This window comes from Xenopus laevis, chromosome 7S (genome assembly GCF_017654675.1).
Source record: "Xenopus laevis strain J_2021 chromosome 7S, Xenopus_laevis_v10.1, whole genome shotgun sequence".
NCBI lineage: Eukaryota > Metazoa > Chordata > Amphibia > Anura > Pipidae > Xenopus > Xenopus laevis.
Window position 1 is genome coordinate 20,196,352 of NC_054384.1, and position 288,358 is coordinate 20,484,709.

At 38.7% G+C, this 288,358-nt stretch overlaps 1 protein-coding gene, 1 long non-coding RNA gene and 1 pseudogene across 2 annotated transcripts; 1 reads left to right on the forward strand and 2 right to left on the reverse strand.

The window, feature by feature from the left end:
- Positions 1–40,851: 40,851 nt before the first annotated feature.
- On the reverse strand, positions 40,852–55,556 carry LOC108697429. The gene is made up of 3 exons (XR_001932427.2): positions 55,254–55,556; positions 48,251–48,365; positions 40,852–41,660 (listed from the first exon to the last, which is right to left on the reverse strand). It is a non-coding gene; the product is annotated as an uncharacterized LOC108697429 (long non-coding RNA).
- Positions 55,557–59,136: 3,580 nt separating this feature from the next.
- Positions 59,137–75,826, forward strand: dpcd.S (deleted in a mouse model of primary ciliary dyskinesia S homeolog). Its single transcript, NM_001098695.1, has 6 exons — positions 59,137–59,353; positions 68,121–68,201; positions 68,298–68,422; positions 69,397–69,530; positions 73,678–73,780; positions 75,652–75,826. Exons 1-6 carry the CDS (start codon positions 59,290–59,292, stop codon positions 75,754–75,756), a joined length of 612 nt encoding a protein of 203 aa, NP_001092165.1. The 5' UTR covers positions 59,137–59,289; the 3' UTR covers positions 75,757–75,826.
- A 6,522-nt stretch (positions 75,827–82,348) lies between these two features.
- On the reverse strand, positions 82,349–189,617 carry LOC108697188 (annotated as a pseudogene).
- Between the last annotated feature and the right edge of the window lie 98,741 nt (positions 189,618–288,358).

Sequence of the window (288,358 nt, forward strand, 5' to 3'; positions counted from 1 at the left end):
AGAAATAGGGCCTTTGTATTTTTGATGAGCTCTAATTTTAGCAAGGTAACATGCCCAAACGTGGATTATCAAAATGCTGCGAGCTTATATTACCATATTATTTAGTAATAGTAATAGAGTTATGCTACTGTTTTTCAGTGGGAGAAAGTTCTGCTGGATTTTCTGATGTTTGTCTTTTAGCCGATGGTAAATGGACACTTTGGTTATTTATAAATAAAATACCTCATCTGCAGTAAAATGCCAATTACAATCAACAATTACACCAGAAACATCAATTAAAGGAAAAGTAAAGCATTAATCACGGTAGGGTGTCCCCTTCTTGTTGATTATAATCTCTAACCTCGCTCCGAGGTACTCAGGCCTGGATCTGTGGAAAGGCCACCAAGGCCCGGGCCTAAAGCAGCAGGATTTTAGGGTGTGACAGAAACACTGGGGATGCTCTGGAGATACCATAATTTTTTTAATTTCCCGTTTGCCAATCCCCATTGCTCTGGTCCCAATGATGAAATTTTGCACGAACAAAGGGGAGGGGAAAGGGGTGACGTACAGCAGTGGGCCTAGGGGTGCTCGCTATGTAAATCCTTCTAACCAGTTTAGTTGCACTTAATCTCTGCACTCTCTCCAGTTCATTTATATCCCTCTTAAGGACTGGAGTCCAAAACTGCACTGCATACTCCAGATGAGGCCTCACCAGGGACCTATAAAGAGGCAAAATTATGTTTTCAACCCTTGAGTTTATGCCATTTTTTAAGCAAGACAGAACTTTATTTGCTTTAGTAGCCACAGAATGACACTGCCCAGAATTAGACAACTTGTTATCAACAAAAACCCCTAGATCCTTCTCATTTAAAGAAACTCCCAACACATTGCCATTTAGTGTATAACTTGCATTTATATTATTTTTGCCAAAGTGCATAACCTGCATTTATCAACATTGAACCTCATTTTCCAGTTTGCTGCCCAGTTTTCCAATTTAGACAAATCACTTTGGAAAGTGGCAGCATCCTGCATGGAACCTATAGTTCTGCACAATTTAGTATCATCTACAAAAATAGAAACAGTACTTTCAATGCCCACCACCAGGTCATTAATAAACAAGTTGAAAAGCAAGGGACCTAGTACAGAGCCCTGCGGTACTCCACTAACAACACTTGTCCAATTAGAAAATGTTCCATTTACCACCACTCTTTGTAGTCTATCTTTTAGCCAGTTCTCTATCCAGGTACAAATATTATGTTCCAGGCCAACATTCCTTAATTTAACCAGTAACCATTTGTGTGGCACTGTATCAAATGCTTAAGCAAAGTCTAAAGGTGGGCAATATCGGGCTGATCCGATCGTGGGCCCTAGGGCCCAACGATCGGATCTTTCACGTTCGCAAACGGGCGGTCGGATCGCGGGACCGCATCAACGAACAGATGCGGCCGCGATCCGACGGGATTTTTAACCCCATCCGATCGAGATCTGGCCGACTTTCGGCCAGATCTCGATCGGGGAAGCCCGTCGGGGGCCCCCATACACGGGCCAATAAGCTGCCGACTCGGTCTGTCGGCAGCTTTTATCGGCCCGTGTATGGCCACCTTACGTAAATCACATCCACTGCCATCCCAGAATCAAGGTCCCTGCTCACCTTCTCATAAAAAGAAATTAAGTTAGTCTGGCAAGATCTATTACGCATAAAACCATGCTGGCACAGACTCATAGTATTATGATTTGCTATGAAGTCCAGTATCTTATCCTTTATTAACCCTTCTAAAAGCTTTCCTGCCACAGACGTCAGACTAACTGGCCTATAGTTTTGAGGCTGAGAATGAGAATTGGTTGCTAATAACTTGTGCAAAAGCAGAGAACAAAACCTTCTATGGTGTTTTTTGTAGTATTTTCTCAGCAGTGTCACCATCATAGCACCATTAAGGCCTTATCCTATCACCTACACTCTCCTGGTATGGGTTTCTATACATCTATCATGGCTTTCCTAGAGATTACAACAGCAGGTAAGGGCTTGAATGCAGGGCTTAGGTTTGCAATGCATTTTGGGCAGGGTGGTTCAAGACCAAAATTGACAGTTTTATCTGGCATGGCAAACAGGCTGCTACTTGTAAGCCACCATCCTATTACAAGAAGCCTTTGGGATCAGTGGAGGGACCAGAAGTAGAAGTGGCAGGTTAAAAAGCTTTACTAGTCATCCATTAAAACTGCATTGAAAAAGCTTGATCTTTCATTATTATAAAAAATAAATGTTTTAGTTTGTGTATGAAATGGACATAATTCAGTATTCCTCCCTAGCAGAGAAAAATAATGTCATTGGCACAGAAGTACAGAGTGCATTGGCTCATGCATCAGTTGTGTTAAAGAATAGATTGCAGCTCTCCATCCCGCACAGGTCAGTATGTATTGCTGACACACACACAAGGGAGGAAATCTATAGCTATTACATTGTGGATGAAGCACTTTAATTTAAGATGTGAATTGTTCAAATCAGAGGGCAAACCGATCCATTTCTCCATGGGAAATTATTAATGTGAAGCTCCTTTATCTGAAATCATTTAACAAGCCCGGTGCCAGTATTTCTGAGGGACATTTGAGATGCCTTTTGACTCTTATGGACACAAATAATGTTTAACAACTATTGACATTACCACAGTCCATTCTCACCTTTCAGATAATCATGTAAACATTGCATTTCAATCAAGCCAGATGATCCGTGCTCTCTGCTATATAAAAACAATAATGTCTATATTTTCATCTGTTGGATCATCAATTCATTGTGTAGGTTAACTGAATTCTGATGAAGCTTTGTGTGTGGAAGAGAAATTATACTGTTGAGTGAGATAGGACAGATGTGAGTTGTTTTTAATCTTTATAACGCATCAGTAATATTTAGCTTATAAGGTGGCAACACTAACCCCAGAATCTGTGCCTTAAACTTGCCACCAGACACATCTCCTAGTCAGCGGATGAGCAACCTCATTGGCACAGGGGAAGGACAATAGCTAGGAGGATGCTGGGAGGCCACAAGGGACATTTGGGAGTGAATGCCCCCACTGCAAAGGCTACTTCTAGCCAGACAGACTGTCAGGAAAGCAGGGAGGCTGATGCGTCTGCTGAGCTTTGCCAGGAAGACAGGCCTGGAGCTCCAACACTAGACAAAGAGACCAACCATTAGCCTTCCAAGTGAGCGACACTGCTGTAGAAAATGTCAGCATTATAAATATGCCTGCCTTGCCCCTTTTGTGCCAGCCCTATGAGTATATCTATGAGCAGACCGCCAATGCAAGTTACATGTCTGTGGCCCCCGTGTGAGGTCTTGTCTGTTGGTCTACTGCACCAGTGCAGCTGCCTTTTTGCATAACAACTGTTTGGAGAAGATGGCACTATCTGAAGGATGCTTCAGTAAACAGTTAAAGCAGATGCCATCCATGTTCTGATGGTTCAAATACCCTAAAAATGGTTCTTCTGTCTATTAAGAATAATGATTAAAGCTATTTTAATGTCTCCACATTCTATTTATTTTCCTCTGCCATTCAGGTTCAAAAAACACAGGTCAGCTAACCCTACTGGAGATGTTTCCAAACTGTGGGGCTGACCCCCTGGGTTTGTACAGCTCTGTCATGAAAAACTATTATAGTAAGATTGTAGGATCATTTCTATTTGCTGTTCTAGATAACCCTGAAAGCACAGCAGTATATCAGTTAGGTTGAGGTTTGTGCTGGAAACTTATTTGCAGCCCTAGTTATCCTTGGGGCTATGGTTAAATGGTCGGTATATCAATGAATCTCTATATGTATCTTTATTATGTCCTAAGTGGGCCCTAAACAAAATCTGGTCCCTGAGCCAAAGTCAACCATGTTCCTAGGGGCACCTGTAGCAAGTGTGGTGGGGCCTAGCCTGAAGGACAGATTAGGTTTTGAGATTTGTGCTTTCTTCCTATTTTCTGCTTCTATTTCTATGAGGAATGTAGATAATTTTCAATAGGAAACCACAATGGGTCTTAGAGTCTATAGTCAATTGACTCCATATTTTTAAATGAGAAACTATCGACTTCAGAAGTAATTATTAAAAAGAGGCTGTAGCCTGCGCGTGAAGGGCGAGTAATGCTTTATAAGTTACTCTTTAAAAATGAAAAACTATACAGTGGCCCTTCCATCTCAGACAGAGATCATATTCTTCACAAATTCTTTGTCAAGTTTCCCTAGAAGGACAAGCTTTTCATAGTTCTTCTGCAACCTGAGCTAATTGCATTTATACAAATAGGAAGTCATCATACAAACAAATAATTGAATTTGTAATATAGCAGTTCTAGAAAACCTGTGCTCAGTTGCTTGGAAGTTGTTCCACAAATTTAGATGACTATTGTTAAAAAAATGACTTGATATAATTCACAATTCAAAGGTCCATTATTCTTTTGTTGTTTGATGCCAGGATAGAATGTACAAACCAGTAGATAAATTCTGCTGGAAGGTATCACTTGACATGTACCAATTATCTAGTGTCACATCTTAAAGGAGAAGGAAATCTTTTTTGCACTTGGGGGTATTATGCCCCTCCAAATGATAGTATTTACTTACCGGTGCTCCTATCAACAGAAAACTGCACCAGCCCGGGGTTATACCAGTGAGCACCACGGAGTAATCCTCTTCTGTCTTCTACTTTCTTCAAATTTCCCGGGGCAGACGCATGCGCAGTGGAATGAAATTGGTTTTACAATCTACTGCACATGCGCAAAGAAAGAGGAAGATGGAATAGGATCGATCCGTGGGGCTCGCTGGAAGAACCCTGGGCCGGTGCTGTTTTCTGCTGATAGGAGCACCAACCAAGGGTTTCAGGTAAATCAATGCAATCACTTGGGGGTGCCTAGCAGTTGGCATCCCCAAGTGCAAGAACACTTTCCTTCTCCTTTAAGTAAAATAGTTGGCACTGTTCTATGCGGTATTTCATAAACATATATAGGGTTAACATTTTAGCTGAAACAGAAAACTGGGATACTGTTATGGGAAAACATGTTTTTTTCAAAACACATCAGTTAATAGTGCTACTCCAGCAGAATTCTGCACTGAAATCCATTTCTCAAAAGAGCAAACAGATTTTTTTATATTCAATTTTGAAATCTGATATGGGGCTAGACATATTGTCAATTTCCCAGCTGCCCCTGGTCATGTGACTTGTGCCTGCACTTTAGGAGAGAAATGCTTTCTGGCAGGCTGCTGTTTTTCTTTCTCAATGTAACTAAATGTGTCTCAGTGAGACATGGGTTTTTTTTTTACCATGACAGTATCCCTTTAAGCATCTGGCTCATGTAATGATTTAATGCCTTTTGCCCATGGCATTAAAATGTCAAAAATGTCTTGATATTTTCCCTATTGGTGGAAAATGGAACTATAGGAAATGTCAGTATGGATGATTTTATTGCACCTTTCATTAAAATGCAAATGGAATGGTATTTTTAGATGACTATTTTGGGCATTCTGTGCAGATAGAATTTTCCCAATATCCCAAAAATATCCCATTGGCCTAATAACATGCTTTTCCTTTAAATCGGCCCAATAAATCAGTCCGATTTATTTAACTATAAAAGCTGATACATTATTCTTCGCTGGCAGTAATTAAATGACGTACTGTTTACATGTTCAGTGTTAGAACCTTATTCGCTTTGTGGCTCCCAGTTAAGTGTGAGAACAGTTGTTACATGTTGTACATTATGACTGCAACCATAAAACTAGCTTGATGGCCTTTGGAAAAGCAGTTATTAAATTGCTTCTCTATTATTCCTTGCTAAGCATTCCTTGGCGCTTCAGCCTAAACGGTAACAATGAAGGCAGTTTTAATTCTGTATTTTCTCCATGTCCTTCATCCGGCAAACCCAGCCCCCACCCAGTTCACTTTTACAGTAGCTTTATTGACCTATCATTAGTTATAATGCCTGAGCTTGAGTGCAAGGTCAGAGCAGATTGGCCTAGCTATAAATCAACTCAATACTGGAGAACAACAGGGAGGGGGGAATAGCAAAGGTGACAGAGACAAGGCCAAACTAGCATTGTTAAGATGTTATCTGCCGGTACATTTATATTCTTTTAAACAAAAGACAGTAAAGCAGCGATAATCCTTTCAAACGGTCTGAAATTGAGCCTGACAGTCTTTGGCATGTTATTTCCGGCCACAGAAATTTCCATTTGTACTGATCAGAACGTGTTATAGAGCTGTCAGCCTGACACATCTCAAGCGGGTGACAGCTTTTAGCAATTCTTCCAACTACTCTTTCATAAGCTCCTCTCCTAAGCAGCAAATAAAGCTGTCTCCATCACGGAGCAACACAGCATTCAAATGAAGCTCTGCACAGCTTGGATACACTCTGAATTTTGGGTAGAAAATAGGATACAAAAGAAAAAAGGCTGGATGAAAAGAAATGACCTATATATATTGGAAATGTGTATACATAGGGACAAATTCACTTAACGCCGAAGCGCCTAACGCTAGCGTGAATACGCCAGCGTAGCGCATTTTCGTTGATTCGCGATTCACTAACGAACGATGGTGTAAATTCGCTAGTGTTACTTCGCACCCTGGCGAATTTGCGCAACGAACGTAACTACGCAAATTCACTAACGCGCGAATGATTCTGAACGCTACCTTTTACGCCAAACTTCCTTCGCCACCTCAGACCAGGCGAAGTGCAATAGAGTAGATAGGGATTGCTTCAAAAAAAGTTAAAAAATTTTCTAAGTCCCAAAAAATGCTGGCGTTTTTTTCATTTTTTATGGGTGATAGGCTGAAAAAGATCGAAAATTTTTTTGGGGCTACCCTCCTTCCCCCCTACATTTCCTAACTTATGGAAACTTAACTATACAGTGGGCACATGTGTAGAGCAAAATAAAAAAATGTATTTGCTGTTTTGAAGGTTTCCCAGACTTGTGTAGCGCTGCTACATATACCTCAGTATACATATACTTCAATTTGGCGCCGTAAATTAACCATCGCTAGCGAATTAACGCTAGCGCAACTTCGCAACCTTATGATACTTCGAGTGCAACTTCGGATTTTAGTGAATTTGGGTAGCGCTGGCGAAAATACGCCTGGCGTGAATTTGCCCCATAAAGTCTTGCAGGATCATAGCCCTTCTCACTACCTGTGGCCAGACTAATAATAAATCATGTGCAAAGACACTGATTGTGCTGGAAATCTTCGGCATTCATGTGGCTAAAGGGCATAAAGTTTGGTTATTAACAAAAATGTGGCATGAGCCAAAATATCCAAAACAATTTCCAACGGAAATAATAGAAAGGGGGAATGCTTTTCCAAATAACTTAATGATAACCAACACCGAAAGGTAAGTCTAACTTAGAAAATCCTCCTCACTGCTCACCGGTTAGGCTAAGGGCACACTAGGCGATAGCGCCGCGATTTGACTCGCGGCGACTTTTCGCCGCGACTTTTAATCCGCAATCGCTGGGGAAACTTTGGCGCTGGCGTCTATGGGGAATCGTGTCAAATCGCCAGCGTAAAAACACACGCGGCGATCTTTTTTCTATTGTCGCTCGAAATCGCCTAGCGAGGCGATTTCGAGCGACAATAGAAAAAAGATCGCCGCGTGTGTTTTTACGCTCGCGATTCCCCATAGACGCCAGCGCAAAAGTTTCCACAGCGATTGCGGATTAAAAGTCGCGGCGAAAAGTCGCCGCGAGTCAAATCGCGGCGCTATCGCCTAGTGTGCCCTTAGCCTTATATTTGTTGGATCGGGTGCACACCGCCCAGAACCCCGCGCTTAAAAGGTGAAACAGTCTCCGCTTAGGTAAAGAGATTAGATAATACACAGTGGATTTCTTACCATATCGGTGTCTTGACCCGGTTGCAGCCGCCCCAAGTCCGTCGCCAAGAGATAACGGTATCAATAGTAGTCAGTCTTTGCTACAGGGTACTCTGGACCTCACAGGAAAAGCCGCTGAAGTCAGGATTCAAGTTAAAAAGGTATAAATTTCATTTGATATACAAACAAGCGTCTGAGGTCTGACGCGTTTCGTGTCTACGCACTTCCTCAGAGACCTCCTGAGTCAAAATACACATAAACAAGGGAAAGTTGTGCTCACCACTATTTTTTAAAAAACATTAGGCGGGGGTGCAATGAGGGTGTGACCACAAAATACATATAGTCAACTACAAGATTCCTCTGCACTCAACCCATTATCTATATATTTAAGACACAGACATTTTGTGCATACTGCTACTGAAAAATGCCTTACCCTTTAAACAACACAGGGATTGTTTGTCCATATATTGCAATATATTTAAGCTGGCCAACTACGTCAAAGTCATCCCATATCTGGCCAGTCCTACGCTTAATTTTCATCTGATTCATTAAGAATTCAATTGCTTAATTATACATTTTACACATGGACTACGTTTTACCTGCAACTTACTAGCAGCTTTCAAAGTAAAACTCCCAAACGTGGTTGCCCTTTTATTAGACACCAGTGGGATCACCTGACTATAGCTGGGAAGGGTGGGAGCTACAACATGGAGCTGGTCACTGCTCCTGTATAACTATAACAAACAAGGGAAAGTAATGTATAATTAAGCAATTGAATTCTTAATGAATCAGATGAAAATTAAGCGTAGGACTGGCCAGATATGGGATGACTTTGACGTAGTTGGCCAGCTTAAATATATTGCAATATATGGACAAACAATCCCTGTGTTGTTTAAAGGGTAAGGCATTTTTCAGTAGCAGTATGCACAAAATGTCGCTGTCTTAAATATATTGATAATGGGTTGAGTGCAGAGGACTCTTGTAGTTGACTATATGTATTTTGTGGTCACACCCTCATTGCACCCCCGCCTAATGTTTTTTAAAAAATAGTGGTGAGCACAACTTTCCCTTGTTTGTTATAGTTTATACAGGAGCAGTGACCAGCTCCATGTTGTAGCTCCCACCCTTCCCAGCTATAGTCAGGTGATCCCACTGGTGTCTAATAAAAGGGCAGCCAAGTTTGGGAGTTTTACTTTGAAAGCAGCTAGTAAGTTGCAGGTAAAACTTAGTCCCTTTGTAAAATGTATAATGAAGCAATTGAATTCTTAATGAATCAGATGAAAATTAAGCGTAGGACTGGCCAGATATGGGATGACTTTGACGTAGTTGGCCAGCTTAAATATATTGCAATATATGGACAAACAATCCCTGTTTTGTTTAAAGGGTAAGGCATTTTTAGTAGCAATATGCACAAAATGTCGCTGTCTTAAATATATTGATAATGGGTTGAGTGCAGAGGACCTCTTGTAGTTGACTCAAAATACACATACACTTGCCTTCATCAGTTGTACAGAAAAACTTTATTTCACAGCAATTTATAGAGTCTATACACATCATCATTCATATCTATCGCAATGGAGCATCCAATCTCCGGCGCCCATCAGCAAAGACGCGAGAGTGCAAAAAAAAAGATGGAGAGTTAGGGGACCGGACATGGGGTAGACGACAGAGCATGTATGTGCCTGGCGCCCTACCCAGCTTTGTGCCCTAGGCACGTGCCTACTCTGCCTACCCCTTGGCCTGGCCTTGGGTGAAAGGCAGCAATGATAACCATTTTGCCACTGTGCTGCCCATAGTTTAACTGCCCATAAGTCTTCTACTGTCCATCATAAAAATCTCCAGTTCATGTGTCAAGGAGATTTTCAGGTTAACACATATTCAGAAGTCAGTACAGAGGTCTCTCATCATTTTATTCAGGGAAATATGGTATTTCTGCTTTGCCACGACCCAAAATGGTTTGAAGGGGAACTCCACAAAAACATAACTTGAGCTTTTTGAAAAGTAAACATAATTTCAAGCAACTTTGCAATATACATCAATTAAAAAATGTGCAGACTTTTCATGATTTTTAATGGTTTCTGACAGTTCCCTAAGCCTAGCCCCCTGCTCTCCTGTTGATCTTTCTGACTACTTTGCTGAGCTGACTGACTACTGTTACTTTGTATCAACAACCATCTGTCCTCAGCCTGCATCCTCCAAACCCCACAATTCCCTGCACGCATGATTTCAATAAGGAATAGAACATCACAGTGCAATGCATTGTGGGTTATGTAGTTCCTGCATGCTGTCTGTAAGCTGTGGAGAAGTTGTTACAATTTGTGGCTACAACAGGCAAGCATATATATTTATTAAACATGTTATATGGGCCTAGATTGTAATGATTCATGTCCTCATATTTAACACACAGATCTACAATCCTGCTCCAAAAAGTGATGTTTTTCAATACTTGTTTTTCGTTTTGCAATGATCTTGTGCTTTGGTTCCCTCTGCTGGTTATTTATTAAAATAAGGCTTCCAAACTAGGGACTAATAGGTTCGGTATTCGGCCGAATCTTTCACGAAGGGTTCGGGGGTTCGGCCGAATCCAAAATAATGGATTCTGCTCTCCGCCAGCTAAAATATAAATCGCCTGGTGGAAGGCACACACGGCTCTTGGTTTTCCGATGTTTCCTCGTGAGGCAATTTCTGGGCGACTTCGGAAAATGAAGCGCCGTGTGTGCCTTCCCCCAGTCGATTTTCATTTTAGCCGGTGGAGGGCAGGGGGAAGGCAGTTCGGGAAGATTGTCGCCCGAAAAAGAAGAGTTTTGTTGCTGGGGTGACTAATCTTCCCGAATCTACTCGTGTGGCCTGACCCTTAATATTATTTGAATCTTCCTGAGAATTTCCCTTGTCGTAGATAACCTATAAATAGTTAGAGACCTGTATATCAAAATTAAATGTGTGTAATTTTATAGTTGTGTTTTTATTCTACTTTGAACAAACTCACGCTTTTAAAAAACTTAGAATGTTTGCTTATGTATTCAAACATCCAACTATAACAAACCCGACTGAATAAAATTGTGGGAAAGAAACTTGAATACCTGGAATTTGTGAGTTTATAGCCCCCACAAAATTGTGAAATAGCTTGAATTGAATGCATTGCACAGATCTCATTAACTTCTACAAGACCTTATAAGCTTTTAGATGCTGAGGTTTTACATTTTGAGTTTTTCAAGGTTTTTTTAGTGTAATAAACACTTCATTTGTTGTTGTAATTCAAGTTTGTGAGTTTTAGCGCAAAAAACTCAAATTGCGGTAAAAACTTAAACAAGCGTTTAGATATACAGCCTTATCGATGTCCTGTGTGTCAGATGCTCCACTAAGTTTGTGTATAATAAGAAATAATATGAAAGCTAAATTAAAGCACAACCTATTAGCATAGTAGAAGTCAATTTGGAGTTTCATGACCTGTATAAAATTCTGCATCTTTGTGCATTTATACCTCCATGGTGACTCCTAATATCCTTATGGTTTCCAGCAGCGGGTACAATATTCTCTCTATGTTCTAGTGAAAGGGTGCTACACACGTGATATGTCCTCCTGCCTTCTCTCTTTTCATGGCGCCATGCAGCAGAGAAAAGAACAATTATTTAAAGGACAAGGAAAGTCTAAAATAGAATAAGGCTAGAAATGCTGTATTTTGTATACTAAACATAAACATGAACTTACTGCACCACAAGCCTAATCAAACAAATAATTTATGCTTTCAAAGTTGGCTACAGGAGGTCACCATCTTGTAACTTTGTTATACATCTTTGCAAGACTAAGACTGTGCACATGCTCAGTGTGGTCTGGGCTGCTTAGGGATCGTCATAAACAAAGCTGCTTGAGTTCTGCATGGCTGGGAAGTAAGGCGGAGGCTCCCCTGCTGTTCATAAGTATGATTGTTTCCCTACTCAGCAGTTAGGGGCCGTCTGATAATTCCTATCCACAGCAGTAAATGAAGGGAGAATTTCACTGCATACAGTCAGGTTTCTTATAAAAATGGTACACATTTTTTAATTAAAGTATATTGAAGATAGGTTTCTTTTTCATTAAAGAAAGTAAAAATTGGATTTTATTTTGTTGGCTTTACATGCCCTTTAAGTAGTTATTTTATTAGCAATTTTCTTTATTATAATTCCTAGAAATCACAAACCCAAATCAAGGGAGACATTTTTGACATTTCTTGGTAGTTTGGAAAACAGCAGAATACTGAAATGTGGAGAATTCTTTATGTTAGGTCACCTATTTACAAAGGCATTCTAGCCACTTATTTCATCAGTATAAAAACAGTTACTGCTGGCCTGTGCACAAGAGCCCCTTACTGCCCATTCTCAGGACAATAGTCTGAGCAGCTCATGTTCTGCACTTTGGGCTACCATATTTCTATTGGGCACAAGGCACACTAAACCTAAGCAAAGGGTTCCCTCCCTTGCACCTTGCTATCCCTACTACTGCCTAGCCTGCATGTCTGTATAACACCTAAGCAAGAGGTATTTCAGGGGATGCCCTCTGCCCCCCACAACCAGCCTCCTCTGAGTGCAAAACTGCATTCAGAACAATGCACAGGTAAAGAGTTGAGTCTCTTGGTTCAATCTGCTGGTCAGGGTGCTAAGTGCAAAGGCTTTTTTTGTCTTATGGTTTTTTTTTTCTTTTTGTCATAGCTTTTCTTTCTTCTAACAGAAAGTTTCCATTTGAAACAAACTATTTGCAGTAACTACGTGAGCAGGATAGATATCCTTTATTAGTGCGTAGATAATGTGACGTGATAAAAATCCAGTTGAACCCATTGTCTTCTACAGAGTAAGAAATAGTTTCAAGAACATTATTTGAACATTGATAAAATTCATGGGGTACAGGTATGTTATAAAAAAAACAACTATAAGTTTCATTCAGTGTTTTTTAGTGGGAATAAGACAATTTTTATACTGTGTATTGAACTACCCCCCCCCCCCCAGTCTGCTCTCTGCAGTTGGGCCTCTTGTTGCTTTTTATACAGTCCAAAGATGTCAAACTTTTGCACACTATGTGATAGACCCTACACACTAGCATCCCTACACACCGGCATCCCTACAGATAGACAACTACACACCGGCATCCCTACAAATTGACAAATACACACCAGCATCCCTCCACATAGACAAATACACACCGGCATCCCTACAGATAGACAACTACACACCGGCATCCCTACAAATTGACAAATACACACCGGCATCCCTCCACATAGACAAATACACACTGGCATCCCTACAGATAGACAACTACACACCGGCATCCCTACAGATAGACAACTACACACCGGCATCCCTACAAATTGACAAATACACACCAGCATCCCTCCACATAGACAAATACACACCGGCATCCCTACAGATAGACAACTACACACCGGCATCCCTATTAAAACTGAGGCTTCATTTAAATGTTAATGAAATGCTCATACCTCCCAACTGCCCCATTTTTTAGAGGGGCAGTCCCTCTTTGACAGCTCAACCTGCTGTCCCTTGTTTGTACTGGAAAGTCCCGATTTTCTCTGCACTGAACAAGCAGAAAAAGAAACAATGTTTCTAACTTAATTGGCTTTTTGATGAGAGCCCCAAACAGCCACAGCTGCAGATAAGATACTTTGCAACAATTTTGAGATAAGCAAATAATAATTGTAACAATATAAGATAACAGGTCTCTTGGGAGAAGTTAGACTCACAGCTTAATGGGCAATCCACCTTCATTAGCAAAACTGTAATAACTGAAAAAAACACAGAAATATGTTCAAATTTTCATAACCTGCCAAATTTTGTAAAAGGAACATGGTAATTAGGGAGTGTGACCACAAAAGTGGGCGTGGTCAAAAAAAATCACTGCACTGCGTGTGGCAACTTTTTGGTCCCTCTTTTTATTTCCAAAGTGTTGGGAGGTATGCTAATAGTCTGCAGGGGAGAGGAAGTATGGGAAGGAAGAGTGAAGCAGAGGAAGAAAGGAAAAAGAAAGAAGGGAAGGAAGGAAAGAGAAGAAGGATAAAGAGCAAAGTCAAAGTAAGGGAAGAAAAAACAGAGGTAGGTATCCATCTTTTGCTGGTGATATCATAAAATTCTGGCATACTTTTTGCTTTCATGAGTCTCGCCTAACTCTTGTATTGCATGAGATACAGAATGGATCCATTTCGGCCATACAGTACAGCATGTGGCACCAGGAGCCGAGGGTGATACGGGAGGAACATGAAGTTCTGTACAGATTTTCCCCAGCTGGAAATAACTGGAACCTGGAAATGATTAGACAATTTAATGGCTAATTTTTAATATGATTGATGAATTATATACAAATTGCATGTGTTGCAAGCGTTGTTATGAATCAAGGAAAACAACAATAAAAAGATTCCTGATATGTGTGTGATTTAGTGCTTCATGTAAACTAGGTACTTCATGTAAAAAGAGAACATACAGTGGCACAGGAGGATCAGCCTCTTCACTGGAGTAAAGGAGCACTGAACTTGTTCTCAACTTTGTAAAGCATTACTGCTAAAAACTCCTCCCGCTGATGAAAATTACAAGACGCATTTCATGCCCCGTAATCCATATAAAGCACCATAATGTCTGCTTTTAATCAACATTAAAAAAGGGACAACTATAGCCACCATATAATCTGAGAATCTCAAATTTTAATTACAAATGCTCCCCTCCCTCTCAACCTGCCACACTCCCGTCGGGCACGAGAATATCTAGAAGTGATGGTCTCCATTAGCGCAGAATCTGTCAGCAGGTTTGCTTGTTAATAGCGGTGCTTAATATTCATGAGTAAATATTTTAAAGAAATAATCACGGCAAACAGCCAAATGGTTGCTGAGATGAGCAAGCCATAACAGAACTTCCCTTTCCCAGCTCCGGTGCCAGCGATGGGGAGAGAATATGAATATGAATTTATCATGATTAGGGAAATGCAGTGGGGAGATGTCGTTATGGAGGAGGAGGGTAAAAAAGATGAATTTAAGCAATAATTTTAAATAAAGGAAGCCAAATGGAGTTGTTTCTCCTGTAGTTATTCCATTTGCTGAATGGTCTCCTTCTTAGAATTTATGATGCTAATTATGAGATAAACTTCTGCAAAAAGTTCAAGTCTGTTCTGGGAGTTCTACACAAACCTTTTTATTTGCTTCAAATATGAACTTGGGATGTACTTTGAGTACAATAATGGGCCGGTGTACTAACGTTTGTATTTCATTCGTTTCCCTAAATCGTATTTTTCAACTCTTAAAATGGTTTGATTATACTAATTATTTTAAACTAAGAAAAATGTGTAATTTATATTAAACATAAAAACCACGAAAAACACTAATACAAAACTTTGCCATCTAAAAGCTGTCACGGTCATTGTCACGGCCGGCACCCAATACCAGAACAAATGCCAAGCACCCTGGTCTCGGCTCGGCTTCACCAGTAGTGTGACCACCTTTGGGCTTCGGGAGGAGCCCTCAGCTTACTTGGGTGCCACCTGGACTTAACAAGGGTACAAGGCGAGATGTTCTGGCTGGTAAAGGGGCACGGCTGTTAGCAGAGTCTTTTGGGCCAAAGGTCACGGTACAAAAGGATTAGGCAGTATGATGGTCAGACAGGCTGGGTCGAGGCAGGCAGATATCAGAATCGTCAGGCAGGCAAGGGTGAAACCGGGTTGTCAATCAAGGGGTTAAGCAGGAAGAGTTGTAGGCAGGCAGGGGTCAGGATACAGAATGCAGAGTAGTCAAGAACAGGCAGGAGTCAAACACAGGTAATCAAACAAACAGGATACAGATCAGATGCACAAGGCTCAGGAAACCACTAGAAACTAAGTTCTATCATGGGCATCTGTCTGCAGTCAGAATGGGCCTTTTATAGGAGAAAGAATTTGCGCCAAAAACGTGCACATTCGCGACAAAACGCGCTGGCGCAAACACGTTTTGTTTGCGCCTATAAACAACACGCAGGCGCACCGCGCGAGCCCTAAGGAAGACAAGATGGCGCAGGAAGAGCACCACGCGGCGGGCGTCCCCACCACCCCACTAGACCACCACAGCAGGTAGGTTTTATTACAGTCATGTATAAGTCAATGGGCTTTGTCCTTTTTCTGTTGTAAAATCTTTCTTTAAATTAAGCTTTTGAGTTTTTTTTATTAGTAATTGCACGAAAAAATTGAGGATTCCGAGGTTTATATATTAGTATTCGGATTAGCTCCACATTTTTATTTATTCATGCTTTTTATGTTAGGCTGTTTTAATAAATTACTTGGCATTCATAGAATTAGAGAAAATTAGAAGTTCAATTGTGGTTTTTAAAACCTCTAAACTCACTATAATGAGAACGTTGATTAATGGGCCTCCATTTAACAATGGGAGGCTAATTTCTGAATGCTGTTGTAGGGTGCAAAATATCAGGGGTGTTTCTGGGGTTTTCACCGCCTGGGTCAGCCTTTCGGATGCTGCCCCCCCACCTCACATGTGGCGATTACCTTTCCGAGCGCTGGAGTTGGTCGAGAGGGGCCATATTACTGGTGCAATTGTGCTCTCTGCACTAGGAGAGTCGAAATTCGGATTTAAAAATCAGAATTTCGACTCTTTGCCATTATGTTTAGAGTATTTGCCATTATGTTAAGGGGTGTCACTGGTATGTCTGGAAGTTGCTATTCCCTGTCTCCCCTGAACTGCAGGTTTAAAATTTAGGGTAAAGATTTTGGTTTGAAAACATTTTATTAAATTTTTGCAATTAAAAGCAAATAAACAACATGACAGTTTTCAACCTGCAGTCATTATAACATGAATGAGTTAATATACCGATGGTCAACAAATTTTTTATCATTAAGGGTCAGGCCACACTGGGCGTTTTGGGGAGATTTGGTCACCTGGCGACTAATCGCCAATCTCCCTAAAAGCCTTCCCTCACTCTGCGCCGGCTAAAATAAAAAAACGCCGTAATCACACGCGGCGATTTTCTGAAGTCTCCCGTTGGACTTTTGGAGAGATCGGTCGCCGCAAAAACGAGGCGATTAGTCACCAGGCGACCAAAGCTCCCCAAAACGCCCAGTGTGGCCTGACCCTTAACAGATAGAACTATAATAAATATATTAAATAAATAAAAATTAATTAATTCATTAAAAAGAAATACATAAATAATTAAACCAGTGGGTGTAAAAGGAACAGAAAAAGAAAGAGACATTTATGTTCGGGAAAGCTACATTTTCATCTGATTTTACAGTTTCCTAGACATGAAGGAAAAATTTGGAAGGGTAAAGATTTTATTAGCTTGCCTGCCGAAGCTTTGCTTACTTCCTTTAATAGGCATGTTCATTTAAGATAAATCACATAGGATTCCACAGTCTGGAGTTAATGAATGGGAGCAACTGAGTCTTGTACAATCTCTCATACCTTTAGTACAGGAGGGCAGGTGCTAACAGAGCCAATTCTTTTCTATGTTGCTTGTACTCATGGGACCATACTGAACTATTGAGCACAGATAAGACACAACATGCAGCATCTCACCAGCAGTTCAGTGCAGCTCAGTTGAATACAAGCACCATAGGCTTTTTATGACTTTTATACAGTGTACTAAAGATTCACAAATGCCTCTAAAGAATAACAACCTACCAGTGTAACAAAAGCAATATTTTGCTCTCGTTGATTGCCATCTCCAGTTAAAACCATTAAGAGGTCTAAGAGGGTGAACCCACAACCATCAGAATTTGAATACTTTCTCCTCAAATTGTGTAATGGTGAAAGATCTTTTTCTTGAATGATCTTTCCATGTGTATCTTGTGTTGGTGTCTTGATAAAAATAAGAGAAATTGCCTTATCTTCATCTTTTTTTTTAGCTCTTAGATGGTGGTTGATCTTCAGATTGCACTGTGAACTTGCTTGATGAACCACAATGAATAATCAACAAGTGATCCCTTGTAATAATATCGTTTTTAGGGCAGCAGACCTTTATTTCAGGCAATGCTCTTATGCCGGGAGGCTTTAGCATTTAATATCATGACCAGAGGTAAATAGTTAGGGACCGCCATATGGGTTTTACCTTGACGTGGTATGGTGGCTTATTATAAGGGGCCCGAAGGCTCAGCCAGGAGTAGCGGACCAAGGAGGAAGCACCAGTTCAACAATACATGGTACAGATAGGGATAAGGCAGAAGAATGGTCGAGTCCAGGCAATAAGGTCGATTCAGGCAGCAAAGGTTCAATAACGATAATCAGGCAAGGGTCAAAGACAGGAATCAATAGAAGGAATCAGAATAGCGTACCGAGGAACACACAAGGTAGAACCTATTGTAGGGCAAGGTCAGCAGTGCTCCAGCGTCTTTTATAGGCCTCATTTGGCGCCATAAACGGACGCAGTGACATCATGACGCTGGCGTCCTCACGCTAGTGTTTCGGCACCGGCATCCAATCCGATGCTGATGACCAATCCGACACAGGCGATGCGTCTGGCGTGATGTCCCAGAACAGCGCCCAGGAGGAACCGCATGGGAGACGCCGCCATCTTGGGACACCAGGTAAGACTTCCTTACACTTATCAATTTTATGATCATAATTTTGTAACTAAAAAAAACCCCTGTCTTTGTAAATACATGCATCTGCATAGATTACTTATATGACAGGGGACCAGGGAATGTGCATTGATCAATTTTTCTTCTTTTTCTCTATGTCTGTAGTCAATTTGGTCAGATCAGTAGCACTTCCAATGTATTTTAGTACATTTTTATTAAGCCATGGAGTGCTCCCACAACCTTTCCTTTTTGCATTTTGCCCTTAACACTTATCTTCCACCTCATCTTTATTTACAGAATCTTCCCTTCTGCGTATGTTCTCATCTTCTCCAACCAGTGCCATGTTATATATATAATTTGTACTGATATCACAATCTTTTCTCTGTATGTTCTCCATTTATGCCCCTTGATTTTTTATCATATATATACTTTTATAACTTCCCTGGCGATCCTTTCTATTAAACTTTTCCTTAACTCGGGTCTCTCTACGCATGGCTTTTTTATTAACAGTAAAAATATTATTTCTGTGTATATTATCATCTCCTTTTTTCTTTGTTTCAAACGCTTTTATTATTTACAAGGTTTAACACTGAGATGGCGTATGTATACATTGGTTCAAAGAGATCCTCTTTATTTACATTTTTTCATACAAGTTTTAAGTGATTACGAAATACCATTTTCCAATATAGTTTATTATATCTTATACTTTATAATATCCTAAACTGGATATATTATCATCTTCAACATGTAGGTCTGATTGAACAGGACTTTCAATATCGGTACTATGTGTAACCTTCTGCCGTATGTCTTTAAGCCAAGTGATGGACTGGACTTTCACAGAATCTTGTACAAAGTCCATCTCTTACTACTGGTCACTTTTATACTTTGTGTGTACATTCTCCACTTGTTTTAACGGAGTCTCTTCAGACTGAATGTGTTCGTTCATTCATTCCACACTGTTCCTTTCTATAAATATTGTCCTAAATTTGAGTTTTTCTGCATATGGCACTTGCATTAAGAGCATAATTATAATTTCTCAGTATAACCTCATCTTCTTTAACATCAGCCTCTTCAGACTGATCACTCTTATTCTTACTACTGTCTGTCTCTTCAACTTCAGTCTCTTCAGATACTGCACATTTTTGAATAAGACATTGATCATTTTTGGGTGGCTTTTTGTGAATCGCTTCAAGCTGATATTTTTTTTACTGTTGTTATTCTTTTGGTGTTTGCTGATTTGCATGGATTTTTCTTGTGGTTTCAGTCTATTGGTTTTTGTGTCTGAGTTGCAGGTTAGCACTTTACATGATGCTGTGGTTTAAATAAAAAAAACACATTCTTCTCCCTTTACAAATGCTTCTGTTATTGAATTTTTGAATTAACTTCTGTTATTGAGTCTGGTTCGGTTTATCAGGGACCGTCTCTTCTCTTTTTTGAGTTTGATCCTGAGAATTTACATAGGTTTGGGGTTTCCTCCCTTTAATACCATTCTTATTGCAATACAGGTCAGTAGTGATGGGCGAATTTGCTAAAAAATTCGCGAAACGGCGCCGGCGTCTCGTTTTTGATGCAGGCGCCCCTTTTTGACGCCGGCGCCCATTTTTTTTTACGCCGGCGGCCGTTTTTTTTTCCCCGCGAATTCGCGCCTGGCGAATAAATTCGCCCATCACTACAGGTCAGAACCTTCTGTTATTTTCGGTTCTTCAGATGTCATAAAGGTTCTACACTCTCTTTGAAAACTTGTCATATCAGTCCTATTATGCAGCAATGAAGGGATATCTTGTGAATTTTTTCTGCCTTAATATGTAAATCTGAATAATACAAATCAAACTCTGGTGCTTCCCATATTGTGTGCTCTGGTCTGCCTAAATATTTAGTATGTTCCTCAGTGCCATTTTCACCTGGTTTCTTTATCTGCATCTTTTAAAGAAACTGTTCGTTTGGACTGCCTTCCATAACGACTGAACCTAATTGTGTTCCAAAAGTAAATTGAACTGGCATTATTGTCTTTTATATCATTTTGCATTTTAAGAAGTAATTGAGGCTTGTCTTGATGGGAATTGTTTGGCATAAAGGCAAAAGTAGGAGGTTGTGTCTCACTGACTGCTGTTCTCATGGCATGATGATGGCTTTGAATACCTCCAGGTGGCAATAATACAGCAGTGATAACAATATCTGTCTCAGTAGTGATGGGATACATTGGTATTCCACTAAGTACACCCACTAAGCTTTCAGCTCTAGAAGAACCTGAAGCAGAAGCTACTGTATCTTGATATACCTTTCCTTGATTTGTAAAGCCACTCTGATGCATGTTGCAACCAGCTCTCTCTTCACTGGATTCTAAATTAAACCTGTAAAGGCAAATACAAAAACATATTTAAATTCTCTAAAAGATCTCGGTACCAAAAAGAACCACATGCATATATAATCTATGTTGTCAGGTGACTGTGCAAACCTAAATGAGAACTCCACCCAAAAATCTTTTGACCAAAGTCAATCGGTAAAACGAAGGAAGGTTTGTCCTGGTTTGCATTGCAGGCAGCACAAACTGTCATTCCCAGACAATGCAAATAATGAGACAATAATGAGAATGCATGAATTACTGGCCACTTATTATAAATAAATACATAGCCTCTTTGGCTGCATGGGCAATTTATTTAGAAACAAATGAATAGACCCTAGCCCCCTGTGGGCCAATAGAAGGGATAGTACAACTTCTATCCTAAAATAGAGGGGTTTGCACTTGTTTTTCACAATGATATGACTATTGTAAGTGCTTTAGTATGGTACAATATCCTAAAATGTATGTAGGTGTCAACTCTTCGGAATGAGATCGGCGCTTCGGTAATTTTTTTTGCGAAACAGAAAATTGCTCCAACATGCCTGTCTCATTCCGAAGATTACCGAAGTGACTCAAGATGACGTACGTGAACTTCGATGCCTGAATCTGCACCTAGGGGTAAGTAAAACATTAGGGGCATTTGCCTGGGGTAACACTTAGGCTGGGGGGAGGAGGGAGGGGGGTCTATGTAGGGTAGGGGGGTAGGGTTTTTTTTCTAACTTTAGGGTTGAATTCTCCTTTAAGGGTAAGGACTGGAGTACTAGGGGACACATACATCCACTGACCACTGATTTACTCCTGTCTATAATCTGTGTCATCAAACTAGTGGTGTATCTACTGGTGGAGCAGCAGTCCCCTAGTTACGCCACTGTGTAACCAAACAAACTAATATCGGGATTGTTACAAATTATATAAAGAACAATTGAAGAACAAATCTGTAGGCAGCAGAAGCAGATACAGACCTACTGTACATCAGCAAACTATCCAAAAGCACTTTGATTTAAACCCAGATCAATGCCGCCAGGTGAAGCTGCAAAAGAAGCCTCATCTTATTCCATGGAGAAATTCTACACATCAACTACCATCAAATACTTACGCTTCTTAATCACTTTGCAACCTTCTTTACGGCAGAACTGCAAAACATGCACCCAGATTACAATGGATACTAATATTTGCCACACATGATTTATTATACCTTTTTTGGGACATTAAATTGTTTATTCGCTGGTTAGCCTAACAAATGTTTCCTACAATAAACAATTCAAACAAGATTTCTTGAATCAGACAGTAAATGTGCCCATAGATGCACAGATAATATCATAAGAAACAAATTTTCGTACAATTGTCAGTGCATATATGGTGGGAAAAAAGCCAACCTATATTGGCAGAAGACTTGAATATCGGTCGGCTAGTCAATCGGGCTGGACGGAAAAATTTTGATCGGGTGCCTTTGAAGGCACCCAAACATCGGCCTTTGTTAGTGCTGAATCATCAGATACAGGTAGAATTCTATTGTTTCTACCTGGATATCTACCTGTATATCTGACGATTCGGCTCTACACTTGTGTGTTGAAACGAACGATCTTTCTTGGAAAGATCTTTTCCAAGAAAGATCGTAATTGTTACGTCTAAGGCCACCTTTAAAGTAGATGAACTTTGTCAGTGACTCACAGCATGTGAGTGTGCACATTGGAAAAAAAGTTTGGTTGAGGAACACACAGATAACCATGGGTGGATACTAATGAAGGTTTGCAAAGGCTAAACCTCCACAAACCAATATCAATGAATTTCCCTAAAACAAACAAGGTGAAATACAATTAGCTGTATACACAATGCTGCATATACTATCAGTCCTGTTTGCTTTATGATAAAGAGCATAGACAGATAAAAGAAGAAGCCCAGAATAGCAATGCATGATACAAGAGTGCTCAGGTGATAAATGGACCACTTTAAATCAACTAAGGATCCACTATATACTGTTTAATCACAGCCAAAAGCATCACCATCTCATGGATAGGTTCATGGACAGCTTGTGCATAAATGAAATAACAAAATACCAAATATTCATTAGTCAATATTAATCATATTGTCAATCTTAAGATAGAGACAGAGAGATGACTCCCAATACAGGGAGACAGCAACCCAAGGGCATCTTAACCGTACCCCGTTCCACCCAGGGCACAGCCTTTTTAGCCACTGAAATGCCCCTGTCTAGGGATGTAGCGAACTGTTCGCCGGCGAACTAGTTCGCGCGAACTTCGACTGTTCGCGTCCGCCGAATGTTCGCGAACGTCGCGCGACGTTCGCCAATAGGCGTTCGCGTCAAAAATAATTCGACCATTCGACCATTCGATTCCTTCGATCGCTAAAATCGAAGGATTTTCGTTCGAATCGAACGATCGAAGCCATTGGATTGAATGAAATCAGTCGATCGAATGGCTTCGATCGTTCGATTCGAAAGAAAATCGTTCGATCGTTCGAATCGAACGATTTTCGGATGTTCGAAGTTCGCGAACTGTTCGCATTTTTTGCCGGTGTTCGCGAACGGCGTTCGCGAACACATAAACGGCAGTTCGCTACATCCCTACCCCTGTCTATGCCCCCTGCTCAAAGAGTTTTGGATTGGTCTGTTTACTTCAAGCAGAATGTATGGAACTGTGAACAAGGCCAAAGCATAGTCTCACTTCTGCTCATATGCGTCCATTTGGAAAACAGATCAATCCAATACATCATGCATATAAATAACCAAATCACAAAATATCCAGGCATTCGGTCTATAGCCTAGTGATGCAATGGAAAGTAATTTCCCTGCCAACACCTGGACCAAACCTACCCCATATCAACGCAGCCTAATCCAAACCCACCCCTCTGGTGATGGAAGGAGCAATGGTGCATACATCACAATAGCAGTCAGGGCATAGTACCAGAATGGTGCATGTAAGGATGTTTGTCCCACACCCACCAGTGACCCTCTTTTGGTAATGGCAAGTTGGCCTATATCCACCTGACCAGTGGGTAAACCCACAGGTTTTGGACTGAACCATGCATCACTTATGCAGTCCTGTTTGTTGTATAGCAAGTCTGTCCAATCATTTGGTCATGTCATTCCCCAGTAGCACCCAGAGGAGCCACAGCCTAGAGACAAATTTGGTACAGTATGGGCTGTGTTTTTAGGGTCTGATTCCTAGAGCCCAGCTATAGCTATAAGACACCAAAATATGGCAGCTGCCCTCCACAAAGAGGCGATTTACAGTTCTGCAATAAACGTATATTTATTTGCATCTTATTATATACATCAGTAAAGAGATACTTTTAAAAGTTAAAGTTTGTTATTCGTTTAACAGCCTTGACTGCAGGACGCAATAAAAATGAAGCATTTATTCTGTCTGGACATATTTACAACCTTTTGACGCGTCTCTGCCTGTCTGCGGGTATTAATGAGGCCTGATAGAGCTTCCGTCTCGTTGGTTCCTCCGCTGTTTAATGTACAACTTATTTTTAATACGTACTCAAGAACCTGTTACCTCTTCCTGAACCCCACGAATCATAGGAACAATTCATTTTAGGATAATTAAAATCACCCATAATTAAAGTACGAGAAAGATTACGGCCATAGTATGGTGATGTCAGACAGGATTAACCATGGACAGTATTATAAATTCTTACAGCAAAGCCTAGGTGGGGCTCAGATATGCCACATTCAGGGTAAAGAAGCCTTTCAAATTAACCATCGAGAAATCTAAAATACACAGCTTGGCTCCTCAATGCCCCAGACCACCAGGGACCCCATAAATTTCCCCATTTACTGTACCTGGCTATAAAAAGCAGTGTTGAGTGCTATGAAAGCCAGTAAAGGTAATTTTTGCAATACTATTTGCCCGTAGTGCATGTAAAAGATACATAGCATTCCTCAGCACTGCCGAGATACTCACCTTTACCAATCAAAATGAATAAACAAAAGCCCTTCCAGGGCTCTCATATCTGCTGCCCTCTATTATCTATTAAACTACAACTCCCAGCATGCCTGGCTGCAGGAAGCTAGGCAGCTGTGAAATCAGTGTACTTTTTCCAAAGTGCCATTACAATAGTAAAGATATAAATGATAAGTGATAAGATATGAGTTCACTTGTGTTTCCAAGATATTATCTGATTCACTTAACACTATCTCCTCTCCAACAGGATATTATAGCATTAAAAGCCATAAATACAATTACTATCATCTCAGATTCAGGCTAAAATGTGATCTACTAACACCTGGAAAATATAAGGTATTGGGTGATATTGTAACCTAATCGTTCTTCATCTTCTGCAAATATGGACACTTGATAAGTGTTAATGGCACATGTTTTTTGCTGAGATAAAGCTTATTGTTGACTCCACAAATAAGGGTGCTAGCAGACGGGGAGATTAGTCGCCCAATGACAAATCTTCACTACTTCAGGCGACTAATCTTCGCGAAATGCCTTCCTGTCGGTGTTGTCATGTAATCTAATGTGGATTTTATAGTTTTGGTATTGTTTAATACAAACCTTCTCCAACTCTGCAGAACCAGTGGCTGCAGCAAAATAATCCTCCAAATAGAATCCCAGTGTATCTGTTTATCTGGCTCCATGATCTTTGTCCCTGCAGCTGGAATTGGAAACAGTAAAGGGGATGTAAAGGCAAAAATAAAATCCAATACAAATCTCTACACAGTCGCCAACTGCTCTACAGGGAAACAAACAAAGCTGCTTGAGTTCTGCATGGCTGGTAAGTAAGGCAGGTGCTCCCCCTGCTGTTCATAAGTATGATTATTTCCCTGCAGAGCAGTTAGGGACTGTCTGACAATTCCTATCCACGGCAGTAAATGAAGGGAGAATTTCACTGCATACAGTCAGGTTTCGGTACACATTTATTTAATTAAAGGGATACTGTAATGGGATTTTTCAAAATACATCAGTTAATAGTGCTGCCCCAGCAGACTTCTGCACTGAAATTCAATTCTCAAACGAGCAAACAGATTTTTTTATATTCAATTTTAAATTTCTGACATGGGGCTAGACATATTGTCAGTTTCCCAGCTGCCCCCAGTCATGTGACTTGTGCCTGCACTTTAGGATGGAACTAGTTTCTGGCAGACTGTTATTTCATAGTGTGGTATTATGTCACTAACTGGCTCATGAACTGTCTGTGAAAAGTTTAGGGATTGTAAACTCCACTGGGACAGGGACTGATATATATAAATCTGTGACCCACAGCCACATTCTTGCTTCCTTTTTGCTTTGGGTTTTTTCCCATACCCATAAAAGCCTTATAATAAAGAGGATGTGGAACATATTAATAAGCGTTTACTTAATTTAAAAGGTAATGTTATAAATATTTACAGTTCTTCTTACTGAATATAAAACAAAACAACCACAAATGCTTTAACGGGTGGTTCACCTTAACGGTAACTTTTATTATGTTATAGAAAGGCCAATTCTAAGCAACTTTTCAATAGGTTTTCATTATTTATTTTTATAGTTTTACAGTTATTTGCCTTTTTCTTCTGACTCTTTGCAGCTTTCGAATGGGCATCGCTGACCCCTTCTATAAAACAAATGCTCTGTAAGGCTACACATTTATTGTTACTTTTTATTACTGATCCTTCTATTCAGTCCCTCTCCTAATCATATTCCAGTCTCTTATTCAAATGAATGCATGGTTGCTAGGGGAATTTGGATCCCAGATTGGTTAAGATGCAAATTGAAGAGCTGCTGGATAAAAAGCTAAATAACTCAAAGACCTTCAATAATAAAAAATAAAAACCAATTGCAAATTGTCTCAGAATTTCACTCTCTACATCCTGTTAAAAGTTATCTCAAACGTGAACAACCCCTTTAAAATAGGTATATACAGTACCTACGCCAGTAATCTAATCGTTTGCATTTGAGCTGCTGTTTCCTTTAAGATTTCTAACGACTTCAATCAACTGGAACAATAACGAGCAGGAGAAGAATGACAGTGGAACAGAGGAGGATGATGATGATGAGGATGAAGCGATCCTATCCACCTGTCAGAATTGAGAAGGAAATAAACTAGTGTTTAGCTTGGGATGTCGCTGTACTCTTCTTATTAATCAATAGACTTTGTGCAGCGCATTAATCACTGTTAATGTTCTGCTCGGCTACTTGTTTCCTCCTTTCTTTCTTTCTTTTTTTTCCCCCACATTAGCAGAGTCATTAGGAACAGGAGAAGTGAATACGTTTGCTGTTTATGAGGAATGAAACGTAATATTTTGGTTTTGATGCAGCAAAATATGCTGACAACCCAAATTGAATGTCTATTCTCTGTGAATGATCCCATGTAAATTATATTTTTAGTTTGACGATATGACATTACAGGTATGGGACCTGTTATCCAGAATGCTCAGGAAATGGGTTTTCCGGGATGACGGATCTTTCTGTAATTTGGATCTTAATACCTTAGGTGTACTAGAAAATCACGTAAATATTAATTAAACTTGGTTCTGCCTCCAGTAAGGATTAATTATTATATCTTAGTTGGGATCAAGTACAAGCTACTGTTTTATTATTGCAGAGAAAAAGGAGATACTTTTTAAAAATCTGGATTATAATGGAGACTATGGGAGACGGCCTTTCCGTTAATCAGAACTGTCTGGATAACGGGTTTCCGGATTACAGATCTCATACCTGTATGTGCAGAAATCCAGTTTCTTTTCTGTAATAGAAAGATCATGGGCCATCAAGTCACAGTAAAAAGGGGCATTGCTTTCATTGTTACCCCCCTACAGTTTTAACCTATTTAATCCCTGATGGCTACTGCTACCAAGTGTCAAAAATCAAAACAACAATGCAAAGAATTTGGCACACAATTTTAACCCTGCAGAACCTAGCCATTGTATAGGCACTCGGTAATTGTTTCCCTATTGAAGGAGCTTGTTCACTTGAGTTGACTTTTCGTATGATGCAGAAAAAGATATTCTGAGACAATCTGCAATTGGTTTTCATATTTTTGAATTTGTGGTTTTTGAGTTATTTAGCTTTGTATTCAGCAGCTCTCCAGTTTGCAATTTCAGCCACCTGGTTGCTAGGGTCCAGATTACCCTAGCAACCATGCATTGATTTGAATAAGAAACTGGAATATGAATAGAAGAGGGTCTGAATAGGAAGATGAGTAATCAAAAGGAGCAATAACAATAAACGTTAGCTTTACAGAGTATTTGTTTTTAGATGGGGTCAGTGACCCCCATTTGAAAGCTGGAAAGAGTCGGAAGAAAAAGGCAAATAATTAAAAAATTATATTAATCTCTTTAGAAAACTTGAACCAACCTACAACAGTCACGCCTGTAATTTCCTTTCTCTTCAAGAATAAGAACTGAGCAATAGTTATTCGATTTCTCTTCAAGAATAAGAACTTAAAATTGGTTATTCGATTGCAAATTCTATATTCAAGGGAGCTCTAGCGCCATCCGGTGTATAAAGCATAAACTGTGGCAGGCGAGCCAATACATATTGGTTAATCTATTTCTAGGGAGCTCTCGCGCCATCTGGAGTTCATATAAGTGTTCATATATTTTTAATACAGCAGACAAACCGGGGTCTGTTTACTATTGTCTGATAAAGGAAAGGAATTTGCAATCGAGGACAATGATACTGATGAAAGAGGCAAAAATGAACTAGAAATTCCGGAAACAATTGTATTTCACTTAAATGTGATCATTCTGCAATCGCTCAGCCCAGCAACTTGTAGTATGTGTCTCTGACTTTTCAGATGATTTGGTAATCTTATTCAGTGTTTGTTGGATTTTTTTGGTTCAAGCCCCAACCTTTGTTCAGGGCCCTTCATTAGAAGGTTACAATATAGGAAAGTGTTGGTGACACAGCCATTCAGTCATAGTTGATGGTATCAATTACAGCAAATAAGTGTTTACCCCAAATCTCACCCTAAATGTTCTTTTTGTTGGGCTGGGATGTACCTAGAGAAGCAAATGGGCATGATCCCCAAATATCATACTAACTGGCCTTTAGGCAGAACTCCCAACTGTCCTGTTTTTTGCGGGACAGTCCCAATTTTGACAGCTCAGCCTGCGGTCCTGGAACGTTACTGAAATGTCCTGACTTTCTCTTTGATCTCCAGAAAAAGATACAAAGTTTCTAACTTAATTGGCTTTTGGCAGAGCCCAGAATATGTGCAGGTGCACTTAGATACATTTGTTACAATTTAGGGAAGAACCAGTAACGTAACTGGAGGGGGGCGGGCCCTGGTGCGGGACGTGCAGCTGGCCCCCCGCCCCCCTCCGTACAAGATTATCTGGGCAGAAATCGGCCGCTGCGGGTGGAAATTGCCCCTGTCCCAATCGCACCCCCTGCTCCTCCGGTAGTTCAGCCACTGGGTAAAACTACACAGGCGCTTTTCAGTGCGCATCCATCCGTTCCGACGCGACAAAGTGCAGGTGTCCCGTTGGCTGCGCTGAATCTAATGTAAGTAATACAAATGTCACACGTACAATCTGATTGCATCGGACACGACACGACTGTTGGATGCGAACTCTGCATGTTGCGTCTTCATCCGACAGCCGTGTCGTGTTCGAAGCAATCAGCTTGTACGTGTGACATTTGTATTACTTGTTATTAGATTCGGAGCATCCATTGCGATGCCTATGCTTCCTCGCTTCGTGTCAAAAAGTATGGACACGCACCGAAAATCGCCCATGTAGTTCTACCCTTAAGAAGAACAAAGAAACAATTGTAACAATTTAAGATAAGCAAAGAAACATTAGTAACACTTTAAGAGCAATTCACCTTCATTAGCAAAACTGTAATAACACATAAAACCCACAAAAATGTGTTCAAACACTGCTATAGGCCTATCACTTGGGTCGCATTACTGGTGTAACTGATATCGGTGTATTCACCTCCCTACAACCCTTGTTCCATCTAAGGCAGCTCAATTTATAGCCCAGAAATGGCAAAGTCCCATACCCTAACTTAAACTTGAGCTGGAGCCCCAGCTATTGGACATACATCCAGTCTTCATCCAGAACTGGGTAACTTGCAGGGAAACCAGAGGAACTGACATGTATGCACAGGGATTAATGTAAATGAAAGTCTTATTGTTTAGCCCACATTACTCGGGGAACAGAATTTCTTAGAGGCTACCACTAGCCACATACAGGCCCAGACTGCCAATCTGTGGATTCTGGCAAACACCAAAAAGGCTGCTGAAAGATGCCATAGACATTCACTATTTATTGGGCCTGGGGGAGGCTGTTTGGGCCTCTGTTGTACCTTCATTTTCATACTGTAAATAAAACACCAGCATAAAGGCAGTACAAAAGAGAAAACTGGCAGCTGACAACAGAAACACCCCCAAGTGACTGTGTTTTCAACACAATTGCAATGTAGTCTACATAATGTCCACCAGAGGGTGCCAGATATCCACAGATCACTCAAACTCTAACTTCTGGAGGACAATCTTGAACCTGTAACAAGACCAGCAAATAATGTGGGGATGTGCCATATCAATAATTGCTAAACTAATATTCTAGGCTGAGAAAAACAAACTGCAACATCTGCGTGAAAGAACATTTTTGAATTTGTTCGCAGTTCAAAGTCACTTACGTTTGGATTCGTCTGAAAAAGGCAAAATGTGCCAGGATTCAACAGATTCCTAAACCACTAAAAATGAAATACTCTCAGTAGATTCGGTTTTCCAAGTCATCCAGTTTGCAGCCATGGGCACACAAGGAAATGTCAATCCGCCAGGGTGTGCAACGTAGCATGGAATCCATAAAAGATAAATATCTGAGCTGCACATCACAACTGCAATAACAGTGCTGTGGCTCCCCTAAAGCACCTTTGAGCACCAGTTGCTGCTACTTTGTCCTATGGTTGCAAGTCGTAAGCAAAACCGTTGGCTGTGCTTTCCTTAGATGCGAAGGAAAAAAATACTTTGGTGGGGTATGGACCTCCTGCACAATCACCATGATCACACTGGAACAGAGGGGATCTCAGAATACTGAGGTTTAGAGAGTTGGGGTGGTCTTTTTGAGACTGTTTAACTCTTAGAAGTGTTCAAAGCAGTGAGTGAAACACAAGGCTAAAACAAACAGAGCTTCTTCACACAACCAGTGTTTAGATTTCCCAGGCTGTTTAAAACTTATTGTTTTGATTGATTGAACAGTTTGGACATTTTTGGAAATGGTAGGCCTGTATTTTTATTATGAAATCTTAATGCCAGCTTGTGGCTTTCCACATGACCCATAACAAACATTTGAGCAACACAGGACACATAAATGTAATTGTCATCAGGAGGGATCTCCTCTAACTTTAATCCGTACACCAGGGGTACCAGATATTAGTGGCTCAGTCAAAGTGGTACAAACCCCACTACCAGTCTCAGTGGAACTCAAGTGCTACCTTGCTCAACACTTCTAGAGCAACTCAACATTATAATGAAATCCCTGCTTTGATTATAATTCAACTCCCCACCCCTCCTGCTCCTTTGCCCTTCCTCTAGGTCAGGAGTGCCCATATTTTACTAACGCGGGGTCTACTTTTAGTGATGTTGTCCCATTATGATCTACATCCATAATATCACTGTTAGCCTTCTGTTCCATCGAAAATATTACTTAAATATTATATTGATTTATTAAAGAATTTACATTACTATATTTAAAAAACAACTATTTCTTATGTAGCTTTAACAGAATAAATATCTGAATGAAAAGATATAAAACAGAAGGGTAATTTAGACAAGCTGTTTGTTGACAGTGTCTTGAGATCTACTGAACACCAACTAAAGGTCTACTGGTAGATCCCGGTCTAGATTTTGGACACCCCTGCTCTAGGTCTAGGCTATGGACATACAGTAAAATTCCTCAGTCTCAAGTAGGATCCAACAGGAACATCTAGTCTCCTCTCCTGCCTTATATTTAATCTTTAGGGTGGGGAGACCACAGGGTCCTGTTGGCATAGAATACCGGCAATCAGCTCTTTGCCTATCACTGAAGTGTGGTCTTGAGGTTAACCATGGGTCCCTTTCCTATTTACACCTGAAATAATGGAATAGTGGGTTGGTTATATAATTATTATACAATACAATGATTCATACTTAATGGAGTACCAGACTTCCTCTCCAGGTCCACCAGTCTTTTGGTCTTCTCCTGCTTTCTACCTTATACTTTCAACTCAAGACAAACCACAGTGATACCGCTGCACAGTTGGTGCTTTCCCACAGCTCACACATACTACAAAAGCTGGAGGCCCCTTTGTCAACTATGTAGGAATCAGCCATCTGCGGAGAGGGCTGTAAGATGCTAATGCTTATATTATATTAAAGTGAATTAGACACCTTTCAAGAGAAAGGAGAAAGAGATGGAAAGTGTTTTGGAACAGGAGGAAGGGACAGGGGAGGGCTGGCAAGCCTTAGTTTCAAATAGGACCACTGTGCTATTAGGGTAGTGGCACGAAAATGCCTCTTCATTGCCGGTAATTGAAATTGCTGGCATTATGTACAATGTATCGCTAAATCGCCCAAGATTGCCTCGGTAGGAAACTTCGGTTGATTTAGTGATAAGTTGGACATACTGCCAGCGATTTCAATTACCGGCAATGTAGAGGCATTTTCGAGAGATTTTTCAGCCGCAGCCTCGTCAAAAAAATCACGGGCGACAAATCTTCTCATGTGTCACTACACTTAGGGTGTAAGTCAATCGTGAGATTGTGGGTTTATCTTGCATATTTAACTTAACTAATGTTATACTGTGTCATTCTCAGTGGACCATGGATGGTGTCAGCAGCTGGTGTTGGATTCTACTCCTTGCCCCCAAGTTCAAGGGTGCTAGGCACCCCCTGAGAAAGGAGCAGCTTACAATACATAGGGGGTCCTTTTGACTGAAGTGTACAAAGATCTCATGACTGTAGACTAAAAGCGGGCATACGTTGTAACATTCATACATATGGTGAGGACACCAAACTAACAGATCTTTATCTTATTTGTCCACCATCATACTGGGCCAAATCAGGAGTATTGTTTGTCCCCACCTGGCCAACTGTAGGTTCATAAAGGGGGCCTAGCATGAACACTCCAACATGGTCATCACTCAATAGGATTTTATAAACTGCCTGTTGGGCAGGCCATCTGGAGGGTCCCATACACAGGATAATAAACCGGATTCTTAGTTTGGAGGAGCAAATTTGGCACCTTTAACTAGCCCATGAATGGCCACCTTAACATTGCTACTGAAATGAAAGAGTTTAAAATGTTACAGACAGCTGTGCTCTGGGAATGTGCTGCAAGCCCTAGCTGAATGAATGTATTTGAGGCAAGACATCTGTCAACTGATTAAATCAAATTAATAAAGTTACATATTCATCCTACAATGACTTAAAAAAACACTAATTCACTTCCATTCTAAAACAGAAAGTCAAATATACACATCTGCACAACGCTGCAGTGCAATCAGAACATTGCCAGCATTTTTTAGAGGTGACTTTCCCCGACTTTCTATTTTCATATAAAATATGATATTGCTAATTAGTATACAGAATAACAGAACAACTGCTTCCAAATTCCTTTGATTAGTGTTAATGCGGTGGGGGGTGAGGGGACACTTGTGTTTTTTATATCAGAATATAACAGAAGGGAGAGAGAGAAGCAAGAAGAACTGGAAAAGCAATTACCAACACTTTGTTAGAACATTAAGTAAATAAAGTGATGACTTGAGTTTGGGTTGTCTTTTACAAAATGTTAAGTCAATTAGTGTTAAGCCGAGAAAACTTCTCTAGACGGTCTCTTGACATTATTTTATTTAATTCTTCCTAAGTGCAAACCTATTCCACAGATGCGCAGCACTTTGATGAGAAAGACATGACGGGTGACAAGTTGAAATGCACAAACCAATGCAGAAGACTGGTCTTGGTATAATATGGCCCACTAGAGAACCTGACATCAAGAGCTCACTCTCACAACTGAGGTAGGAGGGTGACATTTTTGATTGGGGACACAACAACAGGAGGCTTTCCACTAGAGAACTTATAATTATATATAAATATATAGCAGCCATTCCATTTTTGGGGAGGCTAAGCCTCTATAAAACTGGCCATCCATGTAACAATAACATTTTCCCTACATTTATGATGGCCCAAAGATCTCAATATCCATGTACAATGGGTGTTGCTCGGTTAGACACTATGGAGTGTTTGAAAATCTTATCTGCACCAGTAGATATGGTGCAATGGACGATTAGGAAGTAAAGAGGAGCTGCAGCTGACAAACAGAACAATAGCAAGGTGGTCATACTGTATATGGCCTCTCATATGGTATCCATTCAATCAGTTGGAAACCATGCCTAGTAAACCATGCCTAGTACATGCTTATTGTTGCCATAATCTGTATGGCTGGTAAGGCCAGTGATAGAGAATGGTTAGACACCTTCTTAGGAATTCTTAAAAGTTCAAATTTCATTGAATTGAGGTTTTTGAAGCCACAACTGAAAAACTCACAAACTATAAAACCACGAATGTCACTGAATTTATTTAATTTATTGAAAGTATGATTAAAAAAAATGCACTGAACGATCCAGAAAAAAAAATCCAAATACCATGAAAACTTCTAAAAAATTTGAGCTTTTGGGACTATTCATACCGAAAAAAAACCCCGGAAACTCTAACATTCTGATTTAGAGTCTGGTTTAGAGTCCACTAACATACGGGTGATTAAAGATGACTTACATCTTTCGTACAAGATAAACAATGGGCATGTTTGACTCTAGTTTAACTATTTTGTTTGTTTTGGGATTAATGTTTTCAAAAAAGAAAATGAATCTCCAGCACTTACCTTATTTAGATGTGGTGGTAATTATGGTGTACGTAAAACCATATTGTATTAGTTATAGACATATATACAATTTGTAACAACACAACTGTACCTTTACAGAAGTGAAATCTCTTGTTTAGATGTGCTGGACGTCCAATAAAAAACAATTAAAAAAATTAAAATGGTCCAATAGGATCAGCACTCCGCCCATTGACTTCTATAGCACCTTGTCAACTTTTACTTGGCATGAAAGGCTTTCGTGTTTTTTCTCTCTTGATAGATCTTGAATTTTTAGAGCTTTTTTCAAGTTTCTTGAAAAAAAAAATATAAATGGGCAAATTAGTGTTGATCTGCAGTATTATATCTGTAACTGTTGAATTTGTGACTCCTTTGTAAGGAGGGTGTTGGCTGTCTGCATAACCTCCATCTTTATTTGAAGCCAAAATAAAGCACATTGGAGAGGCCTATTAAGGAAAATGCTAATTTATTACCCAGGCTAAGTACTAAAGCACATGCTATGATAGATTTAATCCAATACTACTGTATAAGCACTTGTACTTGACATTTTTCTCATATTTTTTCTTTCCTGAACCCTTCACATTCACAACGTACAGTGCCTTGAAGATCACCCTACCAGTTTAGTATACACTGAATCATAGACCCAAGCTCAACATACCTGCATATTAGAAGGTTTTATTTAATGCTGTGAATAAAACAGATTCCTTCACTGAGAGCAGAAACATTGGATACCTAGGGCAGAGCTTTACCCTAATATTTAAACTCCGTTCAGGCATTAGCAGGCCATTGCTCTAATATATTTATGGGTTTAGATTGCCATTTAACTATCCACACAAAGACTTTAGGTATTAACAAGAGTGTGAGATTACGTGCTGAGTGAAGAAGCATTCATGGCTTGTTGTGTAGTACAAAGGTGGCAGAGTCCTTCATACACTTCTGGCTGGAATTTATTAATGCAAATCAGACAGTCTGGCCAAATAGCAACAACTGCACCTTTTATGCAGGATCCATTACAAAAGAGGGAGCAGTGTCTTTTGGAAGGCAAAAAACCTTCATAAAATATTCACTTTTTATTGGACTATCGTGTGAATGGGCTGAGTGAGCTCCTAACCTCTGCCATGATCGTCTAAAAAGCGTTAAAGGGCTGCCACCTAGTTGCCAATTTATGCACCTGGATCTGAACTTTTTGTTCTGGGCAAATAAAAGCTTTAATTACATTCCCTTGATCTTTTGATGAGCTATTGTTTGCTTGGCTAACAGAGGCTTGCAAATTACATTTTTTTTGACACTCTAATGACCTGGACAATAGAAACCAAGGGCCTCTTAGTTAAAGAAGTTCATCTTCCCACCAAAGTTACTTGCTGAACTTAGTGAAATGTCCCTACTTGGGTTTTAATTGGCTAATAGCAAAATAAAGAGAATTCCTCTTGAACCCCATACTGAACTGCAGCACAGGGGTAACTCTCCTTAAAACATTACATTAACTGAACCAAATCTGCTGAAATCAGCACAAGTAAGATATATGTTGTTTTCATAATAATTATTGTTCCCATAATGTTCAGGCATTTGGTTCAGAACCCCTTTGAGGTCCAAATGTTGGTCAGGACTGTCCTTTGCCAAAAAAAATCAGTTACAGATACAGCCATAGTTTCAAGAATATCTAGGGAAGCAAGTATGGTTCTACCCAATATTCTACCCTAACTGACCCCCACACTGGGCTTTCATGAGTGTCTAAGACAGCAAACAGCCATTTTCCCCAAATCTAACCCTAAATGGCCTTCAGGCTAGGTGCCACTACCCTATTGGACTGTCCACAGGGTTTTTGGGACCACTGCCTTTAGATATGTAAACGTGTACTTCCAGAACATATATAGATATATCCCACCTAAACCTGTTTATAAACAAGAATTATTGATGCTGCTTGTATCTGGATTCATTGAAAGTTGTGAAGTATTAGAAACAACAAAGCCCTTGGAAGCCTATTAAAAGTCAGAGATCCACAAGTCTGCAGCCTTGTGCATTTATATGATAATGGAACTCCTGGGTGACCTCTGATATCCTTATAATACACAAGACCCATGAATGTCCTGTAAATTACATCCTTATGAATGGTGCTTAGTGATGCCATCAGTTATAATCAGTGTTCTGTGTGTCACTGAAACTTGTGTACCCCCTGCTGTAAAATATGAGGATATTAGAAGTCACCTTGGAGTTCCATGACTTGGCCAACATAATCATGTCACCCCTTGGTGACTTATAATAGCCTTATATTTTACAATACATTATTCCTGGTATATTTTACAACAGGGATACATATTGATCCAGAAGGGACAAATGTTTAATAAAAAATGTTTTATGTGTTACCAGAAAGCAGAGTAGGCAAGCGTGTGAGTTATTCTAAGGACATAGGAACAGTACATTATAAAACATTTCAAATGGACAGAGTTATTCTTAAACGTATAAAAAGCTTAACCAAAGAAGTAGCTTTTTGCTTCTGTTTTGTGCTTCTGTACCAGCCCAAGGCAACCACAGCCCTTTAGCAGTAAAGATCTGTGTCTCCAAAGATGCCCCAGTAGCTCCCCATCTTCTTTTCTGCTGATTCACTGTACATGCTCTGTGCTGCTGTCACTTACTGAGCTTAGGGACCCACTCACAATATACAGTACACATAGAATAGAAATGCCACAATATAAGGCTGATTAGTAATTAATACAGATAATTACTACATGGCAGCACAGAAACCAGTGCACTTAGCATCAGAATTAAATAATCAGCCTTTTAGCATCAGCTTATATTACAGGCAAATCCCATTTTCTGCTTGATAATTTGTGACGACCCCTAAGATTAGCTTCCCAACAGCTGCTCAGAGTCCACTGAGCATGTGAGTGTCACAGACACTTTCCAAGATGGTGACCCCCTGTGACAAGTTTGAAGTCCTGGATCATTGCTGCTATTGACAAGCTGAAACTTTAGGCTGGTGCAATATGTTCAATATATAGAATAGGGCATTTTTAGCCATATTCATTTTCAGGACAGTACAGTACAGTACAGTTTCTCCGAACCCATTACTATTCAAGCCCACTGGGGGTGCTGTTGCTTAATTTATCGCTTCCTCTATGTTGTGTAGAGAGGATCTAACTAAAGGGATAGTGTAAATGAGCACTTACTCATTATTTGATCCACAGTATTATACTGAATGAAATTAACAGAAAACTAAACCCTAAAAGCAAATATGGCTAGACATGTATTTATTTTATATACTGAACTTACAGCACCAGCCTAAATGTTCAGTATCTCTAGGACAGTAATGGTTCAGGCCTTTAAATTTGGGCACAGGAGCTCACCACCTTGGATGTTATTACTTGTGCCAGTGGTACATACTCAGTGGGCTCTGAGCAGCAGTTGAGAAGCTAAGCTTAGGGGTTGTGGCAAATTGTCAAGCAGAAAATAAGGTTAGTCTGTGATATAAGCTGATGCTACAGGGCTGATTATTAAATTCTGATGCTAATTGTACTGGTTTCTGTGCTGCCATGTAGTAATTATCTGTATTAATTACTAACCAGCCTTATATTGTGGCATTTCTATTCTATGTGTACTGTATATTGTGAGTGGGTCCCTAAGCTCAGTAAGTGACAGCAGCACAGAGAATGTGCAGTGAAAAGAAGATGGGGAGCTACTGGGGCATCTTTGGAGACACAGATCTTTACTGCTAAAGGGCTGTGGTTGCCTTGGGCTGGTACAGAAACCCAAAACACAATGTGCAGCATTTCTACCATACCACTTTGTTACGTTTTAGATGTCCTTTAAGAGATACAAGACAATGGCTACATAGCACTATACAGTCCAGATGTGAGGATCTTTATTGTCACATAAATAAAACATTCTTTGTGTAGTAATCATTCACATGGTAATAAACTTGTAGTTACGACCTTGCTGGAAAGTCTCAATCATGGGTGCACGTCCCCCCTGTGGTCACCTTTAAACAGGCAGCGCAACTCCAACCAATCAGGACAGTCCTCCACCGTGTCTTTATTGGTCAACTTGGTTCAGACTGCATGATCACTCAAAAGCACATGGTATAATTAACTGCAAGGCAAGTACAATTGTTATAAGCAATGGTATGGACCTGTCCCTCCCGCAACACAACTTGCTGAAATTTAACTCCCAGCATCCTCTGAGGGTCTTTAGTGTCAGTAGAAAGGAAAAGATGCATTTCATTAGCACTTTTGACTTCATTACTGATAAATAATTTCATATCGTAATGAACTATAGAATAAATACTGTATTTGTCACTCTGTTAACACATTTGCTCATAGTCATGAATTTATGCACACATTACAGTCTTCTTCATATTGTCAAGGCAGGGTTAAAAAAGCTAGTGATGTCATACTTTATGGCATTGTACATCACTTTAAATACAGAAACGTGTAGTCTCTCAGAGACACAAAATATACATTCAATAATCAGCAAGTATTTTAAAAACAAATTATACCAAGTTTATAAATGAGGTTTTACTTCACAACAACATTTATGACCCATGTGGCTCCCCCTCAAGTCTCTGATTGGTTACTGCCTGGTAACCAATCAGTGGAAACCAAAAGAGCTGAAAAGCTGTATTCTGTCTATTATGTTAGACATCCAGTCACTCCAGCCTTTATACATTACATTTTTGGCTAACTAACTATTTTAGAAACATTTTTATTTTGCACATCCTATCTATTTACCTAGTTTTTATTTGTATACTGAACAATTCCTTTAATGGCTTCTCCCATATAATGTTATAAGACTAATCTGAAAACATGAACTTTTTTTGCTGTCCTAGATATTTCCTACAGTGAATTCTGATTATTATTATAAAGGATATACCTCAAAATACAGGCTGTGAACAAACGCACGGGTTATTCTGGCTTTAGCTATGTCTGTAATAATTACCAATTGACAATGAATCTGGTACTGTCAGACTGTGTATCTTCCTGTAAACACAACAGGACTGCAATGGGAAGTAAAGGAATTTATAGCTTAAAGTAATACTTTCATTGGCACTAGGAAAACTGAAGAGAACTTATTTTTAGCCTTCAAAATAAAGGTATTGAGGCTCTTTAAAGAACAATGTAAGTTAAACTAAAGAAGTAGCTAGAAATGTTCTACATTATGTTTTGTGCTTCTGTATCAGCCCAAGGCAACCACAGCCCTTTAGCAGTAAAGATCTGTGTCTCCAAAGATGCCCCAGTAGCTCCCCATCTTCTTTTCTGCTGATTCACTGCACATGCTCTGTGCTGCTGAGCTTAGGGACCCACTCACAATATACAGTACACATAGAATAGAAATGTCACAATATAAGGCTGATTAGTAATTAATACAGATAATTACTACATGGCAGCACAGAAACCAGTGCAACTAGCATCAGAATTTAATAATCAGCCCTGTAGCATCAGCTTATATGACAGGCCAACCTCATTTTCTGCTTGATAATTAGTGATGACCCCTAAGCTTAGCTTCTCAACAGCTGCTCAGGGCCCACTGAGCATGTGAGTGTCGCAGTCACTTTCCAAGATGGTGACCCCCTGTGACAAGTGTGAAGTCCTGGATCATTGCTGCTATTGACAAGCTGAAACTTTAGGCTGGTGCAATAACTGCAGTATATAAAACATGGCATTTTTAATCCTATTCATTTTTAGGGTTTAGTTCTCCTTTAAATCAGAACTAACATCTACTTGTAGAATCCCATTCATGTTGACAGTGTTTAATAAGTCCTTATGATACCACATATATGTACAAATAAAACTGCACAAAAGCATCTGTCTGCATCAACCAGGCGCTTACTGACACTCCTATGCATATGTGGAAATAACTAGAAAATAAACAGGTGTAAGTGGGAACCTATACTGTGTAAAACAGTGTCCTCTATTGCTTTCTGAACACCCATATACTGTGTCATCACTTGAAACCATGTTAAAACTGTAACCAGAAGAGTTTTAGTAAAGCTAGCTGTATATTCCCAGATTAGTTCAGGCAGTTTGGAGAATTATCAATGCTGATGGAAAATCTTCATTGGCCAGTTGAAAGGAAATGAAGATGGGTCACACAGTGGGCCCTTGTGCAATGCATATCTGTTTAGCCCACAGTACCATATAAAGGTTGCCATACACGGGCAGATAAAGCTGCCGAAATTGGTCATTTAGACCAATTTGACAGCTTATCTGCCCATGTATGGGGGCTTCCGACGGGTCTTCCCGATCGATATCTGGCCATGATATCGATCGGGAAGGTTTGATTTTTACCTGACTGACCTGTCGGAGCCCCTTGGCATATCGTAATTAGATCGTTCGACCATACGGCCAAACGTTCGAATTACCCCCGATATAGCCATGCCGTTAGTGGCATATCGGGGAAAGATCCGCTCGTTTGGCGATGTTGCCAAACGAGCGGATCTTTGAGTCTATGGCCAGCTTAAGTCACACTGTGTTTGGGAAAGTACATCCTTCCCAAACATTGCTTCTTGTGGAAAGATAAATCAAACTGGAAAGGTAATTAGATGAATAGGTGTGCTACTCCCTATTTATCATACTATGTAAAAAATGGAGAGAAGCATTATTGGCGATATTGCCCAGAGCAACCAATCAGCATTCAACTGTTACAAAACAAAAGCAAACATCTGATTGGTTGCTATGAACAACATCACCAGTAATGTTTCAGTTGACTTTTTAAGCAGCATCATAACTAGACCCCTTAGTCTACCAATGTTTTTTACCAACATTAAAAGTGGACAACTGATAGGACCGCATGAGCATGAGTCTATTGGTTATTATTTAGTACTGGATCACCAGTCTCTCTCATGTGGTTCTCTAAATGGAAGCCCAAGTATCTCAAAAATTTTCCTCTCAGTTGGTGTAGGGAGAGGGCAACCTTGGCTGACCTCCCATTGTTCACAACATCCTTGTTAAGCGAGTGTTCTGATAGGCTCATGTGTTTGGTAGCGGCCAGAGCCCGCATTGAGTGGTTAAAACGCGCAGATCCAGTGAAGTAGATAAGGGACAAGCAAACTCTCCATATGGCACAAAATAACTTCCAGCCTACGGTGCCGTTGACCTTCTCCTGGAAAACGACAAACCCCTAAATATTTCTTCTGATTCCCGTTCACTTCTTCATTCACCAAGTCATCTGTCAGAAACCCTACAAAATTTATAAGAAAGCAATAAGAAAATCAGATTTGCTCAAAGAGATGAAAAAGTTTATAAGAAAGAAATAAGAAAATCAGATTTGCTCAAAGAGATAAGAAGAAGGAGAACATTTCACTTTGACTGATGAAATAATTCAGATTTCTTTTTGACCAGCGCATTAATTGGAAGACTCTAAAGTAGCCTCGTTAATCACCCTCTGCTTCTGAGCATTTAAGTACCGTCATTGATTACAACTGTTGAGGAAGAAACTGCAAATCATGACAGAACGTTGGAGCAACCGTGCTTTATCATTAGACACAGCTAAATTACAGATCCTACTGTGGCAGCTAATGCAATGACATAAGTGGTTTGTAGCCTGTAATTAATCACTAAGGAAGAAGCCGTCCCCATCAGAGGATTCTGCCGTAGTGTTTGATAAGATTTGTGGTCACTTCCAGCCTTTGAAAGTTCTTTTATGAACATCTTCATTTAAATGATTACAAGTTGTTCTGAAAAAGATGAATAAGTGCATATTTCTTGCCTTGCATCTTCAGCCCATCGAGAAGTTTTTTGAAAATTCTTTGAGACTTTCCATCGGGGTGAGATACTAACACATCGACATCCCCACAGGTTGCTTATCTACGGCGGTAAGAGCCACATGCTACAGAGATCAGCTCAGGATTAAGACTATGAGCCATTTCTCTTTCCTTGGGAAAATAGATAAATTGTATACACATTACAGAGGAATAGACTTTTTAGCCATTTAGAGGGCTCGTTGATGGGCATAACTCAGAGGTTATGACTTGAGCCTATCGAGAAGCACTCCAAGACCTTTTGCACATGGTGCAAATTCAAGGGTTCTGGAAATCATTGATTTGCCTCTTCATATACTACCATCACCCTGTAGGGCCACCTGCGAATCAGGCTCCGAAAATCCTCACAAACAAATGATAATCTCCTGTCCCACCGGTGCGATCCTACGATTAGTCTATGAAGAGGCAAATTCAACCATTTTGCAAAATGTTTGCATCATATAGCATTATATATATCATTCAATCATTTGGGGCCCCCAGAACAAGGCCTTTTTTAAAAAAAAAAAAAAAAAAATCAGTTTTCAGCCAATCACATTAGTTTGCATGTGACCAGCATCAGTGGAAGCAACATACAGCCATGCAGTCTCCATTACTTTGGAATTATAACCAGAAAAAATTCAAGACTGTAATACACAGCCTATGTGCTATAAGCTCTCACGTGCTGATTAAAAGCAGGAAGCTATTAGGTAGGATTTTTAGAGAATATATGTGCACTTCTCCCTGCTTTATCATATAGGAATATAGTCTCCTGACTACAAAGGGACAAGTGCAATAGGGAAGTGTTTTATACAGTTAGAAATCATAATCTTCCATCAACGACATTTTAATGAACACTGTTTGGGAGAAAGTGACTGCAAGAGAAATTATTTGTTGAATGCATGCTGTGTGAATGCTTAACAGACCTGTTACCGGGTGCTGCTTATGCAATATATCTAGTATACACTCAAAATGTCATTGCAGCAGCAATAAGGCAGTTAACCGCTCTTCTAAAATATATATTGTCAATGAAGTTGTAGCATCTAAGTATTACTTTTCCTTATCTCGCTTTATCTGATTAGGACCAAGGATCATCTTTCATTAGGAGCATAAACCTATTAATTCCATCTTGTATTCCCATGACATGCTTAAAGAGGTCATGACTCTTTTTCTAATGCATATTTTGTCTCTTTTTAATGAAGATTTCTGAAGACCTGCTACATTGCAATTGAGTGCAAAAGCCCTTAGATCTTGATGTGACATACAGCAAGGACAGTGGCTAATCCCTTAATCCCCTTCTTTCTCCTTGAGACCCAGGACGAGTAATCCAATCAGCAACAATAGGCAGTGACTCCTCCTTCTGCAGCCGCCACAACAACCTGGTTGACTTTTGAAAGGATGGGGAGGGTAAAATAAAAGGGACCTTGGAATAGGAAAGTCATTCTCAAAAATCTTTGACGTGACAACCGTATTTGAACAAAAAGGGAGGAGGTGGTGGTGCTGATGGTGGGGGGGAGGAATGAGCCTTTCGTCTTTAATCATACGCATGGGAACAAGTTTCCCAGTGGGGTCCTGAGTGTTGCGCATTCTTTGAGATCAGGCTCTGTGGCTGAGTGACAGCGTCGCAATGACCGATGCTTCCACGGTGATGGGGTATGCAGGTGTAACATAAAGCAACTTCTTCCAACCCACCCCAAGGGATCCTGTCACTCAACAGCAACAGTCTAACTCCACTGCCTTTCATTTTCTCCAAAAGACTGTCTTTGAAATATTGTTTCCTGATGATCATTACAAAGAGCAGTGCTCTTACAGAAGCTTGTGGGAGAGAAATCCTTTCTTAGTAGAATATATTAAATGGTGTGCCCGAATAATAGCAGAGAAAGAAATTCGAAAGCAAAGGCACAAAATACCCTGAAAACAAAGGCAGAGTTTATCTGCACAGCTTGATCATGTCTTCTAGTTCAATTCCCAGTAGCAAAAGATCTCAAATGTAGCTTTACCTCACGCTAATCATCCTTGAGTTTGGAGAGAAAAAGAACATAAATGTGTTCTTTGCCAGTTGCCAACTATTTATTAACAAAGCAGACAATCTATTATGTTACAGCTGCACTGTGCTTTGTATAAAACAACCCTGTTACAAATTGCCGCCCCATGCAATGAATTGCAGTCTATGCAGAGTCGCCTGACAGGGGCTCCCAACTTGCTTATTATCTCCTAGTATGGCCACCCAATCAGGTCTGGACTGTGATTCAAATTAGGCCCTGACATTCCAGGTAAAGAGAGGCCCAATCAACTCCCCACCAGCCCACTAAATAGTGACTTTCTATGGCATGTTATGGCAGTCCCTCTGGCATTTGCCAGAACCCACAGATTGTCAGTCCGGGCCTGCACTCAACCTAGAGGTAAATTTACTTTCGTTACTTCGCTGATTTACTAACAGGCGCTGGCTTAACTTAGACTCTAGCGCTACTTTGCACTCTTAAGCCAGGCGAAGTTTCGCTCTTGCGAAAGAGCGTTACTTCACAAATTCACTATGATGCACATTTTACTGAACATTACCTGTTCCGCCAGACTTGCCTTCACCACCTCCGACTAGGTGAAGAGCAATGGAATGTATACGGCTTCTTCAATTTTTAGTTTAGTCCCAAAAAACACTGGTGTCTTTTACTTTTTTCAGGGTGATAAGTTGCAAAAGTCCGTAAAAATGTTTTTGGGTACCCGGGCTCCCCCCTACATTTCCTAACATATGTAATAAACTATACACTGGCCTCATGTGTAGGGCAATATAACAACTCTATTTTCTTTTATTAAGGTTTCCCTGGGCTTGTGTAGTGTAATGTATTTGCTGCAACATACAGTATACGTCCATTCAACTTTAACTTCCCACCGTATGCAAATTAGCCAACGCTAGCGCAACATCGCTTTGCTTGGCGCAGTAACGCTAGCACAACTTCACCAGAGGTCGGCGCCCTGGACGAAACTTCAGATTTTAGTGAATTAGCGTTGTCCTGGCGAATCTACGCCTGGCAAAGTGTTGCGATGTGAGCGAAGCCGTCGCTGGCGAATTTACGGTGGTTAGTGAACACAGCTGAATCTATTTTAGGCCAAACAGTGGGATTGAGATGCTGTGTAGTTATGGAGCGCAAACCTCTAAAGTTACTTACTCTGGAAGTACAATATCTAATATAAAGAACTGCCATTTATTCTGAATCAGAATGCTTACAGTTTTTTCAATCTTCCCAGCCTCATCCCATGGCATGCGATCCAAGAAATCATCATAATGTTTCAGACCAATGGCTTGTTGCATGGTCAGGTTTTCATTGTGCGAAAAAATAAATAAATTAATGTGGCATGTTAACAAAGATAAGCCTTTTTGTCATTACATGAATATGCCTATAGAGTTATTCAGCTTTAGGTTTGCCTCACTCTGAATACTTACAACTATTTTAATTGCTTAGCAAATGTCAAGAACACATGTCAGCTTGTCATCACTGCAGCTCAGCAACCAGGTTATATGGATAACGAGCTATACACGGGCCTAAGGAACTCTGACGTATAACTAAATATGTCATAGCATGCTAGTGCAGTGGTAAGGGGTCTACTGTCTGAAACCTACTAGGACACTATCTGCAAGGGCCTCTTATGCAATTTTTGCTTTCTATTTACCCTCAGGAGCACAGTGTTTACTGATCAGAAAAGATTTAGGAACAACCTGTTGATACCAGAGTTGAGCCGTTTTTGCTCTGGCTCCCCATATATTGGAAAAGATCTGGTCTAGTTCAGAAATGTTCACTATCCAGAATGTCTTACATTTTTTTTCAGCCATTTTCTTTCCATTGACTGGGATACTAGCTTCCAAAAAAATACATTCATGATTTGAAAATGATTTATCATGGAGAAGTCAAACCTGCATTTCTCTAACTATATTTCCAAACTATATTTAAGCTAGGCCCACATGGGTGATTAATCTATCACTAGGCCCACATGGGTGATTAATCTATCACTATGGCCTTACCGGCAGTAGAACTTAAACTTGCCACTGCTATTTGCTGGTATAAACAGTCACTGATGCAGGGAGCATAAAAATGACCAGCATACAGCAACTTACACCTCAAAATAGGTTGCACAATCAATTTGCAGAAGAAGTCATTAACAGAGCACAAGAGTGTAAGTTCCATAATACATCATACCCTCTTATGTTCCTATTCTCCCAGTCCAGCACCAATACAAGCTATCTAGACTACTTAGAATTCTCCATAACTATCACCATTGCCATCATAAAGTTCCAGTGTGGAACTGAAACGTTGGAACCGATAAACCTACATTTTGTTTGCTGAAACCTTTGCCTCAAAACTTCCTTGGGAGTGCTGTCAACTCACCTTGGTATCCATATATATTCGGACTGACACCCAGGCTCTATTTTAATTACCTCTCACTTGATTACCAAATTGGAGAACTATAACTCACACCATAATACTCCCAAGTTGGAGAACTATACAGTAACTCACACCAACTTTGCTCTACATAGTTGTTATTGCAAGACTGGGGGAATCACTCAATACAACTTAGGAGATTTTGGAAAATTCCTATTACTGTGATTTTAAATACATGACCACCTACCTGAATCGTTTTGAAAATAATCTTTTATGTATTTATATTGTTATCTGTTGGGTTCCTGCCCGGCCAGGTTTTAAATGGATAATATTCAATGTTAAATAAAATTTGTATACTTTCAGAGTAACTTGGTCTCCAAATACACCTTTAATCAATTTCTTACCGACCGAAACGTCGGTTTTACATACCATGTAACAACACAAGTTTTTCTACAAACACAAGAACCCTGGTGCTGGTATTTTATTCTCTTTGTATATGAATTTGGATCCGTGCACAGGGGCAGCTGTCTATACAGGAATATATATATAAAGTCATCCCATATCTGGCCAGTTCTACACTCAAATTGCATCTGATTCATTAAGAATTCTATTGCTTCATTATACATTTTACACAGGGACTACGTTTTACCTGCAACTTACCTGCTGCTTTCAAGGTTAAAACTCCCAAATTTGGCTGCCCTTTTATTGGACACCACTGGGATCACCTGACTATAGCTAGGAAGGGTGGGAGGTACAACATGGAGTTGGTCACTGCTCCTGTATAAACTATAACAAACAAGGGAAAGTTGTGCTCACCACTAATTTTTAAAACCATTAGGCGGGGGCCAGGCCCGGACTGGCAATCTGTGGCTTCTGGCAAATGCCAGAGGGGCTGCTGTAAGATGCCATAGAAAATGACTATTAAGTGGGCTGGTGGGGGGCTGTTTGGGCCTCTGTGTAAAAGGAATGCCAGGGCCTATTTTGAATCCAAGCCCAGTTCTGGCGGGGGTGCAATGAAGCTGTGACCACAAAATACATACAGTATAGACAAATACAAAAGGTCCTCTGCACTCAACCCACTTAAGATATTGAGACATTTTGTGCATACAGCTACTAAAAAAATGCCTTACCCTTTAAACAAAACAGGGATTGTTTGTCCATATATTGCAATTCATTTAAGCTGTCTATATGTACACACAAGAACAAAGCCACAAACAAAATAATCAAACGGCTAAACTTTCATTTTTATGTACCGTATATACGATATACATAAACTACAGGCCTATCATAACATCATTAGAGCTGCTTTTTAAATGATGTTAGGGGGGATAAATGTGAACAAGCATGCCAAAGACTTCTCGGGGAGATTATTTAAAAAAAAAAAGTTGTAGGGGCAAAGCTCCACATATAACAAAAGCCACAGAACTTCCAACCTGTGGCCCTTCAGCTGTTCATGGACTACAATAGCAGTCTAGCAGCTGGACATCACTGCAAAGGAAAGTAAACACCGCCATTGTAATGCATTTACCTCACAGGAGTTGACAGGCTTGTGGCAGCTTTTGAGAGCATGTATTGCTTGGGAAGAACCTCCAGCTTGTCTGTGATAAACTGGTTGTAATTAATTTTCTTGGTTCCAGATGAATAAGCACAGACCCACTTACCAGTGACTTCATGACTCTTCCCACTTGTCAGGACGCTGCCCAGATATTGAAGAATCTAGGTCTCCTTGTGTAACACCGGTGTCTTCTGTGTCACTAACATCATCATCTGAGTTCTCTACAACAAGAGAGAAAAAAACATTAATAAAGATTTTATCAATTGCCAGTTGATGTAGATTAACATGCCTTGCATCCGGCGGCTTTGTTTGGAGACAAGTGTTTTAAGGATTCAGGTATTAGAGGTTCGAAGAAGCCCTTTTGTGATCCAACTTTCAGTCTTCACCCAGCAGCTCAAGTCAAATTTACAGATTTATGGAAAAATAAACAATGTCCTGATTTTAACCTTTAAGTTGACCCTATTCATTGCCTTGGACTCCATTGGGATCTAGGATTTAAAGGAACAGTAACACCAAAAAATGAAAGTTTTTTAATTGAATGGCAATATAATGTACGGTTGCCCTGCACTGGTAAAACTGGTGAGTTTGCTTCAGAAACAAAAAAAATATAGTTTATGCATTGAAGCTGCTGTATAGCCTTGGGGGCAGTCAATCTAGCACAGGAGACTCAGTAGATAACAGATAAGTTCTCAAGAATACCATTGTATACTACAGAGCTTATCCGTTGGGTATTGAGCCTTTTCTCCAGCTTAAATGGCTGATCCCTTGGCTACACAGCAGCAATTGTATATAAACTATTATGGTCTTTCTGAAGCAAACACACCAGTTTAAGCAGTACAGCTCTGAAAGAGGAATCAGCAAGCACTCCACATCCACTCAATGTTAAAACGAAGAACCTTTATTTCAACCTATTAAAAGCAAAAAAACACTACATTATGTTTTCAGTACTTTAAAACACTTTCACTTTTTGGTGTAACTGTTCGTTTAAGGTGACAAATGATCGTGAAAATACTTATATCCCATAGTTTTAACAAAATATTTTTTTTTTTTGGTTTATTTAATGTATGTGCTGCTATATTTTTATTGTAAATATTAGAGATGCAATGCATTTTCTCTTAAAACTGTTACCCCTGTCTTCTATGGAGGTGTAGTTGAGTCAGCTTGCTTATTGTTTCCATTAGTCCTCTTTAGTGTTTTAATACTCCTAAGAAGCAGTAGGACATGTGGAGTGACAACAAAGGGTGAAAAGCAGCAGGAGAAACAATCCCCTAAATCAGCATAATCACAATGGAGGGGAAACTTCACACTAAACAATCCTTAAAACAGCAAAAAAATGTCTCTTACTCGTGGCATACTCCTGCACAGATATTTGTAACTCTGAGCTCCCTGTGGTAGGAACCAAGAGCATAAGAAAAACAGAGCATGTTAAGTCCTATGATCCAAAACCTGCAATATTTTAACCAGCAATTTGACCAGCAATGGTGATCTGCTGATTGGTTCCTATAGGCAATTGGACTTGAAGCAAATTTATTACCTGATCTTGTGTCTGTACTAAAAGTTTGCAGCTGGGTCTGTCACAATTCATAATTTTCGGCATCAAAACAACAGCGACACAGTTATTTGTTATGGGAATTGTTAAACTTGGTTTCTCAATCAAGATCATTGCCAGCTGTTTGCTTTACTTTCCCTATCTACAACATTTTAACATTAAGCAAATTAAATTTTTAGAAATAAAAAGACAACCCATCCAGAGATAAATAAACACTATTCATAAAACGAGAGCATACAGGTGAAACCTGTTATCCAGAGTGCTCAAAACCTACGGTTTGCTGGATAAAGGATCTTTCTATGAATTGGATCTCCATACTTTATGGGGTTTATTCATTAAAGTCCGAATGCAAAAAAACCCCAAAAATTCAAGTTTTTTTTTTTTACTATAAAATCCAAATTTTTAGTGGGAAAAAAACAAATTTTTTAGATTTATATTATCCTGATTTATTATATCCTGAAGATGTAGAATGAAGTCAGAATCCGAAAAATCATCCATCTCAGTCCTGCCAAGGTTGTATTTAAGTCAATGGGAGAGGTGAGGTACGTATCCTATTTGGAAGTTCTATGGTCTGCGTTGGATTTAGCCCAAAAATCTGAAAAAAGGTCGGACTTTTTGGGAAAAAGCACAAAAAAAAACAATTTAGGAAAAAAATCTGATTAAATTGTGCTTTGTTAATGATATTTAAATTCTCAGATAAGGCCCTATGTGTGTACTAAAAAAACATTTAAACATTAAATAAATCCAATATGATTGTTTTGCCTTAAATAAGGATTAATTATATCTTAGTTGGGATCAAGTATAAGGCACTGTTTTAATTTTACAGAGAAAAAGGAAAACATTAGAAATATTTGATTAAAATGGTGTCTATGGCCTTTCCATAATAAATTCTGGAGGGGTTTCCTGATAATGGATCCCATACCTGTATTACAGTTTTGACTTCCTAAGAAGAAAAAAAAACTACATTTACTTACAGGGCTGCATGTGACAGGAGATCCTAAAAATGTCCTTCAGACGATCAAAGACAGGGCACACACACAGATTCGGGGAGATTAGTCTCCCGCGACAAATCTCCTCTTCTTCGGGGCAACTAATCTCCCCAAACTGCCTCCTGCCGGCTAGAATGTAAATCGCCGGCAGAATTATACTCGGAGCACTTCATTTTCCAAAGTCGCAACTTTGGAAAATGAAGTGCTCCGAGTATAATTCTGCCGGCGATTTACATTCTAGCCGCCGGGCGACTTTGGAAAATGAAGCGCTCCGAGTATAATTCTGCCGGCGATTTACATTCTAGCCACCGGGCGACTAATCTCCTGAATCTGAGCGCGTGCTCTGACCCTAAACCCTGCAGCTGTGTTAGATATTGGCAACAGTAATATGAAAGTACTCTGCACACTCAGAAGCCTACCAAAGACCCTGCACCTCTACTAATACATTTATTGAGACATTGGATGAGAAGAAATGGTTGAGAGGGGATTGTAGATGCTTGGATCTGGCCCATTTACATTTGCCAGGAAATCCTTCAGTACTCTGGCCAGTCAGAACTTCTGTGTCAACATATGAGAGATTTGTTCTGAAGTGGTTTCAGCTTCTGTGAGTAATACCTGCAACTTAGATGTAGACACTTGACTTTTACACAAGAAAACACACAAATCTGATTGATGTCATCAAGAAAGACGAGAAAGACAAAAGAACATCTGTAACTCAGGACACAAATGAGTAGCCCTGCTTACATGGCCTCAGTCCCCGGAACTCTTCAGTTGGAAAGCAGCCCAGCGGTTGCATCAGTCCCTGCTACAATCTGCTCCTCCCACAATCTTGCAGGTTTGGGAAGAGAGACTGCATTGCTGTCCTGAGAGACATTGGCAATAATAGCTACATCAAAAGGAAAGGTGAAATGGAGACAGCTGAGAGGCCCGGACTGGCAATCTGTGGGTTCTGGCAAATGCCAGAGGGGCTGCTATAAGGTCCCATAGAAAGTCAGTATTTAGTGGGCTGGCGGGGGCTGTTTGGGCCTCTGTATACCTGAAATGCCAGGGCCTATTTTAATTCTCAGTCCAGACCTGGCTGAGAGTATGTAAAGCTGTAAGTGGGCAAATGCTTGTCACAGTCTAGTAATCCCAAACCAACCAACTACACTAGACCAGTCATGAAAGCAGATAAACTGTTGTTATGCTTTGCAGCGTTGTGTTAAATATTTGTCTATGTGCCTGACATTGTAAATGCTGGTACAGTCCAGACACTTTAAATACAGTACAGGTATGGGATCTGTTATGCAAAATGCTCGGGACCTGGGGTATTTCGGATAATGGATCTTTCCAAAATTTAGATCTTCATACCTTACTACTAGAAAATCACGTAAACATTAAATAAACCCAATAAACTGGTTTTGCTTCCAATAAGGAGTAATTATATCTTACTTCGGATCAAGTACAAACTACTGTTTTATTATTAAAGAGAAAAAGGAAATCATTTTTTAGAATTTGGATTATTTCGGTAAAATGGAGTCTACGGAAGACAGCCTTTCCGTAATTCGGAGCGTTTTGGATAACAGGTTTCCGGATAATGGATCCCATACCTGTATTAGAGAAAATCAATACAAATGAATTGATGTGAACTGTAAGCAGTTAAGGGATGAAGACAGTAATAAAGTATTATAATATAGTACAAGATAATAAAGTACAAAGATGCAGCAGGTTCTTTGCATCACGAGAGGGTTAAACCTTGCTGTTATGTCAGTCTCCTAAAATAGTCCTATGACTGCATGCTTGCGCAGTATGTGTAATGCTTCAGGGCACTGCTAGAATTATTGACAGGCAGTACAAAGTGAATTCAATTATCCTCCTTGAACTGCATCTCTGACATCAACTCTGTACCAAAAAATGAAAACTCAACTCAGATGCCAGAAACAATGACAAAAGCTACTGCAGCAATAGCTGTATGTACGAGTTCTATTCAGATATTAGAATGCTAATTAATAGCTTGGCGAGGTAACAAAAATCAATCCTTTATACGGTATTCTGGGAGAAGTTGCCCACCCCAAGCATCCATGGACACACTGGAGATCATTTACAGCTATAAGGACATTGCTCTATTGCCACAAGCAGTTGTGTCTGGTCACTGCATATATTTTGGTGGATACCCCGATTCACCCTAGGCACAATTTCTTAAAGAAAAAGGAAAGGTTAAAATTAAGTAAGCTTTATCAGAAAGGTCTATATAAATACACCAATAAACCCTCAAAGTAATGCTGCTCTGAGTTCTCTGTCAAAAGAAAAACTGCATTTCTTTCCTTCTATTGTGTACACATGGGCTTCTGTATCAGACTTCCTGTTTTCAGCTTAAACCTTCAGGGCACGGGCTTGAGCATGCTCCGTTTGCTCCTCTCTTCCCCTCCCTCCCTGCTGTAATCTGAGCCAAGAGCTATGAAAGAACAGGGAGTGACTCAGTCAGGAAGTGATATCACACCAAGCTAATATGGCTGCTGCTATCCTTACCCAACAGAGAGAGCTTCTTAAGCTGTTTACACAGGTATGGTAAAGCATTCTATAGAATAAATATAGTGTTATAGCTTGCACTATTGTGGCTAATCTATTGTCTTTCCTTCTCCTTTAACTACACACAACGTTACTTATCCGTAGCTTTTTTGTAGCTTTTTTGTAGCAAAGAATTCTGGGAACAAATGCAACAATGTGAGAGAAACACTGACAGCATAATTTTATCTTTCTACACATATATTCATGCTGTCTCACTTAGTACTGGGCCCTAATATATTCAGCTCCTTTGCCAGCGAGCCTTTACTTAATAACCATGTCTCAAACTAAACCAAGAGGGCTGTGTAACTACTGGATGGCAAAGATGCTTTTGACTTTGAGTTGTCTTTTTTTCCTATATCTGAATGGTTTTATGGTTCAGGCATAGAGGTCTTTAGACATGAGTAGCTTAAAGGGCACCAATCATGACCAAAATCATTTACTAAGTAAATACACTATGTGAAAGTTCAAGAAATCCGATTTTTAAAACAGTTAGAATTGTTTGTATAATGTAAATCATTTGCTCACTATTCCTTCTGCAAGATCTCCCCTATCTCCCCTGCAGTTCTAGCTGAGGCAGACATCTTGGATTTCACTGGCTCCTCCTACCTATATCTTCCCAGCCAACTGTAGCTCTGAAATCTCGCACATGCTCAGTTGAAATTCCTTGCTTGCTTATCAACCCTTCTAAGCTATTTTCAAATCAGCCAAACCTGTGTGTTAGCTGCTGTTCAGTAGTGCTGCCATCTGCTGGAAGTTAGCAGGTGGCAGCACTTCTAGTGGATACTTCTAGTGGAGGAGTTTACTAAAACAAGGCATTCTGGGTAGAATACTCAAAGCAGTGTTACAATCTGAGCATGCTCCTGAAATTTGCACATTAGAGTCTCTGTTAGAGTCTCAATATGGCCTCCCTCAGTGAAAGAACCCATTTGACAAAGTAAGGGATTTTTTTAAAACCTGCAGTTTTTTCAAAAAACTATATATGTAGTTTGATTAAACGTGTTTAGCTTGTACTGGTCAGATTGTTAATATGTGTTTGATTTTGGCTGTGATAGGTGCCCTTTAAAGCAGAACTAAAGTCTAACTAAAGAAGTAGGGTAGAAATGTTGTACATAATGTTTTGAGATTCTGTACCAGCCCAAAGCAACCACAGTCCTTTAGCAGTAAAGATCGGTGTCTCCAAAGATGCCCCAGTAGCTCCCCATCTTCTTTTCTGCTGCACTTGCTCTGTGCTGCTGTCACTTAGTGAGCTTAGGGCCCCTCTCACAATATACAGTACACATAGAATAGAAATGTCACAATATAAGGCTGATTAGTAATTAATACAGATAATTACTACATAGCAGCACAGAAACCAGTGCAATCAGTATCAGAATTTAATAATCAGCCCTGTAGCATCACCTTATATTACGGACAAACCTAATTTTCTGTTTGATAATTTACGATGACCCTTCTCAACAGCTGCTCAGAGCAGACACTTTCCAAGATGACAAGTTTGAAGTCCTGGATCATTGCTGCTATTGACAAGGCTGGTACAATAAGTTCAGTATATAAAATATGGCATTTTTAACCATATTCATTTTTAGGGTTTAGTTCTCTTTTAATCATGGTGGTCATCAGTTCTAGTCATTAGCAGAATTACAGTTCCTTATACTCCAATACAATACTAGCTAATAAATAAGGCTTAATGCATTCCACTGTGATTCTACAATATCTTGCATTGGCCAAACCTGTTACCCGATGGAAGCATCAGCAAGAGATAACAAGAAGTGAAGGAATGCCAACTGTGTATATAACTGTGTGCCACAACAATTATACTTATGTAACTGCTGACATCATTTGACACATCATTTATTGCATACCTATCTCCCAGTGAGCATAAATAATATGATCTATAAACCCATTTAATCATATAAACCCTTCAATTACAAAAAATTAAAGAGAATGTCAGATTATAATAAAAAGGAGCATTTTACCTTTTAATGCTACAGCTTTGAAACTACTGTTTGCATTGCCATAAATATTACCTGTGTTTTTGATGTGTTACTATGATTTAATTGCGGGAAATCAGACACATGTTGTGTTTGAGGGTTGCTGGCTTCATCCAGTTTGTCCCGGACATGTGGTAGTTCATCATGCTGTTTCCTGTAAATCCCCTTGCTCTCGAAACTTTGTTCTTTTTCTGCCTGGTCCTTCAAATCCAGGTACCTGTCACAGAATTATAGTTATTTTTTGTTTCATCACTGCCTGTGGTTCGCCTTGATGTCTGAGACATACTTTTATACCCACGGGGCAAATACCTAGGAACAAGTTAAGTGGGATAAGCAGCACCTAACTGTTGGGGGCATAGGTTCCAGGAAGCTTTAAACATACATGATTAGAAAGATGTGGTTTTTATGAGATTTAGAAATTATTTACCGACAGACTTGAAACATAAGGTTTCCCAAAAGGCACTGACATGTATTGCCCTAAGGAGACAGAAGAAACACCTGATGAAGACATACCTGTACCTTAGTGCTAAAAGTAAGCTTTTTCTCATTGATAACTCGATATTAAAAATAGCCTATACAAAATGCTGCAGTTTTTACAAGAAGGTGTTGACAAAGACTACAGGGGCCAGTCAATCATAGATATTGAAAGATCAGTCTGTATGTTGTCAGCATTAGTAGTAAACAATTGGCATGATGCCATTTAAGGGTCAGGGCACACGCTCAGATTCGGGGAGATAAGTCGCCCGGCGACAAATCTCCTCTTCTTCGGGGCAACTAATCTCCACAAACTGACTTCCGCCGGCTAGAATGTAAATCGCCGGTTCGATGGCACTCAGAGCGATTCATTTTCCGAAGTCGCCCGAAGCTTCCTCGTGCCGGCGGGAGGCAGTTCGGGGAGATTAGTCACCCCGAGGAAGAGGAGATTTGTCGCCGGGCGACTAATCTCCCCGAGTCTGAGAGTGTGCCCTAACCCTTAAAGGAAAGGTAAAGGCAACAATTAACTGCCCCTTTAACTGTTATCTTTAACATGAAAAACTAAACGAAACTAGGTATTTGAAGTTTAATAGGCCTCAAAGAATTGCTAATTAGCATTATTAGGGAAAGCCAACTGTCGGCAGCCATCAAATTTAACTGAACTGGAGAGATTTTGTATGGATGAATGGTCAAAAATACCGCCATCCAGAATCCAGACACTAATCAAAGGCTATAGGAGGCGTCTAGAGGCTGTTACATTTGCATAAGGAGGCTCAATTAAGTACTGATGTAATATCTCTGTTTGGGTGCCCAAATTTATGCATAATTTTATGATGCATATTTTCTGTTAATCCAATAAACTTTGTCACTGCTGAAATACTACTGTTTCCATAAGGCATGTTATGTTTTAAAAGGAAGTTGCTACTTTGAAAGCTAAGCCAATGATAAACGAAACTCCAAAGAATTAAGAATGTAAGGGTGTGCTACGATGTGTAGTGAAACCACAGCTAAAGGACAACTGCCATTTTCTCCCATTTTGCAAGATGATTCTAACTGCTAGTAGTAAGTACAAACTGTGAATTCATTTAGTGAATACCGACCTATCACAACATTTTAGGGGCATAATTCCTTTACCATTATTTCTCCACTCAGTTTTTCCCTGCATGTTTATGGGTCCACAAGAGACCAACATGTAACCAAGTTATTTTTAAATAGTTTTTTTAAAATTCTGATAAGAAATATCATGAAGTTGTATATTATTAAAATCGATATTGTTTTGTACTTACAAGGAGAGTTTCTTGCCAAGTCTTTATTTTTGAATCTGTGTCAATTACTTCCTGAATGTCAAAAAGATCAGCATCAATGTCTCCTTGTAATTATTGCTTAATCAAAATAAAGGGAAATTTGGCAAGAGAACAAAAAAGGAGCTTCAATTCTGCTGGTAAAACAAAAATATTATTTTTTGTTACTACAAATTTCATGTTATGGTTTTTTTTAGCTGAAATCCATATGCTGAGTTGGGCGCAAGCTACAACTTTGGCAAATCCAGCGAACACGTTAACCCCCGAGTTTACATTATGCGACAAGTTTTTATTTAAAGAAAAATAAGCACAACTGCCAAAACATGCATTTATTGTAAAATGTTATTGCAATGCATATTGCATAAATGCCTATTTATACATTTATTGTAAAATATGTGATTTTATAGGTTTATGGTATTGTGTGAGGTGGGTTCCCAGTCTGTACCCAAACATTTGGTTTTGTTCAATTCTTTAGAAATAGGCGTTTAAGTACATTAGGCCATTTCACAAACTACTTCAAATATGATGAGAAAAAAAAGACTGATTAAAAAGTGTACATTGTATTGCCTTGTAACCCTATGTGGAGATATACATTTAAATGAGATCTGATGATTGTGTGAAAACCCGTGTGCTGGGCTTGCCTGATGGAATTTCCAGCCAATACCTTCCACCTGTTCAGACCCATTGGGAAAGGACTGTGTCTGCAGGCAGCACCTGCATGATGGCACTTTCAATTCAGAACTATTATTACCTGACCAAACCAGACCAGATACTTGTTGGGGAGATCATCACTTTGACCTCATGCCCCTGCCAATAGGCTGGCGACTGGCAAGAGAAGCGGAGAATGCTGACAATATTAACTCCCATATGGCCATCTTAAAGGAGTGGTTCACCTTTAAATTAACTTTTAGTATTTTATAGAATGGCCAATTCTAAGCAACTTTTCAACTGGTCTTCATCATTGATGTTTTATAGTTTTTTTAGTTCTTTGCCTTTTTCTTTGGATTTTTTTCAGCTTTCAAATTGTCTTACTGACACCATCTAAAAACAAATCCTCTGTAAAGCTATATATTTATTGTTATTGCTACTTTTTATTACTCATCTTTCTATTTAGTCACTCTCCTATTCATATTGCAGTCTCTTATTTGAATCAGTGCAGAGTTGCTAGGCTAATTTGGACCCTAGCAACCCGACTGCTGAAACTGCAGAGTTGCTGAATAAAAAGCTTAAAGGGATCCTGTCATCAGAAAACATGTTTTTTTTCAAAACTCATCAGTTAATAGTGCTACTCCAGCAGAATTCTGCACTGAGATCCATTTCTCAAATGAGCAAACAGATTTTTTTATATTCAATTTTGAAAACTGACTATTTTGAAATTTGTCAATTTCCCAGCTGCCCCTGGTCATGTGACTTGTGCCTGCACTTTAGGAGAGAAATGCTTTCTGGCAGGCTGCTGTTTTTCCTTCTCAATGTAACTGAATGTGTCTCAGTGAGACATGGGTTTTTACTATTGAGTGTTGTTCTTAGATCTACCAGGCAGCTGTTATCTTGTGTTAGGGAGCTGTTATCTGGTTACCTTCCCATTGTTCTGTTGTTAGGCTGCTGGGGGGGGGGGGGGGGGAGGGGGTTGATTGCAGTACAGCAGTAAAGAGTGATTGAAGTTTATCAGAGCACAAGTTACATGACTTGGGGCAGCTGGGAAACTGCCAATATGTCTAGCCCCATGTCAGATTTCAAAATGAAGTATTAAAAAATCTGTTTGTTCTTTTGAGAAACGGGCTTCAGTGCAGAATTCTACTGGAGCAGCACTATTAACTTATGCATTTTGAAAAAAAAAACATTTTCCAGAGACAGTATCCCTTAAATAACTCAGGAACCACAAATAATTTGAAGATAAACAACGTTTTTGGGTGGGCCCCTGGTGTCCCAGTCCGACACTGAATGGGGCACAGGGTTTCACCACCTCCGCTTTCCCCACTCTCACTAGCGTTCAACACCACCTCTACAAACATACACGGACCTTTGATTGGGTCACTTCCGCATCCGGTTGACTCGGAAGTCGTCACCGGAACTCACTGTTTAATCAGTCGAATAATCAGGGAATTTTTGATACTCCGTTACCTCAATTGTACTTTTGGGGGCGGTGAAAGTTTATGGTGGGTTGCAAGATAGATTATGTGTGCGCGTTACAACGCGGTCGGCGGGGTTACCGTGGCAACTGAGGGAGATTTGCCCGAGAGGCCGGTGAGCTTCGGGTTGCTATAGCAACGCTGCCCCGCGTGTGACAGGTTCTCAAGATGGCGTTGCAGGGCTGGTTGGAGAGTCTGAAGGCTGCGCAGAAAACGTGCATTTTACAGGATGGTAAGTGTTCCAACTTCCTGTGGTGATATGGGCACCCCCGCTTGGACTTTATTCTGAGGGAAAGATAGAGATTTAAGGATAGTTATAACCATTACTTCATGTGGATCTTCCAACATGAACTTTCTGTTCTAATCGTTCCATAACTTTATTACTCTGCTCACAGAGTTTAACATTATTCACTGCGGTCATATAAAAATATATACTATGGCCAGTAGCATACCTCCCAACATTTTGGAAGTAAAAAGAGGGACAAAAAATGTTTTCCGCACGTAGTGCAGCAATTTTTGTGACCACACCCCTTTATGTGGCCACACCCCCTAATTACCATGTTTGTTTTACAAAATTTGGCAGGTTATGAAAGTTTGAAAATATTTCTCCTTATCTAAACTGTGTTTTTGTGTCTCAAAATTGTTACAAAGTATCTTATTTGCACCTGTTAGCTGTTCTGGGCTCTCTGCTAAAAGCCAATTAAGTGAGAAACTTTGTTTCTTTTTCTGGCTGTTCAGTGCAGAGAAAAGAGGGACTTTCCAGTACAAATGAGGGACTGCGGGTTGAGCTGTCAAAAGAGGGACTGTCCCTCCGAAAAAGGGACAGTTGGGAGGTATGCAGTAGCCAGTCTGCTTTATGTATTTTGCTTGTGGGAGGAATGTGGAGCAGCAAGTGGAACCCACACAGAGACAAACACCGAGCAGATAGTTCCCTGGCTGGAGTTGAACCCTGGACCCCAGTCACTGCAGCACCATCATCTTGCCATCTGAGTGACCTATAAAACTGACACTCCTATAGACTAGTGGATAGTGTGCATACATAAGCATTTATTCAGGAGGGCTGCATTGATTGCACGGATTGCCAGGTCTATTTTTTAAAACCAGCCGAAATCCGCTACAAAACCAACCCAAAACTAGCCAAGAGTCTGTTCAAATGTAGCCCAAAACTAGCACAATATGTGCAGTGAAAAAAAGAAATATGTGAAAATGCGCCTTTTTCAAATCTTCACTGATTGCATGAAGTTAAATGAGACAGATTCGCCTGTCACCAGGGGCGTAACTACAGAGGGGGGCCCAGGAGGTATAGGGGCCCCAAATACTTATACTGGGGCACAGAGCCCAAAATCTGGTAACTCCCAACATCCCATTGCATGCTGGGTACTGTAGTCTTACATTAAACTTACATCAAACTTGTCAGTCTGCAAATTGTAAAACAAAACGACATTACCCAACATGCATTGGAAGACGCAGGCTTGGCACATTAGGGCAATAAAAAACTTTGGCTGGTTTCCAAAGTACAAACCAGCCAAAGGCCCAAAAAGTAGCCCGAATCTGTTTAGTGGCTAGTTTGTACTTTCAAAACCCGCCTAGGCTTTAAATTAGTAGCCCAATTTGGCTGGAAACCCGCCAACCTGGCAACCCTGATTAATTGCTAATTGCTTAAATGAGCTGGTCTGGCCCTGCTGCAAGTGTTATTGCAAACAACCATTAGGGCTCTTACTGACGAGCGGTTGTAGCTGCGCTCCCCTGCGTTCCGTTTTTCTGCGTTCAGCCGCAGGGGAGCGCAGGAATAGACGCATTGTTTTTTCCAATGGGGCTGTACTCACACAGGTGCGTGTAGGCCCCAAACGCAGGAAAAATGCAGTATGTTGCGTCTCAACCTGCTTTCGGCGCCTACACGCGCCTGTGTGAGTACAGCCCCATTGGAAAAAAGCGTAACCTATTCCTGCGCTCCCCTGCGGCTGAACGCAGAAAAATGGAACGCAGGGGAGCGCAGCTACAACCGCTCGTCAGTAAGAGCCCTTACTATTTCAGTGATTAAGTCCAGGGCTCGCAGCTTTAAGGGGTTGTTAACTTTTAGTATGATGTAAAGAGAGATATTCTGAGACAATTTGTAATTGGTTTTAATTTTTTATTATTTGGGGTTTTTGCGCTATTTATCATTTTATTCAATTTGCAATTGAAGCAATTTGGTCGCTAGGATCCAAATTAACCTAGCAACTATGCCCTGATTTGAACAAGATACCAGAATATGACTGGGAGAGGACTAGAAGAAAAGGATGAGTAATAAAAAGTAGAAATAACAGTACAGTTGTAGCTTTACAGAGCATTTGTTTTTAGAAGGGGTCAGTGAATCCCATTTAAAAGCTAGAAAGAGGCAAATATTTAAAAAAAACTATTAAAAACAAATTATGAAGTTAAGTTGAAATATTGCTTAGGATAAGTCATTCTATAACATACTAAAAGTTAATTGAAAGGTGAAGGCCCTCCATTAATGCTGATAGCTTGAAAACTGGTTTGGGGCCACATTTTCAGCTTCTACAAATGCATAGGCACATAACCAAAACTGATTTACAGCAGGACACACAATAAAGGACACACAGTGCATACCAGTGAATCAGCAGAAAGGAAGATAGGGAGCTACTGGGGTATATTCAGAGGCACAGATCTTTACTGCTAAAGGGCTGTGTTTGACTTCGGCTGGGAAAGAAGGCCAAAACATAAAGTGCAATATTTCTAGTCTACTTCTTTAGTTTAGCTTTAGTTATCCTTTAAGAGACAAGGTGGATTATGGGGCCTATTATAATTCACACGCTTTGAAACAGCATTGACTACAGTCAAGTGTTACTGAATAACACTCCGTTGTGTATATGTATTGCACTCTTTACAGTTACCAGATCACTTGAAAGTTCTGGGACGCATTTAATAAATGCATGTTGTAGGGCTGCATTGATTGCATTGACATCAAACTACTAGGTTTTCTAGAAGTGTCCCTGAATTTCCAACTGATGTAGCAACCGTAGTGTATGTGTGCAGTCAGATGCGACAGGAACAAGGTGAGTCATATAAAGTCGGACTTTATATTACTTACCTTGTTCCTGTCGCATCCGACTTGATGCGTGCGTTTTGTCGCCCAGCGCCGGATCCAAATTCGAATAGTAAAATATCCAAACTCGATTTGGTGATGTTTGCAGCCTTCCTGACATTCAAGTTTTTTTCGGAGAAAAAAATCAGAATTGAGTTGCTAAAACAAGTTTTTTTTTTTTTTTTTTAATTCAAATCGAATTCATTTCATGGGAGTTTTAAAAAAACACACATAAATTCGAAATTCGACCTTTTTATAAATGTGCCTCTAAATGTTCAAATATAGGCTTGGGTAACATCAACAGCAGGGGCCTCTTAATAAGTATTAGCTATTGGGCAATGATCTTATATGCACTGTGGGAGCATATGTTACCAAACTATTTGATGGTTGCAGTTGGTTACAGTTCAGTTGCAGATTTGACCAGGGTTTTAGAAAATTAGACCTTTGGCTTGATTCACAGTCTCTGTAACATAAATACAATATATACTGAATAAAGGACAGATAGCGCATTTAAACCTACACTATAAGGGACAGATTTATCAAAGGTTGAGGTGAATTTTCAAATGAAAAAAAATTCGGATTTCGAGCTATTTTTTGTGTACTTCGACTAGGGAATAGTCCAAATTCATTAAGAATTTGAAAAAAATATGAAAATTCGAATATCAAAATTCATCATGTACTCTCTCTTTACAAATTCTACCATTTAGCCTATGGAGGACCCCTTAGGACCTATTTGGAGTCAATTGGTGGACTTTGAAAAATCCAAGGTCTTTTTGGGAAAAACTTCTAATCGAATCTGATTGAATGTGCTATTCCTTCGATTCGAACGATTTGAATTCGGCCGAACACGGAGCTATTTGATAGAAAACGGACCTATTCTACCAAAAAAAAATGGTTGGTCTTTTTGAATTCGTATTTTGAAGTTTTTTTCAATTGGAAATTCGACCCTTGATAAATATGCCCCTAAGTGTTCCACACTTCCAGTTCTCTGGGCTGTCCTAGCTCTACTAAAGTCTGTAGTTGGTGTGGATTGTAAGCATGTCTGAACTGGGATTTAAAATAGGCCCCGACATTTCAAACAGCCTCCCCCACCAACCCAATATATAGTGCATGTCTTTAGCATCCCCTCTGGCATTTGCCAAAATCCCCAGTTTGTCAGTCAGGGCCTGATGATAAGTGAACACCTATACTTAAATACACAGTGTTGGTATATTTCTGTGGCCTTACACTTGTACAAAAGTGTCCAGCTGCTGCCAGTTCAGCATGTTTAAATGAATAACAGAATATCAGAACCCAGGATACACCCCTGTATAAAGCAAAGGTACCCTGTATAATTCAGCTTTACAGCTGGGAAGTCAGATTATCGCTCACTCTGTATTTATAGAAAGTAAAATCGTAATAGAGGCAACAGACTAATTCTAATTGATGACTATAGTAAATGATTCAACTACATTTATGTCTATTCTCAGCATCATTACTCAGGGAACACACATATGGGTATATTCAGTATCAGAGCATAGTGCAGTAAGTGGCTCATAAAAGTATAAGTTTAGTAGTCCTGCACCATCGATCACATTGTAAATTCATTTTCATGAGCATATTTAGCCAAATAAATATATGAGAGTGCTCATTTCCATACAGTACAGACAAGATATGTATATATATTGATTGCTAGTAATGCAGCATGCCAATATTTCTCTTTACCAGGCAGTGCCGGCTGCATTGCAGACACTAACAAAATCCCCACCCTAATGAATCTCTTGCCTGAGCAGGAGGAATTTAGCAATGGATTGTTTCAGTCCAGGCAGTCAAGGCAGTTTGCCTTGGGCCCCTGGCCTTATTAAGGGGTCGTTACAACTACAGTTTACATTAAAATTAATTTAGGTTTAGGGCAATAAATGTCATTTTTTTTTTAAAGATTTTATTTATTAAGTTTCAGGGGAGGGGTACAAAAGAAGAAGGGGGAAAAAAAAAAAAAAAAAAAGTACACAACTTACGGTTCAGTTCCAGGTTACATATTACTCAAGGTTTTAAACCCTGCACATTCACAAAAGCACGGTAGACACAGTGTAAATGTAGTGATTTACTATGGCATTGCCCCTGCAGTGTAGGGACAGAGGTCTTCTAACTAGCAACAGAGTTAGCAGGGCATATCAACTAGGTTGACATCGAGCCAGGGGTTCCAGACCCTTTCAAATTTTGACGGGCAGCCACGGGCTATGTATATAAGCTTGAGAGATGGTAAATTTTTATTGATCAAATTGGTCCAGGCAGTAATAGTAGGGGTATTATTTCCCATCCAGCCCATCACCACCAACTTTTTAGCATAAAATAACAACGTTCTCATGAGTGTCCTTGACCTGTTCAATGGCAATAATTCATCCACTAGACCTAATAGGCATACTTCTGGGGAGCATATACTCGGTAGTTCAAGATTCTCAGCTAGGTACTGAGTGACCTGCTTCCAGAAATTCTGTATGGGCGGGCATTGCCACGCAAGATGTAAGAAGGACGCCATGGGTTCTTGACATCTGGGACAGAGGTTGGTCCCCTGCCTGCCCATCCTCATCATTCTGGCAGGTGTGATATATATTTGGTGGGTGAACTTGTACTGTATGAGTCTATCTCTGAGAGAGATCAAGCCGTCATAAAGGGAGTCAGTGGCTTCATCCCATTGTTCATCGCTAAGATTGGGAATGGATTGTTGCCAACGACTTTTAGCTCTATCGAAAGGGGAGGGCATCTTAGCCATCAATGCATGGTATAACCTTGAGGTTAATTTCTTACGTTCCGGGTTATGCAGGATCACCTCCACTGTGGGATTGGCATAGGTAATAGGTGAAGTGTTGAATTGTGCCCTAAAGGCATGCCTAAGTTGGAAATATCTGTATAGCTGGAGGTGGGGGGCCTTCAACTTTTCTTTAAGTTGCAGAAAGGTAGGGAAAGTTTGGTCCACCAATACATCACCAAGGACTTTAAGGCCCAACATCGGCCAATAATGAAAATCTGGTATGCTTTGTAAATGGGGCAGGTTGGAGTTACGCCATAGAGGCAGGTATGGTGATATTAGTGGGGGTTTATGCCCTGCATTTGCACAGGCCATCCTCCAGGCCTTGAATGGGGTAGAGACAGTGGTTGGATAGTCCTCATAATCAGTCAGTTGTCTATATGGCAGGTGTTGAATGGCTTCCAGTGAACCAATTCTATTAGCAAGTAGGAGTAGAGCCCTATCATCTACATCGCTATGTATCCAACAGTGGAGGTGGTGCATTTGGCTAGCCATATAGTAGTGGCGGAGATGCGGCAGACCCAGGCCACCCTTGATGACTGGGGCCGTGAGAGAGCGCCATGCAATGCGAGGAGACTTATTAGCCCATAGAAAGGAAACCAGCAGTGAGTTTATTTTGCGAAAGGTATCCTCTGGAATCCACACTGGGGAATTGTGAAGTTTATATAGCATTTTAGGCAAGTATATCATTTTAAAAAGGTTTACTCTGCCCCAGAGAGTAATAGGCAGCCTGGACCAAACCAAGGATGCCTCTTTAAAGTGTTTGATAACAGGGACAAGGTTGTTCTTGGAGTAGAGAGAGGTAACTGGGGAGATAGTTATGCCTAGGTACTTGAAGCTGGAGACCCACTGGAGGTCAAGGGTTGAGGGAGATGGAGCCAAAACCGGGTCTATTGGGAGTATGACTGACTTGGTTTTGTTTATTATCAAACCTGAGAAAGTCCCATATTTCTCAATATCTTGAAAGGCCGCCTGTAAAGCCCCATAGGGATTCTCTAGGAAGAGCAGCAGGTCATCTGCATATAGGGCCAGTTTGTCTTCCAGTTGGCCATATTTAAGCCCTATAACTCTCGGGTTCGTACGAAGAATAATTGCGAGGGGCTCAATAGCAATTGCGAATAGTAGGGGGGATAGGGGGCAACCCTGGCGGGTTCCCCGAGCAAGTGAAAAAGGGGGGGATTGCGAATTATTAATCCTCACTGTCGCCGTGGGTTTTAAGTACAGAAGCTGGACCCAGGTGAGAAAGTTTCTCCCAAACCCAAACTGCCGCATCACCTCCCAAAGGAATGGCCACTCGATTGAGTCGAACGCCTTTGTGGCGTCGAGCGATACCATAATTCTGGAGCCCCCATTGGTATGACTCGTTTGAAGGTGGGTGAATACTCTCCTAAGGTTAGTGCTGGTGGATTTGGCAGGCATAAAGCCAGTTTGGTCGGGGTGTATAATAGAGGTGATTACCTTCGCCAACCTAGTGGCCAAGATTTTTGCGAAGATTTTAACATCGGTGTTAATAAGTGAGATGGGCCGGTACGAGTCACAGTATTCTGGGTCTTTACCTTCCTTGGCGATTAGAACTATAGCCGCCTCATAAAAGGAGGGGGGAAGTGAACCACTTTCAATAGCATAAGTAAATGTTCTATGCAATTGTTGAATTAAGAGATAATAAATGTCATTTTTGTAGCATTTTTATAGAAAGTTATCGGAGGGTGCTGGCAGTTGCAGCTCAGCACGAGCTTGAGGGATACAGGCTAGAAATGATTACTGAATAAAAAATATTGTAGATATCTGTTCTAGGATACAAACAATGTAAATATCAGTCTGCAGAGCTGTGATTTACAATTACAGTTTACATAAAAATTAAATCAGGTTTAGGGCAATAAATGGAATTGTTGTAGTATTTACATTGAGGGATTCAGGCTAGAAATGATTACTTTAAAAAAAAAAAATATATTGTAGATATCTGTTCTACACATTTATTTTCCTTTACACACACCTTGGCTGCTTGTGTCAAGCACAGCTTGAGGTTAAATGTTGGTTGGGGTAAGGACTAAATGGAAGTCATTAATATCATATGAGGTTGCTCCCTAGCAACTGTTAATTTAAATAAGAAACTAGGGATGCACCGAATCCTGGATTCGGTTCGGGATTCGGCCAGGATTCGGCCTTTTTCAGCAGGATTCTGATTCGGCCGAATCCTTCTGCCCGGCCAAACCGAATCCGAACCCTAATTTACATATGCAAATTAGGGGCAGAGAGGGAAATCACATGACTTTTTGTCACAAAACAAGGAAGTAAAAAAAAAATTTCCCCTTCCCACTCCTAATTTACATATGCAAATTAGGGTTCGGGGGGGTTCGGCCGAATCCAAAATAGTGGATTCGGTGCATCCCTATAAGAAACCACTAAATACTAAAAAACATTAATGTAAAATGGATAAACCCAATTCCTTTTTATTGCCATGATATAGATTATAGAGTGTTGAAACCTGCTGCATTTATCAGTAGCTGTTAAAACCGGCAGTATGTACAGGTATGGTATCCGTTATCCGGAAACCCGTTATCCAGAAAGCTCCAAATTACAGAAACGCCATCTGCCATAGATTCCATTATAATGAAATAATCCACATTTTTGAAAATGATTTCCTTTTTCTCTGTAATAATAAAAACAGTAGCTCGTACTTGACTTAAACTAAGATGTAGTAGACTTCAGGTATGAAGATCCCTTATCTGGAAAACCCCAGGTTCCAAGCATTCTGGATAACAGGACCCATACCTGTAATTCAATGCCTATTCAGGCCTCTAGTGGTCACTTCCTTGCTCTTGTGATCTCATTCTTTAAATATTGTTTGTGTTTATTATGTCCTGGCAGACCTGGAGTATGAAAGACAATTATACTAACTAATCATAACAATCAGTGCATCTTGGCTCGCCAGGCAATGAGTCTGTGTAGCTTTTGTTTTGTTTTACTTTTCTTTATACTATTTAGACTCTCATTTTTTTTATTGATGCATTTTATTCCAATAACTTATAATATTTATATTTTGAATATTTTCTGCATTATTCCACTAGTCCCTCTTCTCTACTTCTCAACACATTTATAACAAAGATTTTACTTTTTTTTTTCTAGGAAGAAGAAAAGTTCATTTTTTGTTTACTGACGGCAAGGAAATGGCAGAGGAATATGATGCAAAGTCACATGAACTAATAGGTATCCTGCTTTACTTCTACAACTATCATTAGCTCTGTTTCTTTGCTTAAAATAATTGCGTGTGCTCACAATTTATTATTTTGTTTTTCTTTCAAGTTAGGAAATGGCGGCAGAAGTCTGGCCTTGGGGCATATGGTCAGTGGCAGATTGAAGTGGGTGATCCACCGCTGCCAGGTGCTGGGACTATTCAACCTGATTTTCTGAAGGAAAGCAGCTCAAATGTAAGCATCAATAAATTGCTTTCACCTTCATGAAAATGTGTGTTGTTACTATGCTCCTACTGATGAATTAATATGCATGAAAGTAAGGGCACAAGCAGTAATTATTAAAAGCATCAGATAATGGCATTTAAAGTTTGCCACTTGACTGGTAGTTCAGTGACTCAACCAATGAGCCAGTATTACAGGAGTCCCCAACCTTTTTTACCTGTGAGCCACATTCAAATGTAAAAAGAGCTGGGCAGCAACACAAGCATGTAAAAGTCCCTTGGGGTGCCAAATAAGGGCTGTGATTGGCTATATGGTAGCCCCTATGTGCACTGCAAGCCTACACGAGGCTCTGCTTGGCACTATACTTAATTTTTATGCAACCAAAACTTGCCTCCAAGCCTGGAATTCAAAAATAAGCACCTGCTTTGAGGCCACTGAGAGCAACATCCAAGGGGTTGGAGAGCAACATGTTGCTCACGAGCTACTGGTTGGGGATGACTGCACTAGTAAAACCCTGGAGCAGTATAACACATTTACCTGCAATTTACTTTTAGTAAAATTTGGAATTCCTTCTCTATCCCCCACCTTCTTGCAATGTAATTCTCCACTAACCTGCCCCATAAGCCCTTGATCAACCCAATACCCACTCCCACAATATTCATTGCTCTGGTACCTGCCCCTGATCTTTCCAATACCTTCCACCATAGTGAAAACCCTGCCACCGAATTTCCTCTCAAGTACTGGCCAGTAATATATGCTGACAAAGGTGCCATCCGTGATGGTATATCTTGTTTGTTGAATGATATTCTTTTATAATGTGCACAGAGCACACAATAAAAAATGAACATATCCTCATCATTTAATCATGACAGCATGTTACGCAGCACTTTACAGTAGTGGTTTTACAGTAAATTAACAAATATATCAACTGTGTGAAGAGTAACTGCGTTTTAGCTTATATCATGTGATTTTTCTTTTATCCTCAGCCCACTTTCACAAGAAAAGACACAAAAAGTAGCTTCCAGTGGAGAATCCGCAACCTGCCTTATCCAAAAGAAGTGTATAGTGTTACTGTGGATAAAAAGGACCGCTGCTGCATTATACGAACTACAAACAAAAAGTAAGCAAAATGCTAAGCCCATGAAACTCTCCCTCTGATTTGCACTTAGATACGGCTCGGGTAACTGAATTCCTTGTGATGTCTCCATCATTGCATAAAAGTCACTCAAACTTAGACAAGTACTCTCCTGTGGGAACAGACTTCTGAATGAATATCAGTTTAAGCACTTACTTGCCATCAATTAGCCCATACATTTCCAGCAATACCTGATGCGGCAGATATACTGACAGATCAGTCCAATTTCCAGCTATGGATTAGTTAGTTATCTCTTACTAGATAAAATCAGGTACCTCATACAACCAAGTCAGCAGAGACCAATATAAGTAAACGACTCACTACTCACTCACATTGCCCAGTAGGAAATCTCTCCCACGGGTAGTAAATAGCCCGACAATACTTGCCTCTTCACATTCGTTGGAATGGCCACATGTTATGTGTTTTACACCCCAAGTAGTTGATCCAAAACGCCCCTTTTGCATTTTCAGACATTTATTAGGGATGCAGTGATTCCAGTGAAAGTGAATGGTTAAGTATTGTAGGGAGCTTCATAACCCGTGGAAATTTTTCCCCACTGGGCAACTAAGTGTCCCGTGTGTCAGGACCCTAAGGGACTGATTTATCATGTATTGTTTTTTTTAAATACAGGTGGTACCAATGCATACCACTCATGAAGAAACTTTCCTATTTAAACATTTGTTTTCTTCCCCTTGAAAAACCGATCCGGCATGCAATTTGTAACAGGGATTATTAATTCAGGCGCTCAGTGCTACTTTAAAATGAACTGCTTAAATTAGCCAAACACATTCAGAAGAAATGGCACATTCATCAAATTAGTTAAATATGCTCACTGGTTAATTCCTATAAATTGGAAAAAAATGTAACGCCTGGGAATTCTTTCTGTATTGCCTTGTACCTCTTAGTCTGCTTTTATTTCCACATACCTTTTTGCTTTACTGCCCATTTACTCAAATATTTACCTTACTTGAGAAAGGGAGGATGCCAAAATCATGTCACAGACATGAACTGAATCTTCTGTGCTGTTTCAACTGAAAGTACTTCTGCACGGAGGGCCTGCAACTCTTTTTCAGTTATTCATACTGATCCGAACAACTACTGTCAGTAGTACCTTTGCTGTGACAACTAATATGGCAGCACATAAGCGAAAGGAGTATGGACTTTAGATCATTGCTGGTATGTTGTTCAGTATTTAGAAGATTGTGGCCCTGTCTGTTGTAAAATAATCAGATCAAGACAGGTTTATTGGTTAGAAAATGGTGCACAGTCCCACACAGTGAGGTACATTTATCAAAGAGTGAAACTAGAGCCCACCACAGAATGATCTTCAGTTGCTCTCTATTAGCTATTTTTAGTGGCTTATTTATCAAATGGTAAACTTTCACCAAAATATCCCGACAGAGCAGTGGGATATCTCTTTGGTTAACTGGTACCTATAGGTGCATTCCCAGATCCCACTAGGTGGAGGCACTGCGCTAGTAAGTACCAGGTCTCCCCCCCCCATACCACTGCGGAGTGGCTCAGGTTTGTCCCGTGTCATCAGTTAAGCGCCACACGTGGAGTGTAACACGGACAAAGGGGTGTCGAAAGGGTTACATACACATAGGGGTCTATTTATCAGAGAGTGAAGTTAGAGATCGCCACAGTCCTCTAGAAGTGAAATTACACAACTCTCCATTCATTTCTATGGGATTGTTAAAAGAGTATTTATCAATGGGTGAAATTGAAAGTTCCCATAGTAAAAATGGAGAGTGGCGGAATTTCACATTAGTGGACTGTGGTGATCTCTAACTTCACTCTCTTCAATCTAACTTATTGACATAATGAATGCCATTAGTCTCTGTTTTATATTTTAGAACTAATTTTACGTGCATGTATTTTTCTTCTACAGGTCTAGGATCTATTATCAAGAATGCTTGAGATTCCTTAAACCCCTTGTCCCAAGCATTCTGGATAATGGATCCTATTATATATACTGACATATCCTATGAATAAGTCTATGGATCATAATATAATGCATATATCTACAAAATAGAGAATGTATAGAGAGTTTGCCCATAGGTGCCAGTATGGTAAAGACAACAAGTTTCCTTACTACTATATAAAAGGCATTCTCATTTTTTAGATATATTAGAAGTCCAAATGTATTAAATAATCCTGTAGCAATATGTTCAATAAAGTGCCATCATGCACAAGCTGACCAGCTCTAGTAGAGAATTACTACCCCCTGGAGATGCATAGGAGGAAGATCTGGTTTACAGTGTGGACAAAGCTGGTTCATCTGGAACTGTATGTTGCTTTACTGAGTTGGCCATCAAGCTGCTCCCTTTTCCCTACTTAATGTGAGCTCTTTCCTCTCTCTCCTTTACAAGGATGGCACGACCTTGTTAACCTTCCATTTCAACAAAAAGGCCACACTTGTTTATTTTCTCATCCTTCCTCCCACTCACTGAAGAGCAGCACACTTACACACACAATAGCCCCCCAACTCTCCACCTACGTGAGCCAATTCAGAGGAGCTCTGTCATCGGACAGTCAAGTCACCGAACATCAGGATTTAAGGGGATCAACGAGACTTGCGTTGTTTAGCAAACAGCAGATGTTGATGCTCCTCTGATTGAGCTGTTAATTTAACTGGAGTGTATTGAACAATAATTAGGAGAAAATGTATTGCCATAAAAGAGGAGCAAAACATACACATGCACAACTGATTCCTATGTAAAATGCTTTGCTTGCCAATTTTATGAATTTTTAAATACAGGTATGGGAACTGTTGTCCCTGTGTAAAATGTATAATGGGGTGACTTTGATGTAGTTGGCCAGCTTAAATACATTGCAATATATGGACAAACAATCCCTGTTTTGTTTAAAGGGTAAGGCATTTTTCAGTAGCAGTATGCACAAAATGTCTCATTATATTGATAATGGGATATATATATATATATATATATATATATATATATATATATATATATATATATATATATATATATATATATATATACACCCCATAGTTACATTGTGTATCAACACTAGGGGGCACATTTACTTAGCTTGAGTGAAGGATTAGAATAAAAAATACTTCGAAGTATTTTTTGGCACCTTCGACTACGACTTTGAATCGAACGATTCGAACTAAAAATCGTTCGATTATTCGACCATTCGATAGTCGAAGTACTGTCTCTTTAAAAAAAACTTCGACCACCTACTTTGCCACTTAAAACCTACCGAGCACCAATGTTAGCCTATGGGGAAGGTCCCCATAGGCTTTCTAAGCAATTTGGGATCGAAGGAAAATCGTTCGATTGATGGATTAAAATCCTTCGAATTGTTCGATTCGAAGGATTTAATTGTTTGATCGAACGATTATTCCTTCGATCGTTCGATCAAACGAATTGCACTAAATCCTTCGACTTTGATATTCAAAGTCGAAGGATTTAACGTGGAGGGTCGAATATCGAGGGTTAATTAACCCTCGATATTCGACCAATAGTAAATTTTCCCCTAGGTATGTCCCATTCATTCAGGTAATTCTCCTCCGTGGGACAAGTCTCTATCACACCCTCCCAACACTCAGTAAAGCCGTCTCCTCTCTATACCCTTTTTATCTATGGCTGAGGAGTTAACACTTCTTAAACATGTCTTTGTGTCCATCTAATCTCTGCTATTTAACCTTTGACATCTCCCTTATTATCCAAGACTGTCACCTTTATGGAATCCCACAAGAAGCCAATCACTGAACACTTTAATCTCTGCCGGGGACAGGCGGGTTCTAGTGCTCAGCACTTCTCTTTTTTTTTTCTGAAAACTAAAAGCTTGGGAAGCCGTGTAGTAGTTAGTGGGAGCTGTCCTAGCCAAAATGTGAATTATTTATTCAATTGTATTTAATTAACTTAGTTAAGCCCAGGCCTGGATTGTTGACAAGGCCACAAAGGCCCAGGGCAGCACATTTTTAGGGGTGGCATGTTGCTCAGCCGCATTTATATTTCCCGGTTCCTACAGGAGCCCCAGATTTACCGGGAACAGGTGAGATATGCACAAGTGTTCTACCATTTTACTCTGAGTTACCCATTGGAAACACTATGGAATGGGAATTGGAAGTAAATAGTCCTTTGCCTCTTTGTTGTTACAGATACTATAAAAAGTTTTCTATTCCCGACCTGGACAGATGCCACCTTGACCTGAATGAAAACGCAATCAGTTTTGCCCATGCCAATAACACGTTAGTTGTCACAGTAAGTACTGCTCCCCAGCGTCATTACCTAACAGAGGAAATGCAGATGCAATATATATATATAGTGAATAATGTACCCCCTACTGTAAAATTATAAAGATATTATAAGTTGTCTGATATCCTCATATTTTTTCAACGGAGAGTACTTAATTATAATACAGGTATGTGACTTTTTACCAGAATGCTCGGAACCTGGGGTTTTCAGAATAACGGATCTTTCCATAATTTGGATCTTCATACCTTAAGTCTAAATAAACCCAATAGGTTGGTTTTGTTTCCAATAAGCATTCATTATCAGTCAGATTTATTAAGGGTCGAATTGAAAATTCGAAGTTTTGAATTTTTTTATGGTCAAAAATGTCAACTAGGGAATTATCCAAACTCAATTTCAGTTTTTTAAAAATGTTAAATTCAATTTTGAAGATTTATCATACCTGGCCTTTTAAGAATTCAAATTCGCCTATTCACCACCTAAAACTTGTCGAATTCCTGTATAAGTCAATGGGAGAGGTCTAGGGATCAATTTGGAGATGTTTGCAGCCTTCCTGACATTAAAGTTTTGGGTTTTTTTTGGAGAAAAAGCTTGAATCGAGTTTGATCAAATTTGTATTGAGTTTGAATAAATTCGAATCTAATTTGATTCGAGTTTTCGGGTCGTTTAAATTCGGCCGAATCTTTCTGTTATTTGGATCTTCATACCTTAAGTCTACTAGTACTGTAAACATTAAATAAAAGTTGGTTTTCCTATGAATAAGGATGAATTAAATCTTAGTTAGGATCAAGTACAAGCTACTGTTTTATTATTATTATTATTATTATTATTATTATTATTATTACAGAGAAAAAGGAAATTATTTTAAAAAAATGTGGATTGATATAATGGAGTCTATGGGAGACGGGCTTTCTGTAATATATATATATATATATATATATATACAGTGTTTATGAAATATGTTACAGGTATGGGACCTGTTATCCAGAATGCTCGGGACCTGGGGTTTTCAGAATAACAGATCTTTCCATAACTTGAATCTTCATACCTTAAGTCTACTAGAAACATTAAATAAACACAATAGGCTGGTTTTGCTTCCAATAAAGATTAATTATATCTTGGTTTGGATCAAGTACAAGTTACTGTTTTATTATTACAGAGAAAGAGGAAATCATTTTTAAAAATGTGGATTATTTGATTATAATGGAGTCAGTGGGAGGCAGCCTTTCTGTAATTCGGAGCTTTCTGGATAATGGATTTCCGGACACCTGTATATTCACAAGCTGCCATGAAAGGGTCTTCAGCTGGGTAGGAGATACATGGAGCACAGGCTTGTAGGAAAATGATTATATATCAAAGAACTGAACTTGTCAGATATCATCTACATAGTCTTTTCTTCTAGAGAGGTATATCTAGTAATGGTGGCCATAACAATTACAATCTTTCTTGGAAAAGATCATTCATTTCAATACACACGTGAATAGCTGAATGTTCAGAGATACATATAGAAACGATAGAATTCTACCTGTATCTGACGATTCAGCTCTAACAATGGCTGATGTTCTGGTGCCTTCAAAGGCAACCAATCAAAGTTTTCCGTCCAGCCCGATCGATCAATATCCAAGTCTTCTGCCGATATCTGTCGACTCCTCTCCCACCATACATGCACTGAATATTGTACGAAAATTCAATAATATAATGATAATATGTGTGGAGTCATGGCCACGTTTAGTTGTGTTATTTAGTAAGTCATAGTTCACTGCTCACCATTTGGGGATTCCCAGTCTGTAACTATGTAGAAGAGAGTGAGAGTCATTTCAGTGCAATTCAGCTGTACATTTAACTGTCTCATAATAACTCCCAGTCTCTCTTGTCCTCAGTATGAGAAGCCCAAGGAAATCCTGTCAATAGAAGAAGAGCTGCAGAGAGAAGTGAAATCTATGAAGGCGACTACTGACGGGGACGTGGAGTGTAAAACCCAGTGACTGTACAGAACCATAAGCTCTTTATGTAGAATTTTAAATGCAGGAAAAAATATATAAATGTAAAAAAAAAGTATCTGTATTCTATTGAATCAATCCATCTCTTTTCTATTGGCTGCTGCACTCACTGTTATTATTATAGATCATTTGCTATTGGCTGCTGCACTCACTGTTATTATTATTATTATTATTATAATACACAAAAGCCATGAATATCTTGTTAATGATATCCTTATAAACAGTGACTAGTGATGTCATCAGTTATAAACAGTGAGTAGTGATGTCATTTTTTAACATGACTCACTAAAACTTGTGTATTATAATAAATAAAGTACCCTTTGTTGTACAATATGAGGATATTAGAAGTAACCTCCGAGTTCCATGACCTGTATAAAAGCACTCAGCCTTCGGCCTCGTGTTTTTATATGGTCATGAAACTTTTCGGTGACTACTAATATCCTTATATTTTACAATAGGGGGTACATTATTCACTATATTATATATCATTTGCTATTGGCTGCTGCACTCCCTGTTATAATTATATATCATTTGCTATTGGCTGCTGCACTCACTGTTCTCTTCCACAGCCATTACTTATAAGTTGGTAATGAGTCTCCATGTAAGGCTGCTGGATCCACAGCTGTATAGTGGTAGGGTTAACCCTTTGCAGGCCAGTTTAAACAAGAAATGTGACACAGATTTGGAAAGCCTATAGGAAACCAATATGGGGGTAAATTTACTAAGCGTCGAAAATTCGCCAGAGACGGCTTTGCACCCATCGCAACACTTTGCCATGCGAAAATTCTCTGGGACAACGGTAATTTACTATAATGCAAAGTTTTGTCCTGCCCGACGGACGCTGGTGAATTTTCACTAGCGTTACATCGGCAATGCAAGCAAATCCAAGCAAAGATGGCTAGCGTTCAATTCTGCCTAGCACAAATTCGTTAAGTCACCTGGCAAATCACCGCTAGCGTCTATCCATTTTGCTAGCGAAGTGACGCCTGCGCCCGTTAGTAAATCGGTGAAGTCCCTGTGGGCAGTAACGCTGGCAAATCGTCGCCAGCAGTAGTCACTTTACCCTTAAGTAAATCTGCCCCATGGAGTTCATTCAGCTGAAATATAATAGTCTCTTGAGCCTAAATTGATTACTGTATATACTCGAGTATAAGCCGAGTTGTTCAACCCCTAAAATATGCTGAAAAACTCTACCTCGGCTTATACACGGGTCAAGCGCAAAAACGTCGCCGGCGTCCAAGAATGGTCTCCAAGAATATTCGCCGGTGTCCAAGAATGGTCGCCGGCATCCAGAAACGAGATGCCGGCACCTCCAATGGGAGCAGAAACCCTAAATTTGTTGATTGAAACTTACCAGAAGCTGCTGCATTTCTCACTTTAGGCTTATACTCGAGTCAATAAGTTTTCCCAGTTTTTGGAGGTAAAATTTGGTACCTCGGCTTATACTCGAGTATATACGGTATTCTATTACTGTGAGCCTTGCTCCATATACTGTAACAGCACATAAGCTGAGTTCTAGTTGTGTGAGATTACTCCGGCACCCAGCTCCAGGCTCTACAGGGTTCAGACTAAAGGGCATTTCAAGCACATGGAACTTTAATTCATACACCTTTACCCAAACCCACAGCCCGATGGGACTGTGCCTGTGATTGGTTTTATATGTGGTAATTAAACTGCACAGCCATTTATATTTACTTTTGCGGATGCAGGTATGGGATCTGTTATCCGGAAACCCATTATCCAAAAAACCAACGGGAAGGCCATCTCCCATAGACTCCATCAAATAATTCATTTTAAAACAATTTTCTTTTTCTCTGTAATAATAAAACAGTAGCTTTTACTTGATCCCAACTAAGATATAATTAATCCTTATTAGAGGCAAAGCCAGCCTATTGGGTTTATTCAATGTTTAAATTATTTTTTAGTAGAGATAATGTGTAGAGACCCAAATTACGGGGTTTTACGGAAAACCCAAGGTCCCTAACATTCTAGATAAGAGGCCCCATACCTGTACAAGTAAAGTGTAAATCTTTGGTCAGAAAGATATTAGCTCTCTATGTGGGGAAAGTGTTTTGTCTATTCCCTTAGTGCTATTTTGCCCCAGAGTTTACAAACCCTTTCAGAATCTCATTTGATTCACTCAAGAGTAGTGACTACTGGCAATCACATAGAACTGTATTTTTTGTTGAGGAGAAGGAAAGGCCTATTTAATTGGGGGGTGCCAAAAGTTAGGAGCCCCCAATTTATTGTATTAATGTACATGACACCCCAGGCCTTTGCTCCTATCAGCAGAAAACTGCACCGGCCCGGAGTTATTCCAGTGAGCACCAGGGAGGGATCCTCTTCTGTTTTCTTCTTTCTTCAAATTTCCCGGGGCAGATGCATGTGCAGTAGAATGAAATAGATGACTTTTTAGTTAAAGTTTGGCTTTTCACTCTACACATGCGCACCCGCGAGAAAAAGCCGGAAGCTGATCGCTCCGTGGTGCTCACTGGTATAACCCCAGGCAGGTGCAGTTTTCTGCTGATAGGAGCACCTGCCTGGGGTTTCAGGTAAGTAAATACAATCACTTGGGGGTGCCTAACTTTTGGCACCCCCAAGCAGAAAATGCCTTTCCTTCTCCTTTAATATACATATAATTACAAGATAATGCCAAATTGAGGATATACCGACCTTCACCTAAATCAAAACCATCATTTCAGTGAACAAGCTTCTAACAATTGATAAACTGCCTGGCCACAAAATTTCATATTTTTCCTAATCCTATGGGCCGGGCACTGGCAGCAATCCACTGCATCCTAATACTGAAGACCACAGAAAGGGATCTAACAATATCTGCTTAAGTATTTAAATAAAAAAAAGTCTATCTAGAATCTACAAAAACAAATGCTCTGTAAGTCTTCAAATTGATAGTTATTGCTATTTTTTTTTTATTCAGTTTTATATTCAGGCCCTCTCCTATTCATATTCCATCCTCTTATCAATATGTAATTGCTAGGGGAATTTGGACGCTAGCAAACACAGCTGAAATTGCTAACTGGAGAACTTCTGAATAAAACTTAAAATCCACAAATAATACAAATAATCAGAATATCACTCTCTACATCATACTAAAAGTTAATTTAAAGGTGAACAACCCCCTTTAAAGGTCTGGGTTACCAAATGTGGCCTTTTTTAATGACAGATTGTCAGTTCAGCATTTCCCAAAAGTTAGAGTTGCTTCCCCTTAACATCTGAGCTTAGAAAGTGGGCGCATGCCCTGCAACAAGACGTCACATAGTGGGTGGCACAGCGTCCTTGTTTCTGAATCACAGGTGACAATGAATGCCAAGAATTCCCATTCTGCCATTAGTCCCTTTGTATTTTCCCAGACACATTGTTCAACACGAACAAGTTTAGAATTTAGCAATTCATTCTTCTCCCACTGGCCAAACCTTTGATCTCCTTTCATGGCTGCCCCCACCAGCATAGAGTTGATTATTCCTTTGTTCTGTAGGTGTCCATAAAGAACCACTAGTGAGCAGCAGACCATAAAGCAATACATCTGCCAACAAGCAATAGGATCCCTGCACAAAATATCTTGACGGCAAGTCTGATTGGCCGGGAGAGAGTAGGAGACAGAAGCAGAAAAGGGTGCTCATGGCATAGGTAACGACGCAGATTTTTCCTAAAAAACACTGATAAATTGGTTTATTTTTAATGTTTGAATTTGCTCAAAGAACACATTGAAAACCTAAGGGCAGAAACTCACATGGAGATTCGGGGAGATTAGTAGCCCAACGACAAATCGCCTCTTCTTCAGGCGAATAATATCCCCTCAAAGCCTTCCCGCTGGCTAGAATCTAAATCTCCGGTGGGATGGCACTCAGAGCGCTTTGTTTTCCGAGGTTTCCTTGTGAGGCATCTTCGGAAAACGAAGTGCTCCGAGTGCCAGCCCGCCAGCGATTTAGATTCTAGCCGGCGGGAGGCAGTTAGGGGAGATTAGTTGCCTGAAGAAGAAGCAATTTGTCGCCGGGTGATTGTAAACCGGAAGTGACATCATTAGAAGTAGGCGGGATTAGAAAAAAAGGAGTAAAACAGGAAGTGCTCGAAAAAAAGGCTGCCACTCCTCATAGGGACTACAAAATAACCAATCACAGGCCTTATTTTGGGCCCCCCCGTTATTTGGCTTTTTTCATGCTTGTGTTGAGTCCTGCAGCGGGTCGGGTACCAGCAAAAACCTGCGGTACCCTGCGGGTTGCAGGTAGAAATTTCGGGAGCAGGTATAGACGCGGGTTGGCGGTTCTCATGGTTGGCCTTTAAACGATTGAATATTGGACATTTCATGTGAACCCTATGGCATTTCAAAAGCAGGTGCTCTTTGATAAATAAATACTGTGACTATAAACATCTATGTAAAATATAAAAACATCTGGAACTTTTGGAGGTACAGGTATAGGACCTGTTATCCAGAATGCTCGAGACCTGAGGTTTTCCAGGTAACAGATCTTTCTGTACTTTAGATCTTAATGCCTTAAGGCTGGTTCTGCTTCCAATAAGCTTTAATTATAGCTCAGTTTGGATCAAGTACAAGGTACAGGCATAGGACCTGTTATCCAAAATGTTTGGGATCTGGGGTTTTTCCAAATAATGGATCTTTCTGTTATTTAGATCTTCATACCTTAAGGCTGGTTCTGCTTCCAATAAGGTTTAATTATATCTCAGTTTGGATCAAGTATAATGTACAGGTATAGGACCTGTTATCCAAAATGCTTGGGGTTTTCCAAATAACGGAATTTCTGTTATTTGGATCTTCATACCTTAAATCTACTAGAAAATCATGTAAACATTAAATAAACCCAATAGGCTGGTTGTGCCTCCAATAAGGATTAATTATATCTTAGTTGGGATCAAGTACAAGGTACTGATTTATTATTACAGTGAAAAAGGAAATCATTTTAAAATATTTTAATTATTTGGATAAGTCTATGGGAAACAGCCTTTCCATAAATCTGAGCTTTCTGGATAATGGGTTTCCGAATAACGGATCCCATACCTGTATTTTATTTTTAGTTACGCTCAGATTGGAGGGTCAGATTGGTCAAAATGAGAATTTTTGAGTCATTTTCAAATTTGAAAAAACCTGAATATCTAAACGTGTGCTTGGAATTTGGAAAAAAACTGGAAAGTCAAAAACTCGATTGCTCAAAACCATGAAAAAACAACTGGAACTCAGTGTAACCACATTCTCCCCTCATTTTCATTGAGTCAAATTTCGAATTTATAAATGTCTCAAAAACAGCTTTTGACTCTCACTTCTAAATTAACGAGACAGCTTTTAGGTGCCGAAATGTTTTCTAAAAATTTTTCCGTGTAATGCATTTCGAAACTTGGTAAATTCAAATTCACAATTATTGAAGCAAAGAAATCAATTTGCTGTAAAAAATTTACATTGAATTTCTGCCTCTAAGTTAAGTTCTGCCCTGTACATCAATCCAATAAATCACCTTTGAGATAACTTTTAGTATGATAAAGAGAGTGATATTCGGAGACAATTTGCAATTGGTTTTCATTTTTTATTATTTGTGGTTTTTGAGTTATTTAGCTTTTTATTCAGCAGCTCTTCAATTTACATTTTAAGCAATCTGGTAGCTAGGGGCCAAATTACCCTAGCAACCATGCATTGATTTGAATAAGAGACTGGAATATGAATAGGAGAGGGACTGAATAGAAAGATGAGTAATAAAAAGTAGCAGTGATAAAAAGTGTGTAGCCTTACAGAGCATTTGCTTTTTAGATGGGGTCAGCTACTCCCATCTGAAAGCTGGAAAGAGTCAGAAGAAAAAGGCAAATTATAAAACTATAAAAAATAAATAATGAAACCAATGGAAAAGTTGCTTAGAATTGGCCATTCCATTACATACTAAGGGGTTATTTATCGAAGTCCGTATTTATCTCAATATTTTCTGCTCCGATCACATCCGCTCGGGTTTTTTACGCTTATTTATTATTAAATTTTCCAGACAATTTGATTTGCGGGAAAATTTGATTTTCATGATATTTTCGAATTTTTCCATCCGATTTTCACGATTTTACAAATTTTTTCGTACTTTTCAGGGTATTGCACGAAACCCAGCGCACATCAAAAATTCATTGGGACCTCATTGACTTATATGCAACCTCGACAGGTCTGAGATGCCGGATTTTCAGATTTTCCGTCTTCAGGGTTTAATAAATTCCGAAAAATTCGTGATTTTTTAAAAGTCTGATTTTATTAAAAAAAAATCGCACATTTTTGGGAGTTTAGTAATAAAAATGTAGCCACTGAAACTTAGGTTCTAGTATCTTGAGCATTAATACTTTGGTGATACAACATTAAGTCAGAATTTGTGGTTAGCTGAGGAGCCCCATCTCAACTTTTCCCCACTTAAAACACTGAAAAAACCCTGGCATTATAAAAAATTGGTACATTTACTAAATCGATACAATTCAACACTAGCAGAATAATGGGGTAGCGCCTTATCTCCATCCGATATGGCTATTAGTTAGATGCCGGATTTTCTGATATGGACTTTTCCATCCTCTGGGTTTAATAAATTCCAAAAAATTTGTGATTTTCTAAAAGTCAGATTTTATAATAAAAAAATCATTTTTGAATTCGGAGTTTAGTAAATAACCCCCTAAAAGTTTACTTAAAGGTGAACCACACTTTTGAGAGCTGCAGTTAGAAACAGCCCACTTACCTGCAAACACTGGTTCATACGCTTATCCCACAGTCTCACAACGGCATAATATGCAGAGCCGCTGGCTATCATGTGGTTCCCGTTGCTCTGCATGCAGTACAGGGCGCTGTCGTGTGGCTCCTCCCATCCTTTCACGCACCTTCTAAAATAGAAAAAGAGGCCCACTATTAGGTTTTCTTAAAGCAGCGGCGTAACTAGAGTGCACCAGGCCATCCTGCAAAACAATCTTCAGAGGGACCCAGCTCACTCCAATCCACATACTCCTGGCCACTTCCTACATCCGCCCACTTCCCGTCCTGACTCCACCCACTCCCCGATTCGTGTCGACTTGCACTCCTATACCCTGCCGCAGGTAAGAAAGCTTCATCTGTAGTTACGCCACTGTCTAAAAGCCAACTTTGCACATAACAGATAACTTTCTGTCAGGTCAACTCACATTTGTCACCCATCTCTATTTTTTAGATTTTACCAACCTCGATGAATTTAAAGGGTTTGTTCACCTTTAAATTTAACTATTATTATGCAGCGCTGAAACAATTTGCAGCTGGCTTTCATTTTTTTTTTATTATTTTGAGTTATTTAGCTCTTATTATGCAGCTCTCCAGTTTGCAATTTAGCAATCTGGTTGCTGGGGCCAACATGACCCTGGAAACCATGCACTGATTTGAATAAGAGACTGGAATATGCATAAGAGGGGCCTAAATAGAAAGATGATTAAAAAAAAGTATCAATAACAATTCCTTTTTTAGCCTTACGGAGCATTTATTTTTTTAGATGGGGCCAGTGACCTCAATTTTAAAGGTGTAAAGAGTTAGAAGAGAAGGCACATAATTAATATATTATAAAAAAAGCCAACTTTATCAAAATGAAAGCCAACTTGCTCTAGTGGCCACTATGTGTAGGGATACACCGAATCCAAGATTCAGTTTCAGCCTTTTTCAGCAGGATTTGGATTCGGCAGAATCCTTCTGCCCGTCCGAACCTGAATCCTAATTTGCATATACAAATTAGGGGCGGAGAGGGAAATCTTGTGACTTGTTGTCACAAAACAAGGAAGTAAAAAATGTTCCCCCTTCCCATCCCTAATTTGCATATGCAAATTAGGATTCAGATTTGGTTCAGTATTCAGCCGAATCTTTGGCAAAGGAAAATAGATATAGGGGGAAAGCAAGAAGGCGACACATAGATAGGGATGCACCGAATGCACAAAATAGTGCATTCGGTGCATCCCTATCTATGTGTTGCCTTCTTGCTTTCCCCCTATATCTATTTTTCGAAATATATACTGAAATAAAAAGGGCTAGAATAACTGGTGGGGAATACCTAGTGGGGAACACAACCCTTTCCAGTAGCCAAGGCCAGTTGTGGCCAGAAAGCACAGAATTTAGTTAATAAAACTGCACAAGTTGACAAATACACAGCAGGTTCCCCATGACATCAGGATTGTACACCCCAGAGAAAGATTCTTTCCTTATTTATGCGCTTCTATCCTTTACACTTTGGGTCAAGCTCAGCTAAGCAACAGGAAATCCCTAAATGCCCCTTTAGATAGAGATCAATATGAATTTAAGTAAGCTCTCGTTGCTCAATTAGAGTGCTCCCAAGATGTTTCCTTATAGTCTTAACCATTTCTCCGTTACATTACAGCTCAGCTCGTGCATCTGATATAACCATGTCACAGACAGCAGCAGTTCCCGATACTTAGGGAAGATATCTATTTTTTTGCAAATATTCTATGATTGATTTCTGCTAAAATAAATTACTGTCATTTTCTGGTTTGTAAATTTTCCATTTGCCATGTACTTTCCCTGTTTCGCATTGCTGATACCTCGTTGCACAATGGGCTTGTGTAGTAACCCTGGTGCAGTTCAGTAACCCAGAGCAGCCAATCAGAAGCTTGCTTTTATTCTAACTATTGAGCTGGAATGATTAGATATTAATGCTGATTGGTCTGCTTTTTGCAGCTCTGTCTCTTCTTCATCTTAAACTATTTATTGTCAGGATCAAAGACACAAAATCTGGTGGTAAATCTTGTTTTACGGAGCATGTGGCTATAGGTCACACATCTGTACAGCAGTAAGTGTCTCCCCCTCCACAAACGAGGGGAAAACAAAAACGGAAAGACATTATGTCTCATTTTTACAAGACCACACCAGTTTTCCTGTTACAATATATGTGACAAGAGAGTTTGTGGAAAAAGGGGATTCATTTTAATTAGTGATTCAGCCTTTTTCAGCAGGATTCGGATTTGGCGAATCCTTCTGCCTGGCCGAACTGAATCAGAATCCTAATTTGCATATGCAAATTAGGATTCGGTTTGGTATTCGAACCGAATCTTTCGCAAAGGATTTGGGGGTCCGGCCGAATCCAAAATAGTGGATTCGGTGCATCCCTAATTTTAATGGACACACTGGAAAAAAAATATATTCCTCCAATACTTTCCTCTAATACTTTCCTCTAATACATTCCTCTAATACATTCGTCTAATACTTTCCTCTAATACTTTCCTCTAATACTTTCCTCTACTTTCCTCTAATACTTTCCTCTAATACTTTCCTCTACTTTCCTCTAATACTTTCCTCTAATACTTTTCTCTAATACTTTCCTCTACTTTCCTCTAATACTTTCCTCTAATACTTTCCTCTACTTTCCTCTAATACTTTCCTCTACTTTCCTCTACTTTCCTCTAAAACTTTCCTCTAATACTTTCCTCTAATACTTTCCTCTAATACTTTCCTCTAATACATTCCTCTAATACTTTCCTCTAATACTTTCCTCTAATACTTTCCTCTAATACTTTCCTCTACTTTCCTCTAATACTTTCCTCTAATACGTTCCTCTACTTTCCTCTAATACTTTCCTCTAATACTTTCCTCTAATACTTTTCTCTACTTTCCTCTAATACATTCCTCTAATACTTTCCTCTAATACTTTCCTCTAATACATTCCTCTAATACTTTCCTCTAATACTTTCCTCTAATACATTCCTCTAATACTTTCCTCTAAAACTTTCCTCTAATACTTTCCTCTAATACTTTCCTCTAATACTTTCCTCTAATACTTTCCTCTACTTTCCTCTAATACTTTCCTCTAATACTTTCCTCTAATACTTTTCTCTACTTTCCTCTAATACATTCCTCTAATACTTTCCTCTAATACTTTCCTCTAATACATTCCTCTAATACTTTCCTCTAATACTTTCCTCTAATACATTCCTCTAATACTTTCCTCTAATACTTTCCTCTAATACTTTCCTCTAATACTTTCCTCTAATACTTTCCTCTACTTTCCTCTAATACTTTCCTCTAATACATTCCTCTAATACTTTCCTCTAAAACTTTCCTCTAATACTTTCCTCTAATACTTTCCTCTACTTTCCTCTAATACATTCCTCTAATACTTTCCTCTAATACCTTCCTCTAATAAATTCCTCTAATACTTTCCTCTAATACTTTCCTCTAATACTTTCCTCTAATACATTCCTCTAATTCTTTCCTCTAATACTTTCCTCTAATACATTCCTCTAATTCTTTCCTCTAATACTTTCCTCTAATACTTTCCTCTAATCAATTCCTCTAATACATTCCTCTAATACTTTCCTCTAATACTTTCCTCTAATACTTTCCTATAGCTGCAAGAAATACCTGTGTTTGATTGATAAAAGCGACATTGTTGGCCATGGAGTTTAAATAGAGTTGCCACCTGTCCGGTTTTGACACGGTTTACGGGAAAGCTGTCTGGGTCAAAACTGCTTCAAATTTGGAAAACCGGGCAGGATTCCCTAAGATTGACGCCAATTGCCGAGTCATAGCTCCACCCAACTCCCCGCCTGTGTGATGTCATTGGACCGCCCCTGTCTGGAGTTCCCTTGGGGGAAAATGGCAACCCTAATGTCCTATCACTCCTAGTACACCAATCTTATTTTGTTAAATTCCATTAGACATTTAATTTCAGCCCTATGAGAGAAGCATCCCTCCACATGACATATTGATTGGTCAGAACCTTTAAGAAGAGGTTTCCCATAATGTGTTTGCTAAGTGTAAATGCTCTGCAGCAGTAACATAACTGTCCACTTCTGAACTTCCATCATTTCTTCAGCAAAGCTGTAGAACCAAGCTTTGGTTCCCCCGGTCTCTCACTTTACACAGAAAGATTTTGGTTGTTTGGTGAGGTTCCCATTAGGGATGTAGCGAACGGCGGAAAAAATGTTCGCGAACATATTCGCGAACTTGCGTCTAAAAATGCGAACGGTTCGCGAACGTCGCGAACCCCATAGACTTCAATGGGAAGGCGAATTTTAAAAGCTAGAAAAGACATTTCTGGCCAGAAAAATGATTTTAAAGTTGTTTAAAGGGTGCAACGACCTGGACAGTGGCATGCCAGAGGGGGGTCAAGGGCAAAAATGTATCTGAAAAATACATTGTTGACACAGCGCTGCGTTTTGTGCTGTAAAGGGCAGAAATCACACTACGTCACTCAGGTGATGTTTCTGGACACGGAATGTGAAAAAGCTCACACAGCTAGGTGGCACTTGGTTAAAGACTGGGCAAACAATGCCTGCAAGGTCAACGTATACACTACAGCAGTGGATACGGAATATATTATTGCTGCTTGGAAAACGTCACTCAGGTGGTGTTTCTGGAGACGGTATTATTATTGATATTTAGACAGAATGTGAAAAAGCTCACACAGCTAGGTGGCAGTTGTTTGAAGAACACACTGGGCAAACAATGCCTGCAAGGTCAACGTATACACTACAGCAGTGGATACGGAATATATTATTGCTGCTTGGAAAACGTCACTCAGGTGGTGTTTCTGGAGACGGTATTATTATTGATATTTAGACAGAATGTGAACAAGCTCACACAGCTAGGTGGCAGTTGTTTGAAGAACACACTGGGCAAACAATGCCTGCAAGTGCACTACTATTGGTGCACTACTATGAAGAACAGCAAACAGCACTGGACACGTTAAATAACAGTAAGATAAGTAAAATAAAAAATATATATATGTATATTAAAAAAAAAAAATTACTCTGGTTGGTGCTGAACTACTAGGAGCAGCACACCAGTCCCACTCCCCAACACAGCTAGACTAATAGCACTGGGCTCTTATAGTAGCAAAGTAAAAAAACAAAAAAGAAAATAAAAGCAGTCCTTACAAGGACTATTGGGTTACAGGCAGCAGTCAGCAGATGAGATCAGAAGCAGGACAGCTGCCCACTGCAGCTACATACAGAGCACTGCAGTAGAAGGTAGATTACTAGCCAGCAAAGCTACCTAACCTAAAATGTCCCTCAAATCCCTGCAGAGTTCTGTCCCTACAATACAGAGCAGTATCAAGTAGATTACTAGCCAGCAAAGTTACTATCAACTGTCCCTCAAATCACTAAACAGCTCTCTCCCTACACTAGCTCTTCCAAGCACACACAGGCAGAATGAAAAAACGCTGCAGGGCTTCAGTTTATATATGGAAGGGGAGTGGTCCAGGGGGTGTGGGGGTGGTCCAGGAGGGAGAGCTTCCTAATTGGCTGCCATGTATTTGCTGGTCTGGGTTGAGAGGGCAAAAATAAGCGCCAGCTAAGGCGAACCCAAATTGGCGAACGTCGCGCGACGTTCGCGAACATTCGGCGGACGCGAACAGTCGATGTTTGCGCGAATTAGTTCACGGGCGAACAGTCCGCGACATCCCTAGTTCCCATACAAGCAGATCTTTGCCTGATTTAGTCATCCAAGTCGCGGGACAAAATGGGTTGATCCAATGTTTTGGCTCCAAGAAAAATGATCAGATCTTAGATGCTGTTCTGAGCATCAACAGTTCAATTAGGGCCATACAATGTTAAACCTGTTTAATAAATCTTCAGCCAGCTGCTCAGACCACTATTTTGGCCTCTCACACAGGCCAATGAGCTACCAGCTAAGGGGCAGATTTACTAAAGGGCGGAAACTCGCCAGCGTGAAGTCATTTCATTACTTCGCCGATTTACTAACGGGCGCAGGCGTAACTTCACTAGCGAAGAAGATAGACTCTAGCGGTAATTCGCTCCCTTACGCCTGGCGAAGTTGTGCTCTGGCGAATGGACGTAACTACGCAAATTCCCTAAGATGCGGATTTTACTGAACGTTACCTCTTGCGTCAGACTTGCCTTCGCCACCTCAGACCATGCGAGTAAATAGGAGTTCCTCAAAAAATAGTTTACATTTTTTCCCAAAAAACGCTAGCGTCTTTTCCTTTTTTTCAGGGTGATAGTTTACCTTTAAAGTCGCTGACTAACTCAAGAATTAGAGAGCAGAAAAGCAATTGATCCTCAGAATTCAGCTCAGATTCAAAAGCAACAGTTATGACCCATGTCACTGATTGGTTACTGCCTGATAACCAATGAGCTGCAAAGCAGGAAGTAGTGTTCTGTTCAGTTATATTAGACATCCAGTCACTCCAGCCTTTATACATTACATTTTTTGACTACCTAACTGTATTAGAAATATTTTTTATTTTGCAGATCTATTTATCTAGTTTTTTTTATTTTAACATTGAACTGTTCCTTTAAGGCAGATCTAAACACAAAAATAAATAAAGGAAAAGTTATTCAGGGATAATCTCTTATTTCTAGAAGTCCAAATTCATGTTAGCTCAACCTTCATCCCAGTTTTAACATATTTAGCAAAGAAGCAATTAATTCTCTGCTATAACTAGTTGTGATTTGGATAGTTTTACGCTCATTTTATCTACTGTATCAACCTATAATGGTTTAGTGTTCTACTGGGATGAATGGCATGAATAAATTATACGGAGATAACATCACTTTCAACAGTCTGACATCTTGTCTATCTTAATAAGGGGAAAAACAGGAAGACCATTTAGTATTTGGTAGAAAAATCCCATGACTGAAAGATAATCGATTCTATGGAGACTTGACCTGTCCTTCTACCATTAACAAAAGACATAGACAGTAAACAGTGTTCCCCTTGACCTTATGTGCAGTCACGCTGACTCTGTGCTAAGTGGAAATGTACCCGATCAATATATTTCCGAGACACTAAAAGAACCGTCATTCCATCTATATATTGAGGGTAACCTTGTGCAACGCAGAAGAAATCTTTGTATTAATAAAATCCGTATGAAGTTAAAAACAAAAGACCCTCTAAACAAACAGAAAAAAATCTGGATTAAGCATCCAAATATATACATCAATACATCTATGCTTAGTACAGGTATGAGATCTGTTATCCAGAATGCTGGATAAGGGGTCTTACCATAATTTGGATCTTCATGCCCTAAGGTTATTCATCAATATCCGAAAATATATATTATAATTTTCTGAAATATATTCCGACGGGTTCTTTCTCTTTATTTATCAATACATTTTCCCAAAAATTTCCTGTGCGGGAAAAAATCATGAAAAATTCAAATTGTACAAATTATTGTATTTTCCGCCTGTAAACTTTTTCGGATTTTTGCCCGAAAACCATGAAATCTTCAGATTATTGCAGCACAGATCAGAATATCTTCAGAACTTCTCTCACTGACTTATATAAACCTCGGCAGGTCTGAAATGCCGGTTTTTCGGATTTGGACTTTTTCCATCCTTGGGGTATAATAAATCCTGAAAAAATGTAGGTTTTTTTTTTTCACAAAAAATTCTAATTTTATAGTAAAAAAAACCTAAAAATGCTTTTGGCATTCAGACTTTAATAAATAACCCCCTAAGTCTTCTTATACAATTAATTAAACCAAACAAGATTGCTTTGTCACCTTCAAAAAGAATGAATTGGACCTTAGTTGGGATCAAGTACAAGGTACAGGTATGGTATCAAGTATCTGGAAACGTAGAATCCAGAAATCTCTGAATTACAGAAAGGCTGTCTTCCGTAGACTCCATTATCATCAAATATCAAGCAAATTTTAAAAAAAAAAATCTTTTTTTTCGTAATAATAAACCAGTACCTTGTACTTGATCCCAACTACGATATAATTAATCCTTATTGGAAGCAAAACCAGCCTATTGGGTTTATTTATTGTTCACATGATTTCCTAGTAGATTAATGTGTGATGATTTAAAAACGTAGGGGCCGATTCACTAACTTCGAGTGAAGGATTCGAAGTAAAAAAACTTCGAATTTCGAAGTGTTTTTTGGGCTACTTCGACCATCGAATGGGCTACTTTGACCTTCGAATCGATGGATTCGAACTAAAACTCGTTCAACTATTCGACAATTCGATAGTCGAAGTACTGTCTCTTTAAGAAAAAACTTCAACCCCCTAGTTCGCCACCTAAAAGCTACCGAACTCAATGTTAGCCTATGGGGAAGGTCCCCATAGGCTTTCCTAAGTTTTTTTGATCGAAGGATATTCCTTCGATCGTTGGATTAAAATCCTTCGAATCGTTCAATTCGAAGGATTTAATTGTTCGATCGAAGTAATAATCCTTCGATCATTCGATTAAACTATTTGCGCTAAAATCCTTCGACTTCGAATATCGAAGTCGAAGGATTTTAATTCCCAGTCGAATATCGAGGGTTAATTAACCCTCGATATTCGACCCTTGGTGAATCGGCCCCTAAGTAAAGAAAACCCCCAGGTTCAGAGCATTCTGGATAACAGGTCCCATACCTGTATTGTTTTATTATTAGAGAGAAAAAGGCAATCATTTAAGTTTTTTTAATTGTTTGATTAAAATGAAGTCCATGGGAGATGATCATCCCATAATTTGGAGTTTTCAGAATAAGGATTTCCTTATTGCTGTGACATCAGCAATGATGCCATCAAGACAAACCTCCCCTGAGAAACGAGTGGCGGAACTGAGCTAGAGCTAGATCAAGTCACCTGCATGGTCTCAGTCTAATCTGTGGGTCTCCCTCTCCTGGCCATTGCTAAAAATTCAGCTTCCATCATCGCTAGCTAGAGGCCTGCAGCCTGCCTTTGGTTGAAGGAATACACATTCCAAATTAAACCTTGTTATTGTACAAAGGCTTTACATTTAGGGGCTTATTTATTAAAGTCTGAATGGTAAAAACTTGAAAAATTCGAGTTTTTTCACTAGAAAACTCGAATATTTAGTGGAAAATGAATTTGTTCGAGATTTATTATACGCCGATGCTGCAAAAAGCCAGAATCCGAAAATCTGACATCTCAGACCTGTCAAGGTCCTGTATAAATCAATAGGGGAGGCACCTATCTCAAATTTAATTTATCGGGTCTTTGGTGGGTTTAGCCCGAAAATCTGACTTTTTCGGGGTTTTTCAGGGTTTCGGGGCAAAATCTTGAAGAAATAGAGCGATTCGGGAAAACCCTCGAAAAATTCAAGCAAATTGTGAAAAAGCCTGAAACATTTGAGTGATTTGGGTTTTCTCTAGATTTTATAGAGTTTTTCCGTGATCCGATTGAATCGAGTTTTTTTTATTAATAAATAAGCTCAAATCGGGCATAGGAATTGGGTCGTGGTTTTTTAAAATAAACTATGAGAAATTCGGATTTTAATAAATAACCTCTCAAAAGTCATATCATGTGACACTGTTACATGATCTAAAGAGCACAGAAATTACAAAAATTGGGGGAAAGGTTTTCTGTCTTTGCAAAATAAATAAGACTTTAGTTAGATGGGTTTTAGTTCTTCATTCTAATATTATTACTATTTATATCAGCAAATCTCTGCACTGCGCATCATTATTTATTTATAATACACGAGCTATGAATATCCTGTAAATTATATCCTGATAAAAGGGGAGCAGTGATGTCATCAGTTATAAATGGTGAGTAGTGATGTCATTTTTGTCACATGACTCCTAAAACTTGTGTATTATAATAAATAAAGTACCCCTTACTGTAACATATAAGGATATTAGAAGTGTATCTATATTTGGCCCTGTGCTTTTATATGGTCATAGAACTCCTCCGTGACTTATAATATCCTTATATTTTACAATAAGGGGTACTTTATTCACTATTTATAGCGCCGACAAGTTTTGCAGTGCTTTACCTTAGTTAACAATGAACAGTGAAGCACACGGCATTATAAATATTAGATTCACCCTGGTTTGGTGCAAGTGAAAGAATTAAAAAAAGGAGGTCTGCGTGTAGAACATGTATCTTAGACTCCTTAATGGCAAGATGTGTGTTCAGAAAACAGAAGCTTCATTGAAAGCAGCACCACTGGGCATATGGTAAACAATACGGAACCGGAATGTGAAAGATTTCCATTTTTTTTTTCCGCCTTCAATTTCAAGTAAACCTCAAAGAAATGCTGTTCCTGACCATGTTTCTACACTTGAATGGTCATCATCATTCTACAGTTTCTAAAAAAAAAAAAGAAAAGCCTTTAAAGACTTTAAATCCCAATCAGTAATGTAAAACTATGCATTAAAGATTCCCAAATGTTCCCAGCTTTCAAACTACTGTCAACTGTGCTAAGGCAATAACAAAGGAGATGCACCCTGGAGCTCTGCCAGGGCCCACAATTAAGAGTTATTAGAATATTATTTTGTAATTGCATTTGGGAGTTATTCCTCATTCATGTGTTGGAGCCTTCGAAAGGGTCATTCCTCACATATCCCCAATGTTGCGATAAGATAAACATTTCTTTATCTAGTGCTTGTCCTGTTATGTCATAGAGATAAAAAAAAACATTTTCAGTTTTAACGTATTACTAATGAAATAAAACCCTGAGGTCAACAAAGAAAAGACACACATCGGGGGTTATTCATCAAAATCCAAATTTTTCTGATTATTTAATTTAAAAAAAGTCCAACCAAACTAGAATCCACAATTTGAACTTGTTTATTATTTAAAAAGCTCGATCGGGAAAAAACTCAATAAAATCAAATAAAACCCTAATCGTGTGTTTTTTTCAGGCTTTTTATCGAAAAGCCAGAATTTTTTTTGATTTTCCTCGAAAAAGCCTGACCATAGAAACTTCCAAATAGTATTGGGACCTCTCCCCTTAAATACAACCTCAGCAGGTCCTTTTTGCAGCATCGGGGTATAATAAATCTCAAAGAATTTGAGTTTTTTCCCCCCCACTAAAAATTCAGATTTTTAGCATTCAGATTAAATAAATAACCCCCATCACGTTTTGAAAAAAACATGTTTTCCGATGACAGGATCCCTTTAAGCTGGGGTCTTTAAAAATATATATAGTCTGATGAAAAAAAATAATTTTGGATTTTTTTTTTTAAATGATTTGATTACATTTTTCTTTTGCATAAATTAGGCTGACCAATGTGTCCACACAGCAAAATGAGGAAACACTCAAATCAAATCAAATCCAGGTATGGGATTTGTTATCTGGAAAACAGTTGTCCAGAAAGCTCTGCATTACAGGAAGGCCATTTCCATTTTAATGAGATTATTAAAAATTCTTAAAAATGACTTCCTTTTTTCTGTAATAATAAAACAGTACCTTGTACTTGATCCCAAATAAGACATAATATTAAGCAGAACAATCCTGTTTGGTTTATTTAATGTTTAAATCATTTTTAACAGACTTAGGGGCAGATGTATGAAGGGTCGAATATCGAGGGTTAATTAACCCTCGATATTCGACTAGGAACTAAAATTGTTCGACTTCGAATATCGAAGTCGAACGATTTAGCGCAAATCCTGCGATCGAACGATCGAAGGATTATTCCTTCGATCGAACGATTAAATCCTTCGAATCGAACAATTTGAAGGATTTTAATCCAACGATCGAAGGAATATCCTTCGATCAAAAAATCTCAGGCAAGCCTATGGGGACCTTCCCCATAGGCTAACATTGACTTCAGTAGCTTTTAGCTGCCGGAGTAGGGGGTCGAAGTTTTTCTTAAAGAGACAGTACTTCGACTATCGAATGGTCGAATAGTCGAACGATTTTTAGTTCGAATCGTTCGATTCGTAGTCGTAGTCGAAGGTCGAAGTAGCCCATTCGATGGTCGAAGTAGCCCAAAAAACACTTTGAAATTCGAAGTTTTTTTAATTTGAATCCTTCACTCGAGCTTCATGAATCGGCCCCTTAGGGTATGGAGATCCAAATTATGGAAAGATCCCTTTTCTGGAAAACCCCAGGGCCCGAGCATTCTACCTTTAAATATTATGCACCAATCGCTGTTTTATACCTTGTGCTTGTTCGTAGGTCTCAGTATCTTATGAAAGTGTCATATCCACAGGATAGTAAAGTATATGGTGTTTCATAGCAGACATCAAGCACCCCAGCTCCTCTTCTGAATTCAGTTCCAAGGCAAGTCATAAGCAGTCCACTGTATAATAAAAAAAGTTCTATAGTCAGTGTATACAATAGTTGCAGTAGCAAATTGTTCATCATAAGATCAAATCTATAGTAGTTTAACCCTTTGCCTGCCAAGCACGTACGGCGTACGTGCTGGCAGGCAAATGCTCAGGCTGCCAAGAACGTACATTGTACGTTCTTTGGCAGCTGAGCTCTCTCTCTGCTTCGGCGGCTTTTGCCGCCTCCACAGAGAGTGGGGAGAGAAGACAGCCCCCTAGGCAACGAGGCTGGGGGGCTGTCAAGTCGGATCTGCGACTCGATTGTCGCAGATCCGACTTCAAAGTAGCAGACACATCGCATGGAGCGTCTGCTACTCAACTCACCTTCTTCCTGCTTGCAGAGCCGCCCACGCACTTCCTGCTGCGCAGCAACTCGGCAGACACGCTGCCAGGACTCCTCCAAAGAAGACAGCGATTCTCCTGCTCCAAAAACGGTAAGTGCACGGTTTTTTTACACACTTACCTGCACCTACACATACTTACAGTACCTTTATACATTTTAGTAAAGATTGGAATTTTTTTTAAATTTTTTTTTTTAATTTTAGCACACTTGGTCCCTTTTGTACAGTTATTTACACTTATTTACATGTATTTGCACACTCAGATAACTTATTAGTGCACAAATATGTATACACAAACAGGTGTTTTTTGGTTTTTTTTACGAATTCATTATACTGTTATCTTTTGGTTTTTTTGCCTAAAAACGTGTTATTTTGGCAGCGTGACTATTGGATAATCGATTTCGGCCACTAATTACGCTGTCAGAACAATTATTTTGTTATTTCATTGATTTATGCTATTTTTGTGGTTTTATTGCAATTTTATCCCTGCATTATTGTTCCTTATGTATCTTTAGTATAGTTTTGCTGTTTGGTGCTTTGGTATAGAAAGATAGATTTTACTTAGTTTGATCCGCCAAAATATGTGCTTTCCAAAAATATATGGGTTTCTGGGGGTCTTTTTACAGTTTGGGGGTCTTACGGCACATAACGTACAGTTAGGGTTCTCTTTTCTGCAGCTTAGTTGGCTAGCGTGAAAATTCATAGGCACGTTTTTCATTTGGGGTCCATACACAACACATACTTTGGTAAATCTATACATATTGGGCATCAAACTATTTATTAGACCTCTGACGTCCATATTTAGAGAGATTTTTCTTTGTACGTAAAACATTGTGTGTGATAAATGCGGCAAACTGCAACATTTTTAGGTGATTTTCAGAAATGTTGTAAAAACCTATATGTTTAGAAAAGCTTTGCAGTTTGGTAGTTTCGTGTAGAAAGACGTCGTTATCTTTGTTGGAATCGGCAGAATGTGTACTTTCCAAAAATATATGGTTTTGGGGGGTCATTGCTGTTAGGAGGGTCTTGAGGCACATAATATGAAGTCAAGGGTCTATGTTCACAGAAGGCGAATCGGCAGCGGAGAAAACTCATATTCACTATTTTTATTTGGGGTCCGCACATGCCAGCTGCCTTGGTATATCTATGCATATTGGGCATCAAACTGTTCAGTAGACCCTTGGCATCAATATTTATGGTGTTTTACAATTTTATGTAAGAAATTGGGTGAGATAAATGCGGCCAATTGCAATATTTTTAGGCGATTTTCAGAAATTTAAAAACAGTTGCTTTTATCGCCAAATTTAGGAAAGGCTTGCAGCTTGGTGCTTTGGAGTAGAAAGACATGCATACCCAATTTACGTTCGTGGGAATGTGTACTTTCCGAAAATATATGGTTTTCTGGGGTGAACGCACTTTTTTCTACCTTTGCCGTCCCCAAAACAATGTAAATGTGTTGATTTCGCAGCACCTGAAATGACAGACTATATGGGGTCTTCATTTTGGGGCCCCTATATGCCACGTGCTTAGGTATATCTATACATATTGGGCATCAAACTGTTCAGAGGACCCCAGGCTTTCATATTTAGGGTGATTTATCTTGATACTCAATAGTATGTGGGACATACGATGCGGCAGGGTGGACATTTTGAGGTGATTTTTGAAAATGTCCCTAAAATTGTCAAACTTAGGAAAGTTTTGCAGCTTGGTGCTTTGGAGCAGAAAGACATGCATACCCAATTTGGATTCGGGGGAATGTGTACTTTCCAAAAATATATGGTTTTCTGGGGTGAACTTACTGTTTTCTACCTTTACCCCCCCTAAAACGATGTAAATGTGTTGATTTTGCAGTACCTGAAATGACAGACCATATGGGGGTCTTCCTTTTGGGGCCCCTATATGCCACGTGCTTGGGTACACCTATACATATTGTGTATCAAACTGTTCACAGGACCCTAGGCTTTCATATTTGGGGTGATTTCTCTTGATACCTAAAAGTATGTGGGAAATACGATGCTGCAGGGTGGAAAATTTGAGGTGATTTTTGGAAATGTCATCAAAATTGCCAAATTTAGGAACGTTTAGCAGCTTGGTGCTTTGGAGTACAAAGACATGCATACCCAATTTGGATTCGGGGGAATGTGTACTTTCCAAAAATATATGGTTTTCTGGGGTGAACTTACTTTTTTCTACCTTTGCCCCCCCCAAAAACTATGTAAATGTGTTGATTTTGCAGTACCTCAAATGACAGACCATATGGGGGTCTTCCTTTTGGGGCCCCTATATGCCACGTGCTTGGGTACACCTATACATATTGTGCATCAAACTGTTCACAGGACCCTAGGCTTTCATATTTGGGGTGATTTCTCTTGATACCTAAAAGTATGTGGGAAATACGATGCTGCAGGGTGGAAAATTTGAGGTGATTTTTGGAAATGTCATCAAAATTGCCAAATTTAGGAACGTTTTGCAGCTTGGTGCTTTGGAGTACAAAGACATGCATACCCAATTTGGATTCGGGGGAATGTGTACTTTCCGAAAATATATGGTTTTCTGGGGTGAACTTACTTTTTTCTACCTTTGCCCCCCCAAAAACTATGTAAATGTGTTGATTTTGCAGTACCTCAAATGACAGACCATATGGGGGGGTCTTCCTTTTGGGGCCCCTATATGCCTCATGCTTGGGTACACCTATACATATTGGGCATAAAACTGTTCACAGGACCCTAGGCTTTCATATTTGGGGTGATTTCTCTTGATACCTAAAAGTATGTGGGAAATACGATGCTGCAGGGTGGAAAGTTTGAGGTGATTTTTGGAAATGTCACCAAAATTGCCAAATTTAGGAATGTTTTGCAGCTTGGTGCTTTGGAGTACAAAGACATGCATACCCAATTTAGATTCATGGGAATGTGTACTTTCCGAAAACATATGGTTTTCTGGGGTGAACTTACTTTTTTCTACCTTTGCCCCCCCAAAAACGATGTAAATGTGTTGATTTTTCAGTATCTGAAATGACAGACCAAATGGGGGGGTCTTCATTTTGGGGCCCCTATAGGCCACGTGCTTGGGTACACCTATACATATTGGGCATCAAACTGTTCAGAGGACCCCAGGCTTTTATATTTGGGGTGATTTATTTTTATACTCAATAGTATGTGGGACATACGATGCTGCATGGTGGAAGTGTAGAGGTTATTTTTGAAAATGTCCCTAAAATTGCCAAACTTAGGAAAGTTTTGCAGCTTGGTGCTTTGGAGTAGAAAGACATGCATACCCATATTGGATTCGGGGGAATGTGTACTTTCCGAAAATATATGGTTTTCTGGGGTGAACTTACTTTTTTCTACTTTTACCCTCCCCCAAAACGATGCGTTGATTTTGCAGTATCTGGAATTACAGAACTGATAGCTCAAATGGGGTGTCTACATTTTATGGCCCCTATATACCACATGTTTAGGTAAATTGATACATATTGGGCATCAAACTGTTCAGTGGACCCCAGGCTTTCATATTTGGGGTGTTTTACATTGATACCTAATGATGTGTGGGAGATATGATGCTGTAGAGTGGAAGCTTTGAGTTAATTTTTCAAAAAATTCACCAATTTCTATAAAACATTATAACTTTAGGAAACAATTGCAACTTGGCAGTTTGGAGTACAAAGATATATTTACCCATTTTTGATTCACCAGAATCTGTTCTTTCTTATAATGGGTAGTTTTCTTGGGTAAACCTACTGTTAGTGGAATGTTTGGCCTTGAAATCAGAAGTATGCTGTTTGGGGTGCGGTGCTTTAGAAATTTGGTACTGTACTGCTTAGAGATTTTGAGCTATACAAGTGAGAAATCTCCATAAAACGATATATATTTGGTATTGCCGCGTTCAGGAGACATAGACCTTTCCAAATCGGCTGTGTTCTCGTACATAAAATAAATGATGTTTCTGATATATGTGATTGTTCTTTGTGAAACATGATTTTTTTCATTTTATTAGACACTTAGAAGCCTATATTTTTTACAGAAGTAGAATTACACCAAAATTCTTACATATTTTTAAAGTTCAGGTTGTCCTGAAAAAAACAATATATTGTTTTACTGGATAAACTAAAAGACCGCCCCAGGAAAGGCCCTTAAAGTGAAAGAGTACAAAATGTCTAAAAACTGCTTGGCAATAGATGTTCGCATCTAGGACAAAACGGCTGGCAGGGAAAGGGTTAAAGTCTCTCTGATTTACTAATGCTTAAGCCTCTGGGATCAAGGATTCAAGTATTTGAATCACGAGTGAGTTTAGGAAGTCTGAGTACTTCGGCTTCCTACTGCTCATTTTTTTCCCTCCACAAAAAAAATAAAAAAATAAAACCTTGGCTTTTCATTTTTTTTTTAAAACCCACCTGGGGGAAAAACAATTATTGTCAGCAAGCCAAGGTATTCAGATGTGGAAAACACAAATGAGTTTATGAAGTCACACGATTTTATCACCCGAATGCTTGAGCCTTAGTAGTTCCCAACCAGTGGATCGTAAGTAATTTGTTGCTCCTTGACCCCTTGCATGTTGCTCTCAGTGGCCTCAAAGTAGGTGCTTATTTTTGAGTTTCTGGCTTGAAGGTGAGTTTTGGTTGCATACAAACCACATGTACTGCCAAATAGAGCCTCTTGTAGGGTGCAAGTTTACATAGGTGCTTGCCACTATCCAATTACAGCCTAGATTTGGCAGCCCCAGGAACATTTTGCATGTTTATGTTGCTCTCCAATTTTTGTTTACATTTGAATGTACCTCACAGGTAAAATAGGATGGGAACCTCTGGTCTAAAGCAACTGGACTTCATTAGTATTCTTGAGAAATGTTTTACCACTCATCAGATGAGTTGTGAAATGTTAAATTCATAGATTGTATTTGATGGACATGTGTCTTTTGAGCCTCATCTTCCATTTTTGTACCTGTTTGGCTAATCATTTAATTTACTTGAAAAGATCAATACTGTAAAGGAGTTCTGAAACCAGATCTGAGAAGATCCCCTAATAGGGAACCATTACTATTATAAAGGATCCACTATAGTTATTCAACTAACTAATCTGCTGACAGATTTCCCCTTGGCTAGCTGGCTGCTCAATGCAAGGGTAACCAATTTAAAATGTAGGATTTGAACTATTTAACTTGTTAAGGGTTTGCACGCTTAAAAAAATAAATAAAGGTGGTGTAAAATAATTCTATTCATAAATAATTGACTTAGTTATACGGCAAATGTCCTCCAAAACCTGCGAAAAAATGGAAAACAACCATTGGAATGGATAGATAAGAAGACAATAAGAAGACGCCTATGTGAAGCCAAGCTATCGGCAAGAAGCCCCTGCAAAGTCCCATTGTTGATACATGCTGAAGAGCTTACAATTTGCCAAAGAACACATTGACTGGCCTAAAGAGAAATGGTGCAACATTTTGTGGACTGATGAAAGCAAGATTGTTCTTTATGGGTCTAGGGGCCGCAAAATTCAAGCCACAGTTCAATGTGAAGACTGTGAAGCATGGTGGCACAAGCATCATGATATGGGGATGTTTCTCATACTATGGTGTTGGGACTATTTATCTCATACCAGGGATCATGGATCTGTTTCAATACATCAACATATTAGAAGAGAGCATAGTATTACTACTAGTATTTTCATATTTCAAAATCATGCTTCAAATGTCTTTCAGGCTGAATCTACTTTCTGCTTTTGGATAGTTCCAACGTGTGGAAATTGCTCTAACTGAATGAGGCAAGCCATTGGTGCCAGACCTACTGTTTTCAGTTCTTCTCTGTTAAATCTCACAGAAATGGATAAATGGAAGCATCTCTTCATTCTCTGTTTCAACCACTCTACTGCAAAGAAGCATCCCTTAACCGAAAACAAAATAATCAACTGCTTTTCTTGGTAATATAAATCTCCCCTTTGTGTGCGACACAAGAGCACGTCAAGCACCTGCACTTTAAATAAAGTTAGAAACAGTATATTAAAGACAGAAGAAAGGGCTCTAGCATCAGATTCATTGTTAGAGCTCCATTATATTTTCATTCTCTGCTCCTTGATCCGATGTCACAGATCTGAGACACCATTGGGAAAATGCCTTAACTCCGTCTGTAATCTGGGCTAAAACCTTGTTGGGGGGATAAAGACCACACAAAAGGCAAATAGAGTCCTGGGAGATGTTAAAATAAGTAAACACCTTTGTGTCAGAGAAATAGCTGATAAAGCAGATTAGAATCTTTGAGCGCTGGTGTTCCCAGATCAGAAGGCGAAAGCCCTGTATGATCTTTGTAGCCAGCACGCTTCTGTGATCACAGTCTCGGCTGCATGCTGGGGCCGGCCTGTTCCCCCCAGTAGCTCTCCAAAGAGCAGATTATGTACAATAACAATTTCATTGTCGCTGTGTAATTCCCTCCGTGACCGTGACTGTGGTCAACTACATCAGCCCTTGATGCCAAGTCCTTAGAAACCATTTAGACTTACTAGCCTGCCCTAGCAACTGCCCCCCATGCAAGCATCATGGACAAGGTTTAACATCAAGTGCATGAGCTAATCTCTGAAACCTGAACACAGGGGGTGCTGATTATTGGACTTTGCATTTCTCAAGACCTGGGATGCTTGCATTGGATTCCAAAATTACAATTTGTATGTATAGTAATCTTTTCTGCAGACCTTTAAAGGGGACCCGTCACCCAAACAAAATTATCCAAATCCTATTTTATCATGTTAGTCAAGCAAAATGAACTTTAATTACACTGTATAAATTATTTGAATCTTGTTTCCATCAGTCTGGGAACTCATAATTATAGCAACCAGGAAGGAGCCATTTTGTGGACACTGTTATTAAGGCAAGTCTTGTATCAGCTCAGAATCTTGTTTGTGCATCAGGGGACAGGGACCCAATGTCCATCCTCATGCACTGGTTGCACAATTAAATCGTCAAGAGAGCTGGGGGAATGTAGGTAGAGAGGTGACATCTAGGAAGTGCTGAATGGAAAGTGAAAGTAATTGCTTGCCCCGCCTCTATGCCTAGGCATAGAGGCAGGGTAGGCAATAATTGATTGACAGCTGATATTTTTAAATGAGTTTACTACAGCTATGAATCCTCTAATAAAAAAAAGAAATTGGATTTCATATTTAATTTAAGACGGACTTTTATTATACAGATTTTTATGTCTGGGTGACAGATCCACTTTAACTGTCAAAAATAAGGCAATTAATAAAACTAATGTCCTTTACCTTATAGAAAAAAAATAGCATATTTCAATTCATATTTTGTTGTAATCTTAACAAAAAAGTATGGAATTAAAATCTGAATGAAAACTCAAAACCACCAGGTTTAAATAGTGATTTCCATTACTTGCCACCAATCACTGACAATATGATTGGTAAGAGGAAACAATAAGTGATAGCCTTACAATTCGGGGTCAAAGTCTTTCAGTCTCCACTGCATAAAGAAAGATAAATCACTTCATAATATAGAAAGACACTGGAATACCTTGAAGAGCTTAACAGCTTAATCTGTTTTTCAACTAAAAGTTCTAAATCCAAAGAGCTTAACTCGTTGGGTGCCACACGAAAGGGCTAAAGATTAAAACTATTTGATGCATCGAAGAAGCCTGAAGGTAACCGACCACCACAAACAACAATGGGAATGTGCTGCCTCCAGTTACGCTACAATAACATGGCTGTCATTCCTTCTCCAAGCTCACACCAGAGCAGAAAAATGTGTTTAATCTAAAAATCTACCTGTGATCCTCTACCTACGTGTTAAGAGACTTGTAGTATTACGTGATCACAACTCAAATAACCCCTAGCGTCAACTAAAAGATAAGGGATTCCTTGCCGTTTTTTCAAGCACCAGCCATCATCCACAATCAATCCCATAATTACATATTTCTGATTTTGAGGGACATATGTCTGATGGCATATGTTCCTTCTCAATCACCTCTATGGCATCTTTGCAAATTTATGTAGAGGAATTTTTGTAATAGTTTTTACATATACAGCTATAATCACAATTTTTTTTGCTGCGATAGAACAGAAGCATGGTGGTACATCCATCATGATATCTGAATATTTTTCATACTATGGTGCTGGGCCTATTTAAATCATACCAGGGATCATGAATCAGTTTCAATACATTAAAGGGAAGAGGTCATGTTGCCTTATGCCAGGGACCCCCAACCTTTTGAAGCCGTGAGCAACATTCAGAAGTAAAAGGATTTAGGGAGCAACACTAGCGTGAAAAATGTAAATGCTGTGATTGGCCATTTGGTAGCACCTACCTGTATATGGATTGTCAGCTTACATTGGGGCTCTGTTTGGCAGTACACCTGGTTTTAATACAACCTAAACTTGCCTCCAAGCCTAGAATTCAAAAAAAATTTTTGAGGCCACTGGGAGCAACATCCAAGGGGTTGGAGAGCAACATGTTGCTCTCGAGCTACTGGTTGGGGATCACTGCCTTATGCCAAAGAGGAATTGGCCTTAAAATGGGGGTTTCAACAAGACAACGATCCCAAACACACCAGTAAACAAGCCACATTTTGGTTCTAGACCAACATGATTGATGTTATGGAGTGGCCAGCCCAATCTTTGGCCCTTTAATTCAATAGAGAACTTAAGGGGCGACATATAAAATGCTGTTTCTGAGGCAAAAGCAAGAAATGCAAAAGAATTGTGGAATTTAACAGGTGCCAGAAGTTGGTTGACTCCATGGGGCAAAGTCACTAAATTCGCCAGCTGGGGCAGCTGGGAAACTGACAAAATGTCAAGCCCCATGTCAGATTTCAAAATTGAATATAAAAAAATCTGTTTGCTCTTTTGAGAAATGGATTTCAGTGCAGAATTCTGCCGGAGCAGCACTGTTAACTGATGTGTTTTGTAAAAAACATGTTTTTCCATGACAGGATCCCTTTCACTGCTTTGAAAAGTTCATCATATAATGCGCCACTTGCAGAGGAGAAACCGCATGAACAAGGTTCTCTAATCTGATCAGATAAAAGTTCATTTAGCCCTTCTGAAAGGCAGCCTTCCCTTAATGCAACAAATGAACATTGTTAAGAAGGGCCAAGCAGTGTGGGGAGCAGGGCCGGACTGGGGGTAAATAGCAGCCCGGGCAAAAAAATCAAAGCAGCCCACATGGTCTTGTAAACATCCACTCATATATTGGGGTAAAACTGCAAAAAAATATTTACATAAAGAGCTGCCTTTCTGACTCAAGTGTAATTCATGTAAAATATGTAAAAGATCCTGCAGCCTTGTGCCTTTATATGGTCACAGAACCCCTCAGACTTCTATTATCCCTATATTACAGTAAAGCAACATTAACACTTTAGTGTAATTTATAATTTATGGAATTAAATGCAATGTCTCAAATGACCCCACCTCACAAAACACAAAAATAAATTGAACAAAGCCCACCTGTGTCCACTTACAGGTGCAGACCCACGTTTATCAGAGTCACCTCAAAAATGTGGAATTACTATGCCATCATTTTATGGTACATTTTAGGGGGCTGTTCCTGCTGAATTGTGCTTAGTACAGGGAATACCTATGCTGCCATAGTTTTATGGGATCTCTCTGTACAGACTATGAGCAAACTTAGGGTGTTGTTCCTGCTGAATTGTGCTTAGAACAGGGAATACCTATGCTGCCATAGTTTTATGGGATCTCTCTGTACAGACTATGAGCAAACTTAGGGGCTGTTCCTGCTGAATTGTGCTTAGTACAGGGGAATACCATTGTTTTTTGGGATCTCTCTGTACATTTTGCTGAACTGAGCTTCACAATAATTTTAGTCTGAAGTAATAATCCTTAGCAAATTGCTTCGTCTGGTCAACTACAAAAACACTGCTGCCCACAACTAGTGCTTATCCTTTCCAAAACATATACAAATAGTTAAGCACAATAGATAAATGAAACAACCTTTCACAAATGTGCCCACAATTGAAGTAAGTATGGGTACAGAGTGGGTCTAAAAGATTATCAATAGATTGAAGTTGGGAAACTCTAGTACCGGACACTATTTCATTGCCAGAGTTCTGGATCTCTATACTGAAATGTCAGGGAGATGCTACACTTTATCGACTGGAAGAGCCTGTGTGTGGGTCATGTAGAGGCACCAAAGAGATGTAGCACAATCAGGGCAGGTAAGAAAGCTCACATGTAGTCAATCTCTGCTCTGTGCATTCCAGAAGTTTTATCGGAGCGGCCCATTTAAAGAAAATATGAAGCGGCCCCTCGGGCAGCATGAGGGTCCACTGACACCTGGGCCCACCGGAAGTTTTCCTGGTATCCCTGTGGGCCAGTCCGACACTGAAAATGAGCAAATAACTTATTTTTTTTTTGTAGCATTAAATTCAGTATCTGCTCATCCGCCAATAGTAAGAGATCTAAGGTTTGCATTCTAGGGTTCTTTCATATCCTAAAACTAACAAGAATTTTTTTTAGTATGGCCAAAAATCACAAAATACACACTCTTGCATCTTTTAATGTGGACAAGGAGTGTTCGTTTGGAGTGTTTTATTTGTGTAATACTATAGCGGATGAAAGGGTTGCAGGAAGAAGCGCTTGGCATGTGTTGGGTATAGACATGCCAGCACAGCAGTCTGGAGGTGCTATAAGTGCACAGTGCAGACATTATCTATTCAGAGGGCCTCCAACTAGTTTAAAATCTCATATATTTTTGAAGACCAAATAAACAAGAAAAACTCTGAGAGCAGACTGGAAATAAAGTGAGGGTTTTCCTTTGACAGCTACAACATGCATTATCACCCTTTTTATGAAATATCTAAGAGCCCTCTGTAATACAAGGAAAAGCTCTGAAGTCAGCCTGCCAGTTTTAACAGTAAAAAGCCTAATATTATACCGTGATGATGTTTAAAATCATTTTGTAACTGTTCAATGTACATGTGATCCCTGCATGGTTGTTTATTGTATATGTAAGCTGCCATACTTTCTGGAGTCTGCACACAATATTGCACAACTTTTGTTTTAGGCTTGTGGCAGACGTGGCGATTCCGGGGAGATTAGTCACTCAGCGACAAATCTCTTCTTCTTAGGGGCGACTAATCTTCCCGAAATGCCTTCCCGCAAGCTAGAATGTAAATCGCCGGAGGGATAGCACTAGGATCGCTTCGGCTTTCCGAAGTCGTCCAAAGTTTTCTCGTGAGGCAACTTCGGAAAATTAAGCAATGCGAGTGCCATCCCTCCGGCGATTCACATTCTAGCCGACGGGAAGGCATTTCGGGGAAATTAGTCGTCCGAAGAAGAGGAGATTTGTTGGTGGGCGACTAATCTCCACGAATCGGAGCGTGTGCCACCACCCTTACTTCAGTTTTTTTAAATTTCTTTACATAGTTAAATCGGGTGGAAAAAAGACAAAGTCCATCAAGTTCAACCCCTCCAAATGAAAACTCAGCATCCATACACACACCCCTCTATACACTCACAAAAATTCTATATACCCATATCTATACTAACTATAGAGTTTAGTATCACAATAGCCTTCGATATTATGTCTGTACAATAAATCATCCAAGCCATTCTTAAAGGCATTAACTGAATCAGCATCACAACATCACCTGGCAGTGCATTCCACAACCTCACTGTCCTGACTGTGAAGAACCACCTACGTTGCTTCAAATGAAAGTTCTTTTCTTCTAGTCTAAAGGGGTGGCCTCTGGTACGGTGATCCACTTTATGGGTAAAAAGATCCCCTGCTATTTGTCTATAATGTCCTCTAATGTACTTGTAAAGTGTAATCATGTCCCCTCGCAAGCACCTTTTTTCCAGAGAAAACAACCCCAACCTTGACAGTCTCCCCTCATAATTTAAGTCTTCCCTCCCTCTAACCAGTTTAGTTGCACTTAGTCTCTGCACTCTCTCCAGCTCATTTATATCCCTCTTAAGGACTGGAGTCCAAAACTGCACTGCATACTCCAGATGAGGCCTCACCAGGGACCTATAAAGAGGCAAAATTATGTTTTCATCCCTTGAGTTTATGCCCTTTTTTATGCAAGACAGAACTTTATTTGCTTTAGTGGCCACAGAATGACACTGCCCAGAATTAGACAACTTGTTGTCTACAAAAAAAACCCTAGATCCTTCTCATTTAAGGAAACTCCCAACACACTGCCATTTAGTGTATAACTTGCATTTATATTATTTTTGCCAAAGTGCATAACCATGCATTTATCAACTTACACTTGAAGAAAGTATGCTTTGGTTATATCATACACCCTAAAATAATTGATGGGAAAACCTAGACATTTTAGGGACTTGTTTTTATAATGTAATGTCCACCCAACCAGATAATATATTTCTATACTATTTTTGGTGGCCCTTGTGGAGTTTTTGAGTGCCTGGATCCACCCTGTTTTGTGCTATTGGTTTATCTGCTCCCCAAGTGAAGGGTTTGAGGCTCGTACGCCACCTGATCTACATGGTGAGTATTTTAGAGGTTGAGTACATTATGAAATAAGCAACATTACAATTTTCTGCTACAGAGCTGAGCATCCACAATAAGTGAAGTACTGCATTTTGTTCTTTTGAATATAACCCTGATTAAAGAAATTCTTGCACAGCACCCAATATACTGTGCCTGTGCCTTCCACATATTGTCATTTAGTCACTTGTGTTTGCGCCATGTTTTATTTGCCACTGTTGTGTCTAACATATACACATAACAACTTGTGTTAGAAGCTATCCACAGTGAAGCTGGGCAAAAGGACTTTAAGTTTAAAAGTTTTGGATTTGGACTTTTTTATTTAACAGACCCTGAAACACTAAACATTTAGGGGTTGATTTATTAAAAAAAATAAGTATGTATTTTTGGATCGATTTGAGAAACCAGTGGCCAGGAAAAAATTAAATCTGATTGTATTTGTGATTGTGTTTTTTCAAAGAGTCCTTCTTCAGGTGCTCTGTATTCTTGTTATTTCTATTAGAGCATCTAAAAGTGTAGGAGACTTTTTATTGGTGAATTGTAATAATATATGTGGGCAATACATACATGTTAATAGTACTGCACAAAGTGCAAAAAATCTTCTTACAAAATGGTGGCTGAAACTTATAACAATTCACATACTGCATATGCATAGTAATACGATAAATCGAAACAGAAAAGTATTGTTCTTACAATAATAATAATGGTCTTGCCTTTAGGCCACCCACCGTACAACAAAAATGCTGCTAGGAAAGCATCCCAAATTTCATCCTAATTGATCTTGCATGGTTTTCATGGACGGTCAGTTACTGTTTTGTGACCAGTCCTGTGGCTCTGGATTTGAATATGCACGTAGTAAACATAGACACACACATATTACTTCCAGTTGTTGAATACACACATATACACATACAAAGAAATAGTTCGATTTTAGTAAGTGACCATAAGAAACTTGGCCTGAAAATATGAGATAAACTGGCAGTTTTCACCAAAAAGCATTGGAGTCAATGGGACTGAGGAATAAAATTGCAATATGTCTGTGAAGGTTCTCATTCATCCAGGTCGTGGTCAGGTCCGGACTGAGAATTAAAATAGGCCCTGGCATTTCAGGTACACAGAGGCCCAATCAGCCCACATAGAGGCCCAAACAGCCCCCACCAGCCCACAAAATTCTGACTTTCTATGGGACCTTATAGCAGCCTCTCTGGCATTTGCCAGAACCCACAGATTGCCAGTCCGGGCCTGGTCGTGGTATATCTATAGCAGTGATCCCCAACCAGTAGCTTGTGAGCAACATGTTGCCCACCAACCTCATATATGTTGCTCCCAGTGGCCTCAAAGCAGGTGCTTATTTTTGAATTCCTGGCTTGGAGGGAAGTTTTGGTTGCATAAAAACCAGGTTTACTGCCAAACAGAGCCTCCTTTAGTCTGCCAGTCCACATAGGGGCTACCAAATAGCCAACCACAGCCCTTATTTGGCACCCTAGGAAGTTTTTGCATGCCTGTGTTGCTCCCCAACCCTTTTTATTTTTGAATGTGGCTCACGGGTAAAAAAATGTTGGGGAACCCTGATTTATAGAAATAACAATTCATTCTGAATTGAGAAAGCCAGTCAGAAGACTAGCGAAAGTCTTCAAGGAAAAATTAAATACAGCAAGTCCAGTTCATTTGACTTACTACTATAGATAAATTACATTGCAGTTAAGGTATTTTTGTTGGGTCCCATCTGGATGGTGTGTTGGGTTTTGCAGGCCTCAAAGGCCTCAAAGCAGGTTCTTATTTTTGAATTCCTGGCTTGGAGGGAAGTTTTGGTTGCATAAAAACCAGGTTTACTGCCAAACAGAGCCTCCTTTAGTCTGCCAGTCCACATACCAAATAGCCAACCACAGCCCTTATTTGGCACCCTAGGAAGTTTTTGCATGTCTGTGTTGCTCCCCAACTCTTTTTATTTTTGAATGTGGCTCACGGGTAAAAAAAATGTTGGGGAACCCTGATTTATAGAAATAACAATTCATTCTGAATTGAGAAAGCCAGTCGGAAGACTAGTGAAAGTCTTCAAGGAAAAAGAAAATACAGCAAGTCCAGTTCATTTGACTTACTACTATAGATAAATTACATTGCAGTTAAGGTATTTTTGTTGGGTCCCATCTGGATGGTGTGTTGGGTTTTGCAGGCTTCTTTGTCCCTCTGACACTTGCCACATGGCAACAAGATGTGCCACACGTGTCAGTCTTGCTACAGTAATGACAGGTCATGGTTTATTTTTTTACGAAACAGACTGCAAGGCAAAATTCTAGGGTGCATTTGATGAATAAAAAAAATTGCCACTGGCAAAACCACAAATTTTGCTGTATATCTGTACCAGGCAAAACATTTGTTCATTCTTATTGCTGAGGAGCAATGCAAGCACGAAAACTGTTCCCGAGTGGTGCAAAATATGTGCTCTGATTGGCCATTGCATAGCCATTATGTGGACTGGCAGCCAATGGAAGGTTTTGTTTGGCACCACATCTGGTTCATATGCAACCAAAACTTGCCTTTTAAGGCATGAATTAAAAAAAGAGCACCTGCTTTGAGGCCACTTGCAGCAAGGGGTTGGTGAGCAACAACTTAAAAGTCACTGGTTGGGGATCACTGGTCTATTCATTAAAGGTTTCTTGGAAGTTGGTTCAAATGGTAAATCACTGTAGAGGGGCAAATGTTGTTGTTTGTTTACCCAAAGTATCTGTATGTTAATATTCAAAAAAATTATGTGAATAGGGTGTGTGGTGCAGGTGGGATGTTTGATTGTGGTGTTACCCAGAAGATCAATAATTAAAACAATACATTATTGTAATAAAAAGCATTGTTAAAAAAATACCTATGACTTTATGGCTAACAATTTTTAAAACTGCTATTTTTTGATCTGGGCGATAAGATGAACTGCAACCTATACCCCTTGTGTTAAATCCACATTGCCGACACACTTAGAACTTAGAATAGTTCCACCACCTCAGAATTCTGAAAACCTCTTAGGGCTATTCCACACGGGGAGATAGCGCCGCGACAGTCGCCGCGACCGGCGCAGGCGACAGTTTTGTATGGGCGCCTGAAAATGCCTCGCCAGGCTTTTTCAGGCGACTGTTGAAAAGCGCATCGCCTCGTGTGGTTAGCACAGGCGTTTTTACATAGGCGCCCATACAAAACTGTCGCCTGCGCCGGTCGCGGCGACTGTCGCGGCGCTTTGTCGCCGCGACCGCAAACGCGTCGCTATCTCTCCGTGTGGACTAGCCCTTAGTGCTTGGAAGCTTTTTTTTTTGTTTCACTGATGGCTGAGATATGACACCACCATCAAGTTTTTAGGAGGATTTTGCAGTGCTTTTCTTATTGATGACTGGCAAAGTGCCTGATTGCTTTCAGAATAGCTCTTATTTCTAGAATGTTATTGGGAAGTTTTAGCTCACTGACCTTAAATGGCTTAATCACTTTGATGCTCTGTAGTTTTTGAGATTGCCGTAAAGAGCCACTCAAATTAAAAATTTTTTTTTTTTAACAAACTGGACATTTACTTATATATACTGAATCTGACATTTAGATGGAATTCCTTTTACTCTGATAAAAGATTATTATCCTATATTTATATAGCTCCAACAAATTTCACAGTACAGGTATGGGATCCGTTATCTGGAAACCAGTTATCCAAAAAGCTCTGAATTACGGACAGGCCATCTCCCATAGACTCCATTTTATGCAAATAATTCAAATTGTTTTAAAAATTATTTCCTTTATTCTCTGTAATGATAAAACAGTAGCTTGTAATAGAGTCCTGCAGCGGGTCGGGTACCCGCGGGTTACCCGCAAAAACCTGCGGTACCTTGTGGGTTGCGGTCTAGCTTTAGGGTTTGATTAAAGGAAACCATTGAACAGAGAGAAAATACACATTTGCAAAAAGTCAGAAAATTCAAAACCCCAACAAGCCCATGGGATTTTAGTTTCGGGGCCACTGCCATTAACATTAATGGTACAAACGCAAGAATTCGCTAGTAACTTTAGCGAAAGTTTTCTATTCAAACATATTCTGTTGTGCCACAATAATTTGAATGTATCTCAGCAATTCTTACATCCCAATTTTTGGAGGAGGAGAACACCAGCACAAAGATGTAAGATTAGTGAATAATTGTCTAATAATCGTCAACCCACTATTATTTATTTGCTTTTCATTGTATTCTTATAGTTATCTGCTTGTATGTGGCCAAAACATTTCTAAATGTAAAATTCTGCACTTTAATAAATAGGAAAAGTTGTGTGACATGCCAACATAGCAAATTGTTTCTACTTGCTTGTTTTGTCATGTGATTGTAAGGATTCGGATTCACTTCGGCCAGGCACGAGGATTTAGTCGAATCCAAATCCTGTTGAAGACCAAATTTCGACCAAATCATGGTCCGAGGACCGCAACCTAGTGCTGCTGGCTTCCGGTGCCTGGAATTTATAGACTTCCGCCTGCCCCCCCCCCTTTTGTGACGTCACTGCGGGGCGGGCGCAGGTCTATAAATAAAGGGGAGTAGCGGGCCCGGGTCGGATGCGGGTAGGGAGTGGGCGGGTTAGGGTCACATCACTAGTATGTGCTATGTTTATTAATACTTAAAGGGGTTGTTCACCTTTAAGTTAACTTTTAAGTTACAGAATGGCCGGTACTAAACAACTTTTCAATTGGTTGTCATTAATTATTTATTATAGTTCTTTAATTATTTGCCTTCTGCTTCTGACTCTTTCCAGCTTTATTTAAAGAAATATAAAAGACAAAAATCATATTGTCAGGCAGCATAGTAACAGCAATAGTACAGTTGTGACATTTATATAGCCTGGAAGCGGCACATGGAACGCACTTAGAATTTCCAACATGACAATGATCCCAAACATAAGGCCATAAGGCCAAGCCTTCAGTAGCTGCAGCAGTAAAATTGAAAGTTTTGAAATGGGCATCAAAATCTTTTGAACTAACACTACTGAGCCACTTGGGGAGATCATCCAGTCCATGCTAGACGGCCAAAGAATTTAACAGGACCTGGAGAAGTTTTGCCAAGAAGAATGGGCAGCTTTACCGTATGAGAAACGGGTTTTATACCCAGCCATTAGAAAAGATTGAAAGAAGTCAACAATTCTAAAGAGGGCAATGCACAATATTATTGTCATCTCCCATAGAGTCTATTAAGCAAATAATTCTAATTTTTAAAAAATTATTTCATGGTAACTAAGCCGCACAAATCCATATTAGTGGCAAACCAATCATATTGGGGTTATTTTACATTTAAATGTGCCATAGTAGATCCAAGATTTGGAAAACCCCTCCATGTGTTAATATGCCGTACAACACATTACAGTGTATGTTTAGAGCAACTTAAACACTTGCTCATAGTTCTACTTTATGTCTATAGTTTACAAGCCATGGCTTCCAGCTGTTGCTGAACTGAATAATTCACATTTAAACACCTCCAAGGATTCTTACAAAAACACACAAAAATTGTTCTTTATTTAACAAAATTTTACTGGGTACGAGAAACCAAACAAATGAAAACAGGTTTCTTTAAAGATGGGGCGCTTACCTTTCACTGAATTGGCCCACACACATTTTAAATGGCCCAATAAAAAAAAAAAGATACAATTGGCTAAGAGACCCTGACACATTTTGTTGTTGTAGTTCCAGTAAGGTTAAGTTCAGTGTATAAATGGCCATGCTGGGCTATGGGAAAAAGGCAGCTTCTTCAAATAAAGCCAGGATGGTGCAAGAGGGCCCCCACTGGGCCTTTTATTTAGGAAAACAAACAGAAATGGCACTGAGCCCCTCTGCTTGTGGACTAATTTAATGATAGGCCAATGTTCTCTCTCGCTCATGGGGGGACATGACAATTGGCAAAAATGTTTGAGACAGAGGACATAAAAATAAAAACCACAAGGGAAAAAAAACAAAAAACAAGCTGTCCATCTCCTTTTCTTCTCTCCCACTCCTTTTCTAATCACACGTGTGTTCTTGTGAAAACAATTAGATTGCAATTTGTATAACACGGTGACCCCCAAAATTCAGGCTTTTATGTGCAAAGAATGCCAAGAATTCCCTTCCTTTGTAATGGGGCAGTTCTATCAAACTGTGATTTCCAGAAGGAAATAGTGGAGGTGGCAGTTAATACAGGACCCGAAGACTGTACCACTTGTGTGGGAATAGACCGCAATTGAGTTCTAAAGGGAAAAAAAAGCATCCGCAGGCATCCACAGTGGGCAAACAGATACCGAATGGTGATTAATTAAACTCAACAAAAAAAGACAAATTACGGCTGAATATAAAAGCCTTTCTTTCATTATTAGAAGGAACAAAATTGACCACAATATGATTTAGTCTAGGAATGTGTATAAAAGACAACCTGCTATTTTATAGTTATATGTTAAAAAACAAAAACATAAAGTACTTCTTGCATAAAACATATCTGGGTGGTCACACCCTTTGTGCTTCGTTTACACAACGAAATCACACAAAGGCTTCTTAAAAAGTATAATTCTACGTTACGATCATTGTCGAGTAACTGTCACATCGCTATTTGAACTTAGGGCAAGGCCAGACATGGTGTCATCATTTTTACGTTGCATTTTTAAAAAAGAACAGCCAGGTGTAAATACTCTACTGAAACCACATGCGACGCGTTTTTCATGCGTTTTTCAGCACGTAGGATTCTTTTCCCAACATGCACTTCTCATTGAATTTGGACGCCATATTTAAAATACGCTGCGTATTTAAGTACAGTGTGGTTTCAAATGTGCAGATCCCATAAAGTCTATTGATTTGGTAGTTTCTTGACGATTGGCGTTTCTGCTAAAAAACGCCAATACTGGCGTCCTGTGGTGGATTTCAGCTTGCAAGCGCCCTGTGTGAATTGTCATAGTGCGTTTTCCATTTGTTTCAGTGGTAGTGCAGTTTATGCATATTTACGTCTGGCTATTCTTTTTTAAAAACGCAACGTAAAAACGCTGCAAAAACGCCACGTCTGGCCTTGCCCTTAATGTTCAGCCAAGGTCCTCAGAATAACCAGATAACCAGAATAATTAATGTAACAATACAGTGAAACCACAATTACATCCCTTCATTTGAACTTTTCCCTCATTTTACACCGTTTTACTTTTGTGGCCCCACCAATACATAATACATTTCCCTGACTTTACATTTTCCCAGATTTTACATAATATTTTTCTGTTCCCCTAAAAAACACAAAATGAGGGGCTCTACTGTATTCTTCTAATATGACTGCAAGCGTTTCAACCAAGAATCCAAAATGAAATCCAAAATAAATACTGTTCTTTCTCTTCTCAAAATATATGCATGCTATTAGATATATTCATTCAAACATTGAACAGACACAGCTTATATAATTTCTTTATTTTTTTTTTTGTAACATTTTAGTTGAAAATTATTTTTTACTGTCTTCAATATAAGCAATTTGAAAAAAGAAACCACCAGTTTCTTTCAGAAAAATGTGACATAAAAATGATGAAGATCTAGCTATACTGCTACTGGGATACATTTTTGTGATTGTGTAATAATATGCTTATTGTTGATTATTTAATAATTATATATTTAAGTATGTAGTATTCACTAGAACAGCTAAGGCCTATAGCGCACGCTTTTCCAATAGGAAAACACTGTTAATATCCCCCCCAATACCTCCTGGGCCTAAATGGTTATATTAAAGAACCAAAGATTTGATATACCTGAATTTACTTTATTTAAGACCTCAGGACACCCTTTCAGCATTACTGAATTTATTCATACCTTGATCAGTACCATTTTTTCACAGGTTTAGTGTAATTTTATAAGCAAAAGCTTGTAACTGACGGACATTTTTTCAAAGTTAAAGGAGCCATTACCCAGTAATCTCTCCATTCGCAATAATAGTTGTTTTTAATTACTTATCCTATAATTTGAAGAGTACATAAAAGTTAGCTATATATCCAGGCATATCTATACACTCACATACATAAACCATATATTAATTCAGTCATCATATCAGAGAATATCTTTGACAACTGTTCACTCCAAATCTTACTTTAATTTGCCTTTATATATAGAAGAAGAAATGGGTGTTCTTCCTAAATCTCTCCCTAACTGCTTATCAGCTTGCCCCCCACCTTTACAATTGTAAGGAATTATTGAATTATTGCCATAAGTCACGTAAGAGAGGTATTTTGAAAAGCCAAATTCTGCTAATATTTGATTTACTCTTCATAACATTCTTTAGGTAAAGGTAGACAATGGCATGGGAATCAAGTCATCATCATCATCATCATGGCATCTAATTTATACTATCTTTTGCAGATATAATCATTTTCTTCTAATTGTTGAAGTCACCATCAAGCTTAAAAACATTAGCAGCAGGCGCTACTCCATATATTACAAGTAGACAACAGAAGTCAACTGTTAAAGAACATGAAAACATGTTTCCACCTTCCAGCTATGTCCTGTATAATCATTGTTAAAAAATTATCTGTTTAATTTGCAGTTCTCTTAAGAAACCTGTCAAAACATACAAAAATAACCAATATTTCAGACAAGCCTTTTAAAGAATGGGCTTGTTCAGTCTGTATTTCTTTAGCCAATGAAGAGAAGTGCAACACACATTGCAGAACTCTCCGATAATGAATTAGTCATTGACCCCTGAGAGCCAGGGCTTTGCTTTTGGAGCTGCTCACAGATCTAAGACGGCACTAGAATTCTAAGTATAGCATTACAAGTAACATTTCAGTGAATTCCTCTAATGAAACACTCCAGTTAAATAGCCAAATACTCTAAAGAGGAACTGAAATGGAGCTGAAGGAAGAAAAACTGTTGTGATCCTACAATCTGCTGAAGAGGCACTTCAGTAATTGTACTTGTTTTCTGCACAAAATACTCACAGGGTCCGACCAGCAGCCATTGCTCAAAGTGAATAATAGCACGCTTGCTCGATTTGTTGCCTGGTGATCAGCATTCATAGCTGATTGTTTTATTATAAAACCTAAACTGAAACTGCATTAGCCTAAGAGCATTAGAAGAAAAAGAAGGATGAGATTGTCATTTCACAAGCACAGAAATATAGCAGTTTAATAAAATCCATCATGTGTAAATTAGATGAACACATTATAAATATTACCTAATAAAGAACAGAGAAATACAAAGAGAGATTGGGTAGAATTGTGCTCTGCTACGGACGTCCTACCAAGGTCAGAAGTGTATCCTATTCTCTAGAAAAGTCAGGTGGCTCCCATTTTAGGAAGTTTGCAGTGGTTTTCTATGTGCCAGAAATCAAGATGTGGCATTTCTTCCAGAAAATGTGGCCCTTTTTATATTAAAGGGATCCTGTCATCGGAAAACATGTTTTTTTCAAAACGCATCAGTTAATAGTGCTGCTCCAGCAGAATTCTGCACTGAAATCCATTTCTCAAAAGAGCAAACAGATTTTTTTAAATTCAATTTTGAAATCTGACATGGGGCTAGACATATTGTCAATTTCCCAGCTGCCCCTGGTCATGTGACTTGTGCCTGCACTTTAGGAGAGAAATGCTTTCTGGCAGGCTGCTGTTTTTCCTTCTCAATGTAACTGAATGTGTCTCAGTGAGACATGGGTTTTTACTATTGAGGGCTGTTATTAGATCTACCAGGCAGCTGTTATCTTTTGTTAGGGAGCTGTTATCTGGTTACCTTCCCATTGTACTTTTGTTTGGCTGCTGGGGGGGGGAAAGGGAGGGGGGTGATATCACTCCAACTTGCAGTACAGCAGTAAAGAGTGATTGAAGTTTATCAGAGCACAAGTCACATGACTTGGGGCAGCTGGGAAATTGACAATATGTCGAGCCCCATGTCAGATTTCAAAATTGAATATAAAAAAAATCTGTTTGCTCTTTTGAGAAATGGATTTCAGCGCAAAATTCTGCTGGAGCAGCTCTATTAACTGATTGATTTTGAAAAAAAATTTTTTTCCCCATGACAGTATCCCTTTAAGTAGTAGCATCACTGCCACTGCCAACTTTTGATACTGCAAAGTCTGTGTACTCTGCTTCGACTTTTGGTCTAGCACCTGCCCTCACCCAGGTGTTCTTAAGGTGGCCATAGACGCACAGATACTATCGTATGAAAATGTTTTCATACAAAACAAATTTTCATACCATATTTGGTGCAAATATGGTGGGAAAAGAAAGACCAATATCGCCAGAAGACTTGGATATCGGTTGGCTCGACGATCTTTTTTGCATTTTTTTTTTGAAGGCACCAAAAACAGCCATTGTTAGTGCTGAATCATCAGATAAAGGTAGAATTCTATTGTTTCTACTGACGATTCAGCTCTACACGTGTGTATTGAAACGATCTATCTTTCTTGGAAAGATCTTTTCCAATAGAAAATGTATTGGGCATGCACACTCAAAAGAAATTTTTAGGTATGGAAAAAAATATCTTTATACTTCAAATAATAGAACATCCATCAAAAAATGGCCGTTGAATAGAATACATGTACAGCAGTATAAGCAAAGATATACATACCACCTAGTAATATTTTTAAAGGCAAAAAAAGGAAAACCACCACAAGGGACAGATACACTTGCCAAAGATGAGAATACCCCAAAGTTTCGGCACTTAGCCTTTGTCAAGGGTAATTGTTACGTATATGGCCACCTTTACTTGCTGTCTACCTAAACGTTGTTCTTTTGTTTATTTTCTGACCTTAGTGAGCCATGGCCAAGCTAATTCTGGTAATATTTCTGCTGTTATGCCTCCTCATGGTCCCTAATATTAGTAGCAGAACGTACAGTTCCACCAGCCCTAAAGATGTGTCAGAACCCTGTATTAATTCTACCAGCAAAAAATATAAGATGATTTAAAAAAAAAGTAGTTTTTCTGTAGATTCTGTGCCAAACAAAGTGAATTAATAACATTCCAAAATTGGGATTCAATTATCCACATTCTTCACAGCAGATATGATGTCCTGTGAGAATCTACCACCTATAATATTCTGGTTACATTTTCTTGCCTTTTTATTGCATGCCAATAAAATCTTCTGTATTTGTTTGTACTTTGTATGTGATACAAGGCTTTCTTTCTTAAAGGTATTCATCCATAACACATAGGTCTGATTTATCAAGTGCTGAAGATATTGATGCCTTTGCTCATCCTGCTCAGTCAGTATTGGGGTAGACTCCTATTTGGATGGAGTCTAGGGATTAAACACATCTTCCAATCTCTTCTATTCCTCTCCTGGATATTTTATTCACTTGGACATTGTAATGAATATATATAAAGTCAGCAGTGTGAAGCATTCTCAACAAAATGTTAATAACCCAGTTGGTTTGGGGAAGGTTGTTTTTTTTTTTTACATTTTCTGCTACAAAGCAATAAACTGTACTTTTATTGTCACCGTATCCATTAGGAATGCAAAAAATGCATTATTATAGAATGACTACCAAATATCCATAATAATATTGGCAAAGTAAAATAAATAAATAATTACATACATAAATACATCTTTATCAAAATGTTTGTTGCATTCTTTACTGTTGCCTTATGGAACATGCAGTATGACAACTATTTGCTTCCCTTCACTAATATTCTTTTCCCTTTAATATGGCTTAAAGTATAAAAAGGTGCTACAGCTATTTGATTACACTGGATCAAAATAGCAAATATATATAGTCATTATATTTGCGTTTTCAGTTGATGTTATTTGCCTGATAAAATTTTGTGCTCGATATCCAGACTATACAGTCCCTAAATGTCAGATAATTTTAATCCAAACTATATTTATGACGCTTCATCTTGGTTTGAGAATGTAGCATTGTACTGCTCAAGGTTACTAAATAGTCAATAATCTCAATAAAACAACATATTTGGTACTGGTTGTACTTTCATGCACAACCCAAATAAATTAATTTAATACATTTCTCAACATTATGAAAAATAAACTATTCTTTCTATTTTTTAAGTATGAAAATAAAAGGATCAAAAGAGAGGAACTCGAAATAACCTAATGCTCAAAATGATGAAGACTGATTTAAGATTGATTGACTGCTTAGCAATGGGATAAGTATTTGTACAGAGGCTTTTAGCAGTGTGAAGGACTTTATAAGTGTTTGCACACCGGATTAAGAACAGCGGGCGATGCAGTAAATCAGGTGTCTGAGTTAAAGAATCATTATGCAATACTTGTGTTTGCTCTCGTACAGTTTAACTTGAGTGTTTCCATTTATCATGTCCGGTTTTCTATGATGTCAACATGTGAACAGTTTGATATATTTGGTTGCTGAGTGGTATATGGGGAGGCTAATTCTTGAGGCTACAAACCCCCCATGTAATAGCATAATAAAAAACTAATGAAAAACATTTATTTTCTCTCTGCCTTATTTTTACAAAAACGTGACAGAATGTTTGCAATCATTTTATTTTTTCAACAATGCAAAAACACACAAGCAAGAAATCATATAAAAAAAGAGCAACCTTGACTTCTGGGAAGTGCCTTTTACTTATTGATTTTCTTGTAAGTACTATTTCATATTTATACGAATAAAAGTTCTTTCTATTCTAAATTTCACATTGTTTCATTTTCCATGAGGAGGAAAACCTTGAATGTTTTAATAAACCGGGAAAATAAAGTTGTTAAAGACAATTTCTTTTGGCTTTTACAGCTTTTAATTGCAAGTTTTTTCTGCTGACTTTTTTTGCTTTTATTAAATAAATTCCAACTATTTGAGAAAATACAAGTATTTTTATGTTTTGAAACTAGTGCTCATTAGATAGCACATGCAACCCATGTTAAAAAGTGGGGGATGAAATATGAATTAACAATAAGAAGAAAGGAAAAAAATACTAACAAAGTGTAACAACTGAATTAATGAGACCGTACTGAAAAAAAGTATAGATGATGTGGTTTTGCAACATTTTAGTACAAAACTTGGCCAGTAACAGGCTCATAAAAATATAAAGATACGGCATACAGTCAAACAATCAACTTGCTGCAGCTCTAGAAATATCCAAGAAACCAAAGAATTGGCTCCAAGGGTCAGATTTATCAAGGGTCGAAGTGAATTCGAGGGAATTTTCGAAGTAAAAAAATTCCAAATTCCAAGTAATTTTTTGGATACTTCGACTATCGAATAGGATACTACGACTTTGAATTCGATTCGAAGTAAAATAGTTTGACTATTCGACCATTCGATAATCGAAGTACTGTCTCTTTAAAAAAACTTTGACTTCAATACTTCGCCAAATTAAACTTGCCGAAGTGCTATGTTAGCCTATGGGGACCTTCTACAGCATTTTTCTACGTTTTTTGAAGTCGAAGTAAAATCGTTCGATCGTACGATAAAATCGAAGGATTTAAACGTTCGATCGAATGATTTTACTTCGACCGTAGAATACCCAAATTTGATGAAAAAAGTTTGAATTCGATATTCAAATGCGAAGTATTTAAATTCGATGGTCGAATTTCGAAGTATTTTTTACTTTAAAATTCGACCCTTGATAAATCTGCCACCAAGTGTCATTACAATTTAGGTTGCAGTCCATTGTTCTTCCAGCTAGTCAGGTGATCCCAGTGGTGGCCAATAAAAGGGCAGCCAAGTTTGGGAGTTGTACTTTGAAAGCTGCTAGTAAGTTGCAGGTAAAACTTAGTCCCTTTATAAAATGTATAATAAAGCAATAGAATTCTTAATGAATCAGATGAAAATTGAGAATAGAACTGGCCAGATATGGGATGGGATGATGATGTAGTTGGCCAGCTTAAATATGTTGCAATATATGGACAAACAATCCCTGTTTTGTTTAAAGGGTAAGACATTTTTCAGTAGCAGTATGCACAAAATGTCTCTGTCTTAAATATATTGATAATGGGTTGAGTGCAGAGGACTCTTGTATTTGTCCTTCTACTACTCTGAGCCACCTAGAGGGCAGTTCCACAATATGGAAATTTCAGCTTCACGGAAAGTCATTAGTTACAAGACTGTCACCCTCAGAAGAAGTTGACAATTGCGGTTGTGCTCCCATGGAGGAACTTAGGGTTCACTTTTAAACGAGAGAGGGAAGAAAGAATACCATCCATTTGGAGAGATCCCAGAAAAGAGGAGGCATCTAGAATCTACCATGAGGCAGATATTACCCAAATAAAACACTCCAATGCCAAGATAATAGATTCCTGTAAGAACTATAGAATAAACTATAGTGACCAGAAGCAACGACACATGAAGCCAATATATCTGTGACTATATAATTAATTACAACAAACAACCAGACAGCAAGATACAGGTATGGGATCCATTATTATTAGAAAGCTCAAAATTACGGAAAGGTCTCCCATAGTCTCCATTATAATCAAATAATCTGAATTTTTTAAAATGATTTCCTTTTTCCCTGTAATAATAAAACAGAACCTTGTACTTAATCCAAACAAAGATCAAAATAAATAGAATAGTTAATGTTTACATGATTTTCTAGTAGACTTAAAGGAGAACTAAACCCTAAAAATTAATGTTGCTAAAAATGTCATATTTTGTACTGAACTTATTGTACCAGCCTAAAGTTTCAGCTTGTCAATAGCAGCAATGATCCAGGACTTCAAACTTGTCACAGGGGGTCACCATCTTGGAAAGTGTCTGTGACACTCACATGCTCAGTAGGTTTTGAGCAGCTGTTGAGAAGCTAAGCTTAGGGGTCGTCACTAATTATCCAGCAGAAAATGAGGTTCCCCTGTAATATAAGCTGATGCTACAAGGCTGATTTTTAAAGTCTGATGCTAATTGCACTGGTTTCTGTGCTGCCGTGTAGTAATTATCTGTATTAATTACTAATCAGCCTTATATTGTGACATTTCTATTCTATGTGTACTGTATATTGTGAGTGGGTCTCACAGCTCAGTAAGTGACAGCAGCACAGAGCATGTGCAGTGATTCAGCAGAAAAGAAGATGGGGAGCTACTGGGGCATCTTTCAAGACAGGGTCGGACTGGGCCGGCAGGGCACTGGGAAAAATCCCGCTGGCCCAGGTCAGTCCCACATCATCTTCTTAATGCCGCAATTCCCTTTGTCAGAGGTTGCAGGGAAAAAAATTTGTGCGCACTGTGTGTGCGCATGCACAGAACCGCGGTGCTGCGCGCATGCACACTAATGCAGCGGCCCGCACTAATGCGGCAGGGGGGGCAGAGGGGGCCCTGGGGCAGTAGTCCCGATGGGCCCCGGGGCCCCCAGTCCGACCCTATTTGGAGACACAGATCTTTACTGCTAAAGGACTGGGTACAGAAGCACAAAACATCATGTACAACATTTCTACCTACTTCTTTAGTTAAGCTTTAGTTTTCCTTTAAGCAATAAACAAGTATAGACAATGTACAGTTTGGCTTCTAAGTCTATTAATTAAGGATACATTAAGGGGCAGATTTACTAAGCTCGAAGTTAAAAAAGTTTGGGTACTTCGACCATCGAATAGGATACTACGACTTCGAATTTAATTCGACTTCGATTCTAAGTAAAAATCGTTCGAATATTCGACCATTTGATAATCGAAGTACTGTCTCTTTAAAAAAACTTCGACTTCAATACTTTGCCAACTTAAACCTGCAGAAGTGCTATGTTAGCCTATGGGGACCTGCCAGAGCAATTTTCTAAGTTTTTGGGTATAGGAAAAAAATCGTACGATCGTACTACGATCAGAATACGATCGTACGATGAATAAAATCATCCGACTTCTAATTCGAATGTCGGAGGATTCTATTTGATGGTCGAATTTCGAAGTATTTTCCACTTCAAAATTCGACCCTTGATAAATCTGCCCCTAAGAAAAATTAGCACTTCGTTTCCCCTGGGCCTATATATTGCTTGGTAAATAATGACATATATCCTCTAATTAGGTGGAATAACACAGACTTCAAAAACAGGGAAAATATCAGTGTGAAATAGCCCAGATGGTGTCAGTTTGAATTCCTCTTGTTCAGTTTGAAGCTCTACTGTCTTGAAAATCTTGTCACCACAGTCAGTTATTTCAGGCTAAAATGTTTCGCCTGATAAGTTATCTCGTCTTAATTTGTTTTAGATATACCCCAACAAGGCATTCTCTAATATCCAATCTGATGTTTGCATTTACTATAGCTGGCTGTAAGAAATCATAATATCAAAATAAAAAAAATCATAATATTAAGTTACATGTAATGTAATTGAAATTTAAATTTTTGGCAAGGATAAAAAAAACATATTTCCCCCCCAAAAATACTTGTAAATGTATGGGTGGGCAGTTCAGATAGACCTAGAATTAACTCTTGCAGTGCCAGTAAGTCAGCTTAAAAACATTTTAAAAATTGCCTTTTTTGTTTAATTTTTAACATGTTAATACAGGTATGGGACTTGTTATCCAGAATGCTTGGGCTGGGTTTTCCGGTTAACGGATCTTTCCGTAATTTGGATCTTCCTACCTTAAAGGAGAAGGAAAGGCTAAAATTAAGTAAGCTTTATCAGAAAGGTCTATATAAATACACCAGTAAACCCTCAAAGTAATGCTGCTCTGAGTCCTCTGTCAAAAGAAACACCACATTTCTTTCCTGCTATTGTGTACTCATGGGCTTCTGTATCAGACTTCCTGTTTTCAGTTTAAAGCTCCAGGACTAGGGCTTGAGCATGCTCAGTTTGCTACTCTCCCCCTCCCTTCTCCCCTCTCTGCTGTAATCTGAGCTCAGAACTATGACTGAGCAGGGAAACTCAGGCAAGAAGTGATGTTACACCAAGTGAATATGGCAGCTGCTATCCTAAACAAACACAGAGAGTGTCTAGAGCCATTTACTCAGGTATGGTAAGGCATTCTGCAGAATAAATAGTGTTATAGCTTACACTATTCTGGCTAATCTATTAACAATAAACTGCTTCGGTACCTTTCCTTCTCCTTTAATGTTAATTGTCTCTGGGAGTCCCATTTATTAAAGGTCGAATTTCGAAATTCATGTGAATTTGTCTTACCCTAATGAATTCAAATATACTCACAATTCGACTAGGAATCGAAGGAATAGCGCATTCGATCGAATTCGATTTGAAGTTTTTCCCATAAAAACGTAGATTTTTCAAAGTCGACCAATTGGCTCCGAATAGGTTCTAGGAGGCCCCCCATAGGCTAAAACAGCAACTCCAGTTTTTTGGACCATTTGATATTGCCTATTGCATTTAATAATCGCCTCGTCTTTGCGGCAATCAATCTCCCCGAACGCCTTCCCTCTGTCTTGCACCAGCTAAAATGAAAAGTTGCCTGTGGCACGGCACACGCGGTGCTTCCTTTTCCGAAGTTTCCTCGTTAGCCAACTTCGGACGACTTCGGAATACGAAGCGCCGCGTGTGCCGTGCCCCAGGTGACTTTTCATTTTAGCCGGCGCAAGACAGAGACACAAGCCCAGGTGACTAAATCTCCCCGAATCGCCCAGTGTGCCCCTACCCTTAGAAGGCCTACAATAAACAGCATTACTAAATGCAGATGGCATTGTGATAGGGCAAATGATGAAAGAGAGAGCCTGGCAGGTAGGAGATAAGCCATGGACAGGTGTAAAGGGGTTGTTAAAAAGATGATTCTATGGGGCAAATTCACTAAAGGGCTAATTTTTGCCAGAGACCTCTTCACCACACTCTGCACCACTTCCCCAGGCGAAATTTGTTACCACTACGCTAATTCACTACATAGTAACATAGTAACATAGTAAGTAAGGTTGAAAAAAGACACATGTCCATCGAGTTCAACCTTTTTTTTTTTTTTTTTTTGTTTATTAACTACCTATCTGCCAGTTGATCCAGAGGAAGGCAAAAAACCCATCTGAAGCCTCTCCAATTTGCCTTAGAGGGGGAAAAAATCCTTCCTGACTCCAAAATGGCAATCGGACTTGTCCCTGGATCAACTTGGACTATGATCTATTTCCCATAACCCTGTATTCCCTTACTTGCTAAAAAGCCATCCAACCCCTTCTTAAAGCTATCTAATGTATCAGCCTGTACCACTGATTCAGGAGAGAATTCCACATCTTCACAGCTCTCACTGTAAAAAACCCCTTCCGAATATTTAGGCGGAACCTCTTTTCTTCTAATCGGAATGGGTGACCTCGTGTCAGCTGGAAAGACCTACTGGTAAATAAAGCATTAGAGAGATTGTTGTATACATAGTCATCATATCACCCCTTAAGCGCCTCTTCTCCAGCGTGAACATCCCCAATTTGACCAGTCTTTCCTCATAGCTAAGATTTTCAATACCTTTTACCAGCTTAGTTGCCCTTCTCTGTACCCTCTCTAATACAATAATGTCCTGTTTGAGTGATGGAGACCAAAACTGTACGGCATATTCTAGATGGGGCCTTACAAGTGCTCTATACAGTGGAAGAATGACCCCCTCCTCCCGTGACTCTATGCCCCTTTTAATACAGCTCAAGACCTTATTTGCCCTTGATGCTGCTGACTGGCATTGCTTGCTACAGCCAAGTTTATCATCTACAAGGACTCCAAGGTCCTTTTCCATAATGGATTTGCCTAGTGCAGTCCCATTAAGGGTATAAGTGGCTTGGATATTTTTACATCCCAGGTGCATGCACTAAAATGCAAAGTTGTGTCTCAGCAGCCGAATGCTGGTGAATTTTCGCTATTGTTACTTCGGATAGGCGAGCATTTCATAACGAATTTTCACTGGTGTTAATTCCTCCCTAGCAAAACCTCGCTAGTACTCTTGTGCCTAGGTTAATTTGAATAGGGTGGGTACCTAAAAGGTGTATGGACGTCTTTAATAGTAATATTGGTGCAAATGCTTGAAGTGGCCACTTTTTCAAACACATGTCCAATGAGCCATAATAAATCCTCTAATGACCTAGACATGAGCCCACCCTTAAACAAATGTGGCATGCCCCTCAAATTAGTTTAAAAAAAATTGTTCACACCTACGTAACACGTTAAGGTGCTTTATCTAAGCTATGACACGTTATTCTTTGATACTTTCTATATTTCTATATTCATTTTTATTCATCCATTATCTGTGCATTTTCATTTGCCAAATTGCTTGAAATGAAAACTGTTTGGTTTGGCTCCTTTACTACAGAATGTCAGTTATTACCTTTGAAGATCCCAAATTCTCAGAGGTGATGTAAGGCCACAACACGCTGTCCCGTTAATAAAAGAACTAAAGGAAAAAATGAAACTGAGTAGACTTTGGGGCACATTTACTAAGGGTCGAATATCGAGGGTTAATTAACCCTCGATATTCGACCATCGAAGTTAAATCCTTCAACTTCGAATATCGAAGTTGAAGGATTTACCGCATTTACTTTGATCGAACAATCGAAGGTATAATCATTCGATCGAACGATTAAATCCTATGAATCGAACGATTCGAAGGATTTTATTCCGTCGATCGAACGATTTTCCTTCGATCAGAAATTGCTTAGAAAGCTTATGGGGAAGGTCCCTATAGGCTAACATTGGTGCTCGGTAGGTTTTAGGTGGCGAAAAGAGACAGTACTTCGACTATCGAATTGTCGAATAGTCTAACGATTTTTAGTTAGAATCTTTCGATTCGAAGTCGTAGTCGAAGGTCGAAGTAGCCAAAAAAAACTTCGAAATTCGAAGTTTTTTTTCCTTCTAATTCTTCACTCGAGCTTAGTAAATGTGCCCCTTTATGTCATTATAGTGGTAAAAAATGTACATGAACCTTACAGGTATAAATAAATTATTACAATATGTACAATGTATGGTTTTTGTATCAAAACTAAAAAATTTTTTGTTTCTTTTACCATGGTTCACCTTTAAGGTAACTTTTAGTATGTTATAGAACGGCCAATTCTATGCAACTTTTCAATTGGTCTTCATTATTTATTTTGTTTTTATTGTTTTTTACTTATTTGCCTTTTTCTTTTGACTCTGCAGCTTTCAAATGGGCGTCACTGACTCCTTTCTATAAAGCAAATGCTCTGCAAGGCTATAAATGTATTGTTATTTCAAATTTGTATTACTCATCTTTCTATTCTGACCATGTCCTGTTCATATTCCAGTCTCTTATTCAAATCAGTGCATGGTTGCTAGGGGAATTCGGACCTTAACTACCAGATTGCGTAAAGGGATCCTGTCATCGGAAAACATGTTTTTTTCAAAACGCATCAGTTAATAGTGCTACTCCAGCAGAATTCTGCACTGAAATCCATTTCTCAAAAGAGCAAACAGATTTTTTTATATTCAATTTTGAAATCTGACATGGGGCTAGACATTTTGTCAATTTCCCAGCTGCCCCTGGTCATGTGACTTGTGCCTGCACTTTAGGAGAGAAATGTAACTGAATGTGTCTCAGTGAGACATGGGTTTTTACTATTGAGTGTTGTTCTTAGATCTACCAGGCAGCTGTTATCTCGTGTTAGGGAGCTGTTATCTGGTTACCTTCCCATTGTTCTTTTGTTTGGCTGCTGGGGGGGGGGAAGGGAGGGGGTGATATCACTCCAACTTGCAGTACAGCAGTAAAGAGTGATTGAAGTTTATCAGAGCAAAAGTCACATGACTTGGGGCAGCTGGGAAATTGACAATATGTCTAGCCCCATGTCAGATTTCAAAATTGAATATAGAAAAATCTGTTTGCTCTTTTGAGAAATGGTTTTCAGTGCAGAATTCTGCTGGAGCAGCACTATTAACTGATTCATTTTGAAAAAAAATTTTTTTACCATGACAGTATCCCTTTAAATACTAAATTTTGTTTGGAAAAAATGTGTATACCTTGAATTTTTACTCAATTTATCAAAAAAAAAAACAACTCTCCCATTGAAAAAACACATTAAATTTGCCATAGACAGCTCCCACTGGCTTCTATTTGAGCTTGCAAAAAAGTTATATCAAAAGATATGAGTCCCAAGGCTTTTTATTAGTAAAAACTAAATGTTTATTTATAGTCATATTAAAAAATTAGATACATACTGACCTCACATGGCCCACCTTACGTGTTTCATACCCCACATGGCCCAGCTTACGCGCTTCGTACCCTCTGGCACTTAGTCATTGGTGTCTCCCGACTAAATAATGTTCTATTTGAGCTAGGCAGCTTTTAGATGCCAAAGTTCTACATTCAAGCTTTACGGGATTTGAACAAATATCGTACAGACAGTTTTTTCAAAGCATAACGCGAATTTCAGCAACAACAAAAACAATTCGAATTCAAGTAATGATAAACATGCTTGTATAAATAGAAAAATACATCATTTCATTTCATTGATATTGATGGTATTTTAAAGTCTTATAATGTTTTTTAATGTTCTCTAAGGGGGTTATTTATCAGAGTCCGAATTTATCTCAATATTTTCTGAAAAAAAACAAATCCGCACAGGATTTTTGGGCTTTTCGGGACTTATTTACTTTATTTTTAAAATTTTGTTTGCGGGAAAAATCATGAAAAATCAGATTTTCAAGTTTTTTCCAATCTTCACCCAAAAACTCAGAATTTTGCCTGAAAACTCCGAAAACGTCGGGGTATTGCCAAAAACCCAGCGCACATCAAAAAATCATTCTCCCATTGACTTATATGTAACCTCGACAGGCCTGAGATGCCGGATTTTCAGATTCAGACTTTTCCCATCCTCAGGGTTTAATAAATTCCAGAAAAATGAGTGATTTTTTTAAAAGTCTGATTTTATAAAAATATCACACATCTTTTTGTGATTTTTGCATTCGGAGTTTAGTAAATAACCCCCTAAATTATCATAGCATGTTACAACTGCAAAGTACTATACAGTAATGCAGAAAAAGTGCAAAATGGGAAAACAGATACTGTCAGTAGCAGTTGACCTTCCACTTGGTTAACCTTTTCGTCAATGAAGCGGTAAACTACAAAGTGATATACTATTTTTCTTTTTTTTTCTTCTTCTTCTTTCTCTAATCCATTAATAACCAGTAAAGCCAATTACTGTGGTTGAGTAACATACCAGTCTCTCAGACACAATTCTAGCAGGCAATTTTGTTGGGCTTTAAAAAAAAAAAAAAAAGATGTAAACAAAGGAGAGAAATAAAGAGTTTTAAAGGAAGGTATGCAAGATCACTCTTTGATTGTTACCATAGGTCTAAATTAGAGTCAAGGTAAGTCATTAGTGAAGAGAGATGGGAGGAAAGCAACTCTCTAATCCCTGCCACTCTGCCAAATCTGACCTCCCAGTAGGCCTGCGGCAGGGATTAATGCCTCTACCCAATGGCCGTCATCCCCATGCCCCCTTTTTCTCACCTCTTCTAACTTGATCCAGTCAGTCTGTTCTGTTAGAAGTAGAATAAAAAAAGAGTTCCCCTCCCTATATTGTTTTAGCACTTTTCCCCAGGTGCATACTGAGCCGCTGGTTTAGTGAAGGCTTTCTGTCCCACCAAGATACCTGTGGTTTTCCCAGCACCTTGATCTTTTCACTTCACTGCTCCTCTTCTTCCCTACACCAGCCTTGTTTCTTTATTCTTTTGTAAGGTCGCCCCTTGCATCAGTTTGGACGACAGGTTTTCTTTTTAAAGAAAGTACTTTATTCACATAGTTACTTTAATAGTTCTCATTTCAGAATAATATACTAGGCGTTATAAAATTCTTTCAAAAGAACACACCTTAAACAGTTCTTTTTCCCCGAACAGGAAACAGTTTGACAAGTTGGAGACATATTTAAGCTGTTAAAGGCTAAAAATGTCTAGTTAAAAGCTACCTACATATGTGCAAATGAATACAGGTATTTTATTTTTCAAATATCCATTAAGAAATGTTCCCTCTAATGACTTCTTTGCTGTATGTGCATAAAAAATTGTATTTTGTGCTCACATTTTCTTGTGTGTAAATTTTTAAAAATTGTGTTCGAAGGTCAGAATAAATGCAAACTTTTGTGTTTTTGCACAAAGTCCTTTGTGTGCACCACAATTAGTTGTCTGCGCTGGCCTCAAAATTTGTGTGTGCACGCACCAGCGCAGAACTTAAAGGAGATGCAAACCCTAAACTTAAAAAAACCCTACCCCCTTACCCTACATACACCCCCCTCCCCCCCCAGCCTAAGGGGGTTATTTACTAATTTACTAAACTCAGAATACCCGAAAATCCCCTAAATCCAAAAAATTCGTAATTTTTTGCGTTATTTTTTTTTGTTATAATTTTAAAAAAATCACGAATTTTTCAGAATTTATTAAACTCCGAGGGCTAAAAAGCCTGAATATAAAAACTCGGCATCTCAAACCTGTCGAGGTTGAATAAAAGTAAATGGGAACAGTCACATTGATTTTTGGTTGTGTCGGGGGTTTCGGGCAATTTGACAATGTTTTCGGAGCTTTCGGGTGAAAACTCAGAAAAATTCGGAGTTTTCAGAGAAAATTCACGGAAAAAACTTGAAAATCTGAACTTTTCCCGCAAAGGTAATTTTCCGGAAAATGTAATAATAAATAAGCATTAAAAACCCGAGCGGCTTAGATCTGAGTTTGTAGCAGCCGATATTGAGATAAATTCAGACCTTGATAAATAACCCCCGTAGTGTTACCCTGGGCAAATGTCCCTATGTTTTTACTTGCCCCTCGGTGCAGATTCAGGCATTGGAGTTCACAGACGCCATCTTCAGCCGCTTTGGTAATCTTCAGAATGAGACCGGCGCTTCAGCAATTTTCGTGAGTTTCGTCGCATGCACAGTTGTTGCGAAACAGAAAATTGCTCCAACTGCGCATGGGCCAATCTCATTCCGAAGATTACCGAAGAGAAGAAGATGGCGCCTGTGAACTTCATACCTGAATCTGCACCGAGGGGTAAGTAAAAAGTTAGGGGCATTTGCCTGGGGTAACACTTAGGCTGGGGGGAGGAGGAGGAGGGAGGGGGTCTATTTAGGGTAAGGGGGTAGGGTTTTTTTAACTTTTTGTTGAGGGGTGGGGGAATATATGAATTAAAAGTACTGTTTACTTGTTCATCTTCAACTTGTTCGGGCACATCTGCAAAAACAGGAACAGCATTAGTTTAAGATAGATAGATAGATAGATAGATAGATAGATAGATAGATAGATAGATAGATATTCATAGGTAATTTTTAGGGGCAGATTTATTAAAGGTCAAATTGAAAATTCGAATTCTCAAATTTTTTTACGGTCAATACTAGGGATGCACCGAATCCACTATTTTGGATTCGGCCAAACCCCCGAATCCTTCGAGAAAGATTCAGCTGAATACCGAACCGAATCCGAACCCTAATTTGCATATGCAAATTAATGGTAGGAAGGGGAAAAAAATTTTACTTCCTCGTTTTCTGACAAAACTCACTCAAATTCCCTCCCGCCCCTAATTTGCATATGCAAATTAGGATTCGGATTCGGTTCAGCTGGGCAGGAGGATTCAGCCAAATCTGAATCCTGTTGAAAAAGGCCGAATCCTGGCTGAATCCCGAACCGAATCCTGGATTCGGTGCATCCCTAGTCAAAACTCTCAAATTCGAATTGTGAATTATCGAAATTTGATTCAGAAATTTTCATTTGAATTTGATTTTCAAGATGTATCACACTCTGGCCCTTTAAAAACTCGAATTCAACTATTCACCACCTAAAACCTGTCGAGTTCATTTATAAGTCAATGGTAAAGGTCCAGGAACCAATTTGGAGATATTACCAGCTTTTCTGACATTTCGTTTTTTTCTGAGAAAAAACTCGAATCGATTTCCGCCGATAAAATTAGTGCGAGTTTTAGATATTCCATTTTTTTTATTAAATAACCCACAATCGAATTTCGAGTATATCCGAATTTAATATGAATTCAAAATTCTATCTTTAATAAACGTGCCTCTTAATGTGTGTCCATTTAAAAAATTCTCATGACACCCCCTTACACCTTTTGTCTCATAAACCCTTCTTTAAATTGTAAACTCTGATGAGAAGGGAGATCGTACTTCCTGCATCCATCATTGAAAATGAATTTGTGTGTTTGATGAACACACACTTCTCATCTTCAGTACAGGGCTGTGAAATATGCTTGTAATAACGAAACAGTACCTAGTACTCTATTCCCAACTAAGATATAATTAATCCTTATTGGAAGCAAAACCAGCCTATTGGGGTTATTTAATGTTTACATGATTTTCCAATAGATTTAAGGTATGAAGATCCAAATTACAGAATGATCTGCTATCTGGAAAGCCCCAGGTCCTGAGCATTCTGGATAATGGGTTCCAAATTTGTATATACTTCTGGTGATGAACAAGAGAAAATAAATGATCATATTCACAAGAAGAAAAAAAAAAGGCCCTGCTCACTGAACCTTAATGTTTTTACATCAGTGAAGGGAAAAACTTGGTGCTGTGGCCAGGCTGCTTATCAGCTTCTTCTGGTGGTCACATTAGCTTATTCTTCTATGAGAGGGGTTTCTCTTTATAAATAAATCATTGTGTATAAATTAAACAAAATAAACTATGGCAAGTATATGGGGATTTTATTTCACTTAAATGGATACTGTCATGGGAAAATATCTTTTTTTTCAAAACACATCAGTTAATAGTGCTGCTCCAGCAGAATTCTGCGCTGAAATCAATTTCTCAAAAAAGCAAACAGATTTTTTTATATTCAATTTTGAAATCTGACATGGGGCTAGACATTTTGTCAATTTCCCAGCTGCCCCAAGTCATGTGACTTGTGCCTGCACTTTAGGAGAGAAATGCTTTCTGGCAGGCTGCTGTTTTTCCTTCTCAATGTAACTGAATGTGTCTCAGTGGGACATGGGTTTTTACTATTGAGTGTTGTTCTTAGATCTACCAGGCAGCTGTTATCTTGTGTTAGGGAGCTGCTATCTGGTTACCTTCCCATTGTTCTTTTGTTTGGCTGCTGGGGGGGGGAAGGGAGGGGTGTGATATCACTCCAACTTGCAGTAAAGAGTGATTGAAGTTTATCAGAGCACAAGTCACCTGACTTGGGGCAGCTGGAAAATTGACAATATGTCTAGCCCCATGTTAGATTTCAAAATTTAATATAAAAAAATCTGTTTGCTCTTTTGAGAAATAGATTTCAGTGCAGAATTCTGTTGGAACAGCACTATTAACTGATTCATTTTGCAAAAAAATTTTTTCCCATGACAGTATCCCTTTAATGTAACTGAATCAGTCTCAGTGGGACTTGGCTTTTACTATTGTGTGTTGTTCTTAGATCTACCAGGCAGCTGTTATCTTGTGTTAGGGAGCTGCTATCTTGTTACCTTCCCATTGTTCTGTTGTTAGGCTGCTGGGGGGAAAGGGAGGGGGAGATCACTCCAACTTGCAGTGCAGCAGTAAAGAGTGACTGAAGTTTATCAGAACACAAGTCACATGACTGGGGGCAGCTGGGAAACTGACAATATGTCTAGCCCCATGTCAGATTTCAAAATTAAATATAAAAAAAATCTGCTTTTGAAAAATGGATTTCAGTGCAGAATTCTGCTGCAGTGGCACTATTAACTGATGCATGTTTTCCCATGACAATATCCCTTTAATGAAAATGTTGAGAGTGTACAAGGCTGAAGAAACAATATAATATATACAAAAGAAAAACAAAAATGTTTGAAGAAGGACAGAAGAAAAAAAGAAGAAATGTGCTTTTAGATCGGAAAAGAATGGCATGACCTCAAGGCCGTTCACCATATAAGTTTTTGGTTTGTGTATCCTGCGATTCAGCGGTGACACGCTTTGGCAAAGAAGGCCACCAGAGCTGTCAAGTCCTTTATCGCTGTGCCCATCAAGTGCTTTCAGCTCTCCACGACCCTTACTGGCATTTTAATTACTGTTGGGTAAACTAATTTGTCCAAATGAAGGCAGCTAATAGAATATGCAAGCTCTCTGACCTCTGACAAGCAGTGACACAAGATACAAAGGAGACCAAGGAAAGATTTTTTATCTGAGCCTTATTACTCTCTATTACTACAATTAGTCATACTCCGATGGCCCAAATAGGGGGAGAAAAATTGCAATTAAATACATTTTTGATGGACTGAAAGTGGGTTAGAGAACCAGGCTGCCTGTGAAAAAGTGATATTATAGCAGCAAAGGTCACATCCTTTGAGAGCACCTGTATTCCCCATTTTGTTCATTGTCCCGCAAGCTGTTATGGTGAATCATCATAACAAGCTGCATTCCATCTGCAAGTGTTTTACAATTCGGGTGACCTAATCAGCTGCCAGAATTAAAGAATTACAGCCGATCAAACGTCCTGTGACTCTATCTTTGAAAACACATGACATCAAGATTTTATGCTGGAATTAATACACATCCTTACAGGGTGGGCAAGGAATCAGATCATCTATATCAGGGATCCCCAACCTTTTGAACTCGTGAGCAACATTCAGAAGTAAAAGTTGAGGAGCAACACAAGCATCAAAAATGTTCTTGGGCTGCCAAATAAGGGCTGTGATTGGCCATTTGGTAGCCTCTATGTGGATTGTCAGCCTACATTATGGCTCTGTTTTGCAGAGCACCAAGGGGCAAATTTACTAAAGGGCGAAGTGGTTAAAGCTGGCGAAAATTTGCCAGCGTTTGGTCATTTTGCCACTTCGCCGATTTACTAACAGGCGATGGCGTAAATTCGCTAGCGAAGGAGATAGACTCTGTCGCAACTTCGCACTCTAACGGCAGGCGCATTTTTTCATTTTACTGAACGTTACCTCTTGCGCCAGACTTGCCTTCGCCACCTCAGACCAGACGAAGTGCAATAGAGTAGATAGGACTTGGTCCAAAAAAAGTTGAAAACTTTTCTAAGTCCCAAAAAACACTGGTGTCTTTTCCTATTTGAAAGGTGATAGGCTAAAAAAGATTGTAATTTTTTTTTGGGGTACCCTCGTTCCCCCCTACATTTGCTAACATATGGCACCTAAACTATACTGTGGGCACATGTGTAGGGCATTTATATAATTTTATTAAGGTTCCCAGGCCAAGTGTAGTGTAATGTATTTGCTGCAGCATATACATCCATTCAACTTTAACTGCACGCCTTATTCTAATTAGGCATTGATAGCACAACTTCTAACTGTTTTTTCGTATTTACGCTAGCGCAACTTTGCAAGTGTTCGGAACCCTGTGCGCAATTCCGGATCTTCGTCATTTAGCGTTCTCCAGGCGAATTTACCGCTGGCGAAGTGTTGCGAATTTTCGCTGCTTAGTGAATTTGCCCCCTGGTTTTTATGAAACCAAAACTTGCCTTCAAGCTTGGAATACAAAAATAAACACCTGCTTTGAGGCCACTGGGAGCAACATCCAAGGGGTTGGAGAGCAACATGTTACTCACAAGCTACTGTTGGGGATCACATGATGATCTGCAAAGACTTGCTGGCTAACTTTTTGGGTGCCTTCAAAAGCACCCGATCAAAATTTTCCGTCCAGCCCGATCGACGAGCCGACCGATATCCAAGTCTTCTGCCGATATCGGTCGGCTCTTTTCCCACCATACACGCACCGAATATCGTATGAAAATTTGTTTTGTATGATATTATCTGTGCGTCTATGGCCACCTTTAGGACTATCTCATGGAAGGTAAAGACTGGATGCATCAATGGTAACCATCAATGACTACATGGCAACTGTTATTCTTGGTAACAATATCAAGGATATGTCAAGTATAAGCACAAACAAATTTAAACCATATTGCAAATAGTTGTAAAAGTGTCCCTTGTTCTTCATCTCAAATTTATGGCTTGAATGTGGAAGTGGAAAGGTAGTATCACATGATTGTGAGTTGAGCAGTTCTTGCAATACCTTATTAAAGTATTCAGACCTTTATTTCATTTGCTTGTTTTACTGAATACTGCCTCCCACACTAATATTTTGAAAGGCCATATTTGGGGAAGCATATTTACTTGAATATACCAAAATAAGAATTTTTGCAAAAGGGTTTTTTTTATGTGAAAACATTTTAAAACTCTCTAAACTTCTGAATCTGGAAACTGATAGGTTAAACAAACTCAAACGCAGTAAAATCGCACTCTACATACAGTATTTTCAACGACTCTACCAAATGTTTTAAAAAATTTGAAAAGCTAGAATTGAAAAAAAAAAAACGCTTACATTTTGCATAGGACAACTCCCATTGACTACTACATGAACATGCCAGCTTTTAAATGCCACATTTTTAAACCTGTGCTTTTAAAGGAGAACTAAAGCAGTAGCTAGAAAAGTTGTACATAATGTTTTCAACTTCTGTACAAGCCCAAGGCAACCACAGTCCTTTAGCAGTAAAGATCTGTGTCTTCAAAGATGCCCCAGTAGCTCCCCATCTTCTTTTCTGCTGATTCACTGCACATGCTCTGTGCTGCTGTCACTTACTGAGCTTAGGGACTGACTCACAATGTACTGCACATATAGAATATAAAAGTCAAAGTACAAGGCTTTTTAGTAATTATTTCAGATCCTCGGTGCGTGGCAGCTCAGAAACCAGTTCAATTTGTATCAGAATTAATAATCAGCCCTGTAGCATCAGCTTATGTGAACCTCATTTTCTGCTTGATAATTAGTGACGGCCCCTAAGCTTAGCGTCTCAACAGCTGCTCAGAGCCCACTGAGCATGTGAGTGTCACAGACACTTTCCAACATGGTGACCCCCTGTGACAAGTTTGAAGTCCTGGATCATTGCTGCTATTGACAAGCTGAAACTTTAGGCTAGTGCAATAAGTTCAACAAATAAAATATGGCATTTTTAGGGTTTAGTTCTCCTTTAAGTACTTATAAAATCTCAAATATTAAAGTTTGTGAAACTCTCATTCAGGTTTTTTACTTTATGGGGGTTATTTATCAAAGTCTGAATTTATCTCAATATTTTCTGAAAAAAACTCCGACCAAATCCGCACGGGTTTTTTGGGAGTATTTATTAATACACTTTCCCGGAAAAAAAAATTCAGGAAAAGAATCGTGAAAAAATCAGATTTTCTGATTTTCATCCGATTTTCATTATCTTTTTCAGATTTTTCACCAAAAAACTCAGAATTTTGGCCGAAAACCCAGTGCACATCTCCCATTGACTTATATGCAACCTCGACAGGTCTGAGATGTCAGATTTTTAGATTCGGACTTTTCCATCCTCAGGGTTAAATTAATTTCTGAAAAATTCGTGATTTTTGCATTTGGAGTTTAGTAAATAACCCCTTAGTGTAGAAAAGCTCAAACAACCGTAAAACTAATATTGGAAAGTTAATAAATCTGCCCCTTAGATTTCAAACTATTGATACGAAAAATTATGATGTGTTAGTGTATTATGTTAGGAAACTTACCAGAAATATTATGTTTGCATAAAAATCTAATGCTTTAACTTCTATACTGTATGGAGCCACCTTTTTACAGCAAAAACAGTTTAAGTCTTTGGGGTAAATATGTTCCAGCTTCATGGACTGACTGCTTATGAGCGATCTGGCTTTTTCTAGGCAGGTTTGTTCAAGATTATTCACATGTTTGAATGTAAATTCTAATAGGCTGGACCTCCAGCGTCAATCAGTTTGTGCGTGCAATTTGTTATATTTGATGTATGCACCTTTATATTGAACAGCACTGGTGAATATGTTGGCACTAAAGTCTGATAACCTCATCTTTCAAAGACTCCAAAGATTTTACGTTTGATTGAGATCAGCACTAGGCCATTGTATGATATTTAAAGCAACATTGTTGTTACCATGACCTTGTGTTTATTATCATATTCTGCTGACAAATTAACTTTTGGCCAGGCTTCAGATTTTCTTAGCAGACTAAAACAGGCTGTATTTTGCAAGATGAATTCTTCCTTCTACTTTGATATGAGTCCACTCCCTGCTGACAAAAAGCAGTCCTAGAGCATGAAAATAATACTACCATACGGTATCCATGGTGTTTTTTTGAGATGCGGATTGTGTCAAATTAGCACATATTCTCTGAATTTAGGCCAGAAAGTTCTATCTTGGACTGCACTACAAAAGTATCTTTGAAATTGGTTCACTGTCAAGCTCCAGAAGTAATTTCACAAAGAGTTATACAGAGCTCTTTATATGGTTGGCTGACACCTAAAGAGGGGCTACTTTTCAATAGCAGGACCGTATGAACAAGTGTAACGCTAACTGGGGCTTTTTAGACCAAATGGAGTTAATGTCCAGCTAGTGATTAGAGCATGGTTACATGTGACTCTAACACTTCAGGCAGGGCCTTTGCTAAGTGGAAGATTCAAGGTGTGGTGTAGTGTAACTACAACCCCCGCAAGCTACTGTGCAGTAAAAATAGAAAGAATGGACGCCAGGAGGTTCTCGCAGTGTAAAAAAGAGAAAAGGCCCCCATGCACGGGCTGATAAAAGCTGCCGACAGACCGAGTCCCTATGTGTGGGGCCAGATCTTAAAAATAAAAATCCCGCGGCTGCGTCTGTGCGTTTATGCAGTCCTGCAACTCAACCGGCCATAACGGATGCATTATGAGCCGATCGTTGGGCCCTACGGCCCATGATCGGATCATCCCGATATCGCCCACCTCAATGTGGACATACTGGGGAGAGATCCACTCGCCTGTCGATGTCTCTACGTCTATGGCCAAGCTAGTTGATTTGTCCAAGACAAATGACCCATAGGGTTACTTACAATAATGAGGCATATGCAGTATTGAAATACCAGCGCACTAGGACAGGCAGATGAGACAGCTAGGAATGTGACTCCCCTGAGGATTTAGTCAAATAGTAAGGCAGACCTCCAGGCAGTTGTACCTTGAAGTGGTCTGGATCCCACCTAGGGGGAAGAAGTCTAAGCCTGACACCCTATCCACTGTGGTCCCTTCACTAAAGGCAATCTATAAGCCTTGGGAAGCTACTCCCTGCTACAATCCTTGATGGAGCACAAAGCTGATTTTACTATCTCTCCTCTCTATCTTACTCTCCTAGAGCGTACCATAACAGATCTAATCCTGTCTCTAGCTAACCTCGTTCATGGGGTCCCTGCTCCCCGACTCAGACACTAGAAGTACTGGTCCCTCTAGGGCTTAAGGGCTTTACTGGGCATTGGTGTACCCAGGCTCAATGGGAACATCCAGATGGTTAGGACACCAGAAGCCAAAGAGGAAGATCCACCCCTTTCCAAGCACTATATTAAAGTGTGGCAGGAAGTAGTAGATTAACACTAGATACATGGGATTTTGCCCAGCAACTAGAGGAAGGGAAGGGATTTAAAGCCATAGGGGCATATTAACCCTATGAGTCCCTGCACAAGAATGGGCAAAATACAGAAAAATTCAGTTACCCGTTTCAGTCCGCTAAATAACTAATGATGAGTTCCTAATCTCACTCTTAAATTTTAAATCTGTGCCCCTATTTGGAAATCGAGGCGGTCATCTGACAAACCTGCACAACCTAGAGAAAATCTGATTTAAAAAATCAAAAGTTGGCTCTACAAAATATTTAAATGTGTGATTGAACACTTATGCACATTTTAACATTTTTAAATTTGAACATAAAAAAAGTCAAATTACATTTCTTTGAAATTAATATCCTAGAAAACTAGGCACTGCAATTTTTTTTATTTCCTTCCTGGGTCCCCACCTTCCCATCTACATCAACTTCTGAAAACGAGGCGGGAAATTCGTGGCCCCTCCCCCCCCATTTTGAAGGATTTGGATTAGTAAAATAAACTAATTGATCAAGGGTCTGAATCAGGCCTGGACTGGCAATCTGTGGGTTCTGGCAAATGCCAAAAGGGCTGCTATAAAGTGCCATAGAAAGTCACTATTTTTTGGGCTGATTGGGTCTCTGTGTACCTGAAATGCCAGAGCCTATTTTAATTCTTAGTCCGGACCTGGTCTGAATACTCTTGAAAGTGTATATGAGAAAAAGGAGTAACTCCCTTTAACCCTATACCCCATATAGTAACCTCTAGTGGCATTTTATAAATACTACAGATATAATATGCACAAGTATTTGCTTTAAATGGAAGATCTATTGCTTGCTGATCTTATAGATGCTGTACAGAGAAAGCCATTCTAGGAGGCAGCATATCACTACCGGATACCTTATCTTACCACCCTGAAAATCTTAAGAGCCTGCTCGTGTCACTGAAATCCATTTATAAGAAGTGACACTCTGCAATGCACAAGAAAAAAAAAATGGTGAGCTCATTGCTTAATTTGTATTCTTGGTGCCTTCATGAGCTGGAATTTAAGGACACGGTGTCACTTAATGCGTGGAAGTACTTTCTGAAATGAACTTTGCTGAATCACAACGGCAGCAAAAGTAAATGTACAGCACAGATGAAGACATTAGTAGAAAACAGCTGACGTTTACAAGTTACTTGAGCACAAAATAAGAAAATATTAGGAGATTAGAGAAACGTCTTGAAAATATTGCCAGTTTTTACAGATGTGAATATTTATTACAATTGGGTGTTAATTCTACATCCCACTTTAGCCTATGGAATAGATTGATCATTTCGAATGAATCAAATTAAAACGTATCTCAGTTATTTTTGTCTTTTATTTAATTCTGTTTATTGTTATGTTTTATTGATCGAGCGCTTACACGGCTATGGAGCACATTAAATGACTTTGTAGTCAAGTAAATTGCCATGGAGAGAAATTCCTGGAAGCAGCTAATTAATTTATACAGATATTATTATAAATTACTGTTACTGGTATGGGACCGGTTTTTCCGAATGCTCGGGACCTGGGGTTTCCTGGATAATGAATCTGTCTGTAATTTGGATCTGCATACCTTAAGTGTATTAGAAAATCATTTAAACATTAAATAAACCCAATAGGCAATTCTTTATTCCAATAAGGATAAATTATATCTTAGTTTGGATCAAGTACAAGATACTGTTTTAAAAATTGGATAAAATTGAGTCTATGGGAGACAGCCTTTCCGCAATTCGGACCTTTCTGGATAACAGGTTTCTGGATAATGGATCCCATACAAATACAGGTATGGGATCCGTTATCCCTAAACCTTTATCCAGAATGCTCCGAATTACAGAAAGGGTGTCTCCCATAGATCCCATTTTATCCAAATAATCAAAATTTTTAAAAATGATTTCCTTTTTTTCTCTGCAATAATAAAACAGTACCTTGTACTTGATCCCAACAAAGATATAATTAATACTTATTGGAGGCAAAACCATCATTTTGGCTTTATTTCATGTTTACATGATTTTCTAGTAAACGTAAGGTGTGAAAATTCAAATTACAAAAAGATCCATTATCCGGAAAACCCCAGGTCCCGAGAATTCTGGATAATAGGTCCCATACCTGTTTTATTAATTCTGTCTGGTTGCTTGGATATGTGATACCTTAGCAACTGGGTAATTTAAATCTCAAACTGAAGAAGAGCAGAATAAAATAATAATCCTTTAAAATCTGGGCATTGAAGAAGTTATGGCCGAATACTAGCATTACAGATTTTACCCTTCATGAACTAACTAATGGCACTCAAGGGCAACCAGATGAGACCAAGGCACCCCCAAGTGATTGTATTTACTTACCTGAAACCACGGGGCGGTGCTCCTATCAGCAGAAATCTGCACCGGGCCGGGGTTATACCAGTGAGCACCAAAGAGCGATCTTCTTCAGGCTTCTTCTTTCTTCAAATTTCCCTGGGCAGACGCATGTGCAGTAGAACGAAATAGCTGACTTTTTAGTTAAAGTTTGGCTTTTCGTTCTACTGCACATGTGCAACCGCGAGAAGCAAGAAGAAGCTGGAAGAGGATTGCTTTGTGGTTCTCACTGGAAGAACCCCGGGCCGGTGCAGTTTTCTGCTGATAGGAGCACCGGCCCAGGGTTCTTCCAGCGAGCACCACAAAGCGATCCTCTTCCGTTGTTTCGCGCGAAATTCTCGAAATGGCGAAAAATTGGCGAAACTGCGTTTTTTGACGGGAATTTTTGCTGTCGTTTCGCGAATTTATTCGCTGGCGGCAAATCTCGCAAATTCGCCGCGAATTTGCGCCTGGTGAATAAATTCGCCCATCACTATTCGTGAGCGAAAAGCCGAACTTTAACTAAAAAGTCGGCTATTTCGTTCAACTGCGCATGCGTTTGCCCCGGGAAATTTGAAGAAAGTAGAGGACAGGAGAGGATCGCTCTGTGGTGCTCGCTGGAAGAACCTCGGGTCCGGGGTTTCAGGTAAGTCAATACAATCACTTGGGGTGCCTAACATTTGGCACCCCCAAGTGGAAATAGACTTTCCTTCGCCTTTAAGACTTTTTCCTGCCAGTGTTTACTAACAGCAGCAGTTGCATTGAAAGTCAGGACCAGTTTAGTCCTAGTGTACATGCCTGACACCAGATTTGATGTGTAGAAAGGTGCCAACCCTTCAACGTAGCTCTGAATTTGTAGACCAGGTACCAGTGGGGTTTAATTCAGTAACGGTGATATGGTTGAGGTGGGGGAAGGTCAGCTAGAGAGGAGGGTAAAAGACTTAAAAATGAAGGGTGGGGTTTTAGTTCCCCTTTAATTCATGTTATTTTATTTACCATAAGAATAGATCCTCAGGGGTCCAAAGGCCCTTAAGGGTTACAGAGGTAACCTAAGTCCTACACCGTCTTATTGCCATAATAAAGCAGATGATGCCCAACAGACAAATGGATTGGTAGAATAACTGACAAACCCCAATTAACTACAGATTGTGCTTATGAGCAAGAAACACCAGGCCGAGTATTTATTGTACTTTTTGGGGGTGATATATATCGAAAATGTTTTACAATTACAAGTAATTATCAGTGTGAGGCGATACAATTTATATATGTGTATGGGATCCATCATCCAGTTGTCCAGAAAACTCTGAATTACAGAATGGTCATTTCCCATAGATTCCAATTTATTCAAATAATTTACAGTTATAAAAAGTATTTCCTTTTTCTCTCTAATAATAAAACTCTACCTTGTACTTGATCCTGACTTAGATATTAGCTATAAATAATCCGTATTGGTGGCAAAACAATCCTATTGTGTTTATATATTATCTGGTTTTTTTAAGTAAACGTAAAGCATTGGGGATCCAAATCACAGAAGGATCCCTTATCCGGAACTTTCTGTTCTGAATGTACTGTTGGCCAAAGGAATATACAGTAGAAGGAGCAATTTACACAATTCCTGAGAAATGATCATTTATGGAAGCAATATAAACCAAGAAGGAATTCGACGTTAGTACCTTCCATTTAAAGTATTTTACAGTAGAACAGGTTTGGCTCTTTTAGCCCTATCCTTCCAATGTATGACACAGCTCCATTCAGGATATTGAATCCTTTTAGCCCTATCCTCTCTGGTTCTTCTGTTGGCATCAGTAATATAATGACATAGGATCACATCACTGCTAGAAGATAATGCATGGACAAGTCTATATTAATGTTGGTAGCATTAAAGATATACCTAGGTCCTAAGAAAATGCAAAAAATACACATTGCCTAAAATAATTGTAAAGTACAGATTAAAAGAACATGTACTTTAGCAAATTGTTATCTGTACAGGTGTGGGACCGGTTATCCAGAATACTTGGGACCTAGGGCTTTCCAGGTAACGGATCTTTCTGTAATTTGGATCTTCACACACTAAGGGGCACATTTACTAATGGTCGAATATCGAGGGTTAATTAACCCTCGATATTCGACCCTCGAAGTTAAATCCTTCGACTTCGAATATTTAGCGATATTCGTTTGATCGAACGATCGAAGGAATAATCGTTCGATAGAACGATTAAATCCTTCGAATTGAACGATTCGAAGGATTTTAATCCATCGAATGAACGATTTTCCTTTGATCAAAAAAAGCTAGGAAAGCCTATGGGGACCTTCCCCATAGGCTAACATTGATGCTCGGTAGGTTTTAGGTGGCGAAGTAGGTGGTCGAACTTTCTTTACAGAGACAGTACTTCGACTATCGAATGGTCGAATAGTCGAATGATTTTTATTTCGAAACGTTCGATTCGAAGTCGCAGTCGAAGGTGGAAGTAGCCAATTCGATGGTCAAAGTAGCCAAAAAAAACATTCGAAATTCGAAGTTTTTTTCCTTCTAATCCTTCACTCGAGCTTAGTAAATGTGCCCCCACGTCTACTAGAAAATACTTCAAACATTAAATAGACACAAAATGGCTGGTTTTGCTTTCAATAAGGATTAATAACATCTTAATTTGGATCAAGTACAAGCTACTGTTTTATTATTACAGAGAAAAAGGAAATCATTTGTAAAAGTTTGGATTATTTAGATAAAATGGAGTCTATGGGAGATGGCCTTTCCGTAACTCTGAGCTTTCCAGATAACGGGCTTCGAGATAACGGATCCCATACCTGTACTAGTAATGTAAAATGTTTGAGGGAAAAGCTTTATTTCTGCATAAATAAATATTATAAAAAATACACAAGAATCATGAATTTCTCGTAAATGTTCCCTTTTAAAATTAGTGATGATATCAGTTATAATTGGTGTTAGTGATGTAGTTGGTGTCACATGACACAAAATATGAGGATATTAGAAGTCAGCTTAAATTTCCATGACTTGTATAAAAGCGATTGGCCTCCGGCTTTGTGTCCTTATATGATCACGGAACTTCTGCTTCACGCCATAACAACCAATGCATACATCAGAACTGGTAAAGGAATGGTTCATTATTTAAGTCACTGGAAACACAGAGGTCTGGGTTCAACTCATTTGAAAATTCACAAGTGACTTCCCTGTGACCCTGACATATCACTAAATCTTACTGTCCAGCAATAGAATCTCATACCAACCAACTGTCCCATTTTCTGAGGAACAGTTCAAATTTTGAGAGCTCAGCCCGCATTCTTGCGTTTCTTACTGAAATGTCCCGAGTTTCTCTTTGATCTGCTGCACTGATGGCAGAAAAAGATAAAAAGTTTCTGAAACTTAAAGGGATACTGTCATGGGAAAAAAAACATTTTTCAAAATGAATCGGTTAATAGTGCTGCTCCAGCAGAATTTTGCGCTGAAATCCATTTCTCAAAAGAGCAAACAGATTTTTTTTATATTCAATTTTGAAATCTGACAAGGGGCTAGACATATTGTCAATTTCCCAGCTGCCCCAAGTCATGTGACTTGTGCTCTGATAAACTTCAATCACTCTTTACTGCTGTACTGCAAGTTGGAGTGATATCACACCCTCCCTTTTCCTTCCCAGCAGCCAAACAAAAGAACAATGGGAAGGTAACCAGATAGCAGCTCCCTAACACAAGATAACAGCTGCCTGGTAGATCTAAGAACAACACTCAATAGTAAAAACCCATGTCTCACTGAGACACATTCAGTTACATTGAGATGGAAAAACAGCAGCCTGCCAGAAAGCATTTCTTTCCTAAAGTGCAGGCTCAAGTCACATGACCAGGGGCAGCTGGGAAATTGACAAAATGTCTAGCCCCATGTCAGATTTCAAAATTGAATATAAAAAAATCTGTTTGCTCTTTTGAGAAATGGATTTCAGAGCAGAATTCTGCTGGAGCAGCACTATTAACTGATGCGTTTTGAAAAAAAAACATGTTTCCCGATGACAGGATCCCTTTAAGTAAAATAAGAGGCTTTTTGGCACAGAGCCCAGAACCATGACAACTTAAGGGCAGAGACACACGCTCAGATTCAGGGAGATTAGTCGCCCAGCGAATGTAAATCGCGGGCGGGATTGCAATCGGTGCGATTCGTTTCTCCAAAGTCGTCCGAAGTTGCCTCACGAGGAAACTTTGTGCGACTTCAGAAAATGAAGTGTTCCGAGTGCCGATCTACATTCTAGCCGGTCGGGAGGCAGTTCGGGAGATTATTCGCCCCTCGAAGAAGAGGAGATTTATTGCCAGGGGACTAAATATCCCAGAATCTTCGCGTACCTTAAAGGGCAATTTCAGCTTCATTAGCAAAACGGTTATAACAGATAAAACATGGTCTTAAAACTCTCAGAAATGTGTTCAAGCCTTTATAACCTCCCAAAATTGTGTACATGGTAATTAGGAGGTGTGCTCAATGTTTGCTGCTTTTAGCACGGCTGATATTTTAGTCCCTAAATGTTGGGAGGTATGCAAAGGAACACAATGAATAATATATCTGGATTGTGCCCATTTGGGAGCCCAAACAGAATCAGTTTTCCAACTGTAATCTGATTGGAATAATTCTGATTCTGATCAACAGATCCAATTAACCTCCAAGTGAGTTTCATTGGTCAGTGTGTTCTACGCATACTGCAAAACTGTACAATGATCTGCTCAGCTACTAGGTGGGATGGGTGAATCTGTCAGCCTGGTTTAATATTACTAGATCCACAGAGCAGAAACTCTTTATTCCTGAATAATCCTCCCCATATAGAACTGTGCAACACCAAGGGGCAGATTTATCCTCCAGCTTCCCCCATTTGGGTTCAGGCAGCTGACTGCAGAAACTGTAAATTCCTGAACTCTCTCACATTTTCCGCAATTGATTGCTTTAGCTTGCTGCCAATTTGGTTTAAAATAAGAAATAGTTTTTTTTCCCAACAAGCAGGATTTTTTTTAAAACACCCTGCATCAAAATAACATTTAAGGGATAAAAGGCTTTTTATCACAAGCAATTAGTTGCAGAAAATGCAGGTAAATTCACAAACCTATTGCAGTTTCTGCAATCGATTGTCTGAACACGGACGTGCAAAGTTTTCTAAATCTGCCGCTAGAATTGATTCATAAGAATGAAATAAATAATGTTAGTACCTGCAGTGAAGTTCAGTGGCTGCAATATAGCATTATTAAGGATTGCCTTCATTAGTATTCTTATGATAAATTCTCCTTTGCTGGACATCATAAATTCTCCCACAGCGAACCATATTTAGTGTATTCTCCCTACATATTAAGACGTGTTGGGCCAATATAGCTAGTGCAGATTTGGTAGATTTGCATTTATTTTTTGGCATTATAATCATGTTCTCAAGTGTGTCCTACAATGTTTTTATATGATGGTTTCTAGGCGATGTTTTCCAATTAAATTTAAAAAAGAAACCACAAACCAATTTCTCAAGTTTGGTCATGAAAACGATGCGGTTCTTAGAATGTTTCTATTAGGTGGCTGTTTCTATTACTCCCTGTGAATTCTAGAAACTATATAACATTGTCAAGGGGCTTGTGAAGATGATAAAGTCTGTGATTTAGGTATAAGCTCCTAATTGCTAAGACATGGATTCTGTGTTAGGAGTGGAGAGGATTAAGGTTGGTACAAAGATTTCACTTCTTAAATCTCAATCCCACCACAGTTGAAAGACTTTGTTAAGGACAAAATGCTCCACAATTATTTCCGAAAGAGCAGTCTGCTAAGTTCCCCACTAAAATTTAGTTGCAAATACGGAGCCTGACATCGTAATTGTAGTATACTTTGTGGGCAACCTACTGAGTTTTAGCAGACAAAAACAGTATTTGTCAGCATAACGAGAATCCAATTTATTTGAGTTATTATTTTCCTTCCACCACCCATTTCCAACAAATGTCCAATTTGTTTATAGAGGTTTAAAAGTGGCTTTCACCTGGAGAAGCTTGTAATTACCTTCTTTATCCTAATCATGTACCTGTAGATTTACACGAGGGACTTGTGCCAACGGGAGGCCTTTGTTTGCCTAAACACAATACAAACACAAATGTTTCTGTGCAGGGGGGAAAAGCATGATTTGATGGCAAGTAGTAATTTTGAGACAATGCAATTAGTGAAGGTTCTTTCAGAGGCAATTTGTTAATGACAAAAAAAACTTGGAAGGATGATTCAAACTTGTAAGACACAGACGACAGTGGACCTGCGCTCAGCATGAAAAAACAAATGGGTTAGTGACTTTGTAGGGGTAGGCATGAGATGAATGTGGGGGAAGGCTGTCCAAATAAGTAAGTGCAGAGAAGTGTGTTATTACACACCAGGTGAATGTCTAATACGCAAACTCTCTTGCTGACACAAAAGAAATCTTGAGAAAGGTATCCCTTGCTAGATACTTTAAAAGTTCTGCCGTGTTTTTCCAGTTTAGGTCAAGATTTCCAAAGCAACTTTAAACATTCCCATTCTAAATTAATTTTAAAAAAGAAACTACAATCGTGTCCATTAAGCTACTGTGAGTTCTTCGCATGCCAAGCAGTTGCTTTGTTAAAATGCTAGATGATTCAGTCTGTTCCCTTCCATTAAAAGGAAATACCCTTTGTAAATTATTCTAAGTGAAATCCAATATACCATGTACACAATGCTACGAACACAAGAAAAACAGATTTGTCTAATGCTTTTCATTCCAAGGTCATGGATACCCTTGAAGAGTGCAAGCACGTTACTTGTTAAACAATTAAAAGACCTATTTTCAAAGACGTGATTCACCCTTTCTTTGAAAAAGTATATAACGGACAGCAATTTAGGACATTCAGCCGCAAACATAAAGGCTGTTATAGAGTTTCTGTTCGTAAACCTTGATCGTGTTTGCATATTTTTTTTTCAACATTGATACCTGACTAATCAGGACTAGTTCTATAAAAATAAATACAATATGGCTCATTTATCAGAGGTGCAGGAGTGTAGGATTGCGTAGGAATATGAAAAGACCCACTTAGGGCCCATATACCGAGCATTTGTACCGGAGGCATAAGCAAGTTGCCCTTTGTGCCTGATCAAAAATTGTGAGCAAGGTGCAGAGCACAACTCTAAGGGGCCGATTCACTAAATTCGAGTGAAGGATTCGAAGTAAAAAAACTTAGAATTTCGCAGTATTTTTTGGGCTACTTCGACCATGGAATGGGCTACTTCGACCTTCGACTACGACTACGACTTTAAATCGAAGGTTTCGAACTAAAAAACGTTCGACTATTCGACCATTCGATAGTCGAAGTACTGTCTCTTTAAAAAAAACTTCGGCCCCCCTACTTCGACAGCTAAAAGCTACCGAAGTCAATGTTAGCCTATGGGGAAGGTCCCCATAGGCTTTCCTAAGTTTTTTTGATCGAAGGATATTCCTTCGATCGTTGGATTAAAATCCTTCGAATCGTTCGATTCGAAGGATTTAATCGTTCGATCGAAGGAATAATCCTTTGATCGTGCGATCGCAGTATTTGCGCTAAATCCTTCGACTTCGATATTCGAAGTCGAAGGATTTTAGTTCCTAGTCAAATATCGAGGGTTAATTAACCCTCGATATTTGACCCTTAGTGAATCAGCCCCTTAGAAGTGCAAGAAGTTGTGTATTTAGGGGCCCATTCACTAAGTTCGAGTGAAGGAATAGAGGAAAAATAGTTCGAATTTCGAATGTTTTTTTTGGCTACTTCGACCATCGAATTGGCTACTTCGACCTTCGACTACGACCTTCTACTTCAAATCGAACGATTCGAACTAAAAATCGCTCGAATATTCGACCATTCGATAATCGAAGTACTGTCTCTTCGACCCCCTAGTTCGCCACCTAAAACCTACCGAGGCCAATGTTAGCCTATGGGGAAGGTCCCATTAGGCTTGCTAACAATTTTCTGATTGAAGGATAATCCTTCGATCGATGGATTAAAATCCTTCGAATCGTTCGATTTGAAGGATTTAATCGTTCGATTGAACGATTATACCTTCGATCGTTCGATCGAACGAATTGCGCAAAATCCTTCGACTTCGATATTCGAAGGATTTTAATTCGGCAGTCGAATATCGAGGGTTAATTAACCCTCGATTTTTGACCGTTGATACATTTGCCCCTTAATGTCTGCCTTTGGCTCCCTAGCATCTGAAGTTCACTCGCACTCCGGTCTTGCACATAATAGGGTTGGCATTATATCCACATGATGAGTATGTCTGCACTTTTCACCACCACTGTAAACTCTACTATTTTTTTCTGTTTTCTGTTGCTTTGATGGATATTTTTTCAAAAAAGCACAAGACAAAAAAACGTCGCTTTATTTACTTCAATCCTATTTATTTTTTCAAAATTTTTTAATAAGGGCTATAATTTTACTCACAAACAGAAATTAGGCATACAACTTAGCCTGAACAGTCCTTACTAAGTGGCTTTTGCTTAAATAAAAAATATTTCTGCTTTGCTGCCATTCACCACCAAGCCATGTGTTATTCTGACCAACCCATTAGATGAAGTGCAAAGTATCAAAGAGTCGATACAAGACTTTCCTTACACCAGCCAACTGGGTAATTTTTTTGACTAAAATTACAGTACATATTTGTATAGGCCAAAGCACATTCACTTGTGGACCAATCAACATTAACTAAAAGCAGACCATTCTGTGATGGCCAACCATAGCAAATTTTAAATGGTTTTGAAAAAATGGGCAATTTAATTAGTGAGAACAGGGATTTTACACAGAATGTAGGACATAGCCATGGTTTTGTGCAGCACTGGCTCATGACTGAGCTAAAAGTTACGTTGCATCTGATCGTTTTATGTACAAAGGGTCACATATGATCTCCTTCTGATGTTCATAAATTTTACAGTGCACATTGGGGAAAAACCTGGACAACTATCAGACCAACCGCTCTGCTAATTGCTTCCTCTGATCATCAAACATCTCACTTTTGTTTTATTTGATGGAGGTAAGCAGCTGTTATTTTACCACACTAATAAATCTTCAGATTCATCCGTCACACTGGGATAGATCCCTCTATTGAAAGGAAATAAGTTCCTTCTTCATTAATAGTCTGGGTCTGCCAACCATAGCGGAATTTAAACTTTAGTGAAAGCTTTAAAGACAGAGCTACTTTAAAATAAAAAGCAGGCTTGATTAAACCCAATCTAAACCTTCAACTTCTTCACAAGGGAATTTTAGTTGTTTAAACACTTCTTTGCTGTGTTCAAAACTTGGTCTACAGGATTTCATAGAATGTGTGAGTGCCTGTCTTTAGACATTTGTTAAAAGAAATATTTGCTGACAGCTGTAGTAAGATTAGTCTCATCCACATACTGTTATCACTTTTGTGCCATTTCATAGATGGAACTCTTGTTTGTTTTAGAACCTTAAAGGGACACTGTCATAGGAAAAATTTTTTTTTCAAAATGAATCAGTTAATAGTGCTGCTCCAGCAGAATTCGGCACTGAAATCCATTTCTCAAAAGAGCAAACAGATTTTTTTATATTCAATTTTGAAATCTGAGATGGGGCTAGACATTTTGTCAATTTCCCAGCTGCCCCTGGTCATGTGACTTTTGCCTGCACTTTAGGAGAGAAATGCTTTCTGGCAGGCTGCTGTTTTTCCTTCTCAATGTAACTGAATGTGTATCGGTGGGACATGGGTTTTTACTATTGAGTGTTGTTCTTAGATCTACCAGGCAGCTGTTATCTTGTGTTAGGGAGCTGTTATCTGGTTACCTTCCCATTGTTCTTTTGTTTGGCTGCTGGGGGAAAAAAGGGAGGGTGGTGATATCACTCCAACTTGCAGTACAACAGTAAAGAGTGATTGAAGTTTATCAGAGCACAAGTCACATGACTTGGGGCAGCTGGGAAATTGACAATATGTCTAGCCCCATGTCAGATTTCAAAATTGAATATAAAAAAATCTGTTTGCTCTTTTGTGAAATGGATTACAGTGCAGAATTCTACTGGAGCAGCACTATTAACTGATTCATTTTGAAAAAAAAAATTTTCCCCATGACAGTATCCCTTTAATTTTCACATGCTGGATAGAAACTTTCTAAACAGACACAGGCTTAACCTGACTGCAAACCTTTCCACCATTAGAGATTAGGTGAGATTTGGTTCAAAAGATCAAAAAGGATTTTTGAATGGTGATACACCCCCACCTTAGGTACAAATATTAATATAAAAATATATTTCTTTGTCAACAACAGTCAAAAGGGAAAACAACAGAAGAGGTTCAAGTAGTTAAAACATTTTTTTGTATCTGCTATTATCCCTCGGAAAGGGGATACAACATGCAAAGTAAAGCTGCCTTGCTCATCAAAATAGTAGAATTTACACTTTAAACAAAACAGTAATAAAAAAAAGCTACATTTAGAAAAACATTTACAAGTAAGTTTCTGTAATGCGTTAGTTGTATCAGTTTAAGTTACAGCAAGATCAACACAATATATCTCTTTAAAATGCCCTATTTTTCCAGCAGATCAAAACATTTTCATGTGGATCCTCAAGAATTCTCAACTTTTCATGGGAAGTGGGCAATGTTAGATTTTTCCCCGACACAATTATTAAAGTTTTTTTTTCTCTTACTCCCTACTTTATTTTTTTCAGCAAAAAAACAGCTTTGAGCAGGTAAAAGGTTTTATCCTTTTAGCCAAAAGTCTGTTCTACATCAGTCAATCGAAATGAAAAGTCATGAAAAGCATTTTTTACATTGCGGGAAAACTTTTCACATTGAGTATGTCCATGGGAAATTCCTACAACTCAATCTTTTTCCCTCTGGAGACAATTATAGAAAACATGGTAAAATAATTATTTTTTCCACTGACAAATCACATTTTTTCACTAGGAAGAAGGGAATTTTATTTCTTGACTGTCATTGTCAACCTATACCAGACTGTGAATAGATAAAGATAATAAAAAAAATGTTTTACTTTTGGCAGATTAATATCTTTATGCCTTAACATGGTCATATAAATACACGTTGAATCAGTGCTGATTTTTACAACAGTGGAAAAGTTGATTCTAACACACATTAAATTCTTTTCTTTATTTAAGGCAAGCACAAAATTATATCATCTCAATTATTTTTAATTGAAAATATCCACTTTAACTCACCAGGAAACAATTCAGTTGAACTACACGCCCTTGCAACCTTCCTAACCCTGACCTTAATAAAAAACTAATCTTTTTGTGTTTCTGCAAATATGGGTCACATACGCAAACATATACTGAACGATATTGAAATATAACTCCTCATAGGTACTAATTGAATCACATTAAACAAATGTTCTTTAGCATATTCGACTGTAATTTACACAGCTGCTTGTTTGGGAAAGAAAACTTGTTGAATTTTGTTTATTAAAACCCCAGTATCCAAACCTTAAGCCATTTGTCATAATCTCTACATAAATGTAGTTCAGTTCCTTATCAGTTCGAGAACAATCTGATATTTACTTTTTTTCAGCCATCGGTTATTTTACTCATCACTGACAAGTTTTTCCAGATATGTAGTAAGTGTATGGGGCAGATTTATCAAGGGTCGAAGTGAATTCAAGGGAATTTTAGAAGTTAAAAAATTCGAAATTCAAATTTTTTAAATACTTCGACCATCGAATAGGATACTATTCGTCCATTTCTTTAATTGAAGTACTGTCTCTTTAAAAAAACTTCCACTTCAATATTTCGCCAACTTAAACCTGCTGAAGTGCTATGTTAGCCTATGGGGACCTTCCAGAGCAATTTTCTAAGTTTTTTATATTCAAAGGAAAATCGTACGATAAAATCGACTCGAAGTACGATCGGAGTACAATCGTATGATTGTACTACGATCGGAATACGATCGTACGATGAATAAAAACCACCGAATTCGAATGTTGGAGGATCGATGGTCAAATTTCGAAGTATTACATACAAGTACAATAGCAGACAAATGTATCATTTGTATAACCATCAGTGACAATAGACTGTCAGGTTTGCCTACATTTATATGGGATGATAACAGGATGGAATAGGTATTTAAAATGACAGACAGATTACATAATAAATTATAGCAACAGATTTAATTAGCGTAATTGGGAAAATGGGAAAATGCCTTCTCTTCCAGGATACAAATGTTTTACTGGCGAAGAGTCAGACTGACTTCCATACAAAGGTATTTTGAGATGTTTTTTCTCTTGTGCTGAACGAGACTTAAGGTGGCCATAGACGCAAAGATCCTATTCGTATGATTTTCGGATTGTGTGTGTAGAGTCCTGATATTTTTCATCTGGGAGATTCCGCCGGAGCCCATTGCGCTCTCACCGTAATCGGATCGTTCGGTCCAGCGCCGATTCGGACCTAAGCGCTGCCTGAGGCGGCTCCTGCAATGCCGCCCCCCCTCGCCGACTTACTTGTCGGGAGGGGAGGCAGGAACACTAATGCGGAGAGCGCAATTGCGCTCTCTCGCATTAGTAAAGCCGAATTTCCGGTTTAAAAACCGGAAATTCGGCTCTTAAAGGTGCAGGAGCGGCTTTTTGCCGCCCCTGGAAACTGCTTCGGCGTTGCCGCCTGAGGCGAGCGTCTCAGCTCGCCTCATTGGTGGCGCGCCCCTGGTTCGGTCATAGGGCCGAACGTTCAGATTACCCCCGATATAGCCATGCCCGTTAGTGGCATATCGGGGAAAGATCAACTCATTTGGCGATGTCGCCAAACGAGTGGATCTTTTCGTCTATGGCCACCTTTAGCGCAGTCATATATGAGGCCTATTCATTAAAGGTTGAATTTGAGTGATTTTAGAGTTTTTTGAAACCATGACTAAACTCACATTCTCTAAAACCATGAATGTCATGAAATATGTTTAAAAAGGCAAATTTAAAAACGATGAACAAAAAAAGGCGCTGAATGACCAGAAAAAATATGAATGTCTCTAAAATCTCCAAAAATTTAAGTTTTTCGAACATTTACCAGCAAAAGAAAATCAGAAAATTTATGAAAATTCATGAATTGATTAAAAAAAAGAGTCCAATAAGATCCCACTGACTTCTATAAGATTTCAACAACTTTTACTTGGCAAATATTTGTATTAGAGGTTTTTGTGGCTTTTACACGTAAAAAAATCTAAAATTTTTGGAGCTTTTAAGAAATATAAGAAAACCACAAATTCTTTGCGATTCAATTGTTAATAAATTAGACCCATATGAGTCCCTGCGTCTCTGCACTCTTCTGATAAAGATAATATTTGTGTTATATATATATATATATAGTGAATAGCGTACCCCTTCTTGTAAAATATAAGGATATTATAAGTAAGCAAGGAGTTTTATGACCATTTCAGTGAGTCATGTGACAGAAATGAACTCAGAACTCACCGTTTATAAGGATATAATTTACAATATATTCATAGCTTTTGTGTATTATATATATATATATATATATATATATATATATATATATATATATATATACACATATATATACTTTAAAGCCTTTAGAGTGCTCCCACAACCCCCCTGTTTTGATATTGTATATTTAGTCGGAAGCTGTGGCATAGCTTCAGTGGTTGTAGCACCCCATACCCCCCCTTTAAACTAGTGGTGATCCTATGCTTTTAAAATTGCGCGTTTGTTTTGGGAATATCTCTCCTTTAAAAGCCTGATTGCTGGCTGGGGAGGATTTAGCCCTCAGTGAAAAAACAGCGTTCAACGGACATTGATTACAGGTAATGCTAAAATGCACATAAAATATAAAACAAGTTAGGGACCGCCATTCGGGGTTTACCTTGACGTGGTATGGTGGCTTATCAATTTTATGATCATAACTTTGTAACAAAATAACCCCTGTTTTGGGTACATATGCAATAGCATTTATTATACTTATATATACTTTAAAGCCTTTAGAGTGCTCCCACAACCCCCCTGTTTTGATATTATATATATAGTGAATAAAGTACCCCCTTTTGTAAAATATAGGCATATTATAAGTTACCAAGGAGTTTCATGACCATATAAAAACACGAGGCCGAAGGCCGAGTGTTTTTATACAGGTCATGGAACTCCGAGGTAACTTATAATATCCTCATATTTTACAACTGGGGGTACTTTATTTATTATAATACACAAATTTCAATGAGTCATGTGACAGAAATGACATCAGAACTCACCGTTTATAAGGATATAATTTACAGGATATTCATGGCTTTTGTGTATTATATATGTATATATATATTTTTTTTTTCTATGGAACAAACCATATAGTTAGAATCAGCACTCTATGTGAATTATGATAAAATGTATTTAACTCATACTATACAGTAGTCCAATGTTTATGTGCTCCAAAAGAGGATCAAAGCGCTTTACAATAAAAGTAAAATAAATGGTTTGTTGTAATACTGACTTACAAACTCTCCTCTATATATCCATTATCACATACAAACACACTACTGAGGGTGTGCTCCTCCCAATGATTTTCAACAGCACATCTTAATAGTGAGATGTTTATGACTGCTACTGTCAAAAAAGTTTTTCTCTGAAAGATTTATGGTGAAGGGTGCTCCCAAATATGATTCCACTTAGTTTTGGATTCCTGAACCATATGTATACAGCTTCTGCACACATGGTATTAATCTATGGAGTCAAACCCAACCACTTCTTTAAGGTATACCATTAGGATACTGTAAAGCTTAAGATTTCAAAAATGGTATATACAATTGGTTCATTTTCAAATGTAATGCAACAATCACAAGTATTCATATTTTAGTCTTTTTAGAGTTACATATAAATCTGTTCATGCATGTACTTTTCAATTCAATTTTATTTTTTTCCTTTTTTGCCTGAATTTAGGAAACGCTAACTAAATTTTGATGGTGCAAATTTCAAGCATTATCACCAAATATGGTTGGAAACCAGTAATTCTCAGAATACTGAATATTTCATAATGTTGCTGGAGATATGTTTTACAACCATTTAATAGCAACTCGTTATCTTTAAGCTTCCTGTCCCAGATGCTTTATCAAAATGCAAATCGGCACTTGCATGTACTTGTCTTGTGAATTGGGGATACCGTAGTATCATCTACATGTGCAGCATCCACAGCTCATAAGTTGCCCTAAACCTCCCCATAGACGCGACGACCGATTTTAAGGAAGCCCAACCAATCCTTCGAAATTATCGTGCGGTTATTAGGATTCGAACGATCGTACATCTTACGATTTTTCGGCCGACATTTGTCAGGAAATTGATCGGCCAGGTCCAAAAATCTTTGTCGGTCCCAGTGCAATTTATCTATGTTTGCAGGGCTAAGCAGGCAGCTCCCCTTTGTTTTCCTGGCAAATTGGTCTTTTTAGTTGATGGTCAATTCGTACGATCGTATGATCTTTCTGAGAAGATCGTGGTCTCACGATCAGGATCTGATCTTTTAGAAATCTCAACATCTATGGCCAGCTTAAGTCTGATACATTCTCTGGCTATCTATTAAGGATCATGTCTGAGGCATAGTGCATTGCAGAATGTAAATATTACATTATAATATATGAACATTTTATTTGTAAAAATATTTTTAATCATTTTGCCATGTTAAATCTGTATATGAAACAGACAGTATGGGGAAAATGTATTACATAATTGCATAATCATTTTTTTCAAATAAAAAATGTAACTGGTATCAAGTTCTTTTTTTCAACCCAAACATACAGAAAAAAACAAACGAAGAATGGGGGGGGGGAAATAACTCACATTTCCTGGCACAGATTATCCTGGACACTAATGGAGTTATTTATCAAAGTCCGAATTTATCTCGACATTTTCTGCTCCGATCAAATCCCCTCTGGTTTTTTACGCTTATTTATTATAAAATTTTCCATAAAATGTGCTTTTCACGATTTTTTCATCCGATTTTCAAGAATTTCGTGATTTTTTCAGAATTTTCACCCGAAAACTCTGAAAACTTCGGGGTATTGCAAGGAAATCAGCGCACATCAAAAAATCATTGGGACTTCTCCCATTGACTTATATCAACCTCGACAGGTCTGAGATGCCGGATTTTCAGATTTTCCGTCTTCAGGGTTTAATAAATTCCGAAAAATTTGTGATTTTTTAAAAGTCTGATTTTATCAAAAAAAATCACACATTTTTTGTGATTTTTGCATTCGGAGTTTAGTAATAAAAATTTAGCCACTGAAACTTAGGTTAGGTTCTTGAGCATTAATACTTTGGTGATACAACATTAAGGGGCAAATTCATCAAGGGTCGAGTATCGAGGGTTAATTAACCCTCGATATTCGACTGGGGAATGAAAATCCTTTGACTTCGAATATCGAAGTCGAAGGATTTTGCGCAAATACTTCGATCGAACGATCAAAGGAATAATCGTTTGATCGAACGATTAAATCCTTCGAATCAAACGTTTCGAAGGATTATAATCCAATGATCGAAGGATTATCCTTAGCCAAGCCTATGGGGACCTTCCCCATAGGTTAACATTGAGCTCGGTAGCTTTTAGGTGGCAAACTATGGGGTCGAAGTTTTTTCTTAAAGAGACAGTACTTCGACTATCGAATGGTCGAATAGTCGAGTGATTTTTAGTTCGAATCATTCGATTCGAAGTCAAAGTCATAGTCAAAGGTCGAAGTAGCCCATTCGATGGTCGAAGTAGCCAAAAAAACACTTCGAAATTCGAAGCATTTTTTCTTCTATTTCTTCACTCGAACTTAATGAATGGGCCCCTTAGTCAGAATTTGTGGTTAGCTGAGGAGCCCCATCTCAACCCTTCCCCACTTAAAACACTGAAAAAAAACTGGCATTATAAAAAATTGGCACATTTACTAAATCGATACAATACAACACTAGCAGAATAAAGGGGTCGCGCCTTATCTCCATCCGATATGGCTATTAGCAGATGTAGGGGCTTGTTCCTGTTTGTTTTACCTGGTCTTTGTCGTGTTTGGCCACTTTTATCTCATCAAATTCCCAATTATGTCAACACATGCCCCCTTTGTTACAAGGCCAAGGATTAGAACAATGAAGGTCTTATGCAGGGCAGAATTTACAAGCAGAATTAGCTATCTCATTTATAAAAATTAGGAAAACAATACAACCAAAAAGTTCTTATCTTAGCACATGTGTTAGCAAAAGCAAAATGAAAAGCCACTCGGCCACAAGCTGGAGGGTAGCTTACTTAAAGGGGCAATACAACAAAATACAAAGTTACTATCTTATAGATAAACATAATGAGAACACTGCAACTTTATTTTCTCTTGTTTTTTTTGTTTTTTTTTGCCCACTCTCTTCGTACTCTGAATTAAACTGCTGGTTACTAGGGATTTTTCAGGCTAGATTATGAATTATATTTGCATATTAAATGATACACTTTTAAATATCTCGTTGGGTCATTTTACCTTCTGTTTTCCAGTCATTAAAACCATTGCCTGGTTGTGTCTACATCATTCTACATTTTTATTTAGTCTGAACATTCCATGTTTTACTTTCGATTAAACAAAGTTTTGAAAAATGTAGAACATACAGGATTTATATTTAACACGAAATACTTGCATGGAATATTTACAGTTAATCAATAGTATTTATGTTGGACCTGTAAGCTACTTAGCAGAATTGCAAAAAGACATGCATGTGAAGTTAGAAACTCTTACATAGTAGTGAGTTAGGTTGAAAAAAAGACACACGTCTATCAAGTTCAACCTTTTTAGTCTTTATATAACCTGCCTAACTGCTAGTATTGGAAGACATAGAAAGTAGACAAAAACAAACACAACATCCAGGCTGCTTAAAAGGTTTACTGGAAAGATGCTAAAGCTAGAATAAAATGTTCACTTCCTAGAAACCTGTATGGGATTTATTATCTATAGCAACAGCTGTTATCCAGAAAAAGGTTCTCCCAGAAAGTTCCAAAATACAGCATACAGCTCTATTTAAACAAGCAATTCTTCATTTATTTTATGGATCTGCTTTGTCTTTGTAACAACTGGATACACCTTGTAGCTAATAACTAACATAGAATAAATCAATATTGATGTCAAAAGAATCTTTTTTTTAAATATTCAAATGTTTTTATTGGCCTTAAGTTTCAGTGCAAACTCACAGGTGACAAAAATTCCAGATACCAGATTACATACCTATATTGTATTAAATGAGAATAATTTGCAGGGTGTTGGCTCATCATTTACTCTATTCATACTATTTCAGATGTAAGATTACATTTCTATATTTTTTTATGTGAAGAACTCAAAAAATGTTTGCAAAGAATGACGTAGATAATAAAAGAAGCTAGAAGTGGGCATTGTTGTGTAAACAATTGAGTGGAGAATTTAATTCGCCATTATTGATATGCATGCACAGCAAGGAAGAATATAAAAGAAACCACAACTATCAGTACCAACTAAACACACAGTTTCTATAAACTATAGAAACAACAACAAGGACAGTTGTACAATCACATCTTGTTTTCTAAATACTCATGGAAGGATAAAGCTGCCAAACAGCAGAGAGTGAAAATAAAAAGAAAGAAGGAATGGCACAGAAAGAATGAGAGAATGCATGGAAAAGCAGGGCTAGCTAAATATGGAATACGAAGAGATGCATTTCAAAGTTTCTACAGCAATTTAAGGCATAAAGAAAAGACGGCCTGATGTGAAATCATACGGAGGTCAAAGGGAAGTCTCTCTCCCTTGTGAGAAAGTGGTGAATCAGGACGGTTTATCAAACGATCATTTTCTTTTGAAACTTTAAGGCAGCAACTGGGACAATTCTGCAGATGTGCTTGATGGGTTTTAAACAAAAATGGTTCTCTTTTTAAGACTCTCATCGGGGGTTGCTTCTCCCTCCACTGCCTCCCTGATCCTCCCCTCCCTTCTTTAGTGGTCAGTTGAGACCCCCACCCACTGATATCTTTTGTATGCCTGCCCTTTGGATATAGTGACAGGACCCTTTATGAGACCCCAATCAAGACCCCAGTGTTACAGGTACCTAGTACAGATACCAGACCCTTTTCAAATGAGAAACAACAAGAAAAATCAGCTTTCTATTGTTCCTGTGTAGTACTAAGTGAGATGAAAGGGAGGCTGCGTTCCCTCAAATGACTGCCTGCCAATCACTGAAAGTAAGGAGAGGTCACAATGTGTACATTCTTTTTGACCCACACTTAGGTTTCACTATAACTTAAAAGCATATTACAAGGATATTTAACAACAATTACATTGTATTAAACCTGCTATATGCTTAAACTGCAAAAGAAAAGTACTTTAAACCTAAAATTTGGGAAGCGACATAGACAATAAATATTAATTATGCAACAGGTTCAGAAGTTAATTAATTAATTAAATTTAAAATTGATAACGTTGTGTAAAAAAAAAAAACATTGGATACAAGCTATATTTGTTTTTATTGATTGTGTTGTATAAAGTGACAACCTCACGTTGATAAGAAGTCAAAGAAAATTGAAGTAAAGTTATAGGGGCCCATTTAAGATTTTCTTAACTTGTGTTGGGTTTCATGCCGATAAAGCTCGGCAATCTTCAGAAGTTTCTACGAACGCTTTTATAACGAAGAAAAACACTGTCAGATTTTAGATGCCGAAAAGCACAAGCAATATTAAATGGGTTACACCTATGTGACTCTGATGGTTACTTAATGCTAACTTTTAAATTGTAACACATTGTAATAGTTTTTAATGATGTTTTCAAGTTTCCTGCTTTGATTAACATGGTGTTGACGGTCACATCCTACTTCTACATGATACAGAGGAAGGCAAAATCGCCATATGAAGCTGCCTTTTTTCAACCAGCTACAGAAAACTTGATTTTCCCAGGTAAATGAGCCATCTAACCTTTACCAAACGGGGGAGAGTTGTGCTCACCAATAATTTTTAAACCATAAAGTGAGGGTGCAATGAGGCTGTGACCACAAAATACATATATACAAATACAAGAGTCCTCTGCACTCAACTCATTATCAATATATTTAAGACATGGAGACATTTTGTGTCTTAAACTACCAAAAAATACCCTTCCAAACATGTCATGTCTCATTGTCTTAAATATATTGATAATGGGTTGAGTGAAGAGGACTTATAAAATGAGGGAAATCAGGGGATGTAAAAATGAGGTTTCGCTGTATTTGTCTATACAAATTTTGTGGTCAAAGCCTCACTGCACCCTCACTTAATGGTTTAAAAATTATCGGTGAACACAACTTTCCTTTGTTTGTTATAGTTTATACAGGAGCAGTGGCCAGCTCCATGTTGTAGCCCCCCACTCTTTCCAGGTACAGTCATGTGATCACAGTGGTGGCCAAACTATGTTTGAGAGTTTTAACCTTCAAAGCAAGTGAGTTGCAGGTAAAACTTAGTTCCTGTGTAAAATGTATAATTAAGAAGCAGAATTCTAAATGAATTAGATAAAAGTGAGAGTAAAGCTGGGCATAGATGCAAAGATCCAATTGTTCGAATCCTAGACCTGCCACTAACCATTCCGATCAAATAAAGTAGAAAAGAACAGATCAGACGATGTTCTGCCCCTGACAGCAATCGTATGAAAGTTATGTCCGACCAAAGCTGGTGACAGTCTCCCACTGAAAATCGTATGATCGTCAATACATGCAGAGAAATTATCGGCAGCCGACAGAAATCTTTTAACCTGTCCGATTGACCCAACCATGACCGATCTCCGCCAGAAGAAAAATGTCGGGACTCTCCACCAACGGTCTGAAAATCGTTTGAATCCTCGATTCCTATGATCGGATCTTTGCGTCTATGGCGGCTTAGGACTGGTCAAACCGGAGATGACTTTGACATAGTTGGCCAGCTTAATTATATTGCAAAATATGGACAAACAATCCCTGTTTTGTTTAAAGGGGAGGGCATTTTAAGGCACAAAATGTCTCAAAGTCTTAAATATATTGATAATGGGTTGAGTGCAGAGGATCTCTTGTATTTGCCCATCTAACCTTTGCCTTAAAACAAAAGTAGTCTCCAAATCATAATCTTCCAGCCTGCTGACTAAGGTACAAGCAAATTGTTAATTAAAAAAATAACCAAAGCTTTCTGTTTTCTTCAAACACTTGTAACGAGCATTAAAGAATCTAGGCTAGCTGATAACAACAAAGAATATTATCTAGTACCAAAAGCTCCCATATATACAGTATAAAAACATGGTCTGTGACATTTCAAAATCTTTGCACGTCATAATTTTTCCAGTTAATGATAGTCCTTATGAGTCATAAATTGTGAAGCCTTAAAATGGACCATCTGTACTTTCCTGAGATTATGTAAATGCTTAAGTGATTAACCTGTTGGAAAGAAATGCACTTGCTACCAGGTTTAACCCCGCCGAAGTCACACCATTCAATCCGAAGCTGGCATACTTGGCCCTAGACATACGATAAGAATTCCCACATTTTTATTACTAGATGGTTTGCGTTGTGGACAACAATTAACCTCTAAAAAAAAAAATGAACCAATTCAACTATTTTTGATGGATCCTCCTAAACAGCTTTTATCCTGCTTTGATTCAGATAACACTTAAAAGCATATACAAAAATAAATCAGTCTGGAGTGATAAAAAAGCTTTATACCAGGTTACCAAAGCAACACTCAATTTCCTCGCCCCCTCTTCCCTTGTCAGATTAAGTCTTTTTAATTGTACCCTCGAAACCATCCTTCACCAACACCTGCAGAAGGCAACCACTCATAACGTACCAGCGTTCAATGAATTATGGAACACAAACCTGGTATCCTGCTTAAAATCCGTCTGTTCCACAGCCAGACCCAATAAATACTTAATTTAAAGAATGTAATCATTCTTTGAAAATTCTTGCAGTATTAGAATTTCTCCAAGAGTAAACATTCTTGATGATCTGGAAATACATACTAAAATGTAATCCAATGGCCTAATTCTTTTTAATATCAGTCTGAAGGTACTAAAATGATTGTAACTTTCAGAACTCCTTACCATCTGGATTTGCTATTACACTTTGGAGATTATTTTTTTTTTTTTACAATATGGGACAAGCTCCTTTCTAATAAGCATAACAGTCTCTGTAACAAATTTGGAAAATCTGCCCACAACTTTATAAGTAATAAGTATTTCAACAGTGGCCAAATTCAATGGATCAATTCAAACAGAATTACAAAAAAATAGTCATTTATTACACTGACTAAGCATTTACAGCAGGTAACATTTGTAACTTATAGACAATAGCAAACATTGTTTCCCTATCCGAGTTGCCTTTACTTGTTGCTTGGGACTTTTGCATTCGTTTTATCACTATGCTTTTATGTTTTATGTTGTGGTGTCAAAACTTTAAGCCTCTTTACAGTGCAGTATGCAAAGGGCAATTTTCAGATGCAAATTGTTGATTTTTTTTTTTTAACAAAATTCCAGGTTAACTGTGGACATGCTCCACTCAATTGGGCGTGATGAGGCAAAACATGTGAATTTTTTCTGCAAATCTGGTGCAATTTGCAGTTACCATTATCAGAGTGCAATTTGTGAAGGATAAAACACTGATAAAGGGCCTTATTTATCAAAATACTCATTTTTCTGATTATTTTAAGTAAAAAAAAAATCAGACCAAACTAGAATCCACATTTTTCCTTATTTATTATTTAAAAAGTATGATTTAATTGGATCGAAGACAAACACGGAAAAAAATCCGTTTTTTTCCCGAATTTTTTTTTCAGCTCTTTCCCCCGAAAAGCCAGAATTCTTCGTATTTTTTCCACAATAGTCTGAAATAGTTGGATTTAAAGCAGTAACAGAACTCTCGGGTGCGGGGCTACCGGGGCTGCATAGCGAGCATCCTACCCCCCCCCGCAAGATCGCGAACCACCGGTGCCCTGTTGCAGTCGCACCCCCCCTAGTTTTTTGGGCTAATTCCATCGCAGACCACAGACGCTTCCAAATAGGACAGGGACCTCTCCCATTGACTTATATACAACCTCGGCAGGTCTGATATGCCAGATTTTTGGATTCAGACTTTTTGCAGCCTCGGGGGTTTAATAAATCCCCAACATTTTTTTAGTTTTTTCCTACTAAAAAATTAAGATTTTATAGTAAAAACTTGAATTTTTCGAGTTTTTGTCATTCGGACTTTGATAAATAACCCCCTTAATGTCTGATTTGCTGAATGCAAGTTTGTGGCACATATTGATGCAAACCACTTTGGCCACCCTGAAATTACAGGGTGGCAATAGCTCCTTGGTTCCCGAGCCTCAATAGGTGGACTTGAACATGATTTAGCAGAAGAGGCCAAATCCATGCATGGTTTGGCCACAATCAGCATAAACAAATAGCATTAATCCATACACAACCAGATATGTGCCATTAGAAAAACATTATTATTCCTTATTTATATACCGCTGACATATTCTGCAGCTCGTCTCAGAGATAATACATCATTCACATCAGTCCCTGCTCCAGTGGAGCTTACATAAGTCCTTATCACATTCGGACACAAACTTGCATCAATTTTAACAGGAATCCATCCACCTGCCTGTATGTTTTAGCAGTGTTTGCGGAAACCTGAGTAGCCATAGGGAACCCACTCAAGCACAAGAAGAACAAGATGAACTTACAACCTGATACATGTCACACATTGTAAGGTCCAGTTCAACAGAAGTATTTCTTTGACCATGGGAGGAAAATGGAAAACAAAAACGTTTAACAAACTTTGGGAAAGAATTAAAAAAAAACAAAAACAATCTGCACGTCTATGGCCAGCTTTACATTCTATGCAGGTGGACAACCTAGGAGGGCAAAGTGCACATAGATTTAGCCATAGATCATGACAGAATGGCACAATTTTATGGTCTATCAAAATCAAAACATAATTCTAAACACTAGTAGGACTGTACTAGGGAAAGCAGGTGGTGAACCGCAGCTGTTAAAGGAAAACTATACCCCCAAAAGGAATACTTAAGCAACAGATTATATTAAATTAAGTGGCATATTAAAGAATCATCAAACTGGAAAGTAAATATTGCCCTTTTACATCTCTTGCCTTGAACTACCATTTTGTGATGGTCTGTGTGCTGCCTCAGAGATCAGCTGACCAGAAATACTGCAGAACTAACAGTAACAGGAAGAAGTATAGAAGCAAAAGACAGAACTCTGTCTGTTAATTGGCTCATGTGACCTAACATGTGGTTTGTTTGTGTGCACCGTGAATCCTACGATCCCAGGGGGCGGCCTATGGCAATTTTCTCTTTATGATTACTCAATGGCACATACTACTAAAAAAGTATATTATTATGAAAATGGTTTATTTACATGAAGCAGGGTTTTATACATGAGCTGTTTTACTCAATATCTTTTTATAGAGACCTACATTGTTCGGGGGGGTTTAGTATTTTTGTTTTAGGTGCTACCGAGTAAGAATGTCTCAGACTAAATGGTGCATACAGAATAGAGTGAAATGGAAAGAGGTTCGAGAGTGAGAGTAAAAAGAGAGAAAGATGAAAAAGAGATCTCATGGAGTTACACAGTAAACAACTGATCTTATCCCTTCTATATCTATACACCTGTAAACTGTGTATGTCTCCTAAAAAATATGCAAAGTCCATTTAGTACCAGTCATCACACACATAATAAGCAGCACAAGAACGTTGAACTGCATACGCAGCAGACCTTCTGTCTGCATCGGTGTTATTCAGCAGCATGGTTTACGTGGTCTATAAATATCGTGTTCTCTGTCAGGATGCTTGTAAAAGAGTACCATATCTAGACAGATAATGAATGTACAAACAACCTTAGCTTAGAAAAGTCCCTATAAGCAGGAGGAAAAGTGCATTTGTGTGATTTCTTTAGGAATGACAAAGTAGTGCATACCAGGACTATTCTGCGCTTGTTAAACACACACCTACATCACATTTTTCTTTGTGTCCAGCCAGCTTTAGCAACAGTTGTATAATTAATTCCTATTGGAAACACTTGAAGGAGAAGGAAAGGCTAAAATTAAGTACGATTTATCAGAAAGGTCTATATAAATACACCAGTAAACCATCAAAGTAATGCTGCTCTGAGTCCTTTGTCAAAAGAAACAGCACATTTCTTTCCTTCTATTGTGTACTCATGGGCTTCTGTATCAGACTTCCTGTTTTCAGCTTAAACCTCCAGAGTTAGGGTTCGAGCATGCTCAGTTTGCTCCTCTCTCCCTTTCCCACTCCCTCCTCCCCTCCCTGCTGTAATCTGAGCCCAGATCTATGAGTGAGCAGGGAGAGACTCAGGCAGGAAGTGATGTCACACCAAGCTAATATGGCAGCCACTATCCTAAACAAACAGAGAGAGCTTCTAGAGCTGATTACAAAGGTATGGTAAAGCATTCTGCAGAATAAATATAGCGTTATAGCTTGCACTATTGTGGCTAATCTATTGGCAATAAATAGCTTCTATAGCTTTTCCCTGTGTACTAGGAAGGTGAACAACCCCTTTAAGTCTGCTAAACATTAATATAAACATTAAATAAATCCAATAGGCTGATTTTTCTTCCAATAAGGATTAATTATATCTTAGTCTGGATCAAGTACAAGGTACTGTTTTATTATTACAGAGAAAAAGGAAATCTTAAAAGTGTAGATTATTTGATTATGATGGAGTCTATGGGAGACAGCCTTTCTGTAATTCTGGATAATGGGGTTCCGGATAACGGGTATGTGAAACCTGTTATCCAGAAAGCTCCAAATTACAGGAAGGCCATGGACTCCATTGTAAACAAATGATTCTAATTTTTAGATATTATTTCCTTTTTTCTCTGTAATAATAAAACAGTACACAATCCTAAATTATAATTATTGGGGGCAAAACAATGTTACTGGGTTTATAAAATGTTTAAATTATATTTAAGTGGACATAGCATGGACATTCAAATTACAAAAAGATTTATCCTTTATCCTGAAGACCCCAGGTCCCAGGCATTCTGGATAACAGGTCCAATGCCTGTAACAGTTAACAATGTTTGAATAGCAGTGGCCAGATACATGCTCAACTAAAAAATAACCCTTTAAAACCCTGATGTAAGTGCCAGGCATTCTAGCCAGGAAATTTTCTTTATAAAATGATTTATTGTCTCTGTCCATTCCCCTTGCTCCGCTTCATCACCCACTGAAGCAATCGTATTATCTAACAGCATGGCACTGATCAAAGATAAATAAACAAAGGCATACTGCTCTTCACAGCAAAAGTAAACACGAGCAACTGTGTGTGAACATTTGCCTTAAGAAAAGAAACACTTACCTAAAGCGACATGAAAGACGGCACAGCATATTTATCTTATGAAAGACTTGGCAGATACCAAACAATCAATTTGTGGACAATATAAAACAAAAAGTGATTTTTCGGCTAAGGACTGGCCCTCAGGACACCCTAGGGTGGAGGTCTTCAAACTTTTTGGCATTAGGTGCTCCATTGCAGTTCAAGAATTTATTGGGCCCTCTTTAGCTCATAAAAGAGTCACATGAAACCAATGTTATAACAATAAATCGAATGGCATGCATGCTGTTTTATTGGGTTTATCCAACCCACATCTGTCCACTGTGTGTATTAAAAGGAATCAATGAGACCAGCCTGTCACTGCATACGGGGCAGTTTTCAGCCAAAACCCCTTATTTTGCATTTTCCGGCTTAAATCCACCCCATGTGCAAAGTAAAAGGAGGATCTCATCCATTCCTGTCCCTACACATATGGTACAGGTGTGGGTCAAATTGGTGTTTTTCTTCCAAAGCTTCCATGTGTGCCCTCAGCATTACTCCTCTAAGTTCCAGGGATATCCAACATAGTAAATAATTTCCCCAAATTTCACACTACCTGACATTCATGCTTTCTCTCCTTATTTATTACATGGGCCAGCCCCACTGTTCGGGAACCATTCACCTAGGGCGACGGTGATATACAACCATCCTAGTAATTGTCTGCATCCAGCCTATCCAAAAACTCTACGGGGCAAATTCACTAAGCGCCGAAGTGCCGAACGCTAGCGTTAATTCGCTAGCGTTTGGCATTTTCGTTACTGCGCAAATTCACTAACGAACGCTGGCGTAGTTTCGCTAGTGTTACTTTCCACCCTTACGCCTGGCGAATTTTCGCTAGCGACGTAACTACGCAAATTCACTAACGCGCGCAGTGTACTGAACGCTACCTTTTACGCTAGACTTCCTTCGCCACCTCAGACCTGGCGAAGCGCAATAGAGTAGATAGGGATTGTTTCAAAAAAAGTAAAAAAAATTTCTAAGTCCCAAAACATGCTGGCGTGTTTTCTACATTATGGGTGATAGGCTGAAAAAGATCGAAAATTTTTTGGGGGCTCCCCTCCTTCCCCCTACATTTCCTGACTCATGGCAACTTACCTAGACAGTGGGCACACGTGTAGGGCAAAATAAAATTTTTATTTGATGATTTGAACGTTTTCTAGGCATTTGTAGTGCTGATACGTATTCCTCCATTGAAATTTGAATTTGGCGCCCTATGCAAATTAGCCTTCGCTAGCGTAACTTCGCTTTACTTAGCGAATCAACGCTAGCGCAACTTCGCAATCTTACGCTACCCCTGTGCGCAACTTCGGATTTTAGTGAATTTGCGGAGCGCTGGCGAAACTACGCCTGGCGAAGTGCGGCGAAGTTGCGCCTGGCGAAACTACGATTGTTAGTGAATTTGCCCCTACAAGTCTCATGCCACAATGAATTTAAAATGATCCAGATATCTACTAGAAACATCCATTTTTACATATCACTATGTTCTGCCATAAAAAACAACTTTATTCACACTTATCTGTAAAAACTAGGGATGCACCGAATCCAGGATTCGGTTCGGGATTCGACCTTTCTCAGCAGGATTTGGATTCGGCCGAATCCTTCTGCCTGGCCGAACCGGATCTGAATCCTAATTTGCATATGTAAATTAGGGGCGGATAGGGGAATCACGTGACTTTTCGTCACAAACGAAGATTTTTTTCCACTTTTTTGGTTCGGTATTCGGCCGAAACTTTCACCAAGGATTCAGGGATTCGGGTGAATCCCAAATAATGGATTCGGTGCATCCCTAGTAAAAACTGAAACATAACAGTTTAACAATTAATAAGGCACATTTTTCTAGTTTTCCTTCTAAATATTTATCACAAAGTGAGTATTGGTTACTCTGGACACGAGTCACTTGAATCAGTAGAAGCTTGGATGTAATTTGACATATTATAACATATGGTTTGCTGCACTAATCACTTGTAGATTATGATCAGCCACAGAAATGTGGCGCTCCAAATCTCCATAAAATCTCCATAATCAATGTAAAATGTGATGCAAGTAATTTCTGGGTACACCTCTATTATAAAATGATTTACATGGTGTAAAAATTGTAAAGCCTCCACCATATTTTATGGGCCACTGCCTTTAGGTAATTTTCACCTGAGGAAGGCAGGTGACAGCCCCCAAAATACCACACGCGTTTTGAACCATGTAATAAAATCTTCAACAGAAATGTGTTAGGGGGATTGCCTTAAATAGTACATTGCTTGTAAAACATAATTGCAGAGCTGTTGGGGCATGTACACCTTTCAGCGCCCTTACTCCATGGGCTACAAATACTGTATACTGATTGCTGTATATAAGAGAATCTATATAAAGGATTATTCAGTATATTTCAGCACCAAGAAATGAGTTGGATGTCTCAACTATATCACATATAAAGGTGGGTTAATCCTTTTACCTCATTGCAACAGTTTGTAGCCTCTTTTTCTCGGGTCATATCCACCTTACAGATTCTATAAGATACTGGCAATGCCCTGTTTCAAACATTTGTGGATAGCAGGTTCCAGATAATAGATCCCATACCTATAATGCTCAAAAATAAAAGGAGTGTAAGGGGCAGATGTATCAAGGGTCAAATTTCGAGGGGTTAAATCCATCGAAATTAGACTGGGAAATAGAATCGAATAGGCAATTCGGGTGAATTTACACGCTGGCGAATAGTTGCATTGGCGAATATTCGCCAGGTGAATAGGTGCTCGATTGAATATTCGCTTGAAGGATTTTCATTCGATCGAATGCCTTTTTATTCAATCAAAAACTTGGAAAACAAGCCTATGGGACTTTCCCATAGGCTTTTAAAGCAATTCGGTAGGTTTTAGGTGGCGAAGTAGGCAGTCAAAGTATTTTTAAAAGAGACAGTACTTCGACTATCGAATGGGCAAATAGTCGCAGCGTTTTTGCGTTCGATCTATTCGAATCATTCTACTCAGGCGAATTTACACCACTTCGATAGTCGAGGAGCACAAAAAACTACTTGAAATTCGAGCTTTTTTTCCCCTCTATTCATTCACCCGAGCTTGGTGAATGGGCCCCCAACTGTAATTCCTCTAGCATCAGTGGAAAGTGTCCCAAAACACGCAGAAATATGGCTAACCATTGGTGAATACTGACATCCAGCGACCATGAATTCTGCTGCATGAACATTGAAGGCAGGTGTGGATTTGTATTGGGAATTATTAAGACAGAGAACTTTGTGAAAATCTACATGTGATCACTAGCTTCTATGCCACCAGGCACATTCAATGGTGAGATATTTTAAAGGTTCTGCATGACACAGGGCAACATTTGTTGGCATGCCTTTTTGAACAGTAAATATATTCTTTAAAAGAGTGATTAAATATTATATTTCTTATTGTGTGATTTGAATAATTATGTGTAACAGCACTCAGTGACTTAGAGGTCTAATTATCAAAACACAAGGTCAACACCTCATAATATAACAGAACAACAATTGCAAAAGCAGACCTGAAGAGATGCCATAGATATCAATGGTAAGTGTATTTCCAGCAGTAAATAAAGTAAACAAAGGGCCAGGTTCAATTCAATGAGAAAAAAGTTTATCATGGGCGGGATTCAATTTGAGATGCAATTCAATCCAGAAAAACTTATCTCACGGTTTATCACGTGAAAACTCTATGGAAGCCTATGGGGAAAAAATTGCAACTGAATTTGGAGAAAAGTTTTTTTTTCTCCTCAATTTGAATGCCGTCCATGGGGCAGATTTACTAAAGGGCGAATTTTCGTCAGCGACCGCTTCGCACACATCGCACCACTTTGCTACCACTACGCTAATTCACAAATATGCGAAGTTGCGCCCTGGGCGCAGATCGATGGCGACTTTTCTCTAGTGTTACTTCTGCAATGCGAGCATTTCATAGTGAAGATGTGTTAGCGTTTGTTTGTGCCTAGTGAAAATTCGCTAGTGATCTTGCGCTTAGGTCAATTTGCATAAGTCGGGCAATTTAAAGTTGTACGGACGTCTTTTGAAGTTACCACTTTTTATTACACATGTCCAGGGAACCTTAATAAAGACAGAGAGTTAATAAAATGCCCTACACATGAGCCCACTGTAAAATTAATGTTCCATATGTTATAAAATGTGTGGATAAAAACAACTTACCCAAAAAAAGTCTAAGGGGCCCATTTACTTAGCTCGAGTGAAGGAATAGAGGAAAAATAGTTCGAATTTCAAATGTTTTTTTTGGCTACTTAGACCATCGAAGTCGACCTTCGACTTCAAATCGAACGATTCGAACTAAAAATCGTTCGACTATTCGATAGTCGAAGTACTGTCTCTTTAAAAAATTCTTCTACCCCCTAGTTCGCCACCTAAAACCTACCGAGGCCAATGTTAGCCTATGGGGAAGGTCCCCATAGGCTTCCTAACAATTTTCTGATCGAAGGAATATCCTTCGATCGATGGATTAAAATCCTTCGAAGGATTTAATCGTTCGATGGAAGGATTATTCCTTCGATCGTTCGATCGCAGGAATATCGGTAAATCCTTCGACTTCGATATTCGAAGTCGAAGGATTTTACTTTGACGGTCGAATATCGAGGGTTAATTAACCCTCGATATTCGACCCTAGGTAAATGTGCCCCTACATTTTTGCAGCCAATCCCGCTTAAAAAAAGGAAAAGTTGCCAGCGTTTTTGGAACTTTAATGCATTTTTGGCTCACTGGATATGATGTAAGTGACAGAAGATTGAGGAAGATGTAGCTGCTTTCTAGCACTTCGCCTGGTCTGAGGAGGCGAAAATTCACCTGGTGATAGAGTGCAAATAAACACTAGCGATGGTCCAGTTAGTGATTTGGCAATGTCCCTGCGGGTGGCAACACTGGAGAAAAGTAGCTAGTGTTAACCACTTCGCCCTTTAGTAAATCTGCCCCCATTACTCTTTTGGCTCAATAGCTCTCTCATATTCCACAATCCAAGGTAAATAGACTATATAGGAAGTGCATAGTTAGGGTTACTTACACTGACTTTGAGGAGAACTGTTGAGCCATTATATTTTAATTATATGTATATTTATATTTGCAAAGTATTTGAGAATCCTGCAAAGTTTTGAAGAAACAACTAAAAAATACCCCTTTTAAAACTAGTGGATGGAATTTGGGTTATGATTACACGATTAGCTGTTCCCATGCCAATAAAAAAAGATAAAGTTTCCATCACTGAGGTACAATTTATAAGAAAGCCACATGGCTTTTCAAATGAAAGATATGTGTAAAAGAGGCAATGCTTTGATACCTGGCCCGCAATAGGATATTGACCGGTTCAGTTGTAATATTCTTGTAATAACGTCTGATCTCTGTTTCTTCTGTCCTCACTTTTCTACTCAACAACTGTTGAGTTGTGGAACGACAGGTTTATGGGTTAGACGACACCTTCACTCCCAGGAATTTTAATTAACTTCTTTCATCATCAATATGTTAAGAAGCGGGTTTTCATTATCTGAGGTCAGTAGTGTGTTGCGGGCACTGCTGTATCAGTCATCAAATTGGAGAATTAATGATGTGGATAATCGTCTCTAATTCAGAAAAGTATACAGAGCCTGAGAGGGAGAAACTCGTGGCCTAACATAAAATGGGTGACTGATTCAAACCTATCCATTGAGGACAACAACCTTCTAAGATCTAGTCTATCATCCAGTGCGAAAAAGAAAACATACTGGGTAAATATTGTGACAGTGAGAGTGTGCAAGTCTGGTGTGCGCTGCTTTAAATTTGCCCAAAGAGAAAGTCGACACTGTCCAGACAAGAGACGGACCTCAAAAGGTCATCACTTAAGCCTGCCCTGGTTTTCAGCAATAGTTAAAAGCAACACTCCCACCTGCTGAAAAACATAGATCTAGGGGAATTTAATACAGACAGGTTAAAATCTATTGCTGATATGACTTTCTTGTTGTACAGGCACTAAAAATAAAATAAACAATACTTATGACTTGAATAAGCTGAAAATTAAGTATTTCTTTTTTTTATCCTGTATTTGTTATCCAATAAATCATACCTCAAAGACTCCTAAAAAGCTCGTTATTTGCATTTAATAACTTCAGTGTTTATTTCTCCCTTAGGTCATGCAGATGGAGAATAATTACTGAAAATCAGCAGCGTTGTAAACTTCTAAGTAGAAATACATTTTGCATCATACAGAAAAGATGTTTGGCTTACATTTTCTTTTTGCCGTTCCAGATTGTGCTATTTTGATCCTGAAAAATCCATTGCGAGTTATAAGAGCCTTGATTTTAAAGAGGGGCACCCCTGACGACCAAAGGAAACTCATTATTAGGGTCACTGCCAGTCACTGATCAATTTCACCTCCTTCACCATGCCAGAGCTCAAAGCAAATCCATGCTCAGAAAATATATTACTTTATTCGCAGAGGACTAGTATGTCACGATCAAGGGAAAAATGGTTTCAAAAACCAGTGCAGAAGTTCCAGAAAAATAATGTTTCCATAAACTCATCAATTCCATTAGCCTGTAGACAAAATCAATCCTGTCTTATGGTAGTGTAACGGCATACAGTAAAAATAACACATTAAATGGAAACAGAGCTGAAGATATTTGTAAAAGAGCATTTCAGTACTTTCTGGAGATCAAAGGTCTAATATTGGCACCAACCTCAACAGTAAACTAATAACGTAAAGTGCAAATAACACAGTCGAAGATGTGCAGTGGAAGTACGAGAGAGAAAATAAAAAGTCTCTTAAAAGAAACGAAAATGCAAATCATCTTTAAAACCAAACAAGCCACACGTGGCTCTCAAACTTAAAAAGAGTTAAAGCGATACAACGTTCCTATAAAAATCATAAGAATGTGTCAGTATCAAGTAAATGCTGCACCCGTAATCGTTCCCCCCAAAGCCCCCCGCAAACCTGCACTGCTAAAAGACCTTCTGAGCCATTTCAGTGACGCTGGGCTGTGGGCGGCGCAATCCTTCCATAGGCTGATTACGAACAGGAATTTAGCCTATGGAAGGACTGATCCGCCCCCAGCCCAGCGTCACTGAAGCAACCCGGAAGATCTGTTAGTAGTGTCAGCGGGTCGGCAGCAAACAGGTTCGCGGGGCTATGGGCGTTTTTTCTGGGAACGATTACAGGTGCAGCATTTACTTTATACTGACACGTTCCTATGATTTTTTATGTGTCAGTATCGGTTTCAGTTTTGGGGCATTTTCTGGGTATATTGTTTTTTCATGAAAATACCATTTTTTATGTGCCTCAGTTACTATGGTATTCTATTTCTGCAACATGAGAGATGTCTCTTATTACATATAAAAAAACATAATTCAGAGAAATAACATGCCTGAGAGTGCAGCAGGTTTACAAATCCCCATTATTCCTGAGCATGCCAATACTGAATCCATATAGCTTTGTGGTGGACCTGCAAGGTGGTTAAGGAGTTTTGGGACATGGTAGCCTATTAGCTACCTTTAAACATGCCATAGAATCTAACCCATTGTCATTTCTCCTAGTGCTACCTATAAAAACATTGAAAGCCCCGGAGACTAACAAACTGGCGACACACATAATGACGGCAGCAAAAACGCTCCGGGCAGCGAACTGGAAGAGTACTTCCCCCCCAAATCAACAAGCCCTCATTACTAAAGTTAAGTAGGTGAGAACAATGGAAACTATAAGGGCATATCTGCAAGGCACGGGATATGACAATGAATTGCTTTCGCTCCCCTGGGCGGAATTTGAAAGGGCCAATCAGAGACAACTTAACTCATGGGATAGATCCTTCTGTAACTACCCCTCTGACCCCCCCAACCCACTTTTCAGTTTCACTTTTCAGTCCCCGTTAACTCAAATAGCAGTTAGCATAATGAACCGTTCCTATTTCTGAAAAAAGATTACATGGCACTAGTGATGGGCAGAAATTCGCCACAACTTTGTGCCCAGCAAATAAATTCGCCCATCACTACATGGTACCTATCAGTAATAAATACAGTGACATGACACGGTATTAAAAATTATACGATTATACATAATGTAAATATGTATGTGACTGAATTTGTATTTGGAACTGAATTGCCATTATGTACCTGCTACATTATGACTTTTATATGGTTTATAATACATTTGATTGTAATCAAATTTTAGGCACCCCCAAGTGATTGTATTTACTTACCTGAAACCCCGGGCCAGTGCTCCTATCAGCAGAAAACTGCACCGGCCCGGAGTTATACCAGTGAGCACCACGGAGTGATCCTCTCCCGGCTTCTTCTTTCTTCAAATTTCCCAGGGGAAACGCATGCGCAATTTAATGAAATAGCCGACTTTATAGTTAAAGTTCGGCTTTTCGTTCTACCGCGCATGCGCAGCCGCGAAAAGAAAAAGGAAGATGGAAGAGGAATGCTCTTTGGGGCTTACTGGTATAACCCTGGGCCAGTGCAGTTTTCTTCTGATAGAAGCACTTGGGGGTGGCTAACATTTGGCACCCCCGAGTGCAAGATGACTTTCCTTCTCCTTTAATCACATTTGTCCTCAAAGGACAAGCTCCCTCGGAAACACCAAACGGTGTCAATTTGTAAGACACCAAGATGCTGTAAAAGGTTAGTGGCGTTGAACACTGGAGGAACGTTTAACAAATTGGCACCCCAAGTTTTTTTTTACTTTCCTTGTCCTTTAAGGTCCTTTTTAGGTATGTATATATCATCATATCAAATAATATAGATTTGAGTTAATAATACCATAAGAAAATAAGGTTTACATACAGATAATAAATTTAGCATTTGTGGAAGCTTCCTGAATTTTCCTAATTTATTACAAGGTTCTGGATTTGTAGAAAAATGTATACATACACGAAAGGACTTATTACAATGGAATGGGATTTTATCTGTTCTAATGGGCAGAATTGATACATTGATTTAGCCACATTAATGTGGATCTCGGCCAAAGAAGAAACATAGTCCTAGAATCCTTTTCCCCGGTGCTCCTCTGCTACTGCTCTGCCTGCACCTGGAAACATTGTCTCCTCTCTGTGTGGATTTCGGCAAAAAAACGTGAATTTGCATTTCACAGCAGCGGAGAAGTGGAGTCTCGGCCTGTATTTCTATGCAGGCTGAGATCCTTCTAGTCTGAACCTAGCCTTACAAATATTCTTGGGGTATAAAATATCACCGAGACTATTATTTCTAGAATATGCTAGTGCTGAAGAATACAAAATGGGTTAATGTTTTTATGTTTTCTTTCTGTGATAGTGGCTTTTTCCCCCTCAAATTTAGAAATAGATAATTCTGCCTGTTGATGTGTTTTATACCCAGTAAAGGGATTTCAATTTTAAAGAGACACTGACAACAGAAATTAAACTCTTTTTTACATCGATCATAATATTGCCTTTGGAAGCTACTGATAACTTTGCCATTAAGTATTTGCACAATGCTTTTTACCTATCTGATGCCCCATGTTCCTGTATGAGGGGGCTGCCATATTTGTGCAGCAGGAGTCCGTTAGCATTGGTTGTCAAAACAGTCAGGTTTAGAAACTTCAACTAACAATAATTTAGATAAACAAACCTCTCAGCAAAAAATGATCAACACGACCTATAGGTAACTTTTAATGTACATTCATATTTTAAAAAGTAGCTTTTTAGTGTCAGTATCACTTTAAGCTACTGCAGGGACTTACTGAACTTTTCTTTCCCGTTTATTATTGCGTTTACAGCACCGGAAAGGTGAGTGTGGGTTGCAGTAATGGGTAAGACTTTTGGTGAGAAACAAATCTATTTTTAAGACATTGCATTAGACATTAGGCGTCCAACTCTGACATGAATCCAATATTTCATAACAGTGTCAGTAATACATTAACAGCACAATAAATAACCACAATAAATCATCATCTTTTTTCTCAGTCTGCTGAGATATCTTAAAATTTACTCTAAAGTAGGATTTATAGCAACTGACCACACTCTGTCATCTATCTGGATGGTATGGAGGCAGTGTCCATCTCTGCTAGGTGACAGGGACCACACCTACAAGGTAAAAGGAATAAAAAAATGAATGCAAGAATGTAAAAGAAGCACTGGAAACAGAAACATTAATCTGGAGAAGCTTTTTTTTCATTTGTTTTTGTTTATTTCTGCCCTAAAAGACCTTACCCAACCATGACATTAATGGGGTTATTTACTAAACTTTGAATGCAAAAATCACGAACAATCTGTGATTTTTTGTTATAAAATCATAATTTTAAAAAATCACGAATTTTTCAGAATTTATTAAACCCTGAGAATGGAAAAGTCTGAATCTGAAAATCCGGCATCTCAGTCCTGTGGAGGTTACATATAAGTCAATGGGAGAAGTCCATGTGCGATGGGTTTCGTGTAATACCCCAAATTTTGTGGGTGAAAATTCCGGAAAAATAGTGAAATTTGTGAAAATCGGATGAAAAAATCCGAAAAAAATAATAATAAATAAGCCTAAAAAACCTGAGCGGATTTGATTGGAGTTTGTAGCAGAAAATATTGAGATAAATTCGGACTTTGATAAATTACCCCACTTAACTCTAAGTGTAGGACAAGTAAACACCAGTGTAAATCAAATTATTAAAGTAAATTAAAGATTGATAACAAATTTGTAAGGCTATAAGAATTCACATTGTTTTGTCCGTGAATAAGCATTGCAAATAGCAGAACATGGTCTGGGTAACTATGGTTAAATTTATAAAGGGAAGTCCTCCAAACCAGAGAGGCTAAGGATGTAAAAAAAAAAGCATATTTACCCAGTACTGAATATTATGAAAAAGCTTAAAGGTGTAGTTCATCTTTAAATTAACTTTAAGTATGATAAAGATATTGATATTCTGCGACAATTTGCTATTTATTTTTTTGTGGTTTTTCAGTTATTCAGCATTTTGTAAAGCATCTTGCCAGTTTTGGTATTTCAGTAGTTATTTTGTTGCTAGGGTCTTGTTTGCCCCAGCAAGCAGGCAGTGGTTTGAATGAGAGATTGGAATAAGAATAGGTAAAGGTCTCAAATGATAAAAAGCAAAAATATCAATAAAATTCTAATCTCACAGAGCAATAGGTTTTTGGCTGCTGAGGTCAGTGACCCCATTAGAAAGCTGGAAAGAGGTAGAAAAAGAGTGCAAATAATTAAAAACTATAAGGAATAATATAGGAATTCTATAGCACACTAAGATTTAACATAAAGGTGAATCATAAAGCTAGCACACGGGAGGATTCGAGGAGATTAAGTCGCCTGGTGACTAATCGCCTCTTCTGCTGGGTGACAACCTCTGCCTGCTATAATGACAAACATTAGCGCCAATGCATTCGCAGCACTTCGGTTTCAGAAGTCGCCCGAAGTTTCCTCGTGAGTCAACTTCAGGCGACTTAGGAAATCAAAGAGCTGCGAGTGAATTGGTGCTGGCGTTTTGTCATTATAGCCGGCGGCAGGCACAGCGAAGGCAGTTCGGGGAGATTGACGCCCCCACAGAAGAGGCGATTAGTCGCCAGGCGACTAAATCTCCCTGAATCTGCCCGTGTTCTTGAGGCCTAAAGGTGTTGAAGGCCTTGTACAAAATTTATCTGTAAAAATCTTTCTTGCAGTTCAGTTGGTTTCAGATCGTTCACCAGAAATAAAGTATTTTCCCAAACACTTTCTATTGGCGACCGTTTTTCTATTGAAGTGTAAAGTCTCATGTTTCACCTTCTAAAGCACCTATGGGGGGGGGTCGCCGACACTTTAACTGTTTTAAATTGATACATTTAGTTGATACATTTATTATCTTTGTCCCTACTGAGCAGAATCCCCTAACTTCATCAAAAGCAGAATTGATGCCGGTGTCAAAAACGAGACGCCGGCGCCTTTTCGCGAATTTTTAGCCATTTCGCAAATTTATTCGCTAGTGGCGAATTGAGCAAATTCGCGCCTGGCGAATAAATTCGCCCATCACTACATACTATTTTCAATCAATGTTTTGGCACCTAAAGCACAAGAAGATTTAATGGTGGGAAATTTGCGAATTTTTCGGCGAAACGGCGCAAAATCGCCCATCACTAATAGTATGGGGTATGATGGGGAGATGATAATGCCCTAAAAGAACTAAAAAAAAAGACCTGGGGGCACATTTACTTAGCTCGAGTGAATGAATAGAAGAAAAAATATTTAGAATTTCGAAAGTTTTTTTTTTGGCTACTTCGACCATCGAATTGGCTACTTCGACCTTTGACTACGACTTCGAATCAAACGATTCGAACTAAAAATCGTTCAACTATTCGACCATTCGATAGTCGAAGTACTGTCTCTTTAAAAAAAACTTTGACCCCCTACCGAACCTCAATGTTAGCCTATGGGGAAAATCTTTTGATCGATGGATTAAAATCCTTCGAATCGTTCAAGTCGCAGGATTTAATCGATTTTTCCTTCGATTGTTCGATCGAACGATTTTTCCTTTGATTGTTCGATCGAACGAATTGCGGTAAATCCTTCGACTTCGATATTATTGTCTGTAATATAAGCTGATGCTACAGGGCTGATAATTAAAGTCTGAAGTCATTTTGTTCGTTTCTGATCTGACATATACCAATAATCTGAATGATTTACTACTCAGCCTTATATTTATATTCTATGTGTACTGTATATTATGAATCAGTCCCTAAGCTCAGTAAGTGACAGCAGCACAGAGCATGTGCAGTGAATCAGTAAAAAGAAGATGGGTAAATACTGGGGCATCTTTGGAGACACAGATCTTCATTGCTAAAGGGCTGTGGTTGCCTTGGGCTGCTACAGAAGCCCAAAGCATAATGTACAATGTTTATAGCCTACTTCTTTAGTTCTCCTTTAACTACCTTGTGCAACAAGAATATTGTGTTGCATTAAAAGACACCACCTTCAACTACAGCTTGACTGGCTGGTTAATTGCTTAACACTCTGAAAACAACTGCTTTATTGTTGTTATAAAGATGCTTCTTCAAAAAAAAAAAAAATCCAATCCCTTTTTTAACATTTGTTGATAAGAGAAAGGGATTGTGTGCTTTACATGTCATCAGGAATTTAGCATAGCAGCAAAAGAAACAAAACGAAGAAGACAAGCTTAACCCTACTAAGCTTCCCTATCTTCTACAGGTTAAAAATATTGCTGGGAGCAGCCTATCTCATGCCTATCAGTGAGGAATGTACATTAGCAGCTTCTTCAGGCTTAACTGTAATCAACACTAAGCAAAGCCCTCAAGAACATCCTTGTTTTCTACATATAAACCATTAACTTATAACTCATTCATTGTAGCTGAAAAAAAAAAATCTATTCTAAAATATAGATATAACCATAAGCTGAACAACAAATATAGATTAATGTTATCTGCCCTTTCATAATGAATTTATAATAGACATACTATTGCAAATTATTTTTTAAAGATAAAATGAATCTATTTTTGTTACGCACGGGAATAAAATCTAAAACATTGTATGAGATATAAAACTGTACATATGTTTCTGAGCAGTGTCTAAGGAGCAGATTTATTTAGGTTCGAATGGTAAATTCCAATTTTCTAATTTTTTTGTGTCAAAACTTACAAATTCGAATGTAAAGGCACCAAGTCGAAAGTAAATTCGAATGTGAGATTTATTAAACCTTGACCATGAAAACAGCTCTAATTCGAATATTTGTCACCTAAAACCTGCGAATTAATTTACAGGTCAATGGCTGAGGTCCGTTAACCAATCTGAAGGTGTTAATAGCCTTCCTGACATTTGAGGTTTTTTTCCGAGGAAAAATTCTAATTCGATTTAAATTTCAGGTCAGGACTATTCTATCGAATATTAGGGGGCAGATTTATCAAGGGTCAAATTTCGAAGTGGAAAATACTTCGAAATTCGACCATCGAATAGAATCCTCCGACATTCGAATTCGAAGTCGGAGGATTTTATTCATCGTACGATCGTATTCCAATGGTAGTATGATCGTAAGATCGTACTTCGAAACGTATGATTCGAACAATTTTATCGTACGATTTTCCTTCGATACCCAAAAACTTAGAAATATGCTCTGGCAGGTCCCCCTAGGCTAACATAACACTTTGGCAGGTTTAAGTTGGCGAAGTATTGAAGTCAAAGTTTTTTTTAAAGAGACAGTACTTAGACTATCGAACTAACGATTTTTACTTTGAATCGAAGTCGAAGTATATTCGAAGTCGTAGTATCCTATTCGATGGTCGAAATTTTAACTTTTTGTAGTTCGAAAATTCACTCGAACTTAGTAAATCTGCCCCTAGATGTTCGAGTTTTTTCATAAATGACTCCTTGTTTGTTACTACTAATTTATTGTTTTGTTGTACAGTGCTTTGCCCTCAAGGAGCACTTTACAAATAAAAATATACATACATACATGTGAGTACATTCGAATTTAGTAAAATAAAATTCACATAAATTCTAAATTCAATCTTCGATAAATCTGAACCCAAATGTCTTTTATGCGTACGATAAAAGCTTAACATATTTTGGAAACCAAAAACTTTGCACTTAAAGAATTTATCTGGGCATTATTAATTTCCCTACTACTAGCACTTGTTATCTAGCTACATGATCACATTTTGCAACATTTGTTGCATTCAATTATTATTTAATCGCATTATAGCCTACAAAAAAATGTTAAGTAGAAAAAATTATATACTTTATATACAGTTATTGGTCTATAACACAAAAGACAAATTTGTTATCGCTACAAAAAATAATACTGATAACAAATTTCAATTTTTTTTTAAAAAAAACACTGTGAAATTAATAAAAAATATATTTCAAGTTTCAGGTTACATAATGAAAAATATTGTAAATATTAAACTGTCGGTACGTATAAGCAGTGGCTTAACTAGATATTACTGGGCCCAACAGAATTTTTTTTTTAAAGGCCCCAAAAAAGTCTTTTGTATGAATACAATATACATTGGGATTCATGGGCCCCTATACCTCCTGGACCCCCCTGTGGCCACAGGGTCTGCTTCCTCTGTAGTTATGCCCCAGTGTATAAAATATATTAATCGGTACAATGACTTTGCCAGAGAGCTAATACTTCTGCAAGTCATTACACAGAGATAGACAGAGAGGTAGATAGATAAATAAATAGATATAAGAGATCGAAGCATAAAGAATTTCTAGCACAAAGAAGGCCCTAGATGGGCCTATGTTGGGATCAAGTACAAGGTACTGGTGTATTATTACAGAGAAAATCCTTTTAAAAATTAGAATTATTTGAGTGAAATGGAGTCTATGAGACAGCCTTTCCATCAGTGTCAGACTGGCCCACCGGGAAACCAGGAAAAGTCCCAGTGGGCCCAGGTGTCAGTGGGCCTTCATGCTGCTAGACATTTGGCCTATTTCATGGTCATTCTCTATTTCAATGAGAACTAAGTGGCTCAATAGATGGAATAATAGATTACACTATGTAAAGAAAAGAGACTAGAGGTTGAGGGAGGAGTATAATAGTAGTGCAAGTGGGCCCCTGGTCTAAGATTACATGGTGGGCCCATGGTCTAAGGTTTTTGGGTGGGCCCATGGTGTCCCAGTCCGACACTGCTTTCCATAATTTATATCTTTCTGGATAATGGGTTTCCGGATAATGGATTCCATATCTGTATGTATGTTTTCTTAGGTAACCAAATAGTGCATGCTTGCTGGACCAAATATACAGTATGAAGTACAGGTACCACGATATCACCCATTCCGATTAGAAGAAAGGAGGTTCCAGCTAAATATTCGGAAGGGATTTTTTACATTGAGAGCTGTGATGATGTGTCATACTGGCTGATACATTAGATAGACTTAAGAAGGGGTTGGATGGCTTTTTAGCAAATGAGGGAATACAGGATTCTGGAAGATAGCTCACAGTACAAGTTGATCCAGGGATTAGTCCGATTGCCATCTTGGAGTCTGGAAGGAATTTTTTTGCTTTGTTTTCCGAAGTCGTCCGAAGTTTCCTCGTTAGGCAACTTTGGGCTACTTCGGAAAACAAAGCGATCCGAGTGCCATCCAGCCGGTGATTTCGATTCTAGCCAGCGGGGAGGCAGTTTGGGGAGATTAGTCGCCCAAAGAAGAAGCGATTTATTGCTGGGCGACTAATCTCCCCCAGTAGCTGTGTGTGCCCCTGCCCTAAAGGTATGAAGATCCAAATTAGGGAAAGATCCATTATCTGCAAAATCCGAGGTCCCAAGCATTCTGGATAACAGGTACCAAACCTGTATTAATTAAATAATATAAATCTAATACTAAAGGCTCTTGCAAGTACGAAACTGTTGGGTATGTGCCCCACATATAATGGCTGGTCAATTAACAGGATTAAAGTGTGCTGACTCAAGACACTTTTGCATAAAATGAAAGGTAGCTGACAATTACAGCAGAACCCCCATTTTACGTTTTTCAGGGGACCAGAAAAAAATGGTTTAAAATCCATGAAAATGTAAAATCAGGGAAATGTATTATGCATGATATACAGAAGGGACCACAAATAAACAATGTAAAATGAGGGGAAACTTAAATTCAGGGGAGTTAAAATTGAGGTTCTACTGTATGTAAATTCCAGAGCTGCCATTCCTTTGTCATAATGCATGTTTTATGCAATACACCAGTGCTGGTCTTCTTGCATTGAGATGAAAAACAGTCCTGATTACATTGTAGGATTTCTCTCTTTAGGGAATATTTACTAAGTAAAGTAAAAATTTGGTGTATTTTTACCAAAAACTAAAATTCTGAATTAAGTTTGCATAGACAGACATTCTTGAGTCGAAATTTCGCCACTGCAAAACTTCAAGGGGGTTATTTATTAAAGTCTGATTTTTTTTTATGTTCAGCGTTTTAAAGTGGAAAAAAAATTTATTAAACATAAATGCTGATAAAAGTCAGAATAAAAAAGCACTCCATCTCAATTCTGCCGTGGTCATGTAGAAGTCAATGGCAGATGTCCCTTTTACAAATAGAAGATATCATGATTTGTGCTGGGTTTCATTCGAGAATCAGAAAAAATGGTGGTTTTTGGTGATAATCCGGAAAAAATTATATGATTCAGATTTTTTCACGATTTTATAAAGTCTATGCCCGCACTAGATTTTTTTCAAGTTAGTCTTACAATTGGAAGATATCATGATCTGTGCTGGGTTCATACGAGAATCAGAAAAAACTAATTATTGGGGACCTCTGACTTAAGGTATGAAGATCCAAATTAAAGAAATATCCCTTACCTGGAAAACCCCAGGTCCCAAGCATTCTGGATATCTAAAATACTGATACAATTTTTAGTTTCTTTTACATATTAAGCGGAAAACATTCACTTTAGTTACACACCATTGTCACTGTTTTAATAAGTGTGTCTGGCTCAGACACAAACATTTACATTTTCAAATTACACAAGCATAAAGAAGTCATCTCAAAACACTTAACAATCCCACAAGTAATAAGTAATCTGGACTTTTAGACATAAGACTTCAATTGTGGATGAGTGCGTAAAGCCAATATTTGCAATGACAGACATTCTTATATAGCACTGCATTGTACCCTTTAGTCCCAAAAGATGAATTCTGGGCCAAGTAAGCATAAAAAACAATAATGAGCTGTAATCCAATCCTTTAAATTGTGCTGCAGTATATTTTAACCCTTTCACGAAACTGATACTCTCTTCTGTAGTTCTAATCCCTCAAAAACTCAAAAGCAGCATACACTTAAAAAAAAAGCAGCATACACTTTAAAAAAGGAAGGTGTTACTGCCAGCCACTCCTATATTGTCAATGCCCTTATCAAAAGACACAAAACAAAAAAGATAAAGAAATAATTCATGTTATACAGGTATTGGACCTATTATCAGGGATCATCGGGACCTGGAGCTTTCCGGATAACGGGTCTTTCCGTAATTTGGATCTTCATACCTTTAGACTACTAGAAAATCGTATAAACATTAAATAAACCCAATAGGCTGGTTCTTATTCCAATAAGGATTAATTATATCTTAGTTGGGATCAAGTACAAGCAACTGTTTTCTTACTACAGAGAAAAAAGGAAATAATTTTTAAAAATTTTGGATTATTTGATTATAATGGAGTCTATGGGAGATGACCTTTCCGTAATTCGGAACTTTCTGGATAATGGATTTCTGGATAACGGATCCCATACCTGTACACCATGATGTGTTTCAATATGGGCTTATTAAATGCTATTTATTTATTTTTTTACAAAATCAGCATTAACGTAGAGAGGATTATTAGCTTCAAGGAATTGGCTATTTGTCAAAGGTGTAATTTAAATGTTGTCATATTAATGCTGTGTGTTTAACTCCTGAGTATATAGTAATTACATCTGTCACAGAAACCCTTACATTTGGGGAGGAAATTGTAAATCAACTGTGATTTTAGTGCACTGCTTCAAATGTTAAAATGCAAGATCACTTCAAGGAGCCCTTGTATCACAGTGGGGAAGCCAGTGGCACGACATACATTTATTGCATATAATAGCAGACTGCCTCTCTCTCTGAACCTGAAAATCAGATTCAATTAGCACATATATGCGATGGAGGTATTTGTATCTGTGTGTGTATCATGCCCGATCGTTAGTACTGTCTCAAGACATTCATGGTTAATGCTTGAAATAGGGATGCACCGAATCCAGGATTTGGCCTTATTCAGCAGGATTCGGATTCGGCCATATCCTTCTGTCCGGCCAAACCAAATCCGAATCCTAATTTCCATGCAGATGGATGCAGACACTGCACGCTGCGTCTACATCCGACAGTTGTGTCACATCGGATCAACGCGACTTCACCTGACATTTCTATCTCTTACCTGATTTCCGTCGCATGCGATTTGTTGCAGGTGTTTTGTCGCAGCTGGTCGAATCGCAACGAAAACATCCGTGTAGTCCTACCCAAAAACGGATGGTCTCGGAAAGACTTTTTTTCCTCATTGAAAAATATCGACTGTTGGGTGTAAACGCAAGAACTAAAGACTTATCTGATCCGACTTTACATTCTAGCCTAGGTGCATCAGATTTTGCAGATTCCTACAAAAGCCTGTGCTGTTGCGCTGTATAGTGTGGTGTTTCACAGAGGATGAGATAAAATCTGACCCACAAAATCTGATGAAAAACGTTTGTGTAGTTCTACCCTAAGTTTTACCATGCCCACGATGTAACAACGCAAGAGCAGTTTCTTACAAGCTTGTCTTTGTGTGCTGTGACCATGAAAAGTCTATAAATACCCTGTGATACCGTTGTTCAGTATTCTGACACTTGGTAAATTGAGAATCCACGCAGCTCAAGTCAAATAAACTTTAGCTTTTTACCTCAAGTGGCCTATGTGAATTTCCATGACACCACTCAAACATATATTTAGGGGCCGATTCACTAACTTCGAGTGAAGGATTCGAAGTTAAAAAACTTCGAATTTCGAAGTTTTTTTTGGGCGACTTCGACCTTCGAATCGAAGGATTCGAACTAAAAATCGTTCGACTATTCGACCATTCGATAGTCGAAGTACTGTCTCTTTAAAAAAAACTTCGACCCCCTAGTTCGTCATCTAAAAGCTACCGAACTCAAGGTCCCCATAGGCTTGGCTAACTTTTTTTGATCGAAGGATATTCCTTCGATCGTTGGATCAAAATCCTTCGAATCGTTCGATTCGAAGGATTTTATCGTTCGATCAAAGGAATTATCCTTTGATCGTTCGATCGAACTATCTGTGCTAAATCCTTCAACTTCGATATTCGAATTAATTAATTAACCCTCGATATTCGACCCTTAGTGAATCGGCCCCATAATGTCCAAACTATTCTGTTTTCTGCAGGACAGTCCCAATTTTGACTTCTCAACTCACATACCCAGATTTTTATTATATTTAAAGTCTAGAATTTCTCTTTGATGTACTGCACTAATGCCAGAAAAAGATACAACGTTTTTAAAACAATTAAAATAAGAGGCTGTTGGCAGAGAGCCGAGAACACTCAGCACCTGCATAATAAGCAAAAGACACAATGGTAACTATTTAAGATAAGCAGGTCTCTTTGAGGAACTGAGACTTAAAGGGCAATTTCACCTTCCTTAGTGATTATACTGTTATAATACACAAAAGCTTTGAATATCTTGTAAATTATATCCTTATCATTCTGATGTCATTTGTCACATGACTCACTGAAATTTGTGTATTATGATAAATAAAGTACCCCCAGTTGTAAAATATGAGGATATTAGAAGTTACCTCTGAGTTACATGACCTGTATTAAAACACTCGGTCTTCAGCCTCGTGTTTTTATATGGTCATGAAACTCCTCGGTAACTTATAATATCCTTATATTTTACAGAGGGGGTACTTTATTCACTATATAACACAAAACATTGCCCTAAACCCCAGAAATGTGTTTAAACTTTCATAACCTGCCACCCCTTAGGGGGTGTGGCCTAAAACTGGTATAGTCATGCCATATGCAGCAGATCTTTTTGTCCCTCTTTCCATTTTTTAGAAGTTGGGAGGTATGCAATGTGAGAATGGACACATAATTAGAAAAAAGTTTTATGTATGTGTGTGTGTGTATATATATATATATAAAGGTTTTCCAGCAGGACCTCCAATAAAACCCACCTTCCAGAAGTGCCGTCTGTTTTTTGGATTTTTGGTGTATATACAGTGGGGACACTGTCTGACAGAGCACCTGTGTTGTGAGGGGAGAGCGGTGAGTTGTTTGCGGTCCCCTTTTTTTCCTTTTTTCTATCGAACTGATATACACATACATATACATGGAGTTTTGTTTATCATTGGCTAAACTTTCAAAGTAGCAACTTCCTTTTAATATATAACATGCCTTATGGAAACAGTAGTATTTCAGCAGTGACATTAAGTTTATTGGATTAACAGAAAGTATGCAATATTCATCATAAAATTAGACAGGTGCATAAATTTGGACACCCCAACAGAGATATTACATCAATACTTAGTTGAGCCTCCTTTTGCAAATGTAACAGTCTCTAGACGCCTCCTATAGCCTTTGATGAGTGTCTGGATACTGGATGGCGATATTTTTGACCATTCATCCATACAAAATCTCTCCAGTTCAGTTAAATGTGATGGCTGCTGAGCATGGACAGCCTGCTTCAAATCATCCCATAGATTTTCGATGATATTCAAGTCGGGGGTTGTGACGGCCATTCCAGAATATTGTACTTCTCCCTCTGCATAAATGCCTTTGTAGATTTCGATGTGTGTTGAGGGTCATTGTCTTGTTGGAATATCCAACCCCTGCGCAACTTCACCTTTGTGACTGATGCTTGAACATTATGTAGTAGCAAGTAGTCAGCATAACGATTGTCGGATTCTATGAAGGCATTGCACACCACTTCAATGGCCATTTTCCATTGGAATCATCATAGGTAGAAGAATTTTGAAACAGCACCACCGTATTTTTCTTATTTCTTAAAAGCCTTTAGTCGTGCATAGGGGCATCACAGCAACGTTTCAGGACTTGCGGCCTTTTATCAAGCTTGATAAAAGGCCGCAAGGCCTGAAACATTGCTGTGATGCCCCTATGCACAATTAAAGGCTTTTAAGAAATAAAAGAAATACGGTGGTGCTGTTTTAAAATTCTTCTACCTATGGTGCTTGAACATTATCCAAAAGAATTTGTTGATATTGGGTTGAATTCATCTGACCCTTGACTTTAACATGGGCCTCAGTCTCTGAACTAGCCACCCAGCCCCACAGTATGATGGAACCTCCATAAAATGGATTTACATTGATTAGCATTTGATTTTTGCATATATTAGTTATTGTGGTGGTTCCCTGGATGCTCCGTCTCTGACATCCTATGTAGAATCAATATTTTATGAAGTATGGGAAGCACTCACAACAGCAGGTTCACTGCAAATAGGCTTTTATTGTGCTTCCACATTTGATGGAACCTCCACCAAATTTGACAGTAGGTAAAAGGTTTTTTTCTTGGAATTCGGTGTTCTTCTTCCACCACCGCAAAGCGCTTTTTGTTATGACAAAATAACTAAAAGAACTTTGTCCCAAAATGACTGTGGCTTGTCTAAATGAGCTTTTGCATAAAACAAGCGACTGTTTATGACGTGAGTGCAGAAAGGGCTTTTTTCTCCTGCCATACAGATGTTCTTTGAGCAAATTGCGCTGAGTTGTAGAACAATGTACAGATACACCATCTGCAGCAAGATGTTCTTGCAGGTCTTTGGAGGTGATCTTTGGGTTGTCTTTAACCATTCACAATCCTCCACATATGCCACTCCTGTATTTTTCTTCGCCTACCAGATCTGGGTTTTACAGCAACTGTGCCTGTGGCCTTTTTGTAGCCTTCCCCTAAACCATGATACTAAACAATCTTTGTTTTCAGATCTTCTGAGAGTTGCTTTGAGGATCCCATGCTGTCACTCTTCAGAGGAGAGTCAACCAGAAGCACAGCTTGCAATTGGCCACCTTAAATACCTTTTGTCATGATTGGACACACCTGCCTATGAAGTTCAAGGCTTAACAAGCTAATCCAACCAATTTAGTGTTGCCAGTAATCAATATTGAGCAGTTACATGCATTTAAATTAGCAAAATGACACGGGTACCCAAATTTTTGCACAGCCAGTTTTTCACATTTGATTTAATTTCATACAACTGAATACTGCTTCGCTAAAAATCTTTCTTCAGAAAAAAACCCAGTACTCAGATGTTCCTGGGAAATTAAAGCCATATCACTGTTACCTTTTTTGTTGAAAGTGGAGTAAATTATTATGCAGGCTGAGAGGTGTTCCCAAACATTTTCATATGACTGTATATAGTGTAATAAATTAAATTTAAAAAAACCTTTTGCACAAGACCTGTTGAGTGCTTTACTTCACTGGACTATTATATGTCATTATAATTATATTATATATAGGGGGCCCATTTACTTAGTTCGAGTGAAGGAATAGAGGAAAAATATTTTGAATATTTTTTTTGGCTACTTCGACCATCGAATGGGCTACTTCGACTATGACCTTCGACTTCGAATCGAACGATTCAAAGTAAAAATCGTTCGACTATTCGACCATTCGATAGTCGAAGTACTGTCTCTTTAAAAATTCTTCGCCCCCCTAGTTCGCCACCTAAAACCTACCGAGGCCAATGTTAGCCTATGGGGAAGGTCCCCATAGGCTTCCTAACAATTTTCTGATCGAAGGAATATCCTTCGATCGATGGATTAAAATCCTTCGATTATTCCTTCGATTGTTCGATCATAGGAATAGAGCAAAATCCTTTGACTTCGATATTCGAAGTCAAAGGATTTTACTTTGACAGTTGAATATCGAGGGTTAATTAACCGTCAATATTTGACCCTAGGTAAATCTGCCCCATAATGTTTGAATGGAAAGTAAATTACAAATCACTACACAGGTACTATAAAAATATCTTAAAGGGGTGGTTCACCTTTGAGGTAAATCTCCTAACAACTTTGCAATCGGTATTCATTATTCTCCACATCATACTAAAAGTTAATTTAAAGGTGAACACCCCCTTTAGTTAAACAACTAAATCTACAATGACAATGTCTCTATGACAAATGTAATCAACAAAGTATACTGTAGGGTATCACAGATTTGTGCAACAGAGCTGCCCTTTGGAAACTCAAAGGCCGATGCAAGTGCAAAGTTTGAATTATATTGGAGATGGCCTTCCAGTAATGTGGAACTTTCTGTATACAGGTGTGGGACCTGTTATCCAGAATGCTCGGGACCTGGGGTTTTCCGGATAACGGATCTTTCTGTAATTTGGGTCTTCATGCCTTAAGTCTACTATAAATTCATTTAAACATTAAATAACCCCAATAGGCTGGTTTTGCTTCCAATAAGGATTAATTATATCTTAGTTGGGATCAAGTACAAGCTACTGTTTTATTATTACAGAGAAAAAGGAAATCATTTTTAAAAATTTCGATTATTTGGATAAAATGGAGTCTATGGGATTCCGTAAATCGGAGCTTTCTGGATATCGGGTTTCCGTATAAGGGATCCTATACCTGTAATGGGTTTCCAGATAAGGGATCCCATAACTGCAGAGGACTAATTATAAAGGCAGAATAAGTTTATGGTGAACGCAGTGCTCTAAGGAAAGTTGTACACACAGATTAGATTTATGGGCACTTTTATGGCTTATATAATATATTTTAACAAATGAAGTTGCAGTCTAAAAACACAGCATCAGCTGATTGGCAGCCAATGTTCTTATTATTATTTTTTTTTTTATAAACCATCCAAACGTCCAAGCTCATGGCAGTTGTAGAAAATGGCTAAAGTCCATTACCACTTACATAAAAATAAAATATTAGAAATAGAGGATTTTTTTTACAATGGGAAGATGTCAACATGGCACTAAGGTGAATGCCACAATAAAGCTTATCAGTTATTGTTTCAAAATGACAAACCACAAAAAAAAAAAATCAATTAGTCTTGAGTAAATAAACATTACAACTAGCTGTTAATACATTTAGGAATCTCTAACCTGGCCTCGGGGCCTGTCTAAATCTCCATTTTTCCCAGCCCTTTTTCAGAGCCTGGGGCTCTTTTTTTCTTCTCTCTCTTTTACATTTTCCGGCACTTAGTGACCATTATAATTTGACTGCATTCCTGGGCATCTGACCTGTTTTAAACAAAACAAAAAAGCAAGCTTTTCGATCATTTAAATCTTTTGCCGGCACTTGGCTTATGATCAGCAAAGCTAGACTAGAGAATCATTTAGCGGTCTTACAACTGCACTGCTGAGGAAGGATTCTAGAAAAAACCTGAATAATTACACTGGTTCCCAGCAGTGAGACTAATTTAGAGACTCACATTGGACTTGACACTAAATTGGTTATTTATTTCTATATTATGAGTGATCGATAATTTAATCTGTACTAAAAACAATCTGATTGAAACATATCAAATAAAACATATTAATAGGTAATGTCAGAGAAGCAGAAGGAATATGGTGAATGATTGGACCAACAATAGTTTTACTGCCATTGTGTTATATTGTACAGGTATGGGATCCGTTATCCAAAAAAAAAAATCCGTTATCCAGAAGGTTCCGAATTATGGAAAGGCAGCCTTCCATAGACTCAATTTTATCCAAATAATCCATATTTTAAAAAATGATTTCCTTTTTCTCTGTAATAATAAAACAGAACCTTGTACTTGATCCAAACTAAGATATAATTAATCCTTATTGGAAACAAAACCAGCCTATTGGGTTTATTTAATGTTTACATGATTTTCTAGTAGACCAGTAACATAAAAAAAAATTTGTTAATAAACTACGAAAAAAAACACCAACACATATTAAACTTTAAAATTGCAAAGTCTTTATTTAGAAATAACTTACCGAAAGTCCACTTGCGCTCCTCTTCAGAAAAGATGATAGGGCTATGATCCATCGCGTGGCGCTCCATTTCTCCTCCCTGTAAGGAAGGCAGGGAGGAGAAATCGAGCGCCGCACGATGGATCACACGATCGCCTTTTCTGAAATGGATGTCAATAAATCTGAGTATTTGTGTGACTACAAAGAAAAGCAAATCAGGGGGATGCAGTGGATGTGATTTACTTAGACTTTGCTAAAGCATTTGATACAGTGCCACACAGAAGGTTACTGGTTAAATTAAGGAATGTTGGCCTGGAACATAGTATTTGTACCTGGATAGAGAACTGGCTAAAAGATAAACTACAAAGAGTGGTGTTAATGGAACATTTTCTAATTGGACCAGTGTTGTTAGTGGAGTATTGCAGGGCTCTGTACTAGGTCCCTTGCTTTTCAACTTGTTTATTAATGACCTGGAGGTGGGCATTGAACGTACTGTTTCTATTTTTGCAGATGATACTAAATTGTGCAGAACTATAGGTTCCATGCAGGATGCTGCCACTTTGCACAGTGATTTGTCTAAGTTGGGAAACTGGGCAGCAAACTGGAAAATGAGGTTCAAAGTTGATAAATGCAAGGTTATGCACTTTGGCAAAAATAATATAAATGCAAGTTATACACTAAATGGCAGTGTGTTGGGAGTTTCCTTAACTGAGAAGGATCTAGGGGTCTTTGTAGATAACACGTTGTCTAATTCTGGGCAGTGTCATTCTGTGGCTACTAAAGCAAATAAAGTCCTGTCTTGTATAAAAAAGGGCATTAACTGAAGGGTTGAAAACATAATTATGCCTCTTTATAGGTCCCTGGTAAGGCCTCATCTGGAGTATGCAGTGCAGTTTTGGACTCCAGTCCTTAAGAGGGATATAAATGAGCTGGAGAGAGTGCAGAGACTAAGTGCAACTAAACTGGTAAGAGGGAGGGAAGAGTTAAATTATGAGGGTAGACTGACAAGGTTGGGGTTGTTTTCTCTGGAAAAAAGGCGCTTGCGAGGGGACATGATTACACTTTACAAGTATATTAGAGGACATTATAGACAAATAGCAGGGGACCTTTTTACCCATAAAGTGGATCACCGTACCAGAGGCCTCCCCTTTAGACTAGAAGAAAAGAACTTTCATTTGAAGCAACCTAGGGGGTTCTTCACAGTCAGGACAGTGAGGTTGTGGAATGCACTGCTGGGTGATGTTGTGATGGCTGATTCAGTTAATGACTTTAAGAATGGCTTGGATGATTTCTTGGACAGTCATAATATCAAAGGCTTTTGTGATACTAAACTCTATAGTTAGTATAGATATGGGTATATATATAATTTATGTGAAGGTATGGAGGGGTGTGCGTATGGATGCTGGGTTTCGATTTGGATGGGTTGAACTTGATGGATCTTGTCTTTTTTCAACCCGATCTAACTATGTAACTATGTATCAACAGTCTGAGACATTAGGGAAGAGAACAGAAAGGGAAAAACACTGCTTTCAATAGCAATACATATACAAATAACAATAACCATAGAAAAAATTTAATGAAAGTATATTGCAAAGTTGCTTAGAATTATGTTTTCATTATTTGGGCAAAAAATATTTTTTTGGGGTTAAAGCACAGAATAAATCTAACCAACTTTTCAAATGAAGTTGTTTCCAATACAGTCTTTATCTCCAACCTGTTATATTGTCACTGGGGACAGTGGCTTTAGCAACTTAATAGTTAAAGACTGTCCAACTATATTTTCTTTATTAATAATCAATGAATTCATCTTTCGGTCTATCATGTAAGTCACTGCCTAGTTCTCGCAGCTACTGTTCTAGTATCCAGATAGTAATATAAATGCCATTCAAGAGACACATTTTGATGCAAAAACCATATATTAAAACATAAGAATTTACCAAACATTAAAACTTTCTTTTAAAGGTAAACTTGACCTTTAAGCTTTCACAAATAATTAAGCATCATCTCCTGGCATGGATTACAAAGAATATAGGATCTGAAAATAGGTAGACATTTTCCCTTGATAGGCAACTTTCTTACTTCAAAAATATGAAACCAAACATGAGGAGAAAAAAAAAAAGTTAAATGTTTTCTTCAAATTAAGGATTTCATCTCAAACTTGGCCAGAATGCCAAAAGAAATGCAATATCCCTTGCGAGCTCTAGGCTACAGCTGCAGGAAAGAGTTATAATGAAGGGGCTGTCCCTGCTGCTTCACAACCACCATCTGACTTTGCACCACAGTTACTGTGTCGATCCCACGCAAAATTAGTTTTTTCTCTTTAGAGACTACAGAAACATGCCTGACAGACTGGACTGTGCTCTGCAAAGTTTTACGAGAAAGGCTGGCTTGATAGGGAAAACTCACACAACAAATGAATGTGATTTTTAAGAGGCACATTTATCAAGGGTCGAATATCGAATTTATGTTCGTTTTTTTTGAAAACTCCCATAAACTCGAAATTCGACCAATCGAAATGTATTAAGAAAATCACATTTTTAAAAGTCAGATTAATAGAATCGACCCGAAAACTCAAATCGAATTTAAAAAAAGCTATTTGAGTTTTTTCTCCAAAAAAAAAAAAAACTTGAATGTCAGGAAGGCTGCAAACAACTCCAAATTGCTCCCTCAACGTCTGCCATTGACTTAAACAGCGATTCGGCATGTTTTCGGTGGCGAATAGTCGAAATCGAGTTCTTAAAAAGTATGATAAATCTCAAAAATTTAATTTTTTTTAAAAAACTCAAATCGAATTTGAATAACTGCCTAGTTGAATTTGACAGTTTTGACCATAAAAACCTCAAATTTAAATGTCAAATTCTCAATTCGACCCTTGATATATCTGTCCCTAAATGTACTGGTTTGGTGTACATTAAATTTTACTTCTAAGACCTTAGGCGATGAATTGCAACAATGCAGTTAGCCATGTAAACCAATAATCTATTAGCACTTATTGCCTTAAAAATTGTTTCCAGCAGCGGAGGTAATAGCTAACAAAGTACGCAGTCCAGATGGGGATACAATAGTACAGTATTTTTCTAGGAAAAGTCTCAAATTGAGTGCTCTGGCCACTTGTTGCGGCACTCGCTCATAATACACACGTGTGCCCAAAATGGCCACCTGCAGCAGAAGTTCCCTCCTTGTGTGGGGGCCAGAGCACCTAATGGGGGTAGTTCTAGAAATAAAAAAGTATTTCCCCCATCTGAAGTGCAGGGAAACTATTTTTTCCAATCAGATTAAAGGTATGGAATCCATTATCAGGTAATCTGTTATCCAGAAAGCTATGCATTACAGGAAGGCATCTCCCACAGACTCCATATTAATCAAATAATTCACATACAGGTATGGGACCTGTTAGCCAGATTGCTCGGGACCTGGGGCTTTCTGGATAATGGATCTTTCTATAATTCAGATCTTCCTACCTTAAGTCTACTAGAAAATCATGTAAAAATTAAATAAACCCAATAGGCTGGTTCTACATCCAATATGGATTAATGATATTTTAGTTGGGATCAAGTACAAGCTACTGTTTTATTATTAGAGAGAAAAAGGAAATTTGGATAAAATGGAGTCTATGGGAGACTGTCTTTCATAATTCAGAGCTGGATAATTGGTCTGCAGATCCCAGCTCCAAATTATGGAAAGGCTATCTCCCATAGACTCAATTTTATTCAAATTACTTGAATTTTTACAAATTATTTCTTTTTTTCTCTGTAATAATAAAACAGTACCTTGTAATTGACCCTAACTAAGATATAATTAATCCTTATTAGAGGCAAAGCATCCCTCTTGGGTTTATTTAATTGTTAAATAATTTTTTTAGTATACTTAAGATATGAAGATCTAAATTACTGAAAGACTCCTAATCCAGAAAACCCCAGGCCTTCAGCATTCTGAATAACAGGTCCCACACCTGTACTACAAAACTGAAAACAAAAAATCTGATTCGTTTCTAAGGGTAATTGCACTGGTGAAATTTAGCATGTACAGGTATGGGATTGCTTTGACATGTTTTTTTATTTACGAGATGAAATTAATAAAAGTTACTGATTAATAATTTGTAATAAGTCACAATGATTTGTATGAATTTAGTTTAAAAAGTTGCTAGCTGATAGCTGGATGGAAGTATGGCAGATATAATTTAATTATTATTTTTTTGATCCCAACTAAGATCTGATTGCCGGTAATCCTTACAGGAAAACAATCCCATTGGATTTATTTAATGTGTTTAAACGATTTTCTAATCAACAAAGTATGGTGATCCAAATTACGGAAAGACCCTTTATGTGGAAAAGCCGAGGTCCTGAGCATTATGCATGACAGATCCCTATGTATTTTACACAGTTAAGCACGTCAGTTTTCCTAAAACGCATAATATCAGCAACCAATATGATTAAATAACTATGTAATACAGTACAGTCCAACTAAATGACAGTCTTCAATCTAGAAGAATTGGTCAATATGTGAGAACAGGTATGGGACCTGTTATCCAGAATGCTCAGGACCTGAGGTTTTCCTGATAATTGATCCTTCTGTAATTTGAATCTTAATACCTTAAATATACTAAATAGTGATGGGCGAATTTATTCGCCAGACACGAATTCGCTGCAAAATTTGCTGGCGTCAGAATATATTTGACGAAGGCGACAATTCTGAAGCTCGGGAAAATTCAGACGCCGCCGACAATTCTGATGCCCATTAAAGTCAATGGGTGCCTAGAATTGTCGCCAGGCACGAATTCGCTGTGATTTTCCGCATTTTGCCGCCGGTGAATAAATTCGCAAAATTGCCACAAAAATTCGGCAGCGAACATTTTCTGGCGAATATATTTTACGCCGGTGACAATTCTGAAGCCCGGGACAATTTCTGACGCCGCCGACAATTCTGCCTAGAATTGTCGCCAGGCACGAATTCGCTGTGATTTTCCGCATTTCGCCGCCGGCGAATAAATTCGCAAAATTGCTGCAAAAATTCAGCAGCGAAAATTTGCTGGCGTCAGAATATGTTTGACGCCGGGACAATTCCGACACCGCGGACAATTCTTGGCGCCCATTGATCTTAATGGGCATCAGAATTGTCGCCAGTGTCAGAATTGTCGCTGGCGTTGGAACTGTCACCGGCGTCAAAAATATTTGGATGCCGGCATCAAAATTCGCGAAACGCCCATTTCGGCGAAGCAAAATGGGAGAAATTCGCCCATCACTAATACTAAAAAATCATGTAAACATGAAATAAACCAATTAGGCTGGTTTTGCTTTCAGTAAGGATTAAGTATATTTTAGTTTGGATCAAGTACAAGCTACTGTTTTATTATAACAGAGAAAAAGGAAATCATTTTTAAAAATTTGATTATTTGGATAAAATGGAGTCTATGGGAGATGGCCTTCCCATTATTCGGAGATTTCTAGATAACAGGTTTCCAGATAACGGATCCCATACCTGTACAAGAATAAGGTCATTGGTAGCCAGGGGTGCTCCGCCAATGAGGCACAAGGGGCAGCAAAAATGCTGCTCCTGGTACTTTAAGAGCAAATTTCAAGGGGGGGGGGGGGCAGCAGCAGATGCTGCTGCCTCAGGCGGTGGATGGGCCAGGATCGCCCCTGTTGGTAGCAGCAAGAAAACTCGAGGTTTATTAAGGCTTATCTGGGCACTTAGGGATACGTAGCCTTTAAAACTTAAACTAAGCATCACAGCTGATTCACCATAGAGCTTTCAAAGCATTTTTCCCAGCCATAACTATTCTATTTAAGTGTTGGTTTCCAGCAGAATAAAGGAGTTGTTGCTGGGGGAGAAAAAATATCATTGGTCTAAAAACATGTTATTATGTGGTTGCAGTTTTAGAAATAAGTAAGAATGTGGTATGTTTGCTTGACAATGGCAGCTGCTGTTGAGAAATTGAAGGTACCTGTCTCTGACTAGCTAACAGCGCCGTTCCACATTTGCTCATCAAGTTTGGGTATTTCTCTTTGGCATTTATATTTATAAAATTGCAGGGTTTTTGTTGTTTTTATGTTACTACTCGTGTTTTTAAAATAACATTTCTTTTTTCAATTTCATCTACTGAACAGCAAACGCTCAAGCGGTTGACAAAGTGACTTTTCAGTGAAAGGCTTGGAAATCGACATCAATAAAACCAACAATATGCTATTGTTTTGCTAAGAATAATAAATGATGTCAATTTAGAGTGCTTCACTGCGCACTACTGCAATTAACATTTATAGCAGGTTGAGATATTAGCAGTTTTAGGCTGCTAATACCAGTCTTTTGTCTCTCAGAAACTAACTGATGAAAAAACTCTGACTGCATAGACTAGGGTTGCTTTACCTTTACCTGCTGTGAGCTCTCCGCAGGGGGCGGGCCAATGGGTGAGGCAATGATGTTGTGGGCGGGACAGGGCCATCACATGGGAGGGTCAGTGGGCGGAGCTACGTCGTGGCGGTTGGCCAATCGCGTGTCAATGTTATGGAATCCCAACCGCTTTCCAAATTTGGAAAACCGGGCAGGCAGTTTTGATCTGGACAGCCCTCCTGAAAACCTGGCTGTCTGGGTCAAGTTCAGAGAGGTAGCAACCCTAGCATAGACAGACAGTCTGACCTTTAAATAGAGTTGCTGAGAAGAAAGCCTGGTATTAGCAGCCTGAAACTGTTAATATCTTAACAAACACTAAACACAGAAGATGCATGTAAATTGAGAAAGTGCTCAGAGTATTTATTGTCTTTAGTAATGATTTGAAGAAGCACAGAGCCTATATTTCATTTTACTTATATTTCACATATTTGCCATATAGTGCAACGATTATATTCCATGTCATTTTTTATCACTTAACTTTACTAACTATACTCAGTGATGTACACGAAAGGTTAATCAATATTTATGTTTTAATTAAAAAAAAACATTGGCAAAGTAACATTAAGGGGGTTAATTATCAAGGTCCGAACCTCGAATAATTCGTAGTTTTCGGAGGAAAAAAAAAACTATGGAGTTTTCGAGAATTATTTAAGTCCGATGGTCTAAAAACTCAGAATCCGAAACCCCGGCATCTAAAAGTTCTCAAGGTCCTGCATAAGGCAATGGGGAAGGTCCCAGTGTCTGCACTGATGTCTGTACTGATATCCGATGAGTTTGTGGTTTCTGCGGAAAAAAGTCAGAAAAAATCTTAGTTTTTACACAAAACTCCGAACAAATCAGAGTTTCCTGACCCTGCCCGACCCTATTTTTTCTGGCTTTTTTCTTCATAAATAAGGTCTATTCGGGCAATCGGTGTTGCTTGGATTTCTAACTTAGAAATACTGAGATAAATTCGGACCTTGATAAATAACCCCTTACCTATCTGAATACTGAAGTTTATGCGATTAGCACAGATGCAAGAGACAGTGTTAGAATCCCAACATAGCTGTTAGGGTAGGACTACACGGACATTTTCGGTGCGATCCGACGCGCTGCAACAACACCGGCGACAAATCACATGCGACTGAAATAAGGTAAGAGATAGAAATGTCAGATGAAGTTGCAGCGTTGATCCAACGCAACACAACTGTCGGATGCAGACACAGTGTGCGTCGGATACTGTGTTTCTGCAGAAAACTTGTATCATTTTACCCCCAAAAAAAGTTTTAAATCTACTTTTATTTAACCTCCTACATAAGACTGGTTTCAGAAATGAAATACAGGTATGGGACATGTAATCAAAAATGCTCATTTCACTGCACTAAGGGGCAGATTTATCAAGGGTCGAATTGAAAATTCAAATTTTCACGTTTTTTTTATGGTGAAAAATGGCAAATTTGACAAAGGAGTTATTCAAATTTGATTTGAGTTTTTCAAAAGATTTAGATTTTCGAGATTTATTATACTCTGGCCCATTAAGAACTTGAATTAGGCTATTCGTCACCTAAAACCTGCCTAATTGCTGTTTAAGTCAATAGGAGCTGTCCAGGGTTCAATTCTGACTTGTTCTTTTTTTCCTTCCTGACATTTGAGTTTTCCCAACGATTTAATTAATACGAGTTGGAATTTTTTATTTTTTTTTAAATACATTTCGAATTACGAGTTTATGGGAGTTTTTAAAAACTCACATGAATTCGAAATTCGAAGTTTGAATTTGGTCGGAGTTTTTTCCAGAAAATATTGAGACAAATTCAGACTTCACGTAAACATTAAAAAAAAAACAATAGGCTGGTTCTGATTCTAAAAGGATTGATTCTATGTTAGTTTGGATCAAGTACAAGTTACTGTTTTATTATTAAAGAGAAAAAGGAAATCATTTTTAAAGATGTGGATTATTTCATTATAATGGAGTCTATGGGAGACAGCCTTTCCGTTTTTGGAGTTTCTGGATAACAGGTTTCCGGATATTTCTGACCTGAAACTGGAATCGAATTCGAATCAAAATCAACTAAACTCGAATCTAGTTTTTTTTTTTTTTAGAAAAAACTCAAAATGTCAGGAAAGCTATTAACATCTTCAAATGGGTCACTGGACCTTTGCCATTGACTTCTACATGAACTCAGCAGGTTTTAGGTCGCGAATAGTCGAATTCGAATTGTTTCCAGGGTCCAGGTATGATAAATCTCAAATTCGATTATTATTATTATTCCCAACCCGATTTTGTGCGTTTTGACCAAAACTCCAACTCAAAAATTTGAATTTCCAATTTCAAACCTTAATAAATCTGCCCCTATGTGAGTTTGAATTATAAAAAGCTGTACATTGAGAATCACTGCATTTTTTACCGCATGACCCCAAAAAATTAATTTCTGCCTGAATTTTTTCTTATGGTTTAATGGGTTACACCCCATCTGAAGTAGTGTAAAAGAACAATGTAACTTTCAGCATTAATGTGGCAATAAAAAAAGAGACAATTAAAACCGTGCAATTAGTTCTTTGCAATTCTTAGGGGCAGCTTTATCAAGGGTCGAATTTCGAAGTAAAAAATACTTTGAAATCCGACCATCGAATTCAAACTTTTTTCATCGAATTTGTGTATTCTGTGGTTGAAGTAAAATTGTTCAATCGAATGATTAAATACTTTGAATTGAATGATTCGAACGATTTTATCGTACAATCGAACGATTTTACTTTCAAAAAATATTCTGTAGAAGGTCCCCATAGGCTAACATAGCACTTCGGCAGGTTTAATTTGGCGAAGTATTGAAGTCGAAGTTTTTTTAAAGAGACAGTACTTCGATTATCGAATGGTCGAATATTCTATTTTACTTCGAATCGAATTCGAAGTAAATTCGATATCATAGTATCCTATTCGATGGTCCAAGTATCCAAAAAATTTTTTTACTTCGAAAATTCCCTCGAATTCACTTCGACCCTTGATAAATTTGTCCCTTGGTGTATAATTCATCCATAAAAGCAGCTTTCTAAATACAGAATCGGGAAGATCAAAGGTAGAATTTCTAATTTGTATAAATTTATTTTCACTCTAATAAATTAGAATATTTTCATAACTCGAATGGGAGGTTATTTAAGAAAAAATTGGAATGTCTAATATTCGATCGAATAGTCATGACCCAAAAATTCAAATCGAGTTTTCACTCCGAAAAAACTCGAATGTCCGGAAAGCAATTAACATATCAAATGGTTCAACTGACCTCTGCCATTGACTTGTAAATGAACTCGGCAGAATATTCGAACTAGAACTGTTTCAATGGTCGAGTGCTGAAATCTCACAAATTTACATTTGTATTGGAGAATTCAAATTCGAATGTGTGAACTTTGACACCAACATTTTTTTTGAAAATTTCATAATAAATCTGCCCCTATGAATTTTACATAGGAATTTATTTTAATAGGAGGGACCTGCTGATTAACATATGGACTTTGAATCAGTGAGGCATGCTTTGAACTTAGAGCAAGCATTTTGTTTCAGCTAAGTCACTTTAGCTCTTGGTTACGTTGAGCAGCTAAATGTGGTTACATGCCCTGTTAGGCAAGGTGGTACTCTGCCTAAAAATGCAACATACGTTTCTGCATCAATTCATAGCATCATATTTTTCAAGGAGTGACAGGTGAAGGAGGTGTGCCCAGACAGCGTCACTAATGACAGGTCAGCGGCTCCTATGTCTCGAACATTGGAATGAGCGTCACAAACTGCAAAATGACTTGCTTTGCTCTTGCTCTTGAAACTGTATAGGCTGGAAGGACACATGTGAGCAGTGGATATTCTCAGTGTGGGAAATCCAAGCAAATTGATCTTGCTCAAAAGCCATTTACACGAACAGCCACACAGGAAAAAAAAACAGCTAAAAAAAACCGTGAAAATCTCGAATTCAAAAATTGGCTTGAATTTTGCCGGTTTTGAAAACTTTTTGAAGCTAAAGTTTTACATTTGGGTTTTTAGTGCTTAATGAATACCAACCATTTGAGTTTTTGAAAATAAAACTTGTTTTTTGTGCAAAACAATTCGAATCGTGGCAAAAATGTGAATCATCCCCCTAGAATTGGCCTCCGACTTGGGGAGGCACAATTATCCAGGGTCGAATTTCAAATACATGTGAGTTTTTTTTTTAAACTCCCGTAAATTCTAAAATGGACTAATCGAAATTTATTAATAAAATCAAACTTCTTTAAACTCAGACGAATTTAAACGACCTGAAAATTTGATCAAACTCAATTTACATTTTTTTCTCTGAAAAAACTTGAATGTCAGGAAGGCTGCAAATTGATCCCTGGACATCTCCCACTGTCTTAAAACAGCAATTCAGCAGGTTTTAGGTGCCTATAAACCTATGATTACGTTTGTGACACGAATCGTGTCAGGCTGTGGACACAATAAACCTTTTTCACTTTTGAACATTTGCCTGGTGGAAGTTTGCCTTATTGCCTTATTGAGTGCCTGCTCCATATTGGTTTCGTTAGGTGGCAAATAGTCGACTTTGAATTCTTAAAGGGCCAGAGTATGCTTTTAAAAAAACTTGAATCGAATTTGGATAACGCCCTAGTTGAATTGGACAGTTTTGCCATAAAAGAAAGTTAAAATTTTAAATTTGACCCTAGATAAATCTGCCCCTAACAGCAGTCAATGGATTCATTTTCAGAGTCTGTTTTAATAACCTAACACAATAATCCATGACTACCGTCATGCCAGATATATATATATATATATCTATATCTATCTATATATATATATCTCTATATATATATATACACATATATATATATATATATATTGAAAGAAGGTATAGATTTAAAGGAGAACTAAACCCTAAAAATTAATATGGCAATATTTTATGTACTGAACTTATTACACCAGCCTAAAGTTTCAGTTTCTCAATAGCAGCAATGACCCAGGACTTCAAACTTGTCACAGGGGGTCACCATCTTGGAAAGTGTCTTTGACACTCACATGCTCAGTGGGCTCTGAGCAGCTGTTGAGAAGCTAAGATTAGGGCTCGTCACTAATTATCCAGCAGAAAATGAGGTTGGTCTGTAATATAACCTGATGCTACAGGGCTGATTATTAAATTCTGATGCTAATTGCACTGGTTTCTGTGCTGTCATGTAGTAATTATCTGTATTAATTACTAATCAGCCTTATATTGTGACATTTCTATTCTATGTGTACTGTATATTGTGAGTGGGTCCCTAAGCTCAGTAACTGACAGCAGCACAGAGCATGTGCAGTAAATCAACAGAAAAGAAGATGGGGAGCTACTGGGGCATCTTTGGAGGCACAGATCTTTACTGTTGAAGGGCTGTGGTTGCCTGGGGCTGGTGCAGAAGCACAAAACATAATGTACAACATTTCTAGCTACTTCTTTAACCTTCCTTGTTCCTTAAGCACCAAATTTCCCGGTTTTAACCTGGAAATCAGGCTCAGCTAGTGCAGAGACCTCTATTGCGCTCATTGCACTAGCAATGCTCTCCCCCTTTGACCCGCTCCGACGCTGATGTTTTAAGAGCGGACTGGGAGAGAGGGAGATGGCAGCAGCCCCATGATCGACAATGTAAACTATTTGTTGCTTGAAGGGGAACTCCGGAAAAAGACAGGCTAAACATGAAAAAGATTGCCCCAAACCACTCCCAAAAAGTGGCTACATATACTCAATTGCAAATAAAATGGGCTTGCACACTCAAAAATATAGAAATTAACTAAAGGGAAGGAGGGACTAATTACTGATGTTACAAATTGTAACAACTTCTCCACAGCTTACAGACAGCATGCAGGAACTACATAACCCACAATGCATTGCACTGTGATGTTCCGTTCCTTATTGAAATCATGTGTGCAGGGAATTGTGGGGTTTGGAGGATGCAGGCTGAGGACAGATGGCTGCTGATACAAAGTAACAGTAGTCAGACAGCTCAGCAAAGTAGTCAGACAGATCAGCAGGAGACTAGGCTTAGAGAACTGCTCCAAACCTTGAAAAATCACGAAAAGTCTGCATATTGTTTAATTGATGTATATTGCAAAGAAAGTTGCTTGAAATTATGTTTACTTTTCAAAAAGCTTAAGTTATGTTTGTGTGGAGTTCCCTTTTAAGTATTCATTTTTAGGGGCTATTGCTTTCTTTTAATACCTCCTGGGGAAACAACCTTGCTGGCATCCATATTAGGTTGCATCAGCCAATGAACAGAGGAGTCTCACACTCATTCACAGCTTCTTCCTATTTAGTAGAACCTTTAATGTATGTCCATTCCTGTCAGGCGTTTATTGAGCAAGCACACGGAATAGCACACTCACTTTTGTCAAATGTATTTAATAATAAAAGGGCTTTGATGGAATATAGAATCTACACAAACAGCTGCAGAACTAAATTGTGAACTTAACCAAAGGCACTTTCTTTTACGTAAACCATATTAGAGAATAGGGGCATTTCGGTATATCGAATACGTCCACGTAAGAAAGACATCGGCGTGCCTCTTAGCAACAAAGCAAACTACGTAAGGTTGAAGCGAGGCGCTAGGCCAGCAGCCGCACAGAACCATGGGAACTCACACGTCAGTCCCTTGCTGCACGAAGCCGGCGTTGAAGCACTTTTTGGCTGTTTTCCGCTACACGGCATCCTTGCAGGTGAAGTGCTGGAGTTTCCTGCACACCTGACCAAGTCGTCTGAGCATCAGAGCGTCCAGGTAGTAGAAGAGGAGTAGCAGGATTTCCTCGTCGCTGCTTTCCGGTACTGTAGCCTATGCCTGCTCTCTTCTTCCATGGTGGTGGCTGCTTCACATGTAGCTTGTTGTGGAAGCCATGGCTGTGGGGAAGTCACGTGATGGTGACAGGAACTGGCAGCGTGTCTGCAGCTGAGCAACAGGGAATGCGGAAGTGCCGTGGCAGCGGAACCATCGGGATGTGGACGAGTTAATCGTGTAGCTTGGCGTTTTTGTTGTTGTCGACTTCATCCATATCCGAGGCGCCGACAGTTTTACGCCGTGTGCTACAACAGAAACCGAATAATGATGCAGTGTCACTGTGTCAAGCTCAGACTCCTGTTTTCATTTCAGAAGTGGCTTCTTTTCACTCTATGGTACAGCTGCTGTGCTGAGAGAGATCATGTTTTGTCGGCCTCCAGTATAAGAAGGGCCCCTCGGAGAAGCAACAGAGCACATCTTGCATTTTGTGAAAACTTCTGGTGCTCTTACATGAAGGCGTTTGAATGTGGTTGGTACAAGGCCCGTGGAATGTGTTAAAAATGGAGATATTCTTCTTATGTGAGGTTTCATTTAAAGGAGAATTTAACACTAAAGTAAAATAAAACTCTACCCCCTACCTAGGGTTCCCACCTTTTCTGGAAAAAAATACCTTCCTATATATTTATCTTTTTTCCCTATTTATAACATTGGGATAAACCATCATTTTTACAGGCCAAGCAGGTAAAATACCGACCAGGTGGCAACCCTACCCTACATTGATCCCTCCTCCCCCCCAGTCTAGCTGCTACCCCAGGTAAATGCTCCTTAAGGTGGCCATACACGGGGAGATTCGCTCATTTTGCGATGTCGCCAAGCATCTCTTCACTGATATGCCCACATTGAGGTGGGCGATATCGGGCTGAAATGATCATGGGCCCAACGATCGAATCAGAATGGGGGCCATATGGTCGGTCGGATCGCAGGACCGCATAAATGAACAGATGCGGCGGCGATCCGACGGGACCTTTTACCCTGCCCAATTGGCATCTGGCTGACTTTCAGACAGATATCGATCGGGACACCCGTCAGATGGCCCCACACACGGGCCAATAAGATGCCGACTCAGTCTGTCAGCAGCTTTTATCCTTAAAGGAATTGTTCCGTGAAAAAATATAAACTGGGTTAATAGGCTGTGCAAAATAAAAAAATGTTTCTAATATAGTTAGTTAGCCAAAAATGTAATGTATAAAGGCTGCAGTGACTGGATGTCTAACTTAATAGCCAGAACACTAATTCCTGTTTTGCAGCTCTCTTGGTTTACACTGACTGGTTACCCTGTTTACCAGGCAGTAACCAATCAGAGACTTGAGGGGGGGGCCACACGGTTCATATCTGTTGCTTTTGAATCTGAGCTGAATGCTGAGGATCAATTAAAAACTCACTGAACAGATATGTACCATGTGGCCCCCTTCAAGTCGCTGACTAAAGGTGGCCATACATGGATAGATCCGCTCGTTTGGCGATGTCGCCAAACGAGCGGATCTCCCTCCGATATGCCCACCTTGAGGTGGGCAATATCGGGCAGATCCGATCGTGGGCCCTAGGGCCCAACGATCGGATCCTAGCATTCCGCAAACGGGCGGTCGGATTGCGGGACCGCATCAACGAAGAGATGCGGCCGCGATCCGACGGGATATTTAAACCCATCCGATCGAGATCTGGCCGACTTTCGGCCAGATCTCGATCGGGGGAAGCCCGTCGGGGGCCCCCATACACGGGCCAATAAGCTGCCGACACAGTCTGTCGGCAGCTTTTATCGGCCCGTGTATGGCCACCTTAACTCAGAGTTATAGAGCTGAAAAGCAGGAAGTAGTGTTCTGGCTATTATGTTAGACATCCAGTCACTCCAGCCTTTATACATTACATTTTTGGCTAACTATATTAGAAACATTTTTTATTTTGCACATCCTATCTATTTACACAATTTTATTTTCACACTGAACTGTTCCTTTAAGTCTTTACTTACCCCTAGCTGCAGATTCTGTCCAGCGGAGTTCACAGCAGCCATATTCAGCTGTTTCGGTAATGTTCAGAATGAGACTGGCGTAGCGGCCCATGTGCAGAAAAATGATGGCAAGTTAAATATAGCGCAGAAAAATAGCATCTTCCAGTTCACGACAACTGCTCATCCGCCGAAACTCACGGAAATTGCCGAAGCACCGGTCTCATTCCGAATATTACAGAAGCGGCTGAAGATGGCTGCCGTGAACTCCGCTGGACAGAATCTGCACTGAAGGGTGAGTAAAGACTTGAGTGCATTTGCCCGGGGTAGCAGCTAGGCTGAGGGGGCTCTATGTAGGGTATGTTTTTTTTAAATTTACCGTTGAATTCTCCTTTAAGCGCAACATGTGGTTTATGTAAGTTTGGCATGCATTTGTCATTGTTTCTTTACATAGCGCCGGCATACGCAGCACTTCCAACAGGGTCCTTGATGTCATTTAACAAATAAGAGTTACAAAGAGAGAGGGCGCCGGGCACCCCTGCAAAAAAATCTTCAGAGGGTTCCAGAGCACACAACAACTCCCACCTGCACCATAACCCCACCAACCTCTGCTGCCTGCTCACAAGGCCACACATGAAAATTTAAATACAAAGCGGCTGAGGAGCCTTCAGGAGGTCAACAACACAGTCTGGACCCCTCTTTTTCCCACCCCCCACCTTCCCGCGATGACGGGGTCTGCTTTCTCTATGGATATGCCACTGTCTAACAATATTGTGTTTCAGACTCTTGTCAGAAGACTAGAAATGGAAACTGTTGCGTTTAAAGAACTACAGGGTTCAACCAGGCAGAATAAAATTTAATCCGTTCATGAGCTTGTGCCTTAGGTTTCCATGTGTAAGAACTATGATACAGTATGAAGGGATTATTGGGGTTCAACATTAGCTGAAAAGCCTTGGTGCACATAGTTCTCCTGCGCGCACACTTCTTAGCGGCCCATTTATTAATATAGGAGACAAACATCACCAGTCATATTGCCCGTAGCAACCTTTAAGCAATGAAATTTGAACAGTCACCTACATGTTAGAACACAAATGCAAATATCTGATTGGTTGGTATGGGCTACATCTAGGGTTGCCACCTTTTTAAAATAAAATTACCGGGCAGTGGTGGGGGCAGGTACTAAGGGGGCAGACCGTGACGCAAAAAGGGGCGGAGCCGGCAGTGACAACCCTAAACACAGCCCGCAGTCCAGTGGTGGTTCCTCCCCTCAGAATTTTACCGGCTATTTAATTGCCGGTATTTTTTTAATACCGGCCCAGCCTTGAGACCCTTTTTTTCCATCTGGGCCGGTTAAATACCGGCTGGGTGGCAACCCTAGCTACATCACTAGGGATGTTTGTCTCCAATGATAATAAATACACAACTTAGAAGTTGAGTACTTGCCTTCATGAATTTTTCAGGGCCTCTCTGGTGTTCTGCTGGGTACACATAATGTTCTTAACTTGTAATCAATCAGATGTTTTCTTTCAAACAAGTGACCAAGTTTTTCAGTGCTTCCAACTGATTAGTTGCTATGGTGAAGATTTGGTACAAGCTTTGTGCTCTTTATTACATAATTCATGCACCTACTGTTCTGGAAAGTAGCACCAACAGTAGAATCAGGTGGATCTGTTTGCTAAACTCTTTAAATAAAACTTATGTTCTATTGATTTATTGATTGTTTTTTTTTTTTTTTGTTTGTTTTTTTCAAGTTATATTTGATTTCTGTCTATCTCTGTATAGTTTTATATACGTACAAGAGCTTGTCACAACTGGATTCTAAGGGGACCATTTACTAACCATTGAATTGCATTTTTTTCCATGAATTGTGAAAAATTTGTGGTTTTCCTATTTTTCTAAAAAGTTGTAAAAATTTAAGACCTAACAAATGAATCAACCAGGTCATGCCAAACTTCGCCAAGTAAAAGTTGTCAGGGTGCTGTAGAAGTCAATTGAAGGAGCGCTGATCCTATTGGACCGTTTTTAAACCAGAATTTTAGAGGTTTTCAGATTTTTTTTGCTACAAATTGTCTTTGTTTTTTTTTTATCGTTCAGCGCTTTTTTTAATTCATATTTTTTATCAGAAATTTTAATAAATTCAATGATAGTGGGAGTTTTTAAAGTTTATGAGTTTAATTGTGGTTTCAAAAACTACTAAAATCCAACCATAAATAAATAAGCCTCCAAGTGTTAGTGACTTATATGACACTGCGCAGAAAGTATATACAGTACAATAACTGATGGAAAATGGGGTTAGGTTTGAATCTGACAGGGTATGTAATGGACTTTATTTTGGACTTGCTAATGTTTAGTGGATTTGGATTGATTAAATCCAGCAATAGAGCAAGAATAATCATAGCATAATATATTGTGTGGTATTTTCAAAAAACATGAAAGGGGTTCCTCTGCCCAAAAACTGTTTGTTGTATAATAAAAGAAAATGTAATTCTAAGCAACTTTCCAGTATGTGGTAATTAAACATTTGCAAAGGTTATTTGTAAATGTAATTGCTATTGAAAGCAGTATCTGTCTGGCTGTTTATATTCTCTGCACTCCTGGCTCTGACTACTGTAACAACATTGCTAGCCAGACGATTAAAGCTGATTAAAAGACTTATTGGAGAACTGACTCCTATTACATTGTTTTAGGAGTCAGACCCAGAGAACACAAAGAGAAGATAGCACTACTTTCAATTTCAATTACATTTACAAATAACTTTAAAACCACTTGAAATGTTTCATAATTACATATTGGAATGTTGCTTAGAATGATATTTAATGAAGAAAAAATTGTATATCTGTAATTCTAAGAGTACATAATTACATGGAAGAGTTTATACAGTGTACGCTTTCCTGCACAAAGAGGAACATTTTAGTTGTGTAAGCTTTAGAATGTAGATATGGCATCAAGGTGTGATGGATTAATCCTTAAAATACTGTGGCAAGGCTTGGCAACTTCATCATTAAAGGGATACTGTCATGGGAAAACATGTTTTTTTCAAAATGCATCAGTTTCAAACTTCTGCACTGAAATCCATTTTTTCAAAAGAGAAAACTGATTTAATTTAATTTAATTTTGAAATCTGACATTGGGCTAGACATATTGTCAGTTTCCCAGCTGCCCCAGTCATGTGACTTGTGCTCTGATAAACTTGATAAAGCTCCCTGGTAGATATAAGAACAGCGATCAATATTAAAAACCCATGGGGCAAATTTACTAAAGGGCGAAGTGGCTAACGATATCGAAAATTCCGCCAGCGTGACGTCGTTTTGTTACTTCGCTACTACTAACGGGTGCTGGTGTAAATTCACTAGCGAAGTGGACCTACTCTAGCGCTACTTCGCACGCTTATGCCAGGCGAAGTTGCGCTATGGTGAAGGGACCTAACTACGCTAATTCACTAAGTTGCGGATTTTCATGAATGTTACCTCTTGCGCCAGACCTCAGACCAGGCGAAGTGCAATAGAGTAGATAGAGATTGCTCCAACAAAAGTTGACATTTTAATAAGTCCCAAAAAACGCTGGCCTCTTTTACTCTTTTAAGGGTGATAGGCTGAAAAAGAGCGAATGTGTAGGGCATTAGAAAACATTTATTAAGGTTCCCTGGCCTTGTGTAGTGTAATGTGTTTAATGTGTTTTCTGCTGCATATACGCCCATTGTATTGCACGCCGTATACAAAAGTTTGTGTGCTAAATTTGGTTCTGTTTACATATTTTAAACGGAGATTAACACCGCTAATAATAGGCACCAAAACACCTTTGCTAAATGGTGCAGGTTTCTTTAGCGGGTTCTTTCAAAAATACACTTTAAACCCCAAAATAGATGGTGACCCGGGTGTATAAACCCCGGGTCCCGCTCCTGGGTTCACTTGTGTCTTAAACAGTATCAAGTGTAATAAACGAGAAGGAACTCCCCAGATTGATGGGTGGCCCGGGTGCATCACCCAAGCCCGTAGCTATAGGTGAGTCACAGTCAGAAGAAAAGATTTGACGAGCACTCCATTCACCCGTTCGATTAAAAGAAGTAAGGGAATAGATGTTTTTAATATGCTGAAATAAAAATTTACTTCCTTTAATCGAACGGGTGAATGGAGTGCTCGTCAAATCTTTTTAACTGCAAGCCGTATGCAAATTTCCGATCGCTAGCGTAACTTCGAACCGCTGATCATAACATCGCTAGTGAAACTTTGCAAACAATTGGTAACGTGTGCGCAACTTCAGATCTTCGTGAATTTGTGCAGCCCTGGCGAATCTACGTCTGGCGAAGTGCGGCAAAGGCAACGCTGGCGTAAATTCGGAGGTAAGTAAATTTGCTCCATGTCCCACCGAAACACCATCAGTTACATTGAGTAGGATAAACAATAGTTTGCCTAAAAGCTGGCTCTTTCTGAAAGCACGTCTGTCTTCTATTAAAACTTGTCATAACAGCCGGTCACAGTATATTTTGTAGCTCTGAAAATATCAGTGTGCTTTGATATAAATGTTAGGTGGGAGCATTTTATCTATAAATGTAATGGAGGTGCACCAAATTTGGGATTGGAGGATTTGGATTCAGATGAGCAGAATGTGATTAGCAGGACAGTGGACTGAACATGACAAAATGCTGATTTATCTTAAATTTGAATAAGCAAATAAGGGTTCCAGTTCAGTTCTGTATTTGGCCTAATTTAGTTTGGACAATTCAGTAGTCGGTTAAATTAAAAAATAATAGATTTAGAGCACCCCTAAAAATCACTGGATCTCCCAAGAGAAAGGTTTGCTTGGAGGTCTAATACATTTAGAGGCAATGTTCTAAATATGGAAATACCATTTTTATCATTTTTACCATAAAGGACAAATATTTCTCTCAATCGGTGCCCTCCTGTCATATTGAGAAGGCACTTGAGGTGATCCAAAAACAAAGCAAATAAGAGAGAGTATTCCCCTCAACCCAGCCAAAAAAATTAGACCATTTAAAGAGATTGTGATCATTTCACAGCAATGACATCATATGGAATAGTTTGTTTTCATTTTTTCTGGCTTTAAAATGCAGAGCAGTGGAATGGCTATTATAATATAAAATTTGGCACCACATTTTCAGCACTCAAAATTTATTATAGTTAGAATTCACATACAAGACCTTTGGAGCATTACTCTGTTCTTTCTCAAGCTTGGGTATTATTTACAGTATGTGGGTGTCCTGTTTTAATAAGTCTGACAAGTTGTTTTGTTTTATTTTTTTCTTGACTTTTACTGCTTTATGTAGGGTTTCATGGCATCATACATCTACCTGGAAACACTTTGTTTAGTTCCAGGTCATATTACTTGGCATTTATATCTGTAAAGTCTCTTAAATGGTATCAGGGCTTAACATTTTGTGATGGTAGCATGAAGCAAAATACCTGCCAGAAAGAAAGTCCTCACTCTATGTAAAACACTTTAGGTTGAGGTAGGTCATAGAACAGAAATACAATACTTATAAATAGATATAACAACATACAAGATTTGATAAACCAGGAATTCCAAAGCTGTGGTGTGGAATGTCCTTGGAATGCACTTTGCGTAGTCTTTAAACAGGTTAGAAGGTTTACATGTCTCAAGGAAACTTCTAGCTGCAGAAAATGGCCTTTCAGCACAGGCTGGATAGACCAGGAGAATTTAGGGTGTATATATTGGGCTTCATTAGCATCCAACAGTTTCAATCTCTGATACATTTGCTCCAGTGTAAATCCTAATGGGTATTTATCAAAGGTTTCAAATTTATGAGAATTTTTTTAACTCTAATAAATTCGAATGTACTCACAACTCAAATGGAATTTATGAAAATACTTGAACGTCTAATATTCGATCGAATAGTCCCGACACAAAAATTCGAATCGGATTCAAATCGAGTTTTCCTCCAAAAAAAACTTGAATGTCAGCAAGGAAATTAACATTCAAATGGTTCAACGGACCTCTGCCATTGGCTTGTAAATGGCAAATAGTTAGGAGTGCTCTACCCTCTTGTATTCACCTGTGCAGGTCCAGGTGCTAAACCGGAAGACCCTTGCCTGCAAGCTGAGTCAATTTCTACATCCAATGAAAAAATCCAGTAGCACTTTGGTAGTGTTGCAAAAATCTTCAGTGATTTATTAGCCCATATACAAACACACAAAGGGCAACGTTTCGGGCCCTACTGGACCCTTTATCAAGCCTAATGTGATTACTTTCTTTCGAAACATTTATAGTGTTGCAGAGGTGTGGTTACATCAATCTCCTCCCTTCAGTGATTCCATTGGTTAATCAAATTTATTCATCAATTAACCCTTAGTGAGTTCACAGTCCCAAAAATGAGTCCATATTCAGTCTGTTAATGAACAGTGTTTAAAAGTGAATATAATAATAAATACTGATCTTATATTACCTTAGACGCTGCCACGATTTATATTGCACTGGGTACCCAGTCCAATCTTGAGACTCATACCTTTGTGCACATTACGCCACCAGCACTCAGTATTCATTGTAGATCAGTTAATAACCTTAAAGGGGAAATATATAAAAAGAGAGATAAATAGAAAGATAAAACATTTGTGAGTAACATAGACAATATAATAGCAATCAAACATTAAATTGTGGGACCGATTCACTAAGGGGCCCATTCACTAAGCTCGAGTGAAGGATTCGAATGAAAAATACTTCGAATTTCGAAGTATTTTTTGGGTACTTCGACCTTCGACTACGACCTTCGACTTCGATTCGAATGTTTCAAACGAAAAATCGTTCGACTATTCGACCATTCGATAGTCGAAGTACTTTCCCTTTAAAAAAAACTTCGACCCCCTACTTCGGCAGATAAAACCTACCGAAGTCAATGTTAGCCTATGGGGAAGGTCCCCATAGGTTTGCTAACCTTTTTTTGATCGAAGGATTTTCCTTCGATCGTTGGATTAAAATCCTTCGAATCGTTCGATTCGAAGGATTTAATCGTTCGATCGATCGAACGAACGTTTAGCGCTAAATCCTTCGACTTCGATATTCGAAGTCGAAGGATTTCAATTCGAGGGTCGAATTTCGAAGTATTTTTTACTTCGAAGTTCGACCCTTAGTGAATCTGCCCCTAAGGGTCGAATATCGAGGGTTAATTAACCCTCGATATTCAACTAGGAATTAAAATCCTTCGAATATCGAAGTCGAAGGGTTTAGCGCAGATAGTTCGATCGAACGATCAAAGGATAATTCCTTCGATCGAACGATTAAATCCTTCGTATCGAACGATTCGAAGGATTTAAATCCAACGATCGAAGGGATATCCTTCGATCAAAAAAAGTTAGCCAAGCCTATGGGGACCTTCCCCATAGGCTAACATTGACTTCGGTAGCTTTTAGATGGCGAACTAGGGGGTCGAAGTTTTTTTTTAAAGAGACAGTACTTCACTATCGAATGGTCGAATAGTCGAACGATTTTTACTTCGAATCCTTCGATTCAAAGTCATAGTCGAAGGTCGAAGTAGCCCATTCGATGGTCGAAGTAGCCCAAAAAAACTTTGAATCCTTCACTTGAAGTTAGTGAATCGGCCCCTGTGTGTATAAATTCTCACTTACTTAAAAATGAACATTGCTGGGGTGTAATCTCTATTCAACCCCCGTGGCCATATTGTGTCCAAAGTATGTATCCAGTACATTTTGTGATGCTTTAGTTGTAATAAGCCCTAAGAGAACCTACGTGGGACTCCAACGCAACGGACAGCTCAGCTTCAACTGCCTCGTCTTTTTTAGAGGAGCCGATACAGGACCTTTTACAAGATTTTTGCAACACTACCAGAGTGCTACTGGATTTTTTCATTGGCTTGTAAATGAACTTGGTAGGTTTTAGGTGGCGAATATTCTAATTACAACTGTTTCCATGGTCGAGGTGTGATAAATCTCTCATTTAATTCCAGTTGGTTGGTTGCTTTTAAATTAGAAAACCAGCATCTATACCCCTCCGTAAATTCATATTAAATATACTGTATATACCAATATCTATATCGTAGATTTTAGTATCACAATAGCCTTGAATATTATGCTTGTCCAATAAATCATCTAAGCCACTCTTAAAGACATTAACAGAATCAGCCATCACAACATTATCCGGCAGGGCTTCAAAAGCTGTGAATATGCTAACTGCCAACAATCCTAAAATTCCAGGAGTGACAATAATTATTTTTCATACACCATTTGCCCTTCATTAGGACACCCAGGTATGACTTTGTTGTAGATCTTGTTGAGGTTTTTCTATTAATCCTAAATGACGTCAGCTAATTGATAATTAGCAAATTGTTAAAAAGGAACATCCCTACTAAAAATGTAGTGCCAGAAATTAGGCAAATGGAAGTTTTGGATTAATAAGTATTAGTTACACTGGCATTAGGTCCCTACTAAAGCCTTTCAAAGTTTAACTTTGGGCACCCCTGCCAGAGAGGCAATTCTAGTTCCCCCCGCATTTTCCTCAACCCAAACTCATTAAGGATGTTTGTGAGTGAAGCTGAGCCAGTTTGTCTTAGGGGGATTTTATAATAACCTTCCACGTGTTTTATGTTTTGACAGTCTGGCAGGCACTTTCACCAATTTATTAAGATAGCAATTTTTACTATTTAAAGAAAATAATGGTGCGTCGAAGGCAGTTTAGGCACATTGTATAAATTATTATTTTTAGCATTTTTATAGGCACTAACATATTCTGCAGCATTGTACTTTGTAGTAGGATATATACATTGATGGGGATGTTTACCTTTTGCAAAGTCCTACCATAGTGGTTAAAATTTGCAAAAGGAGAACTTTATCAGTTACAGTAGATTTGTTTTTTAAATGTTTCATTCATATTATTGAAATGGTTAAAACCGCCACTTACAAGATGCGCTATCCCTCTGGATGAGGGGAGCACTGGCCCCCTTGGTCCATTACCCACATGCAGATATCAGCAGTGAGGAGTGCCTGGCAAAGAATTTCTGTACATGCAATTTTTTTACTAATGTGCTTTCAGCCAACTTGATTAATTTGTGTTAGGAATGAAGAAGGGCCACGCATGCTCAATAGAACTTAACTCTTCTACTTTCTTACTACAGGTATAGGATCCCTTATCTGGAAACCCGATATCCAGAAAGCTCCGAATTACGGAATGGCTGTCTCCCATAGACTCCATTTTATCCAAATAATCCAAATTTTTTAAAATTATTTCCTTTTTCTCTGTAATAATAAAACAGTACCTTGTACTTGATCCCAACTAAGATACAATTAATCCTTATTGGGAGCAAAACCAGTCGATTGGGTTTTGAAGACCCAAATTACGGATAGATCCGTTATCCGGAAAACCCCAGGTCCCGAGCATTCTGGATAACAGGTCCCATACCTGTAATACCTTCACTCTGCCCGCTGCCGCTCTCTTTATCTGCCAGTGGAAATGGGCAAATGCTTCATTTTAATCAATAAAGAAGCCACTTTTTAAAGTAATTGCAATGGGAAGACTACAAAAAGGTGGACGTCCTCTTTAAACACAGATTACATACAGATACTGACCAATACGGAAGTTGAAGAGGATCATCGAACAAGGATATTGTTTTGGATATTTGAAACATCACTACAATATAGTCCAATATTTGAGGCCCCCTTAGCTCATAATGGTTTTAAATAAACATGACTTTCAACACCCTCTTCAACTACTATCCTTTAGGTCCTTCTGGAGAGGTGGCAGTCCCAATGTAGGGAGGTTTGGCTGAACTGTATGGAGACATCACTATGCCTAATGAATTCATGCTTGATGCCTCATATATTGAATTGGCTAATAATACCTTCAAAAGCTGTAAATATGCTTCTGTCATACAGATGTTGTGTAAGCCAGTAGGTAAAGCAGCCCTATGACGAAAAACCCGGGGGCACCAGTTATCTACTTGTGTATCCAAATCTGACCAAAGCCCTATGAGGCTATTTTCAGTCCTATATTTGAACAAAAAACAACACCCAAAGAAAGAGTGCAAATATTCTTGCACCGTTTTGTTCTGCACGATATAACTGAAAAATTGTTTTTGTTACAATTTTATTAAAGGGATACTGTCATGGGAAAAAAAAATTTCCAAAATGAATCAGTTAATAGTGCTGCTCCAGCAGAATTCTGCACTGAAATCCATTTCTCAAAAGACCAAACAGATTTTTTTTATATTCAATTTTGAAATCTGACATGGGGCTAGACATACTGTCAATTTCCTAGCTGCCCCAAGTCATGTGACTTGTGCTCTGATAAACTTCAATCACTCTTTACTGCTGTACTGCAAGTCGGAGTGATATCATCCCCCTCCCTTTTCCCCCCCAGCAGCCAAACAAAAGAACAATGGAAAGGTAACCAGATAGCTCCCTAACACAAGATAACAGCTGCCTGGTAGATCTAAAAACAACACTCAATAGTAAAAACCCATGTCCCACTGAGACACATTCAGTTACATTGAGAAGGAAAAACAGCAGCCTGCCAGAAAGCATTTCTCTCCTTGTGCAGGCACAAGTCACATGACCAGGGGCAGCTGGGAAATTGGCAAAATGTCTAGCCCCATGTCAGATTTCAAAATTGAATATAAAAAAATCTGTTTGCTCTTTTGAGAAATGGATTTCAGTGCAGAATTCTGCTGGAGCAGCTCTATTAACTGATTCATTTTGAAAAATTTTTTTTCCCATGACAGTATCCCTTTAATGTGAATAAATACATAGGGATTCCTGTGTGCTATCTGTCTGCTGTATCCTACTTTTCTCTAGTCAGCTATTGGGGATTAATGATCTGGTTAAGTACAATGGTAATACTTTATAGGCAAATGTAAAACATATGACTTGTTAATCATGCTATAAATTTTAGCATTGCAAAACACTACAAAAACATAACAATAAAATTCAATTATCATCTGTGCTTACTCGGACAAGCAGGGGCTACCCTGTTGTGTTTTATGGATCCTTTAGAGGTTTGCCTTTTTAATTTAGAGCACAATAGATGATAGGATTATTTTATAAGGACACATATATCACAGCACCCAAATCCCAATAATAAAACACGCAAATTCCAATCTTCATAAAATCACTCCAGAGATGACATGCAGTTCTTTTATTGTTTAAATTCACAGGGACCCTTTTTGAGAAAAGTTTATATGTTTGGCGAGCATGCTTGTCTCAAGGCAAGGGATGCGTTTATTCGCAATAAAGCATTCATTAAAATGATAAGCATTACAGTTGTACAAGCACCAGATCTTCTTCCTTATACAGCACTAATATACTATGCAGTACTTTACACTTGCATCTCCCAAAGGAGCTTACAGTCTAGCTTTCCAACTATGGGGGAAATTTACTAGGATGATGTGGCTAACGCTGGCGAAAATTCACCAGCGTGACGTCATTTCGGCACTTCGCCAATTTACTAACGGTAGCTGGCGTAATTTCGCCAAGGAGATAAACTCTGGCGCAACTTTGCACTCTAACGCCAGGCGAATTTACGGTCCCAAAATATGCTGGCATTTTTTCCTATTTAAAGTGTGATGGACTGAAAATGATCATAATTTTTCTTTTGGGGTACCCTCCTTCCCCCCTACATTTGCTAACATATGGCACCTAAACTATACTGTGGGCACATGCGTAGGGCATTATAACAACTTTATATAATTTTATTAAGGTTCCCTGGCCTTGTATAGTGTAATGTATTTGCTGCAGCATTTACGCCCATTGTAATTTAACTGCACGCCGTATGCTAATTGGCCAACGCTAGCATAACTTCTAACTGCTGAGCGTAATTTCGGATCTTCGTGAATTAGCGTTGTCCAGGCAAATTTACGCCTGGCGAAGTGTTGCGATGTCCGTGAAGCCATCGCTGGCTATTTTTCGCTTGTTAGTGAATTTGCCTCTACATCTATGGGGGTTATTTATTAAAGTCCAAATTCTCTAAAAATTTGATTTTTTTTTTTTCTTTTTTAATCCGGAACTTCAGCATCTCAGACCTGCCGAGGTTGTATATACTGTAAGTCAATGGGAGAAGTCCGGCAGATATACTGATCTGCGCAGGGTTTTGTGCAAAAATCTGAAGATTTTGTGGTTTTCGAGCAAAAAAATAAAAAAAAATAATCGGATTTTGCGTTTGGAAAATTTGAATTTTCGTATGATTTTCACGAGTTTTTCTAACTGGAATTTTTCGGGAAAATGTATGGGAAATAACCTGTGTGGATTTGGTCGGCGTATATTTCAGAAAATAATGAGATAAATTCGGATTTTGATAAATAACCTCCTATTTGTCAGTGTTGTGCAGCTAAACACAACAAAGCGCACCAATTAATTGCCAGCCATTTTCCGATTAGTATGTAGATCCAGTTTTCTGTCCTAACTTTTGCTGTTTTCAAGATTTTTTTACATTGCTTTGCAGCTCCCCATTTTTAGTGCTTACCCTAAAGGTACATACACACACTCACTCTCTTTCTCCCACAGTCTTTTATTAGAAGATTGTTATTAAACTACTTCTTGCTAACAGTATGGCTGACCCTAGAACCAGGTTTGTTTTGCTGAACTGGAAAATATGTTGAAGATGTCTGAAATTATAGTAACATTAGAAATCCTGCAGAATAGAAAAGCCAGATAGCTGTAAAAGTTCTTAGGTCTCTTTACAAGTTACTAAATGTTTTTATGTAACCTTTAGTTGCTGGCCACCCCATAGAACAAAGAAGAACCAAGAAACATAGAATCAACCGTGATCAGGTTCTTGACGGCCAACACTGTAAGTTTTCCAGTATGAGGCATGTTTTGGATGTTTCTCCTCCTCTGTGACTCCCAGACTTTTTTTAATAGATTAAAATAAATGCAGGGCACTAGTTTTTTTTTACACCAATCTGTATCTGGCCTTTTTGGGTTAAATTCATTTTACATTTAATCTGAAATCATTTCGGATGTAAAGTATTTTTTTTTGTTTTAAAATTTAAAATCATTTCTACTTTAATGGAAAAAAAATGTTGTTAATCTTGTTATTTTGATCATTTCGGATGTAAAGCTTTTTTCCTCATTTAAATTTTTATGGACTCCCAAAAATTTTAAATTATTTCTAATTTAATGGAAAAAAAATTGTGTTAATCTTGTTATTTTGATACTAGACATGGTATACACTACGCATGTTCATTTTATTAGCACTTTCCAGCAAAATATTCCTCCTCCGGTAATTATGCAGGGTGGGGGGGGCCTACATCTTTTCAGCTGTGGTTAAACTACAACTCCCTCCAGGCAGTAAGGCTGGGGAAAGCAGATGGAGTACCATTGCAAAACTGTATTGTATATATTCATAGAATCTTTCTAATTTTGCTAAGTAAGTGCTTCAGACCTGTGGGTCATCCCCTGCAATTTTCATGTTTACAAATTCTGAATAAGCAGAAAAAAAAAAGTCTTACTTGCTATTTTGCTCACTTTCGTTAGATAAGACATTTACTTTGTTTCGTTCAAATTAGTCTTCACAAAGCCGCAAAACTGACCATAATTTTTATTCCAAGACTTTATAGAACATAATTAAAGAAGATGCCAAAAATGTAACTAGTAGAACAGTATAGCAGGTCTGCTGCCCCCACAAGTTTATCTTAAAGAATTTTCATACCACCATGAGATAGATTGCAGCTTGCATGCCTCGCATTCCATTTCCTATACTTTTACATCTGGGGGTCTTTTAAATGAAGTAATGTGTCTATCCTGGTGGATTTTTTTCAGGTGTCTGCTTGAACGATCATTTTTAACAAATAAGTACTCGCACAGCTGTTGCCATAGGCTGGCTGTGAAATGAAGAACTATTTCCTTTCTAAATGTTTTTAAACTGCACGGCCTACAGTGTAGCTACACCCTCAAAGTAATGTGATTCCACATGAAAAAGAAACATATATATTGATTGATCACTTTTTTTCCTACTGCCATGTTCTAGGGGAAATATAATTTGTTTCATTTTAATCACGCATCATAATGTTTTATTTTATATTTTTAATATTTTCTATTCAAATTTAAAAAAAGCTTATTCATATTATTAGCACTTTCCAGACTGGAAATTATTGACTTAAATTGGAACCATAAGACACTGCTACAGGCGACACAGGAGGGTTTGCATCCTGAAACTGCCCTAATGTACTTGTTCATGCCAAAAATCGCCTACATTAATGGTGTTTAATGACATCAGTGGGAGGCAGCATAGTGGTGTCAAGCATCATGGGCTGAACTACACAGCCATTAGCCTAAAACTTATTTCTCATTTGGTTAAAGATACAATAATGGAAACTGTTGGCCCATCTTAACCTGTTAAAAACACAATAACCTGCATTAACCACAAAGACCTACTGCAAACAATAACTTCTGGATATGGATATATATATGGATATGTTTGTGAGCTGTGACCATCCTGTTAATGATATCATTATAAATAGTCAATGCTTAGTGATGTCATTTCTGCCATACGATTTACTGAACCTTGTGTATTATATGACCTGTTAAAAAGCACTCACCCTTTTACATGGTCACGGAATTCCTCAGTGGACTTATAATATCCTTATATTTTACAGTAAGGGCTATTATATATATATATATATATATATATATATATATATATATATATATATATATATATATATATATATAAAACAGCATTATAGTATATCCTCTGAATCCAAAAATCACAAATTCATAATTTTTTTTCATAAAGTCGGACTTTTAAAAAAATCACGAATTTTTCAGAATTTATTAAACCTGGAAGATGGAAAAGTCCGAATCTGAGAATCCGGCATCTCAGACCTTAGAAGGTTGCATATAAGTCCCAATGATTTTTTTGATGTGCACTGGGCTTCATGCAATACCCTGGAGTTTTCGGGCAAAAAGCATAAGAAATCTGAGTTTATGGGTGAAAAATCCGAAATAAATCTTGAAAATCGAAGGGAAAAAAAAAATAGTGAAAATCAGTTTTTTTTCCGTGCAAAGCAAATTTTTGCAAAATGTAATATTAAGTGTAAAAAAAACAGATCGGATTTGATCAGAGTTTGTAGCAGAAAATATTGAGATAAATTCGGACTTTGATAAATAACCACCTAAATGTGTAAAATGCATTTATTCACTTTATTTCAAAGTCCCAGAGGCACATTTACTATGGTTCGAATATCGAGGGTTAATTAACCCTCGATATTCGACTATCGAAGTAAAATCCTTCGACTTCGAATATCGAAGTCGAAGGATTTACCGCATTTAGTTTGATCGAACAATCAAAGGAAAAATCGAATGATTCAAAGGATTTTAATCCATCGATCGAACGATTTTCCTTCGATCAGAAATTACTTAGAAAGCCTATGGGGAAGGTCCCCATAGGCTAACATTGGTGCTCGTTAGGTTTTAGTTGGCGAAGTAGGTAGTCAAAGGTTATTTTAAAGAGACAGTACTTCGACTATCGAATGGTCGAATAGTCGAACGATTTTTAGTTCAAATCGTTTGTTTTGAAGTCGAAGATCGAAGTAGCCAAAAAAAATGTCGAAATTCGACGTTTTTTTCATTCTTACCCTTCACGCAAGCTAAGTAAATGTGCCCCCCCAGTGTGCATCTATATACTATAATGCTGTTATATGAATCAGTTGAAAACTCAAAAGCAGTTTGGCAAATCTGAAATGATCTGCAATTATTTACCAAGCATCAACCACCCCTCATAAATGGGTCCTTTAGTAGTAGCTCATGTTGGTTCAATATCAGTACATAATAAAAATGAAACCTTGATAACTAATTAAGTTGCTACACATAATACAACTCATAAAAACAGATAATCACCCATGTGTTCTCAGAAGCTTGGGATGCTCTACCTCCCTACTTTAATAAATTAGATTCTAGCTTTCATGTTCATAAAACTTCATAACAAAATGTAAAATGCCTAAAAAAAAAATGTTACGTATGGTAAAAATTAAACCAAAAACTATTGAAATTATCTAAAAAAATAAATAAGCCTCTCCCGGTTAAGTATTGTGGTTTTGCTATTAGCATTTTTTGTAGTAATCCAATACTGTATATTAAATATGTAAAAATATAATTCATGGGCACACACACGTGCACAAAAATATACACACTTAGCCACATATACACATAATGACGTGAAAAGAACACACATGATCAAGATTTTGTTCCCTGGTGCTACAAATATCAAGCAGAATACATACAAATTAGGAGCTCATGCTCTCATTAAAATGTTTTTTCAGTATAGATCAGCATAATTTAGACTTCTAACCGTCCTTTGACTAGTACAGTAAAGAAGCAATATAGCTTGGCACAAGCACACCATCAGTGACATCACCCTATGAAAACATTACCCAAGAAGTCTGTCGTTAAACATATGTCATAACTACTGGACGACATTTCCATACCAATATATTTCATACAGGATTTACCTGTATTATCTTGAGCTAGAATTATTCAGTATTTTATATTCTTTGTCTATTGTATGTTGGCCTTTTAGCTAGAAGATTGAATATTACTTAGTTTCCAATATTTTTAAATTAAATTTAAATTGTATTTTTAGTTTGTATAAAGAACTTCATGACCTCAAAGTAGAGAGGAAGATCTATAGAGAGATTAAAGTTCTTGTGGACAAGGGCATTGATATAAAAAGACTGAAAAAACCATAAATAGACATTTGATTGTTTAAATTCAAATGTATGGGATGTGTTATCTGGAAACCAGTTATCCAGAAAGCTCCATATTACAGAATAGCCATCTCCCATAGACTTCATTTTAATCAAATAATTCACATTTTTAAAATGATTTTCTTTTTCCCTATAATAATAAAACTGTGCAAGTACAGGACCTGTTAGCTGGAAACCCATTATCCAGAAAGATCCGAATTATGGAAAGCCCACTGTCATGAACCGCACCCTAAATCCAGAACCCAAGTTAAGCTTCCTGGTCTCGGCTCTTGCTTCTGCCTTTAACCGCCGCCTTTCACATCAGGAGGACGGTTCTGGACGAGCAAAGGGGTACGATCGTCTCACCAAGGATACTGGATGGAAGAACGCTGTTAGGAAGGCAGGTCGGGCCAGAACAAGCAGAGGTAGAATAATCAGACAGGCCAGAATCAGGATTGGAGAGCGTAGAGATCAGAATAAACAGGCAGGCAATGTTCGGATTGGAGAGTTCTGGATAGTCAGACAAAGCAAGGGTCAATACACAGAAGATCAATCAGGATTGAAACAGGATTGCACCCAGGAACAAGCTAAATTGAACCTAAATTAAAACCTAACAATGCGCCGTGACGTCATCACGCCGGGGCATATACCCGGAAGCGTGCGACCGCGCCATAGGGAAACCGGCGCTGAAGGGAGCTGGATGCATGCGGCGGGTGCCCCCGCATGCCATAGAATACACCACTGGACCACCAGGGTGAACATTATTCGTTACGCCTATCTCCGATTGGCTCCATTTTATCCAAATAATTCACATTTTTCAAAATGATTTCTCTGTATTTATAAAACAGCACCTTGTACTTGAGCCAAACTAAGATATAATTAATCCTTATTGGAAGCAAAACCAGCCTATTGGGTTTATTTAAAGTTTACAAATTTCTCTAGTAGACAAAGTATGACAATCTAAATTACAGAAACCACCAGGTGCCGAGCATTCTTGATAACAGTTCCCATACCTGTACCTTGTACTTGATCCTAGTTTAGATAAAAAAAATCCTTACTGGTGTGGTGGCAAACCAATCCTATTGGGTTTGTTTATTGTTTATCTTATTTTTAGTAGACTTAAAGTATGGAGCACAAAATTCAAAAAGGTCACTTATCCGGAAAACCCCAGGTCACGAGCATTCTGGATAACAGGTCCCATAGTTGTACAGGTATAGGATCACTTATACGGAAACCCGATATCCAGAAAGCTCCGAATTACAGAATGGCTGTCTCCCATAGACTCCATTTTATCCAAATAATCCAAATTTTTAAAAATTATTTCCTTTTTCTCTGTGATAATAAAACAGTCGCTTGTACTTGATCCAAACTAAGATATAATTAATCCTTATTGGAAGCAAAACCAGCCTATTGGGTTTATTTAATGTTTAAATTAATTTCTAATAGACTTAAGGCATGAAGAACCAAATTACAGAAAGATCCGTTATCCGGAAAACCCCAGGTCCTGAGCATTCTGGATAACAGGTCCCATACCTGTGTATCTAAACCCAGAGGTTAGTGTCATAACTGTGAATTCTTCCTAAATCAGTCTCTGTTTTATCAGGAATCTGTGATTTGAATTCATTACAAAGTAGGAAACCGATCAGGTATTGAAGAGCTGTGAATCAGTGGTAGATCAGTGACATTAAATAACTATTTGCAACTATAGAATCTATAGAATCTTCCCAAACTAATTGGAAGACTAATTGTCTACAGCTTTAATATGATGTTTCCGTACAATTGTTCATACAAATCTTAGTAAGTAAATGCCAAAATAAAAGAAACACTTAATAAAAGTATACAGGCCATTTATTCATTTTTTAATTATCAGCCCTTCAAAATATTGGGCGACCATGAAGTGGGGTTGGGGTAACTCTGTGGAATACTTAGCTAGAACTTCAAGAACTACAGTGACAATTATAATTGAGGAACACAGTATGAATATCTTTATGTATTGTATGGTCTAGTACCGTAGTTAACAGAGTAAGGTTTGCATTTCTTAAAGACCATAAGCCTTTTAATCTTACCTGTCAAAAGAAACATGAGTTACTGTTAGACTCTGGCAGGTTTTGAACCAGGAGCCTCCGGTTACTGGCTTCTCTGCAGCTTCTTTTTCTTGCCTTTCCTATGGCATCCATGAAACCTGGTTATTTGAGGTCAGCCAATTAGAGCTGGCTGGTGCCCTATATAAGCGCCCCCTTACCTAATTTTTTTGTTAAAGCATTAGTGTAATAGTGTCCTGGGCACTGTGGCTTGCTCCTAGCTCAAGTTCTGCTTTGCTCTCACCCACCCTTATCTCCTCAGGCCAGTTCCTGTCCTTAATCAGTCCCCTTCTGCATTCATCCTTTTTCTGCCCTGTCTTGGTCCTTCTCCACCCACTCCACGTTGTCCTCCTTCCCTGCCCACTATGTGTTGCTTCAATATGTTCTGCTTTCTCCCCAACAACTCCTTGCCTGAAAGTTGTCCTCCTCCTATCCATGCATTGAGGATTCTCCCTTAAATCCCCAACAGACACATTTTACAGTAAATGGGATGGCAAAGGGGCAGTGGAGGATTCCTTAATTACTCAACACTCTTAGGCCTCTCACCATAGAGGGGATTCTGTATTCAGATGAGCTTATGGACGTGTGCTAGCATTGTGTGTATTCCCTGCAATGTCCCTCCTAAGAATAGAGCTGATGGGAACTTGAGCAAATTAAAATGAATGCATTATGGAGTGGTTGGGGTTGAACATCTATTTCATACAAGACAACATTTAAATTGGTAATTTTGATTGATTTCCCTGCTTTTCATTACATTAAAATGTTGCAGACATATTGATCTGCATCTAAACACTAGCATTCCCTTAAAAGTCTCAAGGCTGACATGAATGTATAATTAGCTGCATGCAGTGCCACTATAAACATAATCAATCATGTCTATTAAAGATATGGTGTGCGTGTTAGTGAAGAGGTAGGGGACTTCTTAACTAATTGTTACCATGCAGCAAATATTTAAAAAAAAAAGAAAACTCCAAAGTATTTTGATTCAGAGCATTCTGAGATGTTGTTAAGTGCTGGAAACTCTGGTCATTTATGAAAATATATTTGTGTGCAACATTTTAAGATTAAATTATTTTAAATATTAATTATCCTAGCAATCGACCCTTGGTTTAATTTTAAATTGATTTCTTATAGGTGTACTTAATCATGTACAGGTATGTGACCTGTTTTACAGAATGCTTAGGACCTGGGGTTTTCCACATAAGCTGTCTTCCTATCATTTGGATCTTCACACCTTATGTTTACTAGAAAATCATATAAACATTAAATAAACCCAATAGGTTGATTTTCCTTCCAATAAGGATTAATTATATCTTTGTTTGGATCAAGTACAAGCTACTGTTTTATTACTAGTATAAAGAAAAAGGAAATAATTTTTAAAAATCTGGATTATTTGGATAAAATGGAGTCTATTGGAGATGGCCTTTCCGTAATTTGGAGCTTTCTGGATATTGGGGTTTCCAGATAACGGATCCCATACCTGTATGTTCATTTGCAATGAAACATTATGGTAGTTCTTCCAGTACTGCCAACTTCTCCAGGCAGATAGAATGTGAAGGGGCTGGAGAAGTTTTTAGGATTTACAAAATTCAAAATTAGAAAAACTCGTACGTACTGTAAAACTTTAGCACCTGAAAGCTTGCGAGTTTATGTAGAAGTTAATGGGAGTTGTCCTAGACTAAATATAAGAGATGTTTTTTAGTCGGTTTTTACAATTTTTCTAAATTTTTGAGAGCTTGTAGACCCACTGAAAATAATGACTAGAATACAAATTTGATGCATTTTATTAAAAGCTTATAGATTAAAAATGGTTAAATAATAAGTGAACATTTGAGTTTGTAAAATTGAGTTTATTCGAATTTAAAAAACTCCAAAATTTGCTAATTCAAATCTTGATAAATAGGTCTCCATGGAATACGGCAAAGCTGCTATTGATGCTTTAGGGTCCTGCAGCATAATTCACCTTATTTCCAATTAATAAAAACAACAATGACCATTTAGAAGGTTTGATGGTTTCTCGGCTACATTTTTCCACCAGCCCAGTGCAGTTTTCTGCTAAATTGTATCAGGTAAGTGATTATAATCACTGTAGGATGTCTAAGGGTAAGGCCAGACGAGGAGATTCGGGGAGATTTTGTCGCCTGGCGACTTAACGCCACGTCTTTTGCGTGACTATCTCCCCGAACTGCCTCAGCGTTTTTTCCCCATAGGCTAGAATGAAAAGTCGCCTGCGCTAATGCACACGCGGCGATGCGTTTTAAATAGTCGCCCAAAGTTGCCTCACTGAGGCAACTTTGGGCGACTATTGAAAACGCATCGCCGCGTGTGCATTAGCACAGGCGATTTTGCGCTGTAGCCTATGGGGAAAAGACGCTGAGGCAGTTCGGGGAGATAGTCTGGGGTGCCAAATAAGGGCCGTAATTGGCTAGTTGGTGTCCCCTATTATGGACTGTCAGCCTACAGGAGACTCTGTTTGGCAGTGCACCAGTGCACCTGGTTTTCATGCAACCAAAACTTGTGTCCAAGCCTCGAATTCAAAAATAAGCACCTGCTTTGAGGCCACTGGGAGCAACATCCAAGGGGTTGGAGAGCAACATGTTGCTTACGAGCTACTGGTTGGGGATCACTGCATTAGTATATGTGCTGCAGATTAATGTCTGACGAAGTGGCGTGGTGTGGCGGAGCCTTCCAAGGTGAATTTCCCCCAAAGAGTTTTGTATGTATTCTAAGCCATCCATTCATTTGCATATACAGTTTGTCTATTTTGTTTTAAAAAGTGTGCACACTACAGATTTTTTAAAATAAAATTAGAGGGAACATCGACATTAATGGCAATTGCTTATCGCTATGCACAAGGGGTGGATTTTGGCCCAAAAGTGCTCATGTACAAGTTAACCCTGGCGGTTATAGGGCAATTCTTTGCCAGCAGAGGAAACTGTGTGTGTGACATTGGCCATACCCACTGCCCAATTAAAAGATTGTAATAGTTGACCACACAGAGATTCCTCTCTATTCCAAAATGCAGATCACTGTTATTATATAGTGAATAAAGTACCCCCTCTTGTAAAATATAAGGATATTATTAGTTACCGAGGAGTTTCATGACCATATAAAAACACGAGTGTTTTTATACAGGTCATGGAACTCCGAGGTAACTTCTAATATCCTCATATTTTACAACTGGGGGTACTTTATTTATTATAATACACAAATTTTAGTGAGTCATGTGACAGAAATTACATCACTACTCACCGTTTATAACTGATGACATCACTACTCACCGTTTATAAGGATATAATTTACAGGATATTCATGGCTTTTGTGTATTATAGTTAAATTCAATACTGCCAATACCTAAAAGTAAAATACACGCTGCTGTGCATTAAAGTGCTTGTTAGAACATTTACATATACCAATATATCAATACAAAATATGTTTTTAAATTTTCATGAAGTGATGCAAATTGGCAAATATGATACTTTATCCAAATTGTTTTGCAAGCTTGGGGATTTTCCTTTAGCCTTCTCTGCAGAGTTTTTTTTTTGCCACAGAAATGGTCTCAGCCTCCTTGAAAGTACAAGCATTAGTATTTTATCAGGGTTTGGGAAATACAGATGTCTTGTAATGTTACATTGGACCTTTTTGCATAGGAGCAATGGGATTTTCACTGTTCATGTCCCGTTATTTTCTTTGTGTTGATGTCCATTGTGCAAATGTGGGTGATAGTAGGTTATTACATTTATCAGGAATGAATGGGGGCTGCTAAATGGATTTTTGAAACATATATAAAATATTTTTATTGAACTGAGTAACAGATCTGTAAATACAAGCCAACTGAGAAGACAGATGAATTGACTGAAAGGTTTTTCGTAAAAATCACATTTTTACATTTTCTACTGATTACTGTAAGGAAATGTAAGAGTGGCACATGGGTAGTATATCCAAAAAACAACCAGTCAGTCACAAGGTGGGTTTTGATGAATTGCCTAAACAAACAAAACGTTTCTTTTTTTTCTTTTGTTTCCATACTGGTGTACCTCAACCATCTCACTCACAACTCTAATTCCCTGCAATCTAGCTTCTGTCTGTCACACTCAACAGAAACTGCACTCATTGATGTAAGCAATGATCTTCTCCTCGGTTACTCAAGGAACATCCAGATTGTAATACAACAATTTAAGTCTCTCAACGAGTTTGGTAGGGTCCTGGGTGCTCATATCCCACACTTTCAGCTTGGGGTAGGTTATGGATACTTTACCTTCTAGTACAGCTTGGTACAAAAAACTGGACCATCTCACAAAAAGTTGATGCAATTAAAAAGTAGATTTATAAGTGCCCACAAGGCACAAACCCCATAAGGCCTATTTGAGATGTTCTGTAACTCTTGTTTATCAAATTATTGTAACACCCTGTTTGTTCCAAATTAATGTAAAATGCTGCGTTATTAGCTGGCGCTATGTAATGGATTATTATACAGGGCAGCTTAAAGGGGTGGTTCACCTTTTAGTTAACTTTTAGTATGTTGTTAGCAATTGGGGCGGCCATTCAAAACTGAAAAAGGAGAAAAGGCAGAGGATACACAGCAGATAACAGAGAAGTTCTGTAGTATACAATGGGATTCTGCTGAAATACAAAAATTCACAAAAAAGGGGTTGTGTGAGCACTCCAATACTAAGGGGCAAATTTACTATGGGTCAAATATCGAGGGTTAATTAACCCTTGATATTCGACCATTGAAGTAAAATCCTTCGACTTCGAAGTCGAAGGATTTACCGCATTTCATTCGCTCGAACGATCGTAGGAAAAAGAACGATTAAATCCTTCAAATCGAACGATTTTAATCTCGATCGAACAATTTTCCTTCAATCCCAAATTTTCAGGAAAGCCTATAGGGGTGTATATATATATATATATATATATATATATATATATATATATATATATATATATATATATATATATATATAACGATCCATGGAGAAGTCAGCACTCACGTTACTTGGTATAAGCGTGCCTGGGTGCAGTGTCCAAAATATTTAGAATTACAATTCAACAAAGAAGGTCCGCACTCTCAGGTCTTAAAAATCAAAGATGGTTTATTAAAAAAGGACTAACGTTTCGGCCTCTCCGAGGCCTTTCTCAAAGTACAGATTGGTATACAATGAAAGCTTTAAGTACCCTAGATGGCGGGAAAGGTTAATTAGCTGACATCATTCTCATCATCATCATCATCATCACTATGCGTCAAGTACTAAAGTTGTGAAAGTTCACATATAAAACACATTCAAATTCAAAACACTTTTATATTAAAAAACCCAATTCCACTGAATAAGGAAATAAAAACATACTAAGTAACAATATTATTTGTAACTTCTTGTTATGCAACGCACAGTCAACCTGGCTGTATTGTTAATGTTACAAAGTATAAAATCTGAGTATAGGTGAAAGGTCTGATTTTCAGGATCCCCCAATTGCAATAACCATAGATACATAAAGACTAAAACATGAAGTCTAAAACATAAATGCAAGCCCTCAAGCAGGTCAGGTGTCCGTACTATACCTTAATCAATGCAGCACTAGCCCACTCACTTCAGTATGCCGTTGTATTTTTACAATTAGCCCATTGTTAATATATAGTGAAGGTGCCTATAAAATCACCAACTTCCCATCATTAAAAGTGTGTAGTGTGTCTATAATGTGACAACAAGTACATGTTAAATAACCCCTTGTGTTGGGAATGTTAACCCTTAGTGTGGCCACTACCCCTGTTACCAATCTATCCCATAGCTTTTATGAACAGCCATATATACTACAAATGTGCATACAATTTAAATATCGCGCTACTCAGACTAGATGTGTATCTAGTTAGATATTCAATAATAATTCATTCATTCATTCATTACATATTAGCAGATCGAACAGTACACACTCCCCGACTCCCGTCCCACGGAGCAAAGAGTGGACCCCCCGCAGTGCATGGGCAGCACCGCCCCATCCAAACCGCACCACAGAGTTCGACCGCTGCATCCCGACCGGGAAGCAGACGTCAACCGCGGCCCCACCGCACAGAACAAACCGGGACCCGGTATATATGGCACACACAAGGACACTAATGATCGCCGACTCCAGATTTTAGAATACTCACGCGCCATTGTATGGACGCAGCGCTGTAGCGGAACATGTCAATCTGTATCTTATGGTGCAATTTTCATGGCTTCTGGCGCCATGTGTACGGAAAGACTTGTTGTAACACCATCCTTATAGCGGGTCATGCAGAACTGTGTCCATGGGTCAATTCCTGTAACTTGAGTTCCCGTGTCTGCGGTGCCAGGTATTCCTGCTGTGTGTATATGCTGCGGTTACTTCTTGTAATCTTTAAATGCAGAGGGAGTCTTGTAGGGTTTTTTTTTACATCATAGCGTCCAGAGAGTCGGCCATCATTGTCGGCTTCGACTATTTCCCCACATACAGACCATTATCGACCTCAAAGAGAAGGGGTAAAAACGTCAGTCACAAAATTGGCCTTGCAACGCCAATCATGGTAACAGCTTTCATAGATGAAAAAAAGTCAAAAGTAAAAAATAAACACGGGTGCCAGAATTAGTAAATATCAAATAACGTGGTGATTTTATAGGCACCTTCACTATATATTAACAATGGGCTAATTTTAAAAATACAACGGCATACTGAAGTGAGTGGGCTAGTGCTGCATTGATTAAGGTATAGTACGGACACCTGACCTGCTTGAGGGCTTGCATTTATGTTTTAGACTTCATGTTTTAGTCTTTATGTATCTATGGTTATTGCAATTGGGGGATCCTGAAAATCAGACCTTTCACCTATACTCAGATTTTATACTTTGTAACATTAACAATACAGCCAGGTTGACTGTGCGTTGCATAACAAGAAGTTACAAATAATATTGTTACTTAGTATGTTTTTATTTCCTTATTCAGTGGAATTGGGGTTTTTAATATAAAAGTGTTTTGAATTTGAATGTGTTTTATATGTGAACTTTCACAACTTTAGTACTTGACGCATAGTGATGATGATGATGATGATGATGAGAATGATGTCAGCTAATTAACCTTTCCCGCCATCTAGGGTACTTAAAGCTTTCATTGTATACCAATCTGTACTTTGAGAAAGGCCTCGGAGAGGCCGAAACGTTAGTCCTTTTTTAATAAACCATCTTTGATTTTTAAGACCTGAGAGTGCGGACCTTCTTTGTTGAATTGTAATTATATATATATATATAATGAATACAAGGTGATGGCACTCACAGGATTTGTAGAAAAAACAACTGGAGTTTTAAAAAAAGAGAAGTTTATTAATCCAACGTTTCGGTTCCTTGAGAAAGGTCCTTGTGTGAAACCGAAACGTTGGATTAATAAACTTCTCTTTTTTTTTTAAAACTTCAGTTGTTTTTTCTACAAATCCTGTGAGTGCCATCACCTTGTATTCATTATCAATTTTGTATGCATGAGCACCCAGGTATTGTACACTCTTGGGGTGTGCGGCCCATACATCCTGCTTCCTATATATATATATATATATGGTAATTCTGTCAAAAAGAGTGTTTTCATTAAACTGATTCACAGGGAACTGAATACTTCCAGTATGGATGATAGACATGTTTTGGGGCATAAAGGTTAATTATCTTAAATTAGCTTACAACATAGTGTAGACGACATAATTGCCATTCTAAAATTGCAAATTGTTTTTAATATTGTGGCATTTTCCCTTTTTTTTGACTTTGCAGCTCGCAGACTTGCTCAACCAGACAGCATTTTTATATTCTCCCTGGAAAGTGCCAGAATAGAATGACTATTAAAATAAACAAAAAAACATAGAATATACAATTGTTTATAATATCAAATATTGATAGTGTATGTAAAGGTGAGCTTCCCCTGTGAAGATATAGTGCCTACAATAAATTAGGGATGCACTGAATCCACTATTTTGGATTCGGCGAACCTCCAAATCCTTCGCGAAAGATTCGACCGAATACCGAACTGAATCCTAATTTGCATATGCAAATTTAGGGTTTGAAGGTGAAAACATATTTTACTTCCTTGTTTTGTGAGAAAAAGTCACGCGATTTCCCTCCCTGCCCCTAATTTGCATATGCAAATTAGGATTTGGTTCGGACGCGCAGAAGGATCCTGAATCCTGGATTCGGTGCATCCCTACAATTAATTGACTTGGGTTGCATGCTAAAATGTTTTGTTTAGCTTTCAGTTGCTCTAGATCTTTATTAGCTGCAAGTTTAAACTCTTTAATGGCATTAAGGGGGCTATTTATTAAAACTATTTTCCAAGCACGATCTGGCTTAATTCACTAAAAATCTGGATTGAAAATGATCCGTGTGGGAAAAGTCTCAACAAAATCATGTGACAATTTGAAATCATGTGACTTTTTCATATTATTTGTATTATCGAACGGAAACACAAGACACACCAGCACAACATGGATAATTCTAGCAGGATTTAACCTTGCTCGTTTATTTGCGGATGCAACGTTTCGGGGCGTAACCCCTTTCTCAAGCATGAATTATCCATGTTGTGCTGGTGTGTCTTGTGTCTACGCTGTTTTTGAGGTCGTCCAATTCCTCTAACATCTAGCACCTGGAATTCGTGTGACTTCGGACGGCCAGGGTGTGCGAGTGTAAGTTCTTCTTTTTTGCATATTATCGAACGGAAACCACAACTTTTTGTGGATTAACGAAAACTTTTTTGGATGACGAAAACTAGCGTCAAACAGCCAGAAACTTTCGACAATAGTGAAGGCAAAAAACATTTTCTAATTATAAAAGAGACCATCTGCCACATGACTTCAACAGGTTTTATCTTGAGTATTTTCGGATTTTTAGCAGCTTCGGAGTGTAATAAATCTTTTTCCCTCTAAAATTTGAGTTTTCCCCTTTAAAAACTCGACCAGAAAAATTCAAGGTTAAATATGATGTATAATTAACAGAACCAGTCCCTTAAATTTAAAGAGAGCTGTATTTCAGCAATCCTTGCAAATTACTTTAAAATTAGACTGTTCTAATTATTAATGTTTAAAGCCTTTAAAGGAACAGTTCAGTGTGAAAATAAAACTTGTGTAAATAGATAGGCTGTGCAAAATAAAAAATGTTTCTAATATAGTTAGTTAGCCAAAAATGTGATATATAAAGGCTGGAGTGAACAGATGTCTAATAAAACAGCCAGAATCCAACTTCCTGCTTTTCAGCTCTCTAACTCTGAGTTAGTCAGCGACTTGAAGGGGGGCCACATGGTACATTTCTGTTCAGTGAGTTTGTAATTGATCCTCAGCATTCAGCTCAGATTCAAAAGCAACAGAAATGACCCATGTGGCCCCCCCTCAAGTCTCTGATTGGTTACTGCCTGGTAGCCAGGGTAACCAGTCAGTATAAACCAAGAGAGCTGAAAAGCAGGAAGTAGTGTCCTGACTGACTTGTTATACATCAAATCACTCCAGCCTTTATACATTACATTTTTGGCTAACTAACTATATTAGAAACATTTTGTATTTTGCACAGTCTATCTATTTATCCAGTTTTTATTTTTAAACTGTACAATTCCTTTAATATTCATTGTCGTGACAGTGAGAGCCCACTGCATGAGTCTCCGATTTCATGAAATCTAAACAAACATATATATTGGGGTAAAAGTGTCTGCCCATGTGTATGTTCCAGATGTAAGCTGCCCAAAAAGGTGTGTACCTTTAGACTGACTCATGCTGATGATTAATGTCCATGGGCAGGCACTTATATCTCATGAGGTTTAGTTACGATCAGATCCCATGAAGTCAGAGTGGGCCTGACTAGAACATTCTCTTGCCAACTTTCAGGGAGAAGGTCATCAGCAGTTCATAGTTAAAAACAAAATTAATTCCAAAGCATTAGAAAAAAATATATCTAAGGTTTGCTAATTCACAATCCTGTGTGCAATAAAACATAGGGCTTCCATTAAAATGTAAACTATCTGGACATGGAGATTTCTTAGGAAGCAATGATAATTTCATGGAAATGTTTAAAGTAGAAGAACAGAGGCATGCTGTGTTGGTGAAATACTTTACCGTTCTATTTTGATCGTAATGAGGAAGACAAAACTAGGCATTCTCTTCATACTGAGAATGCCTAATAGATCGCATAAGGTGAAGAATCTGTTCAGGTGGTGTCCACCACTGGTCCATGGCAGAGGTAATAAACTGGCAAGCATATGGGTCATGCGTCTTTTGAGATCCAGATGTTCCGTCTAAGAGCAGATCAACATAATCCATGTAATTTGCAAGTGTGGCCAATTGTACAAACAAGTATATTTTCATTTTTTGTTTAGGTGACATATAGATGGGACAGTTGACTGCTACAGAACATTCAGTCTGTTCTCAGAAGAGTATTTTACAAGGTAAGTCATAAAATAAGTGCCCAGATGACAATAGACAAACAATAGAATTCTACCTGTATCTGACGATTCAGCACTAACAATGGCTGATGTTTGGGTGTCTTCAAAGGCACCCGATCAAAATTTTCCGTCTATCCCGATCGACGAGCCGACCGATATCTAAGTCTTCTGCCGATATCGGTCGGCTCTTTTCCCACCATACACGAAAATTTGTTCAGTATGATATTATCTGTGTGTCTATGGCCACCTTAAGTTGTAGATATTTTTGAGCCCCAAATATTTTTTTACTATTTTATAATAGACTGTATTAATATTCTGAACCTGTATTTATAAAGCACCAGCATACGCCATAGCACTGCACAAAAGAGGGGTGTGTACATCGAACATACAGATTATGTACAAAAATACAAGCGATAACCTTTACAAGGGGCAAAGGGGGCCCTGCTCATTAGAATTTACTTGAGCAAAGCATTATGTTACTGATCTCATTGAAAGCAATAGTTATATGGCTAAAACTAATAAAATCTAAACTGCACAGGAAAGTTAACTTACATCTATTGGAACCGACCCTAGTATGATGCGTTTGTGTGCCTGCACAAGGGAAATGTGCTTGTAAGCACCACTGAGGCAAAGAATAATAATAAACATCTTTAAATATGATTAAAAAAAAGACCTAACTAGTATAAAGTGGTACAGCTAGTGTTTATCCAGATGGGGTCAGCCAAAATATGATTATTTTAGATTCTATAGCATTAAGTATGTATGTATGCTGGGTTTCATTTGGAGGGGTTGAACTTGATCGACCTTTTTAAACCCAACTTAACTATGTACTTACTGTCCCCCTGGACATTGAGTTTAGGGGGTTTTGGATATTTCCTGTAGCTCCCAAAATGAGAAACTGTAGACATTGTTGTTTGCATCTATTGATGGAATCAATCTACTGCTTTAAAAAATGAAGATCTCTTTTCATTACTCTTGTCCAGTGATCCCCAACCAGTAGCTCGCGAGTAACATGTTGCTCCCCAACCCCTTGGATGTTGCTCTCAGTGGCCTCAAAGCAGGTGCTTATTTTTGAATTCCAGGCTTGGAGGCAAGTTTTGGTTTCATAAAAACCAGGTGTACTGCCAAACAGAGCCTCCTGTAGGCTGACAGCCTTCTGTAGGCCACCAAACAGCCAATCACAGCCCTTATTTGGCATCCCCATGGACTTTCTCATGCTTGTGTTGCTCTCCAACTCTTTTTACATTTAACTGTGGCTCTCGAATAAAAAAGGTCGGGGACCCCTGCAAGTCTAGTCAGTTAGCAACCATAATATTTGTGAGCCATATGAGTATTCCCAAATCCCACCACAACATGAAACAAAACATGCAAACCCAGTGCAGATGATGCCCCTTTCAGAATCAAATCCAACAAACCTAACAACAAATGTGCAGCCAATCTAAACACAAATAACGTTCTATATCTAATGTTGATTGATAAAAGGAAAATGCTTTGCTAATTTAAAGCTGTATAAAAAGAGGATTTGGGACTCAATGTGGTCAGTAAGTGAATTTAATTTATTTTGCTGCAGTTGACTATGCAGGCTGATTTAGCTAAGACAAGTCAGCACAAATAAAAATAATGTCATCAGAAAGCCTCCCCCTTTGTGATATAATATGTTAAATCTCATCATCAAGTGGGAAACCATGGGGGTTGTTCTGTATCATAAAGCATCACAAATAGCATCAAAGCTTTTTTTTTGCACTTGAGTGTAATTTTCCATGCCAACCCTCCAACCACATTAAACCTCCTTCCAGTTTAGATAAACAGTAATTCTTTTTTTCTTGAAAAGATTTTTTTTCACAGATCAATAAGCACGAACTGTTCAGAGATGTCAAGGAAACTCAAGTATTCTGCACAGCACATTCTTTCAAAGTTGGTTCCTGAGGATAATTATTAGTTTTGTGTTAACAGCATTTGCAGGTGTAGTCAAAAGGAACATATTTGAACAGGAATACCAGCCGAGACCAATGCAGGTGGGTTATGCTACTGAACTAGATGCCATTTAAAAAGGAAAGGACTGTAATGTGTGCCAAACTGCACCAACTCAGTCATTCCTAGAAAAAGCCAAACTCTGGATATTTTACACTGTAGCTAATAGAAACCAGTGATTGTTTTAGCATCTGTCAAATAATGTATGGATAGCTCAACTGGCAAAGTGAAATGTGCTTCATTATACATACTGGAAAAATATTATTAGCATTTTGCTTTGAATAACTACTCTGACATTGATTTTAAATCTTTTAATATATATATTCTTCCAAAACTGTCTCTGGGAAGGATATTTGGCTGTGGGATAGTAAATATTGTAGAGAGAGACGGTGTAACAATGAGGATTCTATCCTTATAGAAGTAACTTTAGATGTGAATTAGCGTATGCTATATGAGGAGATCAGCTATAAAAATACTGTCTGAAAAGGGACTATGGCTGTGGGATAGCAGGTATAGTAGGGAGAGATGGTGCCTGTAGTAGCAGTGGGATAATAGTCTCTGGGAAGGGAGTGTGGCTGTGGGATAGCAGGTATAGTAGGGAGAGATGGTGCCTATAGTAGCAGTGGATAATAGTCTCTGGGAAGGGAATGTGGCTGTGGGATAGCAGGTATAGTAGGGAGAGATGGTGCCTATAGTAACAGTGGATAATAGTCTCTGGGAAGGGAATGTGGCTGTGGGATAGCAGGTATAGTAGGGAGAGATGGTGCCTATAGTAACAGTGGATAATAGTCTCTGGGAAGGGATTATGGCTGTGGGATAGCAGGTATAGTAGGGAGAGATGGTGTCTATAGTAACAGTGGGGATAATAGTCTCTGGGAAGGGAATGTGGCTGTGGGATAGCAGGTATAGTAGGGAGAGATGGTGACTATAGTAACAGTGGTATACTAGTCTCTAGGAATGGACTGTGGCTGTGGGATAGCAGGTATAGTAGGTAGAGATGGTGCCTATAGTAGCAGTGGGATAATAGTATCTGGGAAGGGAGTGTAGCTGTGGCATAGCAGGTATAGTAGGGAGAGATGGTGCCTATAGTAGCAGTGGGATACTAGTATCTGGGAAGGGAGTGTAGCTGTGGCATAGCAGGTATAGTAGGGAGACATGGTGCCTATAGTAGCAGTGGGATAATAGTCTCTGGGAAGAGAGAGTGACTGTGGGATAGCAGGTATAGTAGGGAGAGATGGTACATATAGTAACAGTGGGATAATAGTCTCTGGGAATGGACTGTGGCATAGCAATTATAGTATGGAGAGATAGTGCTTATAGTGGCAGTGGGATAATAGTCTCTGGGAGAGGAGTGTGCTGTGGGATAACAGGTATAGTAGGGAGAGATGTTTCCTATATCATTTCAACCGTTTGCTTTACTTAAAGTATTTAGCTACCTCTTGCCAATAAAAATGTACATTTATTCAAAGCTTTTCTGCTGTGTGTTTTTATTTTAATAATTTTAAACCAAATTTTACAAAAATGACAAATACTATTCTTAAGATAAAGAAAAAAAAAGGTTACTCGACAGCTTTAATTTGATGAAGACCTTTATAGGAGATTTACATTCTTGCCAGCTGACTGTTATTCTAGTCCCAGTTTATTCATAAATCTTCACGGCAAATGCCATTACTTGCCTGCTCTCTTTTATGCGTGTAAATGGTGCAGAGATTTTTGCACTAAACAGTCTCTGTCTTGATCTTTGGCCTTTGGTGAATCATTTAATAATCCCTTCGTATTTATCCAGTGTTGGATGCAATACAGAACAAGACCCGGAGCCATGTGTTAGTACCTGCTTGAGAACTTTCCCTAATGTAAAAACAAGGTCTAAACTATTTTAAAGGGATCCTGTCTTCGGAAAACACGTTTTTTTTCAAAATGCATCAGTTAATAGTGCTACTCCAGCAGAATTCTGCACTGAAATCCATTTCTCAAAAGAGCAAACAGTTTTTTTTTATATTCAATTTTGAAATCTGACATGGGGCTAGACATTTTGTCAATTTCCCAGCTGCCCCTGGTCATGTGACTTGTGCCTGCACTTTAGGAGAGAAATGCTTTCTAGCAGGCTGCTGTTTTTACTTCTCAATGTAACTGAATGTGTCTCAGTGAGACACATTCAGTTACATTGAGAAGTAAAAACAGTTTTTACTATAGAGTGTTGTTCTTAGATCTACCAGGCAGCTGTTATCTTGTGTTAGGGAGCTGTTATCTGGTTACCTTCCCATTGTTCTTTTGTTTGGCTGCTGGGGGGGAAAAGGGAGGGGGTGATATCACTCCAACTTGCAGTACAGCAGTAAAGAGTGATTGAAGTTTATCAGAGCACAAGTCACATGACTTGGGGCAGCTGGGAAATTGACAATATGTCTAGCCCCATGTCAGATTTCAAAATTGAATATAAAAAAAATCTGTTTGCTCTTTTGAGAAATGAATTTCAGTTCAGAATTCTGCTGGAGCAGCACTATTAACTGATTCATTTTGAATTTTTTTTTTCTCATGACAGTATCCCTTTAAGAAGCTGGAAAACTTTGTTGCAGGTCTGCTCCATGATCACAGCTATTTCATTGTTAACACAGTTTTTGAATTCAATGACATAAAAAAAAAAATAGCTGATGTGTGAAAACAAAGGACCCTGTAAATATAATTTTATATTTTTTATATTATAACATCATTTAAAAATTGAATCAAAATATATTAAATATTTTGTCTTTGATATCCTTGCTTGAGCATCCATGTGTCCAAATTGGGCTTGAAAGTAATTTTATACTAATGTTTGTCAGAAAATGACTGTGAACCTGTTGAATGCGGAATTCTGAGGGGAACATCAAAGATCTTATTCTTGACAAAAAGAAACTGTTTGCCATTTTCTAAGCAAAGCCTTCCACTTGTATTGCTTTTCTTTCAATTTCTCCTGCGATCCCTCCCACTTTCGGCCTGGGAAAAACTTAAGAAAAAGACTTTGCCATCCAAAGAACTGTTTTGGTGCATTGTATTTTACAGCTAGACCTGAACGGACTAAAAGCAATTCAACTCGTCTCTCTTTTACCTAATGTTATTTTATTCCCTCTGCTAAATCTCACAAAAAAAAAAAAATGCTGTGATCTACTGTTTGTAGACATGTAAAGCAAGCCATCCGCGTGAGCAACTAATGTAATTTACCTTTTCAGTGATAATCATTTAGCATAGTTGCACTTAAAGGGGAAATATTTCAGAATATGTGTTTGTATCCTTTCACAGCACCAGTGCCTTATTTTAAGCTAAAATATTTCATCTACAAATAGGACGATTTAACACTATGAGGTCCATTTATCAGAATTTGTCTTTGTGCGGTTTTAGTGTTTTTTTACCCACGAAAAAATTCACTTTAAAACAAAACATGAATGTCAGGCTATTTATTAAAAGATCTTCAAATAAAAAGTGCATATAAATAAAAATTCAGAACCAATCCGAGTTATAATACAAAAACCTCAAAATCCTCGTTTTTTTTGTAAGAATTTTCATGCAATTACAAATGAAAAAAAAATCCCTGAAAACCTCTAAAAGCTCAAAGCAAAGAAAAACATTGCAATAGGACCACTACATGAGCTTGATAGCTTTTAGATGGAAAGGTTTTGCATTAGTGTTTTTCGTGGTTTTTACACTTAACAAATTTCGATTTTTTTGTGGTTTAGAATCCTTGGTAAAATACATGATTTTAGGCAGGAAAAAAATACTTATGTTAATAAATCAGTGCTACGCAATATGTTGGCGCTATATCAATACGTGTTAATAATAAATTGGCCCCCTAAATGTTTCGGTCCCTTTCTGCCCTTCCATTCTAAATATAAGCACTGTTGTGTTTATTGAGCCAAAGGAAACCTGGACCTTCTGCCACCTCCAGACTAAAGCTGGCCATAGTCTCAAAGATCCGCTCATTTGGCGACATCACTTACGGCATGGCTATATCGGGGGTAATTCGAACGTTCGGCTGTATGGCAGAATGATCGGATTACAATACGCCAAGGGGCTCCGACAGGTCGGTCGGTTAAAAATCCAACCTTCCCGATTGATATCGTGGCCAGATATCGATGGGGAAGACCTCTCGGAAGCCCCCATACACGGGCAGATAAGCTGTCAAATTGGTCTAAACGACCGATATCGGCAGCTTTATCTGCCCGTGTATGGCCACCTTTAGAGGTAGGGTTCCCAAAGCACCCTTTGTCAATTTCCGTAGTTTGTGCCAAAAGAATAGGTCACACACGTCACTCACACACCAAACACTGGAAATGACCCAGCAAGCGTAAAAAAATATTCAGCATAATTGCTCTTGGTTTGTGTTGGTTTGTTGGTTGGTTGGTTTGTGTAGTTCATTGAACGCAATTGCAGTAGGTGCAGTGCAATTGTGCCAAGTATATTGACCCTTGTGACTGCAGTGATGCTTGAATTCTGGGCATTGTGGGAAAAAAACATGGTGACTGTGCTTGACGTTGCACCCTGCTACTGCACTTGCAGATGCACATAGTCCCTATGGCAATGTTTTCTGAGACCTATTACATCTTATATTTATTACGTGAACGTTTAAAAACGATTTGTCTAATTACAAGTAACACAATATTCTGTGTCAATATTTCCTGTTGAATGATGTATCTAGTATACTATAAAATATAATTAAAGGCTTCTCATCATTTCAAAGAGCGAACTCAAAATGTTCAGGGGACATTGCACCTGTTTTCAATCTGTAGCTTTCTAAACCTCTAACTACAAAAAGAAAAGAAAAAAAACACTCACAAATCATATAGGGAACAAATACACATACAGATGTCTTTCTAAGTATAGTACAGTCTCAGAACAGCTGCATAATACAGTGCGCAAGATAAAATATTAAATTTATGGGTTGGATAGGGAACAAGCTTATATCTCTGTCTGTTTTGCTTTTTTTTTCTCTTGCATGCACTTAAAATACCGTGTTTGTGAGTTTTCTCCATAACTGTAAAGAATAAGTCAATACTGCCTTATTGCTGCAATGTCAGATTACTTACAAGTGTCCTATGAATGAATCTATTAATGTCATCAGCTGAATGCGGAACACATATGTTCATATTTACTTAGGTGTATTAGTCCATCTTTCAGTAACTGGGGGGAAAAATCTTACGGCTGACAGATATGTATTTCAATAGAATGGAATGTTTAAGTATCCTGTCTACACGGGGAAGGTGGCTGACTAATAAATACGTTCTGGTTTACTTTACGGCCTTTTCCAGTTAATCTAGAAGGCCACCAAGTGTAAAGGCATTACCTATGCCTATGTTTTACCTTTTACTAAATGAAAATAAAGGGCAGCACACACACATACACACACACACATATACATGTAGATATTAGACAGTGGTCCCCAACCAGTAGCTCACGAGCAACATGTTGCTCTCCAACCCCTTGGATGTTGCTCCCAGTGCCCTTAAAGCAGGTGCTTATTTTTTAATTCCTGGCTTGGAGGCAAGTTTAAATTGCATAAGAACCAGGTGTACTGCCAAACAGATCCTCAATGTAGGTTGACAATCCACATAGGGGCTACCAAATGGCCAATCACAACCCTTATTTGGCACCCCAAGAACATTTTTCATGCTAGTGTTGCTCCCCAACTCCTTTTACTTCTGAATGATGCTCACTGGTTGGAAAGGTTGGGGATCCCTGGATTAGAGAATGCTTTAGCTACATACTTTGTTCTGTCATGGTGTGGCCTTTTGGTAGTAACAGAACACATTCAGCCCCATCTAATGCAAAAAAAAAGCTCCTTAACACAAACATCATCTTAGAGGGTTCTTAGCTTTCCTACAAATTAGATTAGACTATTTTGTAGATACTTGTTAGAGAGGAACTAAACCCCCAATGGGGTTCAGTACATAGCATCTTTTTACCACTCCCCAACTGCTTCACACCCAAAGAACCCAAGGAACTGGTCCCCATAGCTGTACCTAAACTGGCGAGCTGGACAGTGGGGTCACCAGCCGCCATATTTAGTCATGTCATTTCCAAGTTCCATGCAGGTGGGCCAGGGCCATGAGTCGGCTTCCAGTGTGCATGCTTTTGGTTGCCAGTCACCTCTGTGGAACCAGGGAGTAGAAGTGGTATAATAAACATAGCAGCTGCAAGTCCCACTGCACAGCTCTGCAGTTTGGGTGCAGGGTATCAGTTCCCTTGGGGCAGTGGAGATGATGCCCTTAAGCGGTTGCATGGAGTGCACTGGCTGAAAAGTTAGCATCAATGGGGGTTTCGTTTCCATTTAATAATCATCATCATCATATCATTTTTGTTTAATATCTCGTGCACCTCACTGGAGCCCACTTGAGCTAGAGCATTGACCCACAGCACTGGAGCGTCAAAGGATTGCAGGAATACATGGATGCCAATGATGGGCTTTATGTCAGAATTTATAAAATTGACTGGAAAGGGAAACATTTTTATCTATGGAAATCTATTTTTTTTTTGTGTAATTGTGCCAGGGGTCCAAGCAGAAATAGGCTCCTTAGAAGGGAATAGTGGCTAATGGATGAATTATATTGTGTAACAATTATTAGATTTTTCATCATGTATACATTATTGGCAGTGTTGTAACTAACCCTTGCTGCCCCCCCAAAAAAAAATATTTGGACGGGCCCAGTACATAGCGCACATCATCCCCTCCTCCTTTCTTGCCTGCACTAGTGTCTGCCTCATTCGGCTAGTGCACAATTTTTAAAATGGCTGGAGGGACTTTTTTTGTGCAGCAAACCTCGTCATCCAGGTTCCCCTGTTCCCACAACCACTGGGTCCTGATTTGTGGTGTCCAACCTGACAACAGCATTTTGAGGGGTTTAGACTGAAAATCAATAATTTATGTATTTTATCCTCACAGATGGGGACTCAGAATTCCTGCATTTCGAGGGCCCCCTCCATTACCTCCTGACCTCACCATGTGAAAATACTCTGGCACCAGTGGCCTACACAAAACTAAAAATTGATGAAGCAGAGAAATATCTTTGGTTTGTGTATGTGTCTCAGAGACAGAACTATGATGTAAGATAAATCAGATAAGATGCTCACATAAACCAAAATACTTGTCCTGCCAAGCCGTCTATTCTTCTTTGAACACATGGCTGTTCTCAGATACCCTCAGATGTTTTTCTGTGTATAACAAGCTGCTTCTGATCTCTTCGGGAAGTAAACCAATGTTATTCTTCCAAATCATCATTGTATGACATGTTTTATATCAGCGTAACAAAAGAGCTATTTGATCACGGGGTATGGTGTGTGATTGTAAGATATTCAGCAACTCTTGGACTACCATTGTCCCCCAAAGTGACTCTCTGACCTCAGGCTATTCACAAGGGAAGAAAACCTCAGAGAGACCTCCATTCACTGAGTAACATTAATCCACATTCTCTCTCCAGGAACATGTTCTTTTCAGAGGTAGGTTATAGATATTGTTGATTTATTCTTTATCATTTTAATACTGTTACTTGATCATAAGTTCGTTTCAGATGGAACTACAGTGAGGCTTATGAAATGTTACCAAAAATTTGTATAAAATGTGTTTTTTTTTTTGCAAAGAGCTGCTCTGACAAATAGTAAATTTGGGGCATGTCACTTGGCATATATACTAGGTAAAAGTTACTGGGTAAGCAGAGTTGATCATTTTCAAAAATTACAGTGTATAGTGCTAGTCATGAATGAATATAGCAAGGGGAAATGATGATGGAGATTTTAGAATTTGTTTTATTTTCCATGAAAGAATAACTTTTGCCCAGTAACTGAATGTGTTTAGATACAAGGAGTATGCAGTCAAGGTTACATATATATATATATATATATACAGTTAGGCCCATAAATCTTTGGACAGAGACTACTTTTTTCTAATTTTGGTTCTGTACATTACCACAATGAATTTTAAATGAAACAACTCAGATGCAGTTGAACTGCAGACTTTCAGCTTTCATTCAGTGGGTTGAACGAAAAGATTGCCTAAAAATGTGATGAACTAAAGCCTTTTTTGAACCCAATAACTTCATTTCAGGGACTCAAAAGTAATTGGACAAATTAGAAAACTGAAAATAAAATGTTCATTTCTAATACTTGGTTGAAAACCCTTTGCTGGCAATGACAGCCTGAAGTCTTGAACTCATGGACATCACCAGATTCTGTGTTTCCTCCTTTTTAATGCTCTGCCAGGCCTTTACTGCAGCGGCTTTCAGTTGCTGTTTGTTTGTGGGCCTTTCTGTCTGAAGTTTAGTCTTCAACAAGTGAAATGCAGCTCAATTGGGTTCAGATCAGGTGACTGACTTGGCCATTCAAGAATATTCCACTTCTTTGCTTTAATAAACTCCTGGGTTGTTTTGGCTGTATGTTTTGTGTCATTGTCATCTGTATTATGAAATGCCTCCCAATCAATTTGACTGGATTTAGCTGGATTTGAGCAGACAGTGTCTCTAAACACCTCAGAATTCATTCGGCTGCTTCTGTCCTGTGTCACATCATGGATAAACACTAGTGTCCCAGTGCCACTGGCAGCCATGCACGCCCAAACCGTCACACTCCGCCATGTTTTAAAAGAGATGTGGTATGCTTTGGATCATGAGATGTTCCACGCCTTCTCCATACTTTTTTCTTGCCATCATTCTGGTAGAGGTTGGTCTTGGTTTCATCTGTCCAAAGAATGTTTTTCCAGAACTGTGCTGGCTTTTTTAGATGTTTTTTTTAGCAAAGTCCAATCTAGCCTTTCTATTCTTGATGCTTATGAATGGCTTGCACCTTGCAGTGCACCCTCTTTATTTACTTTCATGCAGTCTTCTCTTTATGGTAGACTTGGATATTGATACACATACCTCCTGGAGAGGGTTGTTCACTTGTTTGGCTGTTGTGAAGGGGTTTCTCTTCACCATGGAAATGATTCTGCGATCTGCCACCACTGTTGTCTTCCGTGGACATCCAGGTCTTTTTGCGTTGCTGAGTTCACCAGTGTTTTCTTTCTTTCTCAGGATGTACCAAACTGTAGATTTTGCCACTCCTAATATTGTAGCAATTTCTCTGATGGGTTTTTTCTGTTTTGCAGCTTAAAGGGATCCTGTCATCGGAAAACATGTTTTTTTTTCAAAACACATCAGTTAATAGTGCTACTCCAGCAGAATTATGCACTGAAATCCATTTCTCAAAAGAGCAAACAGATTTTTTTATATTCAAATTTGAAATCTGACATGGGGCTAGATATTTTGTCAATTTCCCAGCTGCCCCCAGTCATGTGACTTGTGCCTGCACTTTAGGAGAGAAATGCTTTCTGGCAGGCTGCTGTTTTTCCTTCTCAATGTAACTGAATGTGTCTCAGTGGGACATGGGTTTTTACTATTGAGTGTTGTTCTTAGATCTACCAGGCAGCTGTTATCTTGTGTCAGGGAGCTGCTATCTGGTTACCTTCCCATTGTTCTTTTGTTTGGCTGCTGGGAAAAAAAGGGGAGGGGGGTAATATCACTCCAACTTGCAGTACAGCTGTAAAGAGTGATTGAAGTTTATCAGAGCACAAGACTTGGGGCAGCTGGGAAATTGACAATATGTCTAGCCCCATGTCAGATTTCAAAATTGAATATGAAAAAATCTGTTTGCTCTTTTGAGAAATGGATTTCAGTGCAGAATTCTTCTGGAGCAGCACTATTAACTGATTCAGTTTTAAAAAAAATTTTTTCCCATGACAGTATCCCTTTAAGGATGGTTTGTTTCACCTGCATGGAGAGATCCTTTGACCGCATGTTGTCTGTTCACAGCAAAATCTTCCACATAAAAGCACCCCCCCCATAAATCAACTCCAGGACTTTTAACTGCTTCATTGTTAATGACATAATGAAGGAATTGCCCACACCTGCCCAAGAAATAGCCTTTGAGTCAATTGTCCAATTGCTTTTGAACCCCTGAAATGAAATGATTGTGTTAAAAAAGGCTTTAGTTCCTCACATTTTTATTCAATCTTTTTGTTCAACCCACTGAATTAAAGCTGAAAGTCTGCAGTTCAACTACATCTGAGTTGTTTCATTTATAATTCATTGTGGTAATGTACAGAACCTAATATATATATATACATTGAAAAAACATACCCCATCTGCCATCAGACTCATGTAGGAGGGGCACTTATATACTGTTGGTGGGCAGCCAGAGGCCCTGTTCATACAGTGGCACCAAACAGAAATACAGCCCTGTGTACGTTGTGGAGATAATACTGGTATTATAAAAGCAAGGGGAAAGGTCACTTCATAGAATTCTTACGGTGCTGGCAACATTTAAACAAAACACTGGCACGGCTTACCTATCCTGCTCCAGTCTTACACTAGTTTGAAGTGCCCTTATGCCCTCAAATGTTTCTGCAGAATTGTGCTTTGTATTAGAGATGCACCGATTCCAGGATTCAGTTCAGGACGTGGCTGATGTCTAATATGTTTGGCAGCATTCGAATTTGGCCAAATCTTAAGTTCTTCAGCAAAATCTAAACCCTTGTCATGTGGCCACACAGAATGCAATTTTTTTGAATATGCAAATCAAGGCTTGGAATCTTTTGTGGTGGATTTTGGAAGAATCCAAAAATGATTGAATTGCTTCATCCCTACTTTGTACAGCGAAAGATTTATGTTGGATTAGTTAAATGTCGCTCTATAAAAGAAATAGAGGTGAGAAACTTTGGCAATTATCATTCAGCTTCTCACCTCTTAATAAATTTAGGGGCAGATTTATCAAAGTGTGCAATTAGTGCTTGCCTGATATGCCCACCTTGATTTGGCGATAATGGGTTAATCCAGTTGTTGGCCCTAGAGGCAAAAGATCAGATTACAATAACAGGAATATGAGACATCGTAGTGAGCACCGCGTCAACTAACTGATGTAGGACTCGATCTGATGGAACAATCAAATCTGCCCGAACAACATTTGGCAAATTTTCAAATATTTTCAGATATTGGTCTGGTGGTCCCATCGGAGGGCCCCATATATGGGCAGATCAGATGCCAAAGGGTGGCAGCTTAAATATTCACACGGTGGCCATAGACGTAACAATTACAATCTTTCTTGGAAAAGATCTTTCCAAGAAAGATTGTGCGTTTCAATACATATGTGTAGAGCCGAATCGTCGGATATAGAAACAATAGAATTCTACCTGTATTTGATGATTCAGCACTAACAGTGGCCGATGTTTGGGTGCCTTCTAAAGCTGGCCATAGATGTTGAGATTTTTAAAAGATCCGATCATCATCGTGAGACCACGATTATCTCGGAATGATCATACGATCGTACGAATTGTCCATCAACTAAAAAGACCAATTTGCCAGGAAAACAAAGGGGAGCTGCCTGCTTGGCCCTGCAAACATAGATAGATTGCACTGGAAACCGACAAATTGGTCGTTCGGCAAGAGAAATCTTTGCGTCTATGCAAAAACGGAGGGGCGCGGGCCCTGGCGCAGGACGCGCAGCCGGGCCCCCGCCCCCCTCCATAAACTCGGAACTGGCCGCCGAGCATGCGGCGGGCGGACTGCCGGGGGGGCCCTGAGGGGGTGCGCACCCCCTGCTCCCCCGGTAGTTCCGCCCCTGCATCTATGGGGACCTTAAGGCGACCAATCAAAATTTTCCATTCAGCCTGATCGACAAGCCAACCGATATCCAAGTCTACGGCCGATATTGGTCGGCTCGTTTCCCACCATACACACTCCGAAAATTAGTTTTGTATGATATTATCTGTGCATCTACGGTCACCTTTAGGCGCCAAACACATCTCGCACCTCTAGTGCAAGGAAGCCCTTCACCTACAGAAATAGAACTTCCATTGTCTGTTGCTTCTCTACATGCTTGATATTGCACAAGCTGAATGACGCAACTAAAAGAAGTGGGAACCCATGTCCTGACTTTATATCACCCTTTCCCTTACAGCAGGAGTGCCCATACTTTACAAATGAGAGGTCTACTATTTCTTATGTAACCTAAACATAAATATCTGAATGAAAAGCCTGAAAAAGGAGGATGATTTAGTCAAGCTGTTAGCTGACACTGTCTACTGATCACCCGCTAAAGGTCTACTGGTAGATCCCAATCTACCTTTTGGCCACCCCTGCTTACAGGCTCAAGTTGTGCCCATTTGCACCTAATTTAATAACAACGCCTCTGATACATGCCGCAGAATGTTCTGGTTGTGAGAAGCATGTTAAATTGTGTGGGGAAAAAAACCCTGCAAATTGCACGTGGCTGTATTTTATGTTGTTTAGCCTCACAGCAAAAAAAATTCAAAAAAATTCTGAAAAATACAACCAAATCCGCATGGATTTTTCCCCTTATTTATCAATACATTTTCCCGAAAATTTCTTGTGCAGGAAAAAACTGGATAAAATCATACAAATTTTTCGGATTTGTCGCCGAAAACTGCTACTTTTTTGGATTTGACTCCCAAAAACCACAAAATGGATAATTGTTGAAATCCAGGGCAGATCAGGATATCTCTGGGACATCTCCCATTGACTTCTACATGAATTGGCAGGTCTGAGTTGGAGTACTTTTTTATTCTGACTTTTAACACCCTCTGAGTTTAATAAATACCGGGAAAAAAAATCATGAAAACATTGTGTTTATCCCCTTCAAAAGGCTAATGAGAAGAAACTGGACTTTAATAAATAATCCCCTTGGTGTTTAATGTATTTCCTCAGGCATAACTCACCTTACAGAGAAAATGATTGCAAATATATCGCTAAAATATGCAGGAAATATGTAAAGAACTTGTTTATAAAGTCTTGGAATGAGACATTGGCACTATGTGATGCAAGAGTATAATCAGATATTTGAAGTGTCCATATCTGGCATTAAATCCTGTTTTGTATCTCTTTGATCTGTTCAAACTAAAATATAGGCTTCCTGCAGATACATATTTGGGAAGTCTGGAGTATTTTTGTTGACTAAAGACATCAGGAATAACATCAACAGCTACCAAAACTGAATACTGAATATATAAGTATATAAATAATAAATATGCAGAATGTATACATACATGCTAAGGCTAAGGCTTCTACAGGCCACTCTTGTAGGATGATGGACCTTGTATGGCACTGGGTTTTCAAAACCCTTAACCACGAGTGTTTACAAGTCATAGGAAGGGTTTGCTAGACAAGTTAGAATGTAATAAACAAAAGTGCTGTCTGTGCTTATATTGTGCCGGCTACAATAGCACCACCATCCTGTGATTCTACTTTCCACCGTTGTCTGTTATCTATTGACATAGAACAGAGACCTAATAAATACATTGGGGGTCATTTATCAACGCTGGGTAAATTTGCGAATGGGCAGTAACCTATGGCAACCAATTAAATCGTTGCATTCAATGTTCTACCTGCAGCTGGCTGAAAAAAATCAAATCTCTGATTTTGGTTGATATGGGTTACCGCCTATGGGTAGTGATTATGAAGGCCCCATGACTTTTATATTGCAGTCTATGAACAGAATTCCTTGGTTGAGATAATCAGTCTGGCAGCTCCCAGGCAGCCGCACGTTTAACTGAAGCTATGCAACATGCACTCAACTTGATCCATGCCTTTCTATTCACTGATATATATGTCATGCACCTATTCTATCTAGTAGATAATAATTTATTCTGGCAGGGTGTCGGCATCTTTTAATTTCTTCTTCTTGAAATGCACCAACAGATTTTGCAGGATTTTGTGAAACCCCATAACTTTTTGCAGGATACAGTTGAATCCTTAGGATTTGGTGTCGTGGAATAGTTTACATCATGTGGCTTTAAATGAAATCTCTCAACACCAAATTTGACCTTTTTTTTGTTCACAGATGATCTCAAATCTGGATTTTTAAATCAGGGTTGTGATTTGGTTCACTATTATGTCAAAGTCAAAAATGATGGACTGGATTGTAGTCTCATAAGATAGAGTCCTGCAGCGGGTTGGGTACCCACAGGTTACCCGCAAAAACCTGCGGTACCCTGCGGGTATAAGTTCCGGGTGCGGGTACAGATGCAGGTCGGCGGTTATGCGGGTTTGCGAGTCGCTGGTCAGGCCGCGGATCTTCTCAATAGCGATTTTACTCCTTTTTTCTTATCACGTCAACTTCTGATGATGTAAATTCCGGTTTACAATGACAGCACTTCCTGTTTTACATCCTTTTTTTTCTGATCACGCCTACTTCCGATGATGTAACTTCCGGTTCACAATGACAGCACTTACTGATTCTTGATGGTCAGTGGTTCGCGGGTCCAGGTTGCGGATAAGGTACGTGCTGGTCGGGTAGCGGGTCCAAGTGGGTAAGAATTTGGGTTGCGGGTCCGGGTTACGGATTGCAGGTTGTGGGTATGGATTCCAAAAAATGGACCCGTGCAGGATTCTTATCATAAGATTCCACTTTCTTTATATTTTGTAACTATACATAAATAAAATGTTATGTTAATATTTAGCTTCAGTGGTGGGTTAATGAGATGTGGGGCCCTTTAGGTTACATTCATGGGCCCCCTTCTTGTTTACTCCTGGGTCCGGATGCGTGCAGATCCAGACACGCGTGCAACCAAGCTCTCTATTCCAAGCTGGGTTTGGCACGGACCTTGCCTGCCTTCTTCTCCCAGCAGGTGAGTCCAATCAGAACCAACAGTGCAAATAAAAATAGAAATAATATTGAAAAAAATGTAGATGGGCCCCTTATCACACTGGGCCCTTAGGCTATGTTTAGCTTTTAATTTCATAGATAAAGGTGTTGGCTATTAATACCAATGCTCAGTGCAAGGCTTTCCTCTTTTAAAGTGACCAAAGCCAAAAAAAAAAAAGCAATGACACAATTTCCTTTTTATAAACACTGTGCCCTTTTCCCCTCTATCCAGTCATAACCCAAGCAGGAGTTTCATGAAAGCCAGTTTTTAAAAAGCCACATAAATTGCCTCCCCCCCTTATTAACCTGTGCATCACGATGCCTTCTCCCAGCCCCATGTTGCTAAAATTAACTTCTTAGCATGTTCAGAAAGAATGAACTAGACTGGAGACACTTTGAAAGTGTAGTAGAATTCCAGTTTCTGTCTCCCTGCCCATTTTTTTTTTCCTGCAAAAATGCAGACTGCTGCGAGGAAACACAAACAGAGGAATGTTGTGGCTATTTAAAAGTAACCCAACGCTGCTTTTTCCAACAAAAAAAAAAAATCCTTAAATGTTTACTGCTGGCGGATAGAAGGAAAAAAACCCAGAATGTTTAAAATGATTAGTCGAGGTGCTACTTTTGTGCCCACGAATTAATACTTCGTTGGTTTTGCTATTTATTAAAGAAAAGGACTTCACCCAATATTTCCAACCTCAACTATGTGGCGGAGCAATGTTTGGTCAAGAAAGGCGTAAAACTTGGCTCACGGGAAGTCACTGTTGAGAATGTAGCACAGGAAAGTACTGCAGGTGCACTAAATTACTGCTTCAGGTTGTGGATGACTCAAAAAATGTTAATAATGAAAGGGATTTTTTTCCCCTGTCATGTTTACATTGGTAGTTATCTTGTTTCCTGATATTTCCTGTTTTAATCATGCCTGTGATTACACAATAGTGCAACAGAATCTAGAGTACTTATTTTGGACAGCTGAGATTGGGGAGTGCATTGGCAAAGATGTATTTTGTAACCCGAATGGAATCTATCATTAAAAATAGATTTGTCTAATTTACATTTAAACACAGCAATATGCTGTTGAAATAATCCGTGGGGTTCTGGTGAGGATGGAAAAGGTAGAGAGACGTTTAGCCTGAGCTCTCTGATCTTCCCGGAGAAAGAGTTACTTGAAATGGGTCGGCAGCGCTCGCACTTTACTGAGTGCAGACATAACACTCTACGTCATGCGTTTCCTAAGAGAATGGCATTTTCTGAATGCACTGAGCGTTGGCTGGTGGAGCTGATTTGCAGCTTTTTTTTTGTAAATTGAGGCAACCCTGTGTATTGAAAGAGGGTGGGAAAGCAGACGATCTTAAACAGTGGTATGCTGCTTTTTAAATGGTTTTGATTAAAAGCAGATCTATTCAACCTGTTACTCCCCAGCTGTGGCTGCCCTGCTCCTCTCTGCACACCAAAAGATAATCTAGCCTACTGTAGGTGTGGGAGTTGTAGTTTAGCTGCATTTGCAGAGCCGCGGGTTGTCTATCATCCACTATTTAAGGGGTAATTATTACATATTATTACCCACCCACCCTTCAATTATGCTAGAAAAGCTTTTGACCACTCTAAGGGGCAAATTCACTAAGATTCGTAGTTGCGCCAGCGTCTGCTTCGCCAGGCTTATTTTCGCCAGCGCTATGCAAATTCACTAAAATCCGAAGTTGCACTCAGGGGAAGCGTAAGGTTGCGAAGTTGCGCTAGCGTTAATTCGCCAAGCAAAGCAAAGTTACGCAATTGATGATTAATTTGCATACGGCGCAAAATTTAAGTTACAATGGAGGTATATGTAGCAGAACTACACAAGCCTGGGAAATCTTCAAAACAGCAAATAAAATTTTTATTTTGCCCTACACATGTGACCACTGTATAGTTAAGTTGCCATGAGTTAGGAAATGTAGGGGGGAAGGAGGGTAGCCCCAAAAAAACATTTCGATCTTTTTCAGCCTGTCACCCATAAAAAAAGAAAAAAAATTTGGGACTTAGAAAATTTTTTAACTTTTTTTGAAGCAATCTCTATCTACTCTATTGCACTTCGCCTGGTCTGAGGTGGCGAAGGAAGTCTGGCGTAAAAGGTAGTGTTCAGAAAAATTTGCGTGTCAGTGAATTTGCGTAGTTACGTCTGTTGCGCAAATTTGCCAGGCATAAGGGTACGAAGTAAAACTAGTGAATTTAGGTCTGTTAGTGAATCGGCGAATTAACGAAAATGCGCTACGCTAGCGAATTAACGCTAGCGTTAGGCACTTCGTCCTTTAGTGAATTTGCCCCTGAGGGGTACATTTACTCGTGGGCAAAAATTCACCAGCGACGGCTTCGCCAGGCGAAAATTCAGGAAACGCTAATTTACAGTCAGACACTGGCGAATTTTCGCTAGAGGTCTTGCACTCATTTGCATACGGTGGGAAATTTAAAGTTGACTGCACCTCTTTATGTTACATGCTGCATCTAATACATTACATTCACACTGATAACTACACATGCCAAGGGAACTCTAAAAAAAGCAATTGAGTTGTTATAATGCCCTTCACAAAAGCCCAGTGTAAATAATGTTCCCATATGTTATAAAATGTATGGGGGAAACCGGTTACACAAAAAAAAAATTTTAAACACTTTTGCAGCCTAGCACCCTGAAAAAAGGAAAAGACGCCAGCGTTTTTTGTTTTTCCACTCCAAAAATATGATGTAAGTAACTGAAGATTGAGGAAGATCTATGCACTCAATTGCACTTCGCCTGGTCTGAGCTGGCGAAGGCAGGTCTGGCGAAAGAGGTAACGTTCAGCATTTTAGTGAATTTGCGGAGTAACATCCATTCGCCAGATCGATAAGTCATCATTAACGTCTATCTCCTTCACTAGCGAAGTGACGCCTGGGCCCGTTAGTAAATCGCTGAAAGCAGTAACGCTGGCGAATTGATGCTAGCGTTAGCCTCTTTCGTCCTCGAGTAAATCTGCCCCTAAGAGCGCCACCGCGTGTAGTTTCCAAAGCACTGCGGATGCACTTTATGTTACTCCATTAATGTATTACTATGTTCACTGTTCTGCAAAAAGTTTTGATCATCCTTGCCTTAGCATTATATGGAAAAAAAATTATCACATGCCTATTGCTCTTGCAATGGCCGACATGTTATGGTGTTTTTTGTTTTGGTGTGAAAATGGTTATATAATAAAGGGTTAAGTCAGTTATAGAAATATGTGTATATAAATGTGCAAGGATCATTTGAATAAAACATGATAATAAAGCTGTGACCGACCTTCATCCGCAAGTTAGCCTCGTTGTTATTCTTCTCTGTAGTCTTGTACCCACAATGCAAGTTTTTGCATTAATACCCTAGCTTATATTAGGCACTTGCTGTATACATACTTAATTAACCATGGGACCTTCCTTAAAGGACATGTAAACCCCCTCCACAAAAATTGAATCAATGAACAGCCTCTTTGAAATCTTTAGATAACTGTTAACAGTAAGCCTGCAACATCCCCTTAATCACTTAGAAATCCTTCTACTCTACTAACCCACTCTGCCCCCACTACTAAGATGCACTAGAACCTGCACCCAGGGTCATTATAATTTTCATTCCTCATGCTCCCTGTATAGGATGCTTTCAATTGGTACCCTGTGTATTAAGTAATGTATAATGTATAGGTGCCATTATGTGAATGCAAATTATTATTTATGATTTTATCATAAACAAAAGACATTAATATCCCGTAAATTCTATTCTAAATTGGGGATGATGATTTCATTAGATATTATCGGTGCATAGTTGAGCAATGTGTCCCATGACCTGTATAAAAGTACTCAGCCTTGTGCCGTTATCAGGTCATGGAACTCTTATGACCTCTAATATGCTTATAATACACAAAAGCCATGAATATCCTGTAAATTATATCCTTATAAACGGTGAGTTCTGATGTCATCAGTTATAAACGGTGAGTTCTGATGTCATTTCTGTCACATGACTCACTTAAATTTGTGTATTATAATAAATAAAGTACCCCCAGTTGCAAAATATGAGGATATTAGAAGTTACCTCGGAGTTCCACGACCTGTATAAAAACACTCGGCCTTCGGCCTCGTGTTTTTATATGGTCATGAAACTCCTTGGTAACTTATAATATCCTTATATTTTACAAGAGGGGGTACTTTATTCACTATATACTGTATGTTACAGTAGGGGGTACATTATTCACTATATAGTATATTACAGTGCAATAATCTTTTGGCATTTGTCCTACCTGTTTGTGAGGCTGTGACCTTTAGCAACACGAGTCAAATGTTGATGCGCCTGTTCGTAATTTTCCGTGGCGAGTAGCGAGTAGCCGTTCACAAGGGTGTAGAAACATGTAGGAGGATTACTACACTACCAAATGTTGTCATTTTGTTTGAGACATACCAAATGAAGTGCTTGTGCTTGTAAGGGAAGTACAAAGGTTTAGAAGGGTGTGAGTGATTTGTTTTATAATGAATTAGCGCTGAGCAGTTTACAGCTATGAGGCAGTCGATTCATTGACCCATTCTAAGCTTCCTTATTGTAATTATTGTATTATTCCTGTTTAATCTGTGCTGTAAACTAAAGTGTTATGGCTGCAATTTTAAAAATGTTTTGAGTTATGACAAGAGTGATCTGTGACCGAATGGGCTGCGGGTAGTGATGGGCGAATTTGCGAAACGGCGAAAAATTCGCGAAACGTCACCGGCGTCTCGTTTTTGACGCCGCCGCCCGTTTTTTATGCCGTTTTTCGAAAAAAATTATTTTACACCAAATTTTTGCGGGCGTTTCGTGAATTTATTTGCTGGTGGCGAATTGCGCAAATTCGCCGCAAATTCGCGCCTGGCGAATAAATTTGCCCATCATTAGCTGCGGGCCAATCAGATGGAGAGCTTACAAGGGGCCACCTTTCTATTGTTCCACAGCGTACAAATTGGAGTGCTGCACCATTCAATGGGCAACATGGTGCACTGGCAGATAACATTTCCAAACCTATCCAATCCCTGAATTGACCGATATCCATAGTACATGGTCAGGATTTTCAGGCCCCATAAACGCACAGACAATTGCAGTGAAACCTCTTCATCTATGAATGTATGAACCTGTTATTTTCACTTAAGAGTAAGGAGACCCTGTGGTTGTGGGGCGGGGACTGGGGACATTATATCTTTAATAAAATTTGTTGCCCTGCCGCACAGTGGGCAGGCACGCACCATCGTTCAAGAGGACAGAGAGGGGATGAGGACGATGTGCAAGTCGGGCCACCTCCGGAGATATTTTTGTGGGTGGACCCATCGACAGCTAGGTACTCCACTGATTTGTGTCATGCTTCATGTTATTGTGCAATTTGCTTGCCTTTCTGCTGCCCTGAGGTTATTTTTAATGCTGTCCCCCTCATCCCCTGGTGTTGTGGAGTTGTGGAGTGATGCAATCTGTGGGTGCTTGCGGAGTCTTTATGAGAGCAGTTGAGGTGGCACTCCCAGGGTACTTGCAAGTGTAAAGGTGGCCATAGATGCAAAGATCCGCTCGTTTGGCGATGTTGCCAAACGAGCGGATCTTTCCCCGATATGCCATTAACAGGCATGACTATATCGGGGGTAATCTGATTGTTCGGCCATATGGCCGAACGATCAGATTACGATGTGCCCTGGGCTCCGGCGGGATCGGTCGGGTCAAAATTAAACCTGACTGATCGACCAAATGACCGATCTCCGACAGACGAAAGATGACGTCACACACGATCCGAAAATAATACGAATCCTCGATTCGTACGATCGGATCTGTGTGTCTATGGCCACCATAAGGAGCATGAGTACAAGTACCTTTATTAGTAGTGTCAACCTGTGCTCAATTTTGTGCTCAGCTTTGTACTTGCCATTGTGAATGAGCCTGTCCGGGTCTCCTTCCTCTATACACGCACCCTACTTACTTTTCAAAATTTTACACTTTTTGCTTATGAGTGTCCTTTGAAATAAAAATTCTACTTTGATTATATTACAGCACATAGCAGGCCTTTATTTTTCATAGTTCAAAGAGAGAAAGCACATCCCTTGAGCCAACTTTTTTGGAAACGTCACTCCATTTCCAGTATTCCTGATTCCAAATTGTTGCCTTCTGTAAAAGAGGCACCCACGGCATTAGGGAGGCAAATCTGTTCATTTTAGAAGCCTGTCTGTGACATCAGAAATTTGGGAAGGGTGGGAATTTTTAATTCCATCCCTCTGAAAATCCCCAAGCAATTTTGTGGTTAAGGTTTTCATTGGAGCAGAGTGCCCTCCTCCCACGTGCAGTCTCTAAAAACACTGTATGGGCTGGTGTTCTGATTCCTGTGGCTCTAACCAGTCCTGCATTTCAGTGGGGATGTAGAATGATCAGAAGGAAAACACGGCTGCTAACATTATCGGTAGGCATTCAGCAGAGATTTTGAGATATTAAAGCAGCTTTAATATTTCTAATCAATGCTCCAGGGACATCCTTAGCATCTAAGGGGTTAAGTCTTTCATGCCTTCTGGATAAGTGTAAAGGTCTACAACTTTCAACTATGTGAAAAATGCAGGAAAAAAAAGCAAAGCAGTATATTCCTGCATGGTAGAGACAGGACATGTGGTACCCTCGGTGAATTCTCTAACCATTTCTTTGCTTTCCTGCTTTGACTCGCATCCAAGATTTTAGTTCAGATCTTGTTCCATTTGAAATTAACACCTCAAACAAGTGCAGCCGTAGGAGTAATTCAAGGAGTCCTGAAATGTCTCGGTGCACTTTTTGAAAAAGAGAAGAGTCTCTAAAGAAAACTCGCAGGCACTTAAACATGCCGAAAGAGTTTGTAAGTTGATCGTTCACTTCAGAATTATTATTTTAGGCAGCCGTGAATACAATGGCTGCTTGGAAGGGCACTTCAATCTGTTTAGTGTGTGGTAGTAGCCCTTTTTAAGTGGCATATGTCTGTTATCAACCAACTCATCCGTAGTCTCAGAAAACAAACCTTTTTCTAGGCAGGGAACATCTGCTGACTTATAGATAGGTGGGCAAATGCAAAACAAACTATTAGATAGCTAGAATTCATGGATACAGTTAATAAATGAATCAGAACATCTCCTGCTAAGGCAGGTTTGCTTTTTTTTGTAGGATTATAACTGTTTGGCCCTAATTTCCCTTGGCTACACTGACTTGAACCCATACTTATGTTCTGAATGCTGAATGTGGTCAAATGTAGCAATTTTCCTGATGTTAGTGGTTTCAGAGAAAGAGTAGAGTTAGATGAAAAGGTCACTGGTTTTCAGGATTTTTTCTGCATTAGCCAGCTTTAGTAGCTGTCTAAATGTACAGCAGTTTGTTTGAAATGCTTTAGTCATGTAGGCCTGTAGGCCACGGATTGTAACAAATCATTGAACTGACCACAGTTCATACTGTTGAATGTGTGCCTAGGCTCAAATCATCTAGCATGAACAAATTAAGGCCATGATGTTTTGTATCTTTTTTTAAAAAGTTACTTTAAAAATGTGCAAAAGGGATGTTTGCCCAGGGGTCTACCGGGATAGGGGGCAACATGCATGGAGCATCCCTCAGAAATGGCAGAAGAAAGAGCTCTACAACATAATAATTTTTATTTTTAAGTTTCTATTGGAACAAAAATCCCCAAGGGATATTTCTAATTAAAAACTAGTATCTTATCTTGATGTTATTTTTTTTGCGACGTTCCACTGAGAAGTGGATGGTGAGGTTCTGCTCGTTTGTTTTCCAGCAAAGTGACCAACATTAGGAGATGTCTCGATTGCTTCCTTTATTTTCCTCCTTCTGTTCTAAGAAATGTGCCCAAAGGGGCAGTTGTGTATAAATGTGAGGAGGATCATATCTGGTTAGGCATGTTGGTTGTTATTAAACCAGTTGGCTCTTTGGGGCACAGAGAAAGTGTAACATTCATAACCAGCCTGTTCATTACTGACCGTTACTAAATGTAGATTTTTAGGGGCTCCATATCTGTTACGTGTCTTTAAACTCTTTAAACTCTTTATACGGGGAAGGTCCCCATAGGCTTTACAAGGTTTTTCTGATCGAAGGATAATCCTTCGATCGATGGATTAAAATACTTCTAATCGCTCGAAGGATTTAATCGTTCGATCGAACAATTATTCCTTCAATTGTTCGATCGAACGAATTGCGCTAAATCCTTCGACTTCGATATTCGAAGTCGAAGGATTTCAATTCGGCAGTCGAATATCGAGGGTTAATTAACCCTCGATATTCAACCCTTGGTAAATGTGCCCCTATGTGTCATATGTTAGGGGGGAAGCTGGTTACCTCAAAAATAATTTACGCTCTTTTTCAGCCTATCACCCTGAAAAGTCGCCAGCGTTTTTTGTGACTTTTGGTCCTATCTACTCTACTGCACTTCGCCTGGTCTGAGGTGGCGAAGGCAAGTCCGGCGCAAGAGGTTCAGTAAAATCCGCATTTTAGTGATTTTGCGTAGTTACGTCCATTCGCCAGAGGCGTTAGGGAGCGAAGTACCGCTAGAGTCAGCAACTGTTAGGTAAATTGGCGAAGTACCGAAATGACGTCACGCTGGTAAATTTTCACCCACGTTAGTCAGTTCGTCCTTTAATAAATTTGCCCCCTAGTGCCATAGATATGACCCAAGCCTTTTGCTGGAATTAAAATAAAAATAATTTGTCCATAAGGACTGTTATTTATTTATTTATTTAAAGCAGTCATTTTGCAGTTCTGTAACAAGTAATATTTCTTACGCCCCCATTTCCAGCCATTGTTGTTAAGTCAGCAACCTTCTCCAAGTTTCATTCTTGCACTGGATATCATTCTGTTCATTTGATTTTTCTGAACTTTTTGTGTTTGTGTGTGTATTGTAGTGCTTGCCTCCCTAAAATCCAGATACAGAGAAAGGCACCTGGTAATGTTGTTGAATGAAAATTAAATGTTTGCTGTAATTGTTTCATATATTACACTTACATTGCCAACTTTAACCCCTTTGGCTTGACATAAATCTCCTGCTCATACTTTGCCCATTTGTCTGCAAAACATGAACCAAACAAAGCGAAATCTAGCTAATCCCGAGAATAAAGGAATAGTGGAAAAGCAGATTTAGCAAACCTACCTTTTTTTTATACACATATGTTTATCATATATAGACAAATGGGACAATCAGATCGCCTACAGGAAAGCATAAATATCTAGAGTCTAATCATACTTAGTTCTGCTTTTTCTATTAGCAAAGCCTGCCATATACCTCCTCCAGTATAAATACCCATGTTAATCTCGACTGTAGGAGAGAACAGGGTTTCCACCTCTAGTGTTTCCCCATTGGGGATCTATTTGTATGTGCACAGAAACATATTTCTATTATGCAAATTCCAGAGATATATGTGGCTAAAGTTTTGTTAAGGTCAGTAGCAGTTATCAGCCACTCGAAGCAACATTTCTATAAACACTGCCTTTTAAGACTTCATAGAGCAGAGAGGTACATTAGTCTTGGAATGGGGCTTGGTTCAGCCATCTGAATAAGGGAAGCTAACTGGGAGTTTGGAGAGAAGCCAGAAATGATCCCATTCCCCATAGCAATTTTCTATTTCTATATTCTATATATTTAAGTTATAGGGTAATTTATATGTAACTGTATGTACAGTATCCAATCAGAGGTGCAAACGAGAAAAGCTTATGGCTCGTGATTTCATTTGACAAAAATAACAGCAACCAATCAGATTATGATCTTTACTAGAGCAAAGAAAACTATTGGTTGTTACATGTTGGGGGCTGATTCATTAAGGGTCGAATATCGAGGGTTAATTAACCCTCGATACTCGACTAGGAATTGAAATCCTTCGACTTCGAATATCGAAGGATTTAGCGCAAATTCTGCTATCGTACGATCGAAGGATTATTTCTTCGATCGAACGATTAAATCCTTCGAATCGAACGATTCGAAGGATTTTAATCCAACGATCGAAGGAATATCCTTCGATCAAAAAAACTTAGGAAAGCCTATGGGGACCTTCCCCATAGGCTTACATTGACTTCGGTAGCTTTTAGCTGCTGAACTAGGGGGTCGAAGTTTTTTTTAAAGAGACAGTACTTCGACTATCGAATGGTCGAATAGTCGAACGATTTTTAGTTCGAATCCTTAGATTCAAAGTCATAGTCGTAGTCGAAGGTCGAAGTAGCCCATTCGATGGTCGAAGTAGCCCAAAAAATACTTCGAAATTCAAAGTTTTTTTACTTCGAATCCTTCACTCGAATTTAGTGAATTTAGGCCCCTTACTGTATTGGGTGAATTTTACCTGTTTCAATTAAGTGTTCCTCTGAAGATTTACCGTTGCTGTTGATCATTTGGTTCAGATTACAAGTTCCAAGAAAAACGTGAATCTAGAACCAAGGGGTCTACTGCTTGTGCCAAGATGAAGCACCTTGGTAGGCCATTGAGATGTAGTTGAAATCATCACTGAATATAAATATTAGTGATCTAATTTCAAAGCCTACTGTATATGAAAATAAACCAGAGGATATTTAGCTATACTTACCTTTCCACAGGCCACATGTTTATCACACTTCTTCATGTGATGTTCTACCAGTAGTGACCTGTTCCTCAAAAGAGAATGTTCCTCAAAAGAAGAGCAGTTATCTATGCGCAGCCATCTAGCCCCAGTTACCTAACTAACAAGCTGGTTAACATCTAAAGCCCCAGCAGCTATTGCAACTGTATATCTCTGGTCCTCCAGCTCTGACTGTTGACAGAAGTGGGGATATGTACTTCCAAGCCAGCTATATGGCTCCAGAATAGACATTATACATAAAAACCAGCCTTGTGCATGTTTGTGTCCTTGCAATGATTTATTTATGTGCTGCCCAGAGAGACTCCTAATTTGGAACTCTGATATAATGCAATATTAACAATACAGTATATTATTTTATCCCAAGTATAAGACCCCAAGCTGCTGCCTATGGTGAATAACTCGTTAAAGTATCAGGATGGCCTGCTTATTGACCATAATAAACCTTGGCTGACACTGAACTGCTTTCTGGTACAATTTTTCTTAGTTTTTAAACATATACATTAAAGTACATTGAACTTTTTACAATTATTTACAGAATGTATGCATTATAATAAACATACACCCTTTATAACTACTATTTAAATTCCAGCTATGCTACGTAGAAATAACTTATTATAGGGGCTTCTCACCTTTAAATTAACGTATGATGGAGAGAGAGATATTCCGAGACTATTTGCAATTGGTTTAAATTTTTTTATTATTTGTGGTTTTTGAGTTAATAATCTTTTTTATTCGGCAGCTTTTCAGTTTGCCATTTCAGCCATCTGGTTGCTAGGGACCAAATTACCCAAGCAACCATGCACTGCTTTGAATAAGAGACTGGAATATGAATAGGAGAGGCCTGAATAGAAACATGAGTAATAAAAAGTAGCAATAACAATAATTTGTAGCCTTACAGAGCATTTGTTTTTAGATGGGGTCCCTGACCCCCCATTCGAAAGCTGAAAAGAGTCAGAAGAAGAAGGCAAATAATGTAAAAACTATAAAAAAGAAAAAAATGAAGGCCAATTGAAAAGTTGCTTAGAATTAGCCATTAGCGAGGGACGACAGGTCAGTACATCTACATGTCGGCTCCACTTGAATCTACTTCTCCTAGTACAGTCTTTTCTGGTTTCCACTAATACTCAGATGGAGTGATGGCATCACTTCTGTGTGTAGTGGGGTGCGTTGCAGTAAAAAAATTGAGTGGGAATGTGTTTTGCAGGTACAGGTTGTGGGTCAGATTTGTTCTGTATTGTTGTGAATTTAAAATAAATATGCAGTAGCTCATTCATTGTCCATCTGAGGGTCCCAGGGGCCCAGCAGGGGGGCTGCAACCTCAGGAGTCCCCAGATATCCCTGTTCCCTTGGCTTTAAATTACAATTTGCCTTATCGTATTGTATTATATTATATTTGTATTTATCATTCTGTATTCTTAATGGAATGACTCCTTTATCTGGGACAATGAGTCAGTTGTTTGCAGAAGGTGCACTGCAGCGAAAATCTGGTTGATGGAGCACTTTAATAAATGATTAAATAAACACTGTAACAAAAAAACATGAAAAGTTTATTTTTTAAGCTTACACTTTCCCTTTAATGTGATTACATCGTTTGCATTACTAATAATTAACTCTACTATATACTATTTTCTTTTTATTCGGAGCACAAGTCGCAGGACTGAGGGCACCTGGGAAACTAACAACATGTCTAGCCCCATGTTAAATTTTAATAAAAATCTGTTTGCTCTTTTGAAAACAAAACAGATTTCATTGAAGAGTTTTGCTGGAGCAGCACTATTAACTAATGTGTTTTGAAGAAAAAAAACATGTTTTCCAGTTACAGGATTCCTTTAAAGCATGATGCATGTTTGTGTGAATTATGTCCCTGTAGAAGCTTGCTTCCGGAGTCTTTCATGCCCCCTATTGTGAGTGTGTGGCATAGCCATGTATACAGTGTACGGAGTGTCCTTAAGTGACAGCTAGGGGTAATCGAGCAGAAAATTGCTGCAATCAACATGTGGACAGCCTAAATCATGTCTGGAAACCACCACAGAAGCAGCATAAATTTTTCCCCTCTGGGTTGATTCAGGGTGTTCTCCTCTGGAATAGGCTAATTAACGATAAACGGAAGTTACAATTTAACCTTATCTCTGCCAAAGGAGGAAGCAACAAATCACAACAATTTTGGCTTTGAAAAAAAAACATCCCCTGTGAGCTTATTAATTGAGAAAGGAGTAATAAGTGTCTAAACCTGTTAGACAAATTAGATGCAGATTTGTCAGGAGAGCTTTGCCGATGCATGTCCACTTCACATATTTTATTATTTTATTTTCATCTTGAGACAGTTGAAACAGATACCATAAATTGCTGTCGAATCGCGCCGTCCCTGGGCTTGTACAAAAAATTCATGTCCCGAAAACCCCTTTCCAAAACATTTCAATACAATAGAATAATATGACATTTTATAAGCCAGACTTTTAAAATTTAGTGCTAGAATAATAGAGAAACTGATTCTGTTACAGGAAGAACTGTTGCCCAGTACATGAAACACGTCTCGGAGAATGTAGAAAAGACTCTTAAATATCGGAACTGATGGCAGATAAGAGCCTCGAGGGTCTGCCCTTTTCCTACCTGATTTAAAACGAAACTTTTATTTAGGTTTTGTGTGTTCTATTCAGCCCTGTGCTTGATCAGCCCCTAACAGGTCAGTATTATGTGCACGTATGTTACATGTATGTGTGTGTTCAGAGACCATGGACATAGCCAAGTCGCCTGACATGATATTTCTTTTTGTGACTTGTAGGGGGTTAGTCCAAGTGCAAAAAAAATTAGTTTTTTAAATTATAAAATCCAAATATTTCATGGAAAAAAAACTAAAATTGTCAGGATTTATTAAAGCCCAATGCTGCAAAAAGTCAGAATCTGAAAATCCAGCATCTCAGACCTGCCGAGGTTGTATATACAGTAAGTCAATGGTAGAGGTTCCTATCCTGTTCGGAAGTTTCTGTGGTCTGCGCTGGAAGTAGACCAAAAATCTGACTATTACAGACTTTTTTGGCAAAAATCTGAATAATTCGGACTTTTTGGGAAATGCACGAAAAAAACAAGCAATTCAGGAAAAAAATCAGCAAAACCATACTGTTCGGATTTTCGCTCGATTTTATAGAGTTTTCCCCTAATTCAATTAAATCATGCTTTTTTAATAATAAATAAGGTCAAATCGTGGATCTAGTTTGCTCTGACTTCTTAAAATAAAATGGTCCAAAAAATGTACAATTAGGGGGTTATTTATCAAAATCCGAATTTATCTCAATATTTTCTGAAAAAAACTCCGACCAAATCCGCACTGGTTTTTTGGGCTTATTTGTTAATATACTTTCCCGAAAATTTTGTTTGCGGGAAAAAATCGTGAAAAATTTTATTTTCATGATTTTTTCAGATTTTTCATCTGATTTTCATGATTTTTTTTGGATTTTTCATCTGATTTTCATGATTTTTTCGGATTTTTCACCCAAAAACTTCAGGATATTGCCAAAAACTCAACGCACATCAAAAAATCATTTCCCATTGACTTATATGCAACCTCGACAGGTCTGAGATGCCGGATTTTTAGATTCAGACTTTTCCATCCTCGGGATTTAATAAATTCCGAAAAAAATCGTGATTTTTTAAAAAAAGTCCTATTTTATAAAAAAAAAAAAAAAACAATTTTTTGTGATTTTTGCATTCGGAATTTAGTAAATAACCCCCTTAGTCTTTTTGGTATTGTTATGATGGGGCTGCTTTTTTTGCATTGATGGACTGATAAGCTATATAGAATTAGGATAAGGGCAGTGTACTCCATTGTGATTGTCTGGGGAGACAATATTGCAGCCTTAGGGCCAAAGTTACTGGTTTGAAAAAATCCTATTCTGTAACTTTACATATTTTCAAAGTTCCCTCCTGGGGAAAAGATTTGTTTTATTTTGTATTGTTGTTTTTTTTTTTATTCCTGTAGGGAAAATTAACAAAAATAAAAATTTTCCTAAGTCATTTCTCATGGTGTGAAACAATTTTGAAACAGTTTTCTAAAAATATAATTCTGATAGAATGCTGGAGAATTTGCTACCATTTTGCCAGCAGAAAATAGGGCTTATGCCACTTCTGAGCAAGCTTTAGCCAATTGCCTGGGCTTTTTCGCCCAGTTAGTTAATTTAAGAGTTATTAGTTAAAGGAACAGTTCAGTGTAAAATTAAAAACTGGGTAAATAAATAGGCTGTGTAAAATAAATTTTTTTCTAATATAGTTAGTTAGGCAAAAATGTAATGGATAAAGGCTGGAGTGACTGGATGTGTAACATAATAGCCAGAACACTACTTCCTGCTTTTCAGCTCACTAACTTTGAGTTAGTCTTGAACGGGACATATAGTGGGACATAACTGTTCAGTGAGTTTGCAATTGATCTTTAGCATTCAGCTCAGATTCAAAAGCAACAGTTATGACCCATGTGCCCCCTCAAGTCTCTGATTGGTTACTGCCAATCAGTGGAAACCAAGAGAGCTGCAAAGCAGGAAGTAGTGTTCTGGCTATTATATTAGACATCCAGTCACTCCAGCCTTTATACATTACATTTTTGGCTAACTAACTATATTAGAAACATTTTTTATTTTGCACAGACTATCTATTTGCCAGTTTTTATTTTTACACTGAACAATTCCTTTAAGCTTAAAAAAATAAGACGAAAAGTATTTTGAATGCAATTCAACTTTTCATAAAACAATGTTTTTTGCTCAAATTCCCAATGAGAAAAAAAAAAGAATTCAATGATTGTAAATCAGCCACTGGCGTACCTTTAAAGGGGGTGGTTCATTAACTTTTAGTATTTTATAGAATGGCTAATCCAAACAATATTCCAATTGTACATTTTTTCTTTTTTATAGTTTATTATAACCGGTCTTTAACGATGGGACGACTGTCCTGGTCCCTACACATAGGGGCAGATTCGCTAACCTCCGGATTTGTGCTAGTGTCCGATTTGCTCACATCGCAACACTTCGCCAACAACGCTAATTCACTAAAACCGAAGTTGTGTCCAGGGCACCGAACGATTGGCGAAGGTGCGCTGGCATTACTGCGCCAAGCAAAGCAAGTTGCGCTAGCGTTGCCTAATTTGCATACGGCGGGAAGTTAAAGTTGAATGGACGTATATGTTGCAGCAGCCTATCACCCTGAAAAATGAAAAGTCGCCAGCGTTTTTTGGGACTTTTCAACTATTTTTTGAGGAAGTCCTATCTACTCTATTGCACTTCGCCTGGTCTGAGGTGGCGAAGGCAAGTCTGGCGCAAGGGGTAACGTTTAGTAAAATCCCTTCGCCAGACCGCAACTTCACCAGGCATAAGGGAGTGAATTACCGCTAGAGTCTATCTCCTGCGCTAGCGAAGTTATGCCTCCGCCCGTTACTAAATGACATCATGCTCACGAATTTTCAGCTGAACGTTAGTCACTTCGCCCTTTAGTAAATCTGCCCCATAGTGAGGCTAAATAGGGCAGCAGTCATTGGAGAGAAGAGTGAGAGTCAAACCATGTAGCAGAGCAAGATGGTGACAGTAAAGTTTTATAATTCTTACTCCTGTTGTACCATAGCTAATAAACTTCTCTCTCTATGTAAATGTTGCACCAAAAATGGAGGCTTTCCCAAGGCTGACAACAGGCTGAGTCACAGAAGAGAATTATAGCCACTGAGCAAAGCCTTGTCCCTTATCTCGTCCTCTGATCCAAAGCAATCCCTTGTAACAATAGACACTGTCCCTAGCCACAGGCTTTAAATGGATGCTGTATTGAGTGGGGGTTCCCAAAACTATTGTGATTTCTCAAGCTGTGAACATTGGCAGGAGATCCCAGGAGCGCAGGTGAGTTGAACACTGGATGAGTCAATGGATGAGTCTTTATGACAGATGTACCCGCACTGCTCCACTTGAGCCGCTGTGTGGAAATCCTTGGTGGGTGCTCAGAACCTTTGTTTGTGGTGCAAACCTCATTGTTCATCTACTTTGCCTGTCAGGTTGTCTCACTTTGGGTCAGATTCAATATATAATATATTATATTCTTTTTAGTAATATGGTTTAAAATACAATATACCACCCCTGACCCTAGCTTTTAAGTCCTTCTTATGTCAAACCCTCCCACTCCGAGTGAATGTCTTGGACTGAGGCTTCTTTAGGATCTAGATGAAAGCATTTCCTGTGTCGGGCCTTTCATTTGCAAGGTATGAGGGGTTGTAAAATCTGGTGTGACTTTTCCCACTGTGCACCTCACTTTCAAGTACAGTAAAGTCATCACTTTTCAATAAGAATTCATTTAAAATGGGTGGAGAGAAGGTGAAAAACAGGTTTGGAGCTATCTGGATGCTGCAAAAAAAAAAACCCCACTATAAAATATTTCCTACTGCTTTCAGCATTGTGCAAATTCTGCTTCTTTGTTCTGTCACCAACACTGATCCACCTTGGGGGTAAATTTACTAAGCGGCAAAAATTCACCAGCGACAGCTTTCGCAGCCATCGCAACACTTCGCCAGGCGAAAATTCGCTCAGACAACACTAGTTTACTAAAATGCAAAGTTGCGTCCAGGGTGCCGAAAGATGTTACTTCGACAATCATAGTAAAGATGCACTAACGTTCAATTATGCCTAGCGCAACTTCGTTAGAGGTCTCCGCTCAGGCTAATTTGCATACGGCGGGAAATAATGAAGTTGAATGAACGTATATGTTGCAGCAAATACATTACATTACACAAGTCCAGGGAACCTTAATAAAGTTGTTATAATGCCCTACACATGAGCCCAGTGTATAGTTTATGTTAGAAAATGTATGGGGGAACCCGGTTACCCAAAACTAATTTTAAGGACTTTTGCAGGCTATCACTCTGAAAAAAGGAAAAGACGCTAGCGTTTTTTGGGACTTAGAAACTTTTTCCACTAAAAATATGATGTAAGTAACAGAAGTTTGAGGAAAATCTATGCACTCCAATGCACTTCTGGAGAAGGCAAGTCTGGTGAAAGAGGTAACGTTCAGTAAAATCCGCATCTTAGTGAATTTGCGGAGTAACGTCCATTCGCCAGAGCGAAAATTTGTGCGAATGTCAATGCGAAGTCCATGCGGGCGGTAACAATAGTGAACTGACACTAGCGTTACCCACTTCGCCCTCTAGTAAATCTGCCCCCAATGGAGTTTAGATAACAAGCTTCCGGGAGCAGGGTTTACTATACCTGCATTATAATCTTATTTTCCCTATCATTGGGCATTAAGTATATCTTTGTTGCAATTGACATACAATTACTGGCACCCAAAGATGTATGCATTTGTATGTCTGACTTTATTTAGTAATAAAGTCAGACATACAAATGCATACATCTTTCCAGCCTCACTGTCATGTTCTCTTTGACATCTTTATTATTAAAAGAAAATCATGTGAATCCGTTTTATTTCCACTCTCAGTACTAGTGACATATATTTGTGAATTCCATAAACATTAAATTCTTTAAGTAGATACTTGAACTGAAGTTGAACAAATTTGTTGTGCTCATGTTCTTTTAGGTAGTGCAAATGTACAAGTATGGGATCTGTCATCCAGAAACCCATTATCCAGGAAGCTCTGAAATATAAGTAGACTATCTCCCATTAAAATGATTTCCTTATTCTCTGTAATAATAAAACAGTACCTTGTACTTGGTACAAACTAATATATAATGAATCCTTATTAGAGGAAAACAATCCTATTGAGATTATTTGTTTATTTGATTATATGTTTACCTGATTTTTTAGTAGACTCAAAATGATTGTAGCCTCCAGTATTATTTCAATATAATTCTCTATACTTTTAAATCAATTTCTTGTATACATGTCAATATTTTCTGATAAAATTTAATGATAGCCTGTCCATATCCTACCCTTCATCATTTCTTTCAAAATTCTAGACTTTCATATCATGTTGGGCCATAAATTATTATATCTACGTTTTATAGTATTTTTCTTACACTATCTTTCATTTCCTGTAGGATCCTGATGATAACTCAAATTCATCAGAAAAGGAAGAGAGTAAAGATGAGGAAGTGGAAGAAACTGTTGTCATTTATTCAAGAAACACACGTGGCGATTCGAGGAGATTAGTCGTCTGGTGACAAATTGCCGCTTCTTTGGGTGACTAATCTTATCGAACTGCCTTCCTGTTGGCTAGAATTTAAATCATCGGTGGGATGGCACTCGGAACGCTGCCGAGAAGTCGCTCAAAATTGCCTCACGAGGATAAGACTTCGGAAAACGAAGCACTCCGAGTGTCATCCCACCGGCGATCTGGATTCTAGCTGCAGGGAGGCAGTTCAGGGAGATTAATCGCCCGAAGAAGAGGTGATTTGTCACCAAGCGACTAAATCTCCCCGAATATTTTCGTCTGTCTCTGCCCTTACCGTTGCTGATTTTTGTCTCTAAATTATATTTTTTTTATTCTGCATTCCAAGAACTGATTTTGATATATTTTAATAACTTATTTTAGTTATTTCTGTTTATAGGATATGTCAAAGTATTAGGAGATAGTCGAAAAGCTACCGTAAAAATCATAGGTGCTGATTTTGGGTCCCAACAGGTTAAGCATCTGTGGTTGAATGAAAGAGAAGAATAAATTAGTGCTTTTTTTGTCTCAGTTTGGAATTGTAACTGATATCTTATTGGTTTGCACACCAACGCTAGAAATCAGCAATATGTTTAAATGAAAAAATAAAACATGAATATGGGAGAAGCGACAGAGTTGCTTTTATTTATTCCTTCCCAGTATTTTATGGGGATAGTGTGTGCCTGGAAAAATATTGATATTGCTGCAACCCTTCAAACAAAGTAATGAACAGCAATAACCAAGATACTTGTATATCGCTACAGTATCTCAACACTCCCGCCTTTGGGTTTATAATATGCAGCAGGGAGTCAAAAGGACTAGGAGTCAAAATAGGCTCTGACATTTCAAGCACACAGAGGCCTAAACAGACCCCAGCAGCCCATTAAATAGTGAGTGTCTACTATGGCATCTTACAGCAACCCCTTTGGCATTTGCCAGAACCCACAGATTACCAGTTGGGGCCTGGGGGCAGGCAAAAGCTGATTTCATACACTGAAACTGAAGTTGTGGCAATTTGTAGAATCTGACAAATGCCAGAGGGGCTGCTGTAAGATACCATAGAAAATAATGACTAAATGGGCTGGTGGAGGGCTGTTTTGGGCCTCTGTGTGTCCCTGATTGCCTCAGTCCAGACTTGTGCACCTTCCAGTCTCTAAATGTTTTGCAAATATGAGCCAAAAGAAGCAAAGAAGTTTAAATATGTCCATTTCAGTGATATATTGATTTATACGGTGTGAAATGTATGATCCAGGGAGGCAAACATCAAGTGGGTTTCTTATATCTAGTAACACCAGAGGTTTTATATGATTTATGTATATATATCAGCCCTTCATTTTTAGGTATCAGCTTCACTTTAAACCTGCACAGATCATGTGGCTGTTGAGCAGTGGATTAAAAGAGGCAGAACTAACATCCAGTGGGATCCTGTAGTTCTTTTACATACTGGGACAGATCCGCATGTTTTATTCCTGCCTCCTCGCCTCCACTCTCTAATTGCTTGTTACACACAGCGTGAGAGGGAGTTTAGCATTACAATGTGTTGCCAAGTGTCTTCTGCTCTACCTGTCCGCACTCCGCTCCTCTTACCATATTTCACTTTGCTATGTATGTGTTTTTCACACGTCCCCATATTTCTCTTTAGACCAGTGCATTTCCTCTGAAATTCACAGGTAGCTTGATTTTATGCACAAACAGGTTTCAATCACTGGCAATTAGCAGCTGCAGCCTAGCAAACATACCTTGCACTAGCCTCCTGAACAGCAATTCAAAGGCTAATTACACTTCATTTATTGCTCACAGAACTCCCTCCATCCCAAGGTGTTATCTACTCCCCATGCAGTACTTGTCAATAATGAGATGCACAAGAGATGGCTGTGGGCTTTCTCTTATCTTACAGTGGCAAGAATGTCAGTTAGGGCTCTTACAGACAAGCGTTTTTAGCTGTGCTGCCCTGAGTTCTAGTTTTATATATTCAGCCGTAGAGGAGAGCAGGAGTAGATGCACTGAATTCTTTTCAATGGGGCTGTACTCACACAGACGCATGTAAGTGCAGAACGCAAGAAAAATGCAAAATGCTGTGTCCCAACCTGCGTTTGGCGCTTACATGCGTCTGTGTGAGTACAGCGCCATTGAAAAGAATTCAGTGCGTCTACCCCTGTGGCTGAACGCATGAAGCTGGAACGTAGGGGAGCGCAGCCTTGATACGATGTAAAATAAAACGATTGTTTCTTAAAATTGGGAGTGCTGGTCTGAGAATAATTGGAGTATACATATTTACCGTGCACCCCTCCCTTTGCTGAAAGCTATTTGCCTTGGAGTGCGGATACTCATTTGGAAGTGCATATATATATATATATGTGTGTGTGTGTGTGTTTGTGTATATATTACTATTGTATGATCTCAACATATAAAAAATCTCACTAAAAGTTTTACTTGGTAAGATATTTATTGCCATGCAATGTAAAATAATAGGAAATAAGTACGTTGTTTTTTACAGGGTACATCTGTGAGTCCTACTTTGGGGGCAAATGGAATTTAGGGTTTGCAAACCACTGCTGCTTGTTTATTTACGAAACCAATCAAAAAACAGATCACCTGGGGACGCCAAAATCTGTATAATAAAAAGTGAAATTTATTGCATAATCGTTAAAAGTTCGCATGCCTCAAAACATACCGTGGAATCAAACTTAACGTGTTTCGGGGCTACCTGCCACTTCCTCAGAAGCTAAATTGTTTTTTTAGCTTGTTTATTTAAAAAAAATCAGTTTTGCAGTTTAGAAGTAAATTTTATAAGGATTGTGTACAATTGGCCTTTACATTGTGATGGCCGTGTAGAAAAATATGTGCTAATCATTTAACATTGTTACTTTTTGTACAGGAAAAGACAATATTGAGATACAGGTATGGGACCTTTTATGCATAATGCTCGGACCTGTGGTTTTCTGGATAAGAGATCTTTCTGTAATTTGGATCTTCATACCTTAAGTCTACTAGAAAATAATGTAAACCTTAAATAAACCCAATATTCACTCCACTCCAGTAACCCAATATAAGCCAATTAGATATTTGACATATGACCAATTGAACTTCCCCGTACCAGTATAAAACTAACTGCTGATTGGGTTACTAGACCGGGGCAAATTTACCCTTGCTAGACCTTAAAGGGGAAGGAAACCTAGTCGGCGCAAACCCCCCACCCGTTTGGCAACAAACGGGAGGGGGGTTTGCGCCGACTAGGTTTCCTTCCCCTTTAAACCCTCCTCACTCAACAGAAAAGACATGCAGAAATATAGGAAGACCATTGTAGTTACAAATGTACCTACAGTGCAAGAAACAGATGGTTCATCTTGTAAATGTGTCTAAATGTTATTTGCTAAATTGAAAATATAGACTAGTTGCATCTCCTTAAAAAACAGGGGTACATCAAGGTCTCTCTTTGATCGAACAGCTTTCTGGGGGCAGTATGTTTTAACAAACAGCATGTGCTAAGGACACTGTGATTCCCCTGAAAATACAAGTCATCTTGCTGTTTTTTTTCTGCTGAACTTAAATGGAACATGTTTATGTTTTTGTTCCCTTTAGACATTCTTTTTAGACCTCTCTGTTCGATATTAAAGGGCTAGTTCACCTTTAATTACATTTTTAGTATGTCATAGAAGGGCCTATTTTTAACAACTTTTGAAATGTAGTGATGGGCGAATGCGTCCCGATTTGGCGAAAAATTTTGCAATTTACCGAAAAATTTGTGAAGCGAAATTAAGTTAATGGGCATGAAAATTGACGCCCGTGACAATTTTTATAAGCCCACCTATTTTGTCCAAATATATTAAAGTCAATGGGCGCCCCTATTCTGCCGTTTTCCAAAATTTTTTGACGTGGTGGATTCTTCACTGGCGAATTTGTGCCTGGCTAATTTCTTCGCCCATCACTATTGAAATGCTCTTTTTTATAATCTTTTTTATTGTTGTAGTGGTCATGAGCCAGAAATATTATTGCTCTGTAAGGCTACATTGTTATTGTTTTTGTTAATTTTTGTTACTTTGTCCACTGGACTTTTGCAACCAGCTAGCTACCAAAATTCCATACTGGCGTGCTGCCGAGGAAAAGATAAATCATTTGGAAACTATAAACGATAAAAATTTAAGACAAATTGCAAATTGTCTAAGAAAATGAGTGTCTACATCAAACTAAAATGTAATTAAAATGTTTAGCTATATGTTTTATGAATATGAAAGGGAGGAATTCTCCCCATGTGTTATAAAGTTGCAATGATGGTGGTTATGTTGTCATAATTATTGTGGAATCATGATTTGGTGTGAGAGAGGATTATGTCCATTGTTTGGGTTAGAGCAAAAAGCCAGTAGAGGGATTTGCAGTGGAAGAGCAGATGATAGGCTGTGAGTGTGCGTTACAGGTCTGACAGCAGCACTTTGGAGAGACTAGAGTGGGGGAGGAAAATTTCAGCTGATGGAAACAAGGACGAGATGGTAAATACTCTAAATTACAATAGAGTAAAATCCTAGCAGCAAACTTGCTATAAGCAAACGTATCTGCAACTTATCATGGGATTAAAGCTAAAGAGGAGGAGGAGGAGGGGTTGCAGTAGTCAAGGTGAGACCTGATGAGTACATAGTTGAGAATCTTGGCAGTGTCTCTCAAGTAAGAAAGAATGGAATGCGTGTTATAAATAAATTGCATGAACGGGTCTTTATGAACTCTTTTTAGTAACATTTTTACATTCCTACATTTCCTGAGACCATACAATGTTTAGGGGAGGTGGACAGGGAATATGTCATCCATTACTACAACATCTGAATAAACACGGTTCCTAGGTGTGAGCATGAATGCAGGGAATGAAAGTGGAAATGGGGTAGACACGTTTGTAACAGTAACAAGCTAATATGCCATCACTAGTCACAACAGCTATGGGAATACGCCTAGAAGGGTTCACTTCTATAAACATTCCACTCAAAAGGAGACAGGTTCATCTCTATCCCAACATGGCTGTAGTAGAAACTCATCGTAGACTTACGGAAACATTTTTATTAAAAAGTAATGTACAGGTATGGGACATGTTATCCAGAATGCTTGAGACCTTGGTTTTTTCCGGATAAAGGGTCTTTCTGTAATTTGGATCTTCATACCTTAAGTCTACTAGAAAATCATGTAAAAATTAAATAAACCCAATAGGCTGGTTTTGCCTCCAATAAGGATTAATTATATTTTAGTTTGGATCAAGTACAAGGTACTGTTTTATTATTACAGAGAAAAGGGGAATCATTTGAATTATCAGTGGAGATGGCCTTTCTTTAATTCAGGACAGAATAAATCAAATTAGAGTTCCATGACCATTAGGTGGTCATGTAGAATTGTAGATCATACATATTTATAGTTTATAATAGGGATTATTGAGCATTGCATTGAAGTCTGAACCTAAAAGTGGTCATACATATAAAGAGCAGCTTATTTGGTGAGTGGGACAGATCTTTGAATTGTAGGTCCACCTTAAAGTGGGCAATATTGGGCATTCGGGTTAATGGCCAAAGCACACAGTCAGGATGGTCCTCATAAAGACTGAAAATCAAACCTGTTCGATGGATAATCTGCCAGATATTTGGCCAGATATTGATCAGGTGGGCTCATCAGCAGGCACCATGCAAAGGGCCATATTAACCATATGGGCACTTGAGGACCTCTCATGGTCAATATTTTTTTTTGCAAAATTAAAAATAAATCCTCTTCCCCCGAGGCCGGATATAATGAAAATGTGAAGGCGTTATGCCAACTTGGCCTAGAATGCTTTTATTGGCCCATGTATGGCCATCTAGAGTGAAGAGCAAACAAGACACAAGGCCATGACTTGCAGCTGTTACAAAACACTCTCAAAGATGATCTAAAGAAAGACACCCATAAACCCACAATAATCCCTGTGTCCATTTAACCTCATAGAGATTTAACAACCCTTCTTGAATAGCTTCAGTGGTGCAGTGGTTTGTTTAAAATCATAACTACCTTTGAGTTAAATCAATTTTATTATTTTTGGTTAATGAATAAAGTTGGTGAGCGTAGAGAAGAGAAATAACAGCTGTAATTAACCGATTGGCTTGTTCAACACAGCCCATCTCGCTACTGCCGCACCTTTAATATAAAAGAACAACTTTTAAAGGTCTATTTCCCAACGGTCTCTTCCAAAGCCGTGAGACTCAAGGTTTTCCTCTTACTGAATTGAAATGTCACATGCTCAAATGACACAAACATTCTGGAGGACACCAGGGGTGTTCATCTGCTTAATCCTAATGTGGTCAGATTCCGGGCCTATAATGAATGGACACCCAGGGAGTACGATGAAAAACATTCCCGAGCATGTTCAGGTACCCCCTGCTGCCTTTTGTAAGAAGCAGAAGTAATCCATGCAGACAATTTAATGTCCACACTTTCCATTAAAAAGGTGTGAGGGGCTGGAATGAAGCACAAGACTCTCCCACAATTAAAAGAAAAGAAGAAGAAAAAAACAGCATAGGGGGAACAATTTGTCAGTAGTTTAAGCAAATCTATAAAATGTAATCTCTAAAGTCATATCCTTTGGGTTTAATATCACTTGCACATTAAGTAGGCTTCACATTCTCCATCACACCAAGTGATTCAGTTTATTTAAATGGGCCGAATGAACTTGGTTTACATTACATCATCCGTGCAGCTAAAAGCTACAATAAAAATGTTTTTCTAAAATGATTGGTTAGCTACCTAAGAGATCTCTCAATTCATTGGATAAACACCCCTTCCTTGGCTCTAGACAATTTAACAGCAGGTTTGCACTTAAAGCCAATGTTTGCACAGGCCGTGCTTTGGTGATTGTGGATAGCACACTGATGGATGATTATTAAAAATTCTATGCAAGTAGAAAAAACAAAAACTTACGGAGACCTTTACTTATATTTCACAAGTTGAGACTGTCGACAGCAATGATGTCAGCATTTCTACATTTTTGTCTGTGTGAGCTGTATGACATGAATTGTAACTATAATATGTAAAAACAAGACCAATTGCAAACTGAGCCATTTTTTTTAACAACATACAATTGTTTATTTAATTGTTTAAACCCATATTTTTTTTATCAGTCTTTCAATGTAAAATAGCACTAATTTTATGACAGGTAAGAACCAGTACTATCATATAATTTTTAAAATAATTTTTGTTTTTATTGTGTTTGTGTAGCACCTGCACCAGGTGCCAGTTTTATTCAACAAGCGCAAGCTCCTTTATTTATGAAACATGATGACATTTTATAGTGTTTCACTTAGAATTTCTTTATTTTCACTAGTTTCTACCTTATAACCCAGTGTCCCTACCATGGGGCACATCTTCACGCATACTACTAGGGCCATGAAACAAATCAATCTATTTCCAGTTGGAGGCCACCATAGCACTTGGAGAAACCCCATATAGATTATACGAATTCCAAACAATTAGTGATGTGGTGGAACTCAATCCATAAAACCATCAATGCTGGACACCGTGCTTTCCATCATCATCATTTATTTAGCGTGAGTAATATTATAACAAATGGGACCTTACAGTGACGTAACAAACAAGGAGCAAAACACAAGAATTTGAGGGCCCTACCTTGCCATATTCAGTATTGTCTATCAATTCTGCATTTTGAGACAGCTGCACATTCAATGACACAAATGCTAAGCACTGAGAGTGGACAACATGACTATAGTCTAGCATAATGTCTGTAGGGGTTCCAGAACCTCCTGTCACCCTCTGTAAGGATTCGTCAAAGCTAAATAGAGGGTCTTTCTGGTACTAAAAAATACAATTAAAAAAAAAAGTTGCACTCAAATGGATAGAATCTTTATGTAACCACTAAGGGGTGAATTCACAAAAGTGTCGGGAACGAAAAAATGTCTTTAAAATGTCGTAGAAAGTGTCGTAGCAACAGCCGACAAATTCACAGAGCATTTCTCCGCCAATTTTCCGACATGTACGACACTTTTGAATTAGTGTCGTTAAAAGTGGGCTTGGTTTTTTCGGCGCCACTTTTCCCGACATTTTTAAGAATTACTTGTAAACTCATTTTTTTTACCGACAATTTTTCAGACACTTTAGGCTCTCCAAAACGAAAATGTCTGTCAAATTGTCTTTTGAAAAGTCTTGGTAAATGTCGTTTGTACGATGAAAAGATATACGACATTTTAGAAAATTGACAGACTTACGAGACATTCAGAGATGGTAACATCTGCCTTTGTGAATTTGCCGTTCATACGACATTTTACAAATTTGTCGACCGCCACTTCTGGTTTACTTATTTTACCGACACTTTTGTGAATTCCCCCCAAAGAGTCTTCTTTATCTGTCTGTCTGTCTGTCTGTCTATCTATCTATCTATCCTAGGGATGCATCAATCCACTTTTTTGGATTTGGCCGAACCCCCGAAACCTTGGCGAAAGATTCGGCCGATTACCAAACCAAATACGAATACTAATTTGCGTATGCAAATTAGGGGTGGGAAGGGGAATACATTTTTTACTTCCTTGTTTTGTGATAAAAAGTCACGCGATTTACCTCCCCGCCCCTAATTTGCATATGCAATCTATCATCTATCTCTATCATCTATCTATTATCTATCTATCATCTATCTATCTATTATCTATCTATCTATCTATCTATCTATCTATCTATTATCTATCTATCTATCTATCTATCTATCTATCTATCTATCTATCTATCTAGCAATCATCTATCTATCTATCTATCTATCTATCTATCTATCTAGCAATCATCTATCTATCTATCTATCTATCTATTATCTATCTATCTATCTATCTATCTATCTATCTATCTATCTATCTATCTATCTATCTATCTAGCAATCATCTATCTATCTATCAATTATCTATCTATCTATCTATCATCTACCTGTTTTTCTGTCTATATCTACAGAACTGTACAAGCGTCATTGTTCCTAGAAATGCAACGTAATTCATTATTTACAGCAGAAAATACAGAACATCTGTCCTTTAACTATGCTTATGTGCCAAAGACTGTATCCCACAAACAATATAATGCCCACCAGTAAAAGTATTATGGCATTTTCATGTGCCAGTTAAAATGTCATGCAAAAATAAATATGTCAAAAGCCGAGTGTGCATTTATTTCATTTAAACAAAGACGCAGCCAAAGTGGCTGTAAATGAATTGTCCCTTTTAGGGTGAATAATCAAAACGTGTCCCCTTTTATATAAAATGCTTCTATTTTTAGTGTTCCTTTCATTTGTTTCCAGTAATTGCAAGGGCTTTCCAGAACCCTGGCATTGGCAGCTGTTCTGATTGGATTCTGCTATGAATCAGCACACTCATATCCCTTGCCCAAAACACAGAAAGTTGCAGATTGGGAATGTTTCTGTGCCTTCCAACTCTTATTGAGCCAGAACTGTCAAGAAGGTGACTGTCAAAAAGGCTGGGTTGTAATTCATCAGTAGCTGGGGATTTACAGTATATATATTAATCCAACAATTCTGTTAGACTTGTATAAGGTAATAGTGCTTCATCCCATGGGAATTAACATATGGGGTATTTACAGTAGGAATTAAGATACATAAATCAATTGAGATTGTTCCATGGGTCTATATCAAGTTCAGCATTTAGTAGCAAAATATTTTCCTTGTATAAAATTGGCTCTATCTATCTGTCTGCCTGACTGCATGTCTGTCTGGATGTCTGTCTATCTATCTACAGTATCTATCTATCATCTATCTGTCTGTCTGTCTATCTATTTCTCTCTCTCTATCTCTCTCTGCCTATTATCTATCTATCTATCTATCTATCATCTATCTATCTATCTATCTATCTATCTATCTATCTATCTATCTATCTATCATCTATCTATCTATCTATCTATCTATCTATCTATCTATCATCTATCTATCTATCTATCTATCTATCTATCTATCTATCTAGCTATCTAGCTATCTAGCTATCTAGCTATCTATCTATCTACAGTATCTATCTATCTATCTATCTATCTATCTATCTATCTATCTATCTATCTATCTATCTATCTATCTATCTATCTATCTATCTATCTATCTATCTATCCCAGATTCCATCCCAATAATTTGCCCCATGTGTTCTCATACAATTCAATCACAATAAACCCCAGAGCTTGAATTTGACAATGTTAAAATGTACACTAAAAATGGATTCCGTAAAATTCCTGAAGCAAATTCTACATTCTGCACCTGTCTAGTCTGCAGCCAGTGCACATACTGATCCATAGCAACATAGACCTTTATTCCCACAAGAATTATGTCTCTTTAACTTTAATTGATTTATATGAAAACTAATCCTGAACAAGCAATATAAAGTGAAGTGTTTCATTTCAATGTTTTATCGTCTTGGGCAGCCTTCTCAAGTGACTGCTGTACATACGTCTATTATAGGCTTATGCAAGTATTGCTATGTCAGAGGAGCGAGGTGAAATATAAACTCATCTGTGGTTTACAATTAATGTCCTGTGTGGTGCCTCTTCTCTGGTGATTCAATAAATGCCAAAGGAAGGTTGGCCAAACTGTGACAAATAACCTGTAATGTAGCACTGCACAATAACAAATTTAAGCAGGTAATGTAATAACAGGTGTAAGTAGTGATGGGCGAATTTGCGCCGTTTCGATTCGCCGAAAAATTCGAAACGGCAAAAAATTTGCGAAAAACGGCGCCGGAGTCTCGTTTTTGACGCCAGCGCCCGTTTTTGACGCCGGCGCCCGTGTTTTTGATGCCGGTGCCCGTTTTTGACGCCGGTGTCCGTTTTTTCGAAAAATACATTTTTTGACGCCGGCGAATTTTTCCCACGAATTTTCGCGGGCGTTTCGCAAATTTATTCGCTGGCGGCGAAACGCGCAAATTCGCCGCGAATTCGCGCCTGGCGAATAAATTCGCCCATCGCTAGGTGTAAGTTTGTTTTAGGTCTAGTACAAAGAACAACCTATCCAGCCTTTATTTTCCAAAGAGAAAGTCAAGGAATGCTACCAGCTGGTTGGTTGGTATCACTTACTCGAACTGAAGCAAAGCTTTCACCTCTTTCACACATTATCACTTTAGGCATCAACAAAGTTAGACTCAATTTATGGGATTACAAACAGCCCGATTAGTTACTTGGGATACAACCAATTTTACAGAGTATGTGGAAACAATAGTTGGAATAAGTGGAGGAAATATAGAGGAAGCAGAAAGAGAGGGCCCAGGGAAAAGGGGGCCCAGATTGTGGGGGTGGCTTCCTTTATAGCAGTAATCCCCAACCAGTGGCTCAGGAGCAGCATATTGTTCTACAACTCCTTGGATGTTGCTCCCAGTGGCCTCAAAGCAGGTTCTTATTTTTGACTACTAAACAGAGCCTCTTGTAGGCTGTCAGTTCACAGATGGACTACCCATAGCCAATCAAAGCCCATATTTTGCACCCTTAAGAACGTTTTGCATGATTTTTTGCTCTCAAACTTTTTTATATTTAAATGTGGCTCACAGGTAAAAAAAAAAGTTGGGGACCCCTGCTCTAAAGCATGCAAATCCCCTTCCACTTCCTCTTTAAATATAAATGACGGAAGTGGGTGCACGGAAGTGCGTATGGGAGCACTTTGTGAGTGCTGGGCCCCTTTCAAGATTTTTTTTTCATTTTTGATGCTCAACCATCCCCCGTCCTGTTGAGATCACAGCCTAGATTGGGCACACAAAGGTAAACTATTACAGTCAAATAGCAATGGAGAAAAGGGCATGGATTCTAAACCGTGTTGACCATTATTCGACGTAAGCAATTTGCTCATGATATTGTTTTGACTCATACGTTGAATGGCAATTTAGCTGACCTGGTAACAAGTTGAGTATATATCACCGAATTCAAAAAGTACAGTATGTGAGTCATCTGTGATTCTGCTATTTACAGTAGCACAGACATTCCTAGATTCTCATGTGTCATGAATTGAAGTGATTTGCTGGTATCATGCCATTGTCATTCACCCCAATGCTGGCTGAGAATCCGGAGGAGATTGTGCCAAAGCCTTGGGGATAGTAAGATATCTCTAAGAAGAGGAATGCAGGAAGTCAGTGCAAAGGTAGAATAATTAGATCTGTTTAATAAGCTAAACATACTTTCAGCTGACAAGTCCACTTAGCTTGAAATTCTCATCTTTTTTAATTATTTCACACCCAGCAAGTTTGAGGCTTAATAGGTAGTTTCTTTCAGACATAGTCTGTTTCTATGTTCAGAGACAGACCAAAACAATTACATTTACTTTCCAGAGTGGATGTATAATCCACTAATTTGTAAGGTGATGGCCTGATATATTTTAAAGCAGGCAAGTCATCTTCAAAGAATGTTTCTTCTTCCCATTGAGCATGTCAGGCTCTCAAATAAAGTCTGAAAATATGAAGAGATGTAACTGTTATGCTTGGAACCTCTAGTGACACCAGAAGGATGTTACATTTTCAGTGCTGGGGAATGGGGAAAGTTTCACTTGCCAGAAGCTGGCCATGCTTCCAAAAGGTTAAAAAGGTTCCACAAAGTCTGTTTCTTGCAAAAAAAAAAAAAAAATCTTCACATCTAAACACTTAAAGGACTTTACTAGTTGTTAAGTAGGGGTTTGAGTCAATAACCTTAATAACCTTAAGGTTATAGTTTGAAGACAATTTCAACATCTCCTGGGTAGACCATTACCTTTTGCAGATGTGTGACCACGGCAAGCTTGATTCAAGTGGGGCCCATAATTTGGTTCCCTTCATGTTCAGACCCTAGCTTATGTTCCTGTAGCATCTGGGGACCCATTTAAAGTAAAGGCAGGAAAGCAATGGTCATGTCATGACTGCATTGTACAGGAATCCCGGGAGCCAAAGGCACACTGAAAAATTTCCAGAGATATAGCCCTGTGTGGGTTTGGTGCAGTTAGGGCTTCATAGCTTTCGCTTCCCAAGCTCACCCTATATTACATACTGAAAATTATTATTTTTGTGTTGAACATGTAAACTTCCAACAAACATCCACACTTCCCTTTCTGCAGTAAATCTGATGCCCTCCAAACAGCATTCCTTGTTAACCAACAAGTCATCTTGGTATAGTCCCTATACCAAGATGACACTTGGTATAGGGACTACTGTATAACCCTCATGAAGGCATCAGTAGTTTTCCTCTGTCTTGACCTGGCAAGTGGCCTAATTGCCTGCAAACCAGCATCCCTATTGCCTGCACAGACTACTCACTCACACCCCCAAAAAATCTGATTGGTCAACTAAATGTATGACCATGTGCATCAGGAGTACAGATGAGATGATCACAACTCCTAAGGCCAACAGGTGGGTTATGTTTTCAAAGTGCACACTAAAAAATACCAGTTCATGGACCATAGCTCTTTACTTTATCATTTGAAGATCAAATTCTACATTCAGAAAGGAGTCGCTGTCCTAACATGGGTCAGTGGGAAGAGGAAGACATTGCTATATTTCAGGGTTTACATATAAAAAACCAACAGTAGAAAAGTTCATCCATAACAGGAATCATGGAATAAGGAAACCATTGTCTGTATCATTGTTATCTTAAATAAATTCTCCCCTCCCTTTTTTATCTAGAATTACATGCCTTTCTCTACCTTTCTCTACCTCCAAACCTTCTCCTCTCTAATGCTGGATTTCTTTGACTAAATTTCAACCATAAGTGTTGATTTGAGGTCAGAATTAGAGAGGAGAATGTTTGGAGGTAGAGAAAGGCATGAAATTCTAGATAAAAAAGGGAGGGGAGAATTTATTTAAGATAACAATGATACAGACAATGGTTTCCTTATTCCATGATTCCTGTTATGGATGAACTTTTCTACTGTTGTTTTTTATATGTAAACACTGCAATATAGCAATGTCTTCCTCTTCCCACTGACCCATGTTAGGACAGCGACTCCTTTCTGAATGTAGAATTTGATCTTCAAATGATAAAGTAAAGAGCTATGGCCCATGAACTGGTCAATCCTGGTATGAGGAACATGACACTCTGACTTTAAAGATAACGTTGGTAAGAAGGAATGCCAAGAGTTGTGTCAGTATTTAAAGAGAGATATGTCAGCCATATTCATACACCTTGGCCTCCTTAAATGTCCCAAGTATTATAACACCCTGAACAAGTAAATGTCCTTCTGTTGTGGACAAGATGGCACGTAGGCAAGAAAGGGCATGTGATTCTAAATAAAAAAGGGAAAGGAGAATTGATTTAACATAACAATGATACACTCGGTGCTTTCTTAGTCAATGATTCCTGTTATGGATGAACTTTTCTACTGTTGTTTTTTATATGTAAACCCTGAAATATAGCAATGTCTCCCTCTTCCCACTGACCCATGTTAGGACAGAGGCTCCTTTCTGAATGTAGAATTTGGTTGGGATATAACTTGACATGTGCTTTCAAATGATCAGGGTGAATTGTGGTATGAGGAGCATGACACTTCAACTTTTAAGACCGAGTTGGCCATATGGTCATGTCCAAGATATTATAGTACCCTAGACATTTAAGTGCCCTTTTGCTGTGGACAAGATTATTGGGTTATGTTCTTTCTTCTGGGATTATCTATGTCTGTTTTTGTCATTATCATTTCTTCCTGGTATTCAAATTTCTTCTATTTTTAATAGAACCTAAGATAACCTTTCTGTACGTCTTTACTTTGTGGAAAACCCTTCACAGAGAACCCATGTTGCTCACTTTCTAACAAGTTATACCATCAGACTGAGGGAATCTGGTAAAGTTTGGTGGTCCTCTGAAAACTTACCTCTCTAATATAAAAAAGGGTACCCAAGACAATACTTTTTGGAAGCCCCAAGCTCTCTTTTTTTTAGGATCCAAGAAATGCAGCCACCAAGAAAAGAAAGACTAAAAAACACCTGCCCTGCTTCATCCAGTATCTTATACTCACAGGTTTATTTCCAATAAAAAAAAATGTGAAAAACGATCTGGTTTTTGACTGCACTTTCAAAATATAAATATACGTTGAAACCCTGGTAATGAGCTCTGTTCCTCGCATTAAGGCTCTGTGTTTTCCTCTAGGTCATTATTTGGCTAAATGCCATGCCACAATCGGCTCAGCCTTACGTTTAATGTGTGGACCAAAAAGAAAATGTGTCACATTAATCTTTGTATGCTATTTAAATCTTTT

Coding starts and splice junctions, on each gene's coding strand:
- dpcd.S (NM_001098695.1), top strand. CDS start 59,290: ATGGCGTTGCAGGGCTGGTTGGAGAGTCTGAAGGCTGCGCAGAAAACG. Junction 68,202..68,297: donor AAAGTCACATGAACTAATAG/GTATCCTGCTTT, acceptor TTTTCTTTCAAG/TTAGGAAATGGCGGCAGAAG. Junction 73,781..75,651: donor ATAACACGTTAGTTGTCACA/GTAAGTACTGCT, acceptor TCTTGTCCTCAG/TATGAGAAGCCCAAGGAAAT.